We start from the raw sequence: 240,119 nt of genomic DNA, 5'->3' as shown, positions 1-240,119 counted from the left end.
CCCATCTTAATAAAAATAGCCAGTGTCTTCTAATGCTCCCTAGTGAAAATCAGGGAGAACTTTGAATGTAACCGTCTTTTCAGATAAGGAGGATATATTGCCTGGTGTTACAGATGAATTCAGAATTAACTGTATTAACATTATTTATATGACAGGATATCTGGAAAGTGTGAACAATATTGGAGCTAAAGTGTATGATGTGTGGCAGAGCCACATAAATTCATTCTCCACTTCTCATACGGTGTATTCCACTGGGACACATGCCACGGCACCTTGAAAGCATTCTGTGCCTTTTTCGAAATAAAAGGAATAAAATGCATACCGGATTTATGCCCAGAAAATCCAGAATGTTGCAAGAGGTAGACAGACCCTCTCAGGTCTGCTGGCTAAGTGAAAGGCAGAGCTCATCCTGAGCAGAGGGGGAAGTTACTCTGGCATTCGGGTGCTTGGGGTGGCTGCCTTCCTCTGTTAACGGGGAGTGTGTTTTTGAAATGTGTACAATTCAGCCTGCTGGCTTCAAGGTAACTTATAAAGTCTTAAAGATTCAACTCAAGGAGAAAGTAGAGGGAGTTGCAACTACAAAACAAGCCTTGGGCAGAGCAGGGAGCAGTTAATAGGAATAAAAAAACTCCTGTTCCAAACACGCATTGGAAATTTGTGGATAGTGTTAATATTATTGTAGAATCATAGAATGTTTTAGGTTGGAAGGGACTTTAAAAGTCATCTCATTCCACCCCCCTGCCCCGGGCAGGGACCCCTCCCACCAGCCCAGGTTGCCCCCAGCCCCGTCCAGCCTGGCCCTGAACCCTGCCAGGGACGGGGCACCCCCAGCTGCTCTGGGCAGCCTGTGCCAGCGCCTCGCCGCCCTCACAGGGAAGAATTTCTTCCTCGTATCTGATCTACATCTGCCCTCGCAGTTTAAAGCCATTCCCCCTTGTCCTGTCACTACCTGCCCCAGTAGCAGCCCCTCCCCAGGTTTCTCGCAGCCCCTCAGGCACTGGGAGCTGCTCCAAGGTCCCCCCCGGAGCCGTCTCTTCCCCAGGGTGACCCTCCCCCACTCCCAGCCTGTCCCCACAGCAGGGGGGCTCCAGCCCCCTGAGCATCTCCGTGGCCTCCTCTGGACCCGCTCCCACGGGTCCGTGTCCTCCTGACTCTGGGGGTCCCCGAGCTGGGGGCGGCGCTGCAGGGGGGTCTCAGCAGAGCGGGGCAGAGGGGCAGAGCCCCCCCTCGCCTGCCGGCCGCGCTGCCAGTGGTGCAGCCCAGGGCACGGGTGGGTTTCTGGGCTGCGGGCGCACGTTGCCTGGTCATGTTGGTCTTCTCCTCCACCAACACTCCCAAGTCTTTCTCCTCAGGGCTGCTCCCAATCCATTCTCCACCCAGCCTGCAATTGTGCTTGAATTAGGCTTATTTTCTTTGTTATTTATTTTTTTTTTTTACATACAGCATTGAACGAATAGAACATTTGAAGATTTGGGAAAAAAATAGGAAAAAAGGAAAATCTCTGCCTTTTTAACTGACTTTAGTAGGTACTGCCTGTGGCTTCTGCCCCTGGCCAAGCCAGAGCACCAGCAGCCACCCGAACAACCTGTAGTTCCCTGCAGCTGCTGGAATTGTTTGGGAGTGTCTGCATTGCAGCGTGCCAGGAGATTTGGGGTGTTTTCAGCCAGAGGGGATGTGCAGCTGGAGGGAGAACATCTGGCAGGAGAGGGCCAGAGGCTGGGAGGATTGCATGGGATTGCAGCCGCATGAGGTGGGGTTTGTGCAGCCCTGCTCGGGTGGGTGCAGCTGGCAGCAGGGACCGGGGAGGGTTCCTTGGTCCCAGGCATGTGTGTGATGCTCTGATAGCACAGATGCACTGGCCCCTAGCAACAGCCACAAATGGAAATGATAGAAAACAGAATAGAATAGGAAAAGATGTCCTGATGCCCGGGGCAAGGGGAGAAACCCCGAGAAGTCTCACTGAAACCAAAGGGATCTGTTCTGCTCTTCCTCCTCTACTTTTACAGCAGTTTCCCCTGCCCCCCCCGCCCGCCAAGACCGCAGCCCCTTTTGTGCCCCAGTGCTGGTGCAAAAAAACCCACATGCCTAAAAACTGCTGAGTCTGCCTGGGATCCCTCCTCCCTGTGCTGTTGGCCTAAAGCTGCTGCACAGTTTGGGATCTGGGATTTACACCTCAGCCTAGCTAAGCCAGACCCCAGACCTGGCCCTGTGGGTGGGAGCCGCCTTGGAATGGATGGGTTAAAAAAAAAAAAAAAGAAAGAAAGAAAGAAAGAAAGAAAGAAAGAAAGAAAGAAAGAAAGAAAAAGAAAGAAAGAAAGAAAGAAAGAAAGAAAGAAAGAAAGAAAGAAAGAAAGAAAGAAAGAAAGAAAGAAAGAAAGAAAGAAAGGAAGAAAGAATTTGCTTATTTCCATTTTCAGCAAGGGAAAAAGCAGTTTAGCCCATCTAGAGCAGACAAGAACGGGAGGAAGAAGAGGAAAAAGCATCTTTTGCCAGAGCCCAGCTGGGTGTGTCTCCTCGCCCCCCCCCCCCCGCGGTGGGTCTGGGTTTCTGGCAGGCAGTCTTGCCTGGGAGGGATCTGCCGTCAAAACCACCCAGGAAAGGAGGCCTGATACGCTAATTAATATTCTGAACTAGTGACCCTTCTTTTTCTTTCCACCCCTTCCCTTTCTCTGGCTCTCCAGCCTCTCCCCGCCGCGGATGGCTGCAGCCCCCTCCAGCTGAGTCAGTCCTGCCTCCCCGCAGCATTGCAGCACCTCCGCAGCTCCCTGCGCTCCATCCTGCAGCACCCGCACCGCGCCCGCCGCAGCAGCATGGCCAGCACCGTCTCAGGTAGGACAGGCATCTTCTGGGGGGTTTGTCATCGATGTGCTTATAGAACCATCAGGGTTTATTGTTTTTAATCATTATTTGGAGGGTTTGAGGTTGGGGTTTTTTTCCGTTTCGGGGGAGTTGTCTGATGAGGAGGCAGCTGGTATGGCAGCATTGTTCCCTTTCCTCCCCCATACACACACCCCTCTGATGCAAGATAGCAGGTGGGCTTTTTATTTTAATATGAATACACATGTGATAAACTTGCCAGTTTAAAATATTGTTGCCATTACATTATGCCACAAGAAGATGCTGCTGCATGACAATTTATTATTATTTTTGTAACGTGATGCAGCTTTTTTTTTCCCCTAAGAAAAATTTACATGCTGTGTAGCTGGATGCAGAGAAATCAGAAATTACATTTTGTTTTGTGAAGATTGTATATTGCCTAAATGGGTAACGGAAAGAAAGACATGGACAAGAGACTGACAGTAAAGCCCTAGAAAATCCCCCAAACCCAACCAGAAAAACCTGGATGGATTTCTGTGTATTCTCAGGGCTTCCCATCCCTAGATTTCTTCCACAGCTCACATTTCTTCGTTAGAAGATGCTACAGGGGAGCGGTCCTCTGATGGCGTTGGGTGAAATCAAATGCTGCAAGGGGAGCCCTTCCTCCCCCCTACAGCAGACGGGGATCTCGGAGCAGCTGCCTGGGAGCCTGGCACCAGGGTCGGCTCTGGCTGCAGGATGGCAGCCTGCCCTGAGGATGCTGCGCTTCTTTGGTCCAGCCGTTCCCAAGAGATGTGTCTTGCCCCTTTCAGCTGGGGAGGAGGGATCCAAATGGCTGAAACTGGGAAGTGGGTGAAGAAGAAAAGCCTGAAGTGGTACAATGAATAGTGGGTGGGTTTAGAGGGTCTTTTTCTTAAAAAAAAGCTGAGTTTTCTCTTTCAATGGCTCTGAATTCTGCAGTCCATAAAGAGGAGCTTGGGCGGGGGAACTAAACCCTGGAGAGCTGGGATGGAGGGCTGAGGGGGAACAGCAGACAAAAAGGAAAAGCAGGCAGTGCTTTGTGCCCCCCCCAGCAGGGGACCAGCCAGAAGGAGACCAGCAACACTTCTTGCTTCTTCCACTGCCCTTTGCCTGTGTTTCCTGCTGTGCCTTCTCTATTCCTTTTTCCTTTGAAAAGATTGGTAGATGCAGGGGAGAGAAGGACAGAGCGATGCGGGGGAGGGGGGGATGGGTGTAAGGGTGCAGCTGATCCCGGTGGGCTTAGCATGCAATGAAAGACAGTAAAGCAGCACTGTAAAAATGTGTCTCTATGACAGAAAATTTTCAGCTATTGTATATATTTCTGCAAGTATCCCTGTCTCAATGAAGGTGTGCGGCAGTGCACGCTCAGGAGGTCCCACCCATCTGCCTGCCTTCTCTACAGAACAGGATTGGACCTCGTTTGCGGAGTGGGGGTGGGAGGGACGGCTGAGGCTCACCAGCCATCGAAACCAAGGTTGCACCGAACTTGAGATGGACGAGGTGGTGGATGAGACAGGCGTAGGCATAACATGCATTTTCCAGTTGGTGCATTCTCTCCCTCCCAACCCACATATGCCTATGGCATATTTCATCTTCCCAAAGATGCAGTTTTACTGTTAAAGGAGACTCAGGATCATGAAGAAGTGTGTGCTTCAGAGAAACTGCACTTCTTTGTGGCTCAGACCAAGCAGAGAAATGATTTCAAGGAGTAGAAAGCCATGGGAAACCAGTGATGTGGCAGGAGGAAAGAGAATAGGGCAGTGTTTGCCAAGGGAGGGAGCAGGGCTGAGCCTCGCCCAGCTGCCTTTGCAGGGAGCAGCTCCCCATCACCTATAGCACTTATAGCAGGAATGGAGAGTAGCCTGGAATGGCAGGAGAAAAAGGCAAGCAAATCCTTAAATTAAGGAGAGTCTTGTTTGCTTTCTTCGTTATTTTCTTCTTTATTGGCAGCAAACGCAGACCCGTGCTGAAGGGAGAGCAGCTGCAATTGTCTGCAGCTGGTGCCCGGGGGCTCTTTTTCCCCTTGGGAAGATTTTCTTGGGTTTGTTTAAACAAACAAACAAATCCCTGGATTGAAAAGAAGTGGGGCTTGCTTCCCCCAGCCCAGCAGTCCTCCCTCTTTCCCCCCTGCCACCTTAGGCGTTTCTCCTGGCCATGGTGGCTGTTTTCCGCGCTGGAGCAGCGGGGTGGGCGGCACATGCTCAGTGCGGGCTGAGATGCGGTGCTGGCCCCGCTGCCGGCAGTTGCAGGGGCAGAGCCCTCGCACCCCCTCCCCACCTCGGCCGCACCAGGCTTTGGGCTTTTCTGCACCGCAGAAGGGGCATCTGGCCGGACCCTGCAGGGCTGCATAACTTTCCCCACCATTTGTAGGCATCTGGGTGGAATAAAGAGATGCGAGGTTATAAAATGATGCAGTAAGGTGACAGCCTCGTGGGCTTTGCTCCAATGTCTGCACATCTGAGAAGGTGGAGCCAAGAGGCAACACTGGTTTGTCATTCCTGGCCTTACAACTGGGCACGGTAAATGTGCTTTGGCAGATCCTGAAGTTTTCCCCTCCTACACAGACACGCGAGAGTTGTGTGACTTTGTGTAGGTCTGGGTTATCCCCTTAATCCCTTTTCTGGGATTTTACTGGTAGGCACCGTATGGTATTGCCCTGTCCTGACACTTACTGCTCATGCCGCAGAGCCAGAGCCCTTTCCATCAAGCTCTCCACCTCTGTGTTCTCAAGAAATCACTGTTCTCTTTTCTTCAGGTATTGATGGAGTCTATATGGTCTTAAAAACTTATGTTACTTCTATTAGGACTTCAGTTTTACAAGCCAAAAAAATCTATTGTAGCCATTTTTAATATTTTTTTTTTACCACTGTATCCAAATGAGGGGTCAAAATCCTCCAAAAATATTTGTTCTTTCTAAAATATAAATCATATTTTCTTTGATGGCAACATGTAGACTCTGTGAGGATCCCTTACGTATCTCAAAAGAGCTCTTTCTTGAGGCATAGCAATGTTGGTTCAAGTTTGGGGAAGGCATTGTTTTGGCAGATGAACACATTCTCCTTCTGCAAAGGAAAAGCTGAGACTGAGCGGTGTGATGTGGCAGCTGTAAGGTTGCAGATAAGACCTGGGTGGCAGCAGTGTGGGCAGCAGGATGGATTGCAACTTCCAGCTTTCTTAGGGTGAACGGGGCTGATGATTCTTGCTGACAATACTTGGAGGGACCTGAAGCTCACTAAACCTTCTATACCTCTGAAATAATGGGAAACAGCATGGCTGGCTGATCCCTCCCAGGTGTCCAACTGACATGGGCTTTATTCTTCTGGGTGTAAGCTTATGTTTAAAAAAAAATAATCTCCTGTCCAGAGGGCAGTTAAACCAGTGGTCCAGTCTTTGCCTGTGATTTAGAAATACAGAAGAGCTAGAGAGCAACCAAAGGCCATGTGCATGTGCTGCAGCGCTCTGGCACATCCCAACTGGTGAAGAGCTGATCAGCGTATTTCCAAATAATCCTTTTATTCTTTCAAGGTACCTCTACATGTTTAGTGTCATACTAGAGAACCTTGTGTTCTCTGAATGCGTTTATACAAATATTACCACTGTATAGCAGGCAAGTAAAATAATCTTCTGGTTAATGCAAAGGAAACCAAGATCCAGAGACCCAGTGGCTGTCTGGTCACACAGCATGTCTGTACCTGATGCTTCATGGCATTGGACTCCTGTCTCTGCCTCATGAACTGCTGTCTTATCTGGTCCCCAGCTCCTTTGTAGCTCTTTGCCTCATCCAGACCTGACCCTCTGAACCCTCTGTGTTTGCCCCAAATCCACAAACACCCTGGGACAGCCAAATCCACAAACACCCTGGGACAGCTGCCTGCATTGGGCTCCTTTCTTTGCTTTATGAAGCAACTCAGGCCATGCTTCTCTCCTTCCTGACAGTCACCCACCAGCTCAGCTGCCGGGTCTCCGCTGCCTGTTCAGCCCCTCTCTCTTGCCAAGCCCTTAGAAGAGGAGCTTTCCCTGGTTGTTTTCTGGAGGGCAGCCCACATGTTCCAGTGGTACAGCCTGGGTGATTTGCTAACCTGTTGGCTGTGCTGAAGACAGGTTGATGTGGCGTCCATGAGCTGCAGGTGAAACCCAGGGGAGCGGCCGGGTGACTGGGAACCCTTCCTGAGTGACAGTTTAGCAGATGTCGGACAGAAGGCAGAGTAACCCTCGCATCTGCCTCTTACCATGGATGGTTCCACATGAACCCACAGTAACTTCTGGGCCTCAGATCTCCTGAGGAGCAGCTGAGATGGTGTATGGCATCAGTGTGGGGTACAAATGCTGATTTGAAGAAAACCCCAAACCCACTAGTGTTTTCTGGTTGTGTGAGCTCCCCACTGACCTGTTTTCAGAAGCTGGGGAGCAAGAAGGTGGAAGCGAGTTAAACTGAAGTGCGGGTCTTGCCATTATTTTTATGCTAAGATTCAGAGCAGGTGACAATATCTAGGGTCTGTTGCACTCTCGAGGCTCATCAAGAACTAGGGTTGCTCTTGTGTATGTGGCATTGCAGTCTTTGTGCTGAAGGACTCCGTTCGCTGTCTCTCCAGCTTCCTTACCTTCTGGTTGTGCTTTGTCTATAGTTGTACTTGGACTGTTCCCATTTTTTCATGCTATAATATTCTTTATGGAAGCAATTTTTACTTCTCCAAAGTTATCTCTGCAAACCAAATTATTTCCTTATCATAACCTTCCTTTGACCTTGCTATTAGACATAGCACATCTGGTCTCATCCATTTAAAGTGCCTGAATTCACATAAATTAGTCTCGCTATGCCTCTGGTTCATTATGAATGACTCTGTATCAGCGTTGTGCCTAAATGGCCTCACTCTGTTTTGCTGGATGTCATTAAACAAGAAGACAGACTACTCAAGCAGTCTGCAGTTTAATTTTATCTGGTTAGGAGGCAGAGAACAAAACTTTTTGATGACTAATAAGTGGTGAGCACCACTGCCCAGGTACATCGTGAGTGGGAAGATAGTTCCCGTTGCTCACACGCTGCACCCATCCCTAGCCATTCCTCCATCTCCTGCACCACAGTCACTCCAGGAGCAGCTGGATGGTGTCTCCGGGTGGTGGTGGTGTATCTTGGAGATAAACACTTTCCACGGATAAATGCTGTACACAGGGCTCGTGCAAAGCAGCAAAGCAGCGAGGCTATGGAAGTGAAGTATGTGCTGTGTAGCACTAGAGGGAGCACAGGAGATGAGTGGCTGGAGAGAAAGCAAGCTGGGAGCAACCCGGCCCTCTTGGTGGCTTGATGAACGCCCAGGTGATCTCTCTTCTTCTCCTTGCCACAGGGAGAAAGGTGTTTTGCCCATGCAATATATAGAGCACAGAGAAAAGTTAGATGAAAAATTTTAATAAAGATTAATTGTGGCCTGGGGTGTGCAATGGAATATAAACAAAGCAGGATCTGACTGTGCTGTTTACAGGGCATAAATACTCAGAGATGCTGAGGACTGGTCCTTTTTAGATAGTATTCTATCTTAATCACTACCCAGGGCCCTATGAAACCAACTAAATGCAAGTTCACCCCTTTACAGGATGGGACTCTGATATATTTTCTATAACTTCTACAGTTTATTCACTCAATTTACACAACTCCGTTATTTGCAATGTTTCACCCCAATTCTGAGATGAAAGCTGTGAAGTGTTACGACTTAGTGATGAAGACCATACCAGAGTGAATGAGCTTGTTACTATTGCAGCGTTTGTCCAAAAAGAAAAGTAAAATATCCACAATTCATACCTGAGCGAGCAGCCTGTCCTAACCCTCTACCCATCAGTGGGACAAAGCTCTTGCTGTACCTCGGAGACCACGGTGACACTGTGGTGTAGTGTCCCTTAGGAATTGAGCCAGAGCGCCTTACTAATTTATGCACACATACAATATTTGCTCAATGTGAGCTGAATTTATGTTTCCTAACTTGGCAGAAGTAAAAAATGCAAATAGATGCTTAAATAACAAGTACGGCATTTCGTGTCTAATTGTTCTTAAATTATGTACATTTGTGCACTAGAAGACATACAGTCTGTCCTGGAAGGGACTTGGTGGCCATAGCATATTCTGGCCAGCCAGCTCTCTTACCTTGGCTCAAGGATTTTGTTTGCTGGCATAAATATGTCCTCAAAATTTTGTCTCCATTGTCAAATGTGAGTGCAGGTACTTCTGAACTAAATTTTAGTGCTGAGGTTTGCAGTGCTGATCTCCTACCCTTGGGCGTTTCAAGCAGGTCCTTGTGACCAGCGGCGCTGGAGGCACAGCCCAGGGGCTCGTTGGCAGCCCCTTGAAGTGACCCAGTCGTTGTGTTTCTTGCTTTTACTTGCTGGATCAGAGGATCTACCCCCCTGACAGGAGGCCTTTTCTTATTTTAGCCTGTTGACAGCGCGCTGGATACACATACCGCCTATTTGTCACTGATGGTCAAAAGCGCACAAGGCCGTGGGCGTTGCTGTGGGTGATGCTGTGTCCCACGGGTGACCGCGGGGACAGAGCGGGGCCGGGAGGGCCCCAGGATCCATCCACTTCTGGGGCCGTGGGTCGGGGTGACTCCTTCGGGGGCCGCTCCTGCCCCCTCCTCGTGACAAAGCCTCTGGGCTCGGTGCTGCTGGGGGCTTGCCGGGGGCTGTGGCGACCGGGCAGCTCCGGGCCGGGGTCTCTCGGGGCGGGGGTGCGATGCTGAGCGGGCAGCTCCGGGCCGGATCCCGGGGTCTCTCCGAGGGGGCGGTGCTGAGCGGGCAGCTCCGGGCCAGGATCTCTCGGGGTGGCCGTGGTAACCGGGCAGCTCCGGGCCGGGGTCTCTCGGTGTGTGTGTGCGATGCTGAGCAGGCAGCTCCGGGCCGGGATCCTGGGGGTCTCTCGGGGGAGCGGTGCTGAGCGGGCAGCTCCCGGACCGGGGTGTCTCCGGGGGAGGGGGCTGTGCTGAACGGGCAGCTCCGGGCCGGGGTCTCTCGGGGTGTGTGTGCGATGCTGAGCGGGCAGCTCCCGGGCCGGGGTCTCGGCGCCGCGCGGACCCTCCCCGGCACCGGCCGCGGGGTCTCGGGCCGCTCCCGGTGCTCCCCCCGCCCCCCGAGGCGCGGGGCGGGAGCGGGTTCTCCCGACGGTGGCGCTGCGGGAGGTGACCCCGCCGGTCCCCGCGGCCCCGCAGCGCCCAGCCCCGCCCCGGCCGGGCCCGCACGCGCCGCCGATGGCACCGGGTGGCGCGGGGGGCAGCTGCGGCCCCGGCGTCGGTGTGTGTGTGTGTGCACAGCAGCTCCGCAGCTCGGTACGGCCGTGCCGCATCCCGGCGGGGCGGCGTCCGTCTGCCCTCCTCCTTTTCCGTTCAGTTGACGGGGCGGGGGGGAACGGTCAGTGCGCGCTGCAGAAGGGAAAGCGCCGCCGGGAAGATCCGGGTGGGATGGAGGCAGCTGCGGAATTACTACAGCAGCTCTGAAGGCAGGGACCGCAGCGCACTCGTCTGCACAGAGCGTGGAACCAGCGCAGGGCAGACGTACTGCAGTCCAAGTAATGACACAAACAGCGCTGTGCTCCGTAACGGGGGCTAGGGGACAACTGAACGAGTGGGCTGCGGGTGCAGCACATCTGCTTAATGTCTTGATTTCACCCAGGACCAGACATAATGGTAGAGCAACGACCCCGGTGCATGGTTCGTATTAAGAGATAACATCTCTCATTCAGTCCAGGGGACCCTCCCCAGGGCCCTTGGCAGCACATGATGGGATACACCAGCTTGCTGCTGCATGCCCCGACTTCTAGCACGATACAGCACTCTCAGAGGCTTTCCAGTGACATTTTTCATTAAGAACAAAACCAAAGATGTCCTGCTCTGTGGCTAGCTCTGCTGATGGAAACTATTCCTATTTGATTTACAGGACTGCTCAGGGTATTAAAATCAGAACGTGCAGCAAACTAAAAAAATGTTCAGTAAAGAGCTGAGCTTCAGGGACTGTTGGTTAGCAAAAGGAGGGTGTTAATTAGGATGAAGTTCTGTATCTAGAAGGAAAAATAAGTGCACATATGAAGCAGGCATATGAAACCACTGTTTTCGCACCTGAGTAGCTGCAGGAAGGCAGAGGAGATCTGAAAGATGCTCCTAAGAGAATGTGGTACACAAAGTGATACTTTTTTCAAAATTGTTCTGTATCTAATGCCTCTTCAGATCACAAAGCTCTGGGGATTTCCCTTCCCTGGCCCAAAGGAGGGTCTTGCTCTGAAGGTGGCATTGGCGGCCAGGCTGCAGGTTCTTCTCTGGCTGGAGGTCAAACGGCAGCTCGGTCAGGAAGGGTCAACCAAGGCCAGGAGCACAAGGACGTGTGGGAAATCCAGAAGTAGGACCAAGGCAGAGCAGCAGCATGTCTGTGCCCTTGGTGGAGGGAGGAGGAGGGGCAGCATGAGGCTCAGGGCAGGTTTGGCCTGACACGCAGCCATGAAGACTCTCCCCGCATGCCTGGGTGTCCCCTGTGAAGCCAGGCCGGGGCAGAGCCTCACAGCATGTGGGAGACAGCAGCACCCACTGCTGAGCCTCAGCTGCTGACCTGTGATGTGGCAGTGTTGCTGCAAGGGTTACACTGGTGTGATAAAGAACTTGACAGCCTGATGGAGCACCTTTCTGTTTTCAAGTCCTTCTATTCTGAGGTTCTTTGTCAAGTGTGAGTGAACAGTTCACTGTCTTTAATGTGCTAAACTCCAAAAATACAGGTGAAGGTTGCCCCAGAAACAGACCCACTGCAAGCTGTGGTGCTGCTGTCGTTGGGGCAGCAGCTTGTGTACTTGTGATCACTGCGGATGCTGCAGTGCATCCTCCAGTCACAGGAATGATGAGCAAACTGGAGGGATCTTGCAGCAGTGGAGCTCGAAGGGTTTGTGTATTTCCCTGTCCTATGCAGAAGGCTGTGGGGACAGCATTTGCAGACCAGCATCAGCCTCTGCCTGCATGGGCCAAGGTGGTGACAGAATCCACTTACACCCTCCCTTATCTGCTTCTGCAGGGAAGGAAGCACCTCAGGAAGCTGAGTTACAGCAATCCCCCTGCTTAGCAGCACCCTGAACTGTATCTTCACTCAGATGCCCATTTTTTTTCTCCACATTGCTGGCTGCCTCTTGCTTCTTCACCCTGATGTCAGAAATGCATATTCCTAACTTGCCAGGGGTTGAGCAATGTTTCCAGGTATTGATGTGCGTTGTTTTACCTCTGAGTCTGGAACTGGAATGGAGAAAGAGTCTGGGCAGCTGTCCCGATGGGGTTAACTACACGGGCTGCAGTGTTTTACTCCTTCGGAGTGAAAATCCTGCACAGAAACTTATACCTCTAGATGTGGCAAATTCCTCCTGTGTCTTCCTACCACATTTGCCACACTGGCAGCTAGTTTAATCTGCTCTAGAACAGATGCTCATTGGGAACCTCTTGGCAAGCTATAGCACCCTGGAAAAGATTCCACAGAGTCTGGTAGCTGAAAATGTGTTTTCTTCTGTCCACTTGCTTCATTTCTCCGTGACAAAGAGCTGCCACTGCCATTAGACACTCTTCTCATTGCTATTTTGTACTTTTCAGCCTACAAGGAGAAAATGAAGGAGCTGTCTCTGCTCTCCCTCATCTGCTCCTGTTTCCACACCCAGCCCCATCCCAATACCATCTACCAGTATGGAGGTACGTAACCTGCTCTCACAGGGGCCACGACATCATTTGCGTGATGCTCCAGCAGACAACTTGGGAGCTCGTCAGAGTGCTGGGCTTTCCCAAACTGGAGCAGCAATCCATGCCTCAGCCCAGGGTCTTTCTGTTTAGTCTCCTTTCACAGTTTATGTTATTAACATAACCAACATTTTCCCAGAAAGTGCCTGCAGAAGCTGTCTGCTTCATGCTGGGGTGATGCGTAACATGTTAACAGCAATATGGCCATTCTGTAACTATGCCATGAATTTAAATTAATTGCATTGACATAGAGGGGGGATGAAGCTGATCACTAATCGGGAAATTTTGGAGACAGAACAAAATCACCCATATCAGGGCATGGGAACACCCTAATTCCTATGTGAAGAGCTCAGTGCCCTCAGGTGAATGCTTTCCTGAGTGTCATGGCTCCACAGAGTTGCTGTTTTTTGCCCCTCCCCCAAAGATATGGAGGTGAAGCAGCTGGATAAGAGGGCATCAGGCCAGAGCTTCGAAGTGATCCTGAAGTCGCCTTCAGATTTATCTCCCGAGAGCCCCATCCTTTCCTCCCCACCCAAGAAGAAGGATCTGTCCCTGGAGGAGCTGCAGAGGAGGCTGGAGGCTGCAGAGGAGAGAAGGAAGGTAATGAGATGTCCTGTAGAAGCAGTGACTTTTCTGTGATGGGTACCAGTTGCACCAAACCCTAAAACTGGCTTAGCAGGAGCAATCTAAATTGGCTGGGAAGAGTCTTCTGACAGTTATCATTATATTCCACTGTAAATTGTCAGGTGAGACATGGGAGTCATGGAGTGAGGTTCTGTAGCCTTGTTTAGGCAGGGAACTGGATGATCATCATCGTCCTCCTGTTCCTAAAACCACACGGTATGGTGTCCTCTGCATGTGACCTGCCGGTGGGGGCTGTTCTCGCCAGCTGATGCTGCAGATGTAGCAGGTGGTCACACACCAGCCTGAACCACACCGAAACACAGCTGTGTGTTTCGGACAGCTGGCTGTGCCACATTTTATTGTAAGTGCTGTATGAAATGTCTCCTGGTGAAAACTGCTGAAAAGGAGAAAACCGGTAGAGTAAAACAGAGTATAAATGTTATGGGTATTGGTGGCTAAGAGGAGAGCAAGCTGGAATCATTGAAAGGATGAGGTGACACTTGGAGAGGAGACTCAACGTCCACGTGAAGGTCACCTTGGTTTTGCTGAGCTGGTGGGCGCAGCGTTGCATCGCCTGGAGCACCGGGCCCAGCAGACATTGCCCCACCGCAGGAAAAAGGTATCAAAGTATCTTCCAAGCCAGAGTGTTATGGGATGGAGGGGGGTGGCAGAGTGGCTTTGAGCAGAGGAGATGGTCAGAAAGCCTTTCTGGGGAGCTGAAGGCTAGAAGAGCCTCTTCGGTTTCCTTACGCCTCGGCAGACCCAGGAGGCACAGGTGCTGAAGCAGCTGGCGGAGAAGCGGGAACATGAGCGGGAGGTGCTGCACAAGGCACTGGAGGAGAACAACAACTTCAGCCGCCTGGCCGAGGAGAAGCTCAACTACAAGATGGAGCTGAGCAGGGAGATCCGCGAAGCACATCTTGCCGCCTTGAGGGAGCGGCTCCGTGAGAAGGCGAGTGCGATGCTGTGGGAGAGGGCTGGGTGCTGGTGGCCATGGCAGGAGCTGGGGTCTGGTCCCTGCAGGTTTGTCCCAGTGCGATGGGCACAGAAGAGTGAGCATCCCATTGCTGGTAGGAAGCGGGATGTGGAGCAGCTCCACTCAGGAGCAGCATGAGGAGGGGGGAATGTGTCTTTCAAGGTCAGTAAAGAAAATACCATCTGGCTGATCTTGATAAGTGCAAGCTCAAAGGCACAGGATCAGGCCCACCCCACATCCACGGGTGGGTGGCTGAAGGGCTTTGCAGAAGGCAGGAGCCGCGAACGTGTTTGCTGTAGGTTCGCATCACCTCCAGTCTCCCACAGGTGAGATGCTTTGATCCTTGCAGGTATAACCCGCTGCCCTCGGGGTGTGTTGGATGGGTGACCAGTGTCTTTTCTTTTGTTTTTGCCTGATGCCAATTCTGTGTGCAGGAGAGAAGGAAAGCAGAAATTGCAAGCACAGAAAGTGTTAGCCTGGTGGTGTCTCTCCCATCTTTGCAGGAACTGCATGCAGCTGAAGTTCGCAGGAACAAGGAACAGCGGGAGGAGATCTCTGGATAAAGGGCTTTTCTACACATCTAGCACCTGATTCCTGTTAACAAACCAACCAATCGACCAACCACCACATTTTATTTTGTTTGTCTAGATGCAACATTCGGTTCTCCATCCCCCCCTCCCCTGGTGTTCGTCCCCCAGCTACACGCTTCTCTATCTCTGCATCCTTAATAGTCAGTACTTGTGGGGATTCACAGATCATAGGGACCTCTAAGCAGAATAGCAACTAGTTAACATGAAATAGAGAATCAGTCAATCGACCGGTCAATCAAACAGCTTCTTTGGAGGGTTTTGTCCTTTTTTAAAAAAATATTTCTTAAACTGATGTAAAAAAAAATAATTAAGATATTAATAAATTCAACCAGCAGTGTCACAGAGATACGGATTTCTTATCTGGGGCTTTTACTCCTCTTGGTGTTTGCTCTGAGCCAAATATCAGTTTCAGAATAATGGGAAGTAAGTGGTAATTTCTGTGTGTGGAGTGGAACAGGGAACAGCCCCACGTTTGCCAGCGGTAGGAGAGAGGAATGAGAGGGTTGGATGGCTCGGGAGTCACGGCGTGCAGAAACCTCCCGCCCTCAGCGGTGCGCGGAGCCAGCCCAGGCAGGCAGTGAGCCAAAGGCCTCGTCTCTGCAGGATTCTTTGATACCCGTGTGGAAATAGGGGAGGGTCCCCACCCAGAGCTTGGTGCCCCTGGCACGGCCTGGTGCGCTGGGTGCCCGCGGGCTGAAGGAGCCGGTCGAGCGAGCTGCCCTCTCGAGCCCCAGAGGTCTTGGCCGCGCAGCTGGGGAGCACTGCGGGTGGCGGTGGCACCCCCAGCTCTGCGGGACCCCTGAGAGAGGGCACTCGCTCTGCCACTCCCCGGCGCTCCCACAACACCGTGTGTCACTCCATAAGAGAGCAAATCCAGTAGAGACGGTGCATGGTTGTGAACTAGCCTTTTAGTGAGCAGAATAACCATCCTTATTCCCTGTTTCCAAAGATGGATGTCGCTCTTCGATGCCGTTACAGACACCGAGAGTGGAGAGGGGCTTGGGGGCAGCACCCTGGGGGGCAGCACACGCCAGCTGCCTGCTGCTCCCTCCGGACCTGCGGCTTTGGGCGAGATGGAGCTAAGGGGCAGTAATTCTGCAGTAAGGGTGAAGAGATGTCCCCATGCTTGCTCCTTGTCTATCTTTCGCTTTTTAAGGCCTATTTTTAAGAAAAAAACCTTGCCTCTTGATGGAGGTAGGGATGAGCAGAGAAGATACAAGCATGGTAGTAATGTCCCATCTAAATAGGTGCCTGTCAAAGCCCACGGAGCTCCTCATCTTCGAGAGTCACAGCTGCGGAGGTAGTCAAGGTGCAGGCAAGGGGGCTGCCACCCTCCCGCCGAGACCTGCTCGCCTTGCCCCACCTCTGCTTCTGCCTTGAGAAACTAAGTGGAGATGTTGCATCCGAAAAGCAGGGACCAGCCACCTCCCGGCGCGGGGCCTCGCAGGACGCCGTGCTGGGACTCAGCCCTGGAGCAGGGTCCTGCAGCCAGGGTTTGCAGAGGATTCCATGGAAGCTGCTTTCATTGGAAGCAGAAGGTAAAAAGACTTCCCCTCTGTCCCATGCTTCGAGATCACTGGGTTCTTCTTTTTTTTGCAGACCGGTGCGGTGTTCCGGGGACATGGCGCAGGGTGCCTGGGCAGTATTTACACCAGGGCGCTGCTCCTGCCTGCCTCGCGATGGCCCCTCCGTCTGGGCTGCCCTCTCAGACCCCAGAATAAACCAAAGGGGCATCCAAGGCACCAAGATGTTTAATTATTAGTAATTGCTATCCTCTGCACGCTGTGCCTCCAAAGAGCCATTCCATGGGTGGGATCAGGGATTCCTGCGGTGGGCTTTGCAGGATTCTTGGGGAATAATTTAAGCAAACGAGGGGTGCCGAGTGGGCACGGGCGCAGCCCACCCAGGGTCCCCATGCTCTGCGCAGCAGTGGCGGACAGCGAGGAGCTAGAGCAGATGAGGGGTTTGCAGAGGGAATAGCGATCCCCTTGCTTCTCCTCCCCTCTGAAAAAGAAATCATTGCTGTGTTTTGCCAGAAGCTGAAGTTTTCCATCTACCTTGTGCTTTAATTAGTTGAAGAATTGATTACGGCCTGGGGTGACCATCAGGCAGTGGCAGAAACCCCACAGAAAGCCAAAGAGCAGCAGCTGCTGGAGAACAGACCCCGGGGCTCTTTGCTAATCTCCCCTGAAGTCCCAGCTGGGTTTGGGAGGGATCCCCAATGGCCACAGTTTGATGTTAGGGGACTCTGCTCCTAAAAGGGTTGGCTTCCTTACTCCCAAACCCCTCCGCCTGGGCCGGCGGGAGCACAGGACTGTTAGAATGCCCCAGCACTGTCAGTGACAAAAAAAATAATAAATTATATTTAGGGCTAAGAGGGAAAAGGGAAGGAAACTGAGGGTTGAATTTCTTAACAGTAGCTAATGATCAGTTTATAGTAGCAGCTGTCTTAGATAAGCATCTGTGTAGAGCGCAGCATCACCGCCAGCATCACCTCATTCATATAGTGATGACAAATTTTAAAAAGTTTAAAAAAAAATTTAAAAGTAATTTAAACAAAATGTTTGTGTGTAAGAAATGGTTGAAACTGTCAAATGTCTGTGTCCCGCACGTTTGTGGGATCTGAGAAGGTATCTGCGAGATATTAACCCTGTCCTACTCTCTGTGGTGCTGAGTGTTTGCTTGGTGTGTAATTCTGACCTGGAGCTTGTTGTAAATACTGTTTTTAGTACTATGATTATTATGATTATTATGATTACTATTATCAGAAATGTTGTACTCATGAGCAGGAGTTTCAAACAAGAGAAACGACAGTTTTCCCTCTCTTCTGGGGGCTCTGAAGGAGTCAGAGGATCTGGTGAAGGCAGGGTGCCGGCAGGGTGGGATGCCAGACCAGAGACCAGCTGGAAAATCATGGAGTCAGGAGCTGGAGGCAGCTGAGTCCTGCAGGCAGGGCGGTGAGAGCGGTGATGGGCTGCTCCTCATGCTGGGAGGAGAAGGAAGGGCTGAGAGGTGAAATAGAGGTGATGCTTCAATTCTAGTACATATAATTTAGCGTTAACCCAAACCTCCTCATGTGTGTGGGGGTCCAGGCTCTTCCCTGCAGCCCCAGGGGAAGCCAGAGGAGCCGAGAGGTTTGGGGTGTGCTGAAGGAGGAGCGGTCGGTGGCAGGTTGTGATGGTTAGAGGTGTCCTCCCCATCTCTGGCCTCGGTTCCTGCCTGGATCTTCCACCTTGGTTCTTTGTGCTGCCCCACGCCTGCTCTCCTCTCCCTTCCTGGAGGCCAGCCTGGATCTCAGGTGGGGACTTATTCTTGCAATACCTTTGCCTGGCAAAAAATCCCATGGGAAAGGCACAAGAGAGTGGCCCAGCACAGGGTGCTCATGCAGGTGTGAGCACTGAGAAACTCACTTTTCTCACCTCCATTGGGTTGGTGCTGCGAGGGACAGTGGATGCGGCTGGGAAGTGTGTTAGTGCAGGGTAAGCTCCTGGGTCAGAGGAGCGGGTTTGTGCAGGGAGAGTTTTGCATTGGTAACGTCAGGTAACTGCTGCCGAGACGCGTTGTGCCAAGGAAATAAGCTCATCCGTGGGGCCAGATGCTTTAGGTGTAGCAGAGCGATGTTTGCCCGGTGCAGATGAATGTAGTAGGGATGTTAGGGAGCTTGACGTCTGTCCAGTGCCACTGGACGCTATCAGGGAAATGTGTGATTGCTTTGGCTGTGTGCACCAACTCCGGCAGGTTGGGCTGGAGACGGGGTGTCCGCCCGCCTACTGCCGCTCCAGACCCGAGGGATGGCACTGCTGTGGCCAGCGGCTAATGCAGCGCCGTGCCCGGCCGGCAGCACACCCTCTGGGATCACGGCTATTTCATGCCTTTCCATATCCCAGGGTTGCTAATGGTTGTGTGCAACAGCATACTTCATGCCTCAATTGAGACTAATTAAGTATCCTCATTAACATCCTTACTGTCCCAGCCTCCCTCATTCCCAGACTTTTCCCACGTCCTGCGGTCACAGACATGGCATGCAACCCCCCCGATTCCCAGGGCCACCTTCCTTATGGGAGGGCTTGAGGTTCTGCATTGATTCCCGTAGATGTTTATGGATCAAGCTTTGTAACGACAGTTAGCAACCCCATTTTTGCAGCAGCATATGAACATGAGACTTTGTGCGTGGCAGGGAGAGCATCCTCAAGGCAGCTGGCAGCATCCCTGCCTGGACCACAAACGTTTGCAGTTGTGTGAGGGAGGAAAGACGAGATGGTAACAATGAATTACGTGTATGCATCCAACTTTCAAAGAGCACTCCTGGAGCAGGGCCTCTGATTCGAGCAAGGCAGAGAAGCTAAAGCTAAACAAGTTCCCAGCTGGCACCGACAGCCGGGTGATGAGCAAAGTTGCGCTGAGCTGGGACAACTGGCCTCAGATCCCAAATCACAGCTCTGTGCTCGTATTAGCCCTTACAGCAAAGAGCTTGGCTCTGCCTGTAAACGGGTGCTTCCCAGGGATGCTGGCCCCTCAGACTGCTTCTGGACTAAGCCCATTCCTCATCCTATTAATTTGAAGTCATTAAAAAGTCTTGCTCTAACCCGGAGGTGGGGTTGCCTCTGAGCTGGCTTTCCAGGGACAGTGGCTGTTCATGATTGCATGCATCCTACCTTGGGGGTAGGTCGGTATTGCTGCTCCTTTTCAAATGTAAACTTCAGCTTGCTTGCTTCTGCTTAGCCTGGAGTGACTCTCTGGCCCTGGCTCTGCAAAGCCTGTCTCATGGGGTCCGTTTAATTCCCTCCTGCTGCATTACTTTCCTCCCTCACAGCGGCTGTGCACTGGGCTGTGCACATGCGCACAGAAATGCATACGTGGAAACAATATATGCACATACACTCTTACACCACGTGAAATGAGTCAGGGAATGGCTGTTTACGGTGCTAGAGATTTCTTACTATCCATGCTAGGGATGAGATGACATAGTAAGACCAATAAACTCCACCTTTGTAGTCAGTTGTCTTTAAGTAAAGCAAAAGAGGGGCACTGGCCAACGCCTACGGTTGGGTGCTCCGTGGTCCCCGGGGTGCTGGGAGGCGAGCACGGGGGGCACCGGGCAGCCCAGCCCCAGCATCCCCCATGCCTCAGTTTCTCCCCACCCCATGACAAGGGGCCACCGACGCTCCCTACCCCACGGGGACCACGGGACAGCCAACACAAACACGTCTCTCAAGTGCTCTGAAAATGGAAAGTACTGAAGTACCGAGCGTGGTACACAGCTGTCCGCCCCAGGAGGAATAAACTGGCCCATGGCTGCAGGCAGAGGTTTGGAAGATGACTGCGTGGCCACGGGGCTGAGCTGTAACCCCAGGGCTCAGCACCCTGGCTGCCCTCCAGGGCAGGATTCACTCCTCCTGCTGCAGCCTGGGCCACCTTTGCTCGTGCCGGGTGGGGAGCTGGCGTGGTGTCGTGGAAGGACTTTCCATCACTAACAGAGCCTTGTCTGGTTCCCTTCGGTCTACTGCGTGCATTTCATTGTCAACTTGAGGTTGTTGTTGTGCAAAAGAAGTGATTATGGGAAAAAAAAAAAGAAAAAAAAAAGAAATAAACTTGGTATGAAACCATATGTGTCCGTCTCTCTCCATAAATGGATCATTTTAGTTCTGAGGCTTCTCTTTGTATTGTGAGAATACTAATAAACTGCATTAAATGGAAATCTGACCTAAAGATTTAACAAAATAGACTAAGCATCTGTATGAGTACTATGCACCCAGCATAAAAGACGCAGCAACCCGCAGTTTATCGCCATTCCCAGAGGAAAGAAATAATAAGACATTTGAATGAGGGTACTGCTGACATCCCTTGCAGCTGGAAAGGTGACAGCACGCAAAGTCTTCACAGAGGAAGGTTGAAAAAGATATAAAACAATTACAAGTACAATAAATCCAGTTCTAGAAAACACGTGAGCTGCTTTTTTAAAAGAAACCCACTGCTTGCTTAGCAAGCTTTTCCTGAGAAACGGTCCAGCCTTCCCGCTGGGCTGGCCGCGGCAGGGGGAGTGGGGCTGTGCTTCCCACCGAGAGGGGCCCCAGCCCGGGAGACCCGGCACGGCCAGCACTCAAAATCACATCCTGGGGGCCAGGTACACAAAAATGCCCCAAAAGCTGCAACCGGAAACAGAGACATTTGCAATCCACAGGGACACCCGAGGGGAAGGTGCCTGGCCGCTTCCCCAGAGCTGCAGAAAGGACCCCCCACTTGCTTTTATTTGGGGGCTTCTGCTGGCATGAGCAGTGCCCGATGTCACTGACTGCTGCCCCCCACCCTCGAAGGGATATTTGAACAGCAGCACCCGTATGGGCTGCCCCACACCTAACGATCCTCTCCGAGTAACATGTGGGAGACTTCACACAAGTCTCAAGTGGCACCTGGTGCACAAGAAGCTAAGCCGAGGGGAAGGCAGGTGGTGAATGTTAATTCCTGGGGCAGCTCTTCTGGGAGAGCAGAGAGGACAGGAGAGCACGGGGGCCATCACCGAGTCAGCGCCTGATGCTCTTCCCATGTGTGCAGGATGCTGCCGGCTGCACAAACAGGAATTCTATATTTTGCAGCGTGACCTTCCTGAGTTTAGAGATAAGGACTTAACTGCCAATGCAGCATTGCTCACTTTCCTTCCAAGGTTCGCTACAGACCACTCACCCAGGCTCCTAAAACAAGTGGATGTGGTAAAGTAAGCCTCTGCATTTGTCTTAGGAAGACAGGCACAGCCCTTGGTGCCACAAAATTCAAGATATATTAGAGAGACCAAGCATGGTCACCCTCTAACTAGTTAGTTTGAGTCAGATCCTTCATCCTCTTGTGAGCTGAAGGAGAAAACTGCAGAGGAATGGGATCGGTTAGGGAGAGGGTGGGAGAGAGGAGCAGCAGCTGGGGCAGAGGCTCCCACCGCCCTCCAGTAGCCCTGTGGGGCTGAGTGCCTGCAGGCAGGACCCAGAGGGATTAAAGACACCAGGCTGAGGTCTTGGCAGCAGCTTGTAGAACCAACCAAAATGCTTCTTCAAAGATCAAAACCAGGCCAAGAAAGCAAAAATACCTAAGTAACTCTTGGAAGGATCCATACAAAGGGCTCAAACTGTGGCTGAGTGAAGGGAAGAGAACAGCGGCTCTGGCAAGGTGAACGCAAAAGCACACCTGGGCAGGCAAAAAGAAAAAAAAGATTTTGCAGAGTAATTTGCTGAAGGTTTGAAAAATAACAGGCTGCTTTTTCTCAGCACCCTCACTGATGCTAAGGCTGCGAGCGAGTCTGCCAGCTGATAAAGGCAGGAGCGAGTCTGCCAGCTGATAAAGGCAGGACCCAGGACCGGGAGCAGCCAGCAGATAAGGAGCCAGGAGGTGAATCCCTCCCGGCTGTGGGTGCTAGGGGAGAGCCCAGGGACGTTCCTGTTGTCTGGGGTCTGACAGCAAAGCCAGGTTTTGCTTCCCAAGAGGCCACAGGCTGCTGGGAAAACTGGAGCAGGGCAGCACCTCCGTGGGTTTGCTGCCTTCTTACCATCTCTATAATGCCTCTGCCACTGGGCCGCCGTCGGGGGACAGTTGCGTTGGCAAAGGGACCCATCCAGCCCCGCTGAGGTCCAAGGACACAGCTGGCAGGGCAGGTCCCTGGGGAGCCGCCAACAGCAGCATCAGTAGAAATATAGACAGGCTTCCTCAGAAAAGGGTGTTACTGGCCATTTGCAGCAGGTGAATTAACATCACTGGTAACTGTTGGTTATCTTGGAGAAGGAACAGAAAATCCAATTCTTTGTGAAATATCACCGTAACAAGTATTAGCTTGGGTAAACTGGAAAGCAAGCAGGAACATGAGGGAAGCAGAGCTGGCAGCTGGTTTTTGGGCAGGTTTGGTTTGGATGTGGAGAATGGAAAGAGGAAAGGAAGAGCTTTGAGAAAAAAATAATTAAATAAACCACTACAAATCTATCAGACAGCACACACGTGCCGGGCCAGCCAGAGCCCAAGCGCAAGGCAGAAAATGCCACTCACCAAATAGCTTTGAAAACCCGACAGAACTAAAAAGTATCCAGAGAGTTTCAAAAAGGGATTCATGACTTTTGGGCCTCTGGTTTGGCTCTGCCTTTTTTGGAGCGCGTCACCACTCACTTGCAGAAAAAAGCGCAGTGTAGTAAGATGATGCGAAAAAGTCCTCCCTTAAAAAGCACTGCGTGTCTTTCAAAGCCCCGACCTGGTGGGCACGGTGACCCAGAAAGGGCAGAAATTGCACCAAAACCTGTGTGAGCGTGAGGCAGCTGGGGGAAACGCCAGCGGGCAGAGCCACAGCATGATATTTAGTGCTGATGTGACCCCTGACCAGCCTGGCGGCCGTGCAGCGCCCCAGCACCTTGCATGCCCTGGGTGCCATGCAGAGTCCCCCTCCCAGGGACAATGGCTCTGCCCAGCCGCTGGACAGCCGTCACACCGGGCACCCACCGAGGGGGTTGCAAAGTGCAGGGGCAGCGCGGGCATCTCAGGTTGGAGGAGGTGTTGGTGTTGCCTTAACGGAGCAACTCCTGAGCCACCCTGAACAGCCACCATGCCTGCAGACCACCGAGAGGGCACTTTCCCTTGCAGGGGCAAAACACACATTTCTATCTCCCCTCTTACAACTCGCTGCTGATAAGGACAGCGAGAGCCCTCCGAGCACTCCTTTATCTCTTCGGGTTTTATTAGGCCTCTGAGCGCGGGCCGTGCCGAAGAGCACTGCAGGGTGAGATGCCTGACGCTCCCCCTTGGGATGGTCCAGGCTGGGAGGTCACTGGTGACACTCCGATGCCACCCTGAACCCCGGCAGCCTCCGGTGCTGCCCAGCAGTGGGGGCAGCCAGCACTGCCTGGGCAAGAGGGAGCATGGGTGGCACCCACTGCCGAGCTGCGTGCTGGACACCCCAAAATGCTGTGGGGAGCGGCACACACTGTCCCCCAGTGGCACCAAAGGCCCCAGTCCCCCATCAAATATGCTCCGCACCCCCAAGTGGCATGTGCACACCTCCCACCCGTGCACACCCCCACACGGGGGGGGAAGAAACAGGCATCCAGCACCCACACTTGGCCTCAAGCACACACAGCAGGATGCAGCCGTGCCTGGGATGGGGGGCGGCACACGTTTGGGGGCCCAGGGAGGGTGTGCATGCAGAGGGAGGGCACCATGTACCACCGCAAGGGATCACGCTGGGCATGCACAAACCGATGCATGCAGGGCACAGGGGGCACAGGCAGAAGATGGGGGCTTGCCAGGCCCTGGGTGGGGCAGGCAGGAGACCTTGGCAGGCGGATACACAGAAGACACAAGGGCTTGCGGGCCCTGGAGTGGGGATGGGCATATGCAGGAGACATGGGGGGGGACACCAGGCCCAGGGGACACGTGCAGGGGACATGGGGGGCATGCAGGGCACGGGGGCTGGGGGCACACTAGGCCCTGGAGGACACACACACAGAGGCATCCCAGGGGGCATGCAGGGCCCTGGGAGGGGGGGACACGGGGGAACATGTTCAGGAGAGCCAGGGGGGGTAGGTGTCCGGGGGAGGGGGGGGCATGGGGACATGTGATACACACAGAGGACTGGCGGGGCAGGCCGGGGCAGGCACGCAGGAGACCTGGGGGGCATGCAGGACACTGCCGGTGGGGCCCTGCAGGAGCCCCGGGGGCACGCTGCTCCCGGGGCAGGGAGGACACACGGGAGCCCAGAGGTCACGCTGGGCACGGGGGAAGACGTGCAAGAGCCCCGTAGGGGTGTGCAGGGCACGCGGGGACACACGCAGGTAACGCAGGGCATGCAGGACACGGGGGGGGGACGGGGACGAGACGACACGCGGGGACACACGCGGGAGGCCCGCACGCACACAGGGAGCCCCGGGATGGCGCCGGGCCGGGGGACACGCGCGTGCAGCCGGGGGATGCCCACGGTGACGCCCACGCGCGGGTAGCCCCGGGCGGCGCGCGCCCTCTCCGCCCCGCACCCCCTCCCGCCCGTCGCGCAGGCGCACCGCGCCGGCCCGGCACCTATTTCACAGGCAGCTCGGGCCGCGGCGCCCCCGCGAAATAAGTCCCGGGAGCCGGGCCCGGCCGTGCGCCTGCGCGGGGGCCGAGTGCCGCGCGCGGCGGAGCCCCGCTCCCCCCCACCCTGCCTCCCTTCCCTCCCTCCCCGCGCCCACCGCCCGCCCCCGCCCAGCCGGAGCGCCCGGAGCCGCAGCGGGGCAGCGGGACCCCGGCCTGAGGTAAGCGCCGGGCCCGGCCCTGGCCTCGGCCGCCGCGGGGCCTCCGCACGCGCCGTCCGGCCGCCGGGTCCCTGCGGAGCGTCAGGACGTTACGGCAGCGGCAGGAGACGGCGGCAGCGCCCGGCCGCCCGCCCCGCGCCCCCCCCCCCCCCCCCCACTCCTCCTCCTCCTCCGCCTCCTCCTCCTCCTCCCTCCCGCGCGCCCGGCGCTGACGGCGTGAGCGCGCCCACGCTCCCCCCCCCCCCCCCCCCCAACCCCGCCGGTCTCGCGCCCGGCGCCGCCGGCGGGACCGCGCGCGCCGCGGGGGGGTTGGGGGGGGAAGGGGGGTGGGCACCCTCCGGCTGCCCGCCCGGCGCCACGCGGAGCGGCCGGCCCCGGCCCTGGGGGGTCTTAAGCGAGGCGGCCCCCCCCGGCGACCCCCCCCCCCACCTCTGTGTAGCCGCGCCCGCCCGCCGGGCGCACCCCGAGTGCCCCCCCCCGCTCTGTGCAGTCACAGCCCCCCCTGTGCCCCCCTTACAGGCACCCTCCCCCCGTGCCTCCCCCCCCCCCCCCCCGTGCAGCCACAGCCCCCGCGCGTACCCCCTTACATGCACCCCCCCGTGCCCGCCCCCGCCCCCGGGCAACCACGGCCCCCCGTGCCCCCCCGCTGCTGTGCAGTCACAGCCCCCCGCCGTGCCCCCCTTACCTGCACCCTCCCCCCATGCACCCCCACACCGTGCAGCCATGGCCCCCCATGTACCTCCTTCTATGCACCCCCTGTACCCCCCCCACGATGCAGCCACAGCCCCCAGTGCCCCCCCTGCTTTGTGCAGTCGCAGCCCCCCCCGTGCACCCCCTTACACGGCACCCTCCCCCTGTCCCCCCCCTACCGTGCAGCCACGGCCCCCCGTGTAACCCCCTGATATGCACCACTTTCTGTGCACACCCTTCATGGCGTCCCTGCGCTGTGCTAAGTCAGCAGCCCCCCCGTGCACCCCCCTCTGTGCAGTCAACACCCTCGCCTGTAACATCACCCCCCGTGCACCCCCCGCCGGCAGTCACACCCCTGCGCCCTGTACATCACCCCCGTGCACCCCCCTCTGTTGCAGCACAACCCGCTCGCCCTGTACAGTCACCCCCCCATGCCAACCCCCTGCCGTGCAGTCACGCCCCTCCGCCCTGTACATCACCCCGTGCACCCCCCTCACGTCAGTCCACCACACCCTCAGCCCTGTACATCACCCCCCGTGCACCCCCCCTCCGTGCAGTCACCCCTCGCCCTGTACATCACCCCCCGTGCACCCCCCTCCGTGCAGTCACCCCTCGCCCTGTACATCACCGCCCGTGCACCCCCCTCCGTGCAGTCACCCCTCGCCCTGTACATCACCCCCCGTGCACCCCCCTCCGTGCAGTCACCCCTCGCCCTGTACATCACCCCCGTGCACCCCCCTCTGTGCAGTCACCCCTCGCCCTGTACATCACCCCCCGTGCACCCCCCTCTGTGCAGTCACCCCTCGCCCTGTACATCACCCCCGTGCACCCCCCTCCGTGCATCACCCCTCGCCCTGTACATCACCCCCGTGCACCCCCCTCCTGCAGTCACCCCTCGCCCTGTACATCACCCCCGTGCACCCCCCTCCGTGCAGTCACCCCTCGCCCTGTACATCACCCCCGTGCACCCCCTCCGTGCAGTCACCCCTCGCCCTGTACATCACCCCCGTGCACCCCCCTCTGCAGTCACCCCTCGCCCTGTACATCCCCCCCCGTGCACCCCCCTCTGTGCAGACACCCCTCGCCCTGTACATCACCCCCCGTGCACCCCCCTCCGTGCAGCACCCCTCGCCCTGTACATCACCCCCGTGCACCCCCCTCTGCAGACACCCCTCGCCCTGTACATCACCCCCGTGCACCCCCCTCTGTGCAGACACCCCTCGCCCTGACATCACCCCCCGTGCACCCCCCTCCGTGCAGTCACCCCTCGCCCTGTACATCACCCCCGTGCACCCCCCTCTGTGCAGACACCCCTCGCCCTGTACATCACCCCCCGTGCACCCCCCTCTGTGCAGTCACCCTCGCCTGCCACACCCCCCGTGCACCCCCCTGCTGCAGACACCCCTCGCCCTGTACATCACCCCCTGCACCCCCCTCCGTGCAGTCACCCTCCCCTGTACATCACCGCCCGTGCACCCCCCTCCGTGCAGTCACCCCGCCCTGTACATCACCCCCCGTGCACCCCCTCGTGCAGTCACCCCGCCTGTACATCACCCCGTGCACCCCCCTCTGTGCAGACACCCCCTCGCCCTGTACATCACCCCCCGTGCACCCCCCTCTGTGCAGACACCCCTCGCCCTGTACATCACCCCCGTGCACCCCCCCTCCGTGCAGTCACCCCTCGCCCTGTACATCACCCCCCGTGCACCCCCCTCTGTGCAGTCACCCCTCGCCCTGTACACTCACCCCCCCGTGCACCCCCCCTCTGTGCAGTCACCCCTCGCCCTGTACATCACCCCCGTGCACCCCCCCTCTGTGCAGACAACCCTCGCCCTGTACATCACCCCCCGTGCACCCCCCCTCTGCAGCCACAGCCCCTCTGGCGCACACCCCCGCCCCTGTGCACCCCTGTCTGTGCAGCCCACAGCCCCCCCCACACACCACACTTTTGTTGCAACACTCCTCCTGCACCCCCTCCCCCTGCGGTCTCCTGCAGCCCCCCTCCCACACACCCCCCCCTCTGTGCGCCCCCCCCCCGAGCTTGCCCCCACTGTGCACCCCTCCCACCTGCAAGCCCGCCGCGTCCCCCCCCCCCCGCCCCCCCCCGGCTTGCTGCCCCCATGCACCTGTGGGAGCCCAGCTGTGCGCCCGCCCCTGCAGCAAATGCACCCCAAAAACCTCACCCTCCTCAGAGTGGGGCAGTACATTTTTTCATTTCCCCCCTTATTATTATGGGCCACCCGCCCTTGTCATTAGGCTCCCCCCCTTGTTAACTACAGGCCCTTATTATGCACCCCCCCCCTTTTCTTTTTATTTCCCTCTTTTTCTTCTTATTGCCCCCTTTTATTTATTTATTTCCACCCCTTTTATTTATTTATTCCCCCCCTTTATTATTATTTTCCCCCCCTTTTATATTTATTTATTTCCCCCCTTTTATTTATTTATTTTTCCCCCCCCTTTTATTTATTTATTTTCCTCCCCCTTTTTTTATTTATTTATTTCCCCCCCTTTATTTATTTCCCCCCCTTTATTTATTTATTTCCCCCTTTATTTTTTATTTCCCCCCTTTTATTTATTTATTTCCCCCCCTTTTATTTATTTATTTCCCCCCCTTTTATTTATTTATTTCCCCCCCCTTTTATTTATTTATTTTCCCCCCCTTTTATTTATTTATTTCCCCCCCCTTTTATTTATTTATTTCCCCCCCCTTTTATTGATCTATTATTTCCCCCCTTTTATTGATCTATTATTTCCCCTCTTTTATTTATCTATTTAATTCCCCCCCTTATTTATTTAATTCCCCCCCTTATTTATTTAATTCCCCCCTTTATTTATTTAATTCCCCCCTTTATTTATTTAATTCCCCCCTTTATTTATTTAATTCCCCCCCTTTATTTATTTAATTCCCCCCCTTATTTATTTAATTCCCCCCCTTTATTTATTTAATTCCCCCCCCTTTATTTATTTAATTCCCCCCCCTTTATTTATTTAATTCCCCCCCCTTTATTTATTTAATTCCCCCCCTTTATTTATTTAATTCCCCCCCTTTATTTATTTAATTCCCCCCCTTTATTTATTTAATTCCCCCCCTTTATTTATTTAATTCCCCCCCCTTTATTTATTTAATTCCCCCCCTTTATTTATTTAATTCCCCCCCTTTATTTATTTAATTCCCCCCCCTTTATTTATTTAATTCCCCCCCTTTATTTATTTAATTCCCCCCCTTTATTTATTTAATTCCCCCCTTTATTTATTTAATTCCCCCCCTTTATTTATTTAATTCCCCCCCCCTTTATTTATTTAATTCCCCCCCTTTATTTATTTAATTCCCCCCCTTTATTTATTTAATTCCCCCCCTTTATTTATTTAATTCCCCCCTTTATTTAATTCCCCCCCTTTTATTTATTATTATTATTTCCCCCCCTTTTCTTTATTATTATTATTTCCCCCCCTTTTCTTTATTATTATTTCCCCCTTTATTAATTTTTCCACCTACTTTTATTTCTTATTTCCCCCCTTTTATTTATTATTTTGTCCCCTTTCAGTTATTATTCCCCCGCCTCCCGCAATCTTCACTGCACCCACCGCACCCTGCTCGGTGCCGCCCATGGTGCCCTCGGGGGGCTGCATGCGGCTCCCCTGAGCCCCGATACAGCTGGGGTGCTCCCTGCCAGCCTGCTCCCCCCCAGCCCCCCCGCACCCCACTGCTGGTCATTACTTGTGTTTTCAGCCCAATTTTGCTCCGTCCCACGCTGGTTCCTGCCTGGAGTCTGAGGCTTCCCGCAGCGCGGTGCAGCCCCCCCTCCCTGCAGGAGCTGGGTGGGCTGCCCAGAGCACCCCAAACCCAGGCACCCCGAACCCGGGCACCGGGGTGGTGGCTGGCGCAGGTGACACTAACGCAGCAAGGAGGGGGTTACCCCCAAACCAAGGACAGGCGTAGGGACAGCACCGCAAGGAATACTTGCAGCAGTTAAAGTGGATGCAGCTGAGCACCTGCGCTATGTGCTGCGCCTTCGCTCGCTGCGCCGGTTTGTATCCTGATAAAATGCAGCGGCTGCTGCCGGGGTGCCGGAGCGATGGATCCGGGGTGCGCTGCAGCCCTGCCCGGCTCCGCCGTCCCTACGGTGCTGGTTTGTAGCAAACCCTCTGGTTTCTCGCGCCCTCCGCCCAGTTGCCGTCCCTCGCCTCGTGCCTTGCTGCTGCAAACAGTGGTGCTGGCTTCGTGCTGGCCCCTGCAGGGACCGCGCCACCCGTGGCTGCTGGGCTTGGAAGAGCCCCGGGGAGGGGGAGCTCATCTCCTGGGGGGTCAGGCAGATCTTTCTGCAGGACACTAATCCTGTTGCAAAGTCACGTTGGAGCCGTCGGGGCAGCGCGGTGGCCCGGGAAAGGCGCTGGGAGCCACGCAGCTCCTCTGCCGGGCTGGGTGCCGTGCTGGGTGCCGCTGCTCTGTACGGGTCCCAGCTGGAGCTGCCAGACCTCGCAGGGGAGCGAGTGCTCGCACAGCTGCCCCCCGAGGTGCTTCATAGTCACCTGCTTCTCGAGACGCAGGCATTGCGTGCGAGCAAGCGCTGCTCCCAGCGCAGCCGTGCTTCGCTCACGGGACGGGCTGAAGCTCCTCAGAAGCTGACTTGCGAACAGTTTTGTGGCTCTAAATAGCGTGTGCAAATTTTACTGCGCTGTCCTTGTAATGTTAATGATGTGTTTGGAGGATGTTTATGCATCTGTGTGTTGGTAAAGGATATTTATTTCTCTTTCCAACCTCTCCTATTGCTTAAATGGCTTAAAACTGCTTTTAATTCTATAGTTACCTGAAATCCCTAGGAAAGCAAGCGCAGGGCGTGAGGTGTCAGGAGAGGTGGGCGACGGGGGACCGGGGCTGTGCCCGTGGGTTACGTTGTGCTCTGGGTATGGAGGCTGGAGCCGCCGGGGATGTCACACAAACCGTGAGAGCATAAAGCTGCGCGGCGCCTTGTGCCTTCAGTTAATCAGGGGGTTGTTGGGGTTTTTCCCCAGGTTTCTGCTTGCAGATGAAATAGTGGCTTTGCAGGGGCGGATGCTGAAGTCTGGTTTAAGTGCTGTCTTCAATCTGTTGCTGATTTACAAGAAACGTGCACTTCAAAATAGTTTTGGGATGTCACTTTGTTCCTGCAGGCTTGCAGTACTTTTTTTGATCTTTTGTGTGTGACTTTGGAGGAGGGAAGACTCCCCGTTTCTGCCGTGGAGGAGACAGTGATGAGCTCCTCCAGCAGCGTGAAACCCTTCTGAGATAGTAGGAATACATTTGGAAACGCGCCTTCAAACCGAGTGCCTTCGTGGAGGTCTGGTGAATGCCAGGGCCATTTTTTTTGCTTCCCACCTGTTCCCATACTCTGCCCCTCGCCACCTGCGCCCCAGCCCCTTCCTGTGCCCATCGCCCTCAGCCAGGCTGCAGAGCGTGCGTTGCGCTGCGAGCCTCCCCGCATCCCTCTGGGGATGGAGCAGTTGGGGGTTTGCTGATCCCCTTCTCCTTAGGAGCGTGGGTCCCCTGCAGCCACCTCTCCCCTTCTTCCCACCGCGCCGGTGGTCTTTCCGTGCCCGGTTTTAGCAGGGGGGACCTTTTGACGTGGGGCTTCCCCTCGCTTCTCCGCAGGCAGCTGGTGACCGAGGGCTCTCCTGCCTCGCGATGGCAACCCCGGACGTCAGCGTTCACATGGAGGAGGTGGTGGTGGTGACAACGCCCGATGGCACGGTGGATGGAAGCGGCATGGAGGAGGTGAAGACGGTGCTGGTCACCACCAACCTGTCCCAGCACGGGTAAGAGATGAAGTCAGTGTACGCTATGGTGATGTGCTAGAAAACCTCTTGTCTGTGGTTGGAGTCAGCTGGGCTGGGTGTGTTTAATCTCCTGCTACCTAGTCCTGTGTCACTTCTCACAGCGGGGACCTTGGCGATGCCTGGGCAAGCTCCAGTTCCTTGTTAGGTCCTTGCTGGCACCCCCAGGACCATACCCGGGGCTCCCGGCTCTGTGGCTCCAAGCTTGCAGAGCAGGCTCCACTCTTTTCCCATTAAACCTGAGTTACCAGTGGTGGTTTTAAGCTGGGGTTAGCTGGAATAAAAAGCAGTGCAACAGTTTGGGTTGGACGTTTTGGAGAAAACTGGGAAGGGAAAAAAAAACCAAAAGCAAACCCAAAATAAAATATCTTCTGAGCGGATGTAAATGCTGGAGTGGACACAAACCGGGTTGGAACAGGACACCAGTAGCTAAATAGATGTTTTTCTGTTATTTATTTCATGATTGCTTCACTCGGCTGCGTACCCCCAAGAGATGAGTCTGCCTGCAGTGTGGTGAGCGCGGCGCAGCTGGGCCCCCTTCCCAGCACGGGTTTGGGGCCGTTTTTCGGCAGAGCTCTGCAGGAGCAGAGCCATTGGAGCGAGAGAGGTGGCCTTGAAACCATGCAGCGCTGAACAGTGAGGCACTGCTCAAAAAATCAGAGTGACTGTGTCTGATTTTTAAAGTGCTGCTGCTTTGCTCAATTTCTGCCGTTCTTGTTGGTGTTTTGCATCCGGACCTGCTGTTCACTCGGGACGCTCTGTTCAGCTGCAGGTCGGTCAGGTCTTTGCTTCCACGGCCAGAGTGCCTGGCTGGTACCTTGAGGGCCCGTGTAGCGGAGGCTGTTGGCTCTGTGTCTCCACAGTCTTTCATGGGACAGTGCCCAGAGACGTTTCAGTGCTTTTCTTTTTAGTAGGCAGAAAATCCCAGGTTCACACCTGGAGCTGGATCCGGGCAGGTTTGTCTGATCCAGACATCCCTGCGTGTGGGAATAAGGGGGTGGTGAGTGGCTCTTTGCTGCTCTTCGCAAAAAGGAGATGTTTGTCTCCTCAGATCCGCCCTGCTGTTCCTGTCGTTCCCAGTGGCTCGGGGCAGGGCAGCAGGAGAAGGGGGCAGCTGGTACCTTACAGCACAGGGGCTGTTCCCCTTGTCCTGCTCCAGCTGATGTAAAACTCTGGAGCAGCTGCAGCCCTGGTGGGGCGCGGGCCGGGGCAAGCCGTCAGCACCAGGGTGGGCAGCGGGGGTGCCCCCCGCTCCTCTGCATCCCGCCTCTGCCAGCGCTTCTGAGCGCCTCATCCATGCCCAGGAGAGCGGGGGGTGGAGGGGTGTTGCTGGCTGGCCCACAGCGGCTTCCTTGGCTCCCTCTGTGGAGAAGCAGCCAGATGTGAAACTTGGGATGTGGCTTCTCCTGGATGCAGAGCGGTTTCTGGTTTTAATGTGGCTCTGAGCCTTTGCCAACCCACGTGCAGCAGCGCAGTGTTATCTGAGGACACGGATCATGACAGAGGCTGGCTCCATCAGTTTTGTTTCCTTTTGCTCTTATTTCCCCTCCTATTTTACTTTGGAAGCCTTTTTCCCATCCTCCCAGTGCCCCCTGGATGGCCAGGAGCAGGACAGCTCTGCACAGCTGGCAGGATGGATGATTTTTATTTACTTGCAGCTACGATCGGAGCATATCTCAGCAGGCATTCAGAGTCTCCCTGAGGATTTTCCGTGCAGCTCTCTGGAGAAGGGCCGGTGGACAGGCTTCTCACTCCTCCACGCTCCGGGACGGCATCAGATCAATGGGAAGGACGTGGATCTTGAGCTTGCAGAGCAGATCCCAGCCGCTGGGACTCCCCAGGGGTGCAGGGCTGGTGGTGGGTGGCAGCACGAGCCACCCACAGTCTCTGGAGCCTTGGACAGTTGCCTCTGCCAGGCTCTGCTCCTCCCGGGGAGCTGCCGGAGCGGCGCTGGCTCCCTCTCCCAGCTGGCATAAGGGAAGTGGCTGCAAGCACCAGCTGGGATTCCTCAGCTTTGGCTCAGTCGCCACTCACAAGGGGAGCAGCCTTTCAGCTTGTCTTATGTGACACTCGGAAACCAAGCTCAGCCTGAGGGTTGATGCCATTTCTAGTGCTCCTTTGGGTATGGTTTGCTATTTAAAAAAAAAATAATTATACAAGCAATGATTAAGAGCTTAATTAGTTCATGTGTTTTTAAGATTGACTGGAAAAGGCAGAGGGAAATGGGAAGATAGTAATAATCAGCAAGAAGCTTTTCTCTTTCATCTGCGATCGGAAGGGACCTGCACTTGATGCTCTGATGAGGTGCTTGTATTTCTGATGGGCAAGCCCAGCACAGGTTTCTGATGGAGGCCTTTTCTCTGATGTTTCCAGGTGAGGCAGGAGCAGAGGAGAAAGGAGAGGCAAGCCCATTGCTTTATCAGCACGCACTTTCTTCTCTTCCTCCCATCTGGTTTATGGATTCTCCCAGGGAGGAAGACGAGAACCATCCTCCCCCAGCTTTGTCATGGCAACTGGGGAAGGCAGGACCGGCTTGGTGGGATGCACCACTGGGGCTGGGAAGGTGTTTGAGTTTTCTCCTTCTCCTGTATCTGCCTCAGTCTGTTCCTCTGGAATGGGATGGGGAAGCAGTGTCAAGAAACTCTCTGGGGTTTTTTGTGGTTTTCTCTTCCCCCAACCCAGTTACATCTCCATGGCAGATGCAGACTTTAGTTCATTGAATTTTTCATACAAGCTGCTGAAGTTGGTTGGTTTGTTTTTCTCTGGAGGATGGAGTTGAAACTGTGGGCTGGATTATTTCTCCCGATCCAGTCATTCCTTTCAGTGCTTTTTCGGAGCGGTGCAAATGCGATGGAGTCCTGGAGGAAGCTGTGTTTCAGGTGTTGAATTTCTGCTGGGGTGTTTCTTCTAGATAAGTCAGTGGAGGTTTTTGATCTGGAGGCAGACAGTCAGGGCTGTGGAGTGCTGGGCTTGGCACATCAGAGGCAGCTGTCTCTTGTGGTGCTGGTGCCCTGCTGTAGCAGCATTGCTGGCTTGTCTCCACATGTGTCTGGAGAAGTGCAAGAACCAAGCCACGAACTGATGAAGAAAACCCAAGTTCCGTTCTTCTCGTGTCAAGCTGTCACTTCTGTAACATCCACCTGTGTGCAGATGCCTTGGCTCCCAGTTTACCTTTTTAGTCCTTTGTGTCACCCGTCACCCTTCCTCCAGGGTCAGGGTGGATGTGACACCGTGCAGTGCTTTTGTTCCACAGCTGGGGCCACGCTCAGCTCTCTGAAGCACCATCTCCTGAGTTACTCACCCGGTGAGGCTGAGCTGCCGCCCACACAGGTTCCCTTATCTCCGTGCTGCTTCCCACCAGGTACCTGCCCTGCAGCTGCAAGGGGAGGGATGCTCTGAAACTGCAGTTCCACCCCGGAGCTGTGTGTTAGGAGGCCAGGATGGAAAAACCGGTTGCTCTTGAATTTGCGTGTCCCCTGGCATCACAGGTGGGAAACATGGTTGCCAGTGGGTCACTAGGGCCATTCTTTTAATTCACCCGTGGTACCAGACCAGGGTAGATTTCAGGTTTATTTTCTCCTTACAGTTTTCCTTAGGAAGTTTATGTGCTGAAGTAGGTGAAAAGTTAACTGTGTTCCCAGCCCTGGCCCTGCAGGTCAAGCTTGCCACAGTAATGAGACACCTTCAATAACAAAACCAAACACAAAACCCATGAGGAATGTGGTTCATGCTGAGAGCTGGCTGGGGTGCGCAGGTCTGGTCTGTCGGGGTACCAGCACCTGCTCCCTGCCTTGCGCCGGACCCTCCCAACCGGGGGGTGAGGAACCATCCTGGATCCCAGACCTAAGTGTCTTTCCCGTCTGAGCGTGCGCATGGTGAGGGTGCGGGTGCTGCGCAGGACCAGCACCAGCTGCGTGTCTCCAGCAGCAAAGCACGAGAGAAGCCGGGGATCTCCGGGGGGGGTGTGTGTGTGTGCGCGGATGGAAGCAGCCAGATAGCCATGGCATTAACTAACAGCTGGCTGTGTTCAGTTGTAAGAGGCTCAGAGACTGGACCATGAGGGTCTACAGCTCATGTTATGTTCATTCTGCCCACGGATCCTCTGTCAGTTTGTCAAACTCCTTTAGGGCATGTTTGTGGCTCCTTGAGGTCTTGCTTCTGGGAGTATCCCGTGTACCGGGGGATTCAGCCAGTTCATCACCCAGACAGCAGGAGCATATTTCACACATGTTTTTCCTGGGGAAATCTTCTCAGACAAAGCTGCCAGAGGCTGGCAGCGACTTCTGAGCGAGGGGCCGTGCTGACAGCATCCTTCCACGCCAGCTCCCCAGCATGGGCCGCGTGCCGGAGGCAGCTCCGTGGGGCTGGGATTCAAAGGGCTGCTGGCAGCGGTCCTGCCTGCTGCGGGGCTCTGCGTCTCCCTACGGACAACTGGAGCTGAGCCTTTCAGAACCAGAGCTGACTTCCAGCTCTTGTGGGAAAATGTAGTCTGAGTGACTTTGGAAGTGATGTCTCCGTGGGGCATCGGGTGCGGGGGTGGCACATCCGCATGGTTTAACTCTGCCTCTCCGACTCTCTTACCAGCGGTGACATAAACGAAGACACACTGGAGACCGAAAACGCAGCTGCTGCGGCTGCTGCCGCCTTTACAGCCTCCACGCACCTGAAGGAAGCGGTCCTAGGTAGGTTCAGCCCCTGCCGTAGCCCCTCGGTTGAGCGGTGCCAGCTCCACCGCCCCAAAGCGGCACAGCCCGGTGCCGGTGCTGGTCGGGAGGGTCCGACTGTGCAGAGGTGCCGGCTGTGCCGGGGTGCTGTGCCGGGGTGCTGTGCCCAGCACCGGGGGAGCCCGGCGAGGGGAAGGGAGCCGCAGCTGCTGGCTGGGCGGCTGCTGCCCTCTCCTGGTGCAGGGTGAGGCCCTGCGCCTGCCCGCGGCTGGCTCCTGCCCTCCCAGCTTGCGATGGGGCTGTCGGGTTTGCAGCGAACTCCCTGGCTTTGGTTACAACAATAGTGTATTTCGTGAGCAAAGGCTGTGGCCAGCTGGGCTGGAGTTGACTTACCAAAGTTTTAAAGTAAAACTGTTTAATTACCCAGGCGATATCACTGCTTTCATTTTTATCAAGAATTTACTTTCTTCAGCCCTGGCCACTGGCTTTGCGGATTTCACGCACTCACCTGCAGCCAGATCAGTATAAATCTGCCTGTCCGCGCTTGCCTGAGAAATCTAGGGGTTGAGTGCTTTAGTAGCAAAGTGCAAGTGAGTGGTCTCCATGAACCCCACCATGCCCCGCAATGCATCGTCTACATGTGGGTTTCTTTGGGTTTTTTTTTAATCCTGAGCTTCAAAACTCCTTTTTCACTGTACGTGTGCCTCGGTGTGGTGAACTGGGGGCTGTGACTCATGTTTCTTTTTGATCTGCCCCTTCCTCTGTTCCCTGTGAGAAGTGAAGATGGCTGAAGATGAGGACAGTTTGGAGGCAGAGATTGTCTACCCCATCACCTGTGGGGACAGCAAAGCCAACCTCATCTGGAGGAAGTTTGTGTGCCCCGGGATCAACGTGAAGTGCGTGCAGGTGAGATAAAGGGCCCCAGCGCTGGACTCCTGCCTTCCCATGCCTGTGTTGCAGGCTCGCCTGGCTTGGCCTGTTTTAATGAGCTTTGGTACACTGCTTTGCATCAAACCATGTCGTGGTGGGGAAGGAGGAAATTTTCTTGGTGCTGTGATGCCTAGTATTTGCTGCCTTGGCCAAGTTGAGCAGTCTTGGCTGGAGAGATACTGCCTCAATTTAACTGAATTATTGAAGAATCTGAGAAATTTGGGCACTTCCAGTGCCTGAACAGTTTGGAAGTTGAGAATTTGTTGAGAAGTTCAGTGGTAGGGGACCTGCTGAAGAGCTTCTACTGTGTCCTGGGTAACTCGTGGTTAAAATTTGCATGATTCAGGAGCATATTCTGAGCGATGCTGTCATAAGCCATCGCTGGCAGTTATACACAGGCTAAACAATACCCTGCTGAGGCAGCGTCCCCTCTGGGCTCTGTTGTAAGAGGGTTTCCTGAAAGATGGTCCTTGCCCTTCGTAGGAGAGATGGTCTTTTCCATCTGTGAGGCAATAGGACAGGTACAGCTGCGAATAATGCTGCTGCCCAAGATCAGTCATGGCACCAAAGCTCATGTCCTTGTTCAGAGAAGCAGTGTCTCGTGCAGTAGTGCAGAGTGAGCTCTGTTGGTCAACGCGGGCATTGGAAAGGGGAGGCCTGGGCTTGGGAAATCCTTCCTGAGATCGGGGTAAAGCAGCTCCGTAGAGAAGTGCCTGATGCTGAAGACTGCTTTTAGATCAGCACGTGGGTTCAGGCGCAGCTGGGTGTGTGGGGCAATGAAAGCAGGGGGCAGAGCTGGCCGCTGACACGGTGTATGCCAGCTCCCTGGAGCTGGTTTTGGTGGGGGTGTGTGCGCTGCGAGAGGGGCCAGAGGTTTCACTGATACCAGCGGCTGGGCTCGGTAACAGGAGGTCAAAGACCGAACGAGCTTCTCCTTCCCTTGCTTGCAGAGGGTGTAGCGTGCCCCTGGAGCCAAACGTCACCAGTCACAGCCTGGCTTTTGTTGTGAGTCTGCTTGTTAGCAAGAGTGTGAGCAGCTACTGCTCTTAATTACACTTTGCACACGTTACAGTTTCTTTCCCGGCTGTCCCGCCTGGGCTGGGTATTTAGCAAACCCCTGTGCCACACAAACCCCTGAACCCTTGGCTTTGAGCAGCTGTTAACCAACCGTCTGTGAAAGCAATATTTGTCTTTAATCTTTTTAACTGGGTCAGTGTTTTCTCTGAGGTTGGGCAGTGTGTGTCATCCCTGTGTCTTTGTGGTAGTAAACAGCACGTTGAGGCTGTGACGTGGCCAGGCAGCCCGGCTCTGCTGCTGAATCATGCTTGCAGGGCACACTGTCGTTGGCTTGTGGCTTGTCACACTGATGTTGCACTTCTGCCTTTTGCAGTTTGACGATCACCTAATTAGTCCCAAGGAGTTTGTCCACTTGGCGGGCAAATCGACCCTGAAGGATTGGAAGCGGGCGATCCGGATGAATGGGATCATGCTCCGGTTAGTCTCTTCGTTTGTATCTGCAGAGCAACAGCGGAGACTTTCTGGGGGATGACGGTGGAGTGGAACAGAGCCTTTGGCACGGCAAATGCACCACTGAACCATTTGCCTTTATTAGAGCCTGGCCCAAAGTGTGCCCAGTGGCTTTCCTTTATCCTTGTGTCGAGGGAATAATTTGGGGCAAGTATTTCCTTGGTCTTTGTAGGACTTGAAGCACACCGAGCTCCCACCTGGTGTAAGGTCGTTGAAAATTGTAATGGCCGCTGGTGATCAGGCCGTGCTGTCTACAGGTTCCCAGTGTGACTTACCAAATGGAAGTCAGTCTGGTCATCGGCTAATGCTCCCATTGCAGCATGTCTGCTTTACATTGCTTTTTTTTTTTCCCCCCCAAGGACTTATTTAAAGCTTATTTATGCAAGTATTTCTTTTCTGTAGTCTTAACTACGGTAATTTAATTCTTCTACGGTCTTCTTGAACACCAGCCTGAGACTGTGATTTAATTAAAGTCTGTCTCTGCCTGTAGGCAGGATAAAAAAGCATCACCTCCTTCCCCAGGAATTGTCAGTGGTTTTGTACTCTTTTCACAGAGTGACATTGCCTTTGCCCCTATTCTTCTGTTTCAATACAGGCGGCTCCCATATTCCTTCTAAGCAGCTTTTGCTCCACATAGATTTTGCATAATAGGCTTATGCTTTGGCAAGGCAGGTCTTTCAAGGGGAAAAAAAGACTTGATGAGGAATGTGTGAAGGCAAGCCCAGCAGCCCATGGGAGCAAATCTTGGGAAGCTGGGGTTGTTGTTGGCCAGCAAGGCCTGGGGGTGCTTTGGAGGCGGCGTGCTTAGCCTGGGAAGATCACGTGCCAGTGCTTCAACCTCCTCTGCTTAAGCGGAGACACCTTATTTTAGTTTATGAATAGGGTTATGCTCCATCTCATTGAGGTGTAGAGTCAAAATGGGAAGGAGGAGGCGGCAGGCCGTCTCACCCTGAGCTGAGGCTTCAGCTAACCCTTCTGCTGGAAGCTGCAGGGCACTGGCAGGGAGGTGCTGGGGGGGCCAAGCTGGGACCTTCTTCCTCCCTCAACAAACCAGGAGTTCCTCTGTCCCAGCCAGGGTTCTGAGTTAGAATTACAGACCCCATGGCAGAAAAGCCTGCTCAGAGCAGTGAGACCAGCTTGGTTGGAGTCTGGGTACTGCCCTGCTGTTGGGGGGGTGGGAGGGCAGCAGCACAGGGCAGCTCTGCCTCTGCTCTGGGGACCCCACAGCCGTGTGGGAACACTCGGGGCAGGTGTGTGCTGCTCATACAAAGGCAGGGGTGTCCTCAGAGCAGGTCAGGAGATCCCAGGGAGGAGAACCCTGCTCAGCATCACAGGGCAGGGATAAAACTGCTGTCTGGGAGCATGGCCCAGGGTGATGAAGCAAAGCTCTCCCCACTGTGCTGCCGTTGCAGGAGTGGCAGTGTTTGGGCTCTAAATGGTGTGTGTTCCCTGAAGGCTTCCAGCCAGCAGATCATCTGCTGAGAGTGGTTTGTCCCAGTGCTTCTCAAAGTACGTTTAGTTTTACAGGGATATATCCTTAGGAGAAACTCATGTGTCTCTTGAGCCTCTCAAGTGCTCCAATGGTGAAAAAAGGACTTTCTTTCTTGGACAAAGGGAATTCATCCTCTCTGGGTTGGACTTGGAGAGGAACCTTTTCAGAGGGCTGAAGTCCCGCTCCCCCTCCTCCATCCCACAGGAGGATGCGGGATGCAGCAGGGAAGTGGTCAGAAACTGAATCTGCTGCAGCACAATGGGCTTTTTTTCTCCCCATCCCAGCCTCCTGAAAGGCTTTACCGCCCCTGGAGTATTGCGTGGTTGTTGGATCTGTGCATGTGGCCAGTACGGAGCAGGCTGTGGATGCTGGTTTAATTAATTCTTAGTTGATACTGCCTCTGAGGTCAGGACACAGGTACACTTGTCAAGGGGAATGCAGGACGTTGCCTCTGCCTGTTCTCCTGGCTTTTGCTTTTCACTTGAGACTTTTAAGAAGTTTGGGGGCGAAAGCTGCCAGGAGCTGTGTCTCAGAGCTCGCTGCTCCTGCTGATGTGCCTGTCCCTGTGCTTGCTCCCTGTCTTTCAGGAAGATCATGGACTCAGGAGAGCTGGATTTCTACCAGCACACAAAGGTCTGTTCCAACACCTGCCGGAGCACCAAAATCGACCTGACCGGAGCCAGGGTATCCTTGACCAGCCAGACATCGACAGAGTACATCCCTCTCACTCCTGCTTCTACGGATGGTACGTCCAGCCACTCCTCGCACCCTGAACAGGGGTGGTAAAGCATTAAAGCACAACGAGCACCGCGTAACCAACACCCCTTATGGTTGCCTCTCTTTCTGGCTTTACGGGTTGTTTTATCCTCTGCTTTCTCTCCCTGCTCTGTTGCAGGATCCCCCATAGCAGAGCTAGGCAGAGTCGTTGTTAGAGCATCTTGGCAGAGATGCAGTAACTCACCTAGTTGCTCTGTAACACTGCATGACCCGAAGAGCCGCCCTTCTGGCCTCCTGCCTTGCCCCAAACTGTGTAGCTGAAGCAGAAGACTACAATTAATCTGTAAGAAAACAGTAGTCATTGATTGATGAAGTTCCCTTTTGTCCTCGCTGCCGGTCGGGCACTGTGTCCATAGGGCTTGTCCCGGGAGGCAGGGATCAGCTTGGCTTCTCCTGCACAAGGTGCCAGAGAAGGGGTCCCTCCTCCTCCCAGCTCTGACCTGACTTCCAGAATAACTCAGGGATTTTCAATTAAGGCTCCTCAGCTGAATTATTATGGGATTTGTCTGATGAAAGATTAAAAAGAACTAGAGGTTACAACAGATTTATTTTTTTATCTGCACTCGTGTATGCTGCATTTAAATGATGATGTGGCTACGTAGCTGTAGCCCTAAACTTAAACTAACCTATAATTACAGGCAACTATTTTACTGGAAAGCTCTCTGATTTTTAAGTACTTGTGTATTTCTTAACTTCTTTTACTTCTGAGAGTTGAGGAGCCCCCAAAGAGCCCCACACCCTCGGCTCCTGCTGGTGTCTGTGGGAGCGGAGCAAGGACAGAGTGAGCCTTCAGCCTCTGCACCTGCCTTCAGCACCACAGCGCAGGATTGTGGTGGGGAAGCCGATGCCAGGGCACAGTGCAGCCTGTCCCCAGCCCTCTTGTCAAACGCGGACATCAGCTCACTAACGGGGAGATGCTTCCCACGCTACTGGGCTGGGCTGGAATAACCAGAGCCCTGAAGGCTGCAGAGTAAAGGAGGAGAGTAATTGGATTCAGTGGCAGCGGCTGAGCATTACAAACGCTCCACACAGCACCACAGGTCTCTGGCCAGATTCCCATTCATCCCGCTCCTGTGCACGGCTCAAATGACGCTGGTTCCCCTGGCTCTATGGTAACAAAAGCATTGAGATGTGGCAGAGCTGGAGGGAGGGAGCCCCCCTGCATCCCCACACAGCGGGTGGATGCTCTCCCCTTTGAGGCTTTAGAAACCCTCCAGACATCCCAGTCCTGCAAAACTGTAAGCTGGGTAAAAAAGCACTGCCAAAACAAATCAGACTCTAAATCTGTTTGACTTTTGCCCTGAGCAGTAGTAGTGTGTGTGCACGGGGGAAACAGGAGGGAGATGCTGCTCTTGGGCGTGTGTTCTTGTGCAGGGGTTGCAGAACTAATCCCCAGGGTGTTGCACTCGACTGTGGAAAAATAAGTACTGGTGGCACAGCAACGCGTGTGGCTCCACCACCCGCTTAGGCATCTCTCTCCACTCTGCTCTGAGAGCCACCTTCCAGGAAAAGTGGTCCTGTGCAGTAAAAAGGAGAAGTCACAGAAATGCAGCAAGGGAGTGCTTCCCTCAGAAACAGCCTGTGAAAAATACAGAGAAAAATCAGGACTTGGGGTTTTTTTTCTTTTCTTTTTTTGCTATTGGTTGCAGTGAATGGATCCCCAGCTACGATTACCATAGAAACCTGTGAGGATGCCAGCGATTGGAGCACCAGCATCGGAGGTACGGCTTAGGATCCCACTGGGCTCGGGCTCAGCGCATCCAGGGCAGTGGATGGAGGAGGTGAAGGGAAAGAGGGAAACAGCAGGGACGAGGAGCAGCACGCTTCTTGCTGGAGCAGCCCTGCCTGAGCCTCCACTGGCATTATTTGTTTGCTGCTTACCGGCACATAGTGCTGCACTGTATCCTGTCTGCGTGTGGTCTGGCGGCAGCATCGGCTGGGGATGAAGTTGTTTGTAAGCGCTAAGATATCAAAGTGTAGGCCAAGTGCTCGGTGTGGCTCTAGGAGAAAGAGGGGAAAAAAATAATCAGAGGGGTCATAAAATCTTACTTGTTCCTCTGGTGTGCTCTGAGCCACAGGCTTTTCTGTAGCATTGGTGTCCTGTTTGTGTGTGACAGAGGGTGGGGAAAGCGTATCCTTTTCCAGCTGCCCCTCCGGGTACGCGCTGGCGGGGCTTTGCCCCAGCACCCTCTGCCTGCAGCCTGTCGGGGCTTCACCCTTGCAGGGGCCAGAAGGGGATCTCAGAGCGCATTTGCCATTTCAAACCCCCTCCGAGGATTTTGAGGTTCTCCCGTGCTCTCTCTTTCCCCAGATGACACCTTTGCTTTCTGGCGAGGCCTGAAGGACACAGGTCTCCTGGAAGAAGTGATCCACGAGTTCCACCAGGAGCTAGTGGAGACCATGAAGGGCTTGCAGCAGCGAGCGCAGGATCCCCCGCTGCAGCTCAGCGGTAAGGACCCAGCCATGGGTGCTCGGGATCATCTCAGCAGGGGGCTTGTGGTTTGTTTTTTTCTTTTTCCTCCTCGGGGATATCTTGGTGGGACTACAGGGAGATAGTTCACCATCAATAAATCCCATTTCTGGCTGCTCCCTGGGCAGGCTCGTGGTTGTGCTTGGGGATGCTTCAGGTGGCCTCAGTTCTCCAATTCCCTCTGCCTGGGGCATCCTGGCTCTGGCTCTGGGTCTGAGCAAGCGCTTGGCTTGGGAACCGAGCTGGAATTTAGGCCATCGGGATAACGGTGCAGCAACCAGCTACTGTGCCAGCAGATTTCTTATCACCCCTGCTAAGCAGGAGAGCACTGTTTGTACTCTAGTGACCTCTTGCACTTTCTCATGACTTCTCCTGTCTTCTCCTCTTCCCCAGCCTCTTGCGTTACCCTCCCACAGATTTTGGCCGTCTCAGCTGATGTGTTTGCTGTCGTGTGGCTTTTTACCAAGCCGTAAATAGTTTGCATGGGGAATTTTGCTTTCCTCAAAGATCTGTGTCTTCTTTTTAAGATGCTGTTTTACTCAACAACGTAGTCCAGAACTTTGGTATGCTGGACCTGGTCAAGAAGGTCCTGGCCAGCCACAAGTGTCAAATGGATCGCTCGCGGGAGCAGTACACGCGGGATTTGGCAGGTATTCCCCTGGGACATGCCGGTGCTCTGCCAGTGGCCATCGCTGCTAGCATGGGTTGTTCCTGTGTAAGGAGGTGGGTGGGGGGTGGGGGGGTGTTAAAGCTGGTGCGTGCTAACCCAGTCACGGCGGGGCTGGCTGCCACTGCTCCAGGCGGTGTCACAGTCCCTGGGAAGCTTGTCCCAGGCCCGGGCTGAGCCAACCCTCTTCTCTCTCCAGCGCTGGAGCAGCAGTGTGACGAGCACCGCAAGCGAGCGAAGGAGCTGAAGCACAAATCACAGCATCTCAACAATGTCCTGATGACCCTCACACCTGTCTCCGTCCCCACGCCTTTAAAACGTCCCAGGCTGACCAGGGCCACCTCTGGACCAGCTGCCATCACCTCCCAAGTCCTGTCCCAGCCAGCGCAGCTCGCCGTCACCCCCGGCGTGCCCGTCTCCCAGCTTGCCAACATCCCTCTTGGCAAAGTGGTCTCAGCCCTCCCGCCCTCCGTGCTAGGGAAGAGCCCGTCCCAACCTCCCACCGCCAGCTCCCCGGCCTCCCCACTGCTGGGAGGGTACACAGTACTGGCCTCCGCCGGCTCTACCTTCCCTGGCACGGTGGAGATCCACCCGGATGCTTCCAACCTGACGGTGCTGAGCACGGCAGCAGTCCAGGATGGCAGCACAGTCGTGAAGGTGGTGAGCCCCTTCCAGCTGCTGACGCTGCCAGGACTTGGCACGACCATCCAGAACGTTACACAAATGGCTCCCAGCGGGAGCACGGTCGTGACCGTCCCATCCGGTGCCACCGGGGACGAGCACGCTGCCGCCGCCATCGAGGTGACTGCAGTGGCTGACGAGGCAGAGCAGAAGTGAAAGGGGGGACTCGCCTGGAGGGACGCTGGCCGTGCCGCTCTGGGTGGAACTGCCTTTTTCTCTGGCTGCGCTGTGGGATGAGGAGCGGTGTAATGAGGGGCACGGGTTAACGAGACTCAGAGCAGCTCACGTCTGTAATGAGAAGGTGCAGGTCAGAGGGAAGGAGGGGGAGGAAATAATGCCTGAAGAAGCAAAAGGCAAAAAAACGCTCTGCCCTTTTTGGAGGAGAGAAGGGAAAAAAAAAAAGCTTATTTTTTTTTTTTATAAAGCGTTCTTCCCCTGCTCTCATGGAATAGTTACTCTGTTTTAGCTCGTCAGCCTTGCCTCATCTGCAGGTGTAGCTGGAGCGGTTAGAGTGGGCAGGAGCAGGGGCGCAGGGCAGGGCGAAGGCAGTAGCGAAGGGAAAAGCAGGCGAAGTGCTGAGCAGGCACCAATCTGGCTGCCGAGGGGTCTGGCATGAACTGCTGGGGTGCATCGGAGCTGGCTGCGCCTGGTGCCTGGGGGCTCCAGGGAGGGAGAGGGGACACCAAGGGTAGGTTGTCCACGGGATGTTGTGCGGTCATCGCAGCCGGGAAGAGGCTCCACATGGCAGCGTAGATGCAAGCCCTGGGAGGTTGGCTTCTGCGTGATGCTGGCTTTGGGTGGCAGGAACAAGCAGGAGCTCTCATGACACTGGTCGTTGCGGGTTGCCCAGGTTTGCTGGGGGAAGGACTGGGGAGACACAAACCCAGAAGGCCAGGAAGAGCTGTAACTTCTGAGGATTAGGGTCTCTTTCTAGTTTTCTCAAAAAAAAAAAAAACCAAACAAAAAAACAAAAAAAGGAAAAAATCCATTTTGGGGGGATTTTTTTAAGCAAACAGCCATTTTTCAGCAAAGCCCTTTGGTAGTGAAGATCATGCCATGAGGCAGAGATGTATGCAGGGAGATGAGCTGGACGGCAGCACTCCGAGGAGCTTCCGCTTATTACTGAGGTGTGACCCTGGTGCAGGATCCGGCTGGTCCCTGGTCCCCAGCATCTTGCTGATCGCCTCATCCCGTGGGAGCTGGATGCTGCTGTTGCCTCCCCGCCGAGTCTGAGCAGCCATTCTGTAATGGGGTGGTTGGCCCCCTCAGTACTCCTTCGACCGTTCAGCTCGCTGCAAGTCTCACCTGGTCCTGTTCTAGGGCATGCGCATGCCGTGGGGCTGCGGCGATGCTCACGCTGTCTCTGGCTGGAAGGAGTCAGGTGCTTGAAGTGTTGGGGTTTCTACAAACTTGATCTGGCAGCAGCAGCGATGACAGGTCACTTTAATGAGCTAATAAATATTTTTTTTGAAAGAGCGCTGCTGGTTGACTGTGTTTCTGTGTCTGACTGTGACAGCTGGGCTTGCAAAGTGGGGCTGAGTTGGGACAGGAATGTGCTTTTTGTAACTAAAAATGCACCGGCACATTTACTGTGTGCTTCCTGCTGTCTGCACATGTGCAAAGATGCTCCAAATCCTTTGAGGGTTGTGGGCACGTTGTGATGCTCTGACTGTATCCTTGGTGTTTGAGGAGGGTCTGGGCTTAGATACACCACTGCATTTGAGGGATTTATGAACCACAGGGAAGATAAAGGGGTGTTTTGTTTGTCTGAATCTGCTAGCTGTGGTGCTGTCTGCTAAAACACCAGGAGTGAAACTTGGGAGGTGGGGGGGAACCCTAGGGTTTGTTAAGGGAACACAAGAGCAGAGTTTTGCCTTAGAAGAGGGTGATTCTCCCATTGGAGGAAGGGAGAGAAACCTCCTGATGCTGCTGTCGACCCTGACACGCATGTGAGTTTAAGCAATTTTGGTGCTACCTCTGTGAGTGGGAGCAGTTTTTATCTGAAATGTGTTCATAGAATAAAAGGATTTGTTATTTTTTTCTTTGCAGAGGATGCTCTTTAATTTCAGGAACTGGAAAGGTTGGGGCTACCCCGCGAGCCTGGCAGAGCAGCCATTGCATGGAGGATCATCCAGCCTGGCTGTAGGATGGGGCTGCCCAGGCCAAGTTAAGAGCTGTGGCTGTGCCGGCGTCTCCTGGCGCTCCGGGAAGGCACTGTGGGAGCAGGGGATGGAGCCGAGAGCCCATGGGCATGTGCTGCTCCGGGGGAAGAGCCTGGAGATGAAGCCCAGGGGTGTCGATGCTGCAGCTCCACTTCAAGTGGACACTTGGCCCTTTCCCGTGGCAGCAGACGGGCGATGCCGTGTGTCCGTGTGGAGGCACAGCCCGTTGCCATGGGGTCCCTCTCCATTAGCCGCAGGGTTGCTGTTAGGAAACCTCCAGTTCTGTGTGTCACCGCCCCAGCAAAACCATTAATTCACCCCATTATAGGCTAATTCTGCCTCTTCTGCCAGGCCAGCTTGGACTGTCCTTCCTTTCTCCTAGCAAATACATGTTAACTCCTTCCTCGCCCCGGGGAGGGGACGGCATGGCCAGGCTGTGGTCACTGGGGTGGGTGGGTGAGGACACAGTTCAGCAGTGCCACCTGCTCCTGCAGCCCCCAGGCCCTGCCCTGGACACCAAGGATGGGGAGGAGGCTGCAAGGGGGCTCCTCTCCATGCTCCTGCTGTTGGGGGAATGTTCCCACATCCTCTCTTGGGGGCAGGATCTGCCATAGCTTCAGCCACTTAATATTTTCAGGGTTTTCAGCAATTTTTGTGTATAATTAATTTGTCTTCAGGTCCAACCCTGGTGAGATGGACATGGTGATGAAGAAGAGGGGTGTTGCAAAGGGAGCGTTCTGCAGGTGCGGGGAGACAGAGTTGTCTCAAGGCTTTTTGAGTTTGCAAGGATGCTGGTGTGAAGTGGATGAAGCAGGAGAGGGATGTCTGTCTGTCCTGCCTGTGTGCCCACCGATGGGTGGGGGAGCCATTGAACACCCCCCGGTCCAGCCTGTGCGCCCCCAAGCCACAGTGGATGCTGTGAGCAGTGGCATCTTTCTGGAGACAGCTTTGGTGTCTTTAAGAAAGTTGGGGGTTTTTTATGGAGTCTGCACATCTGCTCTTGTTCAGGGATGCTCAGAGCGCTTTGTGTTGTTTTATTTTTCCACCCTTTGCCTGAGATTTGAATGTGGGTGGATGCAGCATCATCCTGGGAAAAATCTCCCTGCAGCCATGCCTACACTGAAATCTGCATCCTGAAATGGTGCAAGGAGGGTGGCGGGGCTGTCACTGGATGCCACTGGCTTTGCTCGTGGCACTCAATGCCATCTCCATCTCCCCCCGTGCTGCCCGTAACATCCTTCCTGCAAAGTACCAGTCTGAACTTTGAAAAGCTGCCAGTAGTTCTGAAGCTGAGCCCAGTGCTTCTGAGGGTGCTGTGCAGGGCTGGGCTGTTCGTGGGGTGTCCCTGGTGTGGGCAGGGTGTGTGGGGGCTTGTGAGCCTGAAACTTGGCTCCAAAGTCTGGTCATGCATGGCACGGCTGGGGCGAACCGGGCTGCGCCCAGCACTGATAACCGCCAGTGTCTTGAGTTGTATTTGGAAGAGTTATGACACACAGTCAGGAGGAAAAATGATTTATTCTTCTAAGGCATTATTTTCTGTTTCGTTTTGGCCAAGCCTGGACGTGGGGCCACAGACATTAGGAGGAGTTGTGCCTAATCAGAGGCTTTCCCCTCCCAGGCTGCCTGCGGTTAAGATATCACAGTTGTTTCTTCCTTGTTATCTTTGTACTTGGGGACAGCATGAGTATGTCAGGCCAAGGAAATGTAAAGGGTTGTGATCACCATGAGCCTCTGCTTGCCTGTCCAGCATGATCAGTGGTGCTGAGCCAGGTCAGGGGGTGCATTTCTAGCCCAAAACCCCCCGCTCCTGTGCTGCAACAGTGAGCATAGGTCCCTCTGGTCACAGGGACCCCGTCCCCTAGCAGTGCTGAGGCAGGAAAGCATTGGTGAATTTGCCCAGCCCTGGAGAGCTGCGGGCTGAGCACCCTGCCCCAGCCACCTCTGCTCTGGACAACCCCCTCCAGCTTATCCTAGGGTTATGAGTCAGGAGGGAATGGCCAGGTTGAAAGGTGATGGCTGCTGGGACCTCCTGGCTCCTCTTTAAGGTCATCTGAAAGGTGGCATCTGAGCACAGGGTGGAGCGGGGTTTGTGGCATCTCCACGTTGGTGTGAACAGTGCTGGGGACACGGCAGTGGGCAGTGGGCAGGAGGCAGCAGCTCTTCCCTGGTTCCACGCACCTTTACCTGCCCTGGAGACTACACACCACTTTGCTAGCAAAGCATTCCCAGTGTGGGCGTACTTTGCCCTGCAAGGCAACGCTTCTTAGGGAAGTAAACAGCTCCCCAAGCAATAAAATCTCTGCAGGCAGATTTTGGCTGGTGCAATCCTCCCCTCCCTTTGCAGCAGCATTTGGGGCAGCTCGGCAGGGAGATGCTGGCAGTACAGCCCCGTCTCCCTGGAGAGACTGGCTGTGATGCTCTGGGATGCCCTGGCAGTGTGCTCTGCTCCTGGGGGGCTGTGCCACTCCCAAGCGTGCCGTGGTGCTTCCTTGCTCTTGCAGGGTTGTCGGTGACTCATGGTAGGGCTGGGGCTGAGGCTTGAGAAGGAAAAGCAAAGGTAAGTCATCTGCAGCAAGCTGGGAACAGATCAGTTGGTGTGTGGATAACTGGCTTTGGGCTGGATGCAACAAGGACGCGGCCGTTGGGGCTTGCGCAAGACACCCTGGCCAGGGGGAAGGTCCTGTGGTGTGTGTGGTGACTTGTGTCCTGGCTCTTCAGCCCGGGTTTCAGCAGTGCTGGTAACGCGTCACTCATGGGGAGCGTGTCCCACCTGCAGACCAGAGGCACTGACAGCAGCACCGAGGTCTGAGGCTCAGCACTGGGGAGACCCCAAGATCTGCGCCCCACCAGCGAGGCTGCGCTCGGGGGCTGAGTGCTGCCATGGAGCTGGGGTGGGCTCCCAGGGCTGCAGCGGGTGTTATGCACCCTGCAACTGGAGCATCAGGGTGAATCCCAATGGGTCAACCCACCTGGGGTCCCTGCAGCAGGGCTGGGGCTCCCCAATGCCCACCCTGCCAGCCCGGTGCTGCCGGCAGCTGCCTTCCCAGGGCCCCCTCGGGTGCTCAGTCGTGCTCCCCTTTCCTCCCTGGTACAAGGCCGGTCAGCGTCCCGTGGGGAGTGCAGGGCTGCTCTGCTCCAGCCGGGTGTGGAAGACTCATATCCAGAGGCAAATTACATAAGGGACGCAGGTGACTCATACCAAGTCACTGTTTTTCTTCAGACTGTGTGATGATGGAAGCAATGCTGTTTGTGTTTTCTCCTCCAGGCATCTGCGGGAGCAGCCTGCAGCATTTGGGAAAGACCCACATCCAACCGGCAGCGTTGCAAACAGAGCCATGCCGTGGTCCTGCAAGCGCTGCCTGCACTCCTGCGCTGCCTGCGCTGCTGCCAGGGAGCAGGAGGCTGCGAGAAACCCAGTTCCTCAGCCGCCGGGTTGCTCTGGGCTGGTTAGGGGTGTTACCAGGGCAGGAGATGCTCCAGCATCGTCGTGTGAAGGCCCTCCCGGGTCCCAGCCCATCCTCAGGCAGTTGTGCAGTGCACAAAAGGCAGCGTGCCCGGGGCTGGGGGGGCTGCAGCAGCACACACCCCCGGAGCAGCAGTGATGACTTTGGGGGGAAACCCCTCCATGGCTGTTGGTCACGTCGCCGCCGCAGGAACGGAAACCGAAACTCGGGGCTTCCAGCTGGGTGTGTGTTTGTCTTAAAATCAGCAGATCCTGGGATTTGGCTCTTCCCACCTGACGCAGCTGATGCGGTGACGCAGCTTCACCTCCTCCCTGCTCCAGCTGCCGCTGCGGCTTCCTCGGCTCTGCTGCCCGGGGACCAAGTCCCAGGAGCGCCCGGCTTCTCCCTGGCTTTCTCCTCTGTTTCTACCACTTTTTCATGCGTGCTGAGCAGGGGGAGAAGCTTCAGAGAAGATAGTGAAAGCTGTTTTCTCCTGGAGCTGTAGGGAAAATGTCCCACCTGTAAAATCAGTGAAACCTCCAAATATCCCACCCGCAATATCCCACCCGTAAACCAGGGTGACGCGCCGGCGCCCCAGCTGCTCTGCCAGGGAGAGCCTGGCACGCTCCGTTCGGGGTCTGGCGTCTGGGGGGTTGTTCGGGGGTGTTTTGTTTCTGGTTTTCACTGCTGGTTGATGCTGCCTGGGCTATGACAGAGTCATTTGCTGTGGTTCAGAGCAAGGGCTGTGGAGAGGGCTGCTTCTGCCCGCGGGCAACGCAAACCAAGGATGCTGTTGCACATCCGTGCGCCTGCACTTGCTCCATGCCAGAGCTGGGGACCAGAACCGCTGCCTTCTGGAGCCCTTTGGCCTCACTTGGCTCCAGGGCTGCATCTTCACAGGGGAAGGGACCACTCCTTTCCTGGGCAGGGATGGGGCCCCCACGCTGCCCGGCCTGCTAATGGTTCCCCAGGCAGCTGCAAGGCAAAGGCTGGGAAGATCCTTCCTGTGCAGGGAAGCCAATCGCAGGAGCTCTGTGGGGCCATCTGGGGCTGCAAGGCTGAGCCACCCACTTGCCCCTGTGACAAGGCACAGAGCAGAGCAGTGTGACCCTGCAGCTGTGGCCGTGCCCACGCGTCTGGCAGTGACAGGGCCTTTGGGACACAGACCAGGCGGGTTCAGCCAGCTCCCATGGCCACCCACTGCTCCAGCAGGGTCCATCCAGCACCCACAGGCCTGGGCTGCCCCACACCCCTCCCTGGTGTGAAAGCACTCGGGGCTCCCTGGGTGCTGCTGGATGGGAGCAGGGTGGGGGCTCCCCCCGAGGTATCCGATGGGTAAAAAAATGACAAAACAAATGGTTCCTCTTGCTCCTTCCTTCAGTGTTGACAAACATGCCAGAACCCAGTCCCTGCCCCTCCTTCCTCCCTGCTCCTGCTGCCAGCAATGCCCCACGGGCTGCCTCTCAGCTCCTCGTTGTTTCCTCTTCCCACTTCTTTCAAGGATGAGCTTTTACTTCCCTCGCTGATGCTGGTTCATGTCAGGGCAGCCGCGCAGTATCACCAAGCACCATGTGCCCATCCGTCAACAGAGGGATTTAACAGTGTTGCTGTCAGCCCGGGAACTTTGCCTCCAGTGCCTGCAATCTTCTAGAGTCGCTCGTGGTTGGAGGTGCGTTATGTTTTGCCTGGTTGCTTTCCAGGGCTTGCAGCTGGCTGCTGGCATGAAGATAATTTTATTAAGTGGGAAGGCGGGGGCCTGGCCACATCGCTGTGTCAAGCACAGCATCCGCGCTGTAGCTTGGTGCTTTCTGAAGCGTCGTGTCCAGGCTGGTGAGACAATGCGCTGCCACAGCCCCTGTGCTCTGGTGGGCATTAGAGGAACCTCCTGGGCCCTTTGGTTGGATGCCTGTGTTTTGGGGGGGTCTCAGGCTGCTGGTTATCTGTGTCTATCACCCTCAAATTCACAGCAGCACCAAACCGTGCGTGGGGAGGATGTTGCTTTGTGCTGCGCTGGGGCTGTGCTGAGCTGCTGCGGGTTTGGCTGGGTGAGCTGGGAAGGGGTGATGCTGGGGGGCTGAGGAGCCCCCAGGCCTCGGGTGCTGAGTATCAGGGGATGGTGCTTTGAGCTGTGACATGTGCCTGCAAACCAAGGTGCAGGTTCTTGCTACCCAGGGTGTAGGTGCTGCTGCCTGGTACAATGTCATTTGCAAATGCGACTCGGCTGGCCTCAGAGCTGCTGGGAGGGCGGGGGGCGGGGGGGACGTTGGGTTTGTTTGGGTTTGGGGTGGTGGTTGGTTATTTCTATTTGGCTCGAGGTTGACCTTTCTGCAGTTGGGTGCTCTCAGGCCCGGAAAAGAATGGAAAACGAAACTGGTGCTGCTGAACCGAAAGGAAACCTGCGGGCTTTGCCCCTCCCAGACGCCCTTTTTAAGCGGGGCCGTCGGGCGGGGAGGGGGGGGCTGGCCGGGCTGGGCACCAGGGCTGCCGCTGGGCCGCTCCAGCATTCGCTTCATTCATTCCCCGGCGCCGGCCGGTACCGGGCTCTGGACAGAGGCTGAGTGCGGGAAAGCCCCGACCCCTCCTCAGGTGAGCAGCGGCTGTCGGCCCCGGCAGCACCCCGGGCAGCATCCCGGCAGCACCCCCCGCAGCATCCCGGGCAGCATCCCCGGCAGCACTCCCGGCAGCATCCTCGCAGCATCCCGGGCAGCACCCGCGGCAGCATCCCCTCCGCCCTGGGGGGAACCGGGGGGGGCTTGGCGGAGGTGGGCAGGAGGATCTCGTCCCCGCTGCTGGAGAGTGGGACTTTGGGGGAGCTGGTACCCCGGGTATCGCCCCTCTAGTTGGCTGCGTGGAGCGCTGCTCCCCGATGCCGGCTGCCACGCCCCCCCCCCCCCCCCCCCCCCCCCCCCCCCCCCCCCCCCCCCTCCCGGTGCCGGTTGCCGGCTCCCCCCGGTTGCCAGCGGGCGGGCGGGGCGGGGCCGCCGTGATGCAATTTCCGCGAAGTCCGGCCCCGGTTTGAATGCGGGGAGGCCCCAGAAACGAAACCGCCGCTGGCAGCGAGTCCCCGGGACGCCCCCGGCAGCGGTGAGAGCGGGGCGGAGGGGTCCGGGAGCGGGGAGGGGGCTGCGGAGCCCCCTGGGGGGCTGCAGGGCGCGGGGTGCTCCCATTAGCCTTGCAGCGTTCTTTAGGGTGCTGCACGGTGTGGGGTGCTCAGCTCTCCCGTCTGCTCCTGCCCCGGCCCGCAGCATCCCGGCCCGCAGCATCCCTGCCCGCAGCATCCCTGCCCGCGCTGGATTTTGGCGGCGGGTGTGGGAGGTGATGTCAGGATGCGGGTGTTGGGGTGCAGAGCCCGGGGCTGGCAGGGGTGCGGGGTGCTGCTGGTGGTGAGCCACCCCTGCAGGTCGCCCCTCTCTGCGCCGGGGATGTGGTCTGGGAGCTGCCAGGCAACTTTGGATAGTTGGGTAAAGCAAATGCAATAGCTGGGGGTGCAGGTGCCTGGGGGTTGCATGCAAGCTGGGGTGGCAGCGGTGCTGTGGCTGGTGCTTGGCAGCGGCCAGGCTGGCAGAGCCATGCCAGCTCTCTGGGTGGGACTTGGAATGAACTGTTTTGTTGAAAAAGACTGTGGAAAGGAGGAGCCCCAAGAATTTCTGAGGTTGGTTTTGTTCAAGAAGGAAGTACCGGAGGGGGTGCGGTTTTGGTGCAGCCGGGACGATAACCAGAGGCAATGGGGTGGCACAGGACAGCATCCGCGGTGAAGCTCCTTTTCCAACGGTGCCAAACCCTTCCAGCCAACCCAGCTGTGCCGTTCACTCGCGGGTGGCTCAGGGTGCTGTGCTGGTCTCACACCGCTGCTCCAGCCGCTCGCAGTCAGGAGAGGAAAAACTCCCCAGGTGCCCAGGTCTGGTGCCCAGCCAGGACCGATAACTGGGGTGGGGGCTGCGGTCGCCCAAGGAGCACAGTCCCCCGGGTGTGCCGGTGGCCTGTCCCCATCCCCACAGAGGGCTGTCCCAGCACTCTGACCCATGTTGCTTGCTCTGATCGAGGGGCACTTGGCTTACTCCAGCATAGCATATTGCCTAATCTCCTGTCAATAATTAATTGCGGCAAGACCTGTGAAGAAGGCCACTTTCCGGTAGGCTGGGATGGCACAGAGGTGCAGCACAGCAGGACTCGGCCGCGGAGGCATGATGAGTGTTTTTCTGCCACCGCCTTGCTTCGACTCGCCATTCCAGGGAAATGTGATTATCCCTGGCGTCAGCGCAGCCCCACGAGGCGCCTGCCGGGGGATGATGCTCGGACATAGTGTGGCCCGGCCCTGACCCGAAGTGTCTTCCTGAGCACGGAGGAAATGCCGCCAACGAGGCGATGGCACGGTTTGGGCTGGGCCGGGGCTGGGCAGTGGGTGCCTGTGTCCATGTCGGTGTCTCCCGAGGGTCCGTGCCACCGGGGGAGGCAGATACTCGCCCCGCTGGGGCGGTGAGTGGGTGTGGAGCTGGGCACGCAATAAACTGGTTTCTCCGTCTGCCAGACTGACTTGTTTTGCCCATCAGTGGGATGCAAGTGGCTTCAAATGCCAGGCTGGGCTTTTCAGGACGAGTCTAAAGGAGACTGTTTTTTCTTAAAATGTATAAAATTCAGCCTGCAAATCACAGTCTGTGGCTTGCTGATAAATACTGCTCTCACTCAGCTCCCACCTTCCTCTGGGCACTTGGATTTTGCCCTGTCGACATGAGAGTTTTATTGGCAGGACAGCTACCATGCCGTACAGCTCCCCAAGCTCCCTCCTGCCCTGCATCTTCCCCCCGCCCGGGCTCGGATTGCAAAAGCTCCCGTAGCTTTTTCCTTTTTTTTTTTTTTTCTTTCTTTTCTGGTATAAGATGGTTGTAGAGAGAAAAAGGCTTTAATTTGGTTGAGTGCTGGTGCTGTGTGGGGACTTTAAGAGGAGTTTGTACTTCCCCTTCCTCTTCCCTCCCACCTCCAGACCCAGATCATGTTCTGGCAGCTTGCTCAAAATCAAAGGCTTTCTTAAAAAAAATAAACAGCAAGAGAATTGACCCTTTAAAGGTGGAATATTCCCTCTTAGTTTTTTCAAACCCGGATGGTCTGCCTAGGCAGGAATACCAGACCCAGCCCAGCTGTCCTGTGCAGCCTCTGTGGGTAGTTCTCACAGCGTTTAACCGAGCGGGTCCGTGTCACAGGACCGTGTCTCTTCTGGGCTCTGCGCCTGTGGATGTACCAGCACCGGGAAGCTCGGCTCCAGCTCCATGGAGCCGAGTGCCAGCAATTAGATTTCATCCTCTCTTGTGTGCATTACTGAGGTGTTTTGGAGTTTTCACCAGTGACAGCGTTGCACAGATGTTGCACAAGTCCTGAATGCAAGTGCCTTTCCCAGGAGGGCTTGTCGCAAGGAGGAACCTTCCAGAAGGAGGAAGGGGAAACGGTTATTGGAGGGAAACCAAAGTGTTCCCAAGGCTGCAGATGTCAGCCCCAGAACAAGCCCCGGTGCCACTAGGCCAGCTTCAAAGGAGCTGAAAGGCTCCTGGAGGCTGAGCGTGACCTTGGGTCCCTCTCTGGGTGCTCCCGCTGGCTGTGGTTCAGCAGCAGCTTGGCACCCCCGGCCCCTTGCTGCTGCTGTCCCCCCTGCCCCCCCCGCTTCTGCCCTCCCACTGCTGGACCTGCTGTGCCGGACCCTGGGAGCTCCTGCAGCAAGCTGAGCCTGCAGCAGTGGGAGTCTGTGCCTCTGCCCTGGGCTCCGACTTAACTGCAGCCGATTCCTGACCTCCCAGGGAAAGCCAAGCAGGAATTCTCCCTCTTAGCATTGCGATTTGCAGAAGGACAGTCTCCCCAGGCTGGCGCAGGGGGGATATTTGCCTCTGCAGGGGTTTCCCCTCCTGCAGCCATGCTCAGGGCAGACCACAGCTCCGCACGCTGCTGTCTCCTTTCCCAGCAGCCAGGGGTTTTGCAGGTGCTCACGACCCTGGGGGGTCTCAGCGAGAGCAGCCCCCAGGCACAGGGTCTGCAGCCCCATGCCAGTGCTGTGTAGCCTTCATTGTCTTGCTGGGGATCAGCGGAGCACCCCTTGGTGCCCTTGGGCAGGAGACACAGCGCCCCACTCCCCCTCCGGCCTTTTTATTGCTTATAGATGCTCTCCTATATTTTTATTGTTTTTTCAGTTATTTCATTTCAGTGCGAAGCATTTTTTCTACATCAGTTGGCAGTCAGGCAGCACCAAAACCTCTGTGGTGGCCCCAACCTTTTTTTTTGTGGCAGACCCAGAGCAAAGAAAGAGCTCTCGACCTCTGTGCAGCGTCTGGGCTGCAGAAACGGTTTTCTTCCAATGACCGTGACCTTCTTGCAGTCAGAGGCTGGGGATACTCTGGCTCTCCACTGGCCCCAGCAGAGGTCTGGGTAAGGGATGCTCTTCCTTGTGCTGCGTTCATGTCCAGCAGCTCTGCTGGGCCTGGGTACGCGCAGGATGCAGCACATAGGTGATGCTGCCGGATCAGGACCGCAGGGGTCCCTGCAGGTGCTGTAGCTCTGGGCAGTTTGTAGGGAACGCAGGCGGAGCTGTGGCAGGGCCGTGCTGCCCGTCTGGCTATAAGCTCATGCTGCAAGCGCAGGAGTGCTGCAAGCAAAGGTTTGGAGGCAAAGGCGCAGAGAGAAGTTGGGGTGTTTCAGCTCTCGCTGCGGAGAGCCGACGGTGTGGCACAGTGACCCGAATAATGGCAGAGTCAGCGTCAGCGCTGCCGTGGGACTCCACCGCGGAGTCTTGCGGTTTACTGAAACAGAAACTAGCACTTCTGCCCAGCGCCAGGCTCACTGCCAGACCTTGAGAGATAAACAGGGCTGGTGTTTATCCACTGAGCGCGTGTCCTACCTGATGCATGGCAAAGTGGGATTAGGCTGTTTCATCCTAGCTGGGCAGCGGGTGGGTGCTATGGCGTGGGGATGGGATGCAAGGAGCTCACTAATGGTGAGCTGGGAGGGTGAGTAATGCTCCAGCTGCTTTCCCCTGTGGTCCTGGCTCAGCGTTTGCTGCCTGGAGCTTCAGCCCAAGGAGCAGCTTCAGCACCCCCCTGCCCACCTCCTCTGGCACCAAGCACCCCGTTTATCCCAGAGGTGGGGAAAGGAGTTAATTAAAAAATGAAAAGTATTTCTGCAGAAGCAGTGCAAAATTTGTCCCACTGCTCTGTGGTCTGCCAAACTGCAGCAGTAAATATTGCTCTTCCCCTGCTTTGCTAGAGCCGGTCCTTCGTGGCTGCGATGCTTGGCTCAAGGCTGGTGGCTTTGCCTGGCAGCACACGCGTGCCCACGGATCTGCCCCACCACGCTCCCCGTCGGCCCAGCCGCATGGCTAGCCATGAAACCCTGCAGCATCATTCCCAGGGATCCTCCTGGGCTGTGGTTACCCAGGAAACTGCTGGCAAATCTGTGAGCCGGTGGCCGGGGAGGGCAGGGGAGGTGAGTCACGGAGCTCTCCCGGCTGGGTGTTACCGAGCCGTTGGCTGGAGATGCTGGCAGGTCCCTGTTCCAGCATGCCCATCGCCCGGCCTTGGGTGCCGCATCCGAGGAGCAAAGAGGGTGGTTGCTTTGTTAATTAATTCCAATTAATCTTTCATGCCACAGAGGGAAAGGGGCTGGGCTGGAGCTGGGGTTTTCCCACTCGGCATGGGGCAGCGGTGGGGCTGCCCAGCTGGACCCAGGGGAGGGAACAGGAAAAAGAAAGAGAAAGTTGGCAGGAGCTAACCGAGGCGGGGAGGCCGTGGCAGCTGGAGGAGGAAGTTGAATCATCCGGGGCAGTGATCTGCGAGGAGGTCGGTGGCCACTGTGGGGCCCGTGCCAGGCCCTCTGGGGCAGCCGCTGCTGCAGCCGGCTCTCCTGGGTTGGGTGGTGGATGCTGATGGGCTGCAGGCTGCGGGACCGAGCCGAGTCCTGCCGGGAGCCCCTGCTGCTCCTGCGGGACACGGACCCCTGGGACCTGGGCTGGCGGGTGAATGGAACTGGGTGAGCGGGTGAGGGCAGAGCCCAGGCACTTGGGTGCCGAGGGCAAGGGTGTCTGGTGGCTGTGGGTGCTGAGTGAGGCTTCTGGCCACTTGCTGGTGAGTGGCGCCAGGCTGTGCCGGTGCCTCGGCACGCGCCCAGCCAGGGACCAGCTGATGTTTCCTGCTAAGTCGCTTGTTCCTCGTTTCTTTGTCAGGCTTTGTGAACTCTCACCAATGGCTGGCAGGTACGTAGTGAGCTAGGACACGGCCACCCCATGGCACCTCCTCCCCCTGACAGCGCTTTGTAGGAACTTCCCGCCATTAATTTTGCTCCGCTCAAGCCAGCACCGAGGATGCCGCGGCAAACGGCCGGCCGGTGTCTGCTGGGCAGCCTCCAGCAGCAGCTGGAGCTGCGCCTGTCTGCTCCAAGTGCAGCATCAAGGAGAACGAGATCACCTTACCAGCTGCGAGAGGTGGAGCAAGGTGCATGTATGAGATCCATCCTGGCTCGCTGCCACAGCCGTCGGAGCTCAGCCTGGAGGAAGGTGTCCAGGCGGCCGGGCTTCCCCAACCCGGCCGCTACGCCGTCTGCAGGTACTACACATGAGGGCTGGGCTGCGCAGGCACCAAGAGCCAGTGCACCTTCGCCTGGAGCTCGGAGGAGGCCATAGTCTGGAACTTTGAGAGGGAGCAGCAGCTGGAGCCGGCGCCAGCTGAAGGCAAGCAGTGCTGCAGGAGCAGCTGGAGGGTCACCCCGCCACACCACCAACCACCCACGGCCCAGCGCCGCCAGCGAGATCGCCAGCGAGTTCGGGGGGCAGTTCCAGGAGATCTGCAAGGTTGCTTCTTTGGCTGCCCCCAGGATCTCAGTGGCGGCCAGGGGCGGCTCTGCAGTCCCACCGGACCTGGGACCCCCTCCTGGTGCACGTGGTGTCAGACAGCCGGAGGAAGCAGCAGTACTCTTGCATCCGGCACTTCCCGAGTTCATGCCAACCCTCAGCTACTGCAGGTTCGTCTCCAAGGGCCAGCCCTGCAAGCACGGCCCGCAGCGCTGCCGGTACGCACACAGCGACGTGGAGATGGCCATCTGGGAGGCCGAAAGGGAGCATGGCCTGGTTCGCTCTGACCTGCTGCCGGCCGTGGGGACCAGCAGCACCAATGGCGAGCTGGTGGCACCCACGCCGATGCAATTCTACTGCCGGGTCTGCCTGGTGACCTTCAGCTCGCAGGAGAGCTTCGAGAGCCACTGCGCCTCCGTGGAGCACGTGCAGATGCTCTCGGATGACAGCTCTGTCCAGTGGGTACACCGCACGCCGCCGCTCGGGCTGACCAAGTTCTCGCTGTGTAGCAGGTAAGGCGTCCACCCAGTGCAGCGAGGGAGAGGGCAGGGGCAGCAGGCAGCCACCAGCTCCCTGTGGACCCCCAAGCTGCCGGGCATGGGTCGCACCTGGGATACCTCTCTCCTGACAGAGCAGAGGTGTGTGAGATGGGGAACAGCTGCACCAAGGCTCATTCCCCTGAGGAGCTGCAGGAGTGGATCCAGAGGGTGAAGGTTGCTGTGAAGAAAAAGAAGCAAGCGCTGAAGGAAGGGCTCTTGTCGTACCAGGACCGGCTCATCGCTGAGTATCAGATGTGCTCCAACGAGGTGTTGATTGTAAGTCACGGGTGGCAGGGTGGGTGAGCGTTGGTCAGGCACATCGCGACAGACCTCACGGGTAAGAGCTTGGGAACAGGGTCCACCACTCACCTTTCTAACGGTGGTGCAGAAAGGGATGTTGCATCCCCCTTTCCCTCACCCCTTTTGAGACCCTGCTCAGGCTACCTGAGCACACTGCTGTGCCGGGTCCTTTCATTTCCCAAGGCTGCTGCGTGGGGACACTGAGGAGCGGTGGGTGAGGCCTGAGCATGGGGATTGACTGACCATCCCCTCTTGGGAGGATGTAGCATAAAGGCAAAGGATGAAGCTGGCTCCGTGCAGGGCTCTGCAGAGTGTCCCTGCGATGCTGCCTTCAGTCCCGCTCCTCCTCTGCTTCCCCCGCAGATGGCTGAGCACGTTGAGGGTGTCAGAGTTGTGTGTAAGCAGCCCCTGCACGTGCAGTCGGAGGACAGGAAGATGAAATACTGCTGGAAGTTCAAGGTCCACTCCCAGGTAAGCCCAGCTCTGTGCTGTGGGGGGCTGTGAGCCGCTGGCAGCACCTGCTGTCCTTTGGGGTTTTTTGTTTGTTTCTTTAATTATTATTTCTGCAAGGAGCGTAAGGACAGGGATGTGGGGGTGTCTGAGTGAGGGTGTGTGTTGGGTATTGAGGAGCAGCTCAGGTGGTGCCCGAGCTGGGGCTGTACGCGAGGGGAGCAGCCACCACATCTCCTGTCTCATCGTGTGCGGTGGGGCTGGGGCGGACCCGGCTGCTCTCAGCACCTCCCACATATCATCACAAATAACAAGATTCAGCTGCTTCCCTGCCCAGTATTTTGTGGGTGTTGTGGGCAGGAACCTGGGTCTGATTGTCCTTTACCAACACAGGAGATTTCCCGTCTGCAGCAGACTGGCTCAGTTGCTGTAAAACTGGAACCTGGGATTCTTTAAGACCTTAAAATAATTGCTGTGGGGTTGCATGAAAAATAAGCTCCTTTAAGGAGAATGTCAAGTGGTGCTGTAGATCCAGCATGGCATTCGGTTCCTGCAGCAGCCTTCAGTAGGAAATGCTGCTGGGAGGACCTCGTCAGCCGCTGGGCTCTTCCCGTGGGCTGCCCTGACCATATCCCTGTTCTCCTCTCAACTGGCAGATGCCTCTGCAGCACGTGGCGCTACTGAAGCGGGAACCTGGAGTCAACTTCTACCTCTCGGGGAATGGGCTTTCCCGGGGCCTCCACTACATTCGGGGGGAGCACGTGGCCACCCTGGCCTCCTCCCCACCCGCCGCGCTGGTGGAGGTCTGCATGGAGTGCTGCACGCTGGGCATCTTCGAGCAGTGGGTGGTCTTTGACTTTGGCAAACGCCCTGTCCTCATGCAGAAGATCAAGGTGAAGGTGGGCCGGCGGGAGACCCCCCAGCACATCCCCAGTAGCAGGGAGAGCAGCCGCCCCGTCAACTTTGTGCGATGGGATAGAGGTAACCGGATCATTGTTCCCAGCGTGCCAAGGACTGGTGAAGACATGGCTCTGCTGGCTAAGTACAAACCTCCTGCTCTTGCGCTGGACTACCAAAGTGAGGGTGGTGCCACTGTTCCCATCACCCGCCTCAACTATCGCGAGAGGATGCACAGATTCCTTTTCCGTGAGGAAGAAGCTGAACAGGCCCTGGTTGCCAAGTAAGTGCCAGGTGTGGATCCAGAGGGGTTCCTCCTTGCTGTGGACCATGCTAACCCTTGGGGCTATGCTGCTGCTGAAACCTCCGTCCCTTCTGGGCTGGGTCCTGGGGCGCCTTCCCAGAGAAGTGGAAACCTGCCAAGAAGGGTGGCTTGCTCTGTAGCAATAGGAGGGGAAGGGCTGGGTCTTGTCCTGTGGCCATGGATTAGCGAGAAGCACAGTTTCTGTGTGCTCAGGAGGCCAGCAGACCCTCTCTGGGTGTCGGTGGTGATCCTCCCTCTGCAGTGAGGGGGGCAGTTGCTGATGAACTGGTGGGCCAAGTTCTCTGTGGTTCATTTAGGTGTTTCCTCCTTTCAGACTCAACCTGCGGGTCCTCATCATGCTGACCCCCATGCTGCAAAGCCTCTCTGTGGGGATGAAGTTTGCCCTCTCTGGTGAGCTGTTTGCTGAAGTGCCTACCCCTTATAACCTCTCGCCGGACACAGATGAGGGGTATCTGCTGAGCAGGTCTGTGCCCACCGCTTTCCTGGCACTTGACCCACCTGTAGACAATCGGGTATATGAGGTTAGTGTGGAGCATAAAGCCACCACAGAGAAGACCATCTGGCTACAGATACCAAAGAGATGCTGCTTAGAGTTGAAATTCAAGCCAAACACCTCCCACAAGGTGGAGATCCAGTTCCAAATCGACCAGCTGCTGTTCCGGCAGTGGCATCAGGCTGTGGACCGCCTGTTGGATGAGAAGCTGGTCCTACCAGATGTTGCCAGTTGCTCTGTCCCCTACTCTCTTGGATCACCACAGAAAGGGAACAGCAAGCAGAAACTAGCCATCTCCTTCATCACGGGCCAGGCAACCACCAGCCGGCAGGTCCCACCTCTTCTCATCTACGGGCCCTTCGGCACCGGGAAGACGTTCACCTTGGCCATGGCCACCATGGAGATCCTCAGACAGCCCAAAACACGGGTGCTGATCTGCACTCACACTAACAGGTTAGCAGGGGGTGAGGGAAGAGGCCACCAGAGCTGTGGGCCGGGTCCAAGCAAACTGGTCCATCACTTGCCTGGTGGGATGAGAGGGAGCCAGGGTGCATGGGACAGAGCTGAGCAGCCCTTTTCTTAGCATGCATTTCAATTACTTGTTTAAATAAATTATTTTTATTTGGTATGTCTGAAACTGCTCTAGCACATCCTGCTAGGAAGAACCCTGGCATGCATGGAAGTCTTTGGGAAAGAGGCAAAAATATGCATTTTAAAGCATTATAAAATGGGGGTGGGCTTGGAGAGACAGTTCTTTCAGCCTTTACTGTGTGCCGGCAGAAGTAGAAAGCCATTGCCTGACCTTGCTGGGGTAGTGTTGCACTCTGCTTGCCCTTCAAAATGATTATGCTCTGCACACAGGCCAATTTTTTTACTTTTCCAGGGAGGGTTTGGGGAAGAGGAAATGCAGATCTGCTCTGACTGCCATTGAATCTGCCTTCAGAGAAACCAGGACAAGATTGTTAAAATTAGAGCAGTTAGACTGAAAAGAGTGTCCACATCCGATCCTGCAGGCTGTTACTGCCTTAGTTTTTTAATGTATAATAGATGAGTGAGCGACTGCTAATCCTGGCCTGTTTCGGGCTGTCTGCTTGCACTGAGGCGTCTTCTACAGATCTCATGCCACCTGCCTGGGCTGCGGGTGGTCAGCTGTTGGAGGAGAGGTCTGGTGGCTTGGCCCTAGAGAGCAGCAGGGCCACAGATTTTGTTAGGCACGTTGCGTTTTTCCATGTGAGCATTAAGACATGCCCTAGCCTCGAGTATCAACTCCTGTTTAAACCGTACCCTCAAAACAGGCTTGGAACCGGGCACCGCATGAACACCGGTGTCTTTGCACGTACGTGAATACCTCCTGTGGCAAGTGTGTTGTCAGCCAAAGCTGGGGAAGAGTTCGGGTGCGGGCTGGTGAGTGATCAGATGGTGCGTTGGAATGATGGTCATAGCATTTGGGAACAGCACTAACAATTCCTTGATGGTTTCCCCTTTTGTTCCCTTCCAGTGCTGCTGACATCTATATCCGGGAGTATTTCCATCACTACGTAACCAACGGGCATCCGTGGGCTGTTCCCTTGAGGATTATATCCACGGACCGTCCCATCAACCTGACGGACTCCATCACGCAGATGTACTGCTGCATCTCACCAGACCAGCGCTCCTTCCGCCACCCCACGCAGGTGGAGATCGACAGGCACCGCATCATTATTACCACCTCCATGTTATCCAAGAACTTGAAAGTTGCCCCTGGTTACTTCACCCACATCATGATCGATGAGGCTGCTCAGATGCTGGAGTGCGAGGCTTTGGTTCCACTCTCCTACGCCACTTTTGAGACCCGGATTGTCCTTGCTGGGGACCACATGCAGATAACCCCAAAGCTGTTCTGTGTTGAGGATGGACAATCTGCTGATCACACCCTGTTAAACCGACTCTTTCAGTTCTACCAGAAAGAGAAGCACGAAGTGGCCATGAAAAGCAGGATCATCTTCAACGAGAATTATCGTTCCACTGCAGGCATAATTGAGTTTGTCTCCAAGCACTTCTACATCGGCAAAGGCAATGCTATCCAAGCCAGCGGGAACATCCCACCCCATCCCGAAATCTACCCGCTCGTGTTCTGCCACGTGTCTGGCGTGGCTGAAAGAGATATGTCCATGATTTCTTGGCACAATGCCTCTGAGATAATACAAGTGGTTGAGAAAGTGAAGGAGATCTATCAGAGGTGGCCAGATGAGTGGGGTGTCCGAGATCTGAAGAGGATCTGCGTGGTCTCCCATGGGATGCAGGTAAGTAGGAGAACCATGCGTTTCCCAGCTGAAGGGGCTACGCTTGCTGCTGACTGCTCTCTAAACACTCCCAGATAAATTCTGGACTCTTTTTACAATAAACCTGTCTCTTGTGCTAGTAAAAGTAGGGAGTCTGGGATCTTGCATACCTTCAGTGTTTTTTTGAGGCGCTCTCCTTTTGGATAGTATGTCAGGGGTGGTGGGAGCAGACATGCCTTGTGGTGGGGTGGTTTAGTTGAAGATCTTCAGCATCTTCCAGGCAGGTCAGCTATAGGGCAGACTGGGAGCACTGGCTGAGGTCATCCCAGGACATGTGGCTGCTGTTGAGTAACTTTCTTGGAGAACCTGCAGCTGAGAAGGGTGAGGGACCTTGGTGTTGGGTGGGAGCCATTTCTGAGCTGAAACTGTATTCACTTGTGCCTCTTTCTTTCTTACCAGGTTTCTGCAACAAGACAAGAGCTGAGGAAAAAGCAACTGCAAGAAGTGGTGGTAGAAAACTATGAAAACTTGCCAGGTTTGTGTCTTGTGCAATAGTTGGTCGTGCCTGGCTACGTTTTGAGGTCTTCTGTGTGCTAGGGAGAACTTCTCCAGTCATGTTGATAGACAGGAGAGTCTATAGCAGCCACAGCCACTGTGTCATGGGCAGCGGGAGGAGACACTGGGTGGCTAGCAGAAGTCTTTCCACCATTTCAACATTGTCCTCCTTGCTAAAATGCAAAATACTGGCTGATCTCGTGGCAAAATACCTCTCTGGAAGGGTGCATGCGGTGTTGTTCGGCAGAGCTCCCTTGCCCTTCCCTGTGGCTCTGCCACCACTGCAGCTGCCGCAGCCCACATAGCACTGATTAGATGGGAGTGCCTGGAAATCCTTTGGCTGATTTCCACCCCCTTCTGGTTGGTAAATCTTTGATTTCGTCTTTTCCTTAATAAGATTTCACACCAAATTAAATCTGCACCCAACTGTCAACTTGTTTCAAATATACGAACGTTGCTTTGTAGGAGGGTGAAAACCCTGTAAATGCAATCCCAGGGACTTGAGCATGTGTGAATCATGTGAAGCCCCAGATACCAGTGGGGGAGGCTGGTAATAGAAGGGAATTGAAACCAGGATGGCCTGTGGGTACCAATCGCAGCAAAAATCACAGAGCGACTCACTAAAGGAGGCGTCTGCTGCTCTGGATGACAAGTGAGGGATAGGGCTGTTTTGTCCTCAAGGACTTAGTTTATGACTCACCCATGTTTTTATTTTTCTTTTTTTTTATTATTATTGTGCAGCTGGGACTCCTCATGGTGAGATTAACTGACCCCTGGGGTGTGTTTCTGATCTCCACACCCTTTCCTTGCAGTCTCTTCCCAGCTCTGAAATCACCAGGGTGCCTCTCGCTGTTTGTTATTTGTCATGCGATCATCAGAGCCGTCCTTGAGGGGAGAGGGATTCTTGCGAACGGTCACTGCTCATGTTCCTGCAAGACCCTCGGTTCCCTGAGGAGTTTGGGATTCACAGAAAAGTCTGCCCATGTTATGAGGAGCAGCTGGCGGGGGCTGCCGGTGGCACTGGGCATGCAGGGGCTGCTCCATGGGCACTGACAGCTGCACTGGTCCAGTTCCCTGCCTTTCTCCCGTCTCCACGCTGCCCTTCCCTCCCTTGTGTGTGGGTGGTTGGTGGGTGGCCTTGTGGCGTCCATCCTGGTTCGTGCCTGGAGGCCCTCACGATCCCCAAGAGCTGCTTTATTCCCAGATAACAAGCAATAGGACAAGAGGAAATGGCCTGAAGTTGCACCAGGGGAGGTTTAGGTTGGATATTAGGAAAAATTTCTTCACCGAAAAGGGTGGTCAAGCATTGGAACAGGCTGCCCAGGGAGGTGGTGGAATCACCATCCTTGGAGGTGTTTAAAAAATGTGTAGATGCGGCGCTTAGGGACATGGTTTAGTGATGGACCTGGCAGTCCTGGGTTAATGGTTGGACTTGATGATCTTAAAGGTCTTTTCCAACCTGAATGATTCTATGGTTCTGTTCAGAACAGGTGGCTCCCGTGACTCAGCCAAGCGAGGCTACATCAGCCCACAGCCCTGTAACACAGTGTAGATGGGCAGAGCACTGGGCAGCATTCAGACAGGGTCTTCCCTGTTGGGTTCCTGTGAGTGACTTCTCCCTTGTCCCCTCTGGTGCAGGGCGGGAATTCCGGGTCATCATCATCAGCACAGTCCACACCAGTGAAAGCCTGCGCCTCTCAGCCTCCCACCACCTCGAGTTCTTCAACGAAGCCAGAGTGCTCAACACCATCATGACCCGGGCTCAGTCATTGGTTGTTGTGGTGGGGGATGCCGTCGCCTTGTGCTCCCATGGCCAGTGCAGCAAGGTGTGGAAACGCTTTATCCAGCAGTGCATCGAGAAGGGGAGCATCTTCCCGGAGAACCTGACGATGGCTCAGATAAAACAGGCTGCATGTGACAAAGAGAGCTGGAGCAAGAGGAGCCCGGAGGGCGATGAGGAGGACAGTGACACGGATTCCTGGAGCTCTGAGGCTGAGAGCATGAATCCCGATGATCCTATCCTCCAGGAGCTCTTAGATGAGAGCAAGAACGTGCTGGTGACGGTGTCTGAAGAAGGGCTGCTGAACGTGAAGTCTGAGGCTTCAAACCTGTGGAAAGACAGGCAGGAATACGTCAGCTTCTCTTCTCGGATGATGCAGGAGTATCTGCACATGCACCCTAAAATGTACAAGAGATGCGAGCTGATCAAAGAAGGGTTTGACAGAGCTTCTGCCTTCACCCTCAACGACTCCCCTGCGATGACCATTCAGATCAAAGGCAGAGTTCACTGCGGGACAGCCTTCACGGGGGACGAGGTGCTCGTGGAAATCCTGCAGAACATCACGGCTGACAGCGGCAGCCACCGCCCTCAGGGGAAGGTGGTGGGCATCTTAAAGCGCGCAGAGAGAGAATGGACCTTCATCTGCATGATGGATGAATTTGATCCCCGGGTGATGATACCCATCGATCCCACTGTCACCAAAATATTCGTCCCAGGGCTGAAGGAGAAACCCAACGTCATTCCCATCCGCAGGCTTGTCAATGGGAAGTACAGAGTGATCAGCTGTGAGAAGATCAGCCAGGAGATGAGGAGATGCCAGTTATTCTGCGTCCAGGTTATCTCCTGGCGGGAAGGGTTTTACTACCCTTTGGGAATAATAACGGAGATTCTGCATGCAGCGTTGACATTGGAAGAAGGCTTAAAGATCCTCAACTTGGAGTACAGTTTGGAGAAGAAATACCCATCTGCTGTCACCAAGGAGTTGGCCAAATATGCCTCCAGCAGCAAACTAAACTTCGCCAAGGAAAACCTGAAGGACTGTCGGAATTACCTGACCTTCACTGTCGACCCCAAAGGTGCCAGGGATTTGGATGATGCTGTCAGTGTTAGGGATCTCGGGCATCACTATGAGATTGGGATCCACATTGCAGACGTGGCTGCCATCATTCCCAAAGGCAGTGCCTTGGACCTGGAAGCAAAGAAGCGGGGTGTCACCTACTACGCTCCCAGCCAGGAGCCTCTGAGCATGTTCCCACCCCACATTAGCCAAGATGTCTGCAGCCTCCTGCCACAGAAAGATCGGCGTGTGATCTCCTTATTTGTCACGGTAGAAAAGACAACGGATCGGATGTTAAAGGGAGTCTTCACCATCTCTGTGATCTGCTCGGACAGGCAGCTGTCCTATGAAGAGGCAGAGCTCTGCATTAAGAGCCACTACAGAGGAGCGTCAGAGCCCCTGCGTTTCGATACCCTGGAGGACTGCATAGCTGTGGCTTATCACTTCTCCAGGATCCATCGGAAGTTTCGGCTGCAGGAGGACTGTTTCTATGACCGGCTGGATGAGGAAAGCTCCCCAGGTAACAGGGGGTCCCATCAGATGATAGAGGAGTTAATGATCATGTTCAACAGTTTTGTGGCCGAGTTCCTCACCAACCAGGAGGACACGAGAAATGCCACTCCTCTCCGGTGTCAGTGTGAGCCGAACCCTCAACAGTTATCACTCATGAAAAACAAGTACAACCACATCCTTCCTTTGTCCATCCATCTCTCGCACCACCTGGGAGAAGTGCCTCCCAGCCAAGACTCCTCTAAAAATGTGAAGTTCAGTTTCCTGGCCCCCATCTGGCAGCACCTGCAGTCAGCTGCTAATCGGCGTGACTTCCACAAGATGCTAGACCTTGTCGTTACTGATGACATCCACCCGAAGCTGGCCCCCGTGGCCCTGGAGTTCAGGAGGCTACTTGGCCGCTCCTATTTCAGTCGCTCCAACTCCACTGTCCAGTCGAAAGTGGGCCATTACTCCCTGCACGTTGACTCGTACACCTGGGCTTCCTCTCCCATCCGCCGGTACGTGGATGTTGTGGTCCAGCGGCACCTTCATTCTGTGCTCCACAAGAAGCCCATCGTCTATTCTTCGGATGACATTGAGTTTCTCTGTCGTGACTTCAACAAGAAGAATTCCCAGGCAACGACGTATGAGAAGAGAGCCCACTGCCTGCAGATGGCCACCCAGCTGAAGGACCAAGCCCTGCAGAAGGTCGCCTTTGTAGTGGATATTGAAGGGATGAACAAGTATTTTAAAGCCCTGTTTCCACTGAACAAGGAGAGTCTTCCAGATCCCCAGAGAATTAGCTACAGGTCTCTTCAGCTGATAGAGCAGCCCGTGTTCATCGAGGAGCGGAACAGCATCAAGCTCATGTGGAAGAGGAGGGTGTACTCCATGCAGACAATGAAGGAGCACAGCCTGCGGGAAGGGCCTCTCTGCGACTGCAGCGTCACCCTCTTCAGCACCCAGACTTGGCAAAACGTGCTCACGGCCATCAGGAGAGAGGAGTTTGAGACCGCTGCCTCGCTCCTGGAGAAGAGCAAGGAGCTGTACCGGCGGCACGTGGGCCGGATCAGGAGGAGCCCATGCTCACACTACATGGAGGTGTCCCTGGAGCTCAGCGCCGGCGACGTGCTGCAGTTCCAGCTCACCACCGATGTCTACCGGGGCTTCCTGGTGCCCTTTGTGCAGCTGTGGTGTGTGATGCCAGGCTTCGACATCTGCCTGCAGCACGCAGAAAAGCCTGTTGAATGCTTCTCTGCCTACGCCACCCTGCCATCCAAAGACAAGTACAAGCACGTAACGGAGTACAGCAAGGTGTGGATGCAGATGAGCGCCATAGAGTCTGCTTCGTGTGCGGTGGACAAAAATGACTCGATTATCCTCCATGATGTGCAGATAACCTGGGCGAGGCAAAGGACAAGCAAAGGACAGCTGCAAGGCAGTTTCCTCCTAAACAAAACGTTTTTGGAGGAGTGCTCTATTGAAGTGGACTTCAACCACTGTTACTTGTGCATTCGCTTGGGTGGGCTGAAGCTTGGGAGCCTTCAAAGCGATGAGGAATGCCTTAGCCATGGCCTCCAGAATCTGACTCTTCTTAACAAGGACAGCTCGGAAGGCAGACTTGTGGTTGATCCAGATACCTACACCTGGGTGGCTCACGGGGTCACTGAAGAGTTCAGCGACAACGCCAAGTCAGACAGGACTAGTCAGCACACTCTGACCTTTTACATTCACTCTATGTCTATGAGGAACATCCCTGTGGAAATCTCACAGGCGTCTGCCACGTTCACAGTGGAGCTCATACCAAAGATGCTGCCAGATATGTAAGTGTGCTCAGCAGTTGCGCTCTGGTTAACCTGTCCATGCAGAGTGACTGCTTCCCATGGGACTCCTTTGCTGCACCCAGATGGTGTGGCTGATCCCCTGAAAGATCTGTCCCTACCCAGCTCCGGCTGGCCGTGCTGCTGTGCTGCTGTTTGGTGAGGGTGGCAGCATGGCTCAGATCTGTTCTCCAGATGGTCTCTTGCTTTTCTGGTTGACTTTAAGAATGGGGAGATAGGGGAAGGTGCCATGCTGAAATTTCCCTGGGCATCTGTTTCTTATGTTACTGGATTGCTGCAATATGTGTCATAAAAGGCAGGGTGAAGCACTGGATCAGGGTTTGCTTAGCAGAAGTGCTCCCTGATTTCTCAATCATTCCCCTTTGTTGTTGCTGTGAAGCAAGATCGGCTCTTATTAAAGCAGAGCTGATGTCTGGTTTGCCCTTCATTGTACACGACATGGACTGCTATGCATCCATGGCTGCTGTGGCTTTTTCAGGGCAGAATGTGCTTCCTTTTTGTACCGTGAATTTCAGGGAAAAAATGGAAGCTGGGCCGTAATAAAAGGGAGCTGGGGCAGAAGTTGTGCTCCTTGCTCTCAACATCTTTGCAGGCTCAGCTCTTCAGACAGTTGAGAAATAGTCCCAGATGCAAAAGAGCAGAATAAGAATTGTTTTGGTTTAAGTTCCTTGTGAAAGCATTTAATGTAACACCAAAGCAGAGCAAAATAATGAACAAGACAGTTGTATGAAGCTGTATTACAAATTTTGCTGTTTTATGCTACATTCCATTCATTCTTATTTTTCTCTGTCAGACGGAAAGAAAAGGCAATCTGGAGGCTCAAGCATGCCTCTGAGCTTGCTAAAAGCATTGCCCTTGGCCATGAACCTCCTAAAAAAGGTAGGTGTAAATATTTGCCACTCTTGCCTTGTGGCTACTTGCTTTCTGGCTGGGCAGATGCCCTGGCAGCTTCCATGGGTCCTTGCCATAGGGGTTGTGCTCCCAGACCAGGTGGTTCCCCAGCCAAGGGGAGGAGAGGAGCTGCTAGCCTGGGAGGGTGAAGGTAATACGGGGTGCCCTGCTGGAGAGTGGCACGGGTGATGTTTTAATCCCCAGGGCTCACAGAGAAGGCTCATGGGCAGAAAGTCTTGGCACGGGACAGCTATTACTTTTGGGTGGTCTTTTTAGGTAAATGGGCCCCAATTGCTTGGTTCTTGCTGCATCCTCTGTTGAATCGCTTGTGGCTGTCTTCAGTCACCTCCTTTAATCTGTTTTCTTGGCTCTTTGCTTTAATAGAGACAGTGGCCAAATCCTGCAGCAAAAATGCTTTGATCTCCCTGGCAGCCACAGGAAGCTTAACCAGAGTCAGAACCAGGCTATTCTAAATGCTCTGAGAAAACCCTTCACGCTCATCCAAGGCCCACCAGGTAAGGCTGGGGGGGGGTGGCAGGAGTACATGCCCACTTTGTTATGAAAGGCAGGTTAATCTGTTGCTTTCCGTAGGACCTTGGTGAGACAGGAGAAGGCAGCGTGGGTTGGCATCACCCGCAGCTGCTCAAGGCAGTCTCCTCAGTTCTTGATTTTATTTCATGGCTCATCACCCGGATGCTGACCTAGAGCACGGGTGTTGTGGCTCAAGTGTTCTCAGCAGCCTCCTTGTTTTTTCTAGGCACAGGGAAAACCATTGTTGGAACTCACATTGTCTACTGGTTCCATAAGCTGAATGACGATACCGTCAAGGAGCAAACACTTTCCCCTGAAGAAAAGCCCAAGGGGCAAAAGTGCATCTTGTACTGTGGCCCATCCAGGAAGTCTGTTGATGTTGTTGCTGGTAACTATTGGTTTAAGCCCTGAAGAGGCTCACACTGGGGGGAGGGAGATCACATGGCCGCAGGCAGGAGGGGGGAAAGCAGGGCTGGTCCTTAGGGAAGACCCCTTGCTGCTGGGGCGAGGACCGTGAAAGTGGGCTGGTAAGCGAGCGGTGGGGAGGAGGCGAGTGAGTGCGCGCCCTCTCAACATTGCCGCGCCTGGTGCTGTTCTGAGCAAACCTGTCCTCCTTCCCCAGAGATGCTGCTGAAGATGAAGAACCTGAAACCGCTGAGGGTGTATGGGGAGGCCGTTGAGGCAATGGAATTCCCGTACCCGGGGAGCAACCGGCACTTCTCCCGCAAAGCCTTGCGGGATGCAAAACCAAAGCGTGAGCTCAGGTAGGACTGTGTGGCCCCGCGGGCTCCAAGGGTGCTGGGGAGCAATGTTTTCTGCGTCAGCAAAGCTGAACAAGCCAGAGCAAATGCAGGTTCCACTCCGCTACTGTGGAGCAGCACTATGAACCTGCTTGATCGTTAATTTTTTCAAGTGAAGGTGTGTAGCCTAATGTAGCGCCTAGTCAGGAAATCCAGGTTGTCAGAAAGATCCTAGATGTTTTCCTCTCTTTTGAACAGCTCTAAAAGTCCCTGACTTTATTCCTGCTTTCAACCACTAAAGAAAAGCGGTTGTGTTTTGTATCCTCGAGGGTCAACTAAGAGTTAGGTCGGTAAGGAAGGAGCAGTCTAACTGTGACTTCTTTAGCTCATGGGGTTTCTCTGCATAGGCGGATGTGGTCTGCTTTGCTGTAGAAGAGATCACTTCGGTCTGTGCTAGGGGGAAATATTTATATGTTAACTCTTTATTCAGCGAAATAATCCTGCATCATCGCATCCGGCGGCCACCCAACCCTTTCTGTCAGTATATCTGTAACTTTGACGCTCGGATGAGGAGAGGAGAGCAGATAACAGAAGAAGAAACAAGGAAGTGAGTAGAAGGAGACCCTGGTGAGAGATGGCTGACTCTGGCCGTGTGCCACCCCTGAAGCGCTGCCTGAAGGAGCACGGTGCAGCCACCTCCACCTCTGCGGGAAGAGGTTTGGGCTGTGCTCGCTGGCTCTCGGCTAACTGCGTGGAAGTCAGCAGATTTGTCCTGGCTCATGCAAGCCGAGGGACTAGGTGAAAACATCAAGGCAGATTAATAAGATGTGTGTTTGGAATGATGATAAAAAGTGATTAGCTTGGGGTTAGTGGTACAGTGCAGAGCCTCAGCATCACTTCTGCTCTCTTCTGTTGTCTGTCCGGACTAAAAGTTGTGTTATGTGTGTGTGACACTTGCATCCTCCACCCTGAGCCCCCTGCCCTGCTGAGTTGAGGACAAAGTACCTTTCCTACAGTGTCTATCCAGAGCCTTTTTCTGGGAACACCAGCTCATCCTGGGGAGGGAGATGGAGCCCTAATAATTTGGGAAAGTATAGCCTCTGCTTGGTTGCTGCATGAGGAACCTGGAGATGTTTCTCTTATGCATAACCTGGTGTCTTCTGCATTGACCACCAGGTACAAAAATCAGTTGTCGGCTGCTCGTATGTTTGAACTGGAGGCCCATGATGTCATCCTGTGCACGTGCTCTGCTGCATCGGCCACCTCCCTGGAGCAGCTCAATGTCAAGCAGATAATCATTGATGAGTGTGCCATGTCCACAGAACCCGAGACCCTCATCCCCTTGGTCAGCCACCCCCGTGCAGAGAAGGTCAGTCTTTTCCAAAAATGTGTCTCTAGGATGGCTGCTCAGGACTCCAAGCATCTGCATGTCTTCCATCCCTACCTTGCTGCTCTTCCAAGTTTTTTTAGGTTTTAATGTTGTTCTTGGTAGTATCTATGGTGGTGTATCAATATTTCAGCCTTCAGGGATTTGTTTCTGGAATGGCTGTACTAATGACAGTTAAACTCTCAAGGCACAGAAGGGTACGTGCAATACAGAAGTAATGTCACTAGATGCATAAGCTGTACGTTATCAGTTCATATCACATAAAGCAGAGTCATAAGAACTGCTGTAGACTTGAAAGCTGCTGTGAACAGTTGCATCTACTCACCTCTCTGCTATGTGTATCAGCTCAGCTCCTTGTCTTCTAAGAGTTACACCCATACTGTCTCCTCTAAACTTGCTCTTGGCTTTCTGCAAGAGAAAACAAGTGGTGGTGTGGCTGGATTTTTGGTGCTTCTTTACAGGGTGGGTATCACTGCCACCAAAAAATGTGCTGTGCACCCAGGTACAAAGTATTAATGTGACAAGAAGCATAGAGTAGATCTCAGTAGACTTACTTCATGATATCTTTCTCCTGTCAGATGGGAACAAGGCTCTGCATTCTCTGGGTCAGGATCTTTATATAATGTCCAACATGGTCTTCAATTGAGGTTGCTGTAACTGTAAAGTAAATAAGTAGCAATAAATGCCTGTGTACAAATAGCCTTTCAACCAGGTGATAGCCTTCACCAGTGTCACCGCCCTCATAGCTGAGATGTTCACTCTTTGTTCCAGGTTGTTTTGCTTGGGGATCACAAACAGCTGCGGCCTGTGGTCAAAAATGACCTCTGCAAGAGTCTTGGCATGGAGACATCCCTTTTTGAGCGCTACCGGAATCAGGCGTGGATGCTGGATACACAATACCGCATGGTGAGACCCTCACATGGATTGTCTTTTCTCCGTCACAGAAAATACTGCTGTCAGGGCTTACCTCCCACCACTGGGAAACAGATGTTCTGTATTACTGCTTCCCCTTCCTAGAGCAATGAATCATCCGCTTGCCCGGTGCCAGCTGCAGCACCAGGGTGCGGAGGTGAAGCATGCCCAGAGAGGTGCTGCAGGTTGAGAAGTTCCTTGGTTTTTGTTCACCTCAGTTTCTCCCCTTTTCTCTGCCAGCACAAAAGCATTTGTGAGTTCCCGTCGCAGGAGTTTTATGAAACGCGGCTGAAAACATGCCCCCAGCCTCATCATAAACGCAGTGTCTTCCACCACAAAAATAACAACTGCTGCCCGATCATCTTTGGGCACATGGAAGGGAAGGAGCAGAGCCTCATGATTTCTACTGAGGAAGGAAATGAGAACTCCAAAGCTAACCTAGAAGAAGCGATGCAGGCGGTGAGGAGGGTCCTGGGGAATCTGGGGATATGCAAAAGGGAGGGTGTTGCGCTGAGTGACTCTGGGGATCGTGGAGGGATGATATTAGCGATACAGGATAAGGATCAGTGGGGAGATCTGGCGTGGCCTCCTGCCTGGTGCCTGCCCAGGTCTGCAGCACGCCACGATGGCGCTGGCCAGGGCGGCTGTAGGGGAGCGTGACCCGGAGCAGGGGGAGCAGCACAGCCAGGCACCACCGCTGCCCGGGGACAGGGCGCTGGAGGGCTGGGTCCCAGGTGAGCAGGACCCTCGGTGTCCCCAGGTGAGGATCGCGAAGCAGCTGACACTAGATGGCACCATCCAGCCGGAGAGCATCGCCATCCTGAGCCCCTACAGCGCCCAGGTGTCTGAGATCGGCAAGAGCCTTCAGAAGGAGGGCATCAGCGGAGTGACCACCTGCACCATCAACAACAGCCAAGGTGAGGGTGGCGGGGGCGGGGAGCCTTGGTTCTGTGCTCTCCTGCCTGCCCCAGGACCGAAACAACTTCTCCTAGAAACAGTCTTCCAGCAGGGTCCTTTCAGCCAGGGAGAAAGCATCCCTAGGCCAGCTTTCTGGGTGATTTGTGATTATAATAAATCCTTTGGAAACCTTTGGAGTGCCCAGGCAGGGTGAGACTGCTGAAGATAGGAAGGTGGAGGATGTCTGGAGGGGTGTTAAAGAGCTCTCGTAACGTGCTCCTCGAAGAGCAATGACTGGGAGCCCGATGGCCTCCAAAGCTGGAGAAACCCAAATCGTGGCTGCAGCTCTGGTGGTCTTGCTGTAGAGAAATGAGTGTCTTGAGGGGTGGCCAGATGCTTCCTGCTAAAAAATCTGGTTCCGTTCCACTTTCTAGGAAGTGAGTGGAGATACGTGATCCTGTCGACTGTACGCTCCTGCCCCCGATCAGAGATCGATAGGAAGCCCACCAAGAGCTGGCAGAAGAAGTACCTGGGGTTCGTTACCGACCCAAACCAGGTCAACGTCGGCATCACGCGCGCTCAGGAAGGACTCTGCATTATAGGTGGGTCTCCTGGGAGTGTGCGCAGGCCGGCAGGGGAACAGGATGCCTGGATAAAAGGGTGGAGATCCCAACTAGTACAACTGCTGGTCTTGCTTTATTCTTTAGACTGTCTGTGGTATTGGAGCTGGGCTATCTGGACAATCTGGGCAAAGCAGAGATCGTGCATGGCTCATACACCGCATGTATAATTAGTTTTTCTCACCCTCTGCTTCGGACCACGTTGTTTCTGTCACTTGTGTGCTAGAGCTCTCTCCTAACAGAATCTGGCTGCATATTTTCCTCCTAATCACGCGGGTGTAGGCTGTGATGTGTAGGGAAGCTGCTTGCAGATATGACAGCTCTGAAAAGGGAGCTGGGATTTCACAGAGCTCTGGCTGAAGGAAATATCCCTGCAAGTTACCCAGCACTGTTAGGCTAGAAATGTTAGCCAAAAGTTCCCGTGACCGGTCTGTGATGGTATCGACCAAGCCTCTTGTGGCCACTAACCCACTGCCCCCATCCCTGTGCCAACAGGGAACCGGTACCTCCTGGAGTGCAACCCGTTGTGGAAGAAACTGCTCCAGCATTACAGACAGCACAACTGCGTCACTGCAGCCCAGGGGATCCTCGTCAGCAAGGTTTCAGCCTTCCGCCGATGAGGATGGTTTGTACCTTGATGAGCTTGTCCCGCTCTGCCTGAACTGCGTTACGTGTGCCTTGGGAAGGACACAATCTTTCCATTGTTTAATGACCTACAGAGCCAAATGCAGCGGGGGAGCCAGGATCTGCCCCTGCTCGGTGACAGCTCAGCTTCAGTGCGTGCTTTGGCATCTTGGGTTTTTTTTAATCAGTGCAACCTTGGACAGGACCTTTCAGCTGTAGCAAACCAAAAAGCATTTGAAATGGATGGCTGGGGCTGTGACTTTGATGATGATACTATTTTTTTAACTGTAAGATTTTCAGCGGAGCCCCCATCCTCTCTGCCAGTGCAGCTGCACTTTGGGGACCAAATACTCAGTCCATTCGCATGAAGGGTGGAACAACCGCGCAACGGAGCCACACGGCAAGCTGCGATTTGCCATAGAGGACCAAAGCTTCTGAGTACTACCACTCCTTTTAAAACCAAGGCCAGGGAATTTTTAAGACTTCTCATTTCTCAAAGCAGAAAACCAATTTTGTTTCTGTTTTTCTGTTGTTTTGGTTCTTTTTAAATGAAGGAAAAAGCAAAGAGACAACGATGCACCACTCTTTGTCTAACCGAAATGCTGTTCTCTAAGCATGTAAATATCACAGAGCCAAGGCCAAGTTGATTTTGTAAATAGATGTACTTATTCTTTGTACAAAGGATGTTGTCCTCACCAGTATAAAGTTAATGAAAAGTGAGGACCACTCCTACCAGGAAACATTGGAATTTGTAAGCATATTTTAAACTGTTCTGAGTTTTATCTGAAATCTCCTACAAGAGCCCCCCCCTTTCCTACCCAATATTTTTTTAAAGCTGCTTCTAATTTATTATTTTTTAATTCTGTGAATTTGTTTCACAGTCTTATGGCATAAGTTTTTAAGAGCAGTGATGGAAATTTGTTAAATATACCACAACATATATGTGTATAAGGTTGTTGGGTTTTTTTAATTGTAAGTATCCAAACTGCTGTGAACTGGAAGCTGTGATTCATTAGAGAAGGCTGCTTTTGCCCAGTAACGTATGGCTGATACAGATGTACAGTGGTGAAGCGGTGCTCTCTGCTGAATCATGGAGCTGCTTTTTGAGGCATGGTAGTTTTGAGGGAGGCTGTCTTTTATCTCATTTCAATTCTGAATGTATGAAGTGCCTGCCTCAGCTCTCCCCAAGACCACACGCCTGGCTGTCTCTAGATGTTCACGTGGGATGGAGCCAGGATGCAATCGCAGTGGTTGTGCACCAAGGATATAGCGTGCTGGGACACGGGTCCTCCTCAGCATAAGTGAGGGGTCCCCGTGACTTCACAGCACGATGGCAGGGATGAATTTTATGCTGTGTTTGCAACCGAAAATGCAGCATGGCTCTTCCCAGTGTGGTGGAATGTGCAATAAGAAAGTGTTGTATCTGGAAGAGTCCTTGGGTAACGCTGTTTCTTCTCATGCGTTTGTGTTAGACTTGACTCAAGAACCTATGGAGAAATTTTGTTGTTCTCTTCCTTATTTGAAACTACCTTCCTGCACTTCTGCATTTGGTGGGTTTGATTTGTATGCTAGAGACCACCCAGGCTTGCTCTTGTCTTTCTGAAGCATGATAACAAGCACGTGGTTGGTGACGCCATGAGGGACACAGCCTATGGGAAGTTACTTCTTGCTGGTTCTAAAGGTGCTTGACAAAAGCTGGTAAGATGTAAAGTCATTGTTCCTCTTTGAAGTTATCGTGGCTGGGATCTTAAACGATTCTACGCTAGCCTGATTTTGCAAATATTGCAATTCCAAATAAGCTTGTATGGAAATCATTTTGTAGACTACTGAAATGCCAATCTCCAAGGTGATGTGGAGAATCACAAAAGGTGCTGGAATTGTTGGGATAAATACTTTATCATGGTGGCAGCATAATTCCAAAAAAGTCACCCTGGTCCCATTAGAACCAGCAGGTCTCATTTTCATGACCTAATGAATAGTCTCTCCCCTGTTATTTTTTTGCTGGTTATTTCATTACATGTAACACAAACGAGGAGACTCACCCCAAGCGTAGTGGCTCTTAGCCCAACGCTCTTGTGTGAGGTTTAGCTGTGTGTTTGTATAGACTGAGAAAGAGATTTCACAAAGCATCTCCCTTTGCCCTCAGCAGGGAAAAGATGTTTACTGCTTCTCCTTGGAGGGTAACGGCTAGACTGAATGCTTTGCATGGTCACCTCTGTGTTGCAAGACAACATACTTTTTGTTTTTATTTCCCCCTGAAGATCATTTTGTGACTGGTGTTTAGAAAACGCTGCCCTAGACCACACAAGCAGCAGTAACAGCCAGGCTGGACTCGGGCTCTTTGGGCTGAGAGCAGGTACCTGTAGAGTTGGTCATGCAGCTGCAATAGTCAGGGAATAGCAGAAAGTGCAATTAATCAACCTTTTATAGGACTGTTAGTGATGGCTAAATATCATGTTCTTGTTCTTACGCTCATAGATAGAGAATCATATAAATGAATAAGAGAAAAGAAGTTCAAAGTAGTCCGGTTTCATTTGCACACAGAGCTTTGAATTTACCTTTGAATTTTATGTTCAAGCACATATTCTTAAAATACTTTAAAAAAAATACGAAACCACCAAACCTTTGATAATTCCGATAGGAAACCACTGGCAGCATGGTGCACAGGGTATCTGTCTGATCACAGCCTCTATGTTTTCCACAGCTCACAGAAGAAAGTATTTTTGCAGGGCACAAATGTCAGTTAATCCACAAGATCATTTCCTTGGCACTGACTAGAGCTGAGGCCAAGCTGACAAGGGGAACCTGCGCACGCAGCAGGCAGTGTGCCAGGCATCAGCCTGAGATAGTCGGAGCGGTTGTAGCCATTGCCCTGTGTCCTGCTCGGACTGGCAGTGAAATTACAGACATCCAGAACTAGGAAACCTCTCCTTGGCTCCAGCTGGCCAAGAAGAAGCCCACTGGACTGTTTTTGAGGATTTGGACAGATCTGTATAGGACAATCAATTTACTGCAATAAATTGTTGGGATTTTTTAAAATGGAAATGAAATGTTAAGTGTCATGAAGTGTAAATTAAGGAACTCTAAATGTGGCAGGTTTTTATCTTTTGTATGTCTGTGACTGGCAGCAAACCTCAGATGACGTTTTGGATACAAATATTTTTACCTGCTTCTACCGTTTATAAGAATGAACCTCAACATTCCTTTTTTGATACTTAAGCCATAATTGTAAAAATTATTTGAATTTATTTAAATAATAAATTTTTATTACTAAAAGATCTGTTTATGTGATGGTTTGACTAGAATCTGTGTGGGGATGGCTACATTTGGACTGAACTAAATGGTAAAAAGAAAATTAGCATTAACTGCAGTACATGGCTAAAAAGATTGTTTTCTTCATATCGGTGGTGTAGATGTATTACCCTTCCCCATTTGTTGTAGGGTTTTAGGGGGTTCTTGGGCTTTTTTTGTTTTGTTGTTGTTGTTTGTTGTTCTGTTTTATTTAATCAGAGTGATCTTTTCCTGCACTGTAGGGGAGTGAGGATGAAATCATGCTTAGGTAGCTGTAAGGCACAGGGTATAGAGGGTGAGAGGAATCAGAGACGGAGATAAGCTGGGGTGAGAAATTTGAAGAGCTTAGGATTTAGTTCAGGTGTTTTAGAGGGAGAACATGGCAGGGCGAGGCATAACTTGTGGTAAAAAAACTGCAACTTGCAACATCATTGCAAGAAGCTGGCACGGGGCATGTTGCGGTGGATGAAAAGCACTGGATGATGGCGATGCTGTGCTATCCCTGTGCTTTGCATCTGAGGTGTCCTGCAAGACTGCCTGCTTCCAGCTGCTCCCGCCTGTGGGTTCTGGCAGTGGGAAGTGAGTGCTGAGTCTGGAATGCTGCCCAAGGATAGCATTTTGTGTGAGAAATTTGGAATGGGTTACTGTTAACCTGGAAATATTTGGGGAAGGTGCTTGTAAAATTGTTGAAAACAAATTGAGTCCAGTTTTACGCATAATGTTTTAAAATAAGGTTTACTTTTTCTCATTTGTCTTTTTGTAATGGATAAAATGAGAAAAATGTTCTTCTGTGCCATGTCATCCTTTTGGTGTCCAAGCACTTCTGTCTGCTTCTCCAACAGCATCAGTTTGTGTCGTCAATGTAATGCTGTCGTGCCATCTTTCAAAAACAAGAGTCTGAGTGTTTGATCTTCTGATGAGGAATGTGTATGAACTGCCAGGCTGCAAGTCCCGGACTACACACGTGTTGGAGATGACTACCTGAATCCTACCATATCCCACTTCTGCCTGACTCCCACCTGTCAGTAGCCTCACGTGCAGTTCATATTGTTCAAGGTGTGACTTTTGATCTTCGGCAAACCACTTGAGTGTGGCCCAGTCCTTGTGTGCAAATGATTCATTTCGATCAAAAATCAGTGGCATCTTGGTACGGAGAGAAAGCCTAATGTTGGGAAGCGTAGTACCTCTGAGATCTGCTTGTGACACCATCTGGTGCTTGACATGGAGCTTTCCCGGCACTTGCAAGGAAGTGAGAGTTTCCATATACTCGGAGAGCTTGGACAGCCTCTGCATAATCATGTCCCACCGGGAAAGAAAAGTTACAGTGTCATAAGTCTCTACGTAATGGCTCAGCTCCTCCCGTCCTCGTTCCAGTTGTTCTAAGAGCTCAGTTAGAAGTGACAGCTGGATTTCAGTCTGGTTTTTTCCCACCTTCTTCATCCTCTGGAATTGCCTGGGGTCTATTAGTTGCAAGATGTTAGTGCGATGCATCACTTGGTTCTGTTCTGTCACGGTCACGTGTTTGGGCTCAATATCTAAGTAAAAGTAACATTTGCTCAGAAGCTCAACTTTTTTCCGGTGGTGCTGGAGGTGGTGCAGGCTCAGGGTGGAGTTCAGGAACTGCAGAACAAAGCTGCTCCTTTCTGAGTACTGCTCCCAGCTGGCATTGTCTTGTGCTTCACTGTGTGCGGTACTGTCCAAACTGGTTTCAAATTCATTCAAAATCACAGCCATGATTCCAAAGCTCAGGTGCTGTGTAAGAAAGCAGTAATAATAACATTAAGAATCAGAGGAAAAGCAGCTGGGAGGGAGTATAATCATGACTGTGACTCTTCTCTTAATTAAAGCTTAGCTTATAAATTTATAGATGCAAAAGAACTCTTAGACTAGATGTAGTACCAGAGGAATTTTCCTTTATAGTTGTATGCTTTCTAATGTTTTGTATAGTCTACTTCTATATATTCCAACCAACTAGTTTCCTTCTACACCCCCACCCCCCGGGAGGTTCTACCTCTGCTTAATAGATTCAGAATGTCAGGAACTGTTCTCTGGTATACTCTGCCAAAATTTCTCCCTATCTTATTATCTTCTGTTTCATTCTAATTAGATGCCTTTGTACTCCTGTAAGCAATTTCTTTCCATTCTTCTACATCTCTGGAGATGTCTGTTTTTCTCTCTTTGTAATCTGCCAGGCTGCCGAGGTTTGAGACCCATTGTCTAAGCCCATTTCCTACAGCTATATAATCACCTTGGTGATGATATATTAATTTATATAATATATTAATATATAATAAATTAACCTCTGCCCCCTAGGCGAGCTGGTATCCAGCAGGCAGAACCATGAATGCCCCAAGTGCCACCCTCACAACAGCTTTCAAGAGGAACGCTAGCGTTTTCCCTTGTACTTCCACCTTTCACAGTGGATTGACAGTTGTAACCTGACAATGTTTTCAGTGATGTATTGCTTTCCCTTTCTCTGTTTTTAATTTACATCATCACCTTGGACCATGATATCTACTTGCTTTCTTGTAGAGCACTGTTAGTCTATAAACAACATACAGTAAGAGAATGAAACACGTGTAAGCACCTATGAACAGGTAACAGTTCACTGGAAGGAAGGTGTTTTAGGTAGTGGCCCTTTGCAACTGTATCTGCTGTCTTAGTCTTAGCTGCTCATTTACTGGCAAAGATGTACCCCTGGGTGGTGGTGCCCACTGAGCCAAGGTGGAAGGTGTTTCTTTATTCTACTTTAGCTGAAGTACCTGTGGCTCATGCAGCTTACCTATCATAAACAGAAATTAGTTAAATGCCTGTGCCTCCCTGTTGTTGGTGACGTTGTAATGAGAACCCTGCTTGATGCTGAGAATGTGGCTTTCATAAGCTGAACACATTGGATTTGAAAAAGAAAGAAATACAGAATTCTGAGAGGAAGATTTTGTGACCCCAGTTAGACTGCGATGATGCCATCTAGCAACAGGTAACTTTCCTCATTCTATGTAATTTCCTGGTTATAATTATTTAAGTTCTTGTAGTATCTAGCTGGGATATTTTAATTCTTACATGTCTTGTAGAAGCTAGATGGTGATATCTAGTTGACAAAGCAATTTTTCTTAGCCTCATTTTCCATAAATACATAACAGAACTAATAACACTTCCTCATAGGAATTTCAAGTGTTTGTAAACCTTTCAGATGTCTGGCCCCTAGCTGCACTGCAATTTATTCATTTGCAGCAACTTTGTTTCCCAGAGAGCTGTCAACTTAAAAAACAAGCTGTATTTCCTTTCCACTTTTTTCTTTCCACAAAAAAAAAAAACACCTAAACCAAAGCACAGTGCCAGTTCCTGGCATCCCCGTATGGAGTGCAACAGGGACAGCACATGCACCAGGTTACATTACCCCGCTTTCAGAGTGATTTGGCTCTGTAGAGCAGTCTGTTTGCCCACAGACAGAGCTGTGATTGTGCTTGTTTTCCCTTTCTGTTTTTATATCCCATTTTTTTCGTGCCAGAGACGGCTGTTTTCCCAGTAGCACTGCTACATTTGCAGCCTGGGAGGCTGCAGTTGCCCAGGCTGGGGGCTGCGTGGCCCTGGACTCACCCAGGCCAGGGCTTGGAGGGGGTGGAAGGGGGCACCCATGGGAGCCGGAGCCACCCCAACACCTTCCCCGTGGCTCAAACCCAGCCCTGTATCCCAGGCCTGCAGCCTCCTCAAGCTGCCCTGGGCTGGGGGCCAAGGCCTGGCCCCTCTGGCAAAAGCCAAGCCCGGAAGGCCCCAGATTGCCTTGACCAGCACCAACCCAGCTTGCCAGGCCCTGGGGAGCTCCATCCAGCAGCACAGGGCTGGCCCTGCCTGCAGCCCGGCTCTGCCTGCGGCCCTGCCTGTGGCCCTGCCTGTGGTCCTTCCTGCAGCCCAGCTCTGCCTGCGGCCCTGCCCGGCCCTGCCTGTGGCCCTGCCTGCAGTCCAGCTCTGCCTGCGGCCCTGCCCGGCCCTGCCTGTGGCCCTGCCTGCAGCCCGGCTCTGCCTGTGGCCCTGCCTGCGGCCCTGCCCATGGCCCGGCTCTGCCTGCAGCCCAGCCCGGCCCTGCCCAGCCCTGCCCGTGGCCCGGCTCTGCCTGCAGCCCAGCCTGGCCCTGCCTGCAGCCCGGTTCTCTCTGCAGCCCGGCCCTGCCTGTGGCCCTGCCCGGCCCTGCCTGCGGCCCACCCCCTCTCCCTCCGGCCGGCCCGGCCACCCGCAGCCGCGGTTGCCATGGCGATGCTCCTGGCACTCGGGGCCGGGGTCCCCGCCTGCCCTGCCAGCGCCCTGCCCCGGGCGGCCCGGGCAAGCCCCAGGAGGGGGCTGCAGCGCCTTGGTCGGCCGCGGGGGCCGGAGCCTGGTACCCACCACCCAGCTGTGCCCCGGCTGGCGGCTGGCGGGGCTGTGGCACCCCCCAACCCCTCCCCCAAGCCCCCGCTTTACACCGCCATGCTTGTTGCTCGGGTTGTGGGGCCATGCCCCAGTTACCGGTGGGACTGTCGGCCCCAAAATAATTTGTACTTAACCCTCCATGAATCTCAGCAACCCACCTCTCAGCCGCCCCTCCTTCTCCCTGCGGTCCCTGGGGAAACACAGCACCGCGGCTCCCTGCGGGGTCCGTAGCACCGGGCCGGCCTCGAGGGGAGATGGCCGCCGCTGTGTGGAGAGGAGCACGGCCGTGCCCTCCTCTGCCCGCTTAACTGGCGGCGCCTGGGGTTGTACTGAAGCGGTGACACGGGTGGCTTACAGGGAGACAGCACACAATGCCCAGCTGCTGTGGTCACAGTGGGCGCATCCCTCGCTGCCAGGCACGGGAGGGGGAGGGGCCGCTGCAAACCCTGGGCTGGCATCGCCCACCTGGAGGTGTGAGAAGGCCCTGTCCCCCACCCCGGGCCCTGTCCCCCACCCCGGGCTCTGTCGCCAACCCTGAGCTCTGTCGCCAACCCCGGGCTCTGTTGCCAACTCTGGACTCTGTCCCCCACCCCAGTCTCTGTCCCCCACCCCGGGCTCTGTCCCCCGTCCCGGGCTGTGTCTCCCACCCCAGGGCTGTTTCCCATTGTACCGGAGGCCATGGAGGAGAAGAGCAGAGGGGCCAGGGGCTCTGTGGGTCCCCCTTGGCAGGCACATTGTGGTCTCACTCCCTCCTTGTGCCTTTGCTGTTGTGTCGGTGCTGTGGGAGTGCTAAGCTGATGAGAGGACCGTGTTCTGAGGACCACATGGTTTCTGATCATTGGGGCACTCAAAACACAATTTCCAAAGCTCTGCCTCCCTGTGTGTGACATTCCCGCTGCTCCTCCAGTGTGCTTCACCTCTGCTCCGTGGAGCTAGGTAGCAACGTCAGTGTTTTCTGAGCCCCGCTCCAAGGTCAAGGAGCCTGACTGAGCTGTTCACTGCAGGCAGGTGGAGAGCTCTGTTCTCTCTGCAGAGCCCGGGCCTCAGTAGCAAACTGCGGGGACACGGCCTCGAGCCAGGGGTCCTGGCGGACAGATGAAGTAGCTAAGGCAGGACAGCCAGAAAATGGTAAATGCTAGCTCAGAGCCAGGTGCAGTGAGTGCAGCACGGAGCAGAAAAGCCGGCCCCGTCCTGGAAAACCTTAAGGTTGTGGTGGCACCTTGCAAAGTGGCTGCTGTGAAGTGCTATGCTGGCACAGGGCTGCCCTGCTCCGCACACCCACAGGCACCTCACTGGGGTTTTGAGTTGCTGGGTGTAGGTACACCTCTGCCTCTGATGCTTAGTATCCTAACAGCCCCAGTTATCCACGCTGTTCCAAACAACACATCCATTTCTGGGAGCAGGATTGTGAATGACCCTGCCCTGAATTCCTGAGCATTAGGGCATCAGCAGCAGCACCCCACTGCTGCTCTGCCTGGGACCTGTCTGAGCCCAGTGCGGGGCGGATCTGGGATACCCACAGGTAATGCTTCAGCTTTGCTCATCACCGCTTTGCAGATGTTAATATTTGCCCAGGAAAGCACAGGTAGTTCTGGGGTATTAATGGGATTTGCTGGGCTTTATGGCGTGCTGTGGGGTGAGGGTACTTTTGCTTTTTGAGAGTGAATCTTACACTCTGGTGCTTTGCTCTCCACTGTGAGACTGAGGCTGTTTCACAAAGCGTCAGGAGTTTTGTTAACTTAAACACATAACCCTTATTAAAGAGCTGTGTTGAAATAGGATATAAACTACTTCATGAAATGCAGCAAACTTCCTTTTGGGTAGGAAGGGATTTTCCTGCTCTGCTTTGCTGCAGGACCCGACTGGCCAGTCAGCTGTTTTATTGTGGAGACTGGCTCGTCTGGTTCACAGTGGGAAGCTCAATACCATGACCGGTATGTTCATCAGCAAACCAGACAGACATCCTGCGTGTAAAGGTGCCTTCATACTCCCTGCAATTAAATCTTTGGGTCAGGGCTTAGCCTTAATGCTGCCTTGTACGCTTAGCTGGTGCATCTCTGCTAAGCTTTTTAATTGAATGATGGGTAAGATCCATATCCTGCTTGAACATCAAGGGAGGAGGCGATATGTCATTTTAAGAAATCAATGCATCTTCTCAAGGCAGCTGGAGCTTACCATTTCACTTCACAGCTGCCAAGAGATTAACTATACAATTGTCAGGTGTGATTCTGTAACAGACAAGGAAGATAACAAATATGAGTGAAAGAAGGTTGACAGCCTTGCTTGGGGGGGGGGGGAGGGCTAGCAGAGGTCAGTATTTGGTTATAATGCCAAGTTTCTGCAGGAAATGAGTGTTCATGCTCATGTCATGGATCCCAGTCCTGTCGTTCGGGCTGTGTGTGCTGGGAACTGGACCTGTCCTTTTCTCTTGGCCTTAGGGGTGTGAGGGCTTAAGGACATAAGAAGAGTCCTGCGGAGGTCCAGCTAACCTCACCTCCTATTCCAGCCACAGCCTGTGCCAGTTCCCTTGGGAGAAGTTCGAAGCAATGCTTGCACTTTGTGTCCATGTCCCATGATTTCTGACGGTGTGATGGTGCTTTGTATTTAATGGCTCTCAGTGGAGAGCATGTCTGCCTTCAGGGCTATTCAGGGTGTTCCTGTACCCCAGAACTGACCTGGAAAAGGTGGAGGGAGAAGATGAAAGTATGGCACAGCTGAGCCCTGTGCAAAGGCTGAGCTTCCCATGCAGCAAAGGTGAAGTCCTGGGCTTAACAAGCTTTGCTCCTCATTTTGGCAGGGTCGGGATGTCACCTGAGCAGTTTCTGTGAGCACGGCATGGTGCATGTTTGAAATGGGATTTATTGGTGGAGTTGTGCAAAGACTTTTGCACTGAGCTTGCTTGTACTTCTCATTGTCGGAAATGCTAATCTTCTTCCCGAATTTTGCATAGAAAAATGGAATCCCTTTGGCTGCCCCTATCCTGAACGGCTGGCCAAGCTTTTGATTTTAGGAACATGAGCATAAACCTGCTCAGTTCAGTAGTCTGCAGCTGAAATTTTACTGTTTTCAGTGCTTTTCATCAAGGATCAATTAAATTATAGGATTTTACAGCACTCTATGAATCTCTTTGATTTAATACAAATGTGTTTGAAGCATTCAACACCACATACCCCTCTTTTCCCCCCTCATCAGCTGAGCTGTCTCTGTAGTAGAGCTGACAGCCGTCGTCTGCCACGTTTGTCACTCTGCCCTGTCTTCCTGCCCGCAGCATCAAAATAAAGAACTTGTTAGTCCTGTCTTTGAGATCAAGATATAAGCAGACAATTGATTTTCCTCCCTCTTCTCATTAGTAAGCTCTGACACTTAATAAAACATATATTTCCACTCTCGGGGTAAGAAAAACATCCAGATAGTGCCTGTCAGAGAGAGCTGGGAGCGGGAATTCATCTTTATGGAAAATCAATAGCTGGAACAGAGAAATTGGCAGAACCCAAATTAAAAGTCGCTGGCAATTTCTGTCTTCATATTTCATGTCTGCTGCATGTCTGAAACAGTAATTTGCTGCAAAGGAAGCTACCGAGGCACAGGGGAGAGCACGGACTTTGTGCCTGGTTCTGCTGCTGCTTCCAGATGGGCCCTTGCAGGTGAAGGTGGCTGTCAGGTGGGCTCGGTTTGGAGCAGCTCTTCAGGCAGTGCCTGGTTCAAGGTGGCCCCTGTCCTGGGGACCGAGAGCTGTTCAACACAGACCTTTCTGTTAGAGCTTGTGTCGATCGCCACCGCCGCCATTGCTGGCAGCGCTGTCATAAAAGTCTCCCATTACCACCTCTTCCAGAGTTTCTGGCTCTGTCCCTGCATCCCTAGACAGTGCCCATAACTTGCCATGCTTGCCTGGCTCCGTGGGAGCTGGACTTTCAGAGCAGGGCTGCCCATCAGCCGGCTGCACTGAGCTGCTTCAAACCCCATTATCACAAGGGGTGTGGCTAATTCACTCCGTGCTTGCTCCCAGTTTCGCTGGTGCCTCACATAACTGAAATAAATTACACATTTGAGATATATCCCAAATCCACACATTGTGAACTCGCTTTGCCCATCAGGTTGTCATTCAGAAGGCTCACTTTGGGAAGGAAGAGGGTTGTAAGTTTTCTACTTTTTCTGTTGTAATTTTTTTCATCTGGCAGTTGGGAACTGCTCTCCTGGGATGCAAAAGTCCCAGCTGGACCAGGCCAGGGAGGAGTTAATTGCACCCCCAAGGCAGCAATTATCTCCAGCTCATTATACCCACTAATGAAACCCTAGGAGGGAGCCCCCCAGCCTGGACCTGCTGGAGTTTGAGGTAGCTGTTTGCCTACAGCAGGCCAAGAATTTTGTGGGTTTGGAGGCTGGTCTGGGCCAAAAGTCCTCCCGGTTCTGTGCCCAGCCCAGAGACCTGCTGTGTGCAGGGCTGAGCGCTCGGGATTTCCTCAGGCAAGGGAAAGGGAGCCTTCGTCTGTTAGCTCTTCTCCCCTCCTCTGTTGAATGTTTGATGGTTGCACAGCCCGGACAGGTCTTGGCACCAAAGGGGAGTCCAAGGGCAGATGCACCCTTGTTTCTCCAGCAGTGACATTAGTGTAAACACCCCGACGTGAGAGGTGAGAGCTCATCTGAGCTGTGGGCTACAGCAGCGGTTGGTTTACCAATGACCCAGCTCAGGACCAATGACCCAGCCCAGGACTGATGATCCAGCTCAGGAAGATGGAGCAGGGTCATGGAAGCTCCTTCATCTTGCTTGGAAGCTCATCAAAAGCCCGTTCAGATATCCCTGTGTTGTGCTGCACTTTGCAAGACAGACATCCTTGAGCATAAGTTCAAGGCAGGCTGTCGTGTCCCAGATCCCACAAGATGGCCCTTGCTGGCAGGTTCATCCGAGCAGCGAGTGTGCATCCCCCTTTTTCCAGGCAAGCTTCCCAAAGGGGTCATGTTTACTTGGATGTGGGACAGAGAGAGAAGATGGGGAAGTCAAAACGTGCTGAGCCCGCACCCTGGTCCCCTGGTTGTCACCTGGTACCAGTGCCCGCTGGGGGCTGCGGCTGGCGGGGAGCAGAACCCGGCTGATGCCAGGGTGCAGCACTCCCAAGGAGCTGGGTGTCCGCCCTCCCTGAGGCTTGGGACATGAAAGCAGCTCCGAGGCTCGAGCATTCATCCTGCTGGGAGCATGGTGACCAGCACCTTTATTTAGTACCAGTGGGCAGAGCATGGCAGGCAGAGCTGGAGCCTGCATCCTGTGATTTACCGCTTGGCTGGCTGGCTCGTGCTCCCTTCCATCGCTCAGGGCTGGCATGTTAATCTGCAGCACCAACATGCTGGATAAATCAGCCCAAAGCGCTTGTTCCCACAGCTGCCTCTAAGCAAGGGAGGGGCTGCAAACCCCCAGGGCATGAGCAAGGCAGGGGCATTTATTTCTTGCCATTGAAGGCTACAGTTGTTTTGGGAACATTTGTGTTCCCCCAGCACAGAGGCAGTACTGGGGCATTTCTGTGTTACAAGGAGGAGCTGAGGCCCACAGTGAGATAACAACCTGTTTGGGCTTGTGGAAGAGGGGAAGTAAACCCTGCACAGCCAGTTTAGTGTCCCTCACTGACATCCAGAAAGCTTTTCAGAGTAGGAATGAGCATCTTTCACATGACCACAGGTGCTGGCCTTTCCTGGGTTAAAACAGGAGGGACTGTGGGGCTAGATCCATGCAGAGGGAGCTTAGAGCAGCGCTGCTGGGTCAGGCTTTGCTGCTGCTCACAAGGATGCTCGCCCCGGGGGCCTCATCTAGCCCTGACGCTGGGGCAGGGGGCTGTGGCACTGCATGGCAGTGGTCCTTGGGGCTGATCCGAGGGGGCTGGTGGGGAGGACCAGAGCAGGGGGGTTCCTCTGGGAATACTGACAGCCCCTGGCTCCGATGGCAGGACAGCAAGGGTGAAGTCATGCCTGTGTCAGCTCATCCATCTCCACCGCTCCCAGGCTGCTCCCGGGGGAAGCGCAGTCTTTGGCAGCTCTGAGTAGGGTTGGAGGCGGATGCAATTCTGGAGAACAAGATTCCCTTGCAAAACCTGTAGAAAAAAAAAAATTAAAGTTCTTGGCTGAGAACCTTGTTTAAAGATCTTATCTCTGGCAGAGGAAATAAGGTCTTAATTCCCTCCCTTGCTGCTTGCCTCCCAATGTGTCTTCGCAAGCGCTGGGTCCCCAGAGGAGCGCAGGCCATTAACTCTGCCAGGAAATGAGCTGGAGAGAAGTGGCTTTTGTTCGTGGAACGGAGATTGACCTGAAGCAGCTCCGGGTGAAGCTGCTGCCTCTGCCACGTGCGGTCCCTACTGCGGGGAGAGGCAGGTGGAACGTGCGTGGGATGGGCACCCTGCATCCTGTGCAGCTCCACAAATGTGCCGTCGAGGCAGATCACAGGCAAAAATTATATTTGGCTTTCTGACTTGGCCATCTTTCTTTTCTGAAGCCTTGGTTGGAATCAGGAGGTGGTTTGGGTGATGTTGCTCTCCCTGCTCCATCCCCTGGGTCCCCTGGGCAGGGCTGGCACCCCTGGGGCTGCAGAAGGAAGGATGGGGTGGCCATGGCTGTCCTGTGCACACTGGGGGCTGTGCTGCTCCCGCCCAAGCTGGCGCTGGAGAGCTGTTGGGATGCTGTGTGTGATGGGGTAAAAGGTACTTCGTGGCAGCTCGATGCCACCCATGGATGGCTTTATCCGCCGTGCAGCACTGGGGCTGAAGTGTCCCTGTGCCAAGGACCCCCATGACTGTCCTGCAGCCAAAGAGGGGGACAGAGGGTGAGGAAGGTCCACCTTTCTGCCTCACAGTACGGTGGCCGATGGGGAGAGCGGAGCCCCCACTCAACAGCGTGCCGGCTCTCATACCCTCACGTTTCATCGTCACCTCCACCCGCACAAAGAGCCTCGGCTGAGTCATCTCCTGGCTAAATGGAGTGTGTGGGCTTACCGCAGCTTTAGCTGTTCATCCTCTGCTTTGCTGGAGCCTGACACAGGGTAAAATAGAGCTATTCATCAATGTGGAGGTGAGGCAGATGAATGTCCTGTACCAATAAACCCGGCCTTGCTCTCCTCCTACCAGGTCGAGCAGCTGGTGTCTTGCTGTGGTCCAGCTAGGACTGCTTAAGTGGCTGCTGCTGGAGGCGCTCAGGAAATCTTAAAAGAAATATGGACTTATGTTTTGCACTGACTGACTTAGTGCTCTTGCTGTAAAACACGGCGCCAGAGCCTCTGTGGAAAGGAGGCTCTCGAAAATGTTCCTACCGTGTGTGAAAGCAGGGAGTGAGCGAAGCCGATGGCGGCGGCACCCCACCTCTGCTCGCTGGTGTTAAATCCGTCCGGGGTGAGGTTGGTGCTTGCCCAACTGGCACTGGAGACCACAGCTGGCCTCATGGTCATGGTGGCTGCCATGCCCTTGCCCTGCTGCCTGGCCATGGCCTTCGCCATGTGCAGCTCTACCCTGGCACGTGCCACCACCTGGTCCCCACGGAGCAGCGGGGCAGGGGGTGGCTGGTGCTAGGGTACTTTTGTCAGCTATCAAGTACTTGAAGCTCTTTGTGGTGCTCAGCAGCCCTCTTTGCATACAAAATAGCAGGTCTCCAGAGAGCAAAGCTGCAGTGAAACATTTCTCCTGGTGACTGACACCAAGCTCTCTCTGCTAATGATGTTAAAAGCTTTTTGGCTGCTGGTTGTGCCGTGTGGTCACCTGCCCTTACCAGCTTCTCACCTGCAGCGTGGCAGCACACGTGCAAGGTGGCCCGGGCTCACCCTCAAGCTCCTCCTGGACTTCATCTTTATTATGTTTACGAGCTAACGAGTGCTGGGGGCCGTGGGAGCTCACAGGGCACGGTACGTGTCTGGTCACGGAGAAGTACGTGATGCCATGACCCTGGAGGTGGGCAAAACTATCCTTGTCACTGGTGCAGCTTAAAACAGAGCGAAGCCATGAGAGCAGAAGGAGCCTGCCCGGAGGTGCAGCAGCATTTGTGCTGGGTACTTTGGGGGCGAGTGCATGTGGTAGGGGACAGCAGTGTGGCACAGCCACTCTCTGCAGCTGCACTTGTCACCAGGACAGGGACAGTCTTGGGGCTTGTCCCATACCCGCTGCCAGTGTGCTCCAGCCCATTCCCTGCCTGCAGGCAGGATGCTCTGGGCAGGACTGGGGAAGACATTTGAGCACCCGGGGTTCCCCTCACAGTGGGTGCCATACAGTCAATGCCCCTCGGCCCTGAGATAAACCAGCTGGAAGCTGGGGGGCCAGAAGGAAATGTGGCCTGGGCCCCCCCTTGCCTGCCAGTGAGTGGGGCAGCTCTGGCACCTCAGCATCACTCCAGCCGGGGCTGACCAGCCCCACTGCGATGAAAGGATCCATTTTCTGTCCCTGTCGGGAGTGATTAGGGAGCACAATGCTGATGGCCGTGCAGGGGGAGCCCGCAGCCACGTGGCCAGCAGCGCTGGGGCTGTCGGAGGGGGAGCAGGAGGGGAGACTGGCCGCTCGGCACGTCCCAGAGCGGGTGCTGCAGCTGCCCAGGGTCGCACGAGGCTGCGGGGCTGTTACACAAGGGCTGGCGGGCGACGGTGCGTGGCCCCGCATGCCAGGACACCGTGTCCCATGCCAGCTCAGGGTGGCCCCAAGCTGCTCAACACACGGGAAATCGCTGGCTGATGCTCCCCGGCCAAAGGAAAACTTCCTGCTGCTGCAGGATGCAGCTGAGCCTTGCTGTGCTTTTCCCACCATGAATGTCACCATGGCACTGGGGGTCCCGGCTAGAAATGGGGCTATGGGGGCTCCCAGCTGCTGTGGTTCTGGTCTGTGCATCTGGGACCTGCGGCAGAGCATCTGTGCAAAGGGAGAACACATTTGTGGTTACTAAAGCAGCGATTCTGCAGGGCACATTCCTTGCTGGGTTTGCAGCCACCTCCAGAGCAGGTGGCCAGCTGGGCAAGAGGCTGCTCATCCTCTTTGCCTCCCAAACAGCGGGGCTGCGGGGGACGAGGCAGGAACGGGAGGCATTCCCGCAGGCAGCGTGCAGCAGAGCCTGAGCTCGCCCACCCCGCTAATCGCCGTGGCCTACTTGGTGTCTGCAGCGAGAATGGGGCTAATCCTAATCCAAGGTGAGGATAAATGGCCACGGGTGCCTCACGCCAGGGAGCCATGTTCTGGTTGGCACTGGCCACCGTGCCTTGGTTTAGTGCCCCAAGCCCCCGGGGTCAGGCCGGTTACCTGTCCTGCGGGATGGAGCCAGAATTGCTTTAGTGCCTTGGTCTGCCCAGCTCTGCTCAGGGACCCTGCTTCCTCGCAAACCCGCTGCCAGCAGCACGGATGAAGACAAACGCACAAAGCTTGTGTTTCAAGTTGTGTGTGGCTTTTCAACCCCACCAAATAGCTTTATTCACACAATCGTTTCTTAATTTACAAAGCCTCTGCCACTCATACACATCAGGGTATCCACAGTGTTCAAAGAACTTAAATAGAACATCTCATACCAAGCCAAGTAAACCAAGTACAAAAAATAGATATAAAGTTGTTCACACATAGGTCCTAGATTACCAGCTTCTGTGCAAAAAAAAAAAAAAAAAAAAGAAAAATACAGATTCATTTACTAGTACCATTATCTTTAATTTGGAGTCTGGGTTTAAGCCTTCTGCTCTTGCTAGCTCAGCACAGGAGCTGCAGGATGAGGGGGGAGCCTGGAGCAGGACTGGGCCAGTACGCCCCTGTCCCAGGGCTCACCCAGCACCACTGGGGCCTCAGCACCCCCCAGCACGGCAGGGCAGCAGCTCCTCTGCAAAGCTGCTGTGCTTAGCTGGATGAATGAGCTGAAGGCCCACAGTGGGCTGGGCAGCTGCAGGTGCCAGAACAGGGACATCAAGCACTCCCCTGTGGCCCCTGCCAACTCTTCCAGCAGCTTGGATATCACCCTCAGAGATAAAAGCACTTGGGTAGCAACAGAGAAGCAGGATTTGTCAGGTCACAGCTGGAGGAGAGCATCTCTCTGTGCTTTCCTTCCAGCTGCGCCCACTGCCCCGACACCCACTCTGAAGTGGGAAATGCTTTTAGACCTGAAGGGCCACATGCTGGGATGAGCCCGGTAACTGACTGAGCAGCAGAGGTACCGCCAGCACAGCTCACCCCACCACCAGCGACAGCTCCCAGCACTGCCTCGTTGAGGGAGCCAGCAGCATGAGCATCGCTCGCATCCCATGGCCGAGGAAGCCAGCGGCTCTGCTTCCCAGATGCTGCCCCTCTGCTGAGCCTGGGACCTGTGCAGCCTGGCTGGTGGGATGGGAGGCTGCAAGGAGCCAGGGGAAAGCACGGCAGCACGCTCCTGTGGCACACGGCTGAGCCGGCATGCCCGTCCTGCAGCAGCATCGCCAAAAGGGAAGCAGGAGCCTGCCTCACCTCAGGCAGCTGTAGTGTGAAGGCTGGGCAGCACACACCTGGGGGAACGAGGGAAAGCAGCAACGTGTTTCCCTGCTCTCATGACCTGCAGAAAGCACAGGGAAACATATCCCAGTCCGTGCCCTGACGCAGCTGGCCCACGATGCTTGGCAGGCTTAAATCCAGACTCAGTACTGCATACAGAGGAGACACACAACGCTCACAATGGAGGATTTCCACAATGATGGTAATGCTTGTTTTAAGTCTTATTGCTCCAGAAAGGCTCTGGGAGCCTCTGATATGTGAAGGAGCTGGGTCCTGAGGAGTAAAGGAAGACCACAGGGGTAACTCTTATCTGTCACTAGCACTGCTGAACCTCAAACACAGCAGCAAGGGGACAAGGGGGAGCTAATCTAACCCCTCAAGGCTAGAGCCATCTCTGCTCTCTCCTCCCCATGGACCAAAGCTGGCTGGGAGATCCCCGTGACACCTGCACGATGCCAGCAGCGTCAGCCTTGCTGCAGGCTGGTACAGATAACATGTTTCCCAATCCTCCTGAGGCTTGGCTTGTTCCCCCCACCCACCCCATATCACTCTTGTAAACAGCATAGAAGTAAACAGTTTCATACAATCGCTTCCCCGGTACGGGCACCAGCTGTGTTCCCCACAAGCCTGGAGGGTGGCAGGGTTTAGAGAGGGTACTTGGCTCCCCCCATACTGACCAGAGCACCCTCCCGCCACCTGGATGCTCAGCCTCACTGCAGCCAGGAAGAGATGGAGACAGCATGGCCCTGGGCTGGGCAATAGGCTGCAGTCTCAGTGCTGCTTTCTTAAGCTTGACATTTCCCAGCAGCACATCCTAATGTCAAGAACATCTACAGCGGAGGGAGAAGTTCAGCCTGCAAGAGCTGGCCAGGAGCTGCCTGACAGACCCACCTGGGAAAAAAAAAGCCTAAACATCCTCCATCCCATAGCACATGCAGGTTTGAGCTGTTCCCAGTTCCCACCTTGTTCTAGAGGGAGTGCTGGTCTGGGCCAAAGTAACTGGGAAGAGAGAATGCTGGGAGCTGTAAACACAAGGCAGGTTCCTGTATAGTCTCAGGAGTTGAGCACAAAGAGCAGCAAAATCGTCAGGGACAAATGCTCTTAAAAGGGTAAATTAATCAGGGAAACATCCGTATTGGCCAAAGGCTAGCAGCCCTAGGACTTGTCCTCAGGAGTGTTTGCTAAATCCTAAATAAGGCACTACGGTCTAGCTCACTAACATCAAGCTGCTTTAAAAACACATCTGCAACGCAAAAGCTGAGGTGGAGACGTGTGGTTTGAAGATGGCCTGAAATGGTGGTGGACCAAGAGGGCTGACGCTCCCAGGGCTTGCCTGGATGCTGCCTGCCTGCTCTCCAAACAGGAGCTGCCTGCTGGGCTCACCCTGTCCCCAGAGAGATGGGTGACAGAAACCTCCTGCTAGGAAGCTCCCTTCAACTGGGATGTTACACCTGGCGAAGGGCCCTTCCAGCAGACAAAGCCACGTGAGCAGGGCTGGGAGATAAAGCCCTCTTACCGCACCTGTTCAAGCCATGGTTAGGTTATTACAGTTATAACAGTCGGGAGCAAAGGCTCTGTCAGGTGGAGGAAGGATGGCCCAATGATCAGGGCACTAATGCTGTAACTACAGGGTTCAGCTCTTGTCTCACTGCAAGCCCCCCCCCCCCGGGAGCTGGGGGAGAAACCCACCGGCAGCTTCTTGGCACAGCCGCTGTGGGGACCTGCTGCTAGTCAGAGAGGAATGAGAGCAGCCAAGGTGCCGTCCAGAGCCCCCGCGAGTGCTCTGCAGCCAGGGCCAAGGACAGCGCCTGCTGAGCAAACTGCTCAGACCCCTGGAAGGAGCCTGTACAGCCACAGTCTGACTATGGCCGGCCACATCCCACAGAAGCGTCCCCAGGAACAAACAGAAGAGCAGCGTGGGAACAGGGGCTTGGCGCTGAATTTGTGATGTCCTAACCTTCACAAGTCATAGACAGATGGTCTGGAGCCTCCTGGCATCGTCCTTGTAAGAGGGCCCTGGCCTTCCTGCAGCAACAGCCTTAACTTTGTGTCCTAGAACCAAAGGAAGAGGGAAAAAAAAGAAACCCCTCCCTCCATTCCCTGCTTTAGCCCACCTGAATTTCCTCCATTTCCACTTATTCCCATGAGGTCAGCAAAGTACACTGAGTAGATACAAGGACAGGCAAGGAACAGTTCCCACAGCTGGGGACGAGGGGGTAGGAGGGACCCTCTCCTGCCTGTGGCCCTGGCCAGCTCCAGCTGCAGTAAGGGCTGAGCGCCTGGGCAGGCTGTGAGTGATGCTGGGTCAGAGCAGCCCACTCCTCAAACTGCTCCCGGGTGATTTAGCCTGGTGAGAAATGTTTTAGTCAGTGCAGAACTTGCAGGGTGGAGAAGAGGTGGTGCTTTGCATTTACAGTGAGCAAAGTCTAAAAACCGTTACCACAGGGTCAGCCCCTGAATATTAGTGTTGCTCTATATATAAACAAGGAAATCCAGTATTAACTGCTCAGCCTGAGGTTCCAATCTCCTTACCTGAGCTGTACTGCAACCAACCCTAACCAGTGGCTTTGCTTCCAGGACATAGCCCTCTAGCAGGGAAGTGTTTCACGGGAGGTTAGAATCCAGCCCATGAGCTGTTTCGGCCAAAACTCCTCTTCTCCCAAGCATTGTTCCCAGCTACTGAAGTCTGGCATTACATGGAACAGAGCAGTGGACTGCTTTCCGTTTCTCTTCTATGCAGACAATGTCCACCTGAAAAAAAGTATTTTGGGGCTGCCTGTTGCTCTCTGTAGGGAAAGTCTGTAACAAGTGTCGCTAGTGAAATCCAGGTTGGGGAGAACGAAGGTCTGCCTGTCGCAGCAGCAGACCTGCCTTAGCAAATGGCTTTCCAGCTTGTTCATGCTACTCTATTCTAATGTCAACTGCCCACAGCCTGGGCAGCATCCACCTATTCAGAAGCTGCCTGGCCATGAAATTATTTAGCTGCTTGCAAACACGTGGTCTGAGAGAGACTCACTTTTTCTAAACCATTGCACCGCCAGTGCAAACCTAGCAATCACTGTGCTCCCATTTCCCCTAGGCAAAAGCAACAGCTTTAAACCCAAAGTTGTGCCCAGCTGGACTGAAGAGCTGGTGCCTGGCAGCACACCTCGCTGCCAGGCTGCCAATCCCCACCTCCTTATGGAACCAGGTCTCCTCTAGAAACATCTACTGAGTCAAATGGCAGTACAGGAGATACAGGGAGGGCTGGGCAATAGAAGCTCTGCTCTCTGGATCTTGTTTAAAAGTTTCATAAGCATGACAATTGCCAGCTTGTGCTCTTCTACAGGCTCATACAGCCCCGTCCTGCATCCCCAGAACACCCCTTCCCAACAAAACCAAATAACACCCAAAGATTTCACATTGCCAGAGATCCTGCAGACCAGGGATCTTCCATATCATCATCTTCCCTTATCTTTGACTTCCCTCGTTGCACATAAATAATGGAGATTGTGGGTCCCTGGTAAATAGACCTGCAAGAAAAACAAGAAAGGAGAGAGAGAGGTCAGGTATGTCAGTGGTTTTGTCCCAGTTACCACACTGTGACAACGTCCTGCCAGTGCTCCTGCTGCCACCTGACCCAGACTGCAAGTAGGGAAAGCAAGCAGGATCGTTAGTTCAGTGTGCTCACCGCACCTCTCCTTTCATCCCAAGCCCTAATCGAGCATCATTTGAGGGTCTGGGAGAACTCAAGAAGAGCGCACGCCTTCTCGTTACACAGCCCCAACAGTCACTGCAAACAGCAGCGCCTACGAACAGCAGCACCAGGTGGAGGGTGCAATAGTAACTGGATTGGTGCTGGAGTCATCCGGCTGCTGGGCAGCAGGGCTGGAGGACACCACTGTGGAAAAGGCACCCACTCCCAGCGCCTTCCCACTGGTCCCAGTTAGTCTGAGATAGGTGTTGCAGCATCCCTCTGCTTTGTAGTGCTTTTGTTATCGGTCCAGGCACCATGGGTCTACACTCTGTTTACAGTTATTTCTCCCTCAGGAGCAATTCAGACAGCCCTGCACGGAGCACGCTGCCAAGGTCAGCCCACATCCAGCTGCCCCACTGCATGGGCTGGGCTGGGCTGGGATGGGCTGAGCATCACCCCACAGCCCATAACACAGCCCCATCCTGTGGGGCTCACTGCAGTGATAGCCTGGCCAGAACCAGGACGAGCATTACCACAGCAGAGCCCAGCCTTGAGGGTCCACACGATGCACCCACAAGCGCTGGCTCCCAGTCCTCCACCGGGAAAGGTGGAACAAGCCGACACTGGGGACACCCTGCACCACTCACCCTGTGCGTCAGCAGCAGCTCCGGCTTCTCAAGTGGCACTGCAAGAGGTGGTTAAAATCCATTTGGTGCAACTGAAAGCAGAGCAGGATGGGTTCACAGCATGGCCCTGCTGTGCTTGAAACAGCTCATGAGGATGCTCAGTGCCAAGGATTTTAGGGAAAAACAGGCAGATCTGTGCTGCACAGTCGCTGCTCTGGCCCAAGCCCCTGTGCACAGCATCCCCCACAGCCCCTATAGCACCAAGGGTCCTGCAGTGATTCATCTGCAGCCCTGGCACAGCACCCTCCTGCGCTCTGAGGCTCAGGGATGCAGAAATTCTCAACCCCACAGGTAAGCCACCAACATTTTCCACCCCGTTTATTCGCAATCCAGCAAATTCCCTATGGACATCCCATCCAGCAGCAGCACTGGACCCAGCAGAGGAACAGCAGAACAGCACACATGGCATGAGATGTCACTTCTGTACCGGAAATACATCATCCAGGTATTCACAGCCTTCAGGAGGGAGGGACCAGCAGAGCTGAGGCCAGGGGCTGTGCTGGGAAGCAGTGGTGATGGTTTGATGAAAGCTGGGACCCACCTGGCTGACAGAGGGAGCTGGGGGTCTCCCCATTGCTGCCAGCTCGGCTCAGTGGCACCTCAAGGGCTTCCTGCAGCAAGGGACAGGGCTGGAAGTCTCTGGAACATGTGCAAACCTTCAACCCAAGGGGAGGGCCCTGCTTCACTTCATCACCCCAAGTCCTATGCACAGGTGGTAATTTTGCAGGACTTAGCAGTTTAATTTTTCCCCAATCTTGAGCTCTGAGCAAAGTTACATGGAAAAAATAGGGGATGAGTGTTCACCTCTCCCACCAGGAACAAGCAAGGGGCTCTGCAGAGATGCAGAGTAAGAGCAACAGAGCAGTGGGAGAGACCTGCTGAAGGAAAACTGCCACTGCCCAGCAAATTACTCAAATCTCTCAGCCCTAGGAAATCTCATTAAAGAAATCCATGCCCAAAGAACACATTTCTAAAGGGGCTGCCTCTACTGCTCAGAGCAGAAGCCAGGACAATGGGCACGTTGCTTTTCAGGAGAGGTTCACCAGGAGATGCTGCCTTTGCAGGCTGCAATCAGAAAAGCACCCTTCTGTTTGAGAAGGCAGGCTTACAAGAGGCACCAGGACATCAGGTCAGGAATTTTCTGGAAGTAGCTTCATTAGTAAGTAGGGCAGCATTTCTGTTTGTGCTTCCCTGGCATAGGAACATTTTCAGGGAAGGAGCTTGCCTGAGCAGCCCCGAGCTCACACACTGAGACAGGAGAGCTCACTCCATTGATGCACACTGTTTCAGGAGTTTGTTCAAGGGCTTTTAATCCCTCCACTGATGCCACTTATAGTTTTAATCAGCTCGAATGTTCATTCGGCATCAGGAAGATATGAACCAGCAGTCCCCAGAGTCCTCATCCAGCACCTAAGGAAATGACACTAATGCGTGGGTCACAGCAGAGATAGGAGATGGCAGTGCAGTCTGCGTGGTAGCTGAGGGCTCAGCGCAAGGCAGAGAGAGATAACCCAGCACCTTCTCTTGTCAATCATGTTATCTGCCCCTGCATGGGAACACAGGGTACCAGGGAATGGGGCTGAGGGCCTGCTTTGTCTTTTAAATCCTTCCTCATGCTCTCCTCATTTATTTGCAGCACACCCTTTAGGAGCTTCCTTAAATCCAACCTTAAATTCACAGGGGGGAGAGCAGGGATGACTTCGAGCAAATGCAAACAATAACACATCTGGCCAGAGGTGATCCAGTTCACCCTCAGGGCTTTGCTTCTCCCCAGGTAGAACCCAACACTGCCCAGAAAGATGTGCACACTCCGCAGTGTGGCCCTGCGATGCTGCACCCGCGGCTACAGCCAAGAAGAAGATCTGACCTTGCTTTTACTGTCCCATGGCTTTTGTCCATGCCAAGACTAACAAACCACACCGAAAACAGACTGAGGTCAAATCCAACATTATTTCAGAAATGAAACTGCTATTCTTTTCCTTGCCTTCCTGCCCTGTTCCTGGCCAGGGGGTCAAGGCACTTTTACCACATGGTAAAATTTGAGTTGAGTGGTACTAACAGACAAGACATCACTGACAGCTCGCAGAGATGCTGCTGATGGGCTCCCCATCCCTGTCCTTCAGGTCTGAAATTCTGTAGGGCAGCAGTTTATCAGGAGCGGCTGGGCACAGCACCAGAGAGCTCTCGCCGGGTGCAGACACCGTCATGCAGGGAGAGCAGATGAGCTTGTTCAGCATCAGCTCCTGTTGCATTTTGAAAACGCAAAGAGAACAATGCAAATGCAAACAGTTACTTTCAGCTGAAACTGGAATGATCGGAACCAGTGACAGAGGAGTGCTGGAGTGAGTCAGGCTGGCCTTCACCTCAGATACCTTCCTGCCGAAGGCAGCCGAGATGGTGCAGGCTGCACCACGCCACACACAGATTCCTGCCACTCACCTTGAGCATCCACTCCAAAGCCCAGACCTACTGTTTTATCCACAGCAAAACCATCGCAGAACACGATCTATCAGAACAAGCTGCCTTCCACACTGATCACAACCATTGCAGATGGATATCCTACATGAACTAAAACAACAAAGTCTCTTAAATGCATAACTGCAAGTGGTGGGTGACGCTGCCACTGCTCCCCTTGTTTCTGTGGCTGAGACCACTGGTGCCACTCCAGCGAGCAAACAGCCCGCGCTCTCGCTGTACCTCGCTCCTCAGCAACTTCTCTGAGCGTTGCTCAACCACACTACACAGCCCCACAGCATCAGAGCATCCCACCGAAGCAGGGTCCACGGGAGCCCCCTCGCCTGCCCTGGGAACTTGGAGGGCAGCTACAAGAGACACGCAAAGAAAACTATGTTCCCATTGTAGGAACAGAGGAGGGGGAGGGCAGCCCCAGACTCCCAGTATGGACGTGGAGGGGTGAAATACTCCTTTAGTGTGCCTGCAGGGACAGTGCCGGGCTATCCACGGCAATCAAGAGAATCAGCAGGTACTCGCACAATCCAGCCACTCCCTAATTGCACTATAAAAAGGCTTTTGTCCTCCTTGCCCAAAAGGCATGCTTTTGGGAGCAGCGATCTGGGGCTTTAGATAAACTTGCTGCAGAGGGTGGGGAAGCAGAAAGTTCAAATGAGATAAGACTTTCCTTCTCCCCACCGAAATGCTGCCCACCTCTGCTGGCCTTTACCGCCCCTGGGCAAGGAGAGCAAGGGATAAGCAGGCTCATCTCCTCCCCAGACACCAAGCCAGAAACAATTTCCCAGCTGAGAACTGACATTTCATAACTGCATTTTGGAAGGGTAACAGAGCATGAAGCCTGCTGACTGGCAGGTGCATGCAGCATCCGAGGCTGAGCTAAAGGCAAAGCTGTTGGGACATGAAAAAACAATCCTAAGGGGTCAGCGGCCATGCCAAAGACTAAGCAAAAATCTGACTGCCTGGGTCAGGAAGGGTTATGGTTTTCCAGGTTATGACATGGAACAAGGCTGAGCAGGGGCTGAAGCTGTCCGAGGGAAGAACTTCCTGCATGACCCAGCAGCCTATAAGCTCACGCCAGTGCCACAATTAAGCTGTAAGAGGTTACTTGAGTTTCTCAGTCAAATTACCTGAGAGCAGAATTCAGGCCCTGCTCTAAATCCTACTTTAGCTTCTCAAGCAGGTTTCTGATTTAAGATTTGCATTTACTAGGAGCCAGAGGTAGGCTGATAGGAATGCACAAAGCTACACAACACATTAGACAAACCCTATAGGAAGGCACACCAAATATCCTGCTGCCCCATAAGCAAGCCAGAGGACTGCTCCCCACAGCACAAAGCTCTGGGTTTGCGGTGAACATATGGCCAGCGCCGGGCTCCTATCTGGGCCAAGCAGCCGCGCTAGGGATGCCAGGTTGCGTTATGCAAGCGCATCCCTCACCGCCGCAGCTGCGTCACCCACAAGAGCTCTCGGTGCAGACTCACGGCTGGCTCCGGCCACGGGTGGGTAGCGGGGAGGCTGCAGAAGGCAGCTGGGTTTTAAGCAAACAGCCCCCGGGTAGGACTGTCCCCTTGGTGTTTGTTATCCCTGCATGTACTGTTCTGCAGATCTGCGCAGGATGAGTTCTCCCCGCAGGGCGAGGGCTGGTTGTGTAACTCAGCAGCATCATGGCAGGGAGCGATGGCAGATGGCAGCAGGCGAACCCCGACCCTCGGCGAGCAGCAGCACCGCTCCCAGCAGCCAGGAGCCCCACACCTCAGCCTGGCACGCAAGGTGGGGTGCCCTGCGCTCGCCCCAGGACCGGATCACACCCAGCTCCAGGGCTCCCATCTCTGCGGATTCGCTCCCCCACCCTAATCCCCAGCCCACACTTGCACTGGGACCAGTACCAAGCCTCAGCCCCAGGCATAAGCAGTCGCATCAATTACTTGCACTGGAGTCTTAAGGGTGTTAAATATTTTGCGGGGGGGGGGCCTGGTGTGCAGATGGGACAAACCAGCAGTGACAGAACTAGACCTACCAGCGGGCCTTCCCATTTCTATATTGCTATTGCTCTGCATACAGCACAAAGCTCACCTGGGTGGGCACAAACACACAGAGGGGACAGGCAGCACGCTGCTTTACATGAGCTCAGGGAGAAGGCTCAGGTGGGCAGCCATGAGGGTGTTTGGTTGTTGTTTTGTGTTTGGGTTTTGTTTGCTTTTGTTTTTTGGTTGGGTTTTTTTGTTTTTGTTTTGGTTTTTTTTTTAGCAAAACCTGCCCAAAATATCCCCACCTTCCCATCACCCTGCTGCTGGAGGCTCGTTCTCGGGAGCGGGCCAGGCACACAGCCGTGGGCTGCGAGGGTGAGGGCTGAGTGTTTGCTGGCTAGGGCAGCCATTTCGTCCCTCTCTGCTCTCCCGTAGCTGGGATCTGCTCTGGTCCGGCAGGATCTGTGGGGGTTTGGGGTGAGGTATGGGCTTGGAGCCCAAGCTGCAATGCCAGCGCCAAACACGAGCAGGCTCCCAGATGTCTCCTGCGACCTGCAAGGGCCTGGTGGCTCTGCAGGAGCCTGAGAAAGGCCCTGGGCTGGGAAGACATCAGCCTCGCCCCTTGTAATCTGTATTTTTTTGGTTTCATTGAAGCATTTGGCCAGGAGAATGCCTAGTAACAGCTCCTGTTTACAAACTGCTTTGCCATGCAGACACCACCTCCCAGTCCTTCGGTATCACTGGTTAATGACATCACCAGCTGCCCCACATCCTGGGGTCCTTCCAGACCATGTGTGACCACTCAGGCCCCTGGAGCAAGACCTCTGAGCTTGGGACTATTTAGGAACCAAGCTGGGGGAGGAAGGAAGGGACTCTGCTTGAACAGAGCTGAGGTCAGCCTCAGCACAACTGTTCTGTAAGCTTCCTTCCTGAGCAGACACAGGTCTACAAGTCTACAAACTCAGACACGGGGGACCAAAGCATCCTACTGGGTTTGGGCAACTGCAGCTCACACCAAAGGGAAGTCTTGCCTTTAGCAAGGAAATGAAACAGACCCACGAAACAGACCCACAAGACAGACCCCACGTGCCTCGTCGGTGAAAGCAAACAGCTTTGTCTGTACAGAAACAGACGTGCCGCTCCACTCAGTGCCTGCTCGCCCAGCCAGCTGAGCCCCAAGGTGTCCTGTCTGAGTCTGAGGGGAAGGGGACTGTGCCAGACAGCAAGGTGCTCACTGCGCTGACCACAGAAATTATACCACACAGCAGAGGAGACTGAACTGGCAGCTCCTTCCCTGCCCCCGGGGAGAAAGAGACATACCCAAAGAAGGTGCTCACAGGTCTCTGCCATGCACCAGTGTGTCTCAGCCACTGGCCAGGACCTCCAAGGAGCAGGGCTCCTGCCCAGCCCTGCCAGCTCCGCTGGGCCTTTAGGCAGCAGTGGGACATGCAGCTGCTAATTCTGTTTCCCACCTCTACTTTATTTTTGCAGTAGAATAGGTGGAAAAAAACCTCAGAAGCAGCACTCTGATGAGTCACTATAGAAATAACTGGGAACATAAAAGAGTCTTTTGTGTCACAAAGTGCATTATCAGGCTGGTACAGCAGACAGAATAATAGAAAAACTGTGGATCACTTACCCAGCTGCAAAGCACAGCTGTGCCCTGCCCTGAATTTAAGCAGCACATGTAACCTGGTCCATTCTGGTTTCAAGCTCAAAGGCATCAGGTCGATCCTGTGGGTTAGCAGCCAACATGTCTTTCAAGAGCTGCTTGATTCCCTCGGACATGGAAGTCCTGCGTTTCTGAGGGATGTGCAGCTCCATCTTTGGGTTTTCTAGCAGCGCTTCCCCAACAGGCACAATCTCGGTCCCCTGCTTGATGTAGGTCCCCAGCAGCTCCTTCTTGGTCTCCGCATCAATGAAAGTTATCCTCTCAATCATGGCCCAGATGATGATGCCAAGGGCGAAGATGTCAGCCTTGGCGGTGTAGTGTCCCTCCCAGACCTCGGGCGCCATGTAGAAATCGGAGCCGCAAGCTGAAGACAGCCAGTACTTGTTCACATTCACATTTTTGTTCTCATGCCCGCCCTCCTTGCCCCGAGCAGTCAGGCCAGCGCAGACCTTACTGAGCCCGAAGTCAGCCACCTTGAGAACAGGGGTGCCAGACTTCTCGGTGATCAGGATGTTGTCTGGTTTCAGATCCCGGTGGACAATATGGTTCTTGTGCAGGAAGGCAATGGCACTGGTCAGCTGCAGCATGAAGCTCTTGTTTGTGGCCGGGTCAGGTCTTCGTGAGAGCACGTACTGGTTGAGGTCTCCCCCTTCACAGAACTCCATGACAAACCACAGGTAGCAAGGCTCCTCTGCATAGCCCAGGATCCTCTCACCTAACCAAAAGGGACAAAAACAAGAGTGGGTTTTTCAGGCACATTACAAAATGTCCACACTGACTCAGCACAGGCAAGAAACGGGTCTGGTTTACATCAACAGTAAAGGCCTTAGGAATGTGGCCGGGACCTATCGCACCACGGGGTACCAGCAGTGATGCTGGTACTGCCATGGCTTCACATGCTTTAGGACCTCATCGAGTGCCACGCACCAGCACCACGTTTATCTGAGCCCATTGCCTAGGAGGCAGCTCAGGGACTTGCTCCCAGCAAAGTGCAGGCGCATGAGTGAAACTGAGCACACACCTTCTCAGGTGCTTGCAGGGAACTTGGAAGCAGAGAGTTACTTTCCTGCACTACTGTCAGGCAGTTCTCCCCAGGCTCTGACAGCCAAAGCAGCAGAGACTAAACGCACAATTAGCAGCAAGTCCCCAGGAAAAAAAAAAATAAATCAGTTTATGCGAACACCAGCTCTCCCACCTGAGCTCTGCTGCAAGAGGCAAAGGCTGGCTTGTACCTTATGCTTTACTAGTATAACTGCAAGTGAGGAGTAAATCACAAGTAAATCAATGCTGTGCCAGTACAGCCTTGCTAAGAGCTGTCACACCAGTGTCAAAGCATGCTGGCTCTTCCAGACTATATCTATGCATTTAAGCATTGTGTTTGTGCTAGAGAAGCTCTGCCACTTCAGACAGTTTTCCTTAAGTGTCAAGAGGTCTTTAAAAAGAGGAAACTGGAGACTCAGGTAGCAAATGCTGAGCGCAATCTCAGCCACGCTTACAAATATAACTGTAACCTCACTTGCGAGTACCGCTACTCAGTATTATGTCCTGAACAGCTTCTTCCTTCGCCAGATGTTCACTGAGCTCTTCAAGCTTAGAGCATCGCTGGTCTAGCTTGGCTCCAAACTCATCTAGGTTTTACTCCACTATGCCCCTGCCCGAGCAAACCACTCTCCTGCACATAAGCTAGATCCATCGAGAAATATAAAAGCACCGTATCAGCTAATGGGACCAGGTCTGCCACCGGTGCTCCCAGGGCATCCCCTCACAATGCTGTGATGCTCTGGGGAGCACCAGCAGCAGATCTGGCCCTGTCAGCTGATACCAGGATGCAAACCCTGCTGCCAGATCCCAGTTCACCTTCACAGAGCACCCAGGTGACAGGCAGAGCCTGCACACACAACCAGGGCATTGTTTTGCTCTAGGAACCAGTTTTGCTGTTTTTGTTGGGTTTTGTTTGTTTGTTTTTTTTTTTACCCTCAAGCATCATAAGGGAGAAGCTGGAGGACACCACTCGCCTCTGCCACAGTTAAGTCACACAGACAGACCCAAGTGTTTTGAAAGCAGTTAAATAACTCCACCCTTCTGACAAAGTTGGGTTTTGTTTTAGCAAAGCCCTAGAGAGCATCTGGGAAAGCAAACTTCCAGCAGCAGGTAAAGCCAAGGACTACCAGAGACACCCAAGCCCTGGGCTGCCCAGCACCCGTGCCTGGAACAGTCAGTGATCAGTATGGGTGGGAATATTGGTTATTTGCACAAACAGTCTGTATCCATGGCTACTGCTATGGAAATGAAAGTCTGCACAACAGAAGGATTTGGCTGCACCTCCTTGCCCTCAGCAGAAGGTAAAGGTTAGCTCTGGGGGATGGGAAGGACCATGAACAGGCTGGAGATATGGGGACCTGGGTGCGCTTTGAGGAGCCAAATGAGACACACACCCCCCCCCAAGTGCTGGAGGGGCAGCACGCAAGGCCAAGGACCAACTAGGAGCAGCACAGGACAGCTCAGCTCTGGAGACCAAAACGTTGACCAGGAAAAGAAGCATCTCTGGCATGAGCCAAGACAAGCATGACAGCACGGGAACTGAAGCAGAAGCTCCTCATCCTGGGAGTGGAGCCCTTTGCACAGCCAGGACAGCTTCAGCTCACACCACTGCTGCCACCTCGGGTTTGCTAAACCCCCGCAACGTTGCAGCAGAGCACACGGCTTTGCTTTCCTGCTCCCCCCAGCATCCCAACGTGGGTTTGGCTCTTCTCAGCCAGGAACCACACCATTGATGGGGAGCATGGCAGATCCCTGTGCCCATCATACATGGCCAGGAGCATCAAGGATATTCACACAGCAGCACTGCTGACAACCCCTTCCTGCAGAGAAGTGGCTCAAACATCAGCTCACCAGCAGCCAGGACCTGCTGTCTCTGACAAGCCAAGGTTTGTTTTTAGCATAACTAAGGCTCTGATTTAAAACTTGGCCCCTGAACCTCAGCAAGCACAGGGAGGATGCTGCCGACCCAGCGGTAGCTGCAAGCACCAGGCTCTTCACTTTGGGTGGAGCACTGCTCAGAGAGGCTTAAGCCAAGAGTAATATTTCCTCATTTTCTTTCTATAATCTGAAAGTGTTTTAGTCGTTAAATCATCTTCCTGCCTTCAAAACAAACAGCTTTAAACATAGAGATGGCAAACAGCTTCCTAAAGATGAGATGTTAGCAAACTGAAGTCAAGCAGCCAAGAGCTAAAGTGATGCAGACAGCAGGCAAGACCTGTTCTCCATCACAAAGCAAGCATCCCTGCATGCTCCCCGCCCAGACACCGGACCGGACTACATACACTAACCTCTCCATCTTTGCAGCAGCCCTCCTACAACCCATCCTGGGAGCTCATTAACAGCTTGCTAATTTGCTTAGCATGACAGAGTGGAAAAAAACCCTTACTGACAGAAGAACCAATATCCCCCTCCCCACCATTGTGTGTAACCTCTGACTCCCCCCATGCAAAGGGGCTGTGCTAGAGAGATGAGAGCCAGTGGCACGAAGCCTGGGTCCACCGGCTGATGGTAACATGTGTGAGCGATGCCAGGGCAGCCCACAAGCGAGTCTGAGCACTGGTGGCCCCACAGGTGACGTGCTAGGAAGCAACACCTTATACCTGTTCTCTTATTAAGACAGCTCTACCACTGCTATGGGCACATGGCCATGCACAAGCCTCGAAAGTGCACATGTATCAGGACACCAAGCACATCGCTCAAGTATGTGCCTGTCCTCCAGGCACAGTGCCAGGCTTTCAGCTTCCTTTTTGCTCTCTGCCCCTAAATTTATTATTCCACAACTCATTAAAATGAAGAGGATTTGAGCTCTGCACTGTAGCCGAGACCCAACATCGCCTGGTATCCCAACAGTTGTGCTCCCGATTCAGAAGGTCTCCAACTAATCCCCCCTGCGCCCTGAGCCCCGGCATGTTGGCACAGCATCTGTGCTGGCCTGTAAATAGCCCAGCTGCGGTCGTGCAGAATGGCACGGCAGCACAGCTACAAGTCGGCTACCTCAGCTGGAGCGACAGCACAGCAGCTCCACGCACACAGCTCATGAGCTGCAGGCAGGGACGGAGAGCAAGCAGACCTGGGAGGCTCATCTAGCCCTAACTTTAGCTTTGAAAATATTTATTGGTGCAATATCAGACCCAAAGCTTGGGAAGGCAACAAGCACAGCCTCTGCCGGAGCCTGTGGCCAGCACAACACAGCCTGGGGGGCAGTCAGGAGGAAGGCAGATAGAGGGGAGAACACGCTCTGGTTTGGGGAGTGAAACTGCTACTCTCCAGCCTTGGGATGGAGAACCCAGCTCTGCTCCCCTCTTCAGAGAACTGCAGCAGGACCCAGACAGGCAAAGCCCTCCCCACAGCAGGGAAGTCGGGGTCACCTATAGCTGCACAAGAGCTTTCTCCAAGCCATGCCACCTCTTCTTGGGGTGTGCAACATGAGAAAGGAGTGCAGGAAACACCTGTACCTGCCAGAAAGAGCTTGACTTACTACAGCCAGGCATGCACACGAAGGGAAGAGCTGGCTCCTCTCCCGAGGAGTTGTGCCTGCAGGAGCACATGAAGGAAGAACACAGGCTACACAGAAATTAGGACACTGTCCTTCTTGGGAAGGCTCCCTTGGGCAGTTGTGTGTGGAGTGTGAAGGGAGAGCAGGATCAGGTCTGCATGGGGTAGGGCCAGGCAGGTCTGGACGTGTCACCCCCGAGAGCGCAGAGGGGACAGGCAAGGCAGGGGCAGCCAGAGCCAGAGGTTTGCTTGGAAGATGCACCTCAGCAGCCTCGCAGGAAGTCTGTGCCGGTTACAGGGTTTAAAGGCTGCCTACACTAAGGGACTCAGCTGGGTGGCAGGGGTGGGCACAGGGAGACCGAGCTCACCCCAAGGAGTGTTCGGGAGTCCAGGCACACAAGTTTGGGGAAAGAGGGTTTGGGGTGAGCTGGCTCTGGCAGGCTGGGGGGGGCATGGGGGCATTGAGGATACAGGGCTCTGGTATTTTTCCACACCTTCACTGCACTTTGGCAGAGCTGGGTCTGACAAGCAGCCAAGGGAGCAAGGGGAGGGAGGGAGCATTTCAGAGATGTCACCATCACAATCATCAGCTGTAGCAGAAGAAAGTGACTCCTCACAGTCCCACAATGCTGCTGAGGGACCTCAGGGGAAGGAGGGAGCGTCAGCCCAGGCTGCAGGCACTGGTGCTTCCAGGGCTGTCCCCACAGAGCCAGCACTGGCATAGGAATGGTGACAGGAGAGCTTGAAGAACAGTCCCAAAACTGTAAGAGCTTGAGGGAACAGGCAGGGCACCATAACAGGCTGCAGCCTTGGGGTCCTCAGAGGAGATGGGATGCTGTGCATCAGGTGTCCCCTTGGGGACCTTCACTGGTCTCTGGCCCGGTCACACCAAGGGACATGCATGGGCTGTGGGGCAGTTCAGGGTAGTGGAGGGAGCCCCAGGACTGGGGATGTAACTGAGGAGTTAAGTGCTGGCAAGGGGTGCAGGGAAGAGCTGAGGGCAGCACACAGGGACAGTCCCCAGGGCTGGGTCTGAGCCTGAAGATGACAATGGGGTCCCTCAGGAGGAGGGGCACAGGGCTGGGGGGCTGCAGAGGTGTAGGGTACAGGGAGGGACCCCATGGGCAGGGCACAGGGCTACTGAGGCACAGGGTGGGGGCTTAGGAAGGGGTGTCCCTGTGAGCCACACACAGAGGAGGAGAGAGTAGTGGGGACACAGCAGCAGAGCCCAGGGATGCAGCACAGGGCAGGGTGCAGGACAGGTGATGCTGGGCAGAGGTCCCACAGGGGTGGCTGGCAGCAGAGCAGGGTGCTGGGGCAGCAGAGGGACCCTGTGGGGGAGCCCCATGGGGACACATGGAGGTGGGTGATGGGAGCAGCAGGGAGCACGCCTGGGCAGGTACCCCGGCAGTGCAGGGAGACCCCAGGGCAGGCAGGGGCGAGAGGAGAGCCCAGGGATGGTTATACTGGAAAAGTGGTGAGTCAAGGTGGAAGGAGGGGTGTCGTGAGAGCTGGGGGGAGCTGCTGAGAGCAGGCGATGCCAAAGAGGGATGCGGGCAATGGGGTCGTGCTCTGGAGCCAGGGACCAGCAGCAGCACCTGGGGTGTGAGTGGCCGGGAAGGGCACCCCAGGGGCAGGAAAGGGGACGACCCCAGGGGATCCCGCGTGGCTTATCCCCGCGGGTACCTGCTGCGGGGGCGCTGGTGACAACGGGGAGGTGGCAGCCCCAGGGTGCTCAGCAGGGGGTAACCGGGGGGTGAGGCTGAGGGGACACCCCGGGAGGGCGGCGCTGGAGCAGTGCCCAGGCCGGTGCGGGGGGTCCCGGTACCTTTGAGGGAGGTCTCCACGAGGCGCAGGTAGAGCTGGCTGCGCTTGTTGCCGTGGCTCATGCGCTGCCCCAGGCCGTGCCGCTGCAGAACACACTCCTCGAAGCGCACCACGTTGGGGTGCTGCCGCCGGAGGCTCGTCAGGGCCCAGAACTCGGCCAGCGCCAGCTCCACGTTCTCGGGAGCGTCGCAACGGATCCGTTTCACCGCCAGCCGGGCGCCGCTGCGGCCCGACACCGCCTCGTACACCACGCCGTAGGCCCCGCGGCCTATCTCAGCCAGCAGGCTGTACCGTGGGGCGCCGCCGCCGCCAACCGGGCCGGGCCCCGCCGCCGCCGTCATGGGGCCCCGCCGCGCCGCCCGCCGCCGCCGCCGCCGTCCCGCCCTTTGTGTCCCGCGGCGGCCGCCGTCCGCCGTCTCCATGGCACCGCCGCGGGCCGCACGCCTGCCACCGCCGCCCCCCGCCCCCCCCCCTCGCCCGGGAGCGCCGCGCCGGGGAGCGCCGCGCGGGCGAGGGGGCACGCGCCGCCGCGTCGGAGGGCGGAAAAGCGCGCCCTGCCTGCCCCTTTAAGCGCTCGGCCAATCGCGGCGGCGCGGGATGAACCACCGCGACGTCGGGGGAGGGGGGGGGGGATACGGTACCGGCAACCGGCCTCCCCCCAGCGGCCGGGAGGGCGAAGGGGGCGGCGGGCCGGCTTTCCGAACCCGCAGCCGGTAGCCGGGGTGCAGCGCCGCCAAGGATGACTCAGCGTGGCGGAGGCTCACAGCGGCAGTCGGACCTCCCACCCCCCCCGCCGCCGCCGCCGTGGTACGCGCCGGCCCAGTGCTAACAAGCCGGTCCTCGGGATGGTGGCGCCCGGCGGCGGCCGCCCCGGTGTGTGTGTGTCCTCTCCTCGCCGAGCATGGCAGGGCACCGGCGGGGGGGGGGGGGGGGGGGGGGGAGCGCGGCGAAGGGAGGGACTCGCCCGCGGGGCTCACCTGGGGCGCGGGGCCGGGCTCCGGGCCGGGCGCTGCGCGGCGGCGTGTGAACGGGCGGGGCGGCGGGATAAAGTGGGGCCACGCGCCCTGACGTAACCCCTTATGTAACGGCGGCGGGGGGCGGGGGGAAGGGGTCACCCGTCCCCGTCCACCCTCCCACCGTCACCGGCACGGCCGGTGCTCCGGGGGAGGGGGATGATACCGCATTTTAGGGGGGTGATGCCCCGGGGGGGGGTGATGCCCCGGGATCCGTGCACTGCGTGCAGGACCATGAGGGGCGGCGGGGACCTGCTGGGACCCCCCCCCCCCCCCGGGGCTGCAGCACGCCCCCTCCCCCAGGATAGCGGTGCTCCCGGTAACTGGGACCCCGGCTCCCCGCGGGGCCGCTGCAGCTTCACCGCTCCCCGGGCGGGCAGCGATGGCTGCTGGGGTCCCCCCCCCGGCCGGGGGCTTCGCCAGCGTCAGTCCAGCCCGGGCAGTGCGGGGGGGGCGGGGCGGGGCAGGTTCTGCACCGGGCTGGGGACCGGGGGGAGCAGCCGGCAGCCCGCGGGGCTCGGGGCTCTGCACGCCGCTCCCCCCGTGGGCTTCGCGGGGGGGTGATAGCCACCAACCCCCCAAACTTCATTTTCCAGCCGCTGCTCCCCACGGTTCCCGGCCGTTTCCCAGCGCCGCCGTGGGTGCCGTTAGCAGCCACCACGCTGCGGGCGGCCAGGGAGCACATCCACAGAGCCGGGTTACGGACGGAGCAGCTCCCAAAATCACCGTTTCTGGACTTGTTCCTGAGCGGTGCCGCTGCGCTCGCCAGCCCGCAGCAGCTCTGGGCTGTGTCATACTGGTCCCCCCACCCCGGCAGGGATGGAGACCCCCAGTGCCCCCAGCACCCAGGGCTTGGTGGGGCTGACCCTCTGCGGCACACAAGCATGGCGCAGGCTGCGGCTCCCGCCAGCGGCTTGAACTCCCATTTGCTGTTAAATGGAGCCGCTTCACCTCCTGGCCCTGGGATGAGGGGGCCGGGGGCGAGGGGGCCGGCGCGGTGCGTGCCGGCGGCAGGGATGATGGCAGCAGGGTGATGTGCAGTGTTTACGTGGGTTCTGCTTTTTTGTACCGGCATCAAGTGGCCACTTGTGCCTCCTGCCCACGCAGGGAGGTCACCGCGTGCCCGCACGCGTGCCCACCTGGGCTGCGCGGTGACCTCGAGCCACCGCAGCGTGACGCAGGCAGGGGCTGAATCGGCTCCCGGTCCCACGCTGCTGTTCTGTCGGCTGCCGCGGCCCCCGCAGCGGTGACCTGCCCCTGCTCTGCGCTGCCTGCCTGGCATCTGCCTCCAGATCGCGCCCGAGCAGTCACCGGAGGTTCGCTCCGGTACTGTCGTGGTTGATCGGAGATCGCGTGGCTCCTGTGGGTGGTTGGAAGAAGACCCCCAGGCTCAGCCCACCCCACAGTTCTCCCCACAGAGCAACTGGTACCTCTCATGTCCCGCAAAATGCATCGATGTGTCCCTTGCCCCACAGTGGGCAGCCGCTGCAAAAGGGCACCCTGCCCTGCCCATGCAGCCGGCGGTTGCTTTGGGGCCAGGAGGGAGAGGGGATGTTTTAGGAGTTTCTGGAAAAGCCCCGTCCCACTGAACAGGAGAAAGCAGATGGTGCTGGAGGAACCACAGCGGAGCGCCTGCTTCCCTGTGGATGCTCCTGCTGGCAGTGCTGGCTCACTGTCCCGCTGCCTGGGGACAGCCCAGGCGGCCGGCAGAGCTTCTCCTGCCTGTGGGGACAATTTATGACATGGCAGGATGGGGGCCCAGCACCTCGAGGTGCCCTGTGTGGTCGGGGGGTGAGTCCCCGGGGACAGGCTGGGGGTGTCGGGGCAGCGCAGCAGTGCCGTCTGACGTGAGCTGCCATCAACTCCCACGTGCTTTCGCGGGAGCCTGGTACGCACACTCGTCCCCCTCCTCGCTGAGCCCGCTTCTCACTGATGTAGTTAGGAAAACTTAAACTTCTCTATTACTGCACATTTCTCTTACCCAGGTGCTTAATTACCATTGTCCCAGGGAAATGTCAGTGTGACTCAGAGACAGTTTCCCATTAGGAAGCGACAGATGAATATTAATCAAACTTGCTGGTGGGTGGGCTTGCTCCCAGCACCTTTCCCGGGGGGACCCTGTCAACCCCCATGCCTGCCCACACCGTGACCGACCCCCGGGAAGACCCTCTTGCCCAACTCAGTGTATGTGCCATGGGTAGAAAATAAGACAGCTCTGCTCCGGGGACGGGAGTAACCCGACCGACCTCCTGGAGCAAAAGGAATCAGCCCTGAGGAAGGAACCTTATTACAAATGACTTTTCTCTCCCTGCCTGTGGGGTTTGCTCCATCCCCAGCAGCGCATCTCCCTCCAGTGCAATTACCCTGCGTGGGGGGGTGGCTGCACCCCGGGCCATTGGGCTCCGGGAGGGATGCTGCAAGCAGGTCTGCATTTGGGGGGGCTGGCGCTGGCCACATTGCTCCCCCCTGCGCTCTGTGGTCCTTGGGCGGGCACCGGCCTTTGGGGTGATGCTGTCACTCTCGCCTGGAGATGCAGCTCTGGGACAGAGCCATTTTCCTGCATAGTGGCAGGTTGAACCAGGGAGGCCAAGTGCTGGGGGTCGACTTCATGGGTTTGGGAGGGCTGTTTGATAGAAATAAAGGTTTTTGGTGTAAAAAATGCTCCTCTCTGCCTGGTCTGAGGTGCCTGCAGGACCACTAGTCCCAGCAGCAAGAGTTAAACCTGCCCAGGGTGTCACCGCAGCCCCTGGCTGAGTGTGTCTGTGGTGGTTTGCAGCTGCATTTTTTCTTGGCTTTGTTCTGTGCCTGCACAGCCTGGCATGGTGTGGTGAGGGGGGGCCGTGGTGCCCTCTGCCCATGACCCTTGTGGGGCTCAAGCCCTGTCGCCCCTGGCCACAGCGCTGCTGCCTCCCAGAATGGGTCCCAAGGGGACATCTCCTCCATCATCGGTCCTGGGGAGATGCAGGATGCTCTGCCTTTGCCTCGCCCCCCCCTCCCCAAGCCCTGCTCCCTTGGTCCATCTGTGCTGGTACAGCCCCATCCCGGGTGAGCCAAAATCCACCTCCAAGCAAAATCTGTGGGGTCCCATGTGCTTTTTGGTGAGCAGAGCCTGGCACCCCAAACATGGGTGCTAGTGGAGGCAGCCACCAGCCTTGGGGACAGGGGGCCACGGGCAGCTGGCGCAGGCTGCCCTGCTCACCCAGCTGTGGCTGCTGGGGGGCCCGTGGAGCGTCCCGGCCATGCCAGCGGCCCCCGCGCCCCTCACCAGCACCGGAAGGGCTGAGCAGGGGGCACGGGGTCCGGCAGCTGGTGTTCAAGCCAGGAGAAAGGCAGGTTGCTGGGAAACATCCCTCTTGAGCTCCGATAAAAATAGCTCCGTCTTCAAGGCGAGAGGATGGGCTGCGCTGCCGGTGGCACACGGGGTGCGCTTGCACCTGCCGGGATGGACCAGCCTGGCCCTGTGGGGTCTGCGCCCCAGACCCCCAGACCCACACCTCTGTTGTGACATGGTGCAGGGGGACGGTGGTGCAGGGGTCCAGCAGGGGGGCCCAGCGCTGCCCTTCTCTACCCCTAAATCAGGCTTGGAAATGTGTGAGCAGGAATCAGAGCTGGGCAGGGAAGGTGGTGGGGGGGGTCTCCATGCCCCCACTTTGCTCCCCCTTCCCCTTTGGCTCATCTCTTTGGGTTTGTCCTCAGGAGGAGGGGGGGCAGTGGAGGGAAGGCTGGCGGGTGCAAGCCCCGGTGGTGCAGAGGTGGGGGGTTTCCATGCGAGGGCTTGGCTGCCCAGCCGGGGTGGGTAGGCTGTGGAGGGGGGGACAACCAGCCTTTCACAGAGCGTGAAGACCCTCTCGCCCTTCTTGTGGCTGTGGACAGGCTCACTCCTCTCCCCAGCATCACCACAGGGACGATGCCTCTCCCCAGCCTGGGGAGTGGGGGGGCGGGGGGACAGGGCTTCAGTCCCCCCACCTTCTTGGGCAGGCTTCGAATTTGATGCCCAGGGGGATTCTCACCCCCGGCAGCCAGACTCCTCCGGCACTCAGCTGGGGGGGGCACATGCACCCCGTCCCAGCCCCTCGCCACCTCCCGCATTTGGGGCATGTTTTTGAGCCCCAGGGACCGAGGCTGGCCCCAATGGGGGTCCCCAAGGGGCGCAACCAGCAGTGGTGCAGTGGCGGGACGTGCACCCCGATCCCTGGGGTGGCTGGGTGGCCCCCGACACAGCAGCAGAGCCTGCTCGGGAGGTGGTGAGGATGCTGCAGGTCTGATTATTCACAGCTTCCCTCGCCACGATTGGCTCCGCGGAGTGAACGCAGCCGGGCCCCGCCGCAGGAGGAGACTCCGTAGCCATAAAAGCGGGGTGGCAGCCGGCCGGCGGTGAGTCCGGTGGGCACCCTGTGCACTGCCGTGGGGCCACCAGCCAGTGTGGCCTCGCCACCGCCATCGATGACCAGCTCAGCCTGACGCCCGTGGAGGGACACCCAGCACCCAGCACCCATCCTGACTTCGTGGAGCTGGCACTCGGCGGGACAGGGAGCAGCGGCAGGTAGGGCTGCCAGGGCCGCCATCCCACTCACATCGCGTGGGCACACGGGGGTATCGCTCCTGCTCACCAGAGAGTGACTTTCTTTAAAAACGCCCCCCCGAGCCGCGATGTTGAGAGCGGCTTGTGGTTGGGCTTGTTGAGTTATTTTGGGGGCTCCCGCCTGGCCACAGGTGCTCCTCTCGTTCCTCGAGCGATTTGGTAGCCCGTGAACTGCTGTCCAGAGCCTTGCTGGGGTTCATTTCGATGTCGATGTCATGCTTGCCACCCTAGCAGTGGGGACACCCAGGGCTCAGGGGGGCAAAGGGAGCGGGGAGAGGGGATAGGGGGAGGTTTCTTTCTCCCCCCACTTGGCTCCAGCAGCAGCGGCAGCTGCAGTGCTGGGTTTTCCTGCAATTCTGTTCCAAAAGTCATTGACTTTTTTGGGAAGTCTTGTCCTGGTGGCGTTTCCAGGTCAGTTTTAAAGGTGAGGTAAGGAACTGTTGGAAGGTGGTTCTTCTCCACCAGCAATACCTGCAGCGTCCTGACTTGCCTGAGCTGCAGCGGGGTGGGAGAGAGCTGCTCAGCGCAGGAGAGCTGTTCACAGCCCTCACTAGAAATGATCACAGGTTATTTGTGATGGGGGAGCCGGTCTCTGGGCTGCCTGGCACATGCAGTGCTGGTTTCCCCGTCCCTCCTTGGGTCACCCCGTCTGTAACTGGCCCCCGGTGTGCACAGATGCCGCTCAGAGCTTTTCCACACACCGGCAAAGCCTGGGCAACAAACTGGAAACAGGACAGGGGAGAAGGGGACCTGGCAGACACTTGACACAGGTAGGACACACTGGGGGCAGCCGGGGACTGTCGTTGGCATTGCCAGACACTGCCACGATCCCGCTGAGGTGTTTCTGCAGGAGCGACAGCTCTGGAGCCTTGGGACTCCTCCAGGTAATGCAGGATCAAGCTCCTACACTGCTTTTCTTCTTCCTCCCTTTGTGTGCTGCTGCTTTTTGCTCTTGCCCAAAGCCCTTCGTTTTCCTCCCCTTTTCCTGCCCCAGTTTTGCCAGTCCCCTCGCAGCTGCAGGAGCAGGCAGAGTGCTGTGGGGCCGTTCATGGCACCATCTGGACAAGGTACGTTTGCAGCGGGGTGTCCCAGGGTGCCCAGGCGCGGGTGGTCCTTGGCCATGCTGTGCCCCAGAGAGCTGCAGCTCCCCTGAGGCTGCAGCAGGGCCAGGTGCTGGGTGACAGGAATGGGACGTGCCGTGTCCGACATGCCATGACACCGAGCTGTGCTGAGCTGGTCGCACCTGCAGCTTGTCCCGAGCTGCCGGACACACGTGGGGTGAAAGTTGCCATCGTGGCCCCCGCACGCTGCTCCAGCAGCACCCACGGGGCTGCCAGCAGCAGAGGAGCACAGCAGGGGTGAGGGAGGGGAAGGGGGTGGGAAAAGAGGGGGACAAAGGTTCCCGGTGGGGCTGGTGGGAAGCAGCCGGTGGCTGTTCTTGGGAGCATCATTCCTCTTGGTGCTGCCGCTAGCACCTACCTGCGTGGCTGGTGAGTCCTCGCCCATCGGTGCCGTGGTGGTGGTGAGGCAGTAGGGGACTGTCACCGTGTCTCAGCGGTGAGGGCTGGCTGGGATCCCACCATGCCCAGCCCAGTCACCTGCCTGCCCCGTTACCTGCCGCTCTGCCGAGGCGAGACGAAGTGATGCGCTGAGGGCTGTGTGGAGCCGGTGTGCGGTGCAGCCAAGGAATGCAGACGGCTTGACACACAATGGTGCAGATAATTCAAATTAAATTTTAATCTAGCATGAATTAATACTGTGGCATTAACATTTCTTCATCAGTACCAATTACAGTACATTAACAGATACTGCTGGAGAAGACAATAGTCTCTAACATGCGTCATTAATGTGTAACAGATCCCTCTGGGTCATGCCTTTCCACCCCAGATAAAAGCAGCAGGCAGTGCTTGCTGCCAGTGCACCCCTTTGGGGTTGGCTCTTGTTCCTGGGGCAATCATGGTCCTGGTGGCACCACAGCCCTGTGACATTGCAACCAGGGCTGGCACCGGCCCCTCCAGCCTCACCTGGGGGGCTCTGAGCACTGCTGCCGGCACAGCCACCCTCCCAGCCATTGCACAGCCCCCCTCCCAGCTATTGCACGGTGTGTTCAGCCCTCCCTGGCTTCATCCATGGAGGCCAGAGGCTCTGACAGGGCTCCCCGCAGGCTGAAGGATGGCGATCACGGTTTGCAGGTAGGCTTGAACCTGAAATCTGGCTTTTTCGCCCTCCTGCTGCACCAGCTCAGCAGAAGTGGCAGGCAGGAGGGAGGGGAGCCGGGCTGTGCTGGCATGGGGTACAGCAGCATGGGGTGAGTCCATACCAGCTGATGGCATCCCTGGTCCCCTTCCTGCTCATGGCTCCAATCACGGTGCTGCTCTTCCCCAAGGCCAAGAGGGAGAGCCAGTGATTAATCCCCTCCATGCTGATCACAATATTGCAGAGAAACTCAGTGCTAAAGAGAAAAAGGGTCTTTTCTTTCTAATGATATGGAAAGAGAGATGGGGGAGATGGGGTGGGGTGAGGTGGGGTGGAATGGGATGGGATGGGATGGGATGGGATGGGATGGGATGGGATGGGTGGTCCCTGCCCCAGGGACCAGGCTGCAGCCAGGGTAAGGGATCGCATCCCATGGTGTCCCCACTGGTCAGACCTGCCCCCTTCTCTCCCTGCCTGGGACCAGGAGCAGCACCCGGAGGTGAGTTGCACGGGCACAGGCACAGGTCGTGGTGCACATCCCCAGGAGCGTCCACACAGGTGGAGGCAGTAGGTGTCCCACACCGAGGGTGCCAGCGGCATGGTGATGGGTTCCCCAGGGCCAGCGCGGAGAAGGTGACAGGCTCTGAGCTGTCTCACCTTCCCCCAGGCAACAGATGCGGGGTGAGATGGCACAGCGGGCACTGGCGCTGGCACTCTGCCTCTCCCTGGCCACAGCGGCATCCACCAACTGCGTCACCCAGTGCTCCCTCTGCACAGCACAGACCCACGGCACTGAGAGCAGCATCTGGCCCCTGGTGAGTGCTGGCCCCATGCAGCCATTGGGGGGGGGGGGTGTCCCAGCAGCGGGGGCATCGTGGGTGCCAGTGCATGGTGAGCAAAGCTGGGTGTTGCCACAGTGATGGTTGTGGGCACCCCAGGGTGCTGGGAAGGTGCAAGCTTCGGCTCCTGGCTGAGCCTGGCAGCATGGTGAGCACGGACTCCTGGGCTTGGGGCAGGGGCACCCCTGGCACGGGGTGGGAGGAAGGCAGGGGATCACCCTGAGCAGTGGGGTGATGCTGGCGGGCACCCTGGGGCCGCTGCGGCCGCTGTCTTGCAGATGTGCCTGTGGGAATGCCAGGGCTCCTCGCCACCCGGACCTGAGTGGGAGATGTGCAGGAAGGCGCTGGCGCTCCTGGCCCCGCTGGTGGCCCTGGCCGAAGGGACAGACCCATCCCCTCAGGGGGCAGAGGAGGACGAGGCAGAGCCGGAGGAGGAGCTGGGTCCTGGGGAGCTGCTGATGGCACCGGCCAAGCGCTATGGGGGCTTCATGAAGAAGATGGCCAAGGGGAAGCTGCTTGCCCTGCTGCGCGAGAATGCCCACAGCAAGGGCAGCTTCAGCAAGAAGTTCGGGGGCTTTGGCCGCAAGCCGGGGGAGCGGGCGGCCCCTGAGGACTACCCGGGGCCGGTGGGCGCTGGGGCTGAGGAGCCCACGGGCGCTGGGGCCGAGGGGCAGGAGCTGGCAGAGCTGCACAAGCGTTATGGTGGCTTCATGCGCCGGATCCGGCCCAAGCTCAAGTGGGACAATCAAAAGCGCTATGGAGGCTTCCTGCGGCGGCAGTTCAAGGTCACCACACGGTCAGACGAGGACCCCAGCGCCTACTCAGGGGAGGTCTCGGACCTATAGAGCCAGGTGTGGGATGGGCGGCACCACGGTCCCCACACTGCCAGCCCAGACTGCGCCATCACCCCCAGCCCCAGCCCCCGCCCAGCCCGGTGTGGCCGGTGTCACCCCTGCCTCGTCCCCCTAGGCGACCATGGGTCAGTCCCCCTCCCCAGTTGTCCCTCTCTGGTTCACCTGCCCATCCCTTAGGGACCCTGTGCATCGAGGGGACAGCACCACTCCTCCGGCTGCTGGTGGTGTGGCCGTGGATCCAGCCCCAGGGCTCCAGGGGGCAAATCAAGGTGGGGGGACATATCCTGCACCCTGCCGCAGCTGCAGAATTGCAGCTGGGTCTGGAAAACATCACAGCTGATGTACAGGGCAATGGCCTCTGAGCAGTGGGAAGGATGAAATGGGGCAGGATCAGGCCCTCTGGGCTGGTAGATGGCTCACACAGCCAGCACCACCGTGGGGAGAGGGGGCTGGGCAGGGCTGGTGCCACGGAACCATCACCGGGGCAGGCAGCCGGCTGAGCACAACCCCAACTCCCCTCCCGGAGCCACTCGCCACCTCCCACCTGTCCCAGCGCCCGCCTGGTGCCCCTGGGCTTCCCCCTCCAAGAACGACCCCCGAGGCAGGGTTCGACCCCTGCCCCAGCCCCTGCTCCCCCCCGCAGCCAATAAAAGGCAGATGCCAATGAAGCTGAAGCCGTGCCAGGTGCTGAGCATCTTCCACAGTGAGGACCAAGTCCTCAGCATGAGGGAACCATGCACCCCAAGCTGGGGCCTGAGGGGGCTGTGGGTGCCCAGGCCTGGGATACCACACAGGCAGCGCATGGTGGCACCTTCCTTGTGCCACGGGTGCCAAGGGGGAATGTGGGACCCCACACACCCCATCGCTGCTGCCACAGGGGAGGCAGGGCCCCCCAGCCCAGCAAGGGCAGGGATGCTCAGGTGCACCCCAGGTGCTGGCTGGGGACCTCCCGCAGCACAGCGGGACCACCCACTCACCCCCAGCTGCACCCAGGGGAGGCTCCCGGGGGAATCATGGCAGCTGCCCCAGCCGGGAAGGGCAGTGGGCAAGCTGTCCCCTTCCCCCTCATGCTTTGAGGAGGGCACAAGCCCACCGGCAGCAGCTCAGTGCTGAGAACACCCAGCCTGGGCAGCAGCCCTCCTGTTGAGTATCTCCTCTGTGGCCTCACTCTCCACAAGGCATCATCACCTCATGTGCCAGCCATGGCCCAGGCGCCGGCTGCGGGGTGGGAATGGGGGGAGGTCACTGCAGAGCACTGGCACGCTCAGCTCACCCAAGGCACAGGCTGTGGCCAGCACCTGGCCTGCCTGCACCCCGCTTTGGGCACACCAGCTCAGCTCCCAGAGAACGGGGGCACCTAAAGATGCAGCTGGCCAGATGCTGGTCTGTCCTTGCCCTTGGGGTGGGCTGCTCCCCTCCCTCATGCTACCCAGGGGAAGCAGCACCATAACCCCCATCCCAACCTCCAGCTCCTGCTGTCTTCCCTCCCTGTGCAGCACACCACGGGGCTGTGCAGGATGAGACCCCCCTCCCACCTCACTGCAGGACATACAGGCCCCCCACCCCACCACGCACCCCCAGTGCCTGTGACCAGGTACAGCCCCAAGCACGGGGACACAGGGGTGTGCAGGAGCAGCACAGGACTCTTCACTTTTATTATAAAAATATCTTGCAAGCAAAAAGAAAAAAAAAAAGGAAAGTCTGTACAAGCAGTCACATGATTCTCAAAGCATCACCAGGCCCCCCTGCCCCCCCCCAGCAGCCACGGGGGGCCAGCCCCATGCCTGCCTGCTGCTGCAAGGCCACCTGGGTGCTGCAGGAGCCAGCGATGCGGTGGCACATGGAAGACACTTGTCCCCACGGGTGGGCTGCGGGGAGTCTGCCTGGCCCCCGCAGCAGAGCTGCGGGGGGGCCATGTAAAACTCTTAGAAACTCTACAGGGCTTAGAGGTCTTTACTGAGGCCTCTGTCTTAATTTTGCACATCTTATTCTAGTGTTAAGTACACAGCAGTACACCCACGTACAACACAAAACATTGGGGTTTAGCTCTAAAAATTAATAGTTACATGTCAAACAGTCAAAACATGTTACACAGTACCTGTGGGGAGCTCCGGGAGGGTGCCAGGCTGGCGGGGGCACCCGCAGCCCAGCCGGCGTGGAGCTGCACACTTTGTACAAGCCTGGGGCAGCGCTGGTGGGTCCCTGTGTGGGGCAAGGCTGTGCAGAGGACGAGGAGGAGGAGGATGCTCGGTGCCAGGAAGCTGTACCTGGAGCCTCCCCGGGCAGCAGGATGGGGGACAGCCTGCAGCAGGGGGGCTCGGCTCACCAGCCTTCCCAGCCTTATTGGCCTTGGTGCGAGACAGAAGTCCCGCAGAAGGGACACTTGGGAAGAGAGAGGTGGACGCTTCGGTCCTTCCTTTAAAGCCAAAGTTTGTTTTCAGGTGCCGGCAGCAGAAGGCAGCACAGGGGCCCCAGCTGGTCCCTGCAGGGTCAGGGCACTGTGGGAAGCTGTGCGAGCCTGGCCAGGCAGCAGCATCCCCATGGCAGCTGGCACAGAGTCACTGTCCCCATCCCCTCAGCCCGGCTGGAGCTTCTCAAGGAGCGGCTGGCAGGCAAACCTGGCACCCCAAGGCTGAACAGCCCCAAAGGGATGGAGCTGGCAGCCCCAGGACCAAGTTGCCCTCCAAAACTGGGTCTCTGTGGGGGGGAGCCAACCCTCACAGTATTGGTGGCTCCACTTCCATCCCAAAACGCGGGTACCGCAGTGCATCTTCACATCACTCTTGGTGCTTCCAAGAAAACCCTCCTGGAGAGGAGCAGGGCGGCTCCCCGTGAGACAGGGGGTCCCGGCAGCCACTGCAGCCTTGCTCATTTCCTCGGGATCTGGACGCTGGCATACTCTGAGCTGGCCTCCTCAGGGCGCGGGGCCGGTCGCCTGGGTGCCTTGCTGAGGTGCACCATGTCCAGGTCGGCGTAGGTGAGGTTGTCATCACTGGTGGGTGCCTGGCTGGTCTGGATGCAGGCGTACTCTGACTGCTGGCTCATCTCCACCATCCGGCGGATGGTCTTCCTCTCTCTGTCAAAGTTCAGGTCTGCGTAGGTCAGGTTGTTGGGGTCGGACTCCTGTGTGAGGCACCAAAAGTTCCTCCTCTGGGAGGACAAGAGAGGAGCCCCCACCGTGTCCACCCAGGCACCAACCCAAAGCCCCTCACTGAGGTCAATCCGGCTGCAGCTGTGACCTGGGACAGCTCAGTCGCTGCTTGTACAGGGGGAAACAATCCTGCAGCAATGCTTTACCCCACGCTACATCTTCAAAACCATCAGCCACAGCTGCCACTGACAGCCTTGGGAGCCACCACCGCGATTCAAGAGCCACCACTGCAGCCCCGCCATCACCCCATCCTGGCAGGGCTGGGCAGGGGCCAGGCTGCCCAGCGATGCCCACGTGGGAGCTGGCAGAGGCTGGGTGGGACAGGCAGATTGATGCTGATCACGACTTTGCCCGCAACGGCGTCACCAAATGCAAAATAACTCCACAAATAGCCTGGCCGGCTATCGCACAGCTGGTTCTGCAGGCAGCACTAACCCAGACTTTCCTGGGAGGAGGAGGAGGAGGAGAGAGGGCGAAGGCAGAAAAGATGCTGGGAAGTGGCTACCCCATCCCTGGGGCAGCTTCTCTTCCCTCTCCAGCCACAGCGTGGAGACACTGAGATGTTTCACAGGGGAACCACCACCCTCCACTGGAGACACGGAGGTGTTTCACGCAGGAACCACCACTCTCCAGCTCCTGCCTCTGCCCCTGGCCCGGCTCCCTCCCTGCGTGCGGGGTCAAGCAACACACCTGGGTAGTGGCCTCGCTGCTCTTCTCCGGCTCGTGTAACCTGAAAGGGGGAACAAAATAAGTCAGATCGACTGAGCGCCCCGTTGCCTCTTCCCTAGTGATGGAGCAGCTGGGGAGGTTCAGATGCAAAACCAAGTCCTTGCAGCAGCACGAGTCCTCACCAGTGAGCATCTGCTCACGTCCTGGTCCAGCTACACCTCTGCAGGCTGGGGAGCTGGCTCCCACCTGCTCATTCAGCCTCACCAAAAGCCAAGAGTTTGGGTACAAGATCACTGCAGGGGCAGAACCACAACCAGGGAGACTGGCGAAGCTTGCGCTCCTGCCTTTCCTTTTGCAACAAACGGGCATCCAGCTCCATCCTGATCCCAAGGGACCCCCTTTGCAGGCTGGAGGTGTCCAGCTCAGAGTGCTTACGAGTCACTCAGTGACTAGAGAAGATGTGAACTTACCTAGCAGATGGTGAGCTTTTACCTGCCAGAAGAAAAATAGTTTAGGAAAGAAATAGTTTAGGAAACAACATACACACACCACCCCCACCCACCCCCAGCTTCCCCGGGCACGCAAGCCCACATGCAGAGTGCAGAGACTGCTGCAGGAGCAGATATGCATCTTTTCCCAGAGGCAAGTTCCTGCAGTTTTGTGGAGTTTCACTCCATTTACCACATGCTCCTGGCAGAGGGCAGGGGGGTGTCAGACATTTTAGGTACCAGGAACAACACGTTTGCTGCTGGCAGGCACTGGCGCGCAGCAGCAAGCAGGCAGAGCTTTCCCTGCAGCCTGCAAACAACCTGGCCAGCTCTGCTCCATCCTGCCCTTTGGGCAGGAGCTGCAGCAGCACAGGCATGAATTCAGCCTCCAAGCAGTGATGCTCAGGAGAGAGGGAGAAGGGGGTCGGGAGCAGCTGCTTCCTCGCCATGCACTTGGTTCCTTACCCTTGCTCTGCTTTGCTCGGATGAGGTAAAGAATGGCAGCCACCAGCAGTGCCAGCACAGTGCAGACCACTCCCACCACAATATAGATGAGCAGCAAATTGCCTGAAACATGAAAGAAAAGGGTCACCACGGGCCTGAAAACACTGGTACCAACCATGTCCCTGCAGCCTTACAGCTGGGTAGACCTGATGACGCCTGAATCACAGACAATGACAGCTCAGTACCTGCCAGCATCACGCCCCTCCTCCCTCCTCCCTCCCCCCTCCCCCACCGTGGAGATTTGTGTCCTTGAACCAGATTCTGGTGGGAGTTTGAGCTTTCTCAGGCAAGTGACATCTTACAGTCTCCCCGGCAGGGACAACAGCCTAGTGGCTTCCACGCACCATTATATGTCTGGGACCAGTCGCTCAGTCCATCTCTGGCTGGGGCAGCGATCCGCAGGGTGGCCGTCCTGCTGATGGGGTCCTGGGCGTCGTGCACCACTCGGCAGGTGAACACGGACCCGTTCTTCTCCTCCGTCGCTTGGACCTGCAGCAGGCTGCTCAGCTCAAACAAGCCCTGTGGGGTCTCCACCAGCTGGGAGGTGTTCTCCACCTTTATCTCCGTCCCATTCTCCAGCCAGGTGATGGTCACCCCTCGCGGGTAAAACCCCTTCACGTGGCAGGTGAAGTTCGCGGTCTTGTTCACCTCAGAGAGGCTCGGCAGGTCAGCATCCACGTGGACACTGGGGGAAACTGGGAAGAAAGGCAGCACCTGGTGCCTGGTGTCCCCTGGCTCTGCTCCCCGCAGGGTGCCCTGTCCCTGCCCCAGGACCCCCAGCCCCACAGAAGCTGGGCACCTCAAGTGCCGACTCCCCTCCCAGCCCTCACCTCGCAGGGCTTTGCTGAGCTGGTACGTCCCTGTCAGCGGGGCCGTCAGTGTGGGGTGCTGCACCGCGCAGATGAGCTGCGAGCGGACGTCGTCCTCCTTCAGCATCACCGTCAGGGTGCTGGACATGTTGTAGGAGGATTTCAGTTGCTCAGGGGTGATGATCTGGGGCTGCCGAGCCAAAATTGGGCTCCTGTCCTTGAACCATTTCACGCTGATGTCTCTGGGGAAGAACCCCCCCGGCCGTGCAGGTGAAAGGCACCGACTGCCCCGGCCCCGCTCTGTGCTGGGGCCCGGACACAACCGGGGGGCTGGGTTTGGCTGTGGGAAGAAGTGTGGGGCCATCAGACCAGGCTCTGCCACCCCCAGCCAGCGCCAGGGCTGCAGGGAGCGGGGTCTCCTGTGGGGGCACAGATTTGCCCGGGGGTGGCCCACAGAACCCTCCTGGGACCGGCCCCCGAGCCCCTTCCCCATCTCCGCTCACCCACAGCAGAGCCCACCGTGCTGGGCTGGGCTGTGCTGGGGGCTGCGCCCAGCAGGGCTGGCATCCACCGGGAGCTGCTCTGGGAGCCCCACTCACCGTGCACGGACACCTCTGTGCCCTTGCCGTGCTGAAACACCTGAACACCACCCAGTGATTTGCTGAACTTCACACAGTAATAGCTGCCGGCATCCTCGAGGCGAGCATCCATGATGTGGATGGTGAAGTCCACATCAGACCCACTGACTGCCCTCGTCACACGAGGGAAAGAGCCTGTCTGGTCGTAAATGGTCTCGTTCTCGCTGCCCCAGCCCTTCAGCCACTTCACAGGGCCAAGGGGACCACCTCCGGACGTGGTGCAGGTCAGGGTGAACATCTTCCCCTTGTTCACCAACACCTTGGTCTGGGGCTGCTGCAGCTGGAAGCTCTGACCCGCCTGGGCACCCGCACCTGGGGAAAAAACAGACCAAGTCCCACCTGGCACCACACGCCTGGCCAGGGTCCCCACCTGCCCTCCCCAGCCACGGGACAGGCTGGACACACAGCTCTGGTCAGCGGGGCCCCTGGGTGACAGGGTTGTGCCAGCACCAGGAGCCCAGGGGAGAGGCTGCGGTTACAGCAGCTGGCACAGACCTCTGCCCGCAGGTCACAGCGGTGGAGCTGGCCGGAGCTTTGCTAGATAACAGCACATGGCATGTATTCTGCACAGCTAAAACATCGAGCACATCCCAGCTGCCCACACACGCCGTGCCACCTTCTGTAGCCGCTTGGCTTTGTCAGTCAGGAGGAGACAAGGGCACAAAATGCAAGGTGCTCCAGAAAGCAAGCTCCCCTTGCAGATGCAATACCGTGTTTTCTGCGCTGAACCTGCCCCATTTCTGCACCGAAGCCAAGCCTCCGTGAGGCCAGCAGAGCACAGCCATTAGCCGTACCGGTGCCAGCCAGGCAGACGCCATTCCCGCTTGTCACCAACAGAGGAGAGCAGTCCCCTTCGGAGCACCTCAATAGCAACATTCCCTAATCCAGCCAACCGTCCCCGCACAAACAGAAAGGTGCTGTCCCAAGCGACCCCCACCTAAGCACCCATGGGTGCCAACGCAACTTCCCGCATGCACTGTCAGGCTGGGAGAAACTCCCAAGGTCTCCAGGAAAAGAGCAGGGTCTCCGCTCTCCCCAAGGACAGGCAATACCAAAACCCATCTCGGCGGACCTGCAGCCAGAGCCGGCAGGGACAAGGGTCTGAGCTCACCGCCGCATCAGTGCGGTGCACCAGGAGCCGGTGCTGCTGCTCCCCAAAAACAGCTGCAGGAGAAGGAAGAGCCACCGCGCAGCACTGCTCCTCCAGGGGTTAACTTCGGCAGTGCTTGCCATGCCGATATAGTTATTGCAACTGAATCGAATGAGATTTCAATACAGGTCACTGCTCAAAGGAACATTTTAAAGCAACGTGTGAGAGAGGTGGGAGAACCACTTAAATCTGCCTGCTGCTAACAGGGGCCAGGCACTGCTGACTGCTGCAGTCCTGGAGCTGGCAAGTGGCACACAGAACCAGTGTCACGCTCACACAGAATCATAGAATCTTTAAGATTAAAAGACCTTTAAGATCAAGTCCAATCATTAACCCAGGACTGCCAAGTCCACCACCAAACCACATCCCCAAGCATCGCATCTATGCATTTTTTAAACACTTCCCAGGATGGCGATAACCAGAGACTACTATATCTGAGCAGGTAACTCCTGCTGCAGCTGAGCAGCATTGGGCACGTATGGACCAGCATCCTGGGCATGTGGGAGCCGCATCAGCACAGCCGGCTCCCCAGCCTTGTTGGCTGGAGGGCTCCAGCTGCACCCCACATCTCTCACAGCAGAAAAACCCAGGGCAGCGACTCCTGCAAACACTGCCCTTGGAACCTCCACAGCCCCCGCCGCAGCCACCCCTAGCATGGGACAAACTCTCGGCTGGATGTTTCCCAGGAGGACCCCACTGCAGGATGAGCTGCTCTGACCCCTCTCAGCCACAGCTGGCTCCTACTGGAGAGGATTTTTGGCAGCTGTTAATCCCTTCTGACTTCCAGTGGTATTTGATGTACCCACAGATGTTCTCACTGCACAATTACTCAGTCTCAATGGCCAAAGTCACCAGGACCCCACTTTCTACAGACTCCCCAGGTTAAAAACCTTTTGCCCAGGGCATTAGTCCGTTGCCTCCCCGGCACAGGCTGATGCTTGCAGCCAAAACCTTCAGCCCTTGGTGCTTCCCTTTGAAGCCACGCCAAGGCTGATGCAGTAGTAGCACTCAGCACCAAAACAAGTTTGTCCCATAAGACAAGCACAAAAGCATGGAAACCTGATTAGTGTCACGTCCGAATGAGTCGTTCAGGCTGAGCCTCCTCTGTCTTGTGTCTGAGCAGCAGCACCCTGAGCTTCTGCAAGGTGAGGGGAGCCCACATTTCTCAGGTGACCCCCCAAATCGGGGCGAGCCCGGGCCCTCAGCAGGAGCTCGTGCAGCCCTGCGCAGAGCAGGGCTGTGACACAGGGCATGCATCGCCAGCCTCCGCTGCTGTGGCACCTCCCGAGCTTGCTGCCTCCTGCCCCCAGACCTTTCGCAAGAAGCAGTTGAGAAATGCCCAGAGGAAGTCTGAAAGGCATCATCCACCTCTTGCTGAGCCTCCACATGGGGACACGACGCAGGCAGGGGACTGGGCTGCCCTGGGCACAGAGCACCCACCGCACAGACCCCCCAGCCCCTTCCCATGCCCAGGGTGGTCACATTGCTAATTGTTCACTCCACCAAGTTGGGCAAATGAAACCAGTGCTGCCACACCACGCATTAGCAGGTGGCATTGCAATGCAGCAAGGGCTGTGCAGCCTGCGTGCAGCCGTGGGAAGCAGGGGCCAGGAGCCAGGCTCCCTCCCCCTGCAGGGGCTCTGTGCCCTGTAATGAACACTCACTGCTCCTCTCTACAATCCTGTGTAAAAGCAACTTCTGCAGGGTGGTGACCCACCCTCAAGGTGTCTCCTCGAGGGTCCACTGCACCGGGGAGAGCTGCCCTGCTCAGGGGGCCCAGCGCCACCCCGCTCAGCCAAGCCCAGCCCAGCCCGCAGCCAGCCAAGCGCTTCCTCTTCATCCTCCCTCCCTCCATCTGTCCAGTTCCCCACGAGGCACATGCCACGCCAGAGGGGACAGAGCCAGGGGAAGCACCCGCCTTGGGGTCCCGGAGCCGACCCCAGCGCCGGAGCATGGTCAGGGCGAGCAGCACGAGCGCTGCCCGGCCTCAAAGCACATTTCTTTGCAGCGATGGGGTCTCAGAGCAACACCTGCAAAAGCACCGGGCAGTTAAACCACGCGTGGCTGGGTGAAGCCATGCCCGGGGCCAGAGCCCCCCACCACCTCGGCACAAGGCTTCTGCCTCCCTGGGGTTCCAGGGGGGTATTTGCTTTGCAGGCAGCAGGGCTGCCTCTGCAAGAACCCACGTTTGCAGCCAGGCTGCCGATGGTCTGCATGCATCTCACACCGCCCAGCCTGCATCACCTCCTCGCCGGGCAGCGGTGTGAGAGCACCCTGCCTGCTCCTTGCACCAAGGGATTTGCAGGCAGGGCGCGTGCTGTCGGGCAGCGACAGGCTGCCAGAGGTGCCACTGCAGTGGGGCTTTTCTGGCGGTGCTGCTGCTTCCAGAACAGCCAGGGAATAAGGGGCTTCATGCTGCCCCCAGCACAGCCTGCCAGGAGGCACCACTGGCAGCGCTCAGTCTCTCGGTCACTGCGGAGAACACCCTGTGGCTCTACAGAGCCTCTCAGATAGGACTAAATGAGGCTTTTCACATATTTTCCCCATGCATTCTGTTGTGAGCCACCACGTTACGGAGACTTTCACACACAGCTCTGCTTGGCCACTGCTCTTCAGATCACGCTGTGCAGGGTTTGCTGGAGATCTATTATAGGTGAGCTCCAGCCATGATATGCCGTGTTAACACCACACTGCCATAACAAGACCCACGCACACCTCCCGGCTGAGCAGCATGAGTCCAGTCAGGCCAACCAACTTCTCTACCTGCCTACCCGGCACCAGGGCTAACCTGATCCACCACGTGCTCAGAAACACCTTCAGACTCCAGCAGCAGCAGCACCCCAAGGATGCATCCACCACCCTCATCGTGGGAAAACACAAAGGGGAAGTTGATAGAAAACCCCAGTATATGCAAGTCAGAAAACGCAAAGTTTCCACTAAAGCTCCTTTCCTCCCTTCCCCCTGAAGGCAGCTTCTCCTTGTACCCAGCAGAAGATGTCTCTCCTCCTTCCCCTTTCTGGGTGCTCGCCCCAAGGAGTGGTGGGGCCAGGAACCTGGCTGAGCCCCCTCCCAGCAGAGATTTGCCAGCAGCCTGTGCGAGCCCTGTATGCTCACAACACACTCTTGCACCAGGAGTAGGATGCAGGGGGGGGTGGTCTTCATGCTGCAAACACATGGGACACACCACGATTTCTCACCACAAGCACCACTTCAGCGCAAACTTGCCTCCCACCCGCACATTCCCAGTGCCACCCAACGACACTATTTTCTCAGACATCAAATCACCTAGCATCAGAGTACGAACTGTTTGCCCCCAAGATCGAGGGGACTTTAGGTGCTCTGACCTTGTAGTCTGCTCTGTCTTATGCTCCAGAATTATCAAAGGGGTTTAGAGCCCTGAAAATCAGCACGTGGCTGTTCCCACGTAGGTGGGAGCACCCTCGCAATGCGGACCCAGAGCACTTCCAGCCCAGAGAAGAGGCACGAGCACATACATCGTGCTGCGCCTGGTCTGGCAGAGCCTCCCTCCTGTTATTCAGTTTAATTTGAGAGCAAAATAATCCCCAGCCCTCTCACTGCAGTGCAAGTTTTCCACCTCAGTGACACATTTTTTTTGCTATATTCCACCTTTTGAAGTATTTGATACTGAACAGATTGCCAGAGGCCGGGGTTTAATTCAGGAGAGGCTGCTCGGATGCTTCCTGATAAAAATAGATTTTAATTTTTTTTTTTCTTCCAAAGGAGCTGGGTAAGGAGCTCCAGGATGGTGAGAGGAGGGCTGCATGCTCCAGAAGCAACGTGCAGCTGGTCACCGGCATCCAAAGCTCCAAGATCACTCCTTAAAGGAACAGGCTGATGGGCAAGAGAAGCCCCAAAATAATCCTGCTGGAATTTCACCTGCAGTGGGGCTGCCGGCGGGGAACTAACAGGTGCTGCCTATAAAAGGGGCCTGGAATCCACAGTTCAGGGGAAGACAAGAAGAGACCTGGGGATAGCTGTCAAGTGCTATGCAAATCCCAGAGCAGCATGGGGACGGTTATAGTAAAGGCTATATTTTACATGCGTGACATCAGAGGAAGCCTCGGATCACACGCAGCCACCATTTGCGAGCGTTCCTCCTACAGCATTAGCAGAAATTCAGCTTGAAAGCCAGAGCCCCACAACCAAACAGATTTCCTCTTTAGAGGAGGCTCTGGGAAACGCAGCTGAAACCCTCCATCAAGAAACGCCCGCACGGCACAGATTTTGCAACAGGGCTTTGCAATTTGGTTTCCCAGCATCTCACTCCTCTTTGTCCTACAGGAAGATCTCCTGCAGGACCTTCCCTTTTCCCTTTGCTTCTGCAGAAGCGCTGGCGAAGCAATTGCCCTCTGGCATGGGAGCCTGGGCCAGCTCTTCTGGAGTTCATGCTTAGCCTGAGCCGTGGCCCAGGAGGGGCTCACTGCAGGGTCTGCACTGTGTGGGGGTGGAAATTAAAAAAAAAAAATAAAAAATTTCTGTGTGCCTGCACCTGGAATCAGGGATGCAAAACACCCTGCAACCCGGGCCTTTCTGCCCCAGGACAGCTCTTTCCCTATAGCTGCCTTGGAAAAATGGGGTTCTTACTCCAAGGCCACGTTTAATTAACTCAGGAGCTTTGCTCAAGCCATTCTTTCAAGGCAGGAAATCGCAACGGTTCGCTGGAGCCGCTCTCGCCGCCAAAGCCTTCTTGGCTTTCAGCAACCGGGAGTTTTCAGCTCGGGGCCAACACTTCTCAGTTGTGATCAGGCAACTCAAAGCCAGGAGTGCCGTGCTGAAAGCATTTGCTTTCTGCTCAAGTTTGCGCTCAACTCTCTGCCCTAGTGAAGCTCTGACAGTCAACGTTTCCAATGGGCCTGGGAGAGCGTGGCTTTCCCTCCTGTGGGACAAGCGTGTCAACCACGTGGGAGCCTGGGCTGGCCTGCGTGTAGCAGGACCCAGTTGGAAGGTGCGCAATTTGGACAGATCAGGCAAAACACTCAGCAGTGCGATCTCCTGCACGTGCACTGCGATTGCCCCAGGAGGTTTGCCCAAAAAGCCCCATCCCTCCCCGAAGGTGCCGACAGCACTGGGCAGGGAGGACAGCAATTGCTTGGCGATACCGCCGGAGACGAAGAGCAGTGAAATGAAACATCCTAGAAAGGGAACATCCTTGAAAGCAGCAGCCACCATGGGGCTTCGCCGGCGGTGGGGCGAGAAACTTCCCACTGCTCATAAGGGAAGGGAAACAGGCGGGGAGCGGCGCGCGCTCTGATCATCCCTTCCCAGGCTGCATCCCCGAGCGCGCACCAGGGCCCGGTGGAGCCCCAGGGAGGGCTGGGGTACCCGCTGGGGTACCCGCTGGGGCTGGCGCAGCAGCCCGAGGTGGCCCCAGGCCAGCACTGGATGACACCAGGTGCCTGGGAGGACGATGCAATCCCACCGCTCCGGTGCTCAACAGTTGGGTAGAGCAGCCAGGACTGCGTACACCAGCGGGGGAAGCAGGAGGGCAGCAAGAAAAACAAGTTGCTGGCAGAGGAGGCCGGCAGCCCTCGCCAGCCCCCCCCTCGCCCGGCTCCACCGCTCCCCCATCCCCGGGCCGCTTGGAGATCTGCCTCGGAGGGAGCTGGCAAGGGGTGCCAGCACACGGGTGGAACAACATGCCTCTTCACGTCCCTGCCTGCTTCCCTCGTCTCGCTGGAAAAGGGGAATGTCCGCCTGGAAGTTTGCTTCCAGAGGGGCCGTCGAGAGAGCCCCCCTCCCCCCCAGCCGCCGCTCTAGGTCACCCCGCGGAAAGGTCAAACCGGGCGCGCGGCGGGGGGCAGCAGGGAGAGATGGAGGGGAGGGGGGATGGCAAAGGAGCCAAAGCGGCAGGGGGGTGGCAGCAGGGGGGAGCCGGGCAGGGGCAGCCATGGCTTACCTGGCCAGCGCAGGCAGAGCAGCACCAGGCAGGTCAGCGGCCAGGCGGCGCGGCCGGGGCCCCGGGGCAGCGGCTCCATCGCGGCTCCGGCTGGGCAGCGCAGACCGGAGCGGCTTCAAAGCGCGGCTCCGCGGCGGGCTTCGCTTTTTTATGTTAAAGGAAAAAAAAAAAAAAAAGCAAAAACATAAAGGGAAAAAAAAAAAAGCTGAATTGCAGCTGGAGAAGGAAATCGCTCTTCTCAGCCCCAAAATGAGGAAGGAGGGCTGCCCCCCGCCCCGCGGCTGCCCCCCCCGCCCCGCAGCACACGCGCGGCCCCGCCGCCCGCGGGCGCTGCCCGGGCCCTGGGGCTCTGACGGGGCCGCCGCGGCGGGGGCCCCGGGCGGGCGCGTGCCCCGGTGCCGAGCGGAGCCGCGCCTGCCGCCCGCCGCCGCGCCGCCTCCGTTGCCGTGGCACCGGGGCGGGATGGGGCCGGCCCGGCGCGGGCCCCCCCCCCCCCCCCCCCCGCGCTCCCGCCCCGCGCTCAGGCCGCTTTCCCGGTGGCGGGGGCGAAGGCAGCACCGCCCGGCCCGGAGCGAAGTTGCTTTGGTAACGGCACCCCCGGTGCGCCGCCGCCTTAAGGTGGGCTGGGGGACACCCCCCGGGCCGGTGCCGCGGGACCCCCGGGCAGGGCTGCCAGGAGCCCCGGGGTGCCCGGCCCGCCCCGGGCCAGGAGGAAGCGCCCAGGGCAGGCTGGAGGAGGAAGCAGCTGGGGCAGAGGAAGGATGGTTGAGTGGCACCAGGGCTGCCAGGTGGGGGGCTGGGGTCCCCCAGCTGGCCACAGGCTTCCTGTGCCAGGGCCAGCGTGGCCACCAGCACGGCTTGGGGCCCTGTGCTGGAACTGGGGGGCAGGGTGCACGCAGCATCGGGGCTGCTGGACACGCAGGGTGATTTGTGCCCCCCAAGGGCCCACGGCTGAGCTGGGACAGCCGGTGGCAGGGGCACGAGTGGCATTGTGGCGGTGCCATGCAGGCAGGCCGGCTCAGCCCAGGAGGGTCCGAGCAAGGAGGGGACCCCAGTGCAGCACAGACCGCTGGGGTGGATGGCGATGGAGAGGGAAGACCTGTCCCTGTCTTGGCAGCATGGGGACATCCTCACGATGTCCCCTCATCAGGAACCTGTGGCAGGGAGAGGCAAGAGCCCGAGGCAGCTGCAATGGGAGATGAAACTGAGGGAGGGTGCCAAGGGCATCTGGATGAGAGCATCCCTAGGATGCACATCCCTGCACTCCCCTGCTTCTCCCTGACACAAAGTCCTTCCTGGGGAGACACAAGGACATGTCCTCCACTGCCTGTGCCTGCTGCAGCTTCTCCCACCACCCACGGGCACTTCAGCAAGGCCAGGACAGGGGTCAGCTTGTTCCCCAGTGCCCTGCATGGGCACAGTCCACCTGCAGCCAGACATGATGCTGGCAGCTCCCAAAATCACCCTGCTTTCCCCTCTGCCCACCCAGGGAGGGGGCAGACGCTCTGCAGACCAGGGCTGAGCAGGAGCTCCCAGCCCCAGCATACACAGGTAGCACCCAGCACCCCTAGATCACATCCAGCTGCTCTCCCACACCGGGCTGGACCCCGAGGGCAGCACCGGGGGGCTGGCTGCCAGCTCCCTCCTCTCTCCCCAGGCAGCTGCTGGGGCTGTCGGCTTTATTTAGAGCTTCGCACAAACAAACAGCAAAGATATCTGAAGTGACTTGGCACCATCAGTCTGCGCACAGCGTCAGCCTGCGCGCGTTCCCATCCCCGCCAGCCTCCCCCTCGGCCCCAGCTACACCCATGTGTTGCATTCAGCCTTAATTTAGCTCCCTTGGTGCTGCTGGGAGCTGGGACTGGCCTCCCCAGGCATCTTGCACCGCACCTCCCTCCGGGAGCCCCCCAGGGGAGCTGGAGGCTGCGCTCAAGTGCTGCAGCCGCTGCTGCTCCTACTGTAAAATAACTCGTGGCCAACACCAGGGTGCAGCCATTGCTTTTATTTCCCCTTCGCACCACCAGTGAGGGCATGCAGCGGGGACCCGGAGGAGCCGTTAGCTTTGGCCTTTTGCACATGCAGCATGGCATGAAAACAATCACTGTGCACAGGAACGGGACATGGGATTAGCAGTGGTTTGTGGAAGCCTACACTGCCACCAGGGCATCCCACCCAGCCCCAGTCCAGGAGCAAGGCACCCTCGGGGTGCCCAGCAAGAGGGAAGTTACCGAGGATGGGCTGCAGCCGTTCACAGCCACTTTCCTGGTTATTTTTAAATGGAAGCACAGTTCCTGGAGGCCTGGCTGACTTCAGCCTGTCTGGGCTGTTCTCCTGCTCGGCGATGAAGGTTCAGACAACCTGTTTCAAGGAGATTACAAAGCGGAGACAGCCTGTACGCAAGCAGCCGCCGCGGAGTGCTTGGGAAGGAAAGTTGGAGCTTAAAAAAGCTCTGCAAGGGAAGGTACCACGGCAGAGCAGATGGTGCAGCATGAGCTTCCCGGGAAGAGCTGCTATTGCTCCCCATTAGGAAGCATATGGGCAGGCTCAGCTGCCTCCCCTCCTGCCCACGGCCCTTCCACTCGGCATCGCAGGGGCCTGCTCACACCCAGGGGGGTTTAAAGGATCCACCCCAAGAGGGCAGCCCCTGCCCCATGGGCTGGCAACAAACCTGGGGGAAGAGAGGAGCACTCTGCTCCTTCGTATGCCCGAGACCGAGCAAGAGCGCAGCATTTCAGGAGGCGCAACGCCATCATTAGAGCTCCCTTCTGCACCAAACACCCACGGGGAGCAGGAGGCTGCTGTGGCGCTTGGCAGGGCAGGCAGCACTGCCAGGATCCCTGGCTGCCAGCGGGCAGCCCGGCTGCGCTCGCTTTTGCAGCATCTTCATGCTTCAGCTCAAACCCACTGCTCCTGCAGGGACAACTTTAAGTGCCTGGGTCTCGCCGGGAGCCGTGCAGCAGCCAGTGCGGGGGGCGCAGGCAGCGTTTTAAGAGAGCTTTTCAAGAATAGGTTCATTTTCACAGCTTTGGGGCACAGCGAGGAACAGGCATCACACTGCCAGCACCCTTCTGGGGAAGGCACGTGCTCCGGCTGGTCTGGGCCAGCTCACCCACCCTGGCAGGTTTGGGTGCTGGAGGGAGGCTGGGACAGGCAGGGTTCTGGTCCCCCCTTCCTGGGGGCAAAGGCTCCAGCCAGCATTGTCACTGCTCCCGGCAGGGACCAAAGGGCCCAATGTGCTTTTGCATTTCCCCATTTTCATCTGGGAAGCTCCGCGTGGGCAGCAGGACCAGCTGCACAAGTGGCTTCCTCCTCAGGAAGGGGGCTCCTTCCCCACACAGGGACCCCCAGCCAGGGCAGGAGCACCCCTGTCTCTGGGAGGGACCCAAAGAGACCCTCCTGTCTAAGCCCAGCAGGAGCAATTACAGCCTTGCTAGGGTGATCCCAGCTGAAAGTCTTGCAGCACTGGTTTTACCCAGACTGCTCTTTAATTCCCTAACGAGCAGCCGGTCTGATCCCCTCCCAGCACTAATAGCCTACGGGGACAGCGGTGGCTCACTGCTAAGGGGGGACTCACAGGTGATGGAGATGGGAGAGGTTTCAATTCCTCCCTGTAGTGCCAAACCTAGGCCTGTTAATGAGCCATGCTTCACTAATGACAGAGGCGACTGGTTTCTTCTCCTGCCCAGAGTTTTCTCCCTCGGGATTCCCAGCCCAACGTGGTACAGCGCAGTGGGAAGGTTACCAGCCACATCGTACCAGGACACAGCACCTGTCCCATAGGATTTATAGGCACAGCTCAGCCTCAAAACCCCAACCGGCAAGGAAATTTTAGAGATAAACATAGGGAAGGCACCAACACTTTGGACATCAGCCTAGAAAACACCCTAAAACCAGCATCTAGCAGTGCTGTTTTGGGGCCATGGGTGCACAACCATGCCTGAGCATCAGTGAGCAGCCAGCACCCATGGGACCCCTCCACAGTAAACCCAAATAATTGCACCACACGCCCTTGCCAAGGCACTCAGGGTTGCAAGGACTCGCTGCCCCAGGAAAGCTCGGAGCCTCCCGGTCGTATCCTAGCCCAGGCCCAGCCTCAAACACAACCCAGCCCAGTCCCAGCACCATAAAAGATGCTGCTTTCATAGCTCACCACAACAAAACGAGGCGTGCAACCACATCAGAGCACCAAGTCTGGCCCCAGCACCCACATGGGGTCTACTCCAGTGCACACAAAGCAGCACAGCCTCCCTGCAGCTGGAGAGCAACACATATGGAGCTGGGCACACCCACCCCATCTGTCCTCCAGCTCCAAAACCAAATTTCAAGACCCTTCCAGCTTACAATCTAGGTGAACACATCCTACAGCCCTCCTGCCTCTGCCCACCACCCCTCAGGCTTCAGAGTCAGCACCCTCACAGGGCTCTTAGCTGGGAGAAGTGCCACACAGATGCCTTCTAAAGTTGATAGCACCAATTACACTGCTGATATTTAGGGCTTCCAGCACAACAAATGGAGCTTCAGCTTCATTAGGTACCCTGCCAATTTAATCCAAGACATCCAGTACAGAAGGAGCTTAAATTAGTTTATCTGATGTTAACTTATAACAAGCAATATGTTAACACAAGGATGGAAAGAAGTGACCTGCAGCCTGTTTGCAAGGAGCAGCTGAGCTGGACGGTGACCCAGAGAAGAGGCAAAGGGGGCAGGCACCCACAGCAGGAGCACCCCAGTCCTGCAAACACCGATTTAAGAAACAGGGATGTGTATCATACCTCTCTGCTCACCACATGCTCCTCCTGCAGTACCCACCACCATGAACACCTTGCAGCTGGAGAAGGGACACCCAGCCACCCCCTTATGTGTGAGAGGCCCTGGGGGGCTGGGGGTGGTAATGAGCTGTAGGTGCTTTGTTAAGTCTGTGATTGCTCGAAGAAAGGTGGGGGTGGGCTATGGAGGCTGCCGTGTGAGCAGCCTGTGCATGGGCTTTGCCCCTTGCCTTTTGTGGGGGGCTCACGGGAGCTGCCTGTCATTGCTTTGGTCAAGCTTTTGTTGCGTGATTTAGGGCTGAGCTGAGCTAGCTCAGGTCCTTATCCCACATCCCATCGGTGAGACGGTGCTGGGGGTGAGCAGGGAGGAGCTGCTCCCTAGTGCAGGGGACTTTCTGAGGAGGCCACCGCTGTGCACACCAGCCGGACCTAGCACCTGTTACCGCGGCCCCGCTGGGGAGCTGGGCTCCTTACCATAGCCTGCTTCACCGGAGCAGCCCTTGAATGCTCTGCCAGGGTCAGCTGGTCCCTCCAAGCCCATAAAATGACTTTCAGGGAGGATGAGGGAGGGATGCTGGTACTGCCTGCCTGGCGCTGGACTGTTCTGGGATGGAGCAATGCTCCAGTGCCATCATGGTGGCCATGCACCATCACCCTGGGCTGCGGCAGTGGCAGCAGAGCCCAGCCAGCGTCAGACCACCCACCACCGTCTGCTGAGCAAAAAGGGAAGCACATGGGTTGCAGCAGGAACCGCATCTGCGCCGCAGGTCGCCTGTGGCAGTGCCATGCAATGCTCCCAGGATGCTCCTGCTCGGCAGCAGCACCCTGCACGGTGCTGCAGACCGGGTAACTTGGCCGGGCTTCCTTAATGCAGCCCTGCACGCTTCTGGCCGGGGGAATTCCTCCTGCCTGTGTCAGAGCAGGAAAGGTGGTTTATATCCTGTGCCTGGCCTGGAAGCGGCTGGGCTGACCTGGAGGTGATGGGCAGAGGGATGGAGGGTTTAGGGTGAAACTGCTGACTGGTTGGGAAAACCCAGCTGTGGGGGATGGGGGGCTGGGAAATGGCCCTGGCAGGGCTGGCGCGTGCTGCCCAGTTAGCTGCCATAAGCCCTGGGGGGGCTGTGATGACCTTTGTTTGCAGGCAGGATCCTGCCTCTTGCTCTGGAGAATGATTTACTCGCTGGCTCTAGGTGCAGCAGGTGAGCAAAGCCTGAGCAGTCCCACACCGCAGCCTCCTGGGTCCACAGCACAGGGACAGGGATGGGGGCACAAGGCAGCTCCCACCTGGGGCAGCTCCCTGGGGGCACAGGGCAGCCCCAGTCCTGCATCACTTGTGCCAGCGGTTGCAAAGCTCGGGGGCTGTGGGGAATATCTGCACTGGCTGGGGGGCTCGGCCAGGGCTCACCCCAGCTCTTGTGGGCTCCAGAGACCTGGGACCCTTCCCGAGGCCGGGCTGGGTACAGAAGGGATGCTCAGCCCCGGGAGCAGTGGTGCTGTGGAGGAGAAAGCGGCAGGGAGGGGCAGGCAGGCAGGGGCAGCCAGGGAGCTCCAGCCATGCACGGGGACATGTCGGAGCTGGGTGTTAATCATTGATGGGCTCCCAGGAGCTGTTTGAGCTGGAGCCTCCATCCCTGCTCCGGAGCGGGATGTTCTGCACCGTGCTGGCCTGTGGGGACATAGTGGCAGTGCCAGTACCCAGATTCCCGTGACACACAGGCAGCTCCCTGCAGTCCACGGCCAAATGTATGTACTGGGGGCTACTGGGAGGCCTTGTCACACTGACGCAGACACATTTATTTCACCCGTCCAAGCCCCTGCAGCTGTGGCCCTCCCCAGTGGGCCAGGCCCCTGCCAGAGCTGCTGGTGATTCCCCATGTTGGATGCAGCTCGTCCCCCTCCAGCTGCCCCCTACTCTTAACCTGGGGGCTGCCAGTGCCATGCCCGTGCCTGGGGCTGGCCAGGGGCTGTGTGGGACAGCCTGGTGGCCCAGGGCTCCCGGGGTGCTGCAAGCGAGAGGACAGGTTGCAGGGTGTGGGGATGCACATGGGGACTGTGGGTGCCTGTGACTACAGCCCCATGGGGTGATGCTAGGGAAGACCTTGGTTTCCCCTTGGCAGTACTGGTATGACCATGGCAGGGTGTGGAGCCCAGCTGAGGGAAGAGCGATATCATCTCAGTTTTCTTCTGCCTTTTTTTTTTTTTTTAACTCTGCGTCCTCTCAAAGTTCTTTGTTGATTGCAAATTGTTATCATGAAAGCTCATCCAACGCTGCAATAGCAGATAATGCTCTGTGCGCTCCCAGGCACGGCTGCTGTAACTCATTGCAGGCTGTGCTGCCTGATAAAGTCCTGCGGCAGCTGCAGATGAAAATAAAAATGCTAACGTGGGGGGATTTATCATGTTAAGCTATCTCAGCCCATCGCTTCCTGCTTGTCAGAGCTCTCACTGGAGGCACCAGCATGGTTGCAGGACTTTGAAGCCCAGGTTTGGTGGGGGCATTTGTGCTGTTGGACCTTGGCTGGTCAGGACCTCGCACCTCCAGAGCCAGGGAGACGGCCCGGCGGAGGGCTGAGCTGGGGCACATGGGATGCAGGAGACCTGGTGCAACCCCCCATCCCACTTTCCCAACTGTTATTAATGAGAGTGCTGAGACATAACAGCGTGGCTGGCAGCGAGGGCTTTCACCAAGGTTATTTGTGAAAGTGCTGTATCTGATGCATTGTGGTGGAAATGGCCATTTCACCATGTCTGGGATGCAGCAGGGATGTGCCCCCCCTGACACGGCTGGACCCAGCCTGGAGCTGGGGGGTGCTGCTGTCTTGACCAGCCCCCAGCACCGTCAGTGCCGTCCCCAGCACTGACACCGGGCTGTCCCCGTGGTGGCTGTCCCCACAGCAGCCTCACAGCTCAGGGGCTATGCGCCAGAGCTCAGTGCTGTTTGCTCTGGCCCCATCGAGACCAGGCACATCCATGCTGCCTGACCCAGCACTCCCAGCTCTGTGGGACTGGGGCCACGCTGGTCCTGCAGATGGGAGCATGAGGACAATGCTTTTGCAAGGGGGTTGTGTTGGTTTTTTGGTATTTTTGGTTTTGGTTGTGGTTTTTTTTTTTTTTTTTTAAGCTGAAAGGCAACAAAAAGCACAAGGATTAATTCCGGCTCTGCAAGATCCGCTGTGTGCCTGGTGACTGTATTGGTCCCAAGGGTCTGGCCTGGCCCTGATAAGGAGCTGCAAATCAGAACTACGAAATGCTGCTGTCCTGCCCGGGAGCTCAGCCTGCCAGAGCCATGGAGGGGGATCAGGGATTTAGAGGGTCTGCGTGATGTCTGACAGGTTTAGAAAATACTGCCTGGGATTATCTATTAGCAGTGGTGACCAGAGACCTTTGAGCCGAGACGCACGTCGGCACCAGCTGATGTCTGCTGAGGGGGGGGTTCATGCACGTGGGGAACCTGTTCCGCATGTGCATGCGTTTGCATATGTGTGCATGTACACACGTACCTGTGTGCACACAGGTGCATGCATGTGCAGCAGCGACAGCTCTGGAACAGGCTACAGGCACAAATGGGGCTGCTGGCCTTGTGGCATTGCAGGGTCCAAGCCATGCATGGCCCCTGGCAGCTGCCAGACCCGTGCTGGGTCTTTGGTGCCAGGAGGGAACGTAGAGAGCCGGTGGCAAAGCATCTGCCCTGCGCCATACGTGAGGGACGCACCAGCCTTCGTTGTGCTGCAGCCCTTTAACAGCAACTCCTGACCGCCAGCATTAATGATATCCACCCAATTAGCTGCTGCAACCTCCACCTAGCCTGAAGGATTAGCAAACGAAATCATCATCCCAAGGCATAAGCAGTTAACACCACTAATTAGTCATCGTGTGAATCCTAACCCAAACAGTATCCCGGGTGCGGGCAGCCAGCCGTGGCAGCACCGCGGGCAGGGGGCTGCTGCTGCCCACCCAGCCAGGGCCTCCCTCAGCTCCTGGAGACGGGAGCTGTTTATGGAGAATTTGCCGGGCTCGGGGATACGATATTTTTACATGTTGCCATAGTTACTGATGCCATTATAAAATTAAGCCTGAACTTTGCGGAAGAAATGGATCTGTCAGAAGCAATTATTTTAGCAAGCACGTTGTTGATCCCACTGTGCTGCCCACCCCATGGCCGGCAGCGAGGGGCTGAGCCCAGCCGGGGCGATGGAGCTCCCCGCTGAAGGCTCTGCAGGGGCCACATCCTGCTAACGCGTGCGTTGCTGGGCCAAGATGCCGGAGCACTGGGTTCCCCTGGTTGCACCACTAGGAGCCACCGGCGCCGGCACAGCCCCTCGGCGCTGGCAGTGCCATTGGGCACGTCGGGGCGAACAAAAGCCGGCTGAGAGCGCGCTTTCAGCCGCTCCACGGCTCCCTCCCGCAGCGCCTGCTTTCCCCCTTCTCCTGCCTCTCTAAATATTTTTTCCTTTCCCTGCACTTCTCAGAGGGACGCTTGTGCTGGGCTCGGGGCACTGCCAGTGCTGGGGCCACTGCCAAGTGCATCCAAGCTTTAAGGTTGCTCTGTGCCAGGAGGAGTGGGAGCCCCAGGGACCCCGGCAGCATCCTGCCCTTGCTGGCTAACAGGGATGCCCTGCGCTGCCCTTGGGGAGGAGAGCTACCCAAAGGGTTTCCCCATCCCGAGCAGCAGCCCCCGGCTCTTTTACCTGGACAAAACCCACCAGAGCGTCCCCAGGAACATGCACAGCTCACTCTGGGCATGGTGCATGTGTGGATGTTGGGGGGACCAGGACCACACCAATGGACCACCAACAGCTGATCCAACAAGAAGAGCCCTGGGCACCCCCAGAGCAGGCAGTCCCCTCCTGCCTGGGGTGAGAGGTCCCCTCCCTGGGACCCTCTCTCAGGCGCTGGCAGGACCAAGTGCCACAGCTGCATCCACCCTTCCCGTGCTGGCTCTGGAAGGCAACCGTCCCTGCGCAACGTCCCACCAAACACCAAAAGCACAAAGCGAGTCTTTCTTAAGCACTGGATGTTCCTGTTCATCCCACGGTCCTGGAAATCCCTCTTTAATCATTGCCAGAGTCTTGGCCTCCACGACATCCTGCGGTGAGGGACCACACGGGCCAAAGGAGTGTTGGACACAAAGGATTTCCTTTGAAATGTGTTTGACACTCTCATTTTCACTGCTTACCCCCTCTGTCTGCAATAGAAGAGATGGAGAATGGCTGGAGGGCAGCCCCCGATCTGCCCCATGCCCCTCCAGCTCCAGGGATTTAATGAAAATTATTCCAGGTCAGGCAGGGAGGTTCTCAGTAACAATAGCTGCAATAGCACAACCTCCTATTAGATATCAGAGAATCCACACAGACAAGCAGCATCCTCCAAGCACCTCTCCTCAGCTTAAAGCCCCAGACTGCAGCCCTGGGGTCCTGGTCCGCTTACCCATGGCCACAGGGCCAGGTTGTGGCATGGGCACAGCCTGGCAGTGCCTGGGAGCCCACCTCCTCCCCAAACCCTCTGGGGGTCCCGCAGGGCACCCCGGTGCCGTGGGGTGGCTGTGCTGTAATGCTGCTTTCACTGGGGGTGGGCTCAGGGGGCTGGAGAAATCTCTGCTGTGCTGGAGAGAGCCCTCGCTACGTCAGGAATCCAGGAGGAGGATGAGGCTGGCAGCGAGGCTGTGGCACCAAAACAGTTCCTATGACAACCCCAAATCCCAGACCTGTTTATCCCCTTTAATAAAAATCCACAATAACCATGAAACCAGGGAATAAGATTCAATAAGTAAGACGCAAAATAAATCAGGAACAGTGCAAAATATGTCACTGTTTTACTTTGGCTTTATTCCTTGTTTTCCAAGGAAAAGCCTGAGAAATGGGGACCTGCAAAGGGGTGAGCTGGCGGGTCTGGAATTGGTGGGAGCAGGGTCTGGCCGTGCAGCATCCCTGGGCTTCTCCCTCCAGTTCTCTCTCCTGGGAGGAGCGCAGCCCGGGGCAGTCAGCAGGCACAGGCAAGACCCACGTGGCATTTCTTGGGGACAATCGAAGGTGTCTCTGAGACCCTCTCACCCTTCCCAACCCCCTCAGAGCACCCCAGCTGTTCCTCCAGCTCCTCGTGCTGTTCCCTGTTGGTGTCCTGGCACAGCATCCCCATGGCATCGCCTGGTACCCATGGCACCACAGGGTCCACATGGCATCGCTGGGGTCCCCATGGCATCACAGGGTCCACATGGCATCACTCGGTGCCTGTGGCATCGTGGGAGCCCTGTGGGGTCCCGGTGGCATCAGATGCTCTTGGACCCATGGTTGCTTGGCTAATGCTGATGTGCCAAGGGACCAAGCTGTCTCTCCCTGGGGATGGGCTTGTGGCCACCACAGACTCACAGTGGCAAGGACAGAGATGGGGACAGAGCAGGAGCTCAAGGGCATCTTGAACAGAGACAGACACAAACCAGGGCTGGAGCTGCTGCCCCGTCAGCTGCTGGAGGGGACAAGCCAGAGCGATGCCAGCTCCCGGGAGACATGATGGCCCCTGGGCACCCATCCCCGTGAGAAGCACTGCCAGCGCGGGGGGGCTCTGCTTCTCACCCAGAGCGGAGCATCCCAGGGCAGGGCATGAGGCACTTAGCCCTGTCTCTCCCCTTTTCTCCTTGCTCAGCCCTGGCTCCAGCACAAGCTCAGCTTTGTCCCACTCCCCAGAGTGCTGCCAGCCCTCTCCTGTCCCCTGGGACACCAGGGATACGCCCGCATCCCCCTGTTTCAGACAGCCCCACGTGCTAGCTGAGACCATACTCTTCCTCCGTGTTAATTAAATCATTGCTCCCCCTCCCCTCACTGCCAGGGCCAGCCTCCTCCATCAGGCATGCGCCCTGGACTAATTGCTCTCTGTAATTGCACGCTTTCCTTTGGAGGCACACACTCCCCCTTGGCTCTCAGCACAGCCCGTGCCTCCAACGCTGGCTCCCTGGCACGGCATGGCATGGCACAGCACGGCATGGCACAGCACGGCATGGCATGGCACAACATGCACCACCACCCTGTCAGGCCCTGCCAGCCCTGTTGCCTCAGTGCCTCCGGGAGCTGTTTCCCACCTCCCAGGGCCAGGAGCAGGGCAGGCAGCCCCTGAGCAGCCCCTGGCCCTTCCCCAGCTCCTGCTTTCTGCTGCTCCCCAGGGTGGGGGTCTGTGCAGACCCCCACTGCAGCGCAGCCCACCTCAGCCTCTCTCCAGCCCTTTTGCTTGGATTTGCCATCCCACAAGGTCCCGGCACTGGGCTCACACACCAAAGCTCAGCTGAACCCGCTGCACCACCCACGTGTTGGGAGCTTCTCACCATGGTGGGGGCCACTGCCAGGGCTGTTTGCCAGACACACCGCCGCAGCCTCATCCGCTCCACTGCACGCTTGCCCTGGCATGGCATTGCCCCAGGGTGTCCGTGCATGGGGTCCAGCCCTGGGACACAGCCCAAACCCTGGCTGGAGCTGGCGTGTCCCCTCCCTGTGACACCAAGCCTCTCCTCACTGCCTGTCCAGCCTCAGCTCCGCACCACAGCGAAGGCATCTTCACTCGGCCCCAGCTGCGGGCAGGAGGAGCTGGGGGGCACCAGCCCCGGCATCGCCCCATGCCCACCCCAGCCACTGCAGCTGTTGACAGAGCACAAACACCCGCCTTTCTCGCTCGAGCACCCGGCGGGTGACTTAGTGGGACGTGACGACCAGCAGCACCAGGAAAACACCACGGACAAGCAGTTAATCCCTGCCCCCAGCATTGCCTGGCGCTGCCCCCCAAGCGAGGCGCTGCCCCCCGAGCAAGGTGCTCCCGGCACGTTCCTACCTTGTGTCCGTGCTTGGGCACTTGTTTGTGCTTTCACTGCTGGCACACCTCGGGCTGGTGGCTTAAAGGATTTTCCTATAATAAGCACCAAATCCCTCCCCTGGGCAGTAAAGCTGCAGACCTGGGCCCTTTTGTAGGTGCAGAGCGCTCCGCAGTGCCCTGCTCGCTGGCTGCTTTGCATATGCTAGTATCAAACTGGATTTCCCCCCTCCTGACCCAGCCCAGTGCTTAAAAAGCCCTAAATCCCCTTGAATTTCATTTCCCCTTGTCTGCGAGGTCTATCCTCAGTTTCAGTCTCACCCACATATTTTACATACTCCTCTCAATCCTGGTGTGAGCTTTCCATGAGCTTCTCTGTGCCGAGGCTGCCCAACCCGTGTCCTGCTCAGAGCAGCCACCACCTCAGTGGAGAAAGGAGCCGCTGCCCGGCATGGCCATGGCTCCACCCGGGAGCTGGTGCTGTGGGAGGCTTCACTCCGACCCCACAGCCCTTTACTGTTGCTGGGGTGGTGCGGAGGGGGCCAGGCTGGGGACAGGTGCTGTGGTGGTGGTGATGGACCCCTGCCCTGGCAAAGTCCCCCTGCCACCATGCCCACCGGGTGCCGAGTGCCCCCAAGCTGTCCCGAGAAAGCGATGACCCAAAACTGTCCCCAGTGTACATCCCCGGAGCAGAGCATGCTTATTCAGTCATGCAAATGAATTTCAGTAGTGGCTTCTCACCCCCCGTAACAGTTCTGTCCCCAGGAGGATCTCTCCTGGCAGATAAGGCTCTCCTGGGTATACGCACGCTGCTGTTTCATGCTGTCTTGTTTCACTTCTTTTTTGATTTCATGGTAAAAAGTAGATAAAGTTGGAAACTGGCAGCTGCAGCGGCTTACAAGGTTACAGGCAGCAGCAGCGGCAGAAACAGCAGGTTCCTCTGCCTGCAAAGTGTGTTCTGCCCTTAGCCCGTGCCTGCAAAGCAGCCGATTTGCTTGTGGCAGCACACACTGGGGTGGGAGTGCCTGCCGCCACGGGTGGGTGGGTGTGCGCACCTTGTGCCGGGGTACAGCCAGGTGCTGCCGTGGTGCCTGGCATGGGGCACACACTCTGTAGCTTCCTGCTGTCACCGTGTTCCATTGCTGGCCACCGGCCTGCTCTGCTCGGAGGTGGGCACCCAGCACGTGTGCACAGAGCAGGAGATGTGCAAGGAGCAGATGTGCAAGGAGCAGGGGATGTGCATGGAGCAGATGTGCACGGAGCAGATATACAAGGAGCAGATGTGCAAGGAGCAGGGGATGTGGACAGACCAGATGTGCAAGGAGCAGATGTGCATGGAGCAGATGTGCACGGAGCAGACTTGCACGGAGCAGGGCTGTGCATGGAGCAGATGTGTATGGGCTGGCGGGGGCTGGAGCAGGAGATGTGCATGGATTGGGGAGAACGGGTAGAAGGGCTGGCTGGTGCCAGCTGCCCCGATTTTAACGCAGCATCCTGAGGCCCATTCCCAAATACCAGCCCCGTCGGAGGGCAGGGAAAGGTGGGCGACAGCTGGCCCTCAGCCCACGAGCTGCAGCAAAGCGGCACCGAGGGCTGTTCCTGAGAAGTGACTCACACATCAGGAGATGTGGGTTTCGGAGGAGCCGGGCAGCCACCCTGCCCGGGGAGCTGCCCGTGGGGCTCAGCACCAGCCCAGCAGCAGCACAGGGTGAGCTGGCACGGGGCTGCGGAGGGCATGCATCTCCCAGGACCCCATGGGACCAGCGCTGTTTCTCTTGCTCTGAACACAGCAGGACTGGACGACACGGCTGTTTGATGGCTTTAATGAGGATGGGATTGATGAAGTGACAAGATAAAACAAATTATGGGCGTGCTGAGCCAGGAAAAGTGCCAGTAGTGGCCTACGCTGGTGGCGACAGGTGTGTAAGTCCTTCTGGTGTGACTGGCACCGAACAGCTTGCACAAGGCAGAGGTGCTTAGCCTTGTGGCCTGATCCTGTGCTTGAGATGGCTGCTGGGTCCTGGGAGAGCTGCTCCTGAGCCTCACCCAGCACCATTGATGAGACGGGAATGAATTAGGGGAGCTTTGCCAGCTCTGAGCATGGCGTGCCGAGCTTAGACCAGGGTGTGCCATGCAAACAGATCCGCTTCTTTTTTGTGCTCTGCAGCAATGCCCCTGCTTCCTCCCCCAAAACAGGCTCTTTGGCCTTGCAGGCTGTGGTGCCACACGTCACTTGGCAGCCACCCTTATGCTGGCGTACTCGGAGCAGGCTGGGCCGGGGTTTCTGCCATGCCGTGAGGCCACGGGCAGGGGCTGGAGATCAGCGTAGTGGATGTCATTGTCCTCCTTGCTGCTTTGCTGCAGAAGTGCATACAAATGGTGAATGCTGTCACAAGAAAAGTCTCACAAAAATAACCCTCACGGCAAGTTCAAGGTGGGATGGCAGTGCCACAGCTGGACAGATGGCCCTGTGCCATGGCGTGGAGCGTGCTGGGACCACGTGCAGGCAACTATTGCTCCCCCAGGGCCCACCCTGCCCCAGAGCCTTGCAGAGTCCCTGCAAGTCAGGGCATCAACATGGGATGCTCTGCCCTGTGGTCACGGCTCGCTCTTACCTGGCTGGGCAGAGGTGAGGTGACTGCATCCAGGACTTCGCTGCTGGGGGAGAAGGATGGCCATTAGAGCTGAAGGGAGCAGGGTCCCCTCCCCACCCAGCACAGCCCTCCTCAATTCCCCTCCCGAATTTCAGCCCCACTCTGTAGCAGGTGGCCACGTGATGCCCACGCTGAAGGCAGAGAGGGACAGTGTGCTGTCTGCATGCCTAGGCCAGGCTCAGACACCATGGTGAGGGGCTGCAGGGAGGTCTCTGATGCTGGGTGCTCCTCACTGTGCACTTCTGTGAAACACAGAGCAGCAACACAGCGTAGCAATGCGCCTGTGAGTAAAGGACCTTTTCTGGGGAAAATCACTGCTCCAGGAGAGAAAACCAGGATAAGGCAGGTGGATAAAGCGGATCACTCGTCTCAGGGTGCAGAAGAAATAGGTGGTGGGTACAAACCTGGGGGTGCTGGGGGTCCCTGCACAGCACTGCAGAGGGATGGGTGAGAGGCTGCCTACAGCTGCTGGCCCAGCTTTGCACGGGCTCACTGCCTTGCCTCTGTGCTTCCTCCTGTACATGCAAAAGGCGATGAAAAGGCTGAGGAGAAGGAGGAAACAGAGCACTACAGCTGCAGCCACCACGCCAGGAACCGGGGCTCCCTCTGTGGATACAAGGCAGAGAGGGGAGTGGGTGGTGGGCACGGGGCAGTGTGGAACCTTGCCACAGGCAGGATGGGGGCTGTGGGACAGGGTCCCTGGGAGCAGCGTCCCTCAGGCTGCACTCACCGTGCACGGACACCTCTGTGCCCTTGCCGTGCTGAAACACCTGAACACCACCCAGTGATTTGCTGAACTTCACACAGTAATAGCTGCCGGCATCCTCGAGGCGAGCATCCATGATGTGGATGGTGAAGTCTGTGTTGGACTCACTCACCGCCCTCGTCACACGAGGGAAAGAGCCTGTCTGGTCGTAAATGGTCTCGTTCTCGCTGCCCCAGCCCTTCAGCCACTTCACAGGGCCAAGGGGACCATCTCTGGACGTGGTGCAGGTCAGGGTGAACATCTCCCCCTTGTTCACCGACACCTTGGTCTGGGGCTGCTGCAGCTGGAAGCTCTGACCCGCCTGGGCACCCGCACCTGGGGCACAGTGACAGGAAGGTTTGGGGCTGAGCAAGAGGTGACAGCTTGCTCCACTCACCCCAAGTGGCACAGGCAGAGCAGCCCCGGCTTGCTCCAGGCTTGCAGCAGCAGCTCAGCTGAGAAATATCCCTGGATATGGCAGAGACCAAACTGCAGGCACCGGGAGCGGTGGAAACCGGGTGCAAAATGAACAAGGGGCCAATTTGCATCCCCCTGCCCTGTTGTTAACAGGAGGTGCTGCAGGTGCTTGGAGTCCAGAGAAGTACAGAGGGAGCCAAGGGGAATTCCTGGCAGGAAAAACTCCCAACTGCTGTTAAACATTAATGCCCCAGCTCAGTACAACACGAGCCAGGACTGTGGGGGTTCTGCGAGGCAGCGGGTTCACAGCGAGGGCTGTGTGCGGCCAGCCAGGAGCTGGCTCTGTGCGGGGACGTGCCCTGGGGCCCAGCACAGCCCCCAGACCCCTTCTGTCCCCAAACCCCTCCTGCAGCCCAGCACAGCCCCCAGACCCCTTCTGTCCCCAAACCCCTCCTGCAGCCCAGCACAGCCCCCAGACCCCTTCTGTCCCAAACCCCTCCTGGAGCCAGCACAGCCCCCAGACCCCTTCTGTCCCCAAACCCCTCCTGGAGCCCAGCACAGCCCCCAGACCCCTTCTGTCCCAAACCCCTCCTGGAGCCCAGCACGGCCCCCAGACCCCTTCTGTCCCCAAACCCCTCCTGCAGCCCAGCACAGCCCCCAGACCCCTTCTGTCCCAAACCCCTCCTGGAGCCAGCACAGCCCCCAGACCCCTTCTGTCCCCAAACCCCTCCTGGAGCCCAGCACAGCCCCCAGACCCCTTCTGTCCCCAAACCCCTCCTGGAGCCCAGCACAGCCCCCAGACCCCTTCTGTCCCCAAACCCCTCCTGGAGCCCAGCACAGCCCCAGACCCCTTCTGTCCCCAAACCCCTCCTGGAGCCCAGCACAGCCCCCAGACCCCTTCTGTCCCCAAACCCCTCCTGGAGCCCAGCACAGCCCCCAGACCCCTTCTGTCCCCAAACCCCTCACTACGTCCAGCACCGGCTCGGCGGGGCTCGGCGCTGCCCGTCCCGCCCGCGTTGCCCCCGGCAGCCCGGCGCAGCCCAGCAGGGTGGTCGCAGGGGGCGAGCCCCTCCGTCCGGCGTTTGCCTTTGCCCTCCTGCTCGCCTTAGCGATCTGCTCCGGCGGCCGGGCCTCCCCCCGCCGCCCCCGGGGCAGCCGCCGTCGGCGGGGCAGGGGCTGGGGGCGCTGGCGGCGGGGGCTGCGCTGCCCCCTCCTCACTCACCCCAGAGCCGCGGTGGGAGGAGGCTGAGCGGCCCGAGCAGCAGCGGAGCCACCGCACGCCAGGCCATGGGCACTACCAAACTTCGGGCTCCGGCGCCGGGAGAAGGAAAAGGAGAAGCCGCGCAGGAAATGGAAGCGAGCGGGCGCGGGCTGTTAACGCTTTTGGTGCCTGCCCCGAGCAGAGCCGCCGGGCGCTCCGCCGGGCTTCACCCCCAGAGGCATCCCCCCCAGGGGCATCACCCCCACGGGCATCACCCGCGAAGGGCGTCACCCCCACGGGCATCACCCGCGAGGGGCATCACCCCCAAGGACATCACCCGCGAAGGGCTTCACCCCCAGGGGCATCACCCTCGAAGGGCTTTACCCCCACGGGCATCACCCGCGAGGGGCATCACCCCCACAGGCATCACCCGCGAGGGGCATCACCCCCAAAGGGCCTCACCACCCAGAGGAATCACCCGCAAGGAGCATCACCCCCAACGTGCATCACCCACAAGGGCTGTCACCCCCAGAGGCATCACCCCCAGGGACATCACCCATGAGGGGCATCACCCCCAAAGTGCTTCACTCCCCAGGGGAATCATCTGTGAGGGGCATCACCCCCAGAGGCAACACCCCCAGGGACATCACCTGTGAGGGGCATCACCCATGAGGGGCATCACCCCCAAAGTGCTTCACTCCCCAGGGAAATCATCTGTGAGGGGCATCACCCCTGAAGGGCATCACCACCAAAAGACTTCACCATCCAGGGACATCACCCATGAGGGACATCACCCCTGAGGGTGAAGTGCCTCCATGTCTGCCCCGACCCCAAGGGGCTGAGCTGGGCTTGGGGCAGGACAGCGGCTCTGCCCCCTGGGTTTGGTGAGCCAGCTGGATGGGGCTCAGGCAAAACCCTGACTGAGCTCTGCACCACGGGCCCATCGGAGAGGCCAGCCTGTGCCCTGATCCTGCTGGCAAGGGCTGGGCATCCCCCCAGCGCCCCGGGGTGCTGAGCTGTCGGCTGGCCACGTGTGGGGGAGTGTGCTGGGTCGGGGTGCCGCTGGCTGGCTGCCAGGTGCTGGTGGCCATGGCAGACATTGGCACGGCAGAGCGGGGCTGACATCACTGCAAGGCCCAGCCTCATGACGTGAGATGTGAACACAGCAGGCACCAGCTGGGACTTGTGCAAGGGATCCGTGGAGGAACTTGGGTGGTGAGCTCCTTCCTTCCCCTTTACCAGGAGGCAGGCCAGCACCCTGCTGAGCCGAGCCGAGCCAAGCCGAGCCGAGCCAACCAACAAAGCCAAGCTGAGCCATCGGGGAGTGGGACGTGGGAATCACCATGGCTCTGCCAACACAGGTGCTGCCTCTCGCCTGCCTGATGCTGCTGCTGCTCTGGAGAGCCCTGGGTGAGTGGGGACCTGGCACAGGCCCAGCGGCTTTCCCACAGCCCACCCCGCCATGCCACTGACAGGGCAAGTCCTTCCCTGTGCCCACAGGTATCCAGGGCCCTTCTCTTGCTGCCTCCCTTCCAGCTTGCTTTTTTCCCCAGCCAAAGAGTTTGTTTTACTCCAGCAACTCCCAGGCGCCCTGGCCCCTCCCCATCCTGCAGTCCCCATCAGTGCCAGCTGCCACTGGGGGTGAGAGTCGGGGACATCTCTCTGCCCACTGCTGGGTTTGGAGCTGGCAGTCTGGCAATGCTCCGTGCTGTGCTCTGGCCCCAGGGTCCCTCGTCAGCCCCAAACCTTCCTGTCACTGTGCCCCAGGTGCGGGTGCCCAGGCGGGTCAGAGCTTCCAGCTGCAGCAGCCCCAGACCAAGGTGTCGGTGAACAAGGGGAAGATGTTCACCCTGACCTGCACCACGTCCGGAGATGGTCCCCTTGGCCCTGTGAAGTGGCTGAAGGGCTGGGGCAGCGAGAACGAGACCATTTATGACCTGACGGGCTCTTTCCCTCGTGTGACGAGGGCGGTGAGTGAGTCCAACACAGACTTCACCATCCACATCATGGATGCTCGCCTCGAGGATGCCGGCAGCTATTACTGTGTGAAGTTCAGCAAATCACTGGGTGGTGTTCAGGTGTTTCAGCACGGCAAGGGCACAGAGGTGTCCGTGCACGGTGAGTGGGGCTCCCAGAGCAGCTCCCGGTGGATGCCAGCCCTGCTGGGCGCAGCCCCCAGCACAGCCCAGCCCAGCACGGTGGGCTCTGCTGTGGGTGAGCGGAGATGGGGAAGGGGCTCGGGGGCCGGTCCCAGGAGGGTTCTGTGGGCCACCCCCGGGCAAATCTGTGCCCCCACAGGAGACCCCGCTCCCTGCAGCCCTGGCGCCGGCTGGGGGTGGCAGAGCCTGGTCTGATGGCCCCACACTTCTTCCCACAGCCAAACCCAGCCCCCCGGTTGTGTCCGGGCCCCAGCACAGAGCGGGGCCGGGGCAGTCGGTGCCTTTCACCTGCACGGCCGGGGGCTTCTTCCCCAGAGACATCAGCGTGAAATGGTTCAAGGACAGGAGCCCAATTTTGGCTCGGCAGCCCCAGATCATCACCCCTGAGCAACTGAAATCCTCCTACAACATGTCCAGCACCCTGACGGTGATGCTGAAGGAGGACGACGTCCGCTCGCAGCTCATCTGCGCGGTGCAGCACCCCACGCTGACGGCCCCGCTGACGGGGACGTACCAGCTCAGCAAAGCCCTGCGAGGTGAGGGCTGGGAGGGGAGTCGGCGCTTGAGGTGCCCAGCTTCTGTGGGGCTGGGGGTCCTGGGGCAGGGACAGGGCACCCTGCGGGGAGCAGAGCCAGGGGACACCAGGCACCAGGTGCTGCCTTTCTTCCCAGTTTCCCCCAGTGTCCACGTGGATGCTGACCTGCCGAGCCTCTCTGAGGTGAACAAGACCGCGAACTTCACCTGCCACGTGAAGGGGTTTTACCCGCGAGGGGTGACCATCACCTGGCTGGAGAATGGGATGGAGATAAAGGTGGAGAACACCTCCCCGCCGGTGGAGACCCCACAGGGCTTGTTTGAGCTGAGCAGCCTGCTGCAGGTCCAAGCGACGGAGGAGAAGAACGGGTCCGTGTTCACCTGCCGAGTGGTGCACGACGCCCAGGACCCCATCAGCAGGACGGCCACCCTGCGGATCGCTGCCCAGTCACCACCAGGTAACACTGTGGGAGCACTGTTGGGTCCCCATGGTGGTGGGGGGCTGTGGGGTGCCTGCGCTCAAGCCCCAGCTGCTCATGTCCCCTATCCCCACTACAGGTGTGACCCTCCTGTGGAGCCCGGGCTTGTGGCTTGGCATCCTGCTGGAGAAGGGGCTCCTTGGCGGCCTCCTCATCTTCCTCTTCAGGTGCATGAGGGTGTGACTGGGGACACGGCGGGGCTGCTGCCCTGTCCTGCTCTGTGTGGACACCTGCTTCCTCGGGTGGTGGTGCTGGGAACGGGTCCTGGGGCTCGGCCACCGTCAGTTTTGTCATGTGTACCTGGAAATAAATGGGCCGGGATTAAATAATAAATTAATTAATGGGCTGTCCTGGGCTGCTCAGCGCCTCTGGTCTGGGCGCCTGGCCCTGTGTGCAGCCTGTACACCCACCCTCACCTGGTGCTGGGCGCTGCCCGTCCCGGTGCTGGGCGCTGCCCGTCCCGGTGCTGGGCGCCGCACATGGAGCCGCCGGGCCGCCAGGGGCCGCTGTGGCGGGAGGGGCAGGGCAGGGCGGCACGCGGCGGCAGCTGTTCCCGCCCGGGAGGCTCTGGCGGCGCACGCGGGGCGGGGCGGGGCGGCGCGGGGCGGGGCGGGCACGGCGGGGTTTGGGCGCTGCACCGCGGCAAGATGGCGGACAGGGAGGAGGCGCTGAGGGAGTTCGTGGCCGTGACCGGCGTCGAGGAGGAGCGAGCGCGCTTTTTCCTGGAGTCCGCCGGCTGGGACCTCCAGGTAGCCCCGCCGCCGCCTCTCTCCCCTGCGGCCTGACCGCCGGCGGCTGGGCCGAGGCGGGGGGCTCGGTGGAGCCCGCGGCCTTAGAGGCCAGCGCAGCGGCCGGGGGCGGGGGCAGCGCTGGGCCCGGAGCTCGGGCCTCCGGCGGCCTCCGGCCTCTCCCCGCGGCCGTTCCCGAGCTCTTGGCCCGTCGCCGAGCTGCGGGGGTCGGGCGCAGCCCTTGCCGCGGGGCCGGCTGGGGCCGGAGCCCGCCCTGGTTCTCACGTTCATTTGAACGTCGCAGATTTTCCGCATGGGGCCAGGGAGCGGGGCCTGGGCTTTGGGAGGTTTCCTGATCGCTGGCGAGGCAGCCGGTGCTCTGCCGGCAGCAGGCCCGGCACCCCCGAGTTAAGGGGGACATTGGCCACTGGTCTGACCTGTTCCCGCCACTGACCCCCTTCAGGTGACCTGGCTTTGTTAAATGCTGAGGCTACTTATGGGCGTCAGCGACTGGTTCAGAGCAGTAATTTTAGCATAACTGCTATAGAAATATTACAGAATAAGTGCCTCCTGTCGGGGAAGTTGCTCTGGCATACCTGCAACGAAGCCAAATATTACAAGCTGGCAAAGCCCTGTCTGTTCTAGGACCTTTAAAGGGGGAAATTACATGAAGTGTCTTTAGTTTGATGTGCCTCACGAGGTCCAATGTGGCAGAAACTTTAGCTATGTTGTCTGTGTGCGGTTTTGCCATTGTTCTGGAATGCTTGCTCTCATCCTGAAAAGCTCCTGCGGTGTGCCTTTCCAGATTGCGCTTGCCAGTTTCTATGAGGACGGGGGTGATGAGGACATTCTGACTCTTCCCCAGCCGACACCCAGCTCTATATCCAGAGGCACTGCAGCCAGGTGAGGAGGGAGCTTCAGCTCAGGCTGATCTATTTATCTGAGGCCTGTAAACCAATTTATGTAAAAAAAGCAGGCTCTATCTAACGTTGATTTTCAGGAAAGATAGCCCTGCATTTAGGTCTGCTTCACCTCATATGGCTCTAGAAATTGTGAAAACCTCAGTATTTATCTGTCGCAAGCGCAGATGGTTATTGCACATCTAATTCAAAGGTCAGTTAGGACAACTTGCCTCCTTGTTCAGGAACGTTTCATTTGTCTTTTGAGGTTAGAAGATAATCGGTCAGTGATGCTTTCATCTGAGCAGATTGGATCTCCACAGGAAAAATACTTTCTTATTTTGTGTCACACCTGATCTGATCAAGTTGAGCATTTTACAAAAATAAGTTAATTTTGCCTTACCAAATCCCTGTGCGGTAGGGAAGTACTATCCAGTTTTAAAGAGGAGTTGCTGACTATATCCTGAAGGAAAAGTGCTGTCGGTTCAGCTTTGGTGAATAAAATCCATATTGCAGAAGAGCCTGTTTTCAGTTTGGATCACAGCTAACAGTCTTGGCAGAAACAACAAGAAGGGAAGGACATGGAGGCTGGACTGCCCTGGGGCCTGGTAGAAAAACCTGTGCAGGTTGGGAAGCGGCAGATCTTTGGAAGAGGCAACAAAATCCAGTATGCAAACAAAGGAGGGGTGACTGAAGACTCACTGCTTTTTCTATGGTTTCAGCTGCTGTCTGAGCCTCCTCCGGGGCACCCGCTCTTGTTTTTTGTTGGTAGAGTTGGCAGAGAGGTCCAAGAGCTCAGTTCACCACTCTGTTACGCCAGTGCTGACTGTCACAGAATAATGAATCAGGCCCTAAAAGTAGAACAGGGTCAACCTAACTGCTGAGTTTGGGAGCTTTTGCTTATGTGATTGAAACGTATCATGAGGCTGACGTACTTCTCCAACTGACTTTTGCAGTGACCATAGAGTAACATCGTTTAGAGACCTTGTTCATGCACAGGATGATGATGATGAAGAGGAGGAGGGACAGCGGTAAGTTTTCAGTTAAAAACTTGAAACCTGTCTGTTTATCTCTGCCCTTTTGTGATGGCTTGCCACTTCTGTATAGTTTTTTTTTAAAAAGCAGATTTGTGTCGATATGAAATTTCCTGTAGTGAAAAATCTCAGGTTTGACATGGAAAGAGCAAAGTCTGTCCACAAGCACTTGCTCAGCATGGCTGTGTAAGCACCAGTTTTCATCGCTGAATTGATGAGAATCCTGTTGAGAGAAAGTCTAAGGTAGGATGTGGAAGCCCTAGGTTAATCATAGACAAAAGCTCAGATCATTTGTGTCGGTAGAGAATGGAAATGTGGGAGTAATGCAGGGATTGCTTTTCTTTCTGTTTGGTGGTTTTTGGGGTTTTTTTTGGCTGGGGATTTTGGTTGGTTGTTTTGGTTTGAAGTGCTGCTTAAGGGTAATGTAGAGGAGTGTGGAGATGGAAAAAAAAATGTAGGTCCCCTTTCCAGTGGGAACATGGTGTACTCATGGGAAAGTCGTCTATGATGCCAGCTGTAAGTAGTTAAATACCCTTAAGGTTAACAGTCAAGGTAAACTGAATGGAGCTGATGTATCTTAAGGTGGCTTAACCTAGGTAGACTGTGCGGTCTTCTGCAAACAGATGTGAGCTTGCTCTGTATGTGTTACAAGCAGTCTGGAGCTAATAAACCTGATCTTCCAGAAGTGCTTAATTGCACTTCACCGACTGTGCATTGATTGCTGCCAGTTCACATCGCTCCTGTGTGTGGCGATCTGTCACTGTGGCATGAATGTGTGCTTTCCCTCAAAATACCAGTTAGATACTGGACATCTTCTTTCATCTGACAGGTCAGAAACTTGCTGGAAGTCTTGTTCAGCTTGGTAATATAGCTGGTACTAGCGTTTGAAACTGAGCCTTGTCAGTCTGGACGGTTTGTCTTGCTAGGTCTGGCAAAGTTATTATCACTTTATTGCTATTGATCAATGGATAATTTTACAGTAACTGGTATAAAAAGAAAGTCCCTGCAGTACGGGGACTTGTAAGTGGCTACGATAGCAGGTATGCTGGTAGTAGCTAATATTTGCAGATCCAGGCTGTTTCATTTAGCTGCACAAATATGAACAAGTAGATCCTGATATAAAACTTCTGGGTCCTGTCCCATGCATCTCCTGGAGAAGCAGTGGTCCAGTCTTACCCAGAAGCCGTGTGCTTTCTGTTAGGTTTTATGCCGGTGGCTCGGAGAGAAGTGGACAGCAGATCGTTGGTCCTCCGAGGAAGAAGAGTCCCAATGAGCTGGTGGAGGATCTGTTCAAAGGAGCAAAGGAGCACGGTGCAGTGGCGGTTGATCGGACGGCCAAGAGCAGTGGCGAGACTAGCAAGCCTAAAGTGAGGAGTGATGACTTCTTCTTTCTGCTCCCCATTTCAGTTCAGGCTCCCACCCTGACAGCTGTTTGGGACTGTGGAGTCCTGGAATTGTCTTAAAAGGACAGCTAAGTCTGGACTCCTCTCCTAGTGCGGCTCCAATTCATGTGTCTCAGTGGCAAGACAAGCCACTTTCTTGTGCTGTATTTATTAACTTGCTGGTCACTGTTCCTGCAGGACAATAGATACTGCTGGTGCTGCAAAGCCCCCATTTTTCCATAACTGTGTTGGGGAAAGGGAAGCAAGCTGTCTCGGGTTTGTGTCATTCTATAACCTCTTTGCCTGCCTCTCTCTCTCACAGCCTTTTGCAGGGGGAGGATATCGCCTCGGGGCTACTCCAGAGGAGGAGTCAGCTTATGTGGCAGGAGAGAGGAGACAGAATTCTGCTCAGGATGTGAGTATCTCTCTATTCTGTTTTGTAGATGTCACTTGAGGGATTTCTTTGCTCTAGCTACATAGCTTGTGAGCCCAGAGAGTTATAAAGCTTTATAGAAATTCAAGAGGACAGAAGTATGGTAAATCCCGCTTCTCGTGGGATTTCTGATTAGAAAATAGTAGATGCTTGGGTCTTGGTAAGCAGTTTTCTGATGAACTTAATTAAGAATCTGAGTGTTCCTTAGAAGTGCTGATGGTAAAATGTAGCGTGCAAAGAGCACTGGGCTATTCACTCTGTCCACTGAAGAGATGTGGAGCTAAGGGCAGCAAGGCAAGATTCTCTTGTGCTTGGTTTGTGACAAATATGCACCCTAGGCCACGCCAGGAGCTTGGTTTAGGCTCCTTGCCTAACGCACTCTTGGCTTTTCAACTGTATTTATCAAAAAGGGGTCTGTGGTGCTGCCTCCAGGAATGGACGCATGACCATTACTTAGCCAGTGCTTTGGGTTTTTCTCCTAACCCAGAGGAGTCTGGCTGGAATGTTTTCTGCACCTTGAAATTCCTCTGCCAGCCAGGAACTTTTCCCTTTGCGTCTGGTTATTGTTCTTACTAAGATGCTTCAGTGAGGCTGATTGTTTGGGGGCCACTGCAGGTGCATGTTGTACTGAAGCTCTGGAAGAGTGGATTCAGTCTGGATAGCGGCGAACTGAGGAGCTACCAAGATCCGTCCAATGCCCAGTTTCTTGATGATATCCGCAGAGGGTATGTAGCAAGAGGGGAGAGAAGGAATAGCAGTTTTCTGAAACAAGTGTTTGTGGAATCCAGGATGCTGAATCAATGGCACGTTTCACCTGGGCTTTCTTATAAGAGCTAGATGCTTAATATGGAAACAATGGGAGGGCAGAGCTGACAGTTTGCTTCAGACAAATGGGAAGTGGCTTCGGTCTGTATGGGGCCTTGAGAATTTGAAGTGAACAAACAGACTTTCCTATTTGGGCTGAGAATTTCTGATGCATCATGTCACTCCAGGTGAGGGCTGGGGAAAAGTAACATTTCATTTGTGTCTGTCGTTGGGGAGGTGTGCGTCTGCCCTGTTACTTAAGCAAGGGCTCACTGTGATTCCTGAAATTCCAGAGGTGGTCTGTGGCTGGCAATTTTTCTCTGCACTTGCCTGACGTGCTTTTTTGGGCAGCTGCCTTAGGACACTGTCTTTGCAGGGAAGTCCCAGCAGAGCTGCGCAGGTTAGCACGGGGTGGACAGGTGAACCTGGATATGGAGGATCACCGTGATGAAGAGTATGTGAAACCTAAAAGTGTCTTCAAAGCTTTTACTGGAGAAGGACAAAAGCTGGGCAGGTGAGCAGCGCTGATTTGCTACGTAAGAGAGTCACTTGAGAGTTTTGCTAGGTGGAGCCTTTTGATTAGTCTTTCTGAAGAAAAGGCACTCGGTGCCTGTGGTATGGGAGGTGTTCCTCTAAAAGAGGAAATGAGGTTTACTGGTGTGTACTGTGAGATGGCTCAGCCTTTCTGTGGCAAGAGGCAGATCCCTAGTTTGGAACCCCCATGGTACGTCACGTAGAAGCAGTGTTTCCAAGTTACAGTGTCCCTGTCCCTCCAGGTGTGTGAAGACACATGATGCAGTGTTCCAAAGGGAGATGGTAGAGGTGAAGTTCTAGACAAGGTCTTGCTGACTGGCTGACTCCTAAATTCTCACTTCCAACCTGCATTGGTGTCTCTTGGCTAGGAACCTTGGTAGCTGGCCCAGCAAGCGATAAGCTCACTGCCTGACTCCTGGCACCCTGCAAACAGGGGAGTCATTTGGTTTTTAACAGCTTGCCTTTTATCTCCCCGTCCTCAGCACGGCACCACAGGTGATGGGCACCAGCTCGCCAGCCCAGCAGGCAGAGAATGAAGCCAAAGCCAGTTCTGCCATTGCTATCGATGAGTCGGAGCCCATCACCAACATCCAAATCCGGCTTGCTGACGGTGGACGACTGGTCCAGAAGTTTAACCACAATCACAGGTACAAACACAACAGGAAACACAGGTTACTGACTGGGAAGGCCTGAACGGCACTGCAGACTGCACAAGTGGAACAGATGTTAAAATCCTGGCTAGCCTGCTAAAGGGAGCTCTGGGAATATTTCGGTATAGGTGAAGAGGAACAAAATTACGGTGGGGTTTTAAGGCGGTCGTTAACTGTTGGAAGGATAGGATTTGCTTTCCAAATAGTGATGGATTATAGCCAGCAATACTGCACCTGGGAGCATCAGTGTTATCAGCAGAACTTTCCTTGATGCCATCTATAAAAAAACTTGAATCTCTATAAGGGCTCTAGAGATTGGCAGATAATTAGGAAATTGGTTTGGTTATTCTGACTCTCAATTCAGTTTTCCACTGTGCTGTTCCCTGTGTTGAAAGGAGCACCAAGGGGTGTTCCTACAGCAGTTCTGTTCCCTTGGAGGAGTGAAGCTGGCTTATATACACAGCTTCATTAGACTTCTCTCCCAAAGCCCTCACCTACCTTATCTCAAAGAGCATGGCCATTTGTTTGTACCTGTTCCTCCAGTTTCTAGAAGAGAATCAAACATGGTACAAAGAGCTATAAAAACCTTCTGTGATTTGGTTCAGGAAATAGATCCAGTGTCACTGTTCTAGCTGCTCTTGGGAGTTGAGATCATCTAGGTTATGCTGTGTGTGAGGAGCTCAGTCACTTACAGCAGCTAGTATCAAACAACTTGTTAATCTGTTTGTCTTGAAGGGTTCAGAAGCGTTCAATTTTGAATAGCCGCCTGACAACAGATGTTACCTTTGGGCAGCGTAAAAGAACATTTAGCTGTAAGTCTTTAGCCTATAAAGCAGCTTGTGTTATTTCACTAAATGGGAGCTTACAGAGGGGTAGGTTAAATCAGAATTGTCTGGCTGTGGCCTCTACTGTTAACTGAAAACAGAGTGCAGTGACTGCAGGGTTGTGCGCACTGGAAAGGGTGAATTTGGGCTGTTGCTGTGCATTTTCATAGGATGTTCAGTAACAGGGTCACCCTTGTGTGTTTGATCCCTTTGGACAGGATCCGTGACATCCGACTCTTCATAGTAGATGCTCGGCCAGCGATGGCTGCCACCAGTTTCGTCCTCATGACCACCTTCCCAAATAAAGAGCTGACTGATGAGAACCAGACCCTGAAGGAAGCCAACCTGCTCAATGCTGTCATTGTTCAGCGATTAACATAAAGGAACCCACCTCTCGCCACACGCCTGTCTGCAGTGCGCATGTGTCGTCTCGTCCTGTGTGCGCACCCATGCCGTGCAACACAGGCTCACATCTACTCGTAGCTCTGGGTTCTTAGGTCTTGGTTGGACTTTTTTTCCTCTTTAGTTGCATTTCCCATGGGGTTTTTTGTTGGTTTTTTTTGTGATGATGATCAGTGGACTTCAAAATAAATAAACGAAACGAATCTGTTTTGAAAGGAGCTGCAGCCTATTGTGCCACAAATTCTCCCACGACAGTTCAGTTACTTTTGTGGATTGTGTTACTGCAGTCTTTAGAGGAGAGGAAGGTAAGGGGGAAGGGAGCTCCCAGGGAGCAGTTTCTGTCCAGTGCCAACTGGCTGCTGCAAAGTACTCCCTTTATTGTCGCTCATTAAATATAAACCTTACGAGAATGGATGATCTCATTGTCAGGATAATGGTGATACTGCTGTAAAAGTGTTGTCGGGGAAGTCTTTGTGAAACAGCTGTTGCTCAGAATGGGGAGAACTCCAACATGTGCATGTGGGTGCAAGGTTTAGCACTACTCTTGGGCTTTTTCAGAGAGAGAGCCTTGACTTTCCTTCCCTCGGCAGAACTCTTGGGGACATTCATTGCAGTACATCCCTGCTCTGCCCGCCCCTTCTCCAGCAGTCCAGGCTGACTGCAGTTTTAACTTGCTGTATTGCGTTTCTCTGAGAAACCCTGCTGCTGACTTTTTCTTTCCAAGAAGGCACAAAGCTGAATCAGCTTGAAGTGACTGAAAGTAAAAGGCAAACAGAGTCTATCTTACTGGAAAGCAAGTTATAGTTTAAGAGGTGAATTACTGAGATGATGGAAACAGCCCAGGTGGAAAAGCTCAAGGCTGTAGTACCCTTTTATTTCCTCTCCTCTGCTGAGGACTAAGCTGAACGACTGGAATTATCCAGCTTTGGTCTGTTCCACTGTTTGTGTTTTGGGCTCAGGTCTCCATATCTTTCTCTTCATTGAACAGAATCCTGCGGGTGAATTCATTATGCCTAGACATGAGTGACTGGTAGCGCTGGTGTAGTGTCACATGTCTGAGTTGCCATTTAGTGTGGTGCTACGGCACTTTGCAGTGACCGGCAGTGTGCTTGCTCTTCTAGCTCTGGGCTTTGGAGCACAACTCCAAAGAGCTGTGCTGAACTGTGGGCCTCCAGATGTCAGCTAACCTGGAGCTGCGCTGTGCCCGGTGGTATTTCCTTGAGAGAGGCTGGATTGCTGCCCTCCGAAGGGCTGGAGCGCTGTCCGCTCCCTGCCTTAGTCACTCTGGACCCCTGCGGCTGCTGTGCTCTAAGTCCACCCCCCTCAGCACTCTGAAGCTTCCAGGTCCTGGCCTTGGTGTGAGGAGAAGGAGCTCTAGGGATATGCAGGCTTGGGGAGGGCCAGCAGGTCGGACAGGTTTGGCATGAGAAACTTGCTTGGCTGCCTGTGTTAATACGCAACTGCCAGCATAGATACCAGACCTTAGCAAGGGCGTTTTTACAACAGTTTCTCAGTTGAGAGCTGAATTAACTTAGATTTTTCATTTCTAAATGGATATACAATGTGCATAACAGATTTGTAAATTATTGTGAAAATTGCCATTAAAAGCCCTCAAAATAGGAAAATGGCGTTTGACCCTTTCTAATAATGGCTACCATTTTTTCTCGTAATTTGGGTGATGTGCATGCTGATGTCTGCTCTCACTGCTTTGGGTTGCTCTGCAAGCAGGCTTTGTGCTGAGCTGTCTTCAGCTCAAGGAGATTCAAAATCTCAGCAGCATTTTCAAAGTTTTTTGTTGTTTTTTTTTCCTGACAGGTGAACTTGGGGTTTTCCTGCCTGCATCACTTGATGTTGTATATTATGGCCACTTCGTGAACCAGTACAGAGAGAATTCAGGAAGGGAATTTCCCTCTGATCTAAATATAGCCGGAACTGCCTTGTGGGATGTCGCTCATTTTAATTGTTTGTTGGAGGAGTTCTTGTATCCTCATCTCCACACGTGCCATTCTGGGGACCTGGGACAACATCTTCCAGAGTGCTGGACAGGATGCGCCCCTAGACCCAGAAAAAAGTTTTAACAGAGTACAAATTTTGTCTCCTGCTTCTGCCTTGGTCAGCCAGTGGACTGAGGTGGTGACCAGCAGCATCTGTGGTCTTTGGCTGGATGAGCTGTCCCCACTGGTGTCCCCAAATTAAATGAGGGTTGGCAGCTAGACAGCAACGCATCTCCCTGGAGGATTTTGTGGCGCAGATTCTGATCATTGATGGGAGCCTTCACATCCAGGACTCCTCCCAGCTCTTTCCTTGCCAGTGAGATGGCAAGGTGATAAATTCAGGGGAGTTCCGGCCTTGGAGGTGCTTCTCTGCCAGGAAAAGCGCGTTTTCCCCTGAGCCGGAGGGTGGCACTGCTGCAGAGAAGCCGCTCCGCCTTCAGGGCTCCTGCTGAGAAACTGCCAGCTCCCCCCTTTCTGAAGGGAGCTGCACCTTGTTCTCCCCTGCGTCTGAGCCTCTCTGGGATGCGGCTGCCAGCTCCTTCTTCCTCTCATTCTCTTCTTAGTTTTTGTTTTTGTAAGTAATGAGCAGTCCTTATGTCCTGGTGAGCAGGATCAGTGCTGCTCTGTCGCCAGGCTATCTGAAGCACGCCTGCAGCGGAGCGCTGGAGAGGTATCGGGAGCCAAGATAGGCGCATCTTCTTCCGAAGCTGACAAAAGAGCCTGTGGAACAAACTGGAAGCAACATACATGCAATCTCCTGTATTAAACCACCTCCTTCTGTGAGCTGGTGGAATTTTTCACTATAAAATAAGCTATAAAGCAAGAATGACAGCCAGGCTAATTAATGGGGAAAGGCTTATATACCAGAACAGGAAAAAGGCAGATGGTGGAAAGAGACACCTTGATTTTGCAAAGAAAATCACCTTCCCTGTCACTTGTGCAGCTCTTTGGTGTTTGACGTGCCCCTGCAGGGAGGTAAATGCTCATTTCTGACACTCCTATAGTTTGTGATGGTTGTTAGCGAGTTTGATATGTCTCTCTGCTAAAATCTCCTTTGTCATCCCATTTCTTTGTTCTAACAGTCATAGGCTGAGATTGGGCTTTTCTAAAACTGACATTTATGCTCACAAAATACTGTCTTTTTCTCCTTCTTTGCCCAGAGAAATGTTTCACTTTTAAAATGTCCTTTTTTCTCTGATCATTCCCTCCACAAGGGAGTCTCGCCTGTCTTCCTGGTCTTTCGCACGCTGGTGTTAAGGCAGTGTTCCACATTTCAAGTGAGAACTCGCTTCTTTTAAATCTCTGTGTGATAAGTTTTATGACTGTGCTGTCCCATCTGGGGCTGATGTCTTTCACTGTGTCTGAGTGTTTTTCTCAGAGCGCTGTATTTGAACGATTTTCTCTTCCTCTGACAGGTAATCGTAGGACTTCCTTGGATTTTTTTCCTTTGTACATCATTCATTGTTTCCTCCTCTTCCTTTTCACGCATCCTGTTGCTAAGGTTTAGTTCCTGAGTTTTATGATAACATTTTTAACCATTTCCTGGGAACTTTACCTCCCCTCTGTAATGCTGTTTGTGCCATGGGATGTTTCCTGGTCCATGTTTCTTGCACGGTCAGTGGTCTGCTTTTACCTCGGGAGGTTCTGCTGTTCTAGTGCCTTTGGTCAAGTAGTTTTTCAGTGATCCCTTTGTATGAACATCCATTTCTAGGCATAGCTGCACCTTCAGCTGCCTGTTTGGATAGAACAATGTTAACAGCACAAAGCAGCTAGTTGGTTGGCTTGTTCTGCCACAAAACTTGGGTACCTCAGCTAGCGGATAAATGGAAGCAGTGACAAGAGATAGGGAGCAAGAAATCTCTGGGGACACCTGCAGCTACAAGAGGATAAGTGTAACTTTAGCCTAATTTTTTTTTCTGCCTTTGGTTATAATCGGTTATATTTAATTTAGTCTTTGCTCCTTGTTGCTGAATAACACCAAATCTTTCCAGAAGGAGAAAGTGACCTTCATGCCATGGCTGCTTCTTGGGTGGGTCTTCAACTCCCTCGTGTCTTTATTTAGAGGGGTGATTAAAAGGATGTCAGTCTGCTCCTGGGAAGTTCTTTGGAAGTTCAGTCAGGAGAGTTTTCTTTTGAAAGCAGTGCTGCTTTACAGATCCTTATGGATCCTTTGTTTTCAAGAAAAAGGACCCTGAGCTGACGTTTCTCCTGACTCTGTAGTTACAGCGGAAAACTGGCTTGGGGGATTGGTGTTACAGTCACATAAAGCAGGATGCTTGTGGGTTTTTTCAAAGCTCACCACCACGAGGGGAGGAGCTGTGATATCTGTTTGAATCCTTGGGCAGGAGCTGGTGTCTGTTGAGGAGTTTGCTGTTCTAGGTAAGCCTGTGTGAAGAATTGCTAGGTTGTGAAAGAAAGCTACCCCCCTACTGCTTCTGAATGGTCTTGTTTCTGTTGCTGAACCAGACTGTTTAGAGATAGAGACTGGCAATTTTAAATGACAGCAATTAAGCAACGAAGTTGTTTTTCTTACCAGGTTGTGGGTTTCCATTGGTGCTTGTATGGTAAACACCTGGCATCAGCCAAGGAAGGGTGTCTGACAGTCACTCCAGGTGGAGCTGGTGTCCCACAGCTCTCAGCCGTGCCTGCTGCCCAGGTGTGCTTTCCTGGCAACCCAGCTGTGTCCTCCATGAAAGACAAGCCTTTCAGTTCCTATTGTGCTTCAAGACTCAGACCAGACTTCTCTGAGCTGCATGGTTCTGTACTTGTCCTTCAGGCACAGCAGCAATGAACATACGTGTCAGGGCTCTGCCTGGTGCCAAGGGAATTGGCCATCGCACTGGCTTGCTGAACTGTGCAAGCTGGGTACCCTCACCTACAGTCCTTGTTAACGAGGTGTGATCACCCTGCCAGCTTTCAAGGTTTAGGCAGTTTCACTATAGGAAGAAAAAAAGCCCCAAAGGTAGTTGATGTCTGCTGAGAGTTCAGCTGCAAGTCTCCTTCTTGCTCTGATAAATAATGCTGTACCATGTGGCATAAACATACTCAGCAGGCACGATGGCGAGAGTGGCTCTGGGAGCTGGCGGAGCGTGTGTCACTGCAGACGGCTTGGGGACTTACGTATGTTGGCTGCTGCCGAAGTGCTAAGTAGGCTCCTACGGCAACGCTGATGGAGCAAGGAGGCAAACACATGCTGTCTAAACCAAGGGAGCTGCTGATTGCAGCTGCAGGCCAGGTGATCAGGCTGGCTGTCACAGGGATCCCGCAGAGTTCAACGGAAATGGGAAGAAATCCTTTCTTAATTACCTGTTAGCAGAAGCTTTTCCAAACAAGTCCCGTTCTTTCCCAACTACAGACTTCTACAGAGAGTAGTATAATACTAATTATGCAACAGGGCCACATCTTTGGCAGTTGAACAGCTCCTGTGTTAAGCACCTCTTGATTCACTAATTTATCATTTTCTGACTTATTTACTACATTCCTAAATGCTTATCTTATTTGCTGCTCTGTCTTGTCTGCACTGAGCCTGTCTGTCCCAGTGCTGGGAGTTCCTGAATAGATTCCAGATGTGCTTATTTACTCAGGTACGATTCATGACTCTTCATTAAATTAACTCTTTATTGGCTTATGGGCCTATGGTAGCAACAGCTCTTCTTCTTCTGTCTCATCCATCTTGGTGGCTGCAGAGAAGGCAGCTGTGCTGAAGGGAACACAAGAGCCACTGGCCATGCTTAGAGCAGTCAAGGAGGGGTGAACCTTTGGAGGACTCACTAGTGGAATGTCTCCAAATACTGCCACTTGTTTCTGTGCCAAAAAAATCCCATTTGCTGGCTTTAGACTTTTTTTTTCCAATGGGCCTCCCTTACTTGAGCAGCCTGTCTCTAGGTCATAGGACCCTGAGAAAAGCTGTTCAGCTAGCGTGGCTTGGATTGGAGTTGTTTGTATCATGCATTCCTGGGCCCTGGGCTGCCTTGAGAGATAAGATCTCATGCTTCTGCAGTGGAGAAGGGGGTTCTGGGGAGGGGACCTTTCCTTTGCAGTGAGTAAATTCCAACATGACCTTGTTTCTGAAACTGCAGAGCTTTGACTTCTCTGTGCCTTTTGCTGAGTATTTGTGCAACAGAAAAATGGGTGTAGCTGCAGTGTTGCTGAGTGCTTTCCCTTTTTCAAAACCTATTTCTAAGGAACTGATAGCAAAGGATCAGCGTAGCGATGGAAGATTCATCTGCCTTTTGCTCCAGACCCTTGGTGTGCACAGTGTATGGGTAAGCTGGTTTGGTTAAGATTTCAGACCTTGACACACAGCATTATTAGAAAGCTCATTGCTTGTAGTGAGTAGCCCAGTGTGTAGCAGTGATTAACAATGATACTGGTGCTTTTCACTGAAATCTGCCTTTCTAGCACAAAGCTGAACCCCCCTCTTGTGCAGAGGCAAGCTGTCTAGACCCAACGGGTGATGCTGTCTTCTGTAAGGCACTGAGCAACATGACAAAAGGCTTTGGGAGGATCTGAGCAGAGCAGAAATAAAGCTTTCCTGTGCTGAAGATAATTGTGCGCTGAACTAGCTAGGGAGCAAGAGCTACACAGCTACTCTGGGAGGTAACTGTTGGTCATCTGTTGGCTTTCTAGTCTGTGAGCAGAAAATGCAGCTATTTGCACCTGGAGAGTAAATGAGTGCCAAAGAGCCAGAGGATTACGTGCTGAGTACAATTTCCAAAGGTACCTTGTGTCTGTCCAAATGTAATTGTGTGTGGTGAGTGGGTACAAAATGGCCTAGAGAAAAAAATTAAAATCAGGTTTTTATATTTCCTTTTGAGTTTCCCCTTTCCTCCTGGGTGGGGAGAGATGTATTTTGCTTTCTTATAGAGATGTATGCTTAGATATGCTGGTGGGAGACAGGGATTTGGCTCCCACTGCACTGGCTGTGGTCCAGTGTGAGTGATATTTGTTATCTGGGATGTCAGTAAAACAGCAGTGAAGAGAGATGCCGCTGACTCAGTTGTACTGTGGCTTATTAACCAAGTTCTGACTAAGCCTGCGAAATTTTTTGGGTTTTTGGTTAACCCCCACTGGACAAGGCAAAGCTGAGCTGAAGATGACACATCTTTCTAACAGTGTTGTGATGAACCTTGCAGGATGGGTGCTTCTGTTCCCCTTGGCCATGGATGGTGGTACAAAGACACTAACATCGATTTAACGCTCCCAGGGGCTCTTGGTTCCTGGGAAGAGCGCAGGGAGAAGGTTTTCCCTGTGTTCTTCTGCCCTGGCTGCTGATGTAAGTTCAGTCTTGAGACTGAATTTGATCTAGTTGGAGAAGCCTGTTTCTTAAAGAGCTGCCTGATGAGACTAGATGTGCCAAACAGATGATTAGCGGGCAGAGCGGCAGTGCGATCCCTTTCATGCCAGCCTTTTTGCTGTGTGCCTTCTGTCCTCTGAAGCCAATTCTCCCTCTGTCTTTGCTTTGCCAAGTACTCGTAACGGTGACTGGCTGCATGCTGTGATCACTGCTGCCTTGGGAACTTGGCTGCTCCCACACAGCCAGCGCTGAGTAACTGGGCTCCTACCACTCTTAATGTAGGAGTAATTTTTGGTTTGTGATGCTGAGACTGCTGGGCTCTATGGGCTATGAAGGGTCTGTGAAAGGGGACTAAGAAAAGCATGGTTCTTGTCATCAGGTTAAAACATACTGTGTGGGGTCTGCATTGCCATGGGAGACCTCTCAGGAGCTTACAGGCTGAAAGAGGTTGATAATTGCAGATCTCATTTAACAGAGAAAGGAAAATGTATCCCACACCTCCTGCTTCCACTGACATTGTCCTGGGCTAGCGCAGTGCCAACACCTTGCACCCATTAAGGATAGGGCAAAGCAAAGAGGCAGGGGGTTTCCACAGCCCCACACAAGGAGCCAGAGCTGGTCTCCTGGTCTTCCTGCACTGCCTTGGAAGAGAGTGGCTTTGTCAGGGAGCAACCTGGCGCATGAACTTGCCTGTTCCTGCTGCCCTCTCCCTGGCTGCTCCAGCTGCTTTGGTTGCCCGCCCTGGGTTTCGCATGTTGGTTCTGTGCAGCTGGTGGTTGCTGGTGCTGAGGCAGGAGTCCTGGGGTGGCTCGAGCATCTTCCTGCAGTGGTCTGGAGCTCAGGCAAAAGACTTCTCCACACCCTTACGATGTCCATGTGGCAGTAGCCCTGGGGTGGGAGGGAACTGCTGGACCCAGTGTGACCTTTTGAAAGGCACCAGTTTTCTCCACTGCAGAGAGCCGGGCAGCCACTGCCCTGAGGACATGCTGCACTGTGAGCCCCACCAGCCTTCCTGCCTCCATGGGCAGGGTCTGCCCACGCTCCTCCCTTGGGGCCTGTCATTTCCCCTCCATCAGCTCCCCCGGGGCCCCACAGATATTGTATCTTCACTTGTCAAATCTCCATCCAGCTCTGATCTGCGTCTGCGCTGCACTCTGACGTTTGAGGCATCTTCTTCCTCAATCCTGGGTGAGGAAGCTTCTACTTCCCTGCCACATGCTGCTGAAGGACACAGTCATGTCTGCAGTCATGCTTCCAGGTGGTCATGAAGATGCTGAGCTGCACACGTTAAGCCAGGAGGGAGCTCTTCCACAGGGGACAGTGGTCGGCAGAGAGGTGAGATCAGTGGTCCAAGGTGCTTCTTTCTCACATGCAGAAATGCATCTCACACGTGCACACTAACCCTCACGAGTGTGCACACCCACGCAGAGCCTACCCGGATCAAGCAGCCACAGGCTGTGGGGGTGTTTCGAAGTGTTTATGACTCGAGCTCAAGAACACATTGTTAAAGTAAGGCTCTGCGTTTTGTTGTTATTGCTGACTTTCAAGTGAAATGGGCAGAGACGTGCAGAGTGCTGTCCTACCTGCTGAGAGCGTAAATGGAACAAAAGCTGCCGCAAAACCTTACAGCTGGGAGAAATGCCTTTGTTATTTTAGAAACAGAGCTGCTGTGCAAACAAGATGTTGTATGAGTAAGTGCTCCTTAGTGGTGGTGCAAGCCTAATGCTTCAGCTATCCCTGTGGGACAAGGTTGCTCTGCAATTTGAAATAAAAGGGACCTGACTCTTGCTGTGAGGTATAAAAGGCAGAAAGTAAACTCGGACCAGAAGCTGTGAGGCACAAGCAGGCTGCTGAGCTTACCTGGCATGGGGAAGGCAGGCACTCTGCTCCCCTGGGTGTGTGGGAAGAAACCGGGCCCTCCAGCCTGATGGGCACAGCGGTGTCGGTGCTTTTTCCATGGCACGGGCTGTGGAGGAGTTATTGCTAATCACTACATGAGGGAAATGCGCTTGGTGCCTTCTGGAATGCTGCTTTCTGGGATTGTGCCTGTGTTTTTGGAAGCTGCTCCCTTTTACCATTAAAATGAAGGTCTGTGACCCCTCGAGGGTGGCTGTCAGCTCGACTGGTGCCAGCGGCACAGCAAGCTATGTCCAGCCCAAACAGGCAGGGGAACCAGCAGGTTGCCCCCTCACCCCATGAGCGATGAGGGCAAGTGGGAATTTGAGGCATTCCCTGACTTGATTTCCCTGTTACCCAACTGTCTGGGTGACCCTGCAGTCTGTCTCTCAGCCCAGTCTCTTGCACAGCTGCCTCATGCCAAGTGTTCATCCCTCCTCATTCTCAGCTCTTCTGCAGAGCTCTTGCTGGAGGAGCTTGCAGCCTTTTACAGCCATGTCTGGACCAGGCCTGTTGCCTGGGATGGCCGTCTGTGCTGTGCGAGCAGTGGAGCCTTCTGTATCTTTCCAGAAAGGGCTGTGTATTTTTTGGGTGCAGGACAGCAACCCACCTGCTGCACTCTGAGCTGTGCTGGAGCTGCGCAGTGATCAGGAAAGCTGAAACGTGGTGTACACCAGGAACCCGAGATGCTGACAAGCCCTGAGCATCATCCAAGGCAGGCTGTGCTGAAGTGGGAGGTCAGCCCTGGTCTCCAGGCATCTGTGCTGCAACCCCACCACTGCTCCTCTGATCCCAACCGAACAGCCTCTAGCAATGGTCTACTCCTAGGAGAGCTGAGCTGCGGCCAAGGCTATGTGCTGCTTCAGCCAAGTGGAAAGCCGCCCCCCGATCGGCTGTCTGCTTTCTACGTGGTCTCACCCTGTATGCTGCAGGATACCCCTGGTCTTGTGTGGTGCAGAGGTGTATCACGCTAAACAGAAAGCTCAGTTCAGGGCTGGGAAGAGATCAGTGCTGTAGGTTGCCCCTGGGAACTTGCCAGGTACTTGAGGCTTGGTATGGTATTTACTAAAGCTAACCACATCCAAATAAAATAGTGGCTTTGCCATCAGTCCTTTTCCTGTGCGCTGAAACGTTCCTTGTGTTTTCCCTGTTGATCTGTAGAAATCCCCTGGGCTCCAGCCTTTGCAGTCTCTCTTCTCAGACTCCCTCTGTTACAGGTCACTAATCACTAATGCAATGTGTACTTTTTAATATTAAAGAACTTGAACCACTGGATTGTAGGTCAATAGAATAGGAAAGGACGTTAGACCCGCTCAGCAGATAGCACAGTGTCTGGCATTAGATACATATCACGTTTGTTAGCAGCCTGTAATCTTACACAAACGTGCCTGTGAGGAGAATCAAGGTGAAATGCCAGGATGTGGCCCTGGTGACAAGACAAGCCTAAGACAAGCAGATGAGGCAGATGTCCACCGAGCAGCTTTTGCCTTGGGGCCTTGGCTGGTGGAGGAACAGATGTGGGCCGGTGGGGTGTGGTGAGGAAAGTGGCTCGAAGCGCTGTGCAAGAGACCTCGAAGGTTTATGAAGAATAGGAAACGCCGCTGAGCAGGACCTCAGGAGTCGGGCTGCTGCCTGCAGGCAGATTGCGCGTAGGAAGCTCTGTGCCCTGACCCACCAAGATTTCCAGCAGATGGGGAAGGACTCCACAACACCCCAAATGCCGTGACCACCTTGCTTGTGAATATCAGGTGGAGTGATGTCCAGGCAAAGGACAGGTATATGCATGGTGGGTGGGTTGTGTGAGGTCTTATGACATGACTGAGGGTTTAGATGGGCTTTGGAGAACCCAGCGGATGAGACGAGCAGTGCTAAAGGTTAGCTGCCAGCCAGAGGTACGTATCATTTCTCAGGTGGGCTTGTTCCCTGGTGTCTCGGCTGCAGGAGAATCCAGGACCGACGCTCTGCAGAAAGATTTGCTATGCTGTTGGGGGCATTCCCTACCAGATGACAGGCAATGCCCTTGGGTTTTTCCTCCAGATCTTCCTGTTGGATGTTGTGCAGGTGAGTGGCCACGTGAGGTGGGGTTATCTGCAAAGGGGCTTAGCATAATCTCAGCAGACTGGGGCAAGCATAGGGTTTGGTGGGTGGCCAAAGCCCTTGGAAATGCTCATCAGAATTACATTCAAACTGGATGAAAATTGCATGATGTAAATATTGTTGGTGGGTGTGTAGGAGATGTTTCTGGGCCACTTTCAATGCTTGGAGTGGTCTCCAGGGGATGCAGATGAAACATTGGCTAGCATGACCTGCATCGTGCTGACTGCTCGCAGCTTTTCATCAGGGCTTCTTTCCCTTTCGAGCTGTGGTTTCCATTTCCCCCCCAGCTGGAGCCATTCCATGCCTCTTTGATCATTTTCCTTGGAAGAGCTTGGGATGCAGTTACTGACCCTGCTATTGGCTTCTTAGTCAGCAAGAGCCCAAGGAGAAAATATGGCAAGCTGATCCCATGGTGAGTGTCCGGGCTGGAGCCTCAGGAGGGCTTTTGGGCTCAAATTCCTTGACTGCTAGCATAAGGAGGCAGCTGGGAACACCTCACCAGGAGTTTAATGTGGTTGTGGCTTAGAGAGTTATGAAACCTTAACGTCACAAGGACGCTGAAGATAACATAACTTATAGTGGGGTCCATATGTCATTGTGGTGAAAGAGGAGGAATGTATAGCAAACTTGTATGCGTGCTGTTTCTCTGGGACCTCAAGTTTTCGAGGTCATGGGGTTCAGTGCCCTGTGAGCCCTGTGTGGTGGCATGTGCAGAGTTTGGTAGTCAGCTGTGCTAGCAGATCATGAAACCACAGAATGGTCAGGGTTGGAAGGGACCTCTGGAGATCATCTAGTCCAACCCCCTGCTAAAGCAGGTTGTCCTTGAATAGTGTCCAGGCAGGTTTTGAATGTCTCCAGGAAAGGAGGCTCCGCAAGCTCTCTAGGCAGCCTGTTCCAGTGCTGTGTCGCTCTCACAGTAGAAAGTTTTTCCTCATCTTCAGATGGAAGTTGCTGTGCTGCTGTTTGTGCCCATTGCCCCTTGTCCTGTCAGTTAGCACGACTGAAAAGAGCCTGGCCCCATCCTCTTGGCAGGATCTCCTCTAGGCTCTAACCACAGGCAGAACTTGCACATAGAAGGTGCTGCCCCCAAGGTTCTGCTGCAGGACAAGGCCTTCAAGTAGTTAAGCAAGAGAGTAAGAAATGCTGGACAACTTTGACATTACTTTTTCTCTGTGTTTGTGTCTAGCCCTCCCAACCTGACTTGATGGCCACTCACTGTGCAAAGCTGCTTCCTCTTGCAGATCCTGATTATGCAGTAGCTGGGCTGTGGTTTGGAAGCTGGGGAAGAGGCTGCGCTACATAGTTCAGCTTGTGCAATGAGAAGTATTACCAGCTTATCTGAGGTTAACATCTGACCAGCTCTGCTTCCTCCCCAGGATCGCATGCTCCATGCCGTTCGGGGTGCTCTGCTACTGCATGATGTGGTCCACCCTCTCAGATGCCACCCCCACCTCCCTGAAATTCCTGTGGTACCTGTTCACGTACAGCTTCTTCCAGACTTGCATGACTGTAAGGAACATGATGCCTGGGGCTGTCTTACATGCCATCTTACACTGCACGGTCAGCTGGGGAGTCCCAGCCTCCCCAGGAAGGGAGCTGGAGCAGAGCCTTGGAGAGCTCTAGATGGGGAGTAGTGAGGGGTGCAGGATGGTGCAGGCCATCCCTGCTGGGGTGGTGAGGTGGAGCGGTGTATTTTAATGCTGGGGATTTGGCTGGGCTGCCTGTATGTGATGACGTGAACTTCTCCATCACTGGTTTGTGGGAACAGAGCTAATCACAGAAGAGGGTGAAAAGCCACGAGTGCAGGGGGGACACAAAAGGCAGCATTACCTGCTGTGTGTAGGGACGAGGCAGGTCATGACCAGCAAACCAGGGAAGCAGCAGCGTTTGAACTGTGCTCTTCCTAGTGCCATCATGTGCCATACTCTTCCCTGACAATGTTCCTGGGAGGAACCCAGAGAGACCGTGACTCAGCCACTGCCTACAGTAAGTGTCTGTGCCCCTCCAACCCTGGTCTGCCTGCATTCCTCGGAGACCCTCCCCAAAGGAGAGGTGAATAAGTTCTGGCTTTGAACAGGCTGCAGAGTGGATGGGGTAAACCAGGGATATGAAACCAGTCATTTTCTGCAAAGAATTTATCTGCAGAAACATTTCTTAGATCTATATCATCCCTAGGGGACTCAAGAGCCAGATTTATTGGTTCCAAACTTTAGAGCATTTACTGCTGGAGCCAAGAGGAAAAAATCAGAGCAGGGAGAAACAACAGGTCTCCTCTTCTGGGACAGCTCTGGATGTTGGTGCCTCCATCCCATTTCCAGAGCTGGTCTTTTACCCTGAGGGATATGTCCCATCAGTGAGGAAGTGGGACTGAGGTTTCTCTCCTCATCGTCCTGACAGGAATGGGGTTTGAGGTGTTCAGCACACTCCTTGGATCAGGAATCCAGGGGCAGATTGTGGGCAGCTACCATGCCCGCATGATGAATGACTGTTACGTGCCAAACGAGACCCTGCCCAACACCAGCACCCACCACCTCACAGACTCGCTGGAGAACACAGTAAGGGCTGCCCCGGCTGCCCCTCTGCTCCTCCTGCAAGCTCTGGGGTGGGCACCACTGGCTGTGCTGCCAGCTCTGTGGGGGTACCCGCATTGTCACTGGGCACTGTCTCTCATTTTCCAGCGTAGGGCCTATGTATTTGCATCCCTGGTCCTGGGCTCGATCTATTGCCTGTCCTGTCTGATTCTCATCTTTGGAGTCAGGGAACAGCCTGGTAAGTTCCATTTAGATGCAATTTGGAGGGTGCATGGTGGCAGCGGATGGTGAGGATGGGGTTGTAGAGGAAGGTGCAAGGCAGAGGGAGCTGGGCTTCTATATGGGGATGGCTCTCTGGGTGTGGGGCTCAGAAACACAACACAGACTTGGATACTGAGATCCTCCTCAGTTTGTGCTGGGAGCTGTGGGCCTGGGACAGGGTCTGCAGCACACTGCTTCACACTGAGCAGGCCTCGCCAACACAGCCTGCAGAGCCACACAGGCCAGCCCGAGCATGCAGCATGAAAAGGCAAAATCCTGCCTGTAGCTGACACCATGGCTGTTGTCTCTGCACCAAGATATCAGACCCCAGTAGCTCCCCACCCCTTGTGCCTCCCATCCTGTGCGTTTTCTCTGGCAGCTCCAGTGCCAGCCCTGCTGTTTCTCCTCCCAGGGCCCCTCAACCCCCTGGGGAAGGCTGAGCTGTCCTTTGTCAGCTGCCTGAAGATGATTGCGGGACACAAGCCCTACACCCAGCTGCTGTGTGGCTTCCTCTTTGCATCCCTGGCCTTTCAGGTAGAAGACCTGCCATGGCAGGCAGAGAACTTGGAGGATAAAGATGTCCAGGCAAGTTTTCCAGACAGAGAACTCGGGACCCCCAGCCATGAACGTCTCTGTGTTGCCTTCCCAGATCACACAGGGGATCTTTGCCTTCTTCTGTACTCATGCTGCAGGGCTAGCTGGGAAGTTCCAGCATTTAGTGATTATCATGTTGGTAAGTGAGCCCCAGGCAGACCTTCCTGGTGGAGAAGTTGATCCCTGGGTCGCCTCAGCCCCTGAGCATGGGCAGCTCAGCCTTGTGGAGTCATGTCCTGCTGTTTCTGCCCATCAGCAAGGCTGTCACCCAGGCAGAGACTGGCAGTCCTGGGGGCACTGCTGAGACCCCTTTGGTTCTCTCCTCAGGTCACAGCTTCCCTCTCTATTCCCTTTTGGCAGTGGTTTTTGGGGAGATTTGGAAAGAAAACAGCAGCATCGCTGGGTCTGGCGGTGAGTTGGCCCATGGTTGTGGACTGAGAAGCCCTGCAGGGGGACAGCTTTGCCCCAGCTGCTCATGGTGTCTGTGGAGAAGAGCTGGCTGGTGGCTAAGGGTGGCCCTGAGCACATTGTCCTCTGCACTGCAGGTGACCAGGTGTTAAGTCAGTAGCTGATGGCAGCTCTGCAGTTCCTTGTGTCTGGCTGCTGCTGGTGTCAGGGGCCTGGGCTTTGCAGAGCTTTGCGTTAAGGTGCAGGGAGGCTGAGGGACCAACTCTGGGACAAGGGGGAAATTATACGTTGCCTGCAGCATCACCCAAGCAAGGGCTCACACTGTGAGACTCTGTGGCTGCAGATTTGGTGAGCAGTGTGTGATCAGATGTTGTATCAATGCACCAGTCTCATGTGTACACGCAAGCATCATCCTGTGGCCTCTGTCCTGCTCCAGGATCTTGCATGCTTGATGCAAGTGATCCAAGTTCTGCCAGCCAGTTCCATGAGAGGCATGGGGAGGGAAGGAAGGGCTGTGTGCCACGCTTGGCACTGGCCAGGAAACAGCCTGCTCATCAGACACACGTCTGGCTGCTGCCTGGCTTTGCAGGTCAGCAAGGACATGCCATTTAACTTTTTTGCGGAATTAGGTCCTCAAATCCCATTGAGGAGCTATCTCCAGATGCCTTCCTCACAGACATGGGGTGCAGCCACAGCAGATTCAGCTTTCCAGTTCAACCACTTGCCTCCATTGCCCCCCATAACCATCCCTTCTTTATCCATGAGGAAGGTTTTCTTGCCAGTGTCAGCCTGCCCAGGGCCTCTCCATGCTGCACTGCACAGGGGACAGAAGCAGTTCTGTTTGTGAAATGTGTGGGGAAGTGGGGAGCACGGCTTTTGGTTGGGCAGACGAGTGCAAACTGCCTGTGAGCAGCAGAAAGGGCCCATGTGTGCTTTTGTTTTTTCCTTTTCCTCTCACTGTGCAGCTGATCATCCCAGCCCTGGTAGCCATCACCCAGGTGACACACAACTTCCTGGCCTTCATCTTCTTGGTGATCATGGCAGGCTGCAGCATGGCTGTGCTCTACCTTTTACCATGGTGAGCAGCGGCACCTCAAGCCACTTGTCAGGTGGAGAGGAGGGGAAGGTTATAGGGAAAGCACCACCCATGAGGTGCCAAGGCTGCCTGTTTGCTCAATACAGCAGCTTTTGAGCTGCAGAGGGACACATGGAGGTGGGAGTGGGAAGGCGCATGGATGTAATGCACGGTCCCCCAGCAGCATCGCTCAGTCTGCATTCGGGCTCAGCAGCAGGACACCCATCATTGTGCAAGGTGCTGTTTGTCTTCCCTTCTTCTGAAGCAGCCGCTGCACCCTCTCTGTAAGATGCTCTCTGCCTAAGGCAGAGGACAGACACAAAATGGTCTCCAGAGTGGGGTTCTGCAAGGGGTTTCTGTCTGTCTCTGCTGCTTCAAGAGGCCTGGAAGCAGCTAGAGCTGAGCTCAGCTGGTGTGGGTATCACCAACACATCTGTGGGGCTGTCTGTCCCCAGGTCCATGCTGCCAGATACTGTGGATGACTTCATGCTGAGGAACCCCAGCTACCTCAACCTGGAAGCTCTCTTCTACTCGTTTTATGTCTTCTTCAACAAGTTTGCAGGTGGCCTCGCTGTGGGGATATCGATACTGAGTTTACAGTAAGGCCCAAACACTACCTCCCCTATTTTGTCATCCCTGCACAAGCACTTTCCACTGCTGTTTTCTAGAGCCTTGATAGGAGATGCTGGAATGAGTCACAGGGGTATCCAAATTTGTCTTTCCAACATTTTCTGGGAGTAAGAGGAGCAGAAAGGAGTGGGAATTCCCCAAAACTGGACCTCCAATGCCAGGCTCTAGAGGAAAGTGATGGAGGTGTCTGCTTGCCTTTCTGCAGTGACCCGTTGGGGCTGGGGGAAGGAAAACTGTTCTCCTCTTTAGTTTCGCAGGTTACCGTGCTGAAAAGTGCATGTACAACCCCTCCGTTGTCCTCATCCTGCAGCTTCTCATGGCCCCAGTCCCAATAAGCCTGCTGCTCATTGCCATAATCATCTTCTGCCTCCATCCCATCAACGAGGAGAGGAGGAAGCAGATGAGAAGAGAGATGGAGGAAATGGGGTAAATATAAGCTCCCTGAAGCCAGGTCACCTAGCATTAATCTGGGTGTCTGCCTTGGTCCATGCCCAACACAGAAATGTTGTACAGGGCAGGGGCTCTGTGTGTCCAGTCCAGCACCCCGTCCCTGGGCTATGATCGTTTCAAGGGGTGCATTTCTTAAAGGGCTTTGGGGTATTTTGGAGACCACTCCAGATTTCATGAGTGCTTGTGTTCCTTTTGACAGACATCAGGTACAGCGTGGCAGCGGAGAATAAACCCAGGGCTGAAGTGGGTGAGTTCTTTGGGAAGGACACGGATTTGCTGCCCTGTCAGGATGTGCTGCTGTCAGGGAAAGTCACCGCTTCCTGTTGTTTCCTGTTCCCTGTCCCAAAGGCCTGTTTTGCATCCTGACCCACTTCCCTCTCCTGGCTGGCAGGCACGGGATGGGGAGGGGGTCCTGCTGCAGCTCCAGCCCTGCCACCTCATCAGAGCTGCTTTCTCCAGGGTTTGGCAGGTCACGACAGAGCTGGGCAAGGGAGATCTGTGCTGTCCTTCTGGGAGACACTGCAGTGCCAGAGAGGAAGGAACCCTGCCAGCCCCAGAGCAGTGCTCACACACACCGGGGTGCAGAGGTGTCACATAACCTTGTGGGAAAGCATGCACAAAGAACACGGAGATTATTTTTGAGAGGACCAGGTTTTAGGGAAAATACTGCAAAGATAGTGCACATCTTTGTGCTTAGACTGCCCTTTCACAGGGAAAGGTTTCAAGTTTCTTTGAACAAGGGTGAAGTTCAAGCCAGCAGTGTTTTAAAGCATGTGCAGTGACAATGACACCTGGTAGCAGGGTGGTGGAAGCCAGCTCTGTCCATCTACCTTGGCCTTGTTAGCTGAGTCACTACTGGGAAAGCAGGAGCTTCCTGGTGCAAGAGACTGTGGGAATGGGCTGCACTGCCTCAGGTCAGGCAGCTGGGGGGGGTGTGTCTGGCAGCTTGTCCTGGTTTTTGGTTGGGAGGTTACATCAGAAGTGTCAAATGAATGTCAAGAGACGAGTTGCTTTTAAATTGTAGCCCATAGCTAGAGCATCTTGCAAGAGCTGCTCAGCACCCCCACATCTCTCCTGGCAACAGTGAGGGGGCAGTGGGGGGAAGAAGAGAAATCAGCCATCTCGTGGCTGGTAGCACTGAGCTGTGTTCAGCCTTGTGCAGAAGCAGAGCAATGAGGCTGGTTATTTTTAGGGCTAGAGCTGTATCTGACCGTTGGTTGACCTTGCAGTTCTCCACTCTGGTGCACACTGGCAGGATCTGAGCAAATTGCTCCCCAGTTGTGTGCTGAATTAATTTGAAGCCTTAAGTCTTGTGGCGCAACCTTGCCATGGGTGAGGGAGATGGTGTTTTTGCGCTGTGCCAGGGTACCTGCAGGAGCGTCACAACAGCGCAGATTCAGAACAATTTCACAGCAGCACAAAGAGCCTCCTCCCATCGTGCCCCCTCCCCCCTGTCGTCCCTGTCCCCCGTCCCCACCTTTTTTTTTTCCTTTCTTTTTTTGTTGTGTTGTTTTCTGGAGTGTGAAGGATGTTCCTTGGGATCACCTGACTAAACCCATGGTCAGGTGTGTTGGGACGCACTGCCCTCTGCCACGTTCCTTTCAGCCTTGCTGCCTCTGGATTTACAAACAAGCAAATGCCTTTGAGCACTGAGGAAATGCTCTGATTGTCGAGCGTTTAAAGTCCTGCAGAAGCATGAATTACAGAATCATAGAATCGTTTAGGTTGGGAAAGACCTTTAAGATCATGGAGTCCAACTGTTAACCCAGGGCACTGCCAAGTCCACCACTAAACCATGTCCCTAAGTGCCACATCTACACGTCTTTTTAATACCTCCAGGGATCTAGTCTCCACCACTTCCCTGTGCAGCCTGATCCAGAGCTTGACAACTTGACAAACCTTCTCTTCAAAGGCACACACGCTCCTTGGAACAGAGGAGTGGGCTTGATCTGGAGCTCCCAACCTGCAGCACGGGCTGTGAACAGGCCACGGGCCACTGCAGAGCAGGACAGACCCCATGCAGAGCAGGGAGCTGCTGATGGCGTGCGTGGTGCCTGCCAGCCCCGCAGCTGCCTGGGGTGGTGCTTCTGTGTAGCAAATAATGTCCCATTTATTTTTTACAGTATTAAATCTGAATGGTCATGCTTTTCATTCTTGGTATTTCTTGTGAGTTCTGCCAGCAGATGGTCCAGAGGGCAGGGAGTGGTTTGGGCAGAATTCACTTGTTTTCAAGCCTTTGTGCGTTCTCCAGAGTTTAGAGACCAGAATCTGACCTGAACCTTTCCTGGGTCTTGATCAGCTGGACACTGAGCAGTGAGGGGTGGTCAGACCTGGTTGGGCCCCTTGCCCCTGTTGAAGTACTGGCTGTTGCAGCGACCTTGCTTACTGGTAAGATGAGCAGGTTATGTCAAGGAGTAGAAAAACCCCAAGAAAACACCCCACCCAGGGCGAGAGCTGCAGTGCCTGACTTGTGCAAGCGTGCCTGCACTGGCATGGCAAGGGCTTTAGCGTGGGCATACACAGAGCAGTATTTTCCCCTTTCAGATCCTTGTTTGTTACTGCCTCTTGCAGGGAGAGCAGGCCCAGCTCTTCTCCGAGATGGCATTAATCGGGAGGGATGAGAACGTGCCCCTTTTTCTTCCCTGTTATTTTTCATCTTGACTCTGGGCCTCACACATCTGCCACGCTGACGGGAAGTCAGGGACCACAGGCACCATCTGCGTGTTTCTGCTTTAACATAAAAAATAATGCTACAGCATCAAGCTAGAAGAAAAAAAAACCCACCCTTGGTATTTCAGTATTTAAAAGATGCAAGCAAGGCACAGAAGCAATTAAAGCTTGTTTCATCCCATTATCTGTTATTTTAAGAGTTTCCTCCTCTTGTGTCCCATTTTAATGCACTTGCTGAGAATACTGGCTTTTTATTAGTCTCTTGGCTGTCCTTGGAACTTCTCTGTTCCCTTGTGGACACTCAAGTTCATCTCCTTGAAGTAAGGAAATAGGACGCTTTGAGGCAAAAATCCTGTGCCTGGAGTGATTTTTTTTTTTTTTGGACCAAAAAAAGACAATAGTTCCAGCTGTTCCCAGAAGAAAGTCCTTTTGCGTGTGGGCTTGTTCAAACCTGCGTGTCTTCTGCTGAACCTGTCCCCGTGATGGGGTGCTGGCGCTGACCCCCCGGCCTTGCGCATGAGGAGCAGCACGAATATAGATGTGTACATCAGCACGAATATAGAATATAGACATCAGCACATCGGCGGCTCCCCGGCGGCTCTCGCTGCGTGTGTGCAGCGCTCCCGGTTCCGGCACAGCGCCTGTCTCGGGGGCTGTGGAAACCCTGAGGGCTCCTGGCTGGGGCCTGCGGCCGGCGCCGGCACCTCGGCCTTGCCGGGGAGCGCCGCGCTGGCAGCCTTGGGCCCGCGCCGGGCCACGCACCCGCGGCCGGGTGGGCTCCCCGCGGCCGGCCCGCCCCGCTCCCAGCGCCTGGAATGGCGGGTGGGTGGGCAGAGCCTGCCAGGACCCCAGCCCGGGGGGGTCCCCAACCGCCGGCTCCCGCGTTTCCCCGGCAACGGCGCGGTGCCAAGATGGCGGCCGGGGCCGGGCAGGAAGGGGGGGGGGGGGGGAGCGCGGAAGATGGCGGCCGCCGGGGGTGGGGCCCGTCTAGGCGGCGGGCGGGCGGGCTCTATGGCGGCGCGGCGGCCGAGGCTGCGCACACGTGGCCCCTCCTCCCTCGGGCTGCGGGCGCTGCGGGTGCGCGAGCGGCACCGGCACCGGCATGGGCGTGCATGTGGAGACCATCGCCCCCGGCGACGGTGAGCCGCGGCGTGCCTTCCCTTCTCCCTCCCCTCCCCGCCGGACCGGTGCCGGTGCCGGGTCCCGGTGCCGGGTCCCCCCCGGTGCCGGTGGTCTGACGGTGTGTGTCTCCCCGCAGGGCGGACGTTCCCCAAGCGCGGCCAGACCTGCGTGGTGCACTACACGGGTGAGTGCCGCCCGCCGCGGGGCCTGCAGGGCGGGGCGGCCCCGCCGCCACCGGGGCACGGCAGGGCAGGGCCGGGCGGCCGCGGCCCGGACCGGTGACCGAGGGGCGCGCCGGAGGAGCGGGGTCTGCCCCCCACCCCCCCGCCTGTCTGCCGGCATCCCGGGCCCGGCCCGTGAGGGCGGCCCGGCGCTCCACAGGGGTCCGGCTCGCCCCGGGGGCGCTTTGCCGGGGCGGGGGGGGGGGGGTGGCCGGGCCCCGGGGCGGGGGTATGGCGCGGGAGTGGGTCCCTGTGGTCCCCGCCTGTCCCGCTGCCCCGTCTATGGAGGGGCCTTTTCCGCTCACCCCCAGCCCGTTTTTTGGGGGTGCCCGGGGGGCACGCAGTGTCCCGTACCCAGCGGCTCCCGGCGGGGTCCCAGGGCAGCAGAGACCGGCGGGGCGAGCCGAGCCCCCCCCCCCCACCCTGGGTGCTCCCGTGGGACCCCCACCGCCCCCCCCAACTTGGGGGCCCGCTGTGTCAGAGCGGGGTCCCCTCTGCCAGAGACCCTTGCGGGTGGGGTGGGGGGCAGCCCCCTCCCCAACACCATCCCTGCAGCCCCAGCCCCTTCTTCCCTGTGGGGTGGCAGCCGGGGTGCCCGTGGGGCAGAGCTGGACCCACAGCACACCCCGGGCCGGTTTTGGGGCTGGGGGAGCATGGGGCAGGTGGGCCTGGCACGGGCAACGCGGGGGCTGTTCGGGTGTGGGATTCCCACGAGGGGCTGCCACGAGGGCTGGGGAGGGCCCTGCTCCCCACGGTGCCCTCTGCGAGCTCTCGCGGGGGGAGAAAGGAACCAACGGTGGGACCCCCCAGAAATGCTTCGGAGGTCACGCCGGGGGTCCCTCTCCCCTTCAGCCCACCCCTCCAGCAGCTCCGGCTCATCGCGGTGGCCACTCTGCAGCGGGGTGAAAACATCGACCCGTTTGTGGCTGTGCTGCGCTAGCCGGCTCCCCTGCCACCCTCCCCTCGCCCGCGCTGGGGGGCTGGGGGTGCCCCTCTCTGCAGAGCGGGACCCCGGGCAGCGCTGCCCGCCGTGGGGCTGGGGGGCATCCAGCCCACCGCCGCCCCTGTCCCCCCTGTCTGGAGGGAGAGGAAGCAGCCCGGTCTCCCCGGCCACCCTGTTTCCTCCGCCGCTGGAAGAACAAAGAGCGGTTGGCAGGCAGTCAAGTGGCTCCCGGTGGGCCAGCCCTGCTGCCTGCCAGCCCTCCCGGCTCCCGGCGCCCGCTCTCCCTTCCTGCAGCGCTGCCGGAGCTCTGCCGTCCTCCCCGGCCCTGGCAGAGCCGCTTGCGGGTCACCAGCATCCCAGCCCCACGTCCCGGTGCTTCTGGCAAAGTGCTGCATGGTGACTTGCTCCTGACAGATCCTCCCCAGCAGCAGCGATCCGCTGTGCGTGGGGGCGGTTCTCTAATTTCCTTTTTCTTTTTTGTTTGTTATTATTGTCTCCTTTTGTCCTTTATTCCCCCCCCAGTTCCCTCTGCAGGCAGCTTCGGGCCCCCCTGCCTCAGCAGGCAGCAGAAATCAAACACCTTCAGTCCCTGACACCGTTTTTGTGGCTGAACGCTGCCTGCGCCGGCAGCGTGGTGCTGGGCTCTTGAGAAACGTTAGAAACCCCTGATTCCCCAGCCCCTTTACGGTGCCCACGGGTCCTGATCACCGTCGGGGACGTTGGCAGAGCACAGCGCGGGAGGTGCCACGCTCCGAGGCTCCTTCCAGAGCCCTGCGGTGGCTCCGTCCCCAGCTGCCCTTTGCTCCCAGGCAGAAACCTGCCGGCACTGGGGAGATCCAGCCTGTGGTGTGCGGTGAGCCAGCTCTCCCTGCGCTGGGCTATGGATATGCGTTCAGTTAAAAACAATTTTGGAAAAAAACCCGGTGACCCAAGGGGAAGAGAGTGTGGGGAGCCAGCTCGGCTGGCCATCCTGCGGCTGCTGCTGTTTCTGCCTGTGCCCAAGCCTCTGCTCCGCGGGCCTTGGCCCCACTGACAGCAGCTGTTTCATCCCAGGGCAAGGGACAGACAGACAGATGGCCCCGGTGCGGGTGTGCAGCACTGGGGAAGTAGAGTGGAGCATCCTCTGGGCCACCTCCTTGGGAGATGTGGGTTGCTCCTGCTGGGATTGCGGAGGTGGAGGCGTGGGTGGGAGCTGGGGGAATGGGGCTCCTTTCCCCTTCTTCAGTCCAGGGTCTCTGCTCCTTGTGGAAGATGGTGCCTGCAGCCCCGGGGGGAGCCAGGGGAGTGCTGCCGGAGAGCTTGCGCAGCGGGGTGTCCGAAACAGCCTTTGATATGAAATCTGCTACAAAGGGCTCTTAAAAAAACTAAATGAAGGATAAAGTTCCCCAGTGTGTTCGGGACTGCTCGCAGTAATTGGCATGGGGCAGGAGGGCTGCACAGGAGCACGTCAGTGGGGAGGAAGGTGTGGGTTGAGGCCCGGTAGACCTGACCCCCCTGGGTCTGGCTGCTGGGATGGGAGCCAGGACAAGGTGGGATGCTGTGCTGGCTCGGCTGGGGCTCCCGTGATGACCCAGAGAGCTGCTGGGGCTGGGTGTTGCGCTCCCCAGGAGTGGGCTGGGGGTGAAGAGAGTTGGTGCAAGGGAGAGCTGCTGTCTGAGTGCACGGGGGGGCTGCAGAGAGGGTGGGGAGACCATGGCCACCCCACTGTGCTTATGGAGGGGAAATGGGGGGGGCCGTGGTCATGCTGGGGAGCACCGGGATGGGAGTGAGCCTGGCTTGGTTTGGCCGAGCACGCCCAGCATGTTGTGTCTCGGAGGGGAGGTGAGCTGGAAGTAGGGAATGGAAGCGCTGGGAGGGATACTAGAGAAAACTGGCTTTCTCCAGCAGGATAGCCGCAGAGGGGACCGCCATCCCTCCCCAGCACCTGTGTGTTGCTGTGCAGGCTGGATGCAGCCTTGGTGCTGGCAATTTCTGCTGTCTGCACAGTACCTGCTGTGGTGGAGCTCTCCCCACTGCGCCTGGGTGCTGCCCGCTCGCACAGCAGCAGTGAACGCTCTGTGGTTGTGAGGTGTTTCCTACCGAGCTGTGCAGCTGCCGACTGGGGGATTTGGGGTAGCTCAGCACCTTCTGAAGCACCCCCTTCCCTGCCTGCCCCAGGGGTCCTCTCTCCTGCCAGGCCACCGCGAACGGTGGGCAGAGCCCCCCTCCTGCATCCAGCTGCGGGTGGTGATGGGCTGCGTGGTGGGAAGCGCCGGTGCAGGCAGCTCAGGCCCTGGGATCTGAAGCACCTGGCAGAGGCTGCTGGTGGAGGCAGGATTTAACTTCAGCCTGGGCAGCCCCATCCTGACGCGGGGAGTTGGAGCGTGCGGGGTATCCCAGGGTTTTCGGGAAGGGTTTCCCATCCTGTCCCTTCCTCGAGCTGGAGCAGAGGTGCCTGCCCCACTGCTCCAGTCTCTTGCTTCCTTTCCTTGGGAAACTGGCTCCGTGCAGGAGCCCCTGGGCAGTGGCCGTGCCAAGGACTGGCATCCTGGGGCAGAGGGGATGGAGGGGGTGCAGGTGGGGCTCCACACCCCCTCAGCAGAACCCAGACCTGCAGGTTTATCTCAGGGGCTGCCTCCGCCTGCCTGCTCCAGCACTGCTCTGCCGCCTCTGCCCGCCCAGGGGGACGGGAGCCAAGGCGCACGCTGCAGCTGGCGTCTCCTGGCTGCTGCCTGCCAAGTGTGGCAGAGACCTGGCAGGGCTGCGCTGCTGCCTGTCCAGAGCCCCCCGCTCCGTCCCGCGGCTGCTGCAGCCCCGGCCACAGGGCTCCGTGCTCTTCCTCACTGTGCTTCCCCCAGACCCCCCTGGTGTTCATATAGCCCAGCTGAGATCTCTGCAGGGGTCAGATCTTTCAGGGTGGGGCAGTGGGGTCTCTTTACAGAGACCCACCTCCACGGGCTCTGCCCTTGCGGGGCTGGTGGTGACAAGCCAGGAGCGCTGCCAGGGCTGTGATGAACCAGGATGTGCCAGGGGCTGGTTGCTGCTTCTGGAGCTCTGGCAGGGCAGCTGCTTTTGCCAGAGGATGCTTTGCCTCTCCTAGCTTTAAGATCTCGTTATCTCCTTGCTTTGGGATGGCAGGGATGAGGAAATGGTTGCTCATACTTGTCCAGGGCTGGAGAAATCTCCCGGGAGCCTCGCGGGCAGAGGAGGTGCCTGAGATGAGGATGCTGCCTCCAAAGCATTGGAGCCTCTTTGTTTTCCCCGACGATGTGATGGAGGGAGTGTGGCAGCCCCATGCCGCGGAGCACGGAAAAGCTCCTGTGTGTGACTCTCACCATCCTGGGCGAGGGGCAGCCTCAGCGATTGATCCCCCTGGGTTGCTGCAACCAGCTTAGTCCATTAATCCCTCTCTCCTGCAGCCAGGGTGCTGCCAGCTCCAAAACACTTCCCACAAGGTTGGATTCGGACAGGTGATCTGCGTGGCAGAGGTGGGCAGTGCCACTCACTCTTGTGCGAGGTCTGCAGCATCTCCTGTGCCACTGGTGATGCCTTTACATTCCCCTCGCTGGGGCATTAAACGGGATGCACTTCTGCAGGCTGCGGATGCCCCACCAGCATCCCACAGGTCCCGATTTGCCATGACAAGCAGAGGGGTTGTGCTGCGTGGCCCCCGCGGTTTTTCTGCTGTGGGTGCCTGGGGGGAGAAGGGTGGCAGGCTCCCTTCCATCCTTCTGCAGCCTCCCCAGCTTGTTGCAGCGCCTGAGGGCTCGGAGCTGAGCTCAGGGTCAGCTCGGGCCACAGCCAAGCGGCACGGCCTGTGCCAGCCGGTATAGCCTGCCCTGGGTCCCTGCTGCCAGCATCCCCGCCGGGCGGGAGGAAGGCCAGCGGACGGGAGCAGGGAGCAGTGCCAGACGTGGCTGGAAGCAGGTTCAGCGAACAAGAGGTTTATCCTGGAAGGGAGAAATGAGAAAACTCCAGATTTACTATTCCAAAGTCCATGGCTACACTGTGACCAGCTGAGCTGATGCTTGAAGCCCTGGAGACGGGATTTTTGCTTTCTGTGAAATTAAAAGCTTAATTCCACTCCCTGAGAGAAAGGTGGGCTGCCAGCCCCCACCCCCTGCATCTTCCTACAGCCCGGGTGTTTCGGTGCTTGTTGCCCCTGCACAGGTGATGTATCTTTTTCCCATTCTCTTATTTCCGTTCAGCATCTCACGTTACTGTTGGCTGCGTGCCATTTGCTCTGGTCGCGGTGCGAGCTGGGGAGCGATGTCCTGTCCCAGCTTTTGCACAGATGCTTTTTCTCTTGCCTGTGGACAGTGCCCTAGTGAAGGGAAGTCACTGTGTCCCATGCGTTGCTGGGTGAGGTTGGTTTTTCAAGACTACAGAGCAGTTTCCAGCCAGGAAAACAGGTTTTTGGACTGTTTTGGGAAGTGAAGAAGTGAGAAGTATTTGGAGGAGGGTTTTAATATTGCTTTTATTGTACAGGGCAGTGACTGTGTTAATGCAGAGCTGGAGCTGCCTTATAGGAGCAGCAGCTCTGCTGGCCAGTGGAGTTGCTGCTCCTGTAAGGCATCTCTGGCTCCAAGATTCCCCAAGAAGGTCAGGCAGGGAGCAAGGGAGGGGAGGAAATTCCTGCCTTGCTCGTGTTGGGGAGTTATATTTAGCCCTGGGGATATCAGCCTCGCTCAGCCCTCCCCGTGCTGGGGGAAGGAGGGGTGCTCGGGGCAGATGTGCCCAGCACTTGGTGCTGCCTCTCCCTGTCGTCGTTCCTGGGTACGGGAGTCATTTGGCTGTGGATCAGTGGGACACAGCTGGGCATGGGGAGGGCTGGAGGCTGGTGGCAGCTGAGATAGGGCACCGGAGCTCTGGATTTTTTGGGTGCCTGACGATGGAAGCCTGCCCATGGCAAGGGGCGTGTTTGCTGGCCGGATGGGAAGCGCCTGGCCTGATCCTGCTGCCTGCAAAATGGCTAACAGTGGTGCTGTGAGGTGGGGAAGGTGTTTTTTCCCTGCTTCCATCTGCTCCCCTCATCTGTGCTTGATCCCAGCCCAGAGGAGCGCTGCTCTCTGGGTCGAAGCAGCCAGGAGCAATCCTGTCCTGCTCCGCGGCTGCTGCTGCCAGGGTGGATGGTACCCTTGGGGGTGCTGGGGCGGGGGGGTGTCCCTTCCAGGCCACCCTGTGCAGGTGTTCCTGTGGGGGAAAGGCTGAGCTGAGAAGTGTCTTTGACTCAGGGCCCTGTGAGCTGTCCCGGGGTGAGGTCACCTGCTCAGGCTGCCAGGTCACAGCCTGTTTCACGCCGTCATGTGTGCATCTGTCCCTGTGTCACCATCATCTCCCTCCCTCTCTCCCCAGGTATGCTGGAAGATGGGAAGAAGTTTGATTCCTCCCGCGACAGGAACAAGCCATTCAAGTTTGTGATGGGCAAGCAGGAGGTGATCCGCGGCTGGGAGGAAGGAGTCGCTCAGGTGCCCGTTGCTCCTCCGCCTCGTAGTCTGCCTCACAGGGCTGCGCAGAGCCGCACGCCTGGGGAGCTGCAGCGTGGGCAGGAATCGCTGTGTGCAGCTCGTTCTCTTATTTTTTATTTTTTTTTATTTTATTCCCCTGTGTTTTCCACCCCTCCGCCCCCTCGGCGCTGGGAGGTGTGGGTGTGAATATCACCTTCTGCATTGCCACCTGCCAGATGGCAGGAATGGAGCAGGGCCGGGCCCCAGGAACACCTACGGCACGTCGGTGACTCAGCGGTGACATTTCCCTACTGAGTCAGCTCTGAAGGAGCGCGGCGGGGAGCGCTGGGGCCTCCCGCACCGAGCGGAGACAGCTCCTGGGCTGCGAAGCCCACGCAGAGGGAGGGCTGGTGGGCACGGCACAGCACCGGCTCCTGCACGCATGGCTGCGTGGGGACGCAGGGCAGCACGGCACAAGGGTGCCAGTGGCTGTAGGGAATGCCAGGCCATTCCCTGCATTCCCTGGTGTGACAGACGTCTCAAGCACTGCTCCTTTTCCAGCCCGTGCTGCCAGCCCTTCTGATGTTCTTCCCATTCCTCTTCTGTCCCCTCCGGTTTGTCCGGCCTGGGTCCTTGCTCTTGCCCAGTGTAGGGAGAGGAGTGAGGACAGATCTGTGTCCCTCTTGCTGTCACTCATCTGGCAGTGCCCATCTCCTGACATCCCTTTATTTCTGTCCCTGTCCCCAGATGAGCGTTGGTCAGCGGGCAAAGATGACCATCTCCCCAGATTACGCCTATGGCTCTACTGGCCACCCAGGGATCATCCCACCAAACGCCACTCTAATTTTTGATGTGGAGCTCATGAAATTGGAATGACCTACTCCTGCACCCTGTCCTTGGGTAAGGAGGGGCAGCTGCTGGCAGGGAGTGTTGTGGCCTGGGGGCAGCTCGAGACCCCCATCCTTTGTTTCGGGCTGCTGTGGGTGGAGGTGATGGCAGTGGGGGGTATGAGAAGGAGGGGGTAGGTTTATGGCTGTGGGTAGAAGTTGCTTTCAGGAGGCTGGTGAGGTGGGGGTCGCTCTGGTGGTATGGGCAAAGCTCCCAGCCTGGCAGAGCGGGTTCATGCCATGGAGGCATTGCGAGGCTGGTTGACCGTGCCCTGGGTTCCTTGCATGGTGTTGCTGCATGGCGGGTCTCGCCTGCCTGCTCCCCCTCGTGCTTCTCTTGCTGCTGGTGTGTGGGTCCTGCAGCGTGGGCAGGATGGGGCTGTGCTTCCCCCCTGTAACCGGGGCTTGGCTCCCGCTTTGGGCGAGTGGTGCGGTTTGCGCGGAGCCTGCCCGCCCATGCCCACGCTCCCTCTGCCAGGTTTCCTCCGCGGGCGGGTGGGCAGCTTTGTGACGCTGCCTTTCCTCTCCCAGCAGGTTTGGCACATGGAGGAATCCAGAATCTCAGCTTCAAGAAGAGTGCACATGACTTTGTACGGAGCTTTTCCTGATAGTCCACTACACTCATTGTATAACCTTACACCTTGATTGAATGCCTTTGGTCACTAAGCTTTGCGTCTGACTCTTCCTCCTTGTATCGTGTTTTTATGTCTTTTTAAACTATACGCCATAAACCTCAAATCTTTTTTGGGTCAAGTTCTTAATCTTATTTTTGTTCCAGGTGTAGACTGCGTTTTGCCCGTAGCACGCAGGTGGGCCACCCTTAGATAGGAGTCATTTGAACAAAAGGAAACCTGTTAGTTACTTGTTTTGGTGCAGATCTCTATGGTGTTTTCAAACCAGAAATTGCTGCTGCTGCAAAAGCCATAGCAGAGTGAGGCTGTCGAGGCTGAACGGATGCGGAGAGCAAAGTAGCGCTAGGATTGTGTGTAGGTATCTGCCTGGATCCGGGGCAGTGGGGGAGCAGCGTGTCCTTTCCCTGCTTCTAGGGAGGGCGCAGCATCGCTGCTGGCACCATGGGTTTGCTCCTGGGAAGGGGGGCTGCTCTGCTCCTGCTTCACTGCCATCTCACGGTGGACCTTCCTTCCCACCCCGCTTTCGGATTTATGGAGATGGGTTTCCACCAGAGCTCCACCACACCCTGAAAATTCAGTAGCGTACATTGAGCTTTCTTTAAAGGAAAAGGAGAACAGCAGGCAAAGGGAAGGTGCTGTCTGCAGGGGAGGTGGTGGGGCTGGTGGGGAGTCAGCTCAAAGAAAACGCCCCTGTCCCCTCTCTCCTGCCCTGGAAAGGAAACATCAGGCCCCAATTGTCCCTGGTCTGAGCACACCTGACCGTTCTCTCCTGACACCTGATGCTGGTCATCGCCGCTTGTCTGGCCTCATATGATGCATAGCTTCCCCTGCTGCTGTCCTATCTGCCCCCCTCTCCACCCTGCCTAGTGATTTGGTAAGAGAAATTGCCGCCGTTCACTTCTTCTCCACCGCATAAAGGTATCAAGTTTTATTATTGCAATAAAAATGCTTTATGCTGGCTTTTCTCAACCCTGTGTCTTGGAGGTTTTTCCCTCGCCTGTCTGTTGCTCAGCACAGCGGGTGCCAGGCCAGGCTCGCGGGGTGCCAGGGGTGCCGTGCTGGGCTCGCGGGGTGCCAGGGGTGCCGTGCCGGGGTTCCATGCTGGGCTTATACGATGCTGCGGCAGCAGAAGGGCCAGCCTTTGGCTGTGCTGGCTTGCTTTGGCGTGAGGCTCGGCTGCTTGGCCCTGGGAGCGTGGAGGGATGCCTGGGGCTGGCTGGGCTCTGTGGGGAGGTGATGGTGGCCTGCTGGAATTCGCATAATTAATTGCCTTACCATAACCTATTAAGTGTTGCCCTCACAGCCTCTCACCGTTGCGGCTGTGACTCAGCCTGGACTGGGAGCGTGAAGGGCGGACGGATGTGCGTTCCCAGGGTGTCTCCAGCTCCAGACACGCGTGTCGATCCATCTCCCTGTGTTCATTTTGGTCCTGTTCAGAGCCTGGATGTTGCAATGGGTGGCACGGCACATCCAGGAGCCAGCATTTGCAGGTCGGAGCCCCACAGACCTGAAGAGCCTCTTGGGGTTTTTTCAGTGCCTTTTTTAGTGACCCCCCAGCATGCCTGCTCGGCGGGGCTCCCCGAGCCCCCCGCTTCTGGGCTTCCCTGCTGCAGCTCAGATGTTTGCTGGCCATGGCTGGTGAACATTGCATGGGTTCACAGCATCAGTGCTGCTGGGGCACTGCACCCAGCTCCTCTGCAAACGGCCTTTGCTCCATTTGCCACCATTGATTACACGGCCATGATCGATAACGCGGCTGTGATCGATAACGCAGCAAGTCCCAGCTCTTGAGCGGTTTGCTGGGAGCAAAGTTTGTATTTAATGGGGCCCTGGGGAGGCTGGGGAAGGCGCTGGAGGGAGCCGCAGCTGTGGGGCAGGAGCAGCTCTGCTGCTGGACTGCGTGCGGGAACACCGATGCTTGCACAGGCTCGTGTGGGATTGGGGCCAAGCGGTGCAGATATTAGTGCTACCCTTAATTGCTCCTCAATTAAGCCGAATGGGGAGCTGCCAGGGTACCAGCGTCCTGCTCTGCCCTTCACTGTAACCACTTCTAGGCGGAAGCTCAAGGCAAGCTTGGATTTCTCTTCCTGCAAAGCTTTTTTCCTTTAATTATTAACCAGTGCCAGGTAGTGCCGTGGCTTCTGCCTGGGGGTAAGCCGGGGCTGGGGGAGCCTGGTGCCCTTGGGCCAGCAGCTGCCCTCAGCACGCAGCCTCCCGCGCCAGCTCCTGCAGCACCCACGGGTGCAGATGGGGTGTGGGTCCTTCCAGCTCCGGTTTGGCAGAGATGAGGACTTTGGAGCAGGCACAGATCCCCTGGGAAGCATCCTTCTCTGGCTGCTGTAGGATGTCTCCCTGCTCCTGGCTGTGTTCATCAGTGGTCAGGCTGCTCTCGTCCCAGGCTGGCTGAGGCAGCCGGGCACCACTGGGCTAAAAATAAACCCAGAAAATGAAATGCTTCCTGGCCTGGCACATGGGAACGGAGGCACGGGGAGCTGGGATGTGCCCAGCTGCTGCTCTGTGGTGGGGCTGGCCTCATGCTGGCAAGTCCTGGGCTAGTGCCACTGGCTCCGAGCCCGGCTGGGTGCCTGAGGAACCCATTGCCCAGTTCCTGAGGACGCGGTGGCCCATGGCATTCCTGGTGCCAGCAGCAGGATGTCACAGGTGGGTGCTGGAAGGCTGGATCCCAGGGTGATGCAGCGATGTCCCATGGCAGTGGGATGCCAACGTCTGCCCCATGCCCTGACTCAGGTGAGCTCTGTGCTCGCTCAGGTTTTCCACCTGCGGTGCAGGACTCCCATGGGGCTGTCACACCTGGCACATGCCCCGGGGCCACCAGTGATGACTGGAAGGATGCAGGACACGGCATCCCCATCATGGCTGCGTCAGCCCCACGTGCCTGGGCAGCGAGATGTCAGCGGGAGCCAGCCGCCCACACAGGGCTGCTCATAGTGGGGCACCCCACTTCACCACCACTCCCGGCAGCACCCTTGGTCCCCAGTTTGGGGCACTGGGCTGGGGCATAAGGGCTGCGGTGGGGCCAAGCCATGTGCTGGTGCCAGCATGAGTGGTGATGCTGTGGGAGAGGGGGCTGCTGTGGTGGCTAGTGGGGGGGCACAGCATTATCCCTGCTCCCCCAGGATGCCAAAGCCACAGAAAGCCATCCCCATCCCTGTCCCCATCCCTGCAGTGCCAGAGCCCTGTGCAGCTTTGGCTTCACCTTCCTCTTCCTCACCTGTGCCCTACCTGGCAGGGGTGACAGTCAGCTGAGGCTGCCTGGCCCCTCCCTGGGCTGGGCACGGCAATAAAAGCCCAGGGCTGGGCAGAGGGTGGCACAGGGAGCTGGGATCTGTTGACAGGTGAGTTCAGGGGTGCCAGGGTTGGGCTCTGGGGGTCTCACCTGTCTGAGAATGCTGCTGCGGTCCCAGGGCTGCATGTGGGATCCTGCCTGGCTCCCATGGGGCTCGGAGCTGGGTCCAGATTTGGCTCCTACACCCTGGGTTCTGGATGATGTGTTTTGGGGCACGCAACGCTGTGGGGCAGGGCTGGGTGGCACAGGAGCACTGGGGGCAAAGGGGACTGATGGGGGGCACGGGGGACTGTGAGGAGCAGTCAGAGGGACAGTTCCCATGGGACATCCCACTCCTGTGTCTGGGTGATGCTGGAATGGCCCCACTGGGCAGGTTGATAGGGGGAGCAGGACCCACCACCAGCCAAGCGATGCTCAGGGTACCTGTGCCTGGAACACTGCTGCTTGTGTCCCCACTGCTGGGAAGTGGCAGAGGTGGTGGCTCTGGTGACACAGCCATGAGTCACGCTGGAGGCCCTGGGGTGACAGCCCATCTCTGGCACGCGGAGCCAGGCACGCGGGCCAGGAGGGATGCTCGGGGAGAGGTGCCCCATTCCTGAACCACCCGTCCCTGTCCCCAGGCACAGCTGTGGCAGCAGCAGCAATGGCAACACTCTACCCATCCCTGGAGGACATGAAGGGCCACCAGATCTTGCAGGTCAGTGTTGGCAGAGCAGTGTTATGGTAGGGTGAAAAAACTGTGATGGGTCCCTGTGAGGTCCTGCCCTCAGAGGGTCCCCAGGGCTGGGGGGCACAGCCTTGAGCAAATCCTATCCCTTGGCAGGCGCAGGCTGCTGCTGGCGTGAAGACCCCTGCCACGACGGTGGTCACAGAGAAACCAAAGCTCGTCTCAGGCACCGGTAAAGTCGGTTGCAATCAGCTCCCCCCGTCAAGGAGCTGTCTGAGGGTGCGGGGCAGCAATGCTCACCGTGCAGGGGGGCTCACAGGGCAGGGCCCCCCCACAGCATGGTGCATGGGTAGAGGATGGGAATTGTGAGGGTTTCTCTCGGCTGGCCCATGGCTCCTGAGAGGCTCCCAGGGAAGAGGCAATGGCTGTGGGCTGGGGACCCCACGAGCTGAGGCTGCCCTTGGTGTGTGCCACAGGGCCGCCCGTGCTGTACCCCAACCTGGCTGAGCTGGAGAACTACATGGGGCTCGCTCTCTCCAGCGAAGAGATCCAGAAGAACCTGCTCCCGGAAAGCAGTACTGTAGGTGTCCAGGCTGGAAGCTCTCTCCTGCCCTGCGTGGGGTCCCCATGCCACAGCACCCCTGCTGGTGGGCATCCCTCCAGGGCCGCATTCTGCCTGGGGAAGGAATGCAGCATCCCCCCAAGGGCTGGTGTGCACAGGCCCCTGTACCCCCGCTGACCCCCAGCTCCATTGCAGGCACTGACCCCTGCCGGGCCCTCTCCGGGCCAGCTGGTCGCCCCCCTGAGTGGGAACAATGCGGGGCTGCGTCGCGCAGAGATCAAGCCAGGTGTGCGGGAGATCCACCTCTGCAAGGACGAGCGGGGCAAGACGGGGCTGCAGCTGAAAAACGTCGACCAGGTGAGAGGGCTGCGCTGGCGTGGGGCTGTGCATGGTGCAGCACCGCATGGCACAGCACAGCATGGTGCACTGTGGCACGGCATGGAATGGAACGGCATGGTGCACCATGGCATGGCACGGAATGGAACGACATGGTGCACCATGGCATGGCACGGAGTGGAACGGCATGGTGCACCATGGCATGGCATGGCACAGAACAGCGTGGTGCACCATGGCATGGCATAGCATGGCATGATGCACCATAGTTTGGCGTGGAACAGAACGCATGGTGCACCACGGCATGACATGGCATGGATCGGTGTGGTGCACCATGGCAGGGCACAGTGCAGCACAGCATGATGTTGCATGGCAGGGCAGAGCACAGCACAGCACAGCACAAGCATGACAGTACAGCGCAGCATGACATGGCACAGTGCATCATGGTGTGGCAATGTGTGGCATTAAATGGCACAGCATGCCACACTGCCCCACAGCAGGCTGCAGCATGGCATGGCATAGCATGATACATGGCATGGCACAGCCACTGAGTCCCCATGCCAGCACCATGCCATCGCTCCCCCCGTGTCCCCAGGGCATCTTTGTGCAGCTGGTGAAGGCCAACTCGCCGGCGGCGCTGGTGGGGCTGCGCTTCGGGGACCAGATCCTGCAGATTGATGGCAAGAACTGCACGGGCTGGAGCAGTGACAAGGCGCAGCGGGTGCTGAAGAAGGCATCCCCTGAGAAAATCGTCATGGTGGTGCGGGACAGGTGAGCGGGCAGGCAGGCAGTGCTGGCAGCAGTGCTGGTGGTGGTGCTGATGCTGATCACGCTCTCCCCGCAGGCCTTTCCAGCGCACCGTCACTGTGCATAAGGACAGCACTGGCCACATTGGCATCGTGGTCAAGAAGGGGAAGATTGTGTCACTGGCCAAGGACAGCTCTGCTGCCCGCAATGGCCTCCTCACCCACCACTGCATCTGCGAGGTGAACGGACAGAACGTCATCGGCATGAAGGTAGGGGCTGTGCACAGCCCAGTGTGGAACGTGCCCGGGGGTGCCCGGATCCCACTGGGGAGCTGTGAGGGGCTGCCGTGGGGCAGTGGGCAGAGCTGGGTGCCCCATGGGACCGACCCGCTCTCTCCCACAGGACAAGCAGCTCACGGAGGTGCTAGCAGGGGCCGGGAACGTGGTCACGCTGACCATCATCCCCACAGTGATCTATGAGCACATGGTCAAACGGTGAGAATGCAGGGCCATGGTGCTCGCCCCCACCCTGCTGGGGCCCCCCGGGGCCCCCCAAAGAGCTCCCCAAGCTCCCCCCGCTGAACACCCATCCCTGTGCTCAGGCTCTCGGCGGGGCTGGTGAAGTCAGCCATGGACCACTCCATCCCTGACCTCTGACGTGATCGCTGCTGTCCTGGGGAGCTGACGCTGGAAGCATGAAGGGGCTGCTGAAGTACCCCTGCAGCATCCCCGAAAGCAGCTGTTTTAGCACAAACCCCCTCATCCCTACAGAGGCTGGTGGCTGCTGGGTGGTGTGGGGGAACTGCTGGCCTGGGCTGTCCCCTCCTCCTCCTCCTCAGCAGGGATGGGGCATGTGCCCTCCCCCTGTCCTGGGGTCCTCACGTCCCCCTGTGTCCCCGCTCAGGCCAGCCCCCCTTGGGGCAGACGCCAAAGGCTGGCTCCAGCCAAAGCAGACACAGACCCAGTGACATTTATTACATCCACCACAGACAGCGAGTACAGGACAGGGGAAACAAGAAAAGGGGGGTTACAGCTTTTTCAGTTCTGTATTTAAAAAATATATTATATAGATTTGTCTTTCAAATATAATCGTTACATTTATTTCTTGGCAAAGCTTTGGATAGTCTAACAGACGTGTACACAGATCCACAAATACATTGCACAAGAGGCGTATATCCTAGCTCCACTTACATCGGCCGCCCCGGCTGCCTGGCCACCGGTTCTCCCCCAGTATTTCACCCGGCACCTGGTGCTGTGCCAGCGGCTGCCGCTGCCTCCGCAGCCCCCCAGCACGGGCAGAGCCCCTGCCCCACGCTCCAGCCGCCGGACGGGGGATGCGGGGAAGAGCAGGGCAGGCAGGACACGGCGCGTGCCCCTCCAGGGACTGCTGGATGCCAGCGCGTGGAGCATCGCCGGCTCCCAGGGCACCTGGCTCGTGGGGCACCTGTGGGTGGTGGAGTGGGCTTGGGTGAGGGGGAAACACTGTTAGTTCAAGTCACGAAGAAGCCACAGACATTCGTGGGGGTGGGAGCGCTGCGCACCCAGGGGAGTCCCAAGTCTCGCATCTCGCCAGCCCCTGCTGAGCAATCCTTGCTGTCTTTGTTTCTCAAAAAAAAAAAAAAAAAAAAAAAAAAGGCAATTTTCCAGAGGCCACCAGCAAAACTGGGATTTGGCTCGGCCAGTGCAGGCAAAGGCGCTTGGCTCTGCCTGCGTGGCCCTGCCCGCACCCCCTCGCTGCCTCCCGCAAAGGCATCCTCGAACTCCAGCACAGGGTGGGACCATCGGCATCACCAGCATCGCGCTGCCAAAGCCGCGAGAACCCCTAGCCCCGCTCCATGGCAGCCAGAGCCAGGGCTGGGGGTTTCCCACCCCATTCGCTGCTGCCACGGCCCCAACAACCGGGGTTCAGTCTGTACCGAAAGAAAAAGTGAATATAGTGCAAAGCAAAGGGAGGATGGACCAAGGCTTCCTCGGGGGCCACTCTGCCTCGCTCGGGGGTGCGGGAGCTGCAGCCTGGGTCCATCCCCATGGGGGGTCACATTTCCCAAGCAATGGGTGGCTTGAAGAGGGGCCGAGCAGGATCCGGCCAGGGCCTCATCCCACTAGAGAGAGGAGGACAGACACCAAAGCAGTCAGCAGGCCCGGGCAAAAGTGCCCCATGGGCTCCCACTGCCACCCATCCCGCTCCAGAGCTGGTCCCTGCATCCAGGCGGGTTCCCCCTGTCCTCCTGCCCACAGCCAGGCTTTGCTGTTGCAGTGCAACCTGGAGCAAGAAACGCACCCAGGGAGTCTCGCTGCTCCCCTCGCCCAGCCAGGCGGCCCCTCGCCATCTCCCACCTGTGGCAGGGCAAGGGCAGCCAAAAGCCAGTGCAGTGAAGGGCTCAGCCAGAGGCACCGTGGCAGCGGCGGGGCAGGGGCGTCCATCGTGGTGCTCGGTGCCTTGTCCTGCATCGCCGCTTGGCACCTCTCTTCCAGCAACAGTCCTTTCCCTCCTCCAGGACAAAGGAGCCGGGGGACAGGGGGCAGCACACCCCAATGCACCCACAGCCCCCCCCGGCCCTCTCCCACCCCCACCCCGGGGCTGCGTAATGAGCCAGAGCCGACGAAGGACCCCAGGAGAACAGGGACACGCCGGGGCTTTACAATCAGCAGTCGGGTCTGTGGGGGTGGGCGGGGGGTGTCCGGGGGTGTCAGGGCTGGGTGCTGCCCCCGGGGCCGTGGCTGGCGACAGGGCGACAGCCCATCCTGCGGATGGAATGGAGGGCCACGGTGCAGCAGCCCCGCAGCAGTGAGCTGATGTTGTAGATGGGCTGGCCCTGCCGGCGCTGCGAGCGGCACAGCCAGGCCACCGTGGGCACCGCCGGCACCACCACTGCCAGCAGATCCACGATGAAGTGGCGGCTCCAATAGCTCTTGGAGGGGGCGGCCTCGCAGCCGGACGCCTCCATCGTCTCCTCCTCTGCCACGCAGGCGATGGCCACCGAGGGGCTGGCGCTGGGGGGCTGCCGCACCGCTGGGTTGCAGGGGGCACCCGCCTCAGCCCCGGCACCCACCGTTGCAGTGTCGGGCTCGGCTGCCAGCAGGTCCATGGCCCCGGTGGGGTTGGAGAGCTCGGGGCCGGGCATCACGTCTTCCATTTCAGAGACCCAGGCTGAGGTGGGGCTGCCTAAGCTGCAAGCCTGGGACTTCATCACCTTCTCCAGGATGGTGTCCAGGTCAGGCTGGCAGGGCACGAAGTCTGTCTGGATGGCCCGCTCCTGCATGCAGCTGGCTTGCACCCCGGCCTCCACGCCGCCCCGCAGCCCCAGCAGCTTCTCGTAGGTGGAGCTGGGGGGCAAGCGGGTGCCAGGCTCGTCCCCCACCTCCAGCGGGTCCGTGTGGCAGGGAGCCTCCTCCACCCCCATGAAGCCGCTGTCGGCCCCCTCGTCCAGCGAGATGGTCTGTGAGCCCCCCACGTTGCGGTCCCCAGCCCCCTGGTCACTCAGCTTGGTGTAGGTAGAGCTGCGGGTGAGGGATCGGGCTGGGGACCCCCCCGGCTGACTCGCCAGCCCCCTCCTCCTTCAGTGCCCCGTTCTGCGCCACCTCCATGCTGTGCAGCAGTGTCTCCAGCTTCTTGTTCTGGATGTTGATGTCCACAAAATACTTCTGGAGCCCCTTGTCCTTCTCCAGCAGGTTGTTCTTCACCGTGTCGATGACCTGCTTCAGCTGCTTGATCTCCTTGCGGGCCTCCTTCAGTGCCAGCTGGGCCTCCACGCGGTGGCACTCCTCCTCGATCCAGTCCTCCTGCATCCGTGACAGCTGCGTCTTCAGGTCCTCAATCTCAGCATCCCTGTGAGAGACGAGGAGGGCACCGCCACTGCACTGAGAAGGCTGCAGGACCAGCCGTGTCCTCATGTGCCTGGCACTGAGTTGGAGCCAGATCACCCAGTAACACTTGTGGCTGGGACCCAGGGATGGATCCAGTGGCTCAGGGACCCTTGGGAGCAACGTTCAGGGACCCCCGGGAGTGATGCTCAGCCTTCTCCCGGAGGGGCTGCAGAGCCCGGGTCTCCCGAGGGCTGCGTGGGGATGGGCAGGTGCCCTGAGCGGGCGCATGGCAGCTGGCATGTCGGCGAGGACGTGCCTAAGCCCAAGAGGAGCAGATGGGGATTAGCCACCCTCTGACGCTGAAATTCAGAAAAAGCGTGGCAGAGACTTAAGCGGGGGCGCAGGGGAGAACACAGCCACCACAGGTGGGATGTACAGGCTCCACAGCCCCAAAATCCGCCGCTCCCTGGTTAGACGGGCAGCAATGCCAGATGCCCACATGCCTGCAATGCCACTGTAAAGCTGTGAACCTGGTGCCTGGGCATGAGCCCAAGGACAAGGTGCAGTGCTGGGCACTGAGAGCCCCCAGAAGGACCAGTCCCACACAGGAGCTGCCACTGCAGGTGCCAATGGCTGGTGCCGGGACCCTTCCCAGTGGCTCCCGTGCTGGGGGTCTGTGCCCACTGTTCCTATGCTCACCTGTCCTGCAGCCGCTCCTGTGTGTCCTTCAGGCGAGCCTTCAGGTGTCTGATGCAGACCTCCTTCTGCTGCAGGGGTGTCAGGTACTGCTCCGGCGTCGGTGGCTTTATCCCATGGTTGTCGCTGCAGAGGTTGTACTTGGACGAGCGCCTGCAGGGACACAGATGTCACCCATCCGCCGGTGCCAGCGCTGGCACCAGCTCAGCAGAGGGGCCCCAGGGGAGATGCTTGCTCTCAGGGTGCAGCTCCATAGCACATCCCAAAGTAGCCCTGCAAGGCAGGAGGAGCAAGGTGGGTGTCTGAGGGTGCTGTGCCACTGGCAGGACAGTGGGTGCAGCCTGAACCTGCTGGTGCTTCCCACAGCCACCCAGCCCTCTGCAGAGCTGCAGGTTTTGCCAGGGCGGCGGGCACATGAGCAGAACTGGGAGCAGGTGGGCACCAAGGTCTCTGTGTGCCCAGAGCAAGCTTTCCGGGGAATGACAGAGGCAGACGGAGACCCCAGGGTGGGATCAGCCCCATCAGAGATGGAAGCAGAAGTGGGTGATGGGAGGGTTTGGGATGGAGCAGGTCTGGAGCTGGCAGCTGTCCTGCCCTTGGACAGCAAGCTGTGGAGCATCTGGCACCTGCTCCAGACGGGGCCAGCAGCATGTCCGCACCCTCCTTGTGCTGCCACCAGGGTGGATGAGGTGACATCTCTGGCCCAAAGCCCAGGGCAGCCTGGAGAGCAGGAGCTGGCCAGGGACAGGGCTGCATGCCTGGGCTGGAGGCACAGAGAGAACTGGGCGCAGCGCGAGATGCTCCTGCATTGCAGCAGGGTGGACCAAATCCACTGTGCATCGCAGCAGGGTGGCACGTTCTCTCTGTGTGTGACAGCCCCCATGCATGCTGGCAGGCAGCCCAGCAGCCTTCGGCCAGAGACATAAGGATCATGTTAGGAGCAGCCAGGCAGACCCGTGGCCTTGCAACACCCCACGGCAGCAGGATGGCCACCACTCCCTGCTGCGGTGTGCACAGGCTCTGGGCACAAAGTTACCCTCAGGCCCCTCATATCCTCCCAGATCTGATGCCAGCTCTGGGGCTGGAAGGTGGCTGGGGGTGGGAGGAAGCAGCCCAGCCTGGGGACCAGCCTCACTCCCTGGAGCAGTACACCAGCAGCCCAGAACGCTGGCACAGGCTGGCACAGCTCAGTGCCCGGCTGTTTATGCCCCAGCACACTGGGAGCTCCCCGCTGAGAAGCCAGGCTGCTGCCAGCCCTCGCCAGACTTCTGCCGGGCAGCACAAGGGGAAGGAAATCAAGCTCTTGTCCACTGTGCCTTTGGTCCTGAAGGACCCAGGTGCTCCTCAGAGAGCAGGAGCAGCAGGAGGGATGCGAGCAGCGTGCAAGCCACAGCCATGGCAGGACAGAGGGAAGGGGATGGGGCACCAGGCTGGCAGGCGGGGGGACAGGGAGGTAGAAGACACAACAATGGCGGCAGAGAGGTTTGAAGGAGGATGGTGGGGGTCTTTGTGAGACACAGCAGCGGCTCCGCCAGCTCTGGCTCCCCCAGCGCACAGCCTCACTCCACCGGCCCCTGCACTCCTGTCCCCGCCGGGCACCAGCACCGGCAGCACGGGCACTGCTCCCCCGCTGCCCGGGGACACCCGGCAGCTGCCCTGGGGCCACGGGTGATGGGTTACCTTGGGGTGGGGCTGCTGTCGCTGCCCTTGCAGGAGCCAGAATTGCTGCTGCTGCTCAGCGAGGAGGTGCCGTAGGTGTCCCTCCCGGGAGGCGAGGGGCGCCTGGAGGCAGGGAGAAGAGGCTGTGTCTCAGGCCGAGTGGCTGAGGGCGCTGAAGACTTAAAGAAGGAGGCAAAGCCACTCCGTCCATAAAACCCGCGACTGCCAACCACCACACCGAGAACACACAAGACAAAAGGACAAAACAAACAGCAGGGATCAAAATGGCACAGACATGGCGACGGGCACAAGGCAGGGCTGGGGGTGGACTGCCCACCCACTCCCCACCCAGCGTGGCATCCCCCGGACGCTGGCACAGCATCCCTGCACCCCAAGGATGAGGAGCCCCTTGGGAGCCTCCCAGGAGCATGGCCCTGGCAGAGCTCAAGCCACCCCACTGCCTGCTGCCAGGTCAGATCTGCCTTCTCTCTCTGCCCACGCTGCCGGTGGCAGCCAGTACCTAAATAATGGCAGCCCAGGCCATGGAGACAGTTGGAGGGGAATAAATGCTTTTTTTCTCCTTTATTCCCTCTTGCTCTTCATCACTGCAGCTCAAGGAGAGGCTTTCCAAGGGCTAACACACCTCCCAGCTTCACCCTCCAAAACCCAGTGCCCTCACACTGCTGCCAGGGCCCTCCACCACCACCTGCCTTTGCCCAGAACGGGCAGAAGGGTCGGTCCCAGCTGCAGCAGAGACGGACAGAGAGGGATGGGGGGTGCAGCGCTCGAGGGGCTGCATGCACGGATGGGGAAGTGCTGTGCAACAGGCAGCGACATGCAACCCCCGAAGAGCTGGGCGGGGGGTTCGTGCTGCAAAGTGGCAGCTCGTGGTGTAGGTGGGGATCGTTCCCTCCCTGCTGCCAGCCAGGAGAAGTGCCAGGCAGGTGCCAGTGCCCAGTCCCAGGGGCCAGAGGCCGAAGCATATTCACCTCCGTGATCCGGTGGACGAGCGCCTGCTGCCCGGCAGAGACATTGCTGCGGTGCCACAGGTCCTGGGCACAAGGGAACTGCGGGTTAAATGCAACAGAGAGAGGAGGTGAAGGCAGGGAAACGGCCCCAGTGAGACAGTAACCATGCAAAGTGCTGGCACAGGGGTCAGACCCTGCACCAGTGCATCAGTTCAGTCCCCAGGGCCACCCGTACAGGGACAGATGCAGACGGTATCCCCTGCACAGCTGGACTGTGCTCCCTGTCTGCTCCACGGCCCAGGAACGCCGGGATGCTGCATGTCCAGGGTGCCACCCTGGCAGGGCATGCGGGAGGCACAGGGTTGCTTCATTTCTAAGGCAAAACAGAAGCATAGCAGGTACCTGCCCATGGGCTAAAGCCCCCTTCCCACCAGTCTCCAGACACAGGTCAAGCTTTCCCCTGACCCCAGGTCCCCATCCCTGCCAGGGGAAAGGAGGTCTGCCACAGGGACCAGTGTGCCTGTAGCGGTGGCATTAATTAGGGCAGAGATGGGACAAGGGCACTGACACCCAGCCCGGGACCTCACCGAATTTCCACCCAGGCAGGCAGCTGTCCCCGCAGCGGGCTGGGCGCCCGCTTTTTCTTAACTAAGTCCGAATCACCCATTCGCCAGTGCAATCAGGTAAGGAAGCACAGATCCCTGTGTGATGCGGCAGCAGCAGCTAATCCCTCGGGAAACACACAGCCCGTTTTCCTGTAAATAAATAGGCCAGATCCAGAGGCTCGCAGCGACCAGCGGGAGCTGCTCAAGGAGGCAGCACCTTGGGCACATGCAGGGATGTGATGTGCTGCAGCAGAGGGGAGTTATGGAAAGGACCTGCTCAGCACATCCAACCCATTGAGCATCCCATGGCACTGCTGATGCCTCACTGTGCTCAGAGGCTGCTGGGGACCAGCCAGGCTGGGAGCACCGTGTGGGTCCCCCCCCCATCCCCAAGCTGATTCACAATGCTGGTATTTGTCCCAGATTTTGGCAGTTCCAGCCCAGAGCAATGTAAGCGATGGGACCGGCCAGCTGATAATCGATGGGCAGTCGGAAACTCTAAGTGCTGCTTGGCCCCAGTCCAGGGGAGTGCGAGGAGCAGGACAAGAGGGGGAGGCAGGAGACGAGGGAGCACAGCCAGCTCACCCCGATGTACTCTTTGGTATTTGCCACCCCAGGGTTGTTTTTTCTAGGCTAACTCCTGCCCAATGCTCAAAGCCCACAGCAGCCAGCCTGGGCCTCTCTTCTGCCCAGGATCTGGCGCTCCCTGATCCCCAGACCAGGGCACCGAAGACCCCAGAGAGCTGGAGCAGAGGAGACAGTGATGTGCAGCCACAGTGAGCCCCCAGCCCCAGCAGGCACAGTGCCCCATGCCATGGGGGTGCCAGCACCCCAGGGACACAGTGACCAGGATTTGGGGGTCCTGCTGCTCCCCTCCAGGATGGATTTGCCAGGGGAGGACCTAGGCAGGGGGAGGCAGCGCTCTGCCCTGCCAGAAAACCACTCCTGGTTCTACAGCATGCATGGCTGGGTGGCTGCGGGCTTTGCTAATGCAGCAGCGTGAATCAGCATCCAGAGTGAGAGCCGAGCGTGGCCCCGGCGCCGGCAGACGCATCCTCCAGGATGCAGGGCTGCGGCACAGCCGGGCTCTTGCCCGCACAGCCAGTCCCTCGCTTCTCATGCTGCAGGGTGCTCCCCAGGCAGCTCTCAGGCAGGGCTTTCGGGAGATTTGCGGCCATGGGAGTTAGCTCCTCACCCCCTCACAGCCCCAAGCCCTGGCTCAATGCAGGGCAGCAGTACCCGGCATCCCCGCTGCCTCCTGCTCTTCCCTGGTCACAGCAAAGTTACCCATATGCCAAGATGGTGTATGTATGAACTCAGGGGTCCCTCTGCACTCCACTAACATGCAGCACCAGGCAAGTGCCAGCACCGCAGATGGCACATGTGTGCCCAGCACGCTGGCTGGTACCACGCTGTGGGCTCCTGCCAGTGCCCCACACTGCACCCCAGGTGCCTGCCACCAACACCCGCACTGGGAACAGCTCTGTGGGGAAGCCTGGAGTCAGCCTTGCACCTGGGGAGCTCAGTTGTTGTTGTTCCTCCTCCTCCCACTGCTGCAGACTCACCTGGCACCCACGCTGGGGCTCAATGGCTCTCGTGGCACTGACAGACTTAAGGGGGGAGAAACTCAGAGCAGCTCCGTACTGCTGCCACAGGGAGCCTGGCCCAGGTCTGCCAGCAGGCACCAAAACCCCATGGAGGGGGAAGCATCATCCTGCACCCTGCCTGGGTCCCCATCTCACAAAGGTGCTGGGCTGTCCATTCCCTCCCAGCCGGGAAGCAGCTTTGCCTCACCAGGCTGCCCTAGGGCAGCTTCAACAAGCAGGCTTGAATTCAGTCACTGGTAATAAATTGTCCCTGTCTTTATTCCCAAAGAAGCAACGGGCCATTTCGGTCTCCCCAAAACCCCACCGTGCCCCCAGGCTGCCAAGAACAGGCAGACTGGGCAGACTTTTAGCACCAAAGCTGAAAACACACCATTCCCACGGTACACGGCTACTTGGCGTCTGAAGGCAGAGGGAATTACTCATTTGCAGTCAGAATTATCATTATCCCATGGACCAGGATGAGCAAAGGGAGCCTTGCCATGAAAGCAAGAGGAAATCCAAGATTATCTTACCACATTTGAAATGCGAGAAAGTGAGAAGCAGTGAAGACCTCTGCTTTTCCAGGGATTTGCAGAGGGGATGCCCCTGCCCCCCCTGGGACCCACGCCAGCCCAGCCCTCACCTCCCTGCAACACCTGGCACTTGTGAAGGCTCCAGCTCGCTGCCGCGGCTGTTCATTGATTAGGCATTAGGAAAAACACAGGAAGAGCAAATGAAAAGCATTCAAAGGTGAATAACCGTGTCCCCAGGCGCACTGCACACCCTCCAGCAAGGAAGACGATGGCAGCTGCAAGGGCCAGGAAACAAGAGCAAGTCTCACTAAAATCTAAAAACCATCTAATAGATGGGGCTTGCGGCAGGAGTCAGAGCAAAGCTGCAAGGGAAAGCAGAGAAGAAATCTCGTAAAAATATGGGGGTGGAAAGCAGCCCAAGCCAGGGCAGAGGGTGGGCTGGCTCATTGCTCTGTGTCAGAAGCACTGGGGATGGGGCCAGCAGAGCTGCCCATGGCTGGCCCTGCACGCTGGCCCCACACGGGAAGGCAGCTTGGGGGACAAAACCTCAAAACCAAACATTGGGAGCCTCAGCAGTGGGAAACAAAACCTGCAGGCCTGGAGGAACACATGCCACTGCCAGCAACCCTGGCTCTGCAAACCCCAAGTCATGCAAAGGAGGGATGAGATAAAGCCAGGTCCCATGTGCCAGCGGAGATGCCCAGCTGACAGCCAGTGTGGGGAATGGATTTCCTCTGCACTTCATTTTAATCGTTGCAGAATGAGGAATATGGGGACCACCTTGCAGAACACAAATGCGGCAGGATCCCTCGCTTGTGGATTGATTCTTACAGAGCTGACAGAACCAGCTTGTGCCCCAGAAGAGAGGATGTGTCTGCAGCACGGGCTGCAGAGAGGCAGCTCTAACCTGGCCTCAGAACCCGGCGCTGAGCCCAGCCACACCAACCACTGATCCCCGCAGCCAAAGACCTCATCTCCACATCATGACCCCACCAAGACGTGCAGCCCCAGCTCCTTGGTGCAGCCCAGGCTTGGAATTATAGATTTCAACAGGCATTGCCAGTGCGAGTGTGCTGGCACCAGGAGTGGGGTTAGGGCGATTTGGGGAGCACTGGCTCGTCCCCGTGCTGGGGTGACCAGTGGGACCCTGCTCAGCACAGCACGTCTGCAGCCACGCTCACTGCCTGGGGACAGTGGAACAGCCCAAGGTCTGACAATCAAACTCACACCAGATCCAGAGATCGCGCTGCAAACCACCTACATGTGTCTCAGCATCTTGCAAACCACCCCAGAATGCAGCTTGGGCGGATGGGCAGGATGAACGCTGCTCAGCACAAGGTCTAACACTCTCTCCTGGAGCCACCGACAGCAAAACTCCCTGTGAATCTCCCAGCCCAGAGTGGAACAGAAAGGCAGCTCGTTTAGAAACAGCAGCACAAAACAGCACTTACTCTGTGCAACAGAATTAGCCCGGGGAATTCATGCTAAATAAAAGCCGTGGTCCCTGAAAAGCTCATCACGAAAAGCTGATACCCCACGCAGGGTGGGATGGAGCACAACTGGGTATGAGAACCTCTCACCCCCAGGGGTGGGAGATGGATCCCCCCTCACTGGCACGTTGTGCTGCAACTGCTCCAAGCACCTTCGGCACCTGCTGTGGTCAGCAGCACCCAGCCCCCGGCAGGGCTCAGGCAGCCACTGCTCCCCACACCCAGCACTGGCCATCCCAGCACCGGCCACCCCAGCACAGCACGTGTCCCCTCCCCACCAGCACAGGTCGTTCAGCCATCTCCCAGCTAGAACCCCAGCATGTCCCCTGGGGCCCAGAGCCCCTCACTGTCACTGGGCTGGCGTGGGTGACACCATGGGGCTCTGGGTGCACCCGAGCTGCGTGCCCCAGTGGGTCCTCAGCTCCTGCCAGCCGCAGAGGGGACCTGGGGCACTGCTGACCCGCAGATCATGCCACGATGGTGATGCAAAGTGCGATGGGTGGCAGAGCGGTGGCAGAGCAATGGCAGAGCGGTGAGAGTGCCAGCAGAGCACCCCGAGGTTCAGCCTGGTGCCCCAGAGAATTTCCCCAAGAAGAGCAGCTCAGCCATCATTTTGGGATCACTGCCCCATAGAGATGCCTCCGTGGCTTGAATGCCGCCGCTTGCTCACTCCATGCTGGATCCCCTGGCCGTGCCAGTGACGGACAGAGGGGGTCAGGCAGGGATCACCCCTCCTAGAAGCTTTCTACATGGGAAATGTGACCATGGGACCCCTGGAGAGACCCTCGCCATCAGCTCAGTGAATCCTCTGATGAGTCCTCAGCTTGTTCCTCCAGGGCTTTGACAACTACAAGCTCTCAAGTTCACCTCTGTGAGCTCCCAAGGCATCTCCCTTGGCTTGACTCCTGCAGGGTTGAGCAGAAGCCGGCTGCAGCACCAGCCTGAGCTGCCCCACTGGCTTGTCCCGGCCCCACCAGGAACATGCAGAGAAGGTGCAAGAGCAGGCAGCTCATGTGGCAGCCCCAGCCCTCGGCACGCAGACACCCGGGGCCAGCAGCTGCTGCATTTCCCAGATTTCTCGCTCACTGCTTCTTTTGTCGGAGTTCCCATCACCCTGCCTGCTGCCGGATTCCTGTGTTTTCCTTGATGCATCCCGTGTTAGGAGCATTTTGCAATGGTGGCACCAAGCCCAAGCATCTAAGAGCAGCTTTACCGGATTCTGCAGAAATCTTGGGAGAAGAACCATGCCTCCCCTGCAGGTCCCTCCCCACCGGGCTGGGGGCGGCCGGGAGATTTTCAGCCTTCCAGTACTAACAAGATTAAAAGCAGAGAGCAACGGGGTGGGGGGGGGGGGGGGGAATCACAGCTTTGTTTTCCCAGGAAACAAAAAGAGCTCCCGAGGAGACCTCTCTGCCTTTCTGACATGGGCCCTGCTGTTCTTCACACTAAAAATAAGCAAAGTGCTGAACATGGCAAACAACCAGCAACCGGATTTGAGACAGAGCACTGCGTCCCCAAAACAGCGGCAATGCCAGGATCAGTTTCAAAAGGAACTGGGATGCAGTTGGGTGGTGGTGGGAAGGAGCAGGATCTGGCAGCCGGGGCCGAGGTCGGCAGAAGTCCAGCGAAGGAGGGGGTCAGCACTGCAGGCACCATCCGAGCTGCTGGAGGCAAATGATGACTGCCTGGCGCACGGTGGTGACCATGTTTGTGCTCCTCCTTCTGCCACAGGGGATTTTTTGGAGACAAGGGCTGCTTTGCTCCTGCTTGGGAGTTTCCAAGGGAGCGGTGAGATCTCCAGGGGTTGGGAAACTCTGTTCCCTGCTCCAGTAGAGTCGGGCTCATCCCAAAGCAGGCAGAGATTCACCTGGGTCCCGGATAGAGGGAGATGCTCCAGTTCCTGCCAGAGCAGAGCGCTCGGGCAACAGTGGGGACAAAACGCACAGGATGTTTATGCAACACCACCAGAAAAATCAATTTCGCTAAGAGTTGTATCACGTAACGAAACACAGGAGCATCTCCTTTTATTCTCGTTTGTTATAAAATGCTAAGTCGACACCCAGAGATTACAGGAAAATAGAGACCATTCGAAAAGATCGGGTTATGCAGCTCATCACTTTTCCAGCTGACCTGGCTGCAGCACCAAGCGGGGAGGTGGCAAGCCCTGGCCCTCATTAGCTAAAAATAAGGTGCCTGACCAGAGGGAACAGGCTGGTCTCTTGCTGAGGCCTCTGGAGGCAAAGGGCAAAGAGCTCTGTGACAAATGCTGCAGCAGCAGCAGTTGCTGTAAGTCGGAGCTGGGTACCAGGATGAAACCCTACGGCCATCCCCAGGGCTGGGCAGGGGGGCAGGTGGGGGACGCAGGTGAGATCACACTGCACAGCCCCTTCTGTGCAGGAGCTCTGCTCAGGAGCTGACTGAGGACTGGTAAGCAGAAGGAAGAGCCCACTCCTTCAGGATACAAAGGCAAAAACATGGAAGGCAAATCCTGATTCCAACACAACAGCTAGTCTCCCCCTCCACACGGTTCCGGTGCGGCAGAAGCAGGTCTCCCCTAACCACCTTGAGCGAGGGCTGGGAAAGACGGCGGTCACGGAGGATTAGCCCCGGGTCCCTGCACCGCTGGAATGGCCTACTTTAACACCACGCCAGATCTCCTGCCTCAGCCCACTGCAACACTGCCGAGGTGCCAGCACCTGCATTGCCCCCTCCTGACCCCCCAGCCAGGGACCTCCACAGCCCCAGAAACCAGGAATTGCACCTTCTTGCACAAGGTCACGGCACAACGCACCCACTGCCCAGAGAGGGTGGGCACACCGCTCCTTCATAAGCACAAGAAATGCACAGCAGCGGGTTTCTGTGCGACAGCCAGGCAGCACTGACCTTGTAGGGAGGAGAGAAAAAGAGCACCCGGCTCATCAATCAGCTCATGTGTTTTCTGTGTCCCTTCAGAGATGGAGCATCAAGCCATTAAATAATAAAATCTCAATTGCACAGCCGCTCCGGCTCCTGCAGTGTCCTATGGTGCTGGAGACACATCTGGTGCTGTACGAGCAGATGTGGGTCTGGTGCATGCAGGGAGGGTCTGGTGCACGTGATGTGGGTCTGGTGCATGCAGGGAGGGTCCAGTCAGTGCACTGCTGGTCTGTGTGAGCATGGAGTGTGTCCGATGCATGCTCTGTGGGTCTAGTGCATGTAATATGGGGCCAGTGCTTGTGATGCAGGACAGATATGTGTGATGTGGGTCCAGTTGCATGCAGTGTGGGTCCGGGTACATAAGATGTAGGTCTGGTGCATGCCATGGGGGGCCGGTGCATGCAGTGCAGGTCCAGTGTGTGTGCTGTGGGTCTGGCAGGCGTGACGAGGGTCCAACACATGCCATGGGGGTCTGGTGCATGTGCTGCAAGTCTGGTGGGTGTGACGTGGGCCCAGTGCATGCCATGGGCATCTGGTGCATGCCATGGGGGTCTGGTGGGTGTGACGTGGGTCTGGTGCGTGCCATGGGGGTCTAGTGCATGCAATGAGGGTGTGCTGCGGGCCCGATGCGTGACCCGCCCCACGCACCCCCTGCCCCGTGGCCCCCACACCCGATGAGCTGGCAGCCCCGTGCGGTCCCCCCCCCCCCGCAGGCTGCAGCCAGAAAGGGATGAGTCACCGCGGCCGCGGGGCCCCGCTGCCCCCCGCCCGCCCCCCGCCCCGCTCACCTGCGGGGGCCCCGCCGAGGTCCGGGGCGGCAGCGCCGGGGGGGGCTCAGCGACCTGGCGGGGAAGGGAGAGAGAGCGGCGGTGAGCGGCGGCTGCGCGGGGTGCGCAGCGCAGTGCGGAGCGCGGTGCGGTGCCGTGCCCCCCCTCTCCCCCCGGCCCCGGCCCGGCCCGGCCCGGCCCGACTCCCCCCCCCCAACCCCGCGGCCTCCCCCGCCTCCATCACCTGCGCTGGCCTCCATGGGTGCGGCGGAGGGATGGAGGGATGGAGGGAGGGAGGCAGGGAGGGAGGCAGGGAGGGAGGGAGGGATGTGCCTTGCAGCTGCGTAATTTGCCTCCCTCCCCTGCGCTCTTAAAGCGACGGCGGCGCGGGTGCCCCCCCCCCCCCCCCCCGCCGGGTTTCCCCCCGTTTCTATGGCAACTCCTCTCTGCCGAGGCGCAGCGCCCTCCAAAAAAACCCAAAAGCCGGTCCCTCCGCGGCGGCGGAGCCCCCCCGCGCCTGGGGCGGCCGGCGGCGGGTCGTGCTTGGCTCCTCTCCCCGTGTAACCCCGAGGGGGGGAGGGAGGTGGGGGCAGGGGGAGGAAGACGCCGGAGGTGGGAGAGGCCCGGGGCAGCCACATGCTGCATCCCTGCATCCACCTGGCCCTTGGAGTCTCCCCAGCATCTTAATTTGCATCTAACTGGTCCAATTCTGAGGGCATCCGTGCGGTTTAATTAATGACGCACTTTCATCAAGTGAAATAAATACAGAAACGAACGGCAAATCCCCCCTGAAACACCGGCGGGTCAGTCCAGCGGCCGCGGCGGGGCTGGGGAGCCGCGGGCATCAGCAACGCCGAGCTGCAGGGCTGGCACATGGTGTGGGCACTGTGTGCCCCGTGCCCCCCTCCCCCGCCCGCCCCCCCCCCCCCCCCCCCCCCCCCCCCCGCTTGCTTGGTGCAGAATCGTGCTGGTAAGCGCTGGCACAGCACATCCGAGCTCCCAGGCATGGCCTGGTTAATGGGTGCTACCTACACGTTACTCTCTGCGGCCATCCAGCCTAACCTTTCCGAATTCTTTAATGAGCAAACACCTCGGGCGAGGCTGCTGGGCGCCCGCTGGGAGCTGCCCAGTGACTCACTGTGGTCCATGTGGCACAGCCGGGGCCTCAGCTCCATCCCCACGCTGCATGCCCCCGCGGCGGCTGCAGGCACCCTGTGGGGCACGGTGAGGTGCACACACACGTATGTAACGTATAGACACGTAACAGCCCAGGTGTATGCACGCAGGTATAGACTTACGGAGGGAAAGCGTTCACCGGTTGGCAAGGTGGGGGCTCCTGGGCTGGGCCTGGACCCCGGGCTGGCAGGCTGGGCCAGGTTAAAGCCCAAGCCCCCGCCTCACTCACACCGCTGCACCCCGCCAGCACTGAGCTTCCCCTGCCATCGCAGGCTCCCTTGGTAACTCCCCCACGGTTATTTCAGAACACTGACAAACCTGTTTTGTAAATACACGCCAGTCTTTCTTCCAGGACTATTTCCTGCAAGATTTGTACCTCATTTATTCTGACACTCAGACTGTTTTCAATGTACATATATATCCTGCCTGTCATTTATTCCTGCCTGCCTCCTGCCCGCCTCCATCCTCCTTTTGTTCCCTCTTTCCTGGTGAATCCATTGCACAGCCTCTCTCCTTGCAAGGAAAATTAATGAGTTATTGCATCTGCTGCTGCTGGAGCTGCTCTTGCCATGCGGCAGCAGCAGACATGGCACGGGCGGCAGCTCCGATGCGGGGTGCAGAGTCATTTTGGATGGCTTTTGGGGAAGAAAAATGGTTTCTCTTCCCTCCCCAGCCCACCGTGTCCCAGGAAGTGTGGCGTGGAGCAGGGGGCTCACCGAGATACATGCTGCGCCAGGGGGGATCAGACCTGCTGTGGGCTTGCTCCCGAGGTGCCGAGCATGAGATCTGGAGAACTGAACCCCCTCCTCAGCCCGGGTCTGTACTCAGCTCCTGAACAAAACCGTGGCCTGGCCCCAGAGGGGAGAGGGAGGTGAGCCACTCCCGATTACGGCCTTGGCCTCAGAGAGCATCACTCCTATTCACATCAGAAAAGGGAAATACTATCTCTTCTGCAGAAAACAGAAAGGTTTTTAACAAACAGGGTCCCTTTTCCCTCCCGTACACCCAGAAAAGGCTTCTTATTGCTTATTTTAATCAAATACTACATGGAAAATGGGAAACCAGGTGAAACCCTCGCAAGCAGGCAGCCCAACCCCCAGCCCATCCCTTCCCACCCAGCACAGTGTCTTCACTCATTTTAAAATCTTTTTATTCCTCTGAACAGACCCCTCAAAATCAATTCCTGGCACCCCCTACACCCTGCCTGCACAAATAAATCAATGCATGACAGGAACAGCACACGTCAGCAGGACCAGATGCACGGGGTGCAACTGAACACCCACAAAACCAGGATGACAATATCATCCATCCGTTTAAATTTTAAGGAAAATCACCAAACCCACTTGACTCTGAGAAGGCAAACCCAAAGGACAGCTTAGGCTGCGGCTGGTTTTGATCCTTCAGAACAAAGGAAACATCTTCTTGTGATTTTTATTGATTTCAGATTAAGAGATATCAGCATACCCGCAGCACTGTAACACTCCAGAGTGCTGAGCACACACAACCGTCCCGTGCATCACAGGTTTGATATGACTGAAAAACACTACCTTTACAAAAATGACAGCAAAAGTATTAAAACTTATCCTAAATTAGATCAAAATGCAAAGAAGTAATAACATTTCAGTTTAACATCCATTTTTAATTAGGTCTATGCCTAAATAAAAGTTTTAGTCTCTAAGTAAACATGCTCCATGATATCTAACATGGGAGGATTTCTCCTGTGTGACTTTTCGGGGGATAATGTAACTCCTCTCTGCCTGAACACATGAAAACGGTGCTGGAGACAGGAGCTTGCTAAACCTTAAAATATCAAATACTGAACATTCTTGAAAGGAATAATTTCAAATAGACTAATTTTTTGGCAAAGTAAGCTTAACAGACTTCTCTTGCTGAAGGCATTAGATAATTCACACTCACAAGCCCTGTTAATCACCTAACCTCCAAAGCTGCTCTCTGAGAAAGGTTTTTAAGGACTTTCATACAATCCTTCACAGTGTAAATCACTTATGTAGAATATGTATTTTAGCTATATTGTATTAATGGAATAACTAACTGCTCATCACATAAACATATATATTAAAATAAACCTACTAGTGAACACCGTGGTGGCCAGCACTGAGGCAGCACACCTGCACAAGCTGGGACCTGGCAGTTCGGAGAGGTGGTATAACATAAAGGCAGCTCCGCTCAGTTACCACAGCTTGCCAAGACATTAAATCATCTTTTTTTCCCCAGGAAATCTATTTGCTGGAAAAATTAGAATTAAGATATTTTTGTTAGCTTATCCAAATATTGCATGATTTCAGCAAGTGTCAAACATTGGGCCAGTGGTGGCTGTAATGTCAGCAAAGGGAGCGCTCTGATGAAGCGCAATAACTGACTGCTTCTTCAGGACAAGGAAGATGTAAAACTGGGCTGCGACTTCTTTCCGGTTGTTTTTCCAACAGAGCTCCCGAAAACTGAACGAACACATGCCTGATCTCTTCAGGTGCTGCATGAGAGAAATGAGAACATCAGTCAGGTCAGCTTCCCTGCCCATAAACCCAGATCCCATCAAGGCTGAACCGAAGAGCGCTGCTCGGAGTGAATATTTTCTGCTTGAACACCTTGAATAGGATCTTATCTTGGCATTTGCATTTATGTAAGTGGCTCTTAACATTTTATTGCCATAATATTGCTAGCACCTACCTACGTTACTAAAATCTACATATGCCCAGTTCCACTGAATTCACCGAAACAGTATTGAGGCATGCGATGAAGCGCATCTATAAGGGTTCTCATGATTCAAAATGATAAGAACCCCCGCATGCCTTGTTCGTGGGATACAGAGTACCGGCTGTATCACAGGCAATTTCAGTCACATCTAACGAAGTGGTATTATTGCTTGGTTTTTAATGGCGCTTGGACATTCAGCATCAGAGCAGCCTGTTAGAGCTGGCTTCTGTTAGAGTCCTGGCGATACGGTGTATGATGTCTTACATTACAGTTTCACCAGTTTCACCAGGATTTCTGCAAGAAAAGCAGAATAAGCCTTCCCGAGGCAAAGGCTGCCCTCCCTGGTGAATTTCAAGCACCTTGAAAGCACCAGGGCATTAAAACCTCTTAAAGAAGGTGATACCAGCTTTCTTTTTAACATAACCCTGATTCATTTCCCTAGCTGACATCTCAAGAGGATGAATAGCTAAACGATGGCACCCCAGCAGTGCCCAGCTGAGATCTGGAAACCTGTAAGCAGCTGTGAGTTGGGTTTTGTAGAGATACTCCAGAGCATACTCATAGAAGGAAGAGAGCAAGGGCCTAGCATTAGAGCAAACACTGCCCTGGAAGCAAACGTTCAGGAAGTTCTAGCAATTCCAGCAGCTGTGGGAAGACACCGTGTCAGGCACTCAGACTTTTCCTATGTAAATACCCAATAAAATGCAGTTACGCGCTGCGTATAAGAGGCAGCAATATGACCAACAGTCTAAGTAGGAGATTTTCTGACATGGTCCACCTGCAATCAACACCTGGCTTTGGCATCTAATGACTAAATCCTGCACAGTACCTGTAAAGTTCTTAATAACTGACGAGTTCTTTTGCTCCACCTTAGTTCTTCACTGTCTTTCCTGTTCCTTGTTAGTTCCTCGAGAGGAAACAGAACAGAAGGTTAGACAGCACGTGTAAAAAGTCACACCCCATGATGATAAAAAGGACAAGAGTTTTAGCCTAATTGAAAATCCAGCTGGAGCTGAGCATTTTGATGGCCATACTCAGGATAACTGACACCTCTGTGGCCATACCGGGCTTTGTGAAACAGAGAAAAGAATGTGTTCTGGTTTTGACTTTGTGAAAGGTTGTATTGGTCAGGGGCCAAAAAGAATGTTCAAAAATTTGGATTTAGATTTTGGGCTTCACCTCTGAAGTCAACAGGAGAAGACTGCCCTTGTTTCAGAGTGTCTGAGCATCCTCACAGCCAGTAAGTTCAGAAACTGTTTCCTTCTTACAGGAAGCACCATCTCTATGTAAGGAGCTGTTTCCCTCCCAGACTGTAACCTTTGAATGTGGGAATACCGCAGCCCTGATTATCAAGCTATACAGTTTCTGACTAGCAAAACATGTACTAAAGATGATGTTAGTACACCAAAATGCACTGTAAGTTCATGACGCTATTACAAATATTTTTAAAACATTGCTGAGAAAGAACACCGTTCTCTTCTGAAATAAGTCAGAGGGGTCAGCTTCGGGTATGCATACATTTGCTAACTCAGCTGGCTGTGTTTCAGCTTCTTGGCCCGGGCAATTGCTCACCAGTGAGGAGCTCTCAGAGAAAGTCAGTCTATCCTGCTGTTAGAACAGAAAGGATGATCAGTAGGCAACACCATTTATGCATACAGTGCACTTCTCGATTACATAATTCTGCTCAAAGCATTTACTGTAATAAACCAAAATGATTTAATAGCTGCTATTTCTACCATGTCTATTCTCACATAGGCAGGGACGTCGCTGTAGTATTTGTCCTACAGCTGGGTCTGTACCTATGGCCTCCGTTCAGACACAGACCCTGCATTTTCTACTCCTGTTAGGTCCAATTTTGTCATTCTTTTTCAGCTTTAGTGAGTTTCATATTCTCTAAAGAATGCCCTTTCAAGTCAGCATAAATGAAGACAGCAGAAATAATTTGTTATTGCTTAAGTATTTTCTCAATACGAGACACAAAAGGTAAGTTTTATCCTTTATCAAGATGATTATATTTATCTCTTTAGTACAAAGAGTCTGTATTTCCTATTAAGATTTCATTTATGCTTAATGGTTAGACTGTAATCTATACTTATTAATAGACATTTTAATTAATCATTCATTCATTGTAAAGCTACTAAAGTGCTAATAAATAAATTTTCGTAACACAAGCTACTTAATGCTACATCAGCTGTTTCTAGCATCCTTTTCAAACATGTATTAGTAATTTCTTAATGTGTGTTACACAGAACCCTAGCATAAAATGAAACCAATAAATACATATAGGTCTCTAAAATTTATGGAAACTGCTCACTATCATTTCACCACAGTTATCATGAGTTTCTTTTCTGTTATTCTGTGATGTCAACATAAACAAATCATTTCTAGTTTTTCTCTCAGTCTCTGAATGAGCTGATTCCTGCAGGTAACTTGGCTCTTCTACTATCAGCATCTCTGTATTAATAAAAAAACAAGGTTTAAGAGGCAATTACTGTGAATCACTGTCCTTAAAAAAACAAACAAACAACACTGAAAAACAAAACTCACACCCTAGCTAGCAATCTTTGAAAGAAAGGGACAGAATGAGTAAATACAGAATAAATATTATTCCCAATAGGACCGTGGAATAAGAATCACCTTCCAAGAGAGTTTCTCCTTTTCTAAAAGTTGACCTTTATGGACTTGCAAGAGGTGCTTTTGTTGATTAACTTGTGGGGCAGACATACAGATTATACTTGTGGCAGAGCAGTGGAGTAAAAGCAGATACATCACCCTCTCAGATCTAAAATGGAACATTTCTTCTTGCTTGATATTAACCAAAACACAATCTTTAGGTTACAAACGGAAGTTATTTACATGAATTTGGAAATCTAGAGAGCAGTTTGATTACACTCAGAACAAGTGAGAAGCTTTTTTTAAAAAAAACCACCACCACCAAATCTGGTAGTTTGGTAGACAATTACAGAAACCAAAGCTGAAACCAAAAATACTTCCTTATGCCACAAGGAAGAAAAAGACTTCCATTCAGTTTCTGATCTAAGGAACAAAAGAACAGCAAAGTACTTACAAAAACAAAAAAACTTTTCATTTTTATTTTAAATAATTAACAGCCACTTTCCTTAACATTTAACTTTCTTGGCCTTTGATTTATAGAACACTGCACACAAACACTGTGCACATGTCTCTCAAACGTTATGTAAAACAGAAAACATTTTCTAACAGCTAATTCTGCAACAACAGAACTAAAATATTACCTGTGGTATCTTGCTCTTTTCTTGTTTCTTCCATTTCAGACTCCCTCTGTATTCCTTTTCTTCTCATGTTAAATCTGTGACTCTTGAAGCATTTTGCAAACAACTGAAATACAAGCTGTATATCAATTGCTGCAACCCAGAATTCAGATATTTGAATCAAGTAATCCTGAAAATCTGGAATAGCCTTCTGCAGCTTCAACTTTGTCAGCAAACTTCATGAAGAAATAACTAAGGGACAGCTTGGATCATTTTTCCTTGAAGCCAGTAAGCAAGGATGAAAAAAGAATATCTGCAGTTATGTGTGTGGATTTCTCTCCCCATGTACTGGTATATGAGTATTTTTCATCCTCATAAAGAGCAAGTTGTAATTCTGCACCTCGACTCTAAGTGGTGAAGCTGTGCTGCTATAATGAACCTGCAGAGCTGTTTGCCTGGAGACCCTGCCTCCCAGATCTCTCCAAGCCACACAACAGAAGAAAGAGTGCAATTAACGTAAGGCTGCTGCACACAGGTCACACCGTTGTTATTCCCTATCACCTTGTGTGCCTGTTGAGCTCTTTTTTATCTTATCACCAGCTCTAAACTTACAGCTTCTTTGAATGATCTGTCAGATACTACGTAGGGACACAAGAGGCTTTGATAGATAGTATTTCCATAAAACTGTCTTGTGCAAAAAAGACCAGTAAGGTGCACAGCCACAGGAAAGGGTGGTCTGGCCCACCCTGCTAGCCAAAATGATCAGCAATCAGGAACCTCTTGGTCCTCTGAAAAGCAAGTCTCTGGCTGCTCTCCAGCTGGCAAGTGCAAAACAAATTGGCATACTGATTTTCTAAAGCCATTAACAATATCATAAGAATAATGTTCATGCCTGATGTACTTTAAAGTAAACATAGAGGAAAGATGTGGTCTCATATTGATTACAGAGCAGAAACAAAACGGAAAATAATAAAGTAGAAAGCAGAAAAGAAATTGACAGAAATCTAAATAGTTGTGTATTAGTGTACAGTCAGGTGCCAGTATGTGAAATGAAACATCAGCTTTCAACTTTGTCGTGTTTCACCTGTTGTTGGAGTGCTAGAGATAAAAGTTGCGAGCTCTACAGACTGTCTTTCTGATGAAGCAATTAGTGGTGAGTTTGCAAATAATCATCAGGTATCCAACTGAACTTTACTGCAAAACAATACTTTCAGTGATGCTACGCACCTGCAGTTTACTAGGAGTTCACATGAAACCAAGTCTGCAAAATGTCTCTCAGTTAGACCCTAGGTGTGCAACAGTCCCATAATCTATACAGTGACATTAAAACCTACAAGAAATTGATCTTTACCATTTGCAGATCAGCATGAACCACAGGCTGTGTAGCATGGAACAGGATTTTATCCACACCTCCTGATTTCTTCCACATCATTGTTTTTTTTGTTGGGGGTGCAAGGTCTAATGTAGTAAGAATGTCCGTGCAGTTGTTAAGTTGGTTGTATATAGTGTTACAGCTGAGTTCCTTCCCTACATCCACAAGCAACTTCCTCTTTCTTTTATTTTTTTTCCTCTGGGTCATAGCTACATAGAACAAGTATTTAAAAAAAAATATCTAAGAAGGTCTAGTCACAGAACACTTAGGCATAAAAAAAAAGCACTGTGAATCAAAGGGACAGGCTGCTGACCTCCTGAAACACCACATAGACTTGAAAATCAAAGTACAAGTGCATGTGCCGTTTCTCCAAAATTTTTCATAAAGTATACTCTTTGTATCCTTGTACAGGAAATTCATGTGTTTAGTTATGGAAGACATATGACTACCATACTAAAGAACCAGGAATGTGAGGACTTAATGAGAACACAAGATATACCAACAAAATTGAGTAAGCTGTCTTTAATCCATCAGGAAGGTCATTGTTCCAAGAACTGCTGATGTACTCAACAGGTTTCATTACCTCATAATTAATATCTGTATTTGTCAGTTTAATCCTTTAGGAATTTAATTTAGATGTACATAGTAAACATGACAGAAAGACATGGATTGGTTATATAGCTGTAACTTATTGAATATTATTTTAGCAGACTGGAAAATTCCAGTATTTTAAATATTAATGTCAACATGAACTTGTTTATTTGCTAGCAGCCACCAACACGATGGGTGACATTTAAATTTACTTACAGAAGAAATTAAATATTTTTCTTATTGGATCTTATTAAAGTTAAAAGTTTGCAAAACAGAATTTTACAAAGGCCTGAAAGTTTTAAGATTGTTATTTTACACATAAAAATCACTGATGTGTCACTAACAGTAGAAGTTCTTTGGCTGAAACCTCAGTAACATTCATGAACAGCCCACGCTTGCACTGTTAGCAGAACTGAAGAGCAAGGAAACTTGATTTGGTACGCAGAAGAAACTGTCAGCAGAGATTTGGGCAGATCAGGTGAATACCTGATATTGGTTTGTGTAATAGTTACCATAAAATAGAACTATGACAGTAGGAGCCAATGAAATCTAAAGTGGGAATAACCTGTTTTGTTCCAACAAGAAGAAAATGAAAGCTAGTTAGTGCAAACATTCAACAAGAAACCGGTCAAGTTCTGACCTGTATCATCAACTGGCTCAAGCACAAATCCATCGTGTTCCATCAATGAAGGCATTGTTACATTCATTAGATGACTTACTTCCTTAATGGTGGTGTCTGTGCAGCTGGACTCAACTGTAAGAAAACCCAGCAAATAATCCAAATTAAAAAAAAGTTTACAAGATGGAAAAATTTCTTAATCTCACAACAAAGAATGAAAGCAGACAAAAAGGATCAGAATTAGAAAACTGTGATTTTATCTATGATCTCACAATCACCTTAACCAGTAATAACTGTCTCTGCTTCTGCACTACACATTTCCCTTTGCTGACACCAGAACCTGTATGACCGGGTGGTGGAACAGACGGAAGAACTGGTAGAAAAACCCACCCAATGAAAAATGTTTGGGGAGAAAAGTGGTTATTTTCAATATGTATCTGTTTCCAGTTCCAGGAAACTGCATGGCAGTGTGGGCATCTCTGTCAACATAAAAGGAACAGGTAGTAGCAGGACTAGTGCAAGGAAAGGCAAGTGCCACTGTTTCACTTCAAAGCTGTTCCAGAATTCTCAGTTTTAAAGTAACAGTGTGATGGGGGTATAAGGATTTAAGATATAAAAAAATTTCCAGAAATACTTTTCAAAAAAATTATTTCTTTCACCAATGTCAAACCAAAAGACGACTAGGAACTTTATGAACTACTGAAGTGTCATTTGCTGCTGAAATATGAAGCCAGAAATACTCATAGGTAAAGTTCAAAGTCACAGCATACCCTTGTTCAGTTTCCTTTCCCCTACAAAAGCCTTATCGTACTGCCTAAGCAGCAGGGTGGATCAACAGCGTATCCAACAGGATGTCACATAAAAGTGTTTCTAAGCAATGTCACATTACAGATCTGGAATCCCTAGGTCAAATTAAATTGTACCTAAAATGGTGGATGGATATTAGAAAAAAAAATAAAGGAAAGGAACAAAAGAGAAAGGCTCCAGATATTATACAGAGCTGAATGTGAGTAACTTTAGGCATTAATACAGAGGGTTTGTGTAAGACAGAGCAGACACTGCAGACTCACTGGCTATGCTGTTCTCTGGCAGACCTTGTGACAAAGGATGTTCTTCCTTCATATCAAGAATGTCTTTATCCAGACCATTTTGCTCATCCCTCAACAGGATTTCTTAAATACAAAATGGATAGTTTTAATCATTCTAAGTCTCAGTAGTTATAAATTAGTCTGATACAGCCTAATGTTAATTATTTAAGGTTAATTCTCTGCAAACTAAAATAAGCTCAGCTTCCACAGATGGCTGTCAACAGTACAGCTGTCTTCAGCAGTACAAAAACGGGAACGTTAGTCTTACTTCTGAGATTTCCACCTTTTCTTTGAAAAGTAGAATACTGATACTGGTTTAAAAGTATAAATAAAGATTTACATAAATACTCTAAACCACATAGATGTAGAAGCTACTTTGCTGCCTTTGTTATTACAACAATAAGGATAAAAATGCTGCAGTATATCACCTCTGAAAATATAAATTAAACTGTTAAATATTAGGTATAAATCAAATTCCTTTAATTTTAAATAATTTATATCCTTTAAAACAATTTTATGTGGCAATGTCTAAGTGATCATAGATTTAGTGACAAGTAAAAAAAAGTATGAAAACAACAAAAAATATAGGATTTATGTTTGAAAGCAATCACTTTCATTCTATCCTGTTTGTTTTCCTGTAAGAATAAAAATATTTGGAAAGAAGCTAATTCTGTTTATCTATGGCAAACCCTACCAATCATATCTACAGCATTCTCCTCATCTCCAAAACAGTCATGCTCAAAACAGTAAGCATCTTCACGCAGCGCAGACTTGTCTCCATTTACACTCGCAGAGTTGTGATCAGCCACAGGACTCCTACTGCTCATTAAGATGCTGCTGTCAAAGAAGCTCTGTTTTCTTAGTGCATCTGGTTCTTCATCTGAATAAACACAGAATTTCTGATGCTTCATCTGCCTGAATTTTTGAAACACGTATTTATCAATTTCCTAATTTTTCACATATTTTTTAAAAGATTGTAACATATCCCATACCTCAAATGGAACAAACAACAAACAATTCTAGCTAATTCAGTAAAAAGCAGAAAATGTTTGGTTTGATTCTCAGTCTCCAATATCATATTATATTACTTAGAGTACTTACACTAAAACTTAAGCATAAGACAGTATGACAGGCCAATCAGCACAAGTGTGAAACACACACACTTTCAATAATGCACACACTTTTTTCACGTCTGGAAAGCACTCAGACTGTACAAATTTTTCCACACAAACACACTTTTCCTTATGGAATATTTCTAATTTCTCAACTTCTCTCACCAAAGTTTCTATCACAGAGAAGTATATTGCTTTCGTAATCCTCTGTAAGTGTGATGTCTTCAGCTCTGCTCTGATTCAAGGTAAAATGTTCAGCAACATCAATGGAACTGACGAAAAAAACATTATACAAAATATAGGGTGAACTGAAACCTATTGACCAGTTAGCTGGAACATGAAAACTTGGTCCTAAACAGTCTTCAATCCTGACACTTTGTCATGAACCCCCCCAAAAGATAGCTTCTGTTTTCTATGGCATTAAAAGTACCCTGGCTGCTCCTCACTTCTGTGGAGAGAGAACAACTGTTTCCCAAGGCTATTCGCAGTCAAATCGTTTTTAAGGGGGTTTTGATAAAATTCACTCTTTTGGATTTCCTCTAAAAGCTGAAAATAAGCATATGGAAACCAGGTGCTATAGGTTTATTAAAATTGATACCTCTAAGCAAGTAGGCAGCTGCTGCCTTTGCTAGCCAAAATTTCCATGCATGCAATCACCAATGTATGTCATGCAGCGAAGACTGAACCTGCACTAGCTGTGAGAGGAGACAGCTGGGAGAGGTCCGTGAGGAAGGGGAAAGCACTGTGTTACCCAGCTTCAGAATACTGCCCACATCCGGAACTCCATGGACAAATGATCCAGATGTATACTCAGACAGCAGCCCCCACAAGAAACAGCAGGCATAGCTATAAGGACAAGGGCAGCAGCCGTACTCCTTATTTCACATTTTGCCACTCTCTTTTGCCAGAAAACTTGGTCTCATGCGAGTTTGTTCACATCCAAGCCCTGCTATCTACCGGGCGCTCACCCCATAACAGGCATCTAATCAGTGTAACGCCATCATCTGTAAATCAAACCACACAGACTCTTTGGGTAGGCAGCAAAGGCATGCTTTACAGTTAGCACACTGAAGTACTTGAATAAATAGTTTTACCTGGCAGCTGTACTTGGAAAATACTAAATACTAACAGATCCCATCAAGCTGTATTTATGACAAGGTACAGAGGAAGCTTCAGCAGAAATCCCTTATCCTGGACCTCTGGGGGCATTGCAGACACCAGAAACGTGTCTTGGCCTCCCGCTTTTTATCAGTTTTTCTACATTCTGTCAGAAAAGCCAAAGAAATATGCTGGCTTTTCATGGGGAGCCAAGCTGACTACTGCTGATAAAATGCCCCAGCCCAAAGAGCAATGGAGCAGAAATTAAATACAGTTACACAATGGAACAGTGCAACATTGCAAGGTTACTAGCCAGAGCTTCTTGGTCTTACAATGGCATTTATATTAACTTTTATATCTTTTCTTGAGGGCAGAAAGTTGTTTGCAGGCTTCACTCAGACAATTTAAAATCCTGAAGTTCCACACGTTATTTCATTGTAGATGTCTGGACTTTGAGGAACCCTACCAAAGTACAATTCATGTGACTGTAAAGCCGACTTGGAATTTAGGAGAATTCAGTTATCAAATCAGAGCAATTCCGAGTCCTGATCAGATAACAGAAAGGATATGCTTTACTTCTAGAGATTCTAAAATAATGAGTAAAAACTAGGAAAGCATTTACTTTAAATCAAGTAGTGGCATTTCAAAATCATGAAATTCTTCAGGTAATGTAATGGACAGATAATCAGCCTCAAAGTTCTCTTCTGGAAGGTCAACAAGTCCTAAAAGAAAGAGACAACATAACAAAATAAGTATCAATAAAAGTAATGTTCTCCCAAGTACATATAATAAGACTGTAAACCTGTCAGGAATGTCTGCTGCCATTCTAAATAACAGAAAGGTAAAGCTTAAGCACTTTGTCAACAGGACTCCGAAGTGGAATTAAAATCCTTAGTTTACATATACTTTAGAAGCCTTATTGTTTTACAGGCAGATACAGAAGAGTCTGCTGCTACAGGACTTGAAATACAGTCAGACCATTGGGGTTATGAACAGCTATATTAAGTCCCTGAAAGATTCTCACAACTGACATTTGGCCTAGCACCTTCCATAGCACTTGAAATGAATTAGTGCATTTTCTTTTTCTCTCCCGTGTCTGTATAACACTGTTCTCCAGCATCAAATAACTATGAAGTGAGACTGCAAATATGTGGTCATCAGAGAATCCTGGAACCATTTGTGAAGTAACAGATTTCTGAAGGCCATCTAACCCAACCTTTTGCTCAAAACAGGGTTAATTTATAAGTTTGATCACTTCTGTCTATTTCTGCTGATGGAGATTCACAGCATGCCTGGACAGCCTGTTTCAGCATTTTACCACTTCCACTGAGAATTCAACCCCCACCCCCTGCCCCCTTAGATCTCATGGGAGTCTCCATTGCCACAGCTGTGACTGTTGTGTCTTGTTCTTGTGGTGTGTAGTCCTCTATAACTACTATAATAGTAGGCATTCAAACTAGATAGTACTGGGTACTTATTGTGTTTCTTCTAGAGATTTCCAAATGTTGACAAATGCTAACTTGTCGCAACACTCTCCAAACTAGCCAGCTGCAACAAGGTCTTTTACCATCTCATACCAGCATTCTCTTCATGCCAGTCCCTCCACTGCCTTCTCCTCATCTCACCTCATCCAGAGCATACACACACACTCTCTCTGCTTCTTCCTCGGCTGCTCTCTCTTCATTGGCTCTCAACCACTTAACTTAACCAGCCACAGCTGCACCTTATCTACATTGGCCAACCCACCGCCCCTGAAGCCAACCCACAGTTGTATATTATCAATACTAATTAACCCAGCTTCATTCTTCTACACTAACTAACTACTCATGATCGTTAACCAGTTCTGTTTAATATCTTTATTGATGATCTGGATGAGGGGATCTAGTGTACCCTCAGTAAGTTTGCAGGTGACACCAAGTTGGGCAGGAGTTTTAATCTTCCTGAGGGCAGGAAGGCACTGCTGAGGGATTTGGACAGGCTGGATCGATGGGCCAAGGCCAGTTGTATGAGGCTCAAGAAGGCTCAGTGCAGGGGTCCTGCGCTCGGGTCACAACAGCCCCTTGCAGTGCTGCAGGCACTGGGCAGAGCAGCTGGGGAGCTGCCCAGTGGGAAAGGGCCTGGGGGTGATGGTCATCAGCCAGCTGAATATGAACTGGCAGTGTGCCCAGATGGCCAAGAAGGCCAACAGCACCCTGGCTTTTGTCAGAAACAGTGTGGCCAGCAGGACGAGGGCAGCGATTGTCCTTGGCACTGATGAGGCCGCACTGTGAATACTGTGTACAGTTTTAGGCCCCTCGCTACAGGAAAGACATGGAGGTGCTGGAGCGTGTCCAGAGAAGGGCAACAAAGCTGGTGAAGGGTCTAGAGCACAAGCCTGATGAGAAGCAGCCGAGGAAACTGGGTTTCCTGGAGAAAAGGAAACTCAGGGGAGACCTTCTTACTGTCTACAACTACCTGAAAGTTTGTAGGCAGGTGGGAGTCAGTCTCTTCTCCCAAGTAACAAGCAATAGGACAAGAGGAAACAGCCTCAAGTTGTGCCAGGGGAGGCTTAGATTGGATATTAGTAAAATTTCTTTACCAAAAGTGTTGTCAAGCATTAGAACAGGCTGCCCAGGAAAGTCACTGTCCCTGGAGGTTTTTAGAAAATGTGTAGATGTGGTGCTTAGGGACATGGTTTAGCAGTAGACTTGGCAGTGCTGGATTAATGGTTGTACTCGATGATCTTAAAGGTCTTTTCTAAGCTAAACAATTTATGAGTCTATCCTTAGGAATAATGTAGAGTAGGTATTCTGCAAACAGACCAGGTCACAAAGCACATTAGGGCTCACAACAGATGCTGGTGTCCGATTCTTGGCCTTTTTTTAGACAAATGTGCCTCCCCATTTGTTGCCTAAGTATGACAAACAAATAGCGTGTTGGAAAAGGACCCAGTCATCTCTGCTGCATTCTTTCTGGCTACATGGCTGGAGCTCAAAACACACTGTCAGATCTGGCACTAACACCCTGTTAGACATGTTGTTGGTGTCATTGGAAATTAAAATTAATTATCTAGCAACTGAAGCTGAATTCAAGCTTCTTCTTGTAAGACCACTTAAGACACCGCTTCTTTTAAAGGAGTCAAAGACCTGAAATCACGTTAAATTAAGCCAGACTAAATGTCAGCAGTAGGCACTAGTATGTTCAGTTTCCTTTGTTATCAATAACATGTATTTAACAGAAATATCAAAAAATAACTTTTAAAATGAGAGCTGTAAAGGACACAGATGGAAAAATGCAGAATTCTGTACACACCTGGGCGAAAGGCTGTCTTCATTTTTGTCAAAGCTTCACCACAGTCTGCCAAGAGGTACTTTACTTTCCTGTGGTAAATCCGCACCACTCCTAGGAGTAAGTGCCCAGAGGTTCGCAGAGCTATTGTAAACTTTGATGATTTAAAAAAGTTGTTCAGGAGTTAGTATTTTTGGCAAAAATATCAAAATGAAAATATTACACAATAGTAACAGAGTTCCAGTAACATACCACAATACAGAGCTCTATGAAATTCAACAGGGCTTTGTACTGATATAGAGGATTGTAAACATAAATGAATTTTCAGAGCTAGGAACTTTGAGTTGATTCTGTTCCTAAACATTGCCATGCCAAAGCGTAAGTCCTGAACCGGTGCACTTACTTTATCTAAAACATCTCAGCTAAACGCCAAGAAACAGTGTAATGCAACCTGAAACAGAAAGTAGCTGCCCTGTATCCTAGTATTTGACACTTTGGTTATTTGAGTGAACAGACAGGGTACCTATGCCCTTACTTCTGCAAAGAAAGGCCGTAACTATGGCCTTATTTATGCAAAGTCTTCCTGCACCAAACACAGTCAAGGTGGTCATGCAGATGCTAGGCAGGACAGCATGCAAGGGAAAGCAAACAGTACTCAACTAGCACCTCTTGGAAAACACTTCCAAATAATACCAAGATTATTTTAACAACACTCAACTAATAATAACCCATGCAAGACAGATGATGCAATTCAGGCTACCAAATATCAAGCAGGTATTTTCATGGAGAAAAAAACCCCAAAAATCTGCTTGCACCAGCCAAAAGCCTTGGCTCGCCTGAGCCATCGATTAGTGACAGTGCAAAGCGTTCCTCACTGTTCCCTTGGATGCAATTGCAACGGAGAGGCCAAGGACTGAGTCATGGCTACTTGACTGCCTGCATCTGTGCTTGCTTGAGTCATACCTTCTCTGTGATGACAGAGGACTTCAGCCTCCAGGACTGTTCATACAGAGTCTCTAATAAGCACTATGTGTGCTTAATTATATGTGTATATGATTATAATGGGGGACCTGGAAGAAGTCCACTGAAAGTGGAAACATGGTTACAATATGTCAAAAGTTATTTATGACAAGATCAGCAAAAGCATTCTCTGTGTACAATTTCACGGCAGTTTTCTTTGGTTAAGCTTGACTTTGGTTAAGCAGCTGACTTTTCAATTTTTTTGAGACAATTTCCTTGTATTTGGGAATACCAGTATTTCCCAAATTCTGTTGAATACCCACTGCCAGTACTCAAAGGCTCTGAAGAAAGACCATTGCTACCACACTGCACTGACGGGCTCATGTTGCCTCACGGGTGGCTGAAACCCACCTACCGTGATCCCTTGGCCAGCAGTGCCCACAGAGCACTCCCTGGAGCTCTATCAGCATGCGGAAAAATACATTTGAATATACTGTGGTAACATTTGCTTACACTGTACATAAATGTATGCCACAGATCTCCAGGAGTAAAATAGCAAGTAAAATATTTATACAAGTATAACTCAATGAGATGGAGATCTTATCTGAGTAAGAACTGAATAAAACCAGAGTAGGATTGTATCTCACACTGGTTTTGAAATAGCCACAAATTTGTCCTAAAGTAAGTCCCCATGATAGCAACAGTCCTGTTCCCTACAAAAGATGAACACCACCCCAGAATTTACCAGAAGATGCCTTCTCATTTAATAGCATACCTTTGGTGAGATGATCTTTTCAACTGTAGTCTCTAAATTGCACTCAAATACGTGAGCTTTGGTAAGCTTCCTCTCCCAGTGGGCAGCAAGCCATATTTTGGCCAATGGCCCACGCTTGTTGATGAGCAAATGCAGGTAGAACATGATGCCTGGGGCAATGCCCACAGGCCAGCCCTGCTGCCACCTCCCGGGCTCTTGTCCTCCCAGTGGGAGAAGGGTCCTGGGGCATGAAGTGGGAAGAGGGATTTAGTGGGACCCTGAGGGGATGGAGGGACTCCACCAGGCGTTGAGGGGACAGGGGGATTTAGCAGGATCTGAGGGGATGGGGGAACCCAACCAGGCTCTGAGGGGACAGGGGGATTTGGCGGAACCCTGAGGGAATGGAGGGACCCAGTCAGAACCTGAGGGGATGGGAGGATTTGGCGGGACCCTGAGGGGATGTAGGGGGGGGAGGGATTTGGCGGGACCCTGAGGGAATGGGGGGACCCAGTCAGGCCCTGAGGGGGTTGGAGGATTTGGCGGGACCCTGAGGTGATGGGGTGTGAGGATTTAGTGGTATCTGGGGAGATGGGGGGTATCCAGCCAGGCCCTGAGGGAGTGAGAGAATTTAGCAGGACCTGATGGGGTGAACACAGCTGGGCACTGAGGGGACAAGGGGGATTTAGTGGAATTTGAGGGGATGGGGGACCCAAGTGGGTACTGAGGCAATGGGGCAGGGGGGATTTATTGGAATCCTGAAGGGATGGAGGGATCTAGCCAGGTGCTGAGGAAATGGAAGGAGATTTAGTGGGGCCCTGAAGAGATGAGGGGAGCCAGCCAGGCCGTGAGGGGATGAGGTGACCTCACCAGGCGCTGAAGGGATCCCGCCAGGTGCTGAGGGGATGGGAGGATTTAGCAGGACCTGAGATGATAACGGGACCCCACTGGGTGCTGAGGGGATAGGGGGAAATTAGTGGGATCAGAGGGGATGGAGGGACCTCACCAGGCACTGAGGTGATGCAGCCAGGTGCTATGGGGATGGGGAGGGGATTTAGCAAGACCTCGGGGGACAGAGGGACCTTGCTGGGCACTGAGGGAACGGGGGGTGGGGTGGGGGTGGGGTGGGGGTGGGGTGGGGTGGGATTTAGCAGAACCTGAGGAGATGAGGGGACCCCGCCAGGCGCTGAGGGGACCCTGCTGGCGGCTGGGGGATTTAGCGGGACCTGCGCGGACTGAGGGACCTCGCCGGGCCCTGAGGGGCCGGGGGGGATTTAGCGGCCCCTCCTCGGGCCCTGCGGCGGCGGCTCCGTGCGTGCCGCTGCCCGGCTGCCACCGCCTCTCTGCCCGTTCCGTGTCCTGCGCCGTGCGGTGCCGCGCCGTGCCCTGCAGTGCCGTGCCGTGCCGTGCCGTGCCGTGCCGCGCCTGTGCGGGCAGCGCCTGTGCGGGCAGCGCGGCAGCCGGGCGGCGGGCGCTGCAGGGACGCTGCCTGCCCTTGCCTGAACCTGCGCGCCCGGCGTGCCTGCAGCTGCCTGGCCCCGGGCAGGGCAGCCCCACAGGCCTCCTCCAGGCCGGTGTCAGTGAATCCCCGCTCCTCCCTGGCGCTCACAGCGAGCGTGCACGCACCTCCAGGAGCCCGATGCTGCTCATTTGAGGTTCCTGTGCCTGGCCAAGGCGGCCCACAGCACCCTGGCCTGTATCTGAAGCAGTGTGGCCAGCAGGACCAGGGCAGCAATCATCACCCTGCGCTCGGCGCTGGTGGGGCTGCACCGTGAATCCTGTGTGCAGGGTTGGGCCCCTCACTACAAGAGGGTCGCAGAGGGGCTGGAGTGTGTCCAGAGATGGGAACGGGGCTGGGGCACGAGGCTGATGGGGAGCGGCTGGGGGAACTGGGGGTGTTTGGCCTGGAGAAAAGGAGGCTGAGGGGGGACATAATGGCTCTCCCCAGCTGCCTGACAGGAAAGGGTGGGCAGCAGGGGGTTGGTCTCCCAGATAACAAGCAAGAGGACAAGAGTAAATGGTGTCAAGTTGTGCCAGGGGAGGTTTAGGTTGGATATTAGGAAAAATTCCTTCACCGTAAGGGTGGCCAAGCCTTGGAACAGGCTGCCCAAGGATGTGGTGAAGTCACCATCCCTGGAGGTGTTTGAAATATAGGATGCTTAGGGACACGGTTTAGTGGTGGGCTTGGCAGTGCTGGGTTAACAGTTGGACTTGATGATCTCAAAGGTCTTTTCCAACCTAGATGATTCTATGAATGGAGAGCACCTCCCCAGCACCCTCCTCCTCCTCCTCCCAACCTATTTCACCCTTGACATTTTAAAAGCCCACTTGAGAGGCACCATCCCATCTCTTTCTCTGCAGGTGAGCAGGTCCTGTGTGGCTCCAGGCACATTTGATAATGTCTTGGTGAAGCAAATCTGCAGAAGGAAAAAAAAAAAAAGAGCTTCAGATCTGAACTCTATGCAGAGGGGATAAGGGTAAAGGTGTGCAGCCACCCATCTGCATCAGCCACAGCCAGCACTGAGAGGAAAAGGCAGCCTGTGTGCACCCTTAGGTGTCACCAGCCAGAAAAAAAATTAGTTCACCAACCCTCTGCTTCATGCTTTCTGTGCTTTGCTTTATATTCAGGCAGAACACAGCAAGTCTCCTGGTGCTCCTGAGCCACAGCATCAGCTGTTGCCATATCACAAGGCACCTGTGGTTTTCCCCATCTCCCCGGCAGCCTGGTGTTAGCTGAAGATAACTAGATTTCAATTATCACCAGGAAAGTTTTGAGCCTCTTCCCAGTGTGGCTCTGCAGCTGGTCTTAGTGGAAGGCATGGCTCTGTTCCTCTGGCTGCCTTTGGGCAGAGATAGCTACCCTGGGCTGAGGCTCAGACATCGCTGTTTGGGGAAGGAGAGGGGGTTCTGCTATAAAACACCCTTGGAGTGACACATCCTCAATGGGGACCTGGAGGAGAGCCCCGTGAGCTTCAAAGCAGCCGTCCACCACCCCTGCAAGGGCACCAAGACTTCCTGGATGCACCGTGCCCTGCAGTGAGGAGAATGACCTACCCTGGTGCCTGGCTGTGCCGGCTCCAGCCCTTCCCAGTGCCGTAGCTGATTTCCAGCCCCGGGGTGCAGAGCCAGCCCTGCCTGCCTCACTGGTGGCAACAGCTCCTGAGGGCACCCAGCACTGCGAGTGCATCCTTGTGTGCATGGGGACTGGGGTGCCATGTCTATGGCGTGCAGGGACCAGCAGTACCAGGAGGGGAGGCCACGATGTACCAGGCACCTCTGGTCCTTGCACACTGCTGGATCTCCCCGCCAGTGCCAGCAGCTGGCTTGCAAATTGATTGCCCGGCTGATTTTCCCCTGACCTCCAAGTCACCTTGAACAGTGCTGGCTGCAGGCATTCACTCTGCCATGGGATGCTGTGAATACTAAGGAGGCAGGAATGAAACTTCACCTCCGCTGCTGGGCTGGATGAGGGTCAGCACTGCCGTTGGGCACCGGGCGGCCACAGCAGCCGTGCACACCCCAAAACTGTGCAGTGCTGGGGTATGCTGGAGGGGGCCGGAGGGACAGAGCCATGTCCACAGCCCTGCTGGCTCCCTCCCGTTCCTGCTCCCACCGTCCTTCTCTGCTGGCTTGGGGCTCGGGTTCCCTGTCCCTCTCATCCCCATTTAATTATTTTGGCTGAGCAGTGGCATGTTCCCACTCCTGGCAGCGCCATCCTGCTCCCTCACCCTGCTCCGTCTCCCAGGCTCCCTCCCTCCCTCCTCTTTCCATTTCTTTCCAAGCCCTCAGGCTCTCCTCTCCAGTGCTCCTGCAGATTCATTGTGAATTTTGGCAGCGCTGCCTCTGACCTTGGCTGTCTCCCTCCTCTCTTTGCTCCTGCGCTGGCAGCATAAATCTTGGCTGTCTCCATCTCTCCTCCCTTCCCTTAGTGCCAGTGCCCTGGGGGCAGAGCAGCCCTTGCCAGCTCCCAGTCCCATGCTCTGCCTCCTCGGGATCAGCCGGGGAAGGCTTGGGCTGCCCACCCCACGCCCCGCAGCCCTTCAAAGGCCCGAGGCCATCTTGCCAGCTCCCATCCAGCAAAGGCGGTGGGACCCAGGGGCAGCACACTGAAAGCAGCAATGCATGCAGGATGCATCCCTCTACCTCATCCATTGCAGGTGTCCCCTCAAGCATCTCTGCAGGATTGGGGTGCAGGAGGAGCCCCCCCGGGTGCCCTGACCCCATGGCAGATGTGGCATGGACCTGACTGCTACAGCAGCTGCCTCCATGCTAGCGGGCTTGTCCCTGTCCCTGTCCAAAGGCAGGAGAGAGCCACAGCACAAGTGGTTCTGCCTCTGCCCCCCAAATCCCCAGCCTCACGGGGGTCTCAGCCGTGGCACCCTGGGCACTGCTGGGTCCCTTGTCAGCTCAGGGCTCGGGTGCTGTGAAACAGAGGGCTTGACCATGGCTCTGCACAGGAGCAGGCCAGTGGCGTTTCTGTTTTTCCTAGGGAATTTGGTGATGCCAGAGGCAGCATTCCCCAGCTCTGCCATGCTCTCCACCCAGCCCTGCTCCTGCCTGCCCACAGGGATGTACCCGCCTGCTCCAGATCCATCTCTTTCTGCTGATTCGGGACAATCTGTGTCCCGTGACCTACTTGTCTCCAAGCATATTCTGCCTTCCTGCCGAGTGGGTTGGTACTAAAGCCTCTCTAAATGTGGTTAACGTGTCAGGATGCACTTACATTTATTTTTAATTCTGCTTCTTTCTCGGCCCACTTCTGGATGTGTCCCCAGGGACGCTGTGCTGGGAAGCCTCTGCATTTCGACACAGCGCCATGAGAGGAGACGGGAGCAGCAAGCAGGTGGGTCGCAGCATGCACAACCTCCACTGCAAACTTAAAAAATAATAAAATCATGGGTGCCCTTGCCCTTGGTATGGCACAAGGTGATGGAAGACCCCAGCCCATCTTGCAGCCCCTGGCCCTGCTGCAGCTCAGGGACTGGAGGTACCGTGGGTTGGTCCCTTTTCAGGTAGTGCCACGTGACCCATGAGGATGCCAGGCAGCATCAGCCGCGATGTAAGTGCATCACAGCAGGGAACCTGCAAACCCATTTTGCCAAGCTAAACCAATAATTAAAATAATAAACCTTGCCAGGGCACCTTGGAGGAAAATTTAAAAAAAAAACACAAGAAAATGGCTATCGAGGTTAATATTTAACAGAAACTTTAGCATTAAATGAGGGGGATGTTCAAGGCAGGATAACGTTGTCACCCATCATTGAACAGCAGTGGCACAAGCCAAGCTGGCCCTGCTGGGACTGTGCCAGCACTAGCACCTGGATGGGTGCTGAGCCTGTCCAGCCCTCAGCCTGGCTCCCTCAGAAATACAAACACACTTCTTTATTTGTGCCTGCGTCCCCCCTAAACTCCCTGAAACCTTTTGATCACTTTTAGCTGTATTTGACAGAGACTTCAGAGAAAGTCCTTGCCTGTGTCATGAAATGGGTGGTAGGAGATTCCCATCTGCTGCCCCCACGCAGGAAAATGCCCCAGCGCCATGGGTTGAGTGAGCCCAGCACAGCTGCAGAAGGGCTCGTTGCGAGGGGGCAGGGATGACACACGAAAGGGTGTAGGGCATGGGGGGGTCAGGGCAGTGGCCACACATCCCTGCGGCCCCAGCACTGCAAGCTCGCCCAGCACTGGCAGCAGCATCGATGCATCATGTAGCGTGATCGCAGGTGAACTTGTGAAGATGCTGGAGGCATGTGAGTGTGCTGAAAGGAATGGCAATGTGATGGACATATCTTCCCGGCAGCTTTCAGCAGCCCACCCGCTATCGCTCAGGATTTACGTCCACAACTCCATCTCCAGGCACTGCTCCAAATGTGGAAATAGCACACGTCTCATTAACAAACAAGCTAAAAGCGCGCTGCTGCCAGCAGGTCACTGCCGGGGCTCAGGCCGGGATCCAGTTTCAGGTCAGTGCAAAGCGGAGCGCAGGCACTGACACCAGTACACTGAAAAATGGAATAAATAGTGCGGTGAGAGGTGGGGGTGAAAGGGGGCTCTGTGCCACAGGACTGAGGTGGGACCACGGCAGCGGGGCCCAGACTGGCTGGGGGGATGGCTCTGGGCAGTGAGCATCACCGTGGGCTCTTCTGTCCCAGGCTGGAGCATCTGTGCCTGGCCCAATCCCAGGTCAAGCCCTGAAGGTTTCCCCAGGATCTGGGGGCAGGCTTGGCCCTTGCAGGGGTTCTCGGTGGGCAGCCGACTGGGCTGGAACTCTCCCTGCTGCATTCAGGGCTGCAGGGCTCAGGATGCCGTCCCAGTGTTCCCATCTCCACCCCAGGTCCCCAGCGGGGACAGCCAGTTATGGGGTGCCCAGCCAGCACCCCATGGGCACATCCTCCAGGCATGACCCACAGTCTTCCCTGTGCAAAACCCACCGTGGTGGTCTGCCCTCTCCACCTGTGCCCCTCCGCATGCATCCCCCCACGGGGTGCCCACGGCAGCTCCCAGCGCTGTCGGGGGGTGCACGGAGGGCCCCCCCCCTGCAGGTGGGGTGTTCACAGAAGGTGCTGGTGTGCAACCAGGCATGTGATGTGTGTGCCCCCCCGGGGCAGCCCGCTGTACGTGTGTGTGTGTGTGTGTGTGCGTGCGTGTGTGTGCACGTATGTGTGTGCACCCGCGGGGCCGGCAGCTCGGGGCACCCACAGCCCGCCCAGCCCGCCGCGGCTGCACGGGCACCGGCCCGGGGAACCGGGGACGCGGCGGGGGTAGGCAGCCCCGGTGGCAGGTTGAGGGGGGGCGGGTCGGTGCGGGCACCGGCGGGGTGGGCAGAGCGAGGTGAGACCGGAGAAGCGGGAGCGGAGCGCGGCGTGGGGACCGCGGCCCCAGCTCGGTGCGGGGAGAGGCTGGGTGCGGGGGCCGGGGGTCTGGGTGCGCTGCGGGGCACGGGCGGGGGAGGCGGGTCCGGGAGGGGCAGCCCGGCAGGGTCACAGGGACACGGGTCCCGGGGGGTGGGGGCAGCCCGATTTGGGGAGGGGGAGACCCGGGGGGACGACAATCTGGTTCGGGGAGGCAGGTGCCGGGTCCAGGGAGCGGGAGCAGTCCGGTTCGGGGGCCCGGCTCCGCGCGGGGGGGCCAGCCTGGTGCAGGGGGCCAGCCTGGTGCGGGGGACCAGCCCCTGGGGCAGCCCGGTTCGGGTAAGCGAGATCCTGGGCGGAGGAGCAATCCGGTTCGGGGACCTGGCGAGGGGGATTGGCGGCACGGGCTGCGGGTTCGGCTCCGGGGAGGGTGACAGCCTGGTTCGGGAACCCGGCTCCGGGGAGGATCCTGGTTCGGGGAGGGGGAGCAGCCCGGTTCGGGGACCCGGCTCCGGGGAGGGGGACAGCCCGGTTCGGGGAGGGGGAGCATTCCGGCTCGGGGAGGGGGAGCATCCCGGTTTGGGGAGGGGGAGCATTCCGGTTCGGGGACCCGGTTCGGGGAGGGGGAGCATCCCGGTCCGGGGCGGGGGAGCATCCCGGTCCGTCTCCGCCGCTCACCTCTGGCCGCGCAGGCCGGCGGCGGCCCCATGGCGTCCCCGCGGGCGGCGGAGCTGCGGAGCCCTGGCGAGGCGGCGGCGGCGGCGGCGGCGGCGGCGGGCGGGGGCGGCCCGGCGGGCCCGGGGCTGGCGCTGGCGCTGGGCTGCGCGCTGAGCGGCGCGGCGCTGGTGGTGCTGGCGGGGGCCGTGCCGCGGGCGGCGCGTCCCGACCCGGCGGTGCCGGCGCGGCAGATGGAGCGGCTGGAGGCGCGGGCGGCGCGGCTTCGCGCTCGCCTCGACCGCTGCACCGTGGCCGGGCTGGCACTGCTGGCCCTGGGCGGGCTACTGCTGGCCGCGCTGCTGCTGGCCGCCGCCGCCGCCCGCCGCCGCGCCCGGGCCGCCCGCCGCACCGGTGGCACCTACGGTTCGGTGCGCCTGCGGATGCGGAGGGTGTCGGTTGAGGGGACGCGGGCGCTGCTGGAGAGCCAGCTCAGTCCCCCGCCCCAGCCCCCCGAGGGGCCGGGCTCCTAGCCCCGCACGCCCTGGGGACCCCACACCGCTGGCAGAAGCAGGGCTCCCCTCGCCGCACCCCAGCGCCAAAGCCGTCCAGTGAGGCTTCGCCCACGCCTGCCCGGTAGCCTTCGGCCACCTTCTTCACCTTCCCGGACCCTTCTTGGATGGGGCTCCTGTCCGGCAGCACTGGCACGATGCAGCTTTGGGATGCCCCACTGGGGCTGTTCCCCACCACCGGTGCTGGGGCAGTGTGGCCTTTGGATGCCCCGCTCGTCACCCCAGCACCTTCCTGGATGGGGTCCTTCCCACCAGCACCGGGGCAACGGCACCTTCGAGACACCCATGGAATTTCTGTGCCACGGCCGGTCGCAGGCTGGGCTGGACATGAGGCCAAGCTCGCTGCTGCTGCCACGGCTCCTTCCCAGCAGCCAGAGCTTGGGACCGGCTGCTCCTCTTTGGGATGGAGCTTCTGATTTTCTGCTGTCGGTGACCTTTTTTAGCAATAGTTTCTTGTAAAACTCTGTGGCATGGAGTTGGCACTTGCACCATTCTGGGCAGAAGAGGAGGAGACAGCAAGCACGACCACCATCTGTGCGGCAGGGTCCAGCCCTCCGCCACCTCCCAGCCCTTGTACCCCACCAGCCCCACTCTGGAGAGCAGGATGAAGGCTGGGACACACACTCACACTGTGCTGAGCATCCCGCTCCCACCAGCAACCCCGGAATGGCCTCCTCAAAAATCATGGTGCTCTGTCCAGAGGAGAGAGGATAATTCCCAATGCCTCAAAACGATGTGGTTCGTCTGTTCCCACGTCAGGCAGGCAGCTCTGCCCGCCGGGGTGCCCGCGCGTGAGCCTTTGTGCTGATTGCAAGGGCCATTGTCTGCGGCGTGAAGGTAAAATTGCATCTTGGGAATTAAACATGAAGTATCATTAAAGCACAGTGTTCTGTGGTAAGAAGAATTGGTATGAGCAGGATGCTGAGAAAGGGAAATAATTATCCCATAGGAAAATGCAGACCCACAAAAGGTGGTGTTTGTCATGAACTGCCACCGGCTTTCAATCCATCCCATAAATTACTTACTTCAAACATTTCCAGGTGGAGACAAATCTCTCCAGAAAGCCCAACACAAGAGGAAAACCATTTTACATGTGGTGCGATTGCCTGGGTCAGGTTTTATTTCAGGGCTTCCAGTGTCCTTCTCGGATGCTGGTGGTGGCTTCCTCTGCCCTGTGTTTTTGTTTTTAATGGCTCACCGATGATTCCTCCTGCTGCAAAGGGCCACACATCCCTCTTGCTGTCACTGCGTCACTCATCCACGCTCTGTATTTATTGTAGGGTCCTAGGAAACAACCTCGAATGGCCTCACACCTGCAGCCCTG

At 55.6% G+C, this 240,119-nt stretch overlaps 15 protein-coding genes and 1 long non-coding RNA gene across 32 annotated transcripts; 9 read left to right on the top strand and 7 right to left on the bottom strand.

Annotated features, from left to right (window-relative positions):
* The first annotated feature begins 2,427 nt into the window (after window positions 1-2,427).
* Window positions 2,428-15,109, top strand: STMN3 (stathmin 3). The gene is made up of 6 exons (XM_037402421.1): window positions 2,428-2,504; window positions 2,682-2,829; window positions 12,435-12,530; window positions 13,000-13,175; window positions 13,960-14,151; window positions 14,679-15,109. Exons 2-6 carry the CDS (start codon window positions 2,811-2,813, stop codon window positions 14,736-14,738), a joined length of 543 nt encoding a protein of 180 aa, XP_037258318.1. The 5' UTR covers window positions 2,428-2,504; window positions 2,682-2,810; the 3' UTR covers window positions 14,739-15,109.
* A 9,819-nt stretch (window positions 15,110-24,928) lies between these two features.
* Window positions 24,929-46,200, top strand: GMEB2 (glucocorticoid modulatory element binding protein 2). Of its 6 annotated transcripts, XM_037402416.1 has the most exons (11): window positions 24,961-25,015; window positions 30,857-31,023; window positions 31,335-31,498; window positions 36,101-36,198; window positions 36,959-37,086; window positions 38,501-38,604; window positions 40,717-40,874; window positions 42,556-42,627; window positions 43,218-43,355; window positions 43,904-44,026; window positions 44,243-46,200. In XM_037402416.1, exons 3-11 carry the CDS (start codon window positions 31,368-31,370, stop codon window positions 44,878-44,880), a joined length of 1,590 nt encoding a protein of 529 aa, XP_037258313.1. In that variant the 5' UTR covers window positions 24,961-25,015; window positions 30,857-31,023; window positions 31,335-31,367; the 3' UTR covers window positions 44,881-46,200. The 6 variants fall into 6 exon arrangements, with proteins under 6 accessions (XP_037258311.1, XP_037258313.1, XP_037258312.1 ...); XM_037402414.1 differs by lacking the exon at window positions 30,857-31,023 and having other exon boundaries at window positions 24,929-25,015; XM_037402415.1 differs by lacking the exon at window positions 24,961-25,015 and having other exon boundaries at window positions 30,380-31,028.
* A 7,125-nt stretch (window positions 46,201-53,325) lies between these two features.
* On the top strand, window positions 53,326-79,984 carry HELZ2 (helicase with zinc finger 2). Of its 3 annotated transcripts, none has more exons than XM_037402385.1 (19): window positions 59,276-59,662; window positions 59,782-59,965; window positions 60,353-60,460; window positions 61,096-61,619; window positions 61,975-62,607; window positions 63,653-64,436; window positions 64,875-64,950; window positions 66,609-70,122; window positions 70,934-71,019; window positions 71,418-71,546; window positions 71,789-71,950; window positions 72,185-72,326; window positions 72,793-72,909; window positions 73,479-73,671; window positions 74,461-74,595; window positions 74,842-75,060; window positions 75,362-75,518; window positions 75,933-76,100; window positions 76,614-79,984. In XM_037402385.1, exons 1-19 carry the CDS (start codon window positions 59,298-59,300, stop codon window positions 76,736-76,738), a joined length of 7,821 nt encoding a protein of 2,606 aa, XP_037258282.1. In that variant the 5' UTR covers window positions 59,276-59,297; the 3' UTR covers window positions 76,739-79,984. The 3 variants fall into 3 exon arrangements, with proteins under 3 accessions (XP_037258280.1, XP_037258282.1, XP_037258281.1); XM_037402384.1 differs by having other exon boundaries at window positions 70,934-71,023; window positions 71,416-71,546; XM_037402383.1 differs by lacking the exons at window positions 72,185-72,326; window positions 72,793-72,909; window positions 73,479-73,671; ... (3 more) ...; window positions 75,933-76,100; window positions 76,614-79,984 and adding an exon at window positions 53,326-53,413 and having other exon boundaries at window positions 58,527-59,662; window positions 71,416-71,546; window positions 71,789-71,893.
* FNDC11 (fibronectin type III domain containing 11) lies at window positions 77,707-91,905 on the bottom strand. The gene is made up of 2 exons (XM_037402666.1): window positions 91,723-91,905; window positions 77,707-81,785 (listed from the first exon to the last, which is right to left on the bottom strand). The coding sequence occupies exons 1-2, from the start codon at window positions 91,903-91,905 to the stop codon at window positions 80,832-80,834; spliced, it is 1,137 nt and encodes a 378-aa protein (XP_037258563.1). The 3' UTR covers window positions 77,707-80,831.
* Window positions 91,906-93,805: 1,900 nt separating this feature from the next.
* STK35 (serine/threonine kinase 35) lies at window positions 93,806-112,269 on the bottom strand. The gene is made up of 3 exons (XM_037402732.1): window positions 111,723-112,269; window positions 105,326-106,073; window positions 93,806-98,397 (listed from the first exon to the last, which is right to left on the bottom strand). Exons 1-2 carry the CDS (start codon window positions 112,141-112,143, stop codon window positions 105,361-105,363), a joined length of 1,134 nt encoding a protein of 377 aa, XP_037258629.1. The 5' UTR covers window positions 112,144-112,269; the 3' UTR covers window positions 93,806-98,397; window positions 105,326-105,360.
* A 7,819-nt stretch (window positions 112,270-120,088) lies between these two features.
* Window positions 120,089-121,773, top strand: PDYN (prodynorphin). Its single transcript, XM_037403017.1, has 2 exons — window positions 120,089-120,327; window positions 120,630-121,773. Exons 1-2 carry the CDS (start codon window positions 120,187-120,189, stop codon window positions 121,194-121,196), a joined length of 708 nt encoding a protein of 235 aa, XP_037258914.1. The 5' UTR covers window positions 120,089-120,186; the 3' UTR covers window positions 121,197-121,773.
* Window positions 121,774-122,830: 1,057 nt separating this feature from the next.
* Window positions 122,831-134,794, bottom strand: LOC119154707 (tyrosine-protein phosphatase non-receptor type substrate 1-like). Its single transcript, XM_037402582.1, is given in 9 exon segments — window positions 122,831-124,328; window positions 125,047-125,086; window positions 125,496-125,517; window positions 125,979-126,080; window positions 126,362-126,712; window positions 126,848-127,085; window positions 127,087-127,166; window positions 127,426-127,776; window positions 134,532-134,794. Coding segments are annotated over 9 exon segments (1,518 nt in total). The 5' UTR covers window positions 134,611-134,794; the 3' UTR covers window positions 122,831-124,073.
* Window positions 134,795-148,889: 14,095 nt separating this feature from the next.
* Window positions 148,890-152,313, bottom strand: LOC119154708 (signal-regulatory protein beta-1-like). Of its 2 annotated transcripts, none has more exons than XM_037402583.1 (5): window positions 152,127-152,313; window positions 150,473-150,823; window positions 150,147-150,348; window positions 149,704-149,746; window positions 148,890-149,446 (listed from the first exon to the last, which is right to left on the bottom strand). In XM_037402583.1, exons 1-5 carry the CDS (start codon window positions 152,191-152,193, stop codon window positions 149,318-149,320), a joined length of 792 nt encoding a protein of 263 aa, XP_037258480.1. In that variant the 5' UTR covers window positions 152,194-152,313; the 3' UTR covers window positions 148,890-149,317. The 2 variants fall into 2 exon arrangements, with proteins under 2 accessions (XP_037258480.1, XP_037258481.1); XM_037402584.1 differs by having other exon boundaries at window positions 149,704-149,743; window positions 152,127-152,312.
* A 683-nt stretch (window positions 152,314-152,996) lies between these two features.
* On the top strand, window positions 152,997-155,614 carry LOC119155084 (tyrosine-protein phosphatase non-receptor type substrate 1-like). Of its 2 annotated transcripts, XM_037403284.1 has the most exons (6): window positions 152,997-153,254; window positions 153,348-153,515; window positions 153,873-154,223; window positions 154,483-154,800; window positions 154,936-155,256; window positions 155,357-155,614. In XM_037403284.1, exons 2-6 carry the CDS (start codon window positions 153,449-153,451, stop codon window positions 155,458-155,460), a joined length of 1,161 nt encoding a protein of 386 aa, XP_037259181.1. In that variant the 5' UTR covers window positions 152,997-153,254; window positions 153,348-153,448; the 3' UTR covers window positions 155,461-155,614. The 2 variants fall into 2 exon arrangements, with proteins under 2 accessions (XP_037259181.1, XP_037259179.1); XM_037403282.1 differs by lacking the exon at window positions 152,997-153,254 and having other exon boundaries at window positions 153,289-153,515.
* A 277-nt stretch (window positions 155,615-155,891) lies between these two features.
* NSFL1C (NSFL1 cofactor) lies at window positions 155,892-163,371 on the top strand. Of its 2 annotated transcripts, XM_037402265.1 has the most exons (10): window positions 155,892-156,026; window positions 156,811-156,908; window positions 157,861-157,935; window positions 159,140-159,305; window positions 159,643-159,735; window positions 160,369-160,478; window positions 160,934-161,071; window positions 161,574-161,738; window positions 162,477-162,553; window positions 162,784-162,901. In XM_037402265.1, coding segments are annotated over exons 1-10 (1,026 nt in total). In that variant the 5' UTR covers window positions 155,892-155,924; the 3' UTR covers window positions 162,786-162,901. The 2 variants fall into 2 exon arrangements, with proteins under 2 accessions (XP_037258162.1, XP_037258161.1); XM_037402264.1 differs by lacking the exon at window positions 162,477-162,553 and having other exon boundaries at window positions 162,784-163,371.
* A 4,003-nt stretch (window positions 163,372-167,374) lies between these two features.
* LOC119154563 (sodium-dependent lysophosphatidylcholine symporter 1-like) lies at window positions 167,375-182,350 on the top strand. 6 transcript variants are annotated; one of them, XM_037402261.1, is made up of 15 exons: window positions 167,375-171,592; window positions 174,095-174,214; window positions 174,538-174,662; window positions 175,627-175,759; window positions 176,158-176,236; window positions 176,648-176,805; window positions 176,929-177,019; window positions 177,455-177,576; window positions 177,692-177,775; window positions 177,964-178,047; window positions 179,010-179,122; window positions 179,575-179,718; window positions 179,999-180,175; window positions 180,399-180,446; window positions 182,112-182,350. In XM_037402261.1, the coding sequence occupies exons 1-14, from the start codon at window positions 171,473-171,475 to the stop codon at window positions 180,427-180,429; spliced, it is 1,581 nt and encodes a 526-aa protein (XP_037258158.1). In that variant the 5' UTR covers window positions 167,375-171,472; the 3' UTR covers window positions 180,430-180,446; window positions 182,112-182,350. The 6 variants fall into 6 exon arrangements, with proteins under 6 accessions (XP_037258158.1, XP_037258157.1, XP_037258156.1 ...); XM_037402260.1 differs by having other exon boundaries at window positions 182,039-182,350; XM_037402259.1 differs by having other exon boundaries at window positions 181,720-182,350.
* Window positions 182,351-183,880: 1,530 nt separating this feature from the next.
* FKBP1A (FKBP prolyl isomerase 1A) lies at window positions 183,881-193,069 on the top strand. 2 transcript variants are annotated; one of them, XM_037402615.1, is made up of 5 exons: window positions 183,881-184,008; window positions 184,128-184,175; window positions 190,490-190,602; window positions 191,329-191,481; window positions 192,003-193,069. In XM_037402615.1, exons 1-4 carry the CDS (start codon window positions 183,972-183,974, stop codon window positions 191,455-191,457), a joined length of 327 nt encoding a protein of 108 aa, XP_037258512.1. In that variant the 5' UTR covers window positions 183,881-183,971; the 3' UTR covers window positions 191,458-191,481; window positions 192,003-193,069. The 2 variants fall into 2 exon arrangements, with proteins under 2 accessions (XP_037258512.1, XP_037258511.1); XM_037402614.1 differs by having other exon boundaries at window positions 183,887-184,008; window positions 192,000-192,221.
* A 2,887-nt stretch (window positions 193,070-195,956) lies between these two features.
* Window positions 195,957-198,684, top strand: SDCBP2 (syndecan binding protein 2). The gene is made up of 8 exons (XM_037403169.1): window positions 195,957-196,104; window positions 196,231-196,306; window positions 196,551-196,654; window positions 196,832-196,993; window positions 197,565-197,740; window positions 197,814-197,985; window positions 198,119-198,210; window positions 198,318-198,684. The coding sequence occupies exons 1-8, from the start codon at window positions 196,051-196,053 to the stop codon at window positions 198,370-198,372; spliced, it is 891 nt and encodes a 296-aa protein (XP_037259066.1). The 5' UTR covers window positions 195,957-196,050; the 3' UTR covers window positions 198,373-198,684.
* A 108-nt stretch (window positions 198,685-198,792) lies between these two features.
* On the bottom strand, window positions 198,793-212,670 carry SNPH (syntaphilin). Its single transcript, XM_037403167.1, is given in 6 exon segments — window positions 198,793-201,248; window positions 201,250-201,544; window positions 202,222-202,371; window positions 203,899-204,000; window positions 204,867-204,944; window positions 205,433-212,670. Coding segments are annotated over 6 exon segments (1,548 nt in total). The 5' UTR covers window positions 205,513-212,670; the 3' UTR covers window positions 198,793-200,405.
* A 3,529-nt stretch (window positions 212,671-216,199) lies between these two features.
* Window positions 216,200-232,584, bottom strand: RAD21L1 (RAD21 cohesin complex component like 1). The gene is given in 13 exon segments (XM_037402665.1): window positions 216,200-216,409; window positions 217,463-217,540; window positions 218,152-218,241; window positions 218,948-219,087; window positions 219,888-219,990; window positions 221,215-221,444; window positions 222,467-222,580; window positions 223,516-223,617; window positions 224,228-224,413; window positions 224,811-224,917; window positions 226,366-226,465; window positions 229,035-229,164; window positions 230,746-232,584. Coding segments are annotated over 13 exon segments (1,734 nt in total). The 5' UTR covers window positions 230,890-232,584.
* A 277-nt stretch (window positions 232,585-232,861) lies between these two features.
* LOC119155129 lies at window positions 232,862-238,323 on the bottom strand. The gene is made up of 3 exons (XR_005106617.1): window positions 238,248-238,323; window positions 235,445-236,720; window positions 232,862-233,138 (listed from the first exon to the last, which is right to left on the bottom strand). It is a non-coding gene; the product is annotated as an uncharacterized LOC119155129 (long non-coding RNA).
* Between the last annotated feature and the right edge of the window lie 1,796 nt (window positions 238,324-240,119).

Source organism: Falco rusticolus, chromosome 10 (genome assembly GCF_015220075.1).
Source record: "Falco rusticolus isolate bFalRus1 chromosome 10, bFalRus1.pri, whole genome shotgun sequence".
Lineage (NCBI taxonomy): Eukaryota > Metazoa > Chordata > Aves > Falconiformes > Falconidae > Falco > Falco rusticolus.
Note: the sequence above shows the minus strand (reverse complement) of the source record. Positions and strands in the feature narration are given on the sequence as shown.

Excerpts from the sequence above, each read along its gene's own strand:
- HELZ2 (XM_037402384.1), top strand. The coding sequence starts at position 59,298 with ATGCCAACCCTCAGCTACTGCAGGTTCGTCTCCAAGGGCCAGCCCTGC. Across the intron at positions 70,123-70,933 it reads CCAAAGATGCTGCCAGATAT|ACGGAAAGAAAAGGCAATCT; the intron begins GTAAGTGTGCTC and ends TTTCTCTGTCAG. Across the intron at positions 76,101-76,613 it reads GGAAGGACTCTGCATTATAG|GGAACCGGTACCTCCTGGAG; the intron begins GTGGGTCTCCTG and ends CTGTGCCAACAG.
- STMN3 (XM_037402421.1), top strand. Across the intron at positions 13,176-13,959 it reads CTGCAGAGGAGAGAAGGAAG|ACCCAGGAGGCACAGGTGCT; the intron begins GTAATGAGATGT and ends ACGCCTCGGCAG. Across the intron at positions 14,152-14,678 it reads GGGAGCGGCTCCGTGAGAAG|GAACTGCATGCAGCTGAAGT; the intron begins GCGAGTGCGATG and ends CCATCTTTGCAG.
- SDCBP2 (XM_037403169.1), top strand. The coding sequence starts at position 196,051 with ATGGCAACACTCTACCCATCCCTGGAGGACATGAAGGGCCACCAGATC. Across the intron at positions 196,105-196,230 it reads AGGGCCACCAGATCTTGCAG|GCGCAGGCTGCTGCTGGCGT; the intron begins GTCAGTGTTGGC and ends ATCCCTTGGCAG. Across the intron at positions 197,741-197,813 it reads GTCATGGTGGTGCGGGACAG|GCCTTTCCAGCGCACCGTCA; the intron begins GTGAGCGGGCAG and ends CTCTCCCCGCAG.
- NSFL1C (XM_037402264.1), top strand. The coding sequence starts at position 155,925 with ATGGCGGACAGGGAGGAGGCGCTGAGGGAGTTCGTGGCCGTGACCGGC. Across the intron at positions 159,736-160,368 it reads GACAGAATTCTGCTCAGGAT|GTGCATGTTGTACTGAAGCT; the intron begins GTGAGTATCTCT and ends GGGCCACTGCAG. Across the intron at positions 161,072-161,573 it reads GAAGGACAAAAGCTGGGCAG|CACGGCACCACAGGTGATGG; the intron begins GTGAGCAGCGCT and ends CCCCGTCCTCAG.
- STK35 (XM_037402732.1), bottom strand. The coding sequence starts at position 112,143 with ATGGAGACGGCGGACGGCGGCCGCCGCGGGACACAAAGGGCGGGACGG. Across the intron at positions 106,074-111,722 it reads CGTGGAGACCTCCCTCAAAG|GTGAGAGGATCCTGGGCTAT; the intron begins GTACCGGGACCC and ends CCTTTTGGTTAG.
- GMEB2 (XM_037402414.1), top strand. The coding sequence starts at position 31,368 with ATGGCAACCCCGGACGTCAGCGTTCACATGGAGGAGGTGGTGGTGGTG. Across the intron at positions 38,605-40,716 it reads ATGAATGGGATCATGCTCCG|GAAGATCATGGACTCAGGAG; the intron begins GTTAGTCTCTTC and ends CCTGTCTTTCAG. Across the intron at positions 42,628-43,217 it reads TTGGAGCACCAGCATCGGAG|ATGACACCTTTGCTTTCTGG; the intron begins GTACGGCTTAGG and ends CTCTTTCCCCAG.
- FNDC11 (XM_037402666.1), bottom strand. The coding sequence starts at position 91,905 with ATGGCGAAGGCCATGGCCAGGCAGCAGGGCAAGGGCATGGCAGCCACC. Across the intron at positions 81,786-91,722 it reads ACTCCCTGCTTTCACACACG|CACCTGAGCTTTGGAATCAT; the intron begins GTAGGAACATTT and ends TTTCTTACACAG.
- LOC119154708 (XM_037402583.1), bottom strand. The coding sequence starts at position 152,193 with ATGGCCTGGCGTGCGGTGGCTCCGCTGCTGCTCGGGCCGCTCAGCCTC. Across the intron at positions 149,747-150,146 it reads GGGACCCCCAGCACCCCCAG|CAGCGAAGTCCTGGATGCAG; the intron begins GTTTGTACCCAC and ends CTTCTCCCCCAG. Across the intron at positions 149,447-149,703 it reads CCTCACCTCTGCCCAGCCAG|CAAAGCAGCAAGGAGGACAA; the intron begins GTAAGAGCGAGC and ends GCACTTCTGCAG.
- LOC119155084 (XM_037403284.1), top strand. The coding sequence starts at position 153,449 with ATGGCTCTGCCAACACAGGTGCTGCCTCTCGCCTGCCTGATGCTGCTG. Across the intron at positions 154,801-154,935 it reads GCTCAGCAAAGCCCTGCGAG|TTTCCCCCAGTGTCCACGTG; the intron begins GTGAGGGCTGGG and ends CTTTCTTCCCAG. Across the intron at positions 155,257-155,356 it reads CGCTGCCCAGTCACCACCAG|GTGTGACCCTCCTGTGGAGC; the intron begins GTAACACTGTGG and ends TCCCCACTACAG.
- LOC119154563 (XM_037402261.1), top strand. The coding sequence starts at position 171,473 with ATGCTGCTGAAGGACACAGTCATGTCTGCAGTCATGCTTCCAGGTGGT. Across the intron at positions 171,593-174,094 it reads GGACAGTGGTCGGCAGAGAG|GAGAATCCAGGACCGACGCT; the intron begins GTGAGATCAGTG and ends TCTCGGCTGCAG. Across the intron at positions 179,719-179,998 it reads ATATCGATACTGAGTTTACA|TTTCGCAGGTTACCGTGCTG; the intron begins GTAAGGCCCAAA and ends TCTCCTCTTTAG.
- PDYN (XM_037403017.1), top strand. The coding sequence starts at position 120,187 with ATGCGGGGTGAGATGGCACAGCGGGCACTGGCGCTGGCACTCTGCCTC. Across the intron at positions 120,328-120,629 it reads AGAGCAGCATCTGGCCCCTG|ATGTGCCTGTGGGAATGCCA; the intron begins GTGAGTGCTGGC and ends GCTGTCTTGCAG.
- FKBP1A (XM_037402615.1), top strand. The coding sequence starts at position 183,972 with ATGGGCGTGCATGTGGAGACCATCGCCCCCGGCGACG. Across the intron at positions 184,009-184,127 it reads GACCATCGCCCCCGGCGACG|GGCGGACGTTCCCCAAGCGC; the intron begins GTGAGCCGCGGC and ends GTCTCCCCGCAG. Across the intron at positions 190,603-191,328 it reads GGGAGGAAGGAGTCGCTCAG|ATGAGCGTTGGTCAGCGGGC; the intron begins GTGCCCGTTGCT and ends CCCTGTCCCCAG.